Source organism: Oryzias latipes, chromosome 15 (genome assembly GCF_053564925.1).
Source record: "Oryzias latipes strain Hd-rR chromosome 15, Olatipes_Hd-rR_3.1".
In the NCBI taxonomy this organism is placed as follows: Eukaryota; Metazoa; Chordata; class Actinopteri; order Beloniformes; family Adrianichthyidae; genus Oryzias; species Oryzias latipes.
Window position 1 is genome coordinate 6591343 of NC_136251.1, and position 288358 is coordinate 6879700.

Consider the following 288358-nt stretch of genomic DNA (forward strand, 5'->3'; position numbering starts at 1 on the left):
TCGAGTCACTAATTATGAATATAACAGTCGAAAACTGACTGGTTTTTGAGCTTTTCTTTTTAATCTATTTATGTGACCATGAGATGGCGCACTCGGGACCACATAAGGCTCTTATTAGCCCGTCTGATCCTCGTTTATCCATCAGATTTGTAACAACATATTTTATAAAGATCAGTCATTTTTCAAAATAATTTGAAATAATAGTTTCATCACAAGATTAAATTAAAGCCATACTCTAAATAACTTTAAACGGGAACGTGAAACCGTTGTACGCTGCACCCCCCCCCCCCTTTCTGGCAGTGCGCGTTTGCAGGATTGTCAATAAAGGTTTTTTTTTTTTTAAAGTGTTTTGTTCCGTGATAATACGGGAAACAATTTATCGACCGTACAAAAGACTTCTCTGACGACCTTTGCAAAATTTGAAATACAGCAAGATCTAAGGACACGACATGGTGAAAGAACGTAGCAAACGACACTAGCAACGGTTGCTAAGGATCTTCCTGACGACACGTGAAACGACGTAGCAGACGACACTAGCAACGGTTGTTAAGGATCTTCCTGACGACATGGCGAGACGACGTAGCAAACGACACTAGCAACGGTTGCTAAGGATCTTCCTGACGCCGTAGTTAGACGACATGGGATAAGGACAATGACAAAGATAAAGTTTAAGGATAAAGCAAGCATATACATCACAAAGTTAATACAAAGTAATAATCAAAGAATCATGGGCATGCAGAAGATATTGCTTAGTAATACATAGACATGAACCAATGTAAAATGAACTCGTTCAATAGACATAGACAATGAGCCCAAAGCATAGACAGTGGACGCAAAAACACGATCAGTGGACATAGACAATGGACCAAAGACATAACAGTAGACGCAAAAACACATTTTGATATTTTTGGCACAAATGGAACCTCATAAAGGACACTTTACAGAACAAAGGTTAAGGTTATATTTGTTTTGGTATTTGTTTTTTTGTCTACCTTTATCTCAGAGTTGATATTGTTGTCAATGTTGTGCATTCCCTGCGGGCGCCACAAGGGGTGCTCGGGGGCGCACAGGCGCCCGCGGGCACAGGGTTGGTGACCCCTGTTCTAGACACTGGATGTCCTAAAAATGTTCCCTTTGGATTCTTTGGATGTGGAAAAACTTGTCTTTGCTAAATTCAAAGTGTTTCCACACATGGAATGATGCACTGATCAGTTTTTGCTGTCATCAGTTTTGTGTTGTCCGCTGTGATGCACTTTTTTTACATAATGGTAAAAATAACTACCACGTCCAAATTGTATTTCCCAATATTAATTGGCTGTAAACCATTCAACCCTTTGTTTTCCTGTTTCTCTTTCTTTATTATAGTATCTTCCGCCGTTTTTCGGCACTTAACTCCTTGTACAATTTTTAACCTGTTTTAACCATTCAACTTTTAAAATTTTCAACTCTTTCAGCTTATTTCAGCTATGACTTTTGGACCTTCAAATCCTTGAACCTTTCAAGATATTCCAGGATTTTCCAAGATTTTTGCTCTGTTAAAATACACGGAGAATCTTTGAAAACCTTTGGTTCTTTTAACCATTATAACTTCAACATGCTTTCAGCTAGAGGCACCGTTCAAACATTGAAATGTTCACAAGGCTTTGGACTTCAACATAGGTTTTGAAATTATTATGGGATGGCAACACCACCTACGATTTGGCGGCCATTTTGTGCCAAAATGTGAGGACATTTTAAACTTCAGTTTTTTTTACCGATTTTAACCATGCTACTATTACAATGTTCAGATCTTTCAGCCTTTTCCTTTCAGCTACGACTTTCGGTCCTTTAAATCCTTGAACCTTTCAAGAAAATCCAGGATTTGTCAAGACTTTTGCGCTATTTAGATACATTGAGAATCCTTGAAAAACCCTTGTTTCTTTCAACCATTATAACTTCAACATGCTTTCAGCTATAGACAACGTTTAAACATTGAAATGTTCAAAGGGCTTTGGACCTCAACTTAGGTTTTGAAGTTATTATGGGATGGCAACACAACCTACTGTTTGGTGGCCATTTTATGACAAAATCTGAAACAAATATTGCAATAAACCTCATCCACGGCAGGAATTGAATATATTGAAACATTAAGGAATTCCTTATATTGGACATATAAGGAATGTGGGCGTGGTTAGCAAACAAACTTCGTTGCTAAGGACGTCCAAAGGTTTAATTTTTCCGATTCGCCTGAAACTGATGTCGATTTGTTCGTCATCCCCAGGCGACCCAAATATAAAATGGTTGCTATAGAGATGAAATCAATAGAAAAGCCACTATTTTGAAAAAAAGTGGATTTTCTATCAACTTATAACATGTAGGTTTTACCAATATAATACTGATGCTGATTCTAATGCTAGCACTTTTAACCATTTTAGAAACTTCTTCAAATTTTCAACAGTTCAGTGATTTTTTTTCAACAATTTTAGCTTTCATGCTCAACTCCATCTACAAATTTTGACCTATTTTAGCCATTCTACTATTTCAATGTTAAGCTTTTTCAGCTTATTCGTGCTATGACATTTGGTCCTTGAACTTTTCAAGATATTCCAGGATTATCCAGGATTTTTGCTCCATTAAAATACATTGCGCTTAACTTTTATTTTTATTTTTACAGTTTTTCACCTACTTTAACCATTATACCATTGAACAGTTCAGCCTTTTCAGCTTATTTCCTTTCCCCTAACACATTAATTCCTTCAAATCTTCAAAATTTCTACAGTTCAGCCATTTCTTCAACAATTTCAGTTTTCATGCTTTACGCCTTTTACAAATTTTTGACCTATTTTAGCCATTCTACTATTACAATGTACAAACATTTTCAGTTTATTCCTGCTATGACTTTTGGTCCTTTAACTTTTAAAGATATTCCAGGATTTTCCACGATAGTTCAGCCATTTCTTCAGCAAATTCAGCTTTCATTCAGCAGTACAGCATTCAACCCTGCATTTTCTTCTGGAAATGCAGCTCCTTCTAGTTATAGTTTAATTCCTTCTTATTTAAAACATTTTTTAACGGAATAGGTTGATTTGAGTAACAACTTTCCACAGACAGATCCATCTGGTTCGATCAGTAGATTTATCAAACTTAAACTTGGCTGCCGCACCTGCGGCGGGGGTCTTGGTGTGGGGATGGCTGGGCACTCCCCCTCCTTCTTATCACATTCCACCATCCATTTTAGAAAAACATAAACACTCACCTGAGCACAGGTGTTAGCTCACCTTGCACTGATATTTTGGGCGATTGAATGTAATATTTCACATTAGTTTGTCTGAATTCACAAGTATGTGTGTGTGAACAGTATTTGTATTGTGTACATGTTGACATGTGAATATTTTTTGGAGCCAACAGGTGGGTTTATAACATTTGACTGTGTGTGTGGATAGGCCCCGCCCCCTTCTAGATTGGTATTATATCTGTACCTCACCGTAATGATAACCATCCAGCAACTTGTTGCTTTATGCGGCTTCATGGGTTTACCCCCCCCCCCCATAATCACCCTCCTCCCCCCCCCCCCTTTGCTTCGATTACAAAAGGGGTTTATTCAGACATACCTCTGGTTTGTCAGAAGATTCAATTGTGTTTTTCTTTTGAAGTAAAAAAGCATCTTGTCGCTGAAACTTTTTTTTATCTGTGCTGGATTATGGTGATATTCTGTAAATGGATGCCTCATATTCAAGTTACACTTTTATTTACAAAGCCTTGCTTGGATTATTGCCTCCCTACATTTGTACTTTAATCAAAAGGAGAAGTGTGGAATCTTACTCCTAAAGATCTAAAGTCCAGTTGTTGCTTTCTGTTCCATTTTCCCACACAGAGCTGAGGAAAAAAGCCTTTGTCCACTCTGCTCCTTTTGCTTGGAATATGCTGCAGAAAGACTGGAAACTAACTGAACTGGTATCTTTAAATGTTTTTAAGAACAAACTCAATGCGTCAGAGACTGAAACAATAATATGCAACTGATTTTTGTGACGTATGTGGTTTTAATGATGTTTGTTTTTATGTATTTCTGTATTGAAATATGCTGCCTCTCAGCCAGGACTCCCTTGGAAAAGAGGTTTTTAATCTCAATGGGTCATCCTGGTTAAATAAAGGTTAAATAAAAATGAAAAATCCAACAACCGCCACACCCCTATTAATCAGACTACTTTTTGCAAACAGTTACTGAAAAGGTTAGGCACCAGCAGTGACAGTAAAGTTTGTTTTTAGCAGTGCCAGTCTGTTTCTTTTTATTTGTTACAAATGTGGTTGGTAGTTACAGGTATTGTAAATGTAAAGTTTTTGCGGTGGCGAACGTATAGTGTGTTACAAACAAGCTTTAGAGTTACTGTGAAAACTGTCAGAGTCTGACAGACTAGTCTCTGGAACGTCTTGCTTTATGCGCCTTACATATGACACAAGTTCAAACCATTCACTGTTGACAGTGCTCCTTATGGTGCCTCCAATAGTGTGTAAAACGTATTTTTTAATTAGTAGATTTACTACGTCATAATCAAGTTCTCCTAAAAGTCATTTCCTAGTTTAAAGAAAGTTTCAGTGTGTGGGTAATGCAGCGGCTTACTGAACACTTTCAAGGTCCAGGTTTCGCGCTTTGTTTTAGCCCCTTTCATATCAATTAAAATGATTACTTCAATTTCTAACGGCATTTAGAGCGTTAAGAGCCATGCTATTCAACTGCAAATAAGCAAAACTGTGGTTTAACAGCAGGATAAGTAATTAAAGGCAGTTGTTTCCTGAGTGGAAGCTTTTATAATTTCCCTGAATGATTTTTCTATCACTTTCAAGCACCTCATCCAAAGTTCAAGCACTTCTCCGACCTTGAGAAGGCTAAATTAAACCTTTTCTTGCATTTTGAAGGATTTCAGGCATTAGTATAAACCCTGACAGTGATTGAATGAAACTGATGGAACAACATAGCGGCTGAGATGTTGCTGCTGATCAACATCATTTTAACCTGCAGTTTAAACACCAGCACATTTTTCTAATAAAATCTTTTTTATGTAGTTTTAATGAATGGATGTGTCTGTTCAACTTCAACTGTTTTAACATTCAAATATTCAAGAGAAATTTTTGAGGATGTGAGGAGCTCTCGCTCACAGCGATGTTTTTTTTTTTAAATCCTTACCTATAGAGTAAAATGTCGAATAACTTCCTTACTGGTCCACTTTTAAACAACATCAATGTCAAAAATCGAAATGATATGATAAAAAACTGAACTTCAAATTTAAATGAAAATTTAATGTTTAAATTTAAACATGAAAAAATTGTATTTATAATATTGTTACTTGGAAAAATATCACATTTATTAAATGAAATTTTATTTAATAAGTGTGTTAATCCCTCACTTCCTAGAAAGAACAAATGAACATTTTCTGTCTTTTCTTTAATTTGTCAGGTTTTTACTAAAGAAGCAAAAGAAACGCCTTTTTTTTTAATTCTGCTCTTGTTTTTCTTATTTTATCTGTTTTCCAGCACTTTTGGGAGAGTGGCAACAAAAGTCTCTTTGTCTTTTTCCTCTTTTCATAGACCTCGGTTCACTCTGCTTCATTTGATCACCTTTTAAAAATCGCTGTGAATCATCACTCATTCTCTGCCTGTGTTGCCAGATAGTCGTGGTTTTCCAGCCTAAAAGTCACCTAAAAATTATCAGACCCAACAAAAAATCAACCAAAATGTGAATCAGCGATGAATTTGCAGTAATTAATCATCCCTTATTTATTACTTCCTGATTTCCTTGAAAGCCCAACTTTAGCTTATTTTAATGATATTACATTCACCATTGCAGTCAGAGAAAAACATGAAATAATGGATTCCTATTGAACTTTACAAACAACCACTGATGTTAGTCAAATATTGAGAACAATAAAAACAGGAAAGTGAAAAAAACACAAATATTTAAACACTATTGCAGATGTAGTTTAACTTGTTAGTTTATTATGACCTAAAGTGGAAATTATTTTTACTTTTTTTGAATTTAGGTAAAATAAAAGCAAATTTTGAAACATAATAAAGAGGAGTTTGATTTTTTTAAAAACCTGTTCTTGTTGATGCAAAACTTCGAAGTGTTAAATAAAGCATGAAGAGCTAAATCAAGTATAACCTGAGATGACTCCAAAAAGTACTTTTTGTTTTTTTAATTCTCTATAACTGGAATTTTGCACAACACCAACAGTAAAGATCCTTCCAAAAACGTATATATGCACTCATAAAACCAATGATCTTTTGTTTATAGTAATATCATACAAAGCTCAGCTGTTTTTCTGCCTTTTTCTGTTTTTTCAGTGCAGCTTCACAACAAATCTGAAGTGAAATACATGACCTATCATGTAGAAAGGGAAGACATGGAAAAAAAATGTCTAGAATGTAAACATATTATAAAAGCTTTACATATTAGCATACGCTGAGTAAACTAAAGGAACAATCTACCCGACTTCACTCAGGATTGAGAGGATCTCTCTCTCTCTCATGCAGCAGAGCTCACAGCATCACGCTGAAATTAAACAGGAAATACACAAAATAGCGATTTTGAGGATTAAAATGATTAAAATAATTAGAATCTAACTTATAAATTGCATTTATGGAACAGGTTAGTGTGGACACATATTTATTTTATTATCTGTAAGCTTTACACACTCTGCTGTGAATCTCTGCTTCAGTCTGGTTTTCGCTCCCTCATGAAACACGGGACCACGGTTCTTCATACAGATGAATTTATTGGCTCTTTATCCACAACTTCAACAACTCCACCAACTTCGCCAACTCCACCGTCAAACTGACAGAACAAATAAATACACATATAAATTGTATAGACATTTCACAGAAATATAAATAATACAAACAAACATACCTCGCTGGCCGCATATATAATGAGGGAGGGATGTCCGTGAAGGAACAACAAATATTCAAAACACTTTAACAGCTCTTAACTTCACTTGAACTTCTTTTCTTTGCGATTCACACGTCTTTTCCAGCTCTCCTGTGTTCTCATTAGAATTGTCCGTGCACAACACATCACGCCACAAAGGTTCCGCTTTGGTTTTCCTATTTAACTAAACAAAAAACAACACAAAAAAAAATACAACCTAGCGTTGCAGCTAAACTCCCACCAAATCACAAATTAGTGATTTCATTTACATGACTTATCTGCAGTCTTTACAATCACTTACAGTATATGAACAATCATGCGTCAACCATGTTACAATTACTGTGCTTCAAGCAGTAAAACTGTCTTTTGCACAGGTCGGTCTAAATAAACAGGTTTAGCAGAGCGTTTGCCTGTATCATCTAAGGTAGAATTGCTAAGCAACAGTTTTACCTTCCTAACTCTACCATCGGCACTTGGGTACACCTCTGTTACTTTGGCTAGTTTCCATCTACAGCGTGGAGAGTTATCTTCCTGAAGGATAACTATGTCATTGACCTTAGTGTCTCTTTTATCCTTCTGCCATGTCTGTCTTTGTTGAAGATTTAGAAGGTACTCTTTCTTCCATCTTGTCCAAAACACATTGGCCAAATATTGCACTTGTCGCCATCTTTTACGCAAGTACAAATCTTGACTCACAAAGTCTCCAGGAGGTGGCGATATTATACTGGATTTCATCATAAGTATATGATTTGGAGTCAAGGGCTCAAAGCTTGGATCATTTAAGTGGTCTGTTGACAGAGGTCTGCTATTGATAATAGCCATCACTTCATACAAAAAGGTACGTAATGATGAACTGTCGAGTCTTTTAGAAGACTGATCCAAAATTGCGGTCAGAACACTTCGAATGGTTCTTATTTGCCTTTCCCAAACACCACCCATATGGCTAGCTGATGGGACATTCATGATGAATTCACATCCATGTTCTTTCAACTGTTCCCCATTCAACCCTTTCATTGCATTCATAAACTCTTTGTTTGCACCGACGAAATTAGTGCCCTGATCACACCGCAACTGTCTGACCTTTCCTCTGATTGCAATGAACGCACGCAAAGCATTAATGAAAGCATCAGTAGTGAGATCATCTAACAACTCAATATGTACTGCTCTGGAAGACATACATGTAAAGAGAAGTCCGTATTTTTTCAGTTCTTTCCTGGCATCTCTTACATAAAATGGTCCAAAACAGTCCATCCCACAATAAGTGAAAGGTGGGGACATTTCCATCCTATCCTCAGGTAAATCTGACATTTTTGGGTCTTGTGTGTTTCTTCTATACTTTCTGCAGACGATGCATTTGTAAATATGAGAGGACACTACTCTGCTACACCCTATGATCCATATTCCGTTGGACCGTAACTCATTGTGAGTGATTCCCCTTCCTTGATGATGCACCTTCTCATGATAATGTTTGATCAGTAAGGACGAAACATGACTTGCCTTTGGCAAAATGACTGGATGCTTGATGTGAGGATGAAGACATGATCTTGTCAAACGTCCACCAACTCTGAGAACACCATGTTCATCTAAGAATGGACTAAGTTTGTAAAGCTGACTGGCTTTGTCCTTTGGTTTTATCTCATTACACCTTTTTATGCTGTTTATTTCTCTGTTAAACGCTTCTTCTTGGGCCAATCTGAATATAAATGTTTCTGCTTCTTTCCGTTCCTCAATGCTGGAAGCTTCATACACTTTAGGTTTAGGTTTAGCACCGTTGATCTGATTAGCAAATTTTTTGAGACAAGCAATTGCCTTTACAGCTCTTTTCCAGTCGGAAAACTTTGTCAGGCGATCTAACAATGTTCTTTGCTCTTCAGCTTTTACATTTAGCACCTGTACCTTCCGAAGCTCTGGATCACTGTCATCTATTTCTCCCACCTTAGCATCTGGAACAGGAAGATTTCTTTCCCACAGAAAGTCTGGGCCTCTGAACCAGTTTGATGCAGTAAGCTGATCTGCAGTCAAGCCTCTTGACGCATGGTCAGCAGGATTATCCTTTGACTGGACAAACCGCCATTGTTCAGGTTCTGATGTTGATTTGATTTTTTGAACTCTGTTGGCCACAAAAACATGAAACCGTTTGGCATCATTATTGATGTATCCAAGAACAATCCTCGAGTCAGTCCAAAAATGCTCCTTGAGATCATTGATTTCAAGTTCCTTCCTCAGCATGAAGCTGGTCTTTGCTGCAACCACAGCAGCAGATAACTCAAGCCGTGGCACTGTAGTTACTTTAGTTGGGGTAACGCGAGCCTTTCCAAGAACAAGTGAGCAATGTACCTTACCACAGTTATCAACTACTCTGAGGTACGTGCAAATGCCATAACCTGTTACGCTGGCATCTGAGAAGTGGTGTAACTCATATTGCTGAACGTCTGTGAAGTTTTCAGGAATAAAACATCTTCTGGTCTTTATGTTCACCAGTTTTTGAAGATCACGGAGCCAAAATTCCCACTGGGATTTGAGCTCTTCTGGCATTGGATGATCCCACCCTACTTTATCTTGACACAACTGTTGCAATATCTGTTTCCCTCGTAGGACGAAAGGTGCAACAAAGCCTAAAGGATCATAAATGGAGGCTACTGTTGACAGCACCCCTCTTCTGGTCAAAGGATGCTCTTTGATTGTCACCCTAAACTGAAAGTTATCAGAGGATACACACCACTGAACCCCAAGAGCTCTCTCAACTATGGGATGTCTCAAGGCTAAATCCAAATCCTTCACACTGTCAGCACAGTCCTCCTTTGGTATTGATTTCAACACCTCCTCACTGTTGGAAATGAACTTGTACAATCTGAGCTTGCCACCACTGCACAATTCTCTTGCTTCCCTGACAAGTTCTACTGCTGCAACTTCAGATGCTACACTCACAAGTCCATCATCCACATAGAAATTTCTCTGGATAAATTGAACTGTGCTGCTATTGAACTTGCCTTCACTTTCACTGGCCAAGTGTTTAAGGCCAAAATTTGCACAGCCTGGTGACGATGCTGCGCCAAACAGATGAACTTTCATTCTGAAGACAGATGGTGGAGAATTTAGATCACTGCTCTCCCACCACAAGAATCTCAAATAGTCTCGATCTTCAGGCTTTACGTGGAACTGATGAAACATACGTTCCACATCACACATTACTGCAACTGGGCCCTTGCGGAATCTGCATAAAACTCCAACTAACGTGTTTGTGAGCTCGGGACCAGTAAGTAAATAATCATTCAGCGCTTTATCCTGGTATCTTGCAGAGCAATCAAAGACAACTCTTATCTTCCCAGGCTTGTGAGGGTGATATACTCCATGATGTGGAATATACCAGGCAGGATGATTATCCAGTTCTTCGGCTGGAACCCTTTCAGCATCACCTTTAGCAACAATGTCATCCATAAAGGACACATAATCTGCATAATATGTTTCATCTCTCAGGAGTCTTCGCGTCAGACTCATAAGACGCTGAGCAACATATTGCATATTGTTTGGTAAATTTGGTCTGTCTTGTTTGAAAGGCAATGGCATCTCAAAATGTCCGTCCGATTTATGCTTGATTCCATTTCTTAATTTGCTTAAGAAATCAAGATCTTCCTGGGAAAAGGCTGCTTCTTCAACTCTTTCACTGAAATCTGACTCCAGCATTTTAAGCACTTCGTCAGGAGTGGCAATCTCCTTAATCTGAGTCCTACACACGTAGTGTACTTCACGTTTAAGTTTCACTGTTGTTTTGGTTTCAGGTATCACTTGCTTTACAACAATGCGGTGACTTACACCTATTGCATCACTTCTGATTTCCGAGGGATCACCATAACTCACTATGCTCCAACCTAAATCAGTTTTTTGTGCATAAGGTTGGCTTTCTTCTCCACACACAACTTCTCTGGGTAAAAGAGCCTGAGGGCAATTATACCCAATTAAGAGACCAATGTCACATTCCCTTTGTGGTGAGATATATTCAGCAAGATGCTCCAAATGAGGCCATGCCTTGGCAGTTTCTGGTGTTGGGATATGTTTATGATTAGCTGGGATGAACTCCCGGGTATACACTACTGGCACTGTGATTCTTTTAGAACAAGACAGTCCTCTGATTTGTAGACCTTGAATTCTTTCACATGGCACGATGGTTGCCCTTGATGACATTGTAGATAACTTTAATTTAACCCTTTCTGAGTTTACATCTAACCCAGCAACTACTTCGTCCAAAATGAATGAAGAATCACTTTGTGAATCTAGCAAAGCATAAGTAAGAACTTCCTTTGTCGGATCACTTTGTGTTGAAACATAGACCGGTACTATTGTTGAGGTTTGTGTGCTACTTTTCTCATTTACAACTCTGTTAGATGTAGTCTCCTTGAAAACATCTGTTTCTTGTGGTTGCACTGTAAAAAGTGACCTTTTTTCCTTAACCTCTACAGTTTCTTTAGCTTGCTCACTAGGAAGCTGCTGTTCTTGTTTTGGGCGCTCTTCGTGTAGACACGATGGGTGGCGCTTTGAACAAAAACTGCATGTCATCCGACTCTTGCAGTATTTGGAATAATGACCAGGATTTAAACACCCAAAACAAAGTTTCTCACTTTGTATGAATTTGACACGCTCAGCAATTGGCTTTCTGATTAAGTTCCGACAGTTGTGTAATAAGTGACCTACTTTTTTACAAAAGCCACATGTGTCTGTCTTCCTTTCACTAACGTTGGTTGTAAAGCTTTTTGTCCCGATGGTTTGACCTTTGGATGATACAAAGTTTTGCGGCTTTATTTTACTCTTATCCGACTGATCTTGGTGTAGAGCAGTATAAGATGTTATAGGATTACAAGCAATGTTTGCCTCCATCGTCAGGAAAGTTACAAAATAGCCGAACTTTGGAAATCGTCTGTGTTCCAGTTGGTACTCTGTGGCCTTTCTGTTCCACGCTGTGCTCAACCAATCAGGTAGTTTTGCTGCCATTTTCTGATTTTCGATTGCATCGTTGAGAACATTAAGATTCTCATTTTCAACCATCGCTGACTCACAACTGCGCAAAAAATCCACAAACTTCCTCAAATCTGAACTTTCTCTGTGTGCTATTTTTGGCCAGGCATGCAACTTATCTCGGAACGCCTTTGCTATAACAAATGGTTCGCCGTATCTTTCATTTAACAAATTCCATGCCTTCTCATAAGATGCTTCTGATCCAGTTAGAAAAAAGCCCTCTAAAGATTCTCTCGCTGCTCCTCCCACATATTTCTGAAGAAAGAACATCTTTTCTGCTGCTGGAATGTTTTTTCTCTCAATTAATGTCTGAAAGGATGATTTCCAATGGCTGAACTTCAGTGCATCCCCACTGAAAATGGTTGGTTCTGGTATGGGTAACCTGTTTGCAGACAACGCCTCAGCTAAGACTTTCACGAGCTCCACTGTGTCTTTCTGAGAGTCACCCTTTGAACTTGGAGCTGTGTCAGCGTATTGATTCACAGACTGTTTCCTAACTCCTTGATCCAGATGAGTTACTTCAGGACACGCAGGTACTGCTTGTGTTGGATGAAACTCATTTTCATCATACACCTTAAGCCTTGCTTTAGCTGCATGTAACCTTTTAAGTTCTTCTAAACGCTCAACCTCTCTTTTCAAGTTCTCCACAGAACGCTTTCTCTCAACATTCTCTTCTTGTTGTCTCCTTAAAAGAGCAGCTTCTTGTTTTTCCTTCATGATTTTACGTTCAGTCTCTTCTCTTTCTCTCTCAAGGCGACGAGTGTAAGCAGCAGTTTCTTGATCTGCTGTTATTAACTTATTCTCAGCCTCAAGTTTCTCCAACTCTTCTCTACGACACTCTTGCTCAGCCATAATCTGCAACACAGCCCGTGTGGCTGCATACTCTGCTGCTGCTTCTTGTCTACTGAGTGCGGATGCTACAGAGTGACTCAAAGTCCTTTTAGAGTGGTCAGAGACCGGAAGTGAAACACTAGAACTTGAAGATGCGAACACTGAACTAGCATCAGGCCAAACAATCTCCTCCCTTTCCCCTCGTGTCTGTGACTGTGCATTTTTGATTACAATCTTGGTTACTGACACAGCCTTATCCAACTTATGACGCATGTCATGAGGTGGACTATCTGTACATCTGTACTCATCATACACACTGTTTAGTGTTAACAGTTCCTTTTCTACAGAACTAATGTGTTCCTGCAGAATGTCATTAGGATCCTGTCTCATTACAGATTTTTTAGCCAACTTAGTTAAGGCTTTCCATCGTTCGTAGATGGTGTCAAAACGTAGCATGAGTCCCTCTAACCTTTCTCTTTGAAAGACTTTTCCCCTTTCTGTTAATGTACGGGCTCTTTCACTTCGACGAGGTTCTTCATGTTGCTCTGTAGCCACGTCTGCTGGTTCTGGCTCTGCAGCATGTTCTGTATTGCTTTCAGTCCTTTCATCAGGTTTCAACATTTTGATTTATAAATGGTAGTTATCCCTATTCTAACTTCAATATAACAGAATTTTCTTACATATCTAAATCAAACATAAACCCAGAAACTTCAATAACAAAATTAAAAGGAAACTTATATATATCAACTTATCAAATGTCAAATGTCAGTCTTTGTCACACTTCAAAACAAACACTTGTTTATCCGTCTTGTGAACATCTTCTCGAACTAACACAGGTGCAAAAGCGTTTTTTTTTTTGTAGCTTATCTGCAGTTCCCGTCTTGATGAACTGGCGGGACGGTCTGGTGACGTCACGCTGATGAGCAGGCTCCGAGTTTGACTTTTCGCTCCCTCATGAAACACGGGACCACGGTTCTTCATACAGATGAATTTATTGGCTCTTTATCCACAACTTCAACAACTCCACCAACTTCGCCAACTCCACCGTCAAACTGACAGAACAAATAAATACACATATAAATTGTATAGACATTTCACAGAAATATAAATAATACAAACAAACATACCTCGCTGGCCGCATATATAATGAGGGAGGGATGTCCGTGAAGGAACAACAAATATTCAAAACACTTTAACAGCTCTTAACTTCACTTGAACTTCTTTTCTTTGCGATTCACACGTCTTTTCCAGCTCTCCTGTGTTCTCATTAGAATTGTCCGTGCACAACACATCACGCCACAAAGGTTCCGCTTTGGTTTTCCTATTTAACTAAACAAAAAACAACACAAAAAAAAAATACAACCTAGCGTTGCAGCTAAACTGGTTTTAAGGCCAACCACAGCACAGAAACTGACTTGCTGAAAGTAATGAATTACCTTTTAATTGCTGTGGACTCTGGAAAATGATCGATTTTAGTTTTTTTAGATCTCAGTGCAGCATTTGATACAGTTGACCACTCAATTTTGTTTCAGCGTCTGAATTCTTGGGTTGGTTTTTCTGGCACAGTTCTTAACTGGTTTTATTGTTATTTATTGGACAGGTTTTCATCTGCAATTCTTGCTCAACTAAGGTGTAAATGACATGTAGCGTTGCCCAGGGTTCGGTACTGGGACCTCTGCTATTTTCAATTTACCTGCTGCCACTGTAATTGGCCGAGATAACCTTAATTTTCATTTTTATGCCGATGATACTCAACTTAACTTATCCTTTAAACCTGGTGACCTTGGTCTTTTAAAGAATCTCAATTGCTGCATTGCTGATATTAAAACCTGGATTGCCCAAAATTTTCTGCAGTTGAATATGGACAAAACTGATGTGATTAGTTTTGGTTCAGTTGAGGCCCAAAATGGTGTGGCTTCGAAATTGGAGTCTCTGTCTAACAATGTTTCTACAAGCTGCAGAAATCTGGGGGTGATATTTGATACTGATTTGAAATAGGAGACACATGTTAAATCGGTGGTCAAATCTTGTTTCTGGCAAATACATAGATTATACAGGATTTTTATGGCCCGCAGCAGCAGTCACTGACTGCAAGGACCATATTGTTTTCACAGTTGGAACGACTTTGCCGCCTTTCAGCGAGAATTTGACCAAAACGTGCACACACCTGGGATAAATTGCAAATTAATTTTCCACAAAGTCGACGTCACCCCCCCGAAGACGATGACATCACGGCCAGTGATCCCGTCGAAAAAATGAATGGGTCGAAAATAGCGTGTGAGGCCGAACAAAATGTACTTCAAAATACAGTTGGGAAACCCAAACACACGTGTTGGGGATATCCCAAAGAAGTTTTGAAATCATTATGGGATGGCCACACGACCTACGGCTTGGCGGCCATTTTGTGGCGAACTCTGAGAATTGGTGATTTTTGTGTTTTCCCACGATATGGGAAAACAACACTTTTGTTGTGAATTTCACGCAATTGCACACACTTGCTGCCAGCTCCAGTCTACAAACACCACAGAAGTGTCGTTGACCTTTGACCTTGGAAAAGGCCGCCATCCTGCACTTAAAAAAGAAAGCCCCTTTAGCGCCACATATAAACGAAAACTCGTCCTACGGATTTTTTGCCATTGTCTCGTAACTTCTTAGGCATCCATAGCAAGGTGATGTGGACAAAATGTTGGAATTAGAAGTTGTAGATTTTGAACGGCGTGTGCGTGGCGAATTCGCAACCGTTGCCATCTTAGCTAGCTCGCACATTTTTTATCGGAATGTCGTGAAGAGGAAATATGCGATTCCCTGGCCCACGCTGAACAAAACGACGTTACGCACGACAAGATCGATGAAGGAATGTGGGCGTGGTAAGCAAAAAACCGTCGCAAAAAAATATTCCGACTCGTCAAAAACGACTAAATTCTGAATTTTTTTTTTTTTAGGGATTGACAAACAAAACCAATAAACCTTTGTCCGCGATATCCAAAGGAAGTTTTGAAATCATTTCGGGATGGCGACACCACCTACGGTTTGGCGGCCATTTTGCGCCAAAGTCTGCAATCTCGCCATTTTCGCGTTTTTACACAATATGAACTTTTTTTCCAGGGATTTTCACGAAATTTCCCACACATTTTGCAAGAGCAAGTCCACAACTACCTCTGGAGTTTTGTCGACCTTTGACCTCGGGAAAAGGCCGCCATCTTGAATTTTCTATAAAAAACACCTTTACCACTGGATTCAATCGTAAGCTTGTCGTTGGAATTTTCAGCGGTCATCTCGAAACTTTTTTTTGAGCATCAACGGTGGAAGGCGGGTTGCGTCTGCGGGCCATACAACGCCGCTTGTGGCTTTAATTTTTATTTGATTTGAAGTGGTTTATTTCTTTGGAGTGATATTTCTGCCACCAAGTTGCACACAAAACTTTCTAATTTGCACACAAAACTTTCTAATTTGCACACAAAACTTTCTAAGTTGCACAAAAAACTTTCTAAGTTGCAGGTGAAAATATTAAATATTTGCTTTTCAATAATTTATTATTATGCTTTAATATATTTTTTTTGTTTTCAATTTTTTTTTTGCTTTCAAAAACTTTTTTTGTCTTTCGAAAACGTTTTTTGCAAAACACATGTTTTTGCGTGCGTTGTGTCAAATCTCGCTTTTGTCCTATCTTTGATTTTACTGCCCAGTTTGAGCGGGACTTAGCGTGATATGACTGCCACTGGCATCGCCAAAAAGAAATTTGCATGCGTTGTGTGTCATCTCACTTTTTTTCTATCTTTGCTGAGTTAAGTTTCGGTTTGACGTGACAAAGCTGCCATCGAACAGCCTGCTGATTGGTCCAGATTCTAACCAATCAAGTGTCTCTATCTCATATTGACGGTACTCTGAGGCAGACATGGACTTTGGACTTTGTGTCGGTTCTGTTCGTACAGGGTTCTGCCGTTTTCAACCATTCTGACCCGTTTCTTTCAGAATAAAACCCAGAAGGAGCAGAGTTTTGTATTTATTTATGTCAGTGTAGCGACCAACGTGTTAAAAATGTCTGCAGCAGAAAAAAACATATCAGAGCTCCGACTCCGTCCAGCAGGGAAGCAACACTTTTTAAGATTTGTATCTGAACTATTGTTTTATTTTAGTCACTAATTGTTGAAATATTAAGAGAAAATAGCATTTTTTATGACCAATATTTTTTAACTTTGGACAAGTTCTAAAACAGAAGACACTGTCAAAATGATAATAAAAGTTAAAAATGCCTCTTCTGTTATATACGTTGAGTCTACTATGGTGAGCCATAATTCTTTTGCCTATTATTGCTGTTCATCTGATCCCAAACACGTGTGCAGCATGATCTGTGAGTTCACACCACATGTGTAACTAAAAATCACGTTTGTGAAGCACTTACTGTGCATTTCTGATACATTTATTGTGAATTTCTAAAATGTTTTTGTGAAAAACAGTGTGCACATTTGTGAGAAACACTTATTGTGCATTTGTAAAACATTTAGTGTGCATTTGTGAAACACAATGTGTGTGTTTGTGAAACACAGGGTGTGTATTTCCGAATTTATTTTTCACGTTTGCATAAAATGACATTTGTGAATCGGAGCGTGTGTATTTGTAAAACCGGTTGTGTGCATTTCTGATTATTGAGACTGAAATAACTCCATACCAGTGGCAGTCATATCACGCTAAGTCGCGCTCAAAGTGGGCAGTAAAATCAAAGATAAGACAAAAGCGAGATTTGACACAACGCACGCAAAAACATGTGTTTTGCAAACGCAAAAAACGTTTTCGAAAGCAAAAAATACGTTTTCGAAAGCAAAAAAAAGTTTGAAAGCAAAACAAAATTTTCACCTGCATCATGGAAAGTTTTGTGTGCAACTTAAAAAGTTTTGTGTGCAACATAGAAAGTTTTGTGTGCAACTTGGTGGCAGAAATATCACTCCATATATTTCAAGCAATCACAATGACGTATCAAACTTGGGATAATTAGACATAAAATTAATTATTGCTTGAAAGTGGAAGGAAGCGAATTTATATAATCCCACCCCTGTTCTACCGTAACCATTTTATTATATGATTTCTCATGTAATAAATTAAGAATCCTGAAGTATCAATAAAGCACATGACAAAGATGAATTACTTAAAATATTATGTAAAAAAATAGATAGGAGAGCATAACCCCTCTCCTATCAAAAAAATGTCTCGAGATGGTAATTCACGCTTTAATTTGTTCCCACTTGGACTATTGTAACGCACTCTACACATGCCTTTCACAGCAGAGTGTGTATCAACTCCAGACTCCTAACTGGAACCAGAATGAGAGATCATATCACTCCAGTTTCAGCGTCTCTGCACTGGCTCACAGTCCATTTTAGAATAGATTTTAAGATTTTAATGATTGTTTTTAAAGCCCTCTGCTGTCCGGCCCCTAAGTATCTGGTTGTTCTGCTTGTTCCTTATGTACCTGGACGCAATCTTAGATCTTCAGCAAAAGGCCTTTTAACAATCCCACAATGCAGATTGAAGACCATGGGAGACAGAGCCTTTGCTATAAGAGCCCCAAAACTCTGGAACAGTCTCCCTCAAGGGATCAGGCTCACTGAGTACCTACCAGTTTTAAATCTCTTTTAAAAACCCACCTCTATATGCGTGCGTTTAATGATTTCACTGGTTCTTAAATTTAAACTTATGATTTTATTGATTTTTAACGCTATCACTGTTTCGTGCTGGGTTTTATTTTTACGTCCGGTACTGTTTTTAATCAGGATTCTGTCTTATGTTAATTGTACAGCATATTGTAATCTGGATTTCAAAAAGTGCTATATAAATAAAGTGGATATATTCAATATATAAATATTGGACACTAATGACAGATGGAGGGATGGATGACGAGTGAATGAAAAGAGTGGCTGGCTTTGCCTCTGTTGAACTTTAACAGTTTAGTTTCTCCTCCGTCTTTGATCCAGTTATGACTGTCTGATCCCCTCCCATCCAGCAGGTGGCGGTATATAGCATCTACATTTCAGGTTTAAGTTTCCCTTTAATGCATTGACTGTATAATTCTCAATTACTGTCACTGCTTTAATGATGAAAAGTCTGTCTACTGGTAGAAATTAGACCGATAACAAAAGCATAGTTAATTTTGTTATTGTATTCAGCTGATATTCTGTACTATTGCAGTTATGATAACTCATTGCGAAATTCGTTTTTATTGGTTTAGTTCAGGCAATAATAATAACAAAGTTATTAATTGTATTCGTTAAACTAATAATAGTGGGTTTGCTGATGGTCTTAGGACAAAATCATTCAGCATTTGTTACTTTAATTTTCCTCGCAGGCTTTTTGTCCGCTGCTGCTATCCGTCATACCCGGAAGTGCTCTGTGAGAAGGTCGACATAATAAAGCAACACGACTCCGCCTGCATACATGGGCAGTTGAATGTTTAGTGCTGATTGACGAACATAGTGAAAAATGTCCGGAGGGTCTCAGCTGGAGAACGCTAACCCCGTCATCTTCCAGCGGTCCGGGGAAAGGCAGCTGACGGCGGCCGACGAGGACGAAGACGTCCATGATCCCATCGACGACCGGGAAATATTTGATATCCTTTTTAATTTAAAAGCACCAACTTAATACAATATTCGTTTTAGTTACAATCCCTGGTATTTGTACGAAATCTCAGGATCTCTTTTTCTTATTTTAAGATTACACAATTTGACAAAGTTTGGCATATATATTCCACAAATCTGATAAAAAGGGCGGTTTGGAGCTTGAAAACATTTAAAGTCCCACTCCGATCATCCTCTGGTCTGTTTTGAAACGTCCCCAGTGGGTTTTTAGTAATGATTATACTGTTCTTAAACAAAATCAGAAAACCTGTGTCGTTTTGTGGGACGTAGTTTCTTCAGAGCGGCAGCAGGAGTTCATTAGAAATGTGACTGTTGGCATGGAAAAAGCCCCCCTCCACTCCCCGTCATCCATCTGTTTACATGCTCTCCCCTAGCTTACAACCACTCACAACAAACCTGGTGAGTAATAATGAAGCTCTCTAGTCGAACAGTTTAGATCCAGAGTCCAGCTCAGACGAGGAAAACAAAGACATACAAACAAACCTGTTTTGTCCCTTACGGGGTCACTGCTGGAGCCTATCCCGTGACGGCAAAGGACGCCCTGGACAGGTCGCCAGTCTGTCTCAGGGCCACAATCACACACACTAACATTCTCACCTAGGGACAATTTCGAGTGACCAATAAACCTATGAAGCATGTTTTTAGACGGTGGGAGGAAGCTGGACTTCCTGGAGGAAAACCCAGCCGGGACTTGAGCCTGACCCCCCCCCCCCCCCCCCCCCCCCCCCCCGCAGACCTGCAGGTGCATCAGAATGGAGCAGAGCAGGAGGACTGTGGCATGGCCCGCGTATTTTCCACATCACAAATACGATCTTTTCCAAACAGTATAGAATTATTCAGAAACGTGCAATTGAGCTTAATTTTCTCTATATATGTCCTCCATCATGAGAAAAAAGCCACAATAATGTGTTAAAAACACCATTTTCGTCAATGTGGGTTTTTTAAACAGTTAAATTCTTCAAATTGTCAGCAAAAACAGTGAGAAACAGTTGTTTTGTTGTAGCGTAAGGAGGGGGGATTCTTTAAATTGTCATACTATAAAAGATGAGGTCTATTATAGCTACAATTAAACTGTGAGAGACAGAATGTAAAAAAAGGCAGGAAATCACACAGTTTGATTTTTAAATAATTTATTTGTTTAATGATCCAGAAAATAGGCATTTAGTCAATAATTAAAGTTTGTTCCAATACTTCATAACTGGTTTTGAATGACAGAAGTCAAACATTTTAGATTTTCATGAGATTTGAACAAACTTTCGCTGCTATTTTGGCCCATTCCTCCATGCAGATCTTCTCGAGAGCTGATGTGATGATGTGGAGCTGTAGCTGGAAAACACAGATTCTCTGTTGGACTGAGGTCCAGAGACGGGCTAGATCCCTCCAAAACCTTCAAAAGCTTTTTATCTGCTGGTTTCCTGGGTGATGTGTTTGGGATCCTCAGAGCCATCCATGTATCATCCTTGGCGTTTTCACTCATAGCAGGAGGTTTTCGCTCACGTTCTCACTTGACTTCATCCTTTCCTTCATATGGATCAGTCCCCCTGTCCTCTTTATGGTTTCACCCTCATGCTTCACAGTGGGTATGGTATGCTTGGGACTCAACCCAGCATTCTTTCACCCTCAAACACAGCGAGTGGCGTTTATTTACTCTACAATCAACTGCTTCTTTATTGTAGATTGGTTCATTCCAGTTTTTCTTCCAAGTCTACAATTGTGTCTCTGGTGTCCTTTGACAGCTCTTTGGTCTTATCCATAATGGAGAGGTCTCAGTCTGACTGTTTAAGGGTGTGGACAGGTATTTTTTTATACAGATCACCAGTTAATACAGGTAACAAGTGGAACACATTTCATTATACAAATACATTGTTTAAAAATCATATTGTGAATTTATTTTTCCCTCTTTGTTTTGTAGATTCTGTCTCTCTCAGTTGATGAACAATACAGTCTAAACTCATCTCTTTAGGTGGCACAACTTGCAGAATCTTTTTTTTTCTTTACTCCAACTATTTCGAGTCTTTTTCTCATGGAGCCATAAGTTTAATTCAGGCCCGGGGGGGGTTGACGGGTCGGGGTCTCCGCTGAGGCCATCGGCGGTTTCCCCGGCCGGTTGGCTGCCTCGGTCCCGTCGAGGCCTGACCAGGGCTCTTCTAGGGCCGGCGTTTGGGGGTGGGGGCCTGGGCTTGCTCCGGGGGGGGGGTGACGCTTTCTGGCTCCTCTCTCTCTCTGTGGGGTGGGTGGTGCTGGGCCTGGGGTGTCGGCGCCTCCGGGGGTGGGGCACCTGGGCTGGGTGGCCCTGGCCCCTTTGCTGGGGGGGGGGCTGGGGGACAGCTGTTTGACCACTGGGGGACAGTCTACCAGCTGTCCCCAACTTACCCCCTTCCTCATATAACCTCATATTAGGGTGAGGGGGTGGGGGGTCTAGCCTGCGATGCGCCTTGGGGGGGGGGCTACTTGGCAGTGGCCCCCCTCCTATGGTTGCCGTACGGAGTGGGCCCCCCCTCTTTCGGTTTTATTTGCACCTTAGACATGTAGGGTCCTTGGTAGGGGGGGTGCTTGGACATCACTGCCAGCAAGCAGCAGATGTCCTCCTGGCACCCTACCCGCCAATTTTAACCGCACCTTAGACATTTAGGGCCCCTTGGTGGGGAGGGTGAGGGGACATCACTGTGAGTAATCAGGAGATGATGATTAGGAGATCCCCTTAGTGCCCTTCTCGCCAATTTTAACTGCACCCCCCTTAGTACACACACCCCTCCCCCTTCAATATATACATTCCAACATAAACACACACACATGCACACACACACCCTTTCAAACACACATACACACATTTTGCAAGGAAGGTGGGACCTGGGTCCATCTGTCCCCTGCCCCTTCCCTGGTGGGGGGTGCGGGCCCCTTGGCGATGGCGGCCGTGTCCCTTGGGTGCTGGCTCCCTGGGCCCGGCGGTGCTCTCTCCGCACGGTGGGGGGGTTCATATTACACCTGAGCCGGGGGTGTTCGTGTCCCTGGGGGGTGGGTCCTGGTCCTTGCCCCTGAGCGCTGGGCCCCGCCAAACTTCCAACATGGCCGAGCCTGGTCGGGCCATATTTATAACACCCCTTGTGGGCCGCCCTTTTTTCCCCGGGGTTCCCCCCTCCTGGGCGGGGGCGGCGGGCCCCTGCCTTGCTCCTCCCTGGACCAACCGTGGGCCGGGCGGATGGCTGCCTGGAGTGCGGAGCGGGTCTGCCTTGGGGGGTCCTGGCTCGTACCTGGGGTAGGGGCGGGGGGATGCCCGGAACTCCTGGGTGGTGGTGGGGTGCTCGTCTGGGGCTGTGGGCGTCCTTCTCCGGTGGGGCCCTGCGTTGGGCGCTCCCGGCGCGGCGGGGGGGGCTGCTCTCCTGGTTGGGCTGGGGCGGCGCTCTCTCTCTTTCCCTCCGTGCCTCCCTGCTCTCTGGCTCTGGGGGCCTTGCGGCGGTCCTGCTGGCCCTGGCCTGGGTGGCGGGCTTGGTCGCCCGGGCGGCGGTTGTTCCCTGCCGGTTCCCGTGTGGCGTTGGGGGGATTTCGGCTGCCGCTGCTGCTGCGGTGGGGGTCTTGGGGTGGGGATGGCTGGGCACTCTCCCTCCTTCTTGTCACGTTCCACCATCCATTTTAGCAGAACATAAACACTCACCTGAGCACAGGTGTTAGCTCACCTTTGGGCTAATAGTTTGCACGATTGAATGACTGAAATATTTCACACTAGTTGGTTTTAAGGCATAAGTATGCGTGTGAACACTATCTGTTTTGTGTACATGTCGACAGGTGGACATTTTTGCAGCTAGCAGGTGTGTTTATAACATTTGACTGTGTGTGGACAGGCCCCGCCCTTTTTGTACTACATTTGAACCTTACCATAATGATTAACAACCAGTAAACTTGTTGCTCTATGCTGCTTCATGGTCTTACCCCCCTTCCCCTCCTATTATCACCCTCCTACCCCCCCCCCCCCCCCCTCTCTAACGTCCCTCTCTCTTCTTCACCTCTTTCCTTTTCCGTCCGGTCCAACACCAAAGATTTTCAAACATGATTGAAATTAATAAAGTTTGGCCTCAATTACAAAAGGGGTTTATTCAGACATACCTTTGGTTTATCTGAAGATTAATAACCCCTCTTGTTAAAGTAAAATATGTCCAACACAAGAGGCCCTCAGCTCTCATCTGCCTGCCTAGCTGTTGGACAGGACAAGTAAAAAAATAAATAAATAAAATAATTCAGGCCCGGTTCTGTTTGTTTTAGAAGGGGTTTTGTTAAATCATTCAAAAGCAAAGTTTGGTTTGGGTTTGCAGACGTGTTCCTTTCTGCTTCTGTGTTCCTTAACTATTGTCCACATCTGATCCGATCCATCAGCGACCCGGAGCATCCTCTGTCCCTGGAGGAGCTCAACGTGGTGGAACAGGTCCGAGTCCAGGTATGAGTCTTCATCCGGGGACGTTTTTCCACAGAGGAACGTCTAGAGCTGTGAGGGTGTGGGATTTTTGATCACCGCGGTGACGAACCAGCAGGGGGCGCGGTGTCGCGGTTAACCGCAATAACAGTAAAAAAAGGTTTCCCTCCCCCAGAAGCCCTTGAAGTCTGAACACAGAACTAGCAGAAAAGGGAAATTATCAGCAAAGATGAACTTGTTTTTTATAGTTCCAATCACACACCATATGCAGAACCTCCAAAAAAAAAGGTGCAGTGATGCGGTTGTCGTCACACCCCTGGAAACATCTGACTCCATGTCCACTGAAGAGTAAGACTCTAAGAATCCAGATGCTTCGTTCCATCCTCCTGTTTGTACAGGTCCAGTCCATCAAGTGGCACCATAAAGGAAATAGTGAGAAACAACATTCATCTTCATCACGTGAGCTGATCCATAGTGAATGAAAACACCACCGTTTTAAAATGGGATGTTTTTAAATGCAGTGAAATGAAACAAAGACAAACAACAAAGTATTAGAGTCAAGTAAAACATGTAAAGCTGAAAAACATTTTTACCAGAACAAACTCAAAGAAATTCAAGAAAGGTCTTTATTTTATGAGAATAAAATACTAAGACAACTACGACAATAGAAACAACAAAAAGAATAGAAATTGTGTTTCAGTCTGATAGACATTATAAGTGAGTGGTTCCACAAATAAGTAAATACTACGTCATTTAGCAAGTCAACATTGTTTTAGTAGAATTAAAAGTTGTAAAATGACAACTTCTCATACTTTTACAGCTTTATTATAATGTCTTTATTTGCTTTGTTGGAGAGACTTTCTTACTTTAGCAGTTTTTTAGAATGTTTTGCTCTTGTTTGGTTTTTTTACTGTCTGTTTTTTTGTATTGTAAGTTTCTCCTCTCAGTCTATATCTGAAGGAATCTAAAACCCGATTCCCATAACAAGACAGAGCTTTAAAAAATGGACATTTTAGAGATAGCTGTTTGATCTTCTGCAGTCACATGTGAGGATGACACCCGGCTGAAGTTGAATGGGTTCTTCACGTTTATCCTGACGCTCATCCTCTGAATGAACCTGCTTTGTGTCATCCAGGCTTACAGGCCAACATGTTCTGCTTCACGCTGCTGCTGGCCTCAGATGCAGCCAGCATGTCGGAGCTCTCAAAGCTGCAGTTAGACATGGCGGTGGTAGCGTGATGGTGCGGGCCACACGCCCAGATTGTTTTCTGTTCTCTGGGTCATGTCAGGCAGAGGAAAAACTTTGATCCAGCTGTTTATCAGAGGATCATGGGATATCATTTTTTTTTCAATGCCATGTTATCCAGAGGGGTGTGGTCTAACGTACTGCTGTGTCCTCAGGTCAACGATGCAGAGAGCACCGTGAGCGTGGAGTTCACGCCCACCATCCCCCACTGCAGCATGGCTACGCTGATCGGCCTGTCAATCAAAGTCAAGCTCCTGCGCTCTCTTCCCAACAGGTTCAAGGTTGGTTCTGATTATTATTTACCTACAAATAAGATCTCATCTGTGCTTTTTTTTTATTGAAACGTGTGGATTTTTCCTGACCCAGATTGACGTCCACATCACTCCAGGAACCCACGCCTCAGAGGCTGCAGGTAGAGTCGCACTCCACCCCACCCGCATGTTCAGCTGTGGACGGTTTCATGAAACGCTCTGTCCTGGTGTTGCAGTGAACAAGCAGCTGGCAGACAAGGAGAGAGTGGCTGCTGCTCTGGAGAACTCCTCTCTGCTGGAGGTGGTCAACCAGTGTCTGACCACCAGGAGCGTCTGATCGCTCCCAAACCCCCCCCCCCCCCCCCCCCCCCCCCCCCCCCCCTCAGCGCTGACTCTTCACTGAGCCCCCTCTGTGTTTAACCAGCCGACAAAGACCTCCAGCTTGATTATTTTACAGTACAGCAGCAGAGGTCCGTCCAGATCAAGCAAGTTTTGAAAAGAAAAAATCAGAAAATGGAGGGAAAATATATAATTTCCTCAATGTTCTCATTTTGTTTTTTTAGTGGCAGATAATTCTGCAGCATCGTTGGTTACATGTAAATATTTCTGCTTTGAAAATAAAGATTTCACATTTTAAAAACACATTCTGTGTTTTTACACCGAACAATTAAAAAAAAAAAAACTTTTCTAGAGTTTCTGTTGGGCTTTGAAAACATTTTCGGGGGGAAAGTCTTGATAATGATAAAAGCTTGCAGGAAGGAGGAAGTTCATAAATGCTGTGCAGGGGGGGGGGGGGGGGGGGGGGCATGAGAGCTGCAGTCTGACTGATGAGGAGGCAAAGGGATTTTATGACAACCTGGAAGACAACAGCCAATAACAAAAGAAAATACAGTTTATTAACCTGTCCAACTTCATTACTGTATATTTCTAATTAGCCAATCGCATGGCAGCAACTCAAGGCGATCAGCTGCAGTTCTAACTGAGCATCAGAATGGAGAAGAAAGGTGACTTTGAATGTGGAATGGTTGTTGGTACCAGACGAGCTGGTCTGAGCATTTCTACTGGGATTTTCACCCACAACCATCTCTAGGGTTTACAGAGAATGGTTAGGAAAATAGAAAATATCCAGTTAGCGGCAGTTCTGTGCTCAGAAATGCCTTCATAATGCCAGAGGTAAGAGAAACTGTACAGCTGGATAACTCCAATATTCCTCACCATTATTGTTGCTCCGGTTATGTTAAGTTGGGATTGTGAGGGGCTGTGAACTAGCGGGAAAGCATGTAAACCGGTGGATGATGGGAAGTGGGGACAGGGTTGCTCCACGCCAACAGTCCTGCCCACAACTCAGAGATGAATTTCTGATGGACTCCTGCCGCTCTGCAGAAACAACGCCCTAGAAAATGATACAGTTTTTAGTTAGTTTTTAATTGTGGCTAAAAAAAAGGCATAATTATAATTAAATTAAGTTAAACAACTGGAAACACTTTGAAAATAGACCAGAAGAGGATCGGAGTGGGACGTTAAACATCATGGTGACATGTCATGGCTACTTCTGACCAGCAGAGGGAGCCCTCTTCCTGTAGATCTGGTTTAGGAAGTCCGAATAAGGGCGGGCGGGAGGTGGGCAGTCTGGTAAAAAGAAATGCAGCTTCGAGTTGACTAAAAAATAAGCAGTCTGTTATTTACTCCCCCCCCCCCCCCCCGTTTGATTGTTTCTTGCTTTTGTTTTTTATGCGTAAACCGGCTCCACTGCGGTTCGTATTCAGACCATATTTGGAGGCAGCTGCGCACAACTGACGGTTCCTGTTTGCAAAAGCTGGAGGTTATTGAGAGCATTCCTGTTTTCATAACATTTCAAAATAATGTTACACAAGTTCTTCACTGGTGTTGACTTGGACAGAAGAATACGAACAAGTGCTTCTTTCTTTTAAAAAAAAAGCTTTCAGAAGACTGAAACAGTTTTTTTCTCTTGGCATGCTGCACATCTGGAAACGTTGCATCCCTGCTGTTGAAACCCGGATAAAGAGACTGCACAGCTGCAAAAGCTGCAACCAGAGCCATGTATGCAGGGGTTGAGTCAAGGCTGGACGTCCACTTCAGACACAGAAACGGCCTTTTTAATAATTCATGCTGACTGTTGTTGTTCTAGCTGCTGCAATGTTCTTTCAGGTTCCACTCTTCAGATCACAGTGGGCTACATTAAACAGATCATTAAACATATATGGATTCATCTAAACATTTATTTTGTTATTCCAAAAAACACAACATGATTTAGTAAATTAACAAAAAAAAAAAAATTAGTAGAAGGAAGAAATGCAGAACAACAGATAATAATCACAAATTCATCAATGTACAGCTTAACTTATATGTATTTATATAATTTTATCTTAAATTAATTTTTAAAATGGTTAATGAATAAAAATGGGTCAAACTAAATACAAAATCTAGCCTATGTGTGTATATATGCATGTACACAACAATTGGAAATTCTGTCAATATATTGTTTAGTTTTTCACTTGATTGTGTTTTGATATATTTTAAAGATGTTGTACATTTTCAGTTTTTAATCTTTCATTTTCTTGGGACGTCCAACATCTGCAGAAGAGGATTAGGTTTCTATGCCCTTTTTTTTCCTTTCTCCATGCCCATCATCCTCTTCCATAAAATTCCATACAAAGTTACCTAAAAGTTTTTGCATCAGCAGAAAAAATTACCACCTTAAGATTTAAGGTGGTATTATTCCTCGGATGTAGTTTTCTCCCACATGGGTTAGCAGCTGAACCGGGAGACCTTCAGCAGTGACCTTCAGTGGACTCCTGTGGTCTCCCTTCTCCTCTCCTCTCCTCTCCTCTCCTCTCCTCTCCTCTCCTCTCCTCTCCTCTCCTCTCCTCTCCTCTCCTCTCCTCTCCTCTCCTCTCCTCTCCTCTCCTCTCCTCTCCTCTCCTCTCCTCTCCTCTCCTCTCCTCTCCTCTCCTCTCCTCTCCTCTCCTCTCCTCTCCTCTCCTCTCCTCTCCTCTCCTCTCCTCTCCTCTCCTCTCCTCCCCTCCCCTCTCCTCCCCTCTCCTCTCCTCTCAGGCGAGTTCAACCCGTGGCGTCAGGGCTCTGCTTGGCTCCTCTCTGGGATTGGCTGCTGGCGTTTCCTCCACCCGCATAACCCCGCAGAACCCGCCAGTCTCTGAGAGATCACCGGCAGCGCCGCAGACGGAGATCTTCCACAGGTAGGCTAAGACACGATCCCCTGAAGCTCGGCGTGTGGCTGCGGGCGTGGAGGCGCCGAGCAGCGGCGAGCAGAGACTTCAGTCCAGCCCAGAAGTTTCCAGAGCAACTTAGGGGAAGGTGAAGAGGTCAGGACCTCAGGCAGAGGCCTGGGCAGACTGGGGTGCAGGTCAGGATCTGCAGCAGATCACCTCCGCTGACAGAGAAGTCCTGCAGGAGCAGCATGTCTGAGTGGAGCTGAATGTGAGGACTTTGTGTACCAGAGCTGCTGGACTCCTCTGAGGAGACGGAGCGTTCCTCCTGTTCTGTTTAATGGGCCCCAGGATGTAAATGCTAATTCTGAGCAGAACCAAAGTGCTTTTTCACAGAAGACTGAAAGAACCCGCGTAGAGAAGAACTGTAGAAACCAGGAGAGGCCTGCTCTCATCTCCTCTGGCCCGTCCCACTGATGACAGCATGTGACAGTCACACTCTGCTGTTTTGCTCTCATCTTTTCTCTTTATTGGAACTAATTAGAATCTTTTAACATATTACCAACAAATCCCAAAATATCTTAAATCCACATTTACAACTGAAAGATTCGTTTTTTAGTTTTATTTATTTAAATTATTCTTTTAAAGACCCCCCCTCCCTCCAATGAGGAGTGAGGAGCAGAGGAGAGGAGCTGGTGTTCCACATGGGAAAGGCCGTTGATGAAGCGTTTGGGAGGTGACAGTAAACGGTTTCAAGTGCAGAGAATTTCTCTGGTGATGTTTTTTAAGAGAAAGTGAGATTTTCCGAGTCCCGAAGCTGCAGATAAGACAGGAAGAGCCTCACACTGATCCTCTCTCTTTTTTAAGCATAAATACAGTTTCATATCAAGTAATGCTAAGAGGAAGGACACCTTCAGGTCAAATCAAGGTCACACACCCGAGTGTCTCAGATTAGTTCTGCTCTTCAGGCCTGAGATGTGCTCAGGAACACAGAGGGGGTTTATGCCCCCACCCCCCAGTGTCGGTGCGGACCCTCAGCCATGGAGCTGGTTTATGGATGCGGTTAGAGAGGACATGAAGAGGTTTGCTGTCAAAGAAGAAAATAATCCTTTCAACGTAAACAACATGACAGAGATGATCCATTTTAGCATCTTGACGATGATCTGCTGTTTTCTGATCACAGCTGAGCCGCTTTTTTTTCTTTCTATAACTCTGTAATGTTTAAAAAGCAACAGCAAACAGTGGTGGGAGGCTCATGATTTGGTTAAATTAAGGACAAATAGCATTAGCTGTTAATTAAGTTATGTCTTAAAATGAGCAAAAAAAGAGTTTTGTGTCTTTAAAGTAGTTGTATTTTTATAAATCCCCCAAATCTAAAAGGAACACTAGAATTACATCTTTAAATATATTAACATGTCCTTAAAATAATATGTAAATTATGAGTTAAATGAAGCTGTCAATTTTCCCCAAATTAAGCTGTGTGTCTTAGAAAAAAACCACACAGTTCTTACAAATCATAGTAGTAGTTTTAGGGGCTGACATCTGGACGTAGTTTTTTAAAGTTAACAAAGAAAACATTTGCTCAAAAATACAGTAAAAACATATTTTGTCCGATATATTTCTTAAAATTTGATGTTTTCAAGCTCCAGTAACTCAAGATACTCAAGATTTATTGTCCTAAAACAAATCGTCAATGTCGTTACCAAGGATTTAGTTTTGTCTTCTAACAAGTGTCATTAGATGTCGAATGAACAAACATGACAAAAGTACTCGATGAGAGTTTGTGTTTTGCAGGGATGAAAAGGTGTCAGGCCAGATGTCATAGGACTTTTATGTCTTTGTGAATTACGTCTTGTCTTTCAGTGTTGCCTGAAATACTCGTCTTAAAGTGCTGCTTGTTCTTGCATGGCAGCAACAAACACCGTAGTGGAAGCAGCGGTCCCACTACAGAGCCCTGTGGTACACCATGACTGTTTTTAGAGTGTGGGAAATACAAAGATGACATCAAGCAGCCTAAAGTTGGTTCTGTTAATGTTGGGTTCAGTAAAGCCTGACGTCCTACGAGCTGAAATTATAATTCATCTGAATTTTGACCTAATTTAGTAATTGAAACGAATCCTTCATTTCTTGGGTTATTTAAAAAATAGGGCGAAAAAAGTAAACAGATGGGTCAAAAGTGAATAAACATGTTTTTGAGGATATCTCTGAACATTAGGAAACAAAGACACTTAGAGGCCAAGTTCAGTTTAAAAGCAAAATGAGTTACAGTTACTCAAATGCATCAAAGCAAATGTAATTTAGACAACAACAAACCTCCTCTCTTGATTTTTGTCAAATCAGAAATGAATTGTGCATCAGATAGTGAAATGTTTCATTATTTTAGCAGTACTACCCATGCAGCCCCACCAGACAGTGGCCAGAAACTTAATGCACACATTTGTGGTGCTTCAGCGAAAACGTACACGGTAAAAAACACACAACTGTCATTTAGTTTGATGAGAATACATCTAAAGTTACTACTTTTTGACACTCTGTAGAGTTAGATTTTTTTAATAGTAGAGTTTTAAGATGAAATATATTTTTTTCCTTTTCTACCAGCAAACTCGTTGCTGTTCATTCAACTATTTAAAGTGTCATTCCGATCTTTAAAAGTGTTCCCAGTGGTCTTTCGATGATGACGGTGCCATTTTCAGACACATTTAAAAAACCTGTGTCGTTTTCTATAGGACATAGTTTCTGCAGAGCGGCAGGAGTTCATTAGAAATTCACCTCTGAGTTGGGGCGGGACCTTTTTTTGCTTCTGATTTACAATAAAGAAATGTTCAGAAATTTAATTTTAATCTGGATTTTCTTTATAAATGTCCTCCACCATTGGAAGAATGTCACTTTAGCAGCTTTTTGGTAAACAGATGCAGATGAAAGAAACCAGACTTTCAGGTTTACATTTAATTTCCTTTTCTGACTAACAGATTCTTTCAGCGCTCATTAGAACAGGAAATTATTCACAAGAAGCTTCACACTTTTTTTTATCATTCTGGACTGAGTTAATCAATCGTTTTGCTCTGCATGCAATAATACAAAGAAGTTAGAAAAGGGCTGGTGTTTTTTTTATTTTCTTGTTTGAATACCCACTCCAGTGGAAATGTTACTTTAACGTGTTCGTGTAGCATTATTCTCATGCATTTCTGAGTATTTCTTTATTCAATTTGTTGTGAACCAGGAGCAGAGAAAAGAAATGCCGTTTAAAAATGCTTGTAGTTATGTAATATCTAAAATTAACTGTCCCACAGTCTCTCTGCTCTGCTCCATTCTGATCATCCACTGTCAGACAAAGAGATCCATGAACGTCTTTGTTTTCCCCGTCTGAGCTGGAATCTGGATCTAAACTGGACGGCTGGACAGCTCTCACCTTGGTTGCTATTTTTGTTGTACCAGTAATGTTAGGTTGGTGGTGTGAGGGGCTGTTAGCTAGCAGGACAGCATGTAAACAGAGAGCTCGGTGGGTGACATGAAGTGGCACCGGGATTGCTACGTGCTAAACAGTCCCGCTCACAACTCAGAGTTAAATTTCTATTGAAATCCTGCCGCTCTGCAGAAACTATGTCCTAGAAAAGGACACCGATTTTTTGAGTCTGTCTAAAAACAGCTTTATCATATTTAAAAGATCACTGGGAACGCTTTTAGAAGATCAAAAGATTATCGGAGTGGGACAGTTTTTTTTCTTAATGTGGAACAAAAAGTTAGTGTCCCATCTTGACTGTCATCTTATATATTTAGATAGATACAAACATTAGTGCTGCATGTAGAAATATGGGAAGTGTCTATATTTACGTTCGGTGTGCTTCTTCATTCTGGTCTGAAGTTCCCTATTTGGCTTCAACCCAATCATGCAAAGAAGATTTCCAGTTATTCTCACACAGTTTGTGGTTAAATTGTCCAAAAAAAACTTCCCGATTGCTCAACAGAGAGAAGTCTTCTCCTCTTCTGAAACGTGTGCTTTCGTTTAGTCGCTCTCTGCTCTTGACATTCCTCAGGAGAACATTTGGAGACACTTCCAGCTCGGAGGGCAGGAGCTGCTTGGGTTTCAGTTTTCTCTGCTCTCAGTCTTGCTCAGACTCATCTGAACGAGCTCAGAGATGGACAGATGCACCAGTGTTCTGCACAATCTCTTGGTTCAGTGGTCGACACAGTATTTGGAGAGTGAGGAACAGTTGAAAGAAACTGCATGACTGTGCTGTCTTTGTGCTCATCCTCACTTCCTGTGTCCAACATGTGATTCTGACATCACCCTGCAGACCATGCAGACCTCTCATGTTAGCAGCACACGAGAGGAAAAAAACAGAAACTTCCAGTTCTAATAATAATAATTATAATAGTAGTAATATAATCATAATAATATAATTAATAACAACAACAATAATAATAATAATAAACTTAATTTTTGTAGCACCTTTAAAGATAAAAAATTATAAAGTTATTTTTCTACTTTGTTGAACTGCAGATGTTGATATTGAACATCTGCAGTTCCTCAGAAGACACAAGCTCAAACCACTTTAGAGAAGAAACATTTACAGTCTCACACAAAAAAATGGTCTCAATAGTTGAGTCCATTCTTCAGAAAATGTATTTTCTATGGCTAAACTCAACCCATAAATGTCCTTCTTAGTCACAACTGCCCTTATGGGTGGATACGGTCCGTCTGCGGGCCAAAATGTGCAAATCAGGTGGCCCACACAAAATACCAAGGTCAGGGATCGCTCAGTAAACCTGTAGAGTGAAAGTATTCATGCACACATTTTTCTATGGGCATGTTGGGGTGCAGTGAACACTTAAACAACATGTGACGGTGAAGTAGGTAGGACGCAGATTTGTCCCACAAATTTGTTCGTTATTTTTTAACCCCACTGAACACAACACACTGCTCAAAGGGACTTTAGGACTTTTTAGTTGACAGGTGAGTGTTTCCTGCTTCCAGACTGGCTGTTAGGAATAAGGAAACCAAAAAATAACATGAAAATAAGAAAAAGAAGCTGTTTTATTCCGTGGAACGCGCTTCATACGGAGCCAGCAGCGCCTTTGAAATGCCATGCTCCCCATGCACGGTTTACAACAGAGCATGACAAATGATAGTCGCTGCTTTCTGTCTTTGTACTACTGCTAATATATATATATATATATATATATATATATATATATATATATATATATATATATATATATATATATATATATATATATATATATATACAGTGATCCCTTGCTGTAACGCGGTTTACTTTTCACGGTTTCGCTACTTCATGGATTTGCATCGTGCATTGTGTTCTGCATTCTGATTGGCTAAAAAGTCACTCCGCTTCTTCTCTACCTGTGCGTCAATAACGTTGCAGTTTAATATGTACACGGACGTAAAACAGTTTGCCAAATTAACACTACGTACGTACAAATCATCTTGCAATTTCGGGTGTCTCTAAAACCCATAGAAAAAAGAGCGACAACAACTGCCTCTCACTATGTTCTTCTCCCGAACAAACACAGCTGCACCGCGGGCTTCAGAAGAAGAAAACACTGCAGAGCGGAGTCAGGATGCAGCAGCTCAGTCTGTAGAGCAGTGAAATACACCTGAGTCACTATTTGTCCGACTGTACTTTGTATTTTTTCATAATCATTTTAAATTTTCTCCCGTTTAATCCAATTACTCGGGTCGCGGTGGGCGGGGCTAATCTCCGCGATTTGAAGCCTTCTGTTCACATTGAGATTTCAAATTATTATTTGACAGTAAAGTACAGAAGTTTTTTGTTGAAAAAAACGTTTCTAAAGTACTTTTGTTGTGAAACGAATGCTTGAGCCAGTAAAATGGTTTCTTTCTTTTCAATGTATAATAGAGTATTTAATTGTATAATAATTGTTAAAAAAATAGAGGTTTCTACTTCACGGATTTTGCCTATCACAGGTTTTTTTTAATTAGGGTTGACAGGAGAAAGGTAGATGCCATCTATCGGTGGAGGGAGTTTCCCTGCCCCAGGTTGTCTCTTGTCCATGTCCTAAAATTGCTAGCAGACCCATACCATTGTTCTACCACTGCCATGTTTGACTGTTGCTCTCACATTCTTTTCCAGAACCCCTGTGGTAGTTTTAGCCCAGATGTAGTGGTCATGACTCATGGTGGGTCTCCTTGCACATCTTAAATTATGAACTTTGACCTTAAGTGAGTGAAGCGAGGTCTGCAGTTCTTCACTTGTTCTGCTTCGTTTGTGACCTACTGGATGAATCCCCGTTGTGATCCTGTTGATCAGTTAGTGCAGGGAAGGTTTACCATCTGTGCTTAATGAAGACCCTTAACCATTAATTCAGGGGGTTAGCAAGGGGAAGCAAAGCCAAGCATGTTTGAACATCCCTTTTTTTTCTTTTTATTAAAGGAAACACTCATTTAAGGGCAGACCTGTTTTTAGAGGCCAGTATCTTTTTGTTTTGAGTTTGTTTATAATTTATGAGGAACCATCTTTTCTTTGCACACCCAAAAACTTGAAAAAAGGGATCAGATTAAAATGAGCACAGTTCTTGGTTTTTTTGGTCTTTAACTGCAGCAAGGTTTGGTGGATTTGAGCAAACAAGTAAAGCAATTCTCACATCTCTGCTCATCTAATCTGTTACAGTGCATTGCATTTATATGTTAAAGCAAATATTGACTTCCTTGGAACTTTTTCAAACAATTTCTTGAACAGCTTTTTTTTTCCTTTGTCATACATTTCACCCTGCAGCCTTGCACAAAGATTTAAAAAAGGAAAAGACTTGCTTCCTAAAACAACAACTGCCCAAAAGGCTAATTCCTGTAATGACATCAGTTTTAAACTCGGCCAGAAAACCAAGATGCGAGTCTTTCGTCAAAGTCACATGAAAAAACAGAATGTTGTCTTTTCTTTTTGCACTGTTGGTTAAACAAGAAGCAAAAGATGTCAGTTTGTTTTCATTGTGGATTTGATGTTGGTTTATAAGCCTCCATGGAGCTAAATATGATTTCTTTAACTTTTTCCTGGAGGAATTTTGTTTCAGCCTGGAATGCTGAGGCTGCAGAGACAAAACACTCAAGCATGATGTAATGGGAAGCACAAACATGGATGCAGTCCCATACTCCTGAAGACTTTTAATTTTCTTTTCTTGTTTGCAGAGTTTGCCTTTCTGAACAACATTTTCACATTTTATGATCCCGAATTCTGGATTTCTGAAAAATCAACATGTTCAATAATTCTCATTTCATGAAGCTCTCCGTTGCTGCAGATGATCTTTCTTTGGTGCATTAGCAGTTCCTATTTAGAAACACTTTAGTTTTAAGGTTAGCTTAAGAGCAGACATGCTTTTCTTCGCTCAGAGGAGCTGGACTCTGCTAAGGAAAACCAGATGAGCACACAGGAGAAAGCTTAGCTCTGCTGCAGCAGAGAGCTGAACCCAGGCAGGCTGCTCCGACAGAGGGCTGGCACTCTGCCTCTGAACGTGTAGCGAGGCAGGAAGTGGAACACTGAGAGCACAGGAAGTGGCTGCTGTGGAGCAGCTTTAACCTTTTCTCCTCCAGCTCTGCATGCTGGGACCTTTGTTGTCAATGCATTTGCTAAATGTAAGATTGCAACATGACACAAAGATATTTTTCCACTGAGAAAAATCCTTTTCCTAAGAGAACTCATTCTGCTTTAAACTGAAGATAAAATAATAGATTACATTTCTGCTTTTTCTGTATCTAGAATAGGATCAGGTTGTGCTCATGACACCAAAACAAATGCAATGTTTGATTCTTAAGAAATAATTGGAGAAAATGCACCTTTCAACAAAGGATTTGTTTTTTTGTGGACAAAATTCAATTAAAGAGTAGATTATGCTTTGAAATGTTGAAGTGGTGCAAATCTTGTGAATCTTTATCTTTCACAGCTCTATTCCGATTCCGGTCAGTTACAACCCACAATTATTCAACAGTTCACATTTGAATTATGTCACTGCCAGATCCTGGTCCTTGTTTGGTCAAAATTGGACCTGGTTTGACTTTCAACACGCGTTCAACAGCAGCACGTTTTGTACATAGAGCCCAAACAATTACCTAAAAGCTGGCATTGTGACACGTGAATGCAAGAGTTGAAACACGGAAGCCTAAAACGCCCATGTACGCGTGTTTAGGGGTCGTGATGAGCTCCAGCCAGTGTGGGATCTTGGGTTGGGCCCTTCACGCTATTGTCTAATTATGTAGCCACAAGGGGGCCCAAGTCCTTATGTGCCGGTCCCCAGCCTGGATAAAATACGGGGTCATTATCAGGAAGGGCCCCCGGCATCAAAATCTCTGCCAAACCACCTGTGCAGATCAGTGAAAGCTGATTCCTGAAGGGATATGCTGAAAGACGATCAACATTGACTCAGTAGCCGCGGTTACATGTGCAAAATATCTTGATCGGATCAAAATTCAACCCAGAAAAACCTTTTCCGATTATAACAAACGTCTACATGGGCCACACTTTCGGTCGGAATAAATCATTTGCACATGCGCACTTCTCTTTAAAATACCGGAAGAGGACATGAGTCCCGCTGTAAACAAGCTGAGCGGCTACATACATATATATGTGGCTGCTCCGTAATATACAAGATGATCCTCTAAACGTGCTTTTATTATTGTTATAGATATTATGAAGCGCCTGTTCGCTCATCATTTTATTTTTAATCCGTGTGGTCAGTGCTTTTTTTGTTGCGGAGCGGAGATGGAAGAAGGGTTAGGAGAAGGCTAACAGGGCTAACAACATTAGCCTTGGAAGAACATAAAATCCATGCGGGGAAAGCTGCAATTGTCATCTTGGCTGCACGTAAATATGTGGGAATATCATCAGCCTTTATTTTGTCGGGACAGGACTGGAAACACAAATCCACTTGATTGTTTGAACGGTTTATAAGGACTGAGCGACATTTCTGCTTTGAAAAGCTCACACACCGCCCCAAAGCCGCTGTGTGAGCTGGCGGTCTGAGCTCTGCTGGAGCCGCTTGCTAATCCAGAGCGGATCGCACTCTGAAGTCTCCCACACGTAACAAAACAACAAAACGCACACGAAACAAAGCATCCTCCCCTCCCCTCAAATACAAAGTTATCAATCCGGCTGCTCTGCTCAGAGACACGGTTCGCTCGGTCCACCGGCACCAGAGCCCGGACCGCGCAGGGTCTAGATGTCACGTGGCACGAAGCGCTCCTCCCCGGCACCCCCCTTGCGAGGGGTGTGAAAGAAGGGAGAGGCGAAGAGCCAGCAGGGCGAGGGCGGAGCGCGCTTCGCACCGGGTGTCCACGGAGCAGCCGGTCGGTCGTGTTTGAGCTCCAAAGCTTTCTCTGGGGCGAAACATCTGTCTATGAATGACGTTAAACCAGAGCAGCAGTGACACACGATCGGAATGAACCGTTTACATGAACAACGATCTGATCAACAATCGGCATAACCCACCTATCTCAATCGGAAAGAAATTTTGATCTGAACGAGTCTGATCGGGGCAGACTATTCAGATCGGCGTGTTTACATGACGCATTTTTCTTCTGATCAGGCGTTCTTTCCTATTACTTTTGTCCATTTAAACGCAGCTAATGTTGAGTGGTTGCTTGAACGATGTGAAAGCAGCTTAACAAAACTGATAAAGCTCCTCAGGTTAGCAGCAAAGATCAACCAAGTCCAGGTTCCCTGCAGAGCAGAATCCTGTTGTAGCAAGGTTGAGTTTTTTTTAAGCCACATCATTTATTGCTGCAGTAAATTGAAAAGGAAAAAAAAAATCTTTCCATCAACTCCTTAAACATTTAGTCCCTGTCTCAAAACATTTTATGTCAGTGATGGACCACATCTAACAAGTCTAAATGATCTAATGTTTTCAGTGCTAATTCAGTTTGCTAACTTCCACTAATAAGTTATGACTTTTCTGATCATTTCCATGGTTAATACCCAACCATGAAGCTTTTACCATGTCGAGGTTAGTGCTGAACAGACACATGCTAATCCCTCCCATCTTTGACTAGGAGACAATACTAACCAGAAGTGCATACATCTCACCTCCAGCCTATTTCCTGTCTGTGTGCAAGACATGGTTAACTAGCACTTCTTCAAATGATGCTTCTGTTTAAGTCCTGTGTTTTGGATCTGACGGCGCATGAACAGACGATGTTGATGTAAGTGTTATTTGTTTTAAAAAAAATTTTTTTCTATATCGAGAACTTGTCCAAGCACAAAACCCAAACAGCTAAACCGGTGAAGCTTTAGGAGTAACATGGGTGTGTAAGAGCAAATCATTTTCAGGACGTTTGAAACTTTTGTGGTTGCTGCCATAACCCTACATCTAACAGTCTAAGTACATTTCCACGGAACTGAGCAGACTGATGTGACGGTGAACTTACGTAAGAATCAAGTCAGTGTGAGAAGACTGTGCTTGATAAAACCATTTAATTTAAAACGTTTTGTTTATGCAGTCAAGAACAGAACAGATGACATTTCCTTTTCTCGTTCTGCAGGTTTAGGTAATGAAATGAAATGTTGAGCGAATACAGTTCGGTTTTTGATGTAAGGAGATGTGCATCTGCTTGAGAAGAGAAGTTAGCAGTTGGTGAATTTAAAGTGTCGGCCCAGTCGTTGCATGAAGTTCTGCCCCATTGGGGCCCCCCCCTCCCCCTCCATCAGGTGGAGAACAGAAAAAAGGGGAAGCGGAGTCTGCCGTTTTTAAGCTTTTACATGAGTGGAAGTGGGCTTTCTGCGAGTGTGTCAGAGTTTAGAGGAAGAAGGACTGATAAACTCCACTCTACACTGGATGGATTAGTTGTTTTTTTTACATGAGGCTAACCGCCAGCTTTTGTTTTGCTTTCAGTTGATTGCAGCTGTTGTTCACGTTTTGCAGTTTTATGCGAAATGAACAAAGTTCCTGCGTCTACTGTCTTCTGAACTTACTGCTTCTATCGACACTGATTAAGTAAGTAACACTGCCACCTCCTGTGTTAGTCAGAAACCATGCATTTGTCCGGTTTAACGTCTGCATTTGTCATAGAAAATATTAAGAAATGATAAAGTAGAGTCCACTTCTTCAGAACCCATAGAATATTACTTTTTTAATGTCTTTGATTTCTAAAAAATGCTGACTTTTAAGTAGTACTTTTGATTTTTGCAAATGTTGGTTTTAGCTCAGTTCCCCCTTCCAACCCTGAAATAGACAAATAACAATATCCTCTTTGTTTTCTCAGAAGTTGCATAGAAATTTTCCTTTAAAGGTCCACTCAGATCATCTTTTGATGTATTTTCAAAGCCTTCCTAGTGGTCTTTTAATTATATTTTGCTGTTTTAAGCTAAAAAAAACTGTTGTTTTCTAGGGCATAGTTTCTGTAGGGTGGCAAGAGTTCATTAGAAAATTCATCTCTAATTGTGAGCTTCAGAGTAAGCCCTTCACTCATTTCCCATGATTCCTTTGTTGCACTCTCTCCCGCTAGCATACAGCCCCTCACAACCCTAAGCTAATATCAGATCCATCCAGCCATACAGTTTCAATCCAGATTCCAGCTCAGTCGAAGAAAACAAAGACGTTCATGGATCTATTGGTCTGACAGTGGATGATCTGAATGGAGCGGAGCCGATATATGTTCTCCATCATGAGAAAAATGCTACAAGAACATGTTAAAATCATCTTGGCCAGTTTGGAGTTTTTTTTTTTTAGATATAATCATGGAGACAGTTTTCCTGTTCATCAAAAACTAAACAAATAGGTGAGGGACAAAAACCTGAACAAAATACCCCATTTTACACCATTGCAGTTCAATGTGGGATCATATTTTGTGGTTGATTTATTTTTTATGTACATTACTTTTTTTGAAGTGTTTAAAAACACAAAAAGTTTATTTTTTATATATAATTTACTGGTTGATTTAAGTATTTAGGGGGTAATGTTGGTGGCATGTCAGGTATGTGGATGACAGGGTGCTTCGCTCAGCAACTTTTTTTTTCTTGAATTATACATAAAACTCTCAACTTCAGTAAAATGTCTTGACTTAGCAAAAACCTCCTTCTCCCTATTTCATTTTTTCGGTTTTATATTTTTAGGCTCAAGCTTTTCCGTCTTTTCCACTTCACTTGCAAGTTTGGATGTCTTTTTTTTTTTATCTCACTTGAAATGTGTCTTTAAGTCTCTAACACTTCCATTCCCATTACCTTTATTTAAAACTGTGCTCATAATAAACAAGAAAGACAGTTTTTCTTTTGACAAATGAAAGTAAGTCTAAGGCTTAAACTGAAAGCAATGTAAAAGAAAAAAAAAGCTAAAACCCTTGAAAACTGCTACATGGCAAACCAGCTAAATAAATGTGAATGTTCTTTGGAAAAAAGCCAGTTAACTAAGCTAAACGTGTAAAAACTGTCAATAAATTAGCTTCAGGAAAACCATAAGAATTAAAAATGTTGAGTCTCTTTAAAGAGCATTTCTTTTCTGGTAAGGTTTTCACCTTTTAGTTGTTACAATAATGCTGCTACAACATCACTTTTGGAAGGTCATAAACATTCATTCTCATTATGCGTAGGACATCTTCATATGTGAGAAGCCAAAGAGAGAGAAAATCCTGATGCAAGGGTTAGCTCATCGCTCACAACTGCCCTGATGGGCGGACGCGGGCTGTCTGTTGGTGAAAAATGGCCAAATCTGTATGGGGCAGACAGGTAGACTGCAGGAAATGTCAAGGTCGTAGAGCGCTCGGCGAGCCCGTAGAGGGAAATATGCATGCAGATTTTGTCTTCGCTCATGCTGTGGCGGGTGACAGGTTGTAGTGAACACTTAAACAACATGCAAGGAAGGATAAAAGAAGTCGGTGAGAAGCAATAGTGTGGATTGAATGTTAAATTTTTCAACCCCACCATAAGGTAAGGTAAGCAGTTTATTGTCATGCACAGCTTTTACACTGACATACACAATTACGTTTCAGCACAACCCGCACAAGATCAGACATGCAACAGAAATACACACATACAGTTCAAAGTTGACTGAGGCGCAGACGTTAGGCGTGCTTAACATGGCATGGGATTGGTGCATAACCCTGTGCACGGCGCCTGTTCAAGTCATAAGTGCTCCCTGCATGCCCCGTAAAGGGTTTGCCCATTTTTTTGCCCGTACACATTCGATATCTAGCTTCAAAGGGAGTTGTGACTAATGCTTCACTAATGTGTGGTGTAAGGACACCGTATAACCGCATCACCTACATGTCTGTAAGCATTCAGTGGTTTGGTTTTGTTCTTGGTCATGTTTTTGGGTTTTTTGTCAGTCACTCCAGTTTTAGGTTCATCACAGCTGTCTTTAGTTCAGTTAATTACCCTCAGCCTATTTAAGTGTCTTGGTTTCTGTTCATCCTTGTCAGGTCATCTGCTCTGTGTCACCAGTTTGTTTCTCCCCATAGGTTTGTCATGTTTCAGTTTGTTTAAGTGTTTTCTTTCCTGTCGCCAATCCTGGTCTCCTGCATTTTGGGTCCTCCACCACCAGTACATGACATGTCATCGGTTTGTGCAACTTCCATTAGCCTTACAAACACTTCACAATACACTTACCACAAAGACGACAATGTTCCATTTTCAGTGAGCTTCAAGGAAACCCCACCTGTGCTGCTCCTTTTCTAGGGGCTCAGACAACCCAAAAACCTAAAGTGTCCCAAATGGGTCAACCTCCATATGGGTCATGTGACTGTAGCTTTTGTCTCGGGCATCTCAGCTTTTACCAACCCTTAATTGGAAGCTGCAGATGTTGTGTCAGATGTTCCTTTTTGTTATGTTATGTCATAAAAAAGTGCTCACTTTTGTAACTTGAAATTTTGGGACCAAAGCACAACAGTGAGGAGAGGACCTCCATGCTTTGTTTCACTTTAAACTCCTGAAAACTCCAGCGAGTTGGGTTCAAACGAATGCTTTACACACATTCCCTAACTTTAAAGCTGTCGACTCACGTTTGTGAAGTTCCTCAGACGCTGCTTTATGAAACAATGGTGCTCTGCTCCAGAGTTTACTCAAATATGTTGCTAATGAAAGGCCAGGTCTTTTTAATTAGTGCAGACGTGAAAAGGCACACATTTAACTCTGTGAAAGTTCTCGGCACATGCAGGAAGTTCGGTTACAGGATGAGGAAGCCTTTTGATGGCCATCTGTAAACTGAAACATGTGTGAGCCACATTCAGATGTTTGTCCTGACCGTTCCACCTCAACGGATCTGCAACTTTCACCCAACTCTGAACTCCATCTCTGCTTCTCTCTTTCTGTCAGTCGCTGCTTTGCTAAAATTCTTGTCTGCGTCTTAGCTAGCTCAGGTTTAAGGGAGCTGGTATTGTTCAGTTTTGAGCTTGTTTCCTTAAGCAAACCTTTCTCTCTTTTTCTCCATGTTCTAAAATTGTAATCTCAGCATTTTACAGGTAAACATCCAAAATGTAAATGGTGAGCAACATGAAGCCAGGGAGGGGGTCTTTAACTCCAAGCCCCCTTCCTGAAAGCACACTGCAAAAAGCTGGAGCCCCAACTGTTGGTCTCTGGCTTGCAGTTATTTTAAGTCCCATTTCATCAGAGCTGCAGGAAATGAGTTGGCACATTGGCCTGGCTGCCAAGTAAAACTGTGAAGTCAACCACTGAACAAAAAAAAAAACATAAAAAATGCAGAACAGCAGTCGCTTTGACAATTTATCTCTCATTCAGTTCGTTTTATGATTTTGTTATAAACCAAACTGTGAGAAAAGGTTTGTTATTAATGAACAGTCACATCAATGCTGATATCTGTTAAGGTTTCAAAACAATTCAGCATGAGGCAGGTTGCCCTCTAAAACTGGGACCCATGTTTATTCCAAAACCAAAGTTGGCTGAACGGCTGCATTATAAAAGTGCAGCGTGCAGCACATCGCCTTTGAGTACCTAATATTTAAATAGTCATGTGACACAGGCAAGCATCTTGAATGTAGAAAACCTGGGATCATTCACACATGTTGACTTCAGTTTGTGTTTTTTTTTTTCTTCTCTTTTAAATACACTCATTGTGTTTCTACTAGGGTTGTGTGTCTTTCTTTTTGATTTATTATTTAATACGCATGTCCATACGTGGTTCATGACTTAACACATAAAAGATTTAACAACATTTGTCCAATTCTGTCGTCTAAATGGATACAATCTAGATATTTATTATTTAGTTGGAATTCAAAACTATACATGAAAATAGATTTAACATATAAACTCTCTTTTTTTCTTTTTATCTTAAAAGAAGCAAAATGTCTACAGGACATAGCTTCAAACATTAAAACCTGCATTTTGGGCCTTTTGTTTTGTTCTTAGTGGTTTAAAAATGTTTGAGGTCTTAATTTATTCAAATATTGTTTGAAGCGCTGTGCTAAACAGCAAATGTTCAGTTCACACACTGTGAATAACCTTCAGCCAATTGGAATTGATCTGACTTGGTAGAAGCAAGCTTGTGATTATGGCGTCTTTCTGTTTGCATGCATAAAAAGACAGTAGAGACATAACAACCCTTTTATCAAAATAATCTTGTTTGTATCTGTGGTTTTCAACCAATATTGCTGATCCTCCCAGTACTAGATCGAGTTTTCGGTACTACTTCTCTGGTTTCAAATCTCTCGTATGTTTTCATTCTTCATTCTTTGTGGGAAGTTCTGTGGAAGGAGACAGATGGCGCAACATCATGGTGATTGAAGATCATAAGAATAATAATGGATTAGATGTATCTGCACTTTTCCAGGCGCTCAAAGTTCTTCCAGTGTGTCCATTATTCATTCTTACTTGGTGATGGTATCTACTGATGTGGCCTCAGCTGCCCTGGGGCAGACTGACAGAGGCGTGGATGCCAGTTTGCGCCTATGGTCCCTCTGACCATCACCAGGATGTTCATACGCTTTCAAACACCAGTGGAGCCACACTGGAGGCAGGGAGGGTGAAGTGTCTGGCCCAAGGACACAACAACTGGGGGGAGAAAACTCTCGACCCTTCGACCATTGGAAAACCTGCTCAACCGCCTGAGCCACTCCCACGGTCACCCTTTTAGCCCCCAAATTTTGAAAGATATACTCATGTTGTTGAAAGGTGGAGCAATGGTTAGCGCTCTCGCCCCACAGGTTCAAATCCCGGCTGGACCTTTCTGTGTGGAGTTTGCATGTGCTCCTTGAGCATGTGTGGGTTTTCTCCGGCTTCCTCCCACCATCCATAAACACTCTAAACTATCCCTAAATATGAAGGTGCGTTTGTGTGTGGATGTCTGTCTGTGTGTGGTCCTGCAAACTGTCCAGGGTTTGACCTTTGTCCTAAAGTGGCTAGAACAGGCTCCAGCATCCCTGTGACCCCCAAACGGATTAAGTAGGTTTAGAAAATGGATGGCTGTTAAAAGGCCTTCACTTTTCACTGAAACCCCCTTCTAACCAGGCTATAGACCCCTTGCAAAACAGAGGCGTCACTGCCACCAATCTTTCTTTGTTGTTGATGCTATGTGGATCAGTTCCCTCCGTGTTGAGGGACAGAGGCTGGATGTTCTGGTGTTTTTTTTTTCATACTGAACCCCCCCGACACACACCAACACACTGCAAGGCAGTGAGGCCATGAGGCAGAAGTCTCTGTGTGCGTATCAAAAGACTGGGTCACATATTATTAAGAAATCTTCCTATCTTCCTATATATTGATGAAATAAAAAAAATCATTGATATTACAACAATGCAATGAGCATTAATAGCATTAATATAGCAATAATAACTGATCATCAAAATGATTCAGGTGAGGATAACGGAGATTGACGGTGAGAAACAAGCAGCTCAGGTACATTCGGGCTCTGCAGGAACCTGTGATGATGCTTTCCTGACATTTGCATGTTTTACTGTTATTCAGTCACTGTTAAAAACAAAAAAAGAAGTTCCTGTTCCAGCACTGTTTCTGAAGTCATGGATTCAAGAACCCAAATGGTACCAATTCATGAATGTGGATAGCTTTGATGACAAATAAAATGTGTAATCACAGACCTACTTGACAGAACATGTTAACTACAGAGTCTGCTGTAGGCCGCCGCCTTTTCCGTTTGACTACGGCTATACATCGTTTTCTGTCTTCATCCTGTGGAAATTTTGATTTCGTCGTTGTGAAATACCAAAAGGGATGCATGTGGACCATGATGAGATTTGGTGGCTATTTCTCATTTTCTCTTACACTAAAGATTTTGTCCGTCGGATTTATCAAAACAATGTGTGCTTGACTCCCAAAATGGCAGACGTGTGACGTCACTCCAAAGGAGTCTGCAGGAGCAATGATCAGATTAATAGAAATGTTGTCACTTCAGTTCTGCGTAACTCTTTTCTCTTGCCTTTGTAGTGTGTTCAGTACTTATTGCAGCGCTGCAATGAAGGAAACGTTAGGACTAATGACGAACCCTCCGTTTACTAGCCTGCTGCTGGTGTTGGTGAATGTGAGAATGTCATCTGGAAAGCACAGGGGCTGATGGAGAAACGTTTCTTGTTGACGATGGTGAAAACTACAAGATGAATTTTTAGAAACGTACGTTTACAAAGAGGTTTCATCGTAGTTGTCTACGTTTGGAGAAACAGAAAATCACAGTGGCACATCCATCTAAAGCTGGCTGTCAAAAAAAAGAAAAACTTTGTGTCATAAATCAAGATAAATCTGCGCATGAAGTCAGATCATAAACTTTAAAGGCCTTTTGAGATGCCAGGACGGCAGAAAACCAACAAAGCATGAAGAGAAGATGCACTAGAAACATCCCTCCTTCATTTAAACCAGGGGTGTCAAACTCATTTTCACAGAGGGCCACATCCGCATAGCGGCTGTCTTCAAAGGGCCGGATATAACTTATACATGTAACTAAATGTAATGAAAAATAAATGTACCTACTCCTTAATGTTAAATAACTCATTATTTATTATAACTTTTTAAAGTGACAATGACACAGAAAACATATGTTTGCTTGTCAGTCTAGCATGAATCCTTTTAAATTTAGTCTGCTTATTAAAACATATAACTCCATTAATGAAGGATAAAACTGTCCAAGTGAATAAAGAAAAATAACATAAAGAGGAGCTAGAAAGAACATTTATTACACATGTAACATTTTGTCTGCACAGACATAAGACCTGCAAACATTGATTAATTACAGCAACTACACATAAATAATATGTAATCAACAAAAGAAAATTTTTATTTGAATAAATTAAAAACTTTTATGCTCTTGCGGGCCACGTAAAATAACATGGCGGGCCACATTTGACCCCCGAGCCTTGAGTTTGACACGTGATTTAAAAGGTTGGTCAGATACAACTGAGTTGGTACTTTGCAAAAAGGATAGTAATGACTAATGATTTCTTTTCAGGAATGGTCTTTGCTGCAGTTGAATCTGTAAAATCTCATCAAGTCAAGAAACACTTTAAGCATCAGATACTCTATGCTGTGGTTGGTGTGTACCATGTGAGTCTGGTGAGGGCCGTCTGTTGTGCGGCACCACCTCGGTCTGAATATAGATAGACACTTGCTGTAATTAGAAAAGATTGATGTCAAATGAACCACAAATCAGTGCAAAGCTCATAATTTTCTTACGAAAATTTCCAAAGATCCTGGCTATTGAAAACCTTTTTTGTATGAAAGTGATCGTCTCAGTATTCTATTTTCTGTGTGCTGTGTAATTTAAATAGGCTCCTGCATTTATGCTTTTTTTTCATTTAGACGCCAATTTTCCTTTGTGAATTGTCACAGTGCCTTTGTCAACCTTTACAGATTCAGCTCACTTTAGAGTTGTGTTGCTTCTGTGTGATGAACCACAAACTTCCACTTCAACTGTTTCATTAAGTTTTACACAATCAGAACTAATGAGAGAAGAAGCCTCGTAAAACCGCCGCATGGCAAGACTGAAAAAAAAAAAAAAAAGATAAGCAAGCGGAAGGAGAAAGAGAGGTGATAAAGTGGAGGAATGAGTCAGTAAGAGGAACCAAGTCAGAATGTGAACGAGGCTGTGATGGTGACTTATCATCATCCAGCCAACCGGAAGGCTGAGGTGCTGGAGCTGCGTGGTGACTTCCTGTTTGTCGCAGCATACAGGAAGTTCGAGGCCACTCGGGGATCCGATGAGGCGCATGTGACTCTGAAGTGAGAAGCAGGACAAGAACACTGCCAACTAAAACACTTAACATGAAGGCTGTAACCCGTTCTCTGTGATCTCTTGGGAAAAAAAGACATAAATGGTCTCAAGCTGATCACAGGAAGTGACATTCTTCATCAAATCAAAGTCTTCATCATTTGTCCTACTCATTTGTGAGGCACCTTGATAATTCTGCCTTCAAACTTAGTGTTAGCGGTCCAAGTTAAATCATTTTTTAGCATAAACTGCAGCTGCAGTACTAGAACAGGGAAAGGCAGCACTGCAAAACTGAGTTTTAGGAAAGTCAAAAGAACTTTTTTTGAAGGAAAAAAGGCAAAAACACCTTAATTTTTGTCTTCCAAGAAAAGTTTTTAATTTTAGTCGGAGAAAACATGTTGTAGTGACTTGATGTATTTTTTTTTAAATCAAGAATTCTTAGTAAAATCTTTTTTTTTTTGCTTATTTAACCCTTGTGCTATCTTAGATGACCCCACCCTCACATTGACGTGTTCTCCCTACCATGACAAAGGTGGATAAAGGTGGAAAGATTTCATGTAATCCATGGACACCAGTGAAGATCACAAATCATTGAAGAAAAAAGGTTCAGAGCACTGTCTAGTGGGTCTAGATGACCCAATTCCCAACGTTAAAGTAACTAGGATAGCCCAAGGGTTACAGAAGATGTTTTAATTTTCAAGATTTTTTGTAGTTAATTCTAGGGGGTCTGTTTTTGTAGTGAGGAAAATACAAATTTGCTGCAAAGTGATTTAAGTTCCCTGCATAAAGGTCAAAGGGTCATGTCCACAGAGGAGTTTTCCCATCTTGATGGGACAAACATAATATTTTATTTTCCAGGCAGCAGGAAACCCCCAAAAAACTAATGTTAAGTTTTGGGACATGGATGGTGCATCATTCCATTCTGAAACGTGGAAGTTTTATTTGATGAGATTTTCTATCTTAACCTTCTGTGTGTGCACATTTGGCTTCTCCTTACATTTTTTGGTCAGAAATGTTTGTTTTTGCAGGAAAATCAAAGTATAGGAAGAGTGTTAAAGGAAAGATCCTTTATTTTCATGAGAATATTTTTTTTGTACAGCTTTCTTTTAATGTCTCTCAATCTTTTAGCATTCACGTGTCAAGGCACTGTCTGGACACTTTTTCTAAGCTTGCCTTTATTCCTCAGTTATTCAATGAACAATACCATTGACTGACTGCAATGTCCTGCTGACTATTCTTATCTTAGCAAAGCTCTAAAGTAAAAATGTTTTTTTTTCTCATTTTGTCCATAGTTGAGGTATACCTATGATGAAATGTACAGGCATCTCTCATCTTTGTAACCCTTGTGCTATCCTAGGCACTTTAACATTGGGAGTAGGGTCATCTAGACCCACTAGACAGTGCTCTGAACCTTTTTTCTTCAATTATTTGTGAACCTCACTGGTGTCCATGGATTACATGAAATCTTTCCACCTTTATCCACTTTTGTCATGGTAGGGAGAACACGTCAATGTGAGGGTGGGGTCATCTTAGATAGCAAAAGGGTTAGGGGAGATCAGTGGTTACTAGGCTTTTTGCCCCATTGTAAAAAAATTAGATCAAAGATCAAAGGAGTCGATAGATAAATGGATGAACTGAGCATTTTTGGGCCTTGGAGGGATTTGACCCCCCAAACTCTCAGCAAGCCCAGACTGCCCCCCACCCTCTTGATATTCTACCTGCACTCCATAGCGGGGCTGTCTAAATCTGGGCCTGTGTACAGTAATTGTGGTTGAAATTTCAGCTATTAAGAGAACTATTGACCTGAATGTAAAGTTTGGGACTTTTAAGTAGCGTTTGTCAATTGTAGTGTTTTTTAGTAAATGTCCCGTATGTTGTTGCACACATTAGTAAGGCAGATGTTTTTTTAGCAATTAAAGACCCACACTGAGGAAAATTTGTTTTTAACCTGTTCTTAGTTAGACAAATAGACACATATATGTCTTTGGTTTTCCTCGTCTGAGCGGGAATCTGGATCTAAACTGTACGCTTGGATAGATCTGATATTGGCCGCCATTTTTGTTTCACCGGTAATGTTAGGTTCCGATTGTGAGGTGTTGTCAGCTAGCAGGAGAGCATGTAAACTGATGGGTGATGGGGAGTGGGGATGGGCTTACTTCATGCCAATGGTCCTAGCCATCAAATCAGAGGTGAATTTCGGAGTTGCTGCTCTGCAGAAACTGTACCCTATAAACCTACGGGTTTTTTATTTTTTTGGCTAATAGGGACTTTACCTGAGATGCCACAACCAGAGTCTTTGTCACATCCCCATCTACGCTATGCTGCATAGCTCAGCTCTGTGGCTAGCCTCTTGACAGCTGGATGAGACCAGGAATTGATGGTACAGCTTTTATTCTGGAAAACCTCTTTTGGAAAAAGCTGCTCATGGTTCAGAAGTATTCACAAAGGTGGAAAAATATGAAATTCTCCCTTTAAAATAGAGCTGGTCATGGGGTTGACTCTAAAATACAGTAACTTGGTACTTTAAAGACCATCTTTATGTAGTTATAGTGCAGATCAGTTAAAAGTGGTGTTGCATAACCCTTGTGCTATCTTAGATGACCCCACCCTTACATTGACGTGTTCTCCCTACCATGACAAAGGTGGATAAAGGTGGAAAGATTTCATGTAATCCATGGACACCAGTGAAGATCACAAATCATTGAAGAAAAAAGGTTCTAGTGCAGGGGTCGGGAACCTTTTTGGCCAAGAGAGCCACAAATGCCACATATTTTGAAATGTAATTTCGAAAGAGCCATACAATAATGTAGTGTCCCTTCCCCACACTAAGGCACGGAGACTTAACCTCTTTTAAAGTTCTTTATTCCGATTACTGCAGACCGCAACAAACGCCGTACAATTCATTCAGCAACTCCTGAATCTCTCCCGCCGACACGAGAGCGCTTCTCCCAACTTTATATTCCCCTGCTCCCGCTCCAGCCCCTCCCATTTCCCTTATTCGGCCCATAGCTGAACCCCATTGGTCCAAACTACCTAACAACAGGCTGAGCGACAGAACTGAGGGCCAATCAGATCTCTGCTTGACGCGTTCAATGAACTCCAGAACTTTTAACGCGGCCCAACAGCCACCCAACTCAGTCCGCGACAATTTGTTTAAAACTAAATATACAAATGAATGTGTGCATTTGATTTAATTTCAACATTTTTAAAGTACAATAAGTCTGTGGATTCTTTTTAATAACATTGTTATGCTGTTGCTAATAAATGATGAGTATTTCTCGTGGTAGTTTTGCTGATGGTCTAGTCTGGTTGATACGTGGTGAGTTTCTGCTTCGTTCAGGCGTTGATACTTTAAACGTCATCGTAGGTCTGAATGTTCTGTAGATGTGACAAAGACTGATCACATGCAGACGGGGAGCCAAACACACTCACACGCTGCAGTGAGTGACGGGAAGCGGGTTTTACGTTTTTACAATCCCTGCGCGATTCACCTGCTGCCTGTCCCCACAATCCCTCACCCCCACCCTCTGCTTTCTTCCTCACACATCCCGTCCCCGCATCTGCGCGCTCTTTCTCAGAGACGGGAGCGCGTAGTTTTAGGCACGGCAATTCACAGGTTTCCAGCTGGTACAAACTCTGTGAAATAATAGATAATAGTAACTGATAGCGCTGGCGCAGATTTCTCTCTCTAAGCACCGCTACTACTGCTCGCCTCTGGCATCGCATCGCGCCCGAGAAGGACTGGTCTAATGAAAAAAAAATTACTATAATTAAAGATTTGTCTGCGAGCCACATGTGACCATCAAAAGAGCCATATATGGCTCGCGAGCCATGGGTTCCCGACCCCTGGTCTAGTGGGTCTAGATGACCCAACTCTAAATGTTAAAGTGCCTAGGATAGCACAAGGTTTAAGCAGAACCTATGCTCCCAGATTCCAGAAGTAAAAAAAAGGGTCAGAAGTGATGAAAAAGCAGACTTCTCCATAGTGAAGATTTGGAAAATGTTGAAAATGAATGGCAGACCCACATCATCCACTGTGGATGTTTTTATGTTACTTATTTGCATTATGCAAAGGCCGAAAGGGAAAATAAGACAAAAAATATTAAGAACAGAGCTTAACCAACAACATTTAGATAAAACACAAAACTTTCACTATAAACAAAGTAACAATTTGATAATTTTTTTATGGTTATCACCCCAAGCTTCTTTGGTGTACAAAACAAACCCACATTTCTCTGTTTTTGCTCATGAGGTATGTCATCATTGCTGTTACATTCTATGCTTTTAAAGACCAGCTTTTATGGACCTGTGCTTTGAATCCAAGAAGCTAAACAAAAAAATAAAGATTTTAGATTTTTGAACCTCAATTCTAAAACCTATTTTGAAAGAACTTTATTCTATGGAGCATTCTGTCAAATGATTTATTAATTTTACCTTTGATTCTACACACAACTGCCTTTGCAATGTCCTTCTATTCACTTGTTTTCAGTTTTCAGCTTGTCTTTCTTCTTTTTGTCTTTAAAATTATTTAAATGTAATCTAAACAACAAAATGTGAAGAGTTGCAGCTGAAGCTTTGCATTTCCGGCTCAGGCCAAAGCCGCCTGTACACATCCTGACATCCTGTCAGAGTGAGACTGTCACCAACATGTAAAGCCACATGAGGGCAGCCGCCAGTCGAGCGTGAATCCTCCTAAAACCTGAAACGACATTACAAAAAAACTTGTACTTTTAGGTGAAATGAGTCGTTGTTTTCCCTCCCCAGCGCAGATGCAAACATGTGCCTGAGAATTTCTGCTATTCTGAGCGTAAATCACTGGAGACAAACTGGTAGATTTCTGTTTTTTAGTTGATCTTTCGTGTTATTTAGAACTTCTCAGTCAGTGAGAACCATAAATACCGATAACCACGCTTTGTTTTAACCACTGTTGTGTTTCCTCCAGGGTGCGGCAGCCAGTGGTGATAGAGTAAAGCGAAGCCATGCCAGCCCCCCCGCCCCCACCGCCCCCGGGGCCTCCCCCTCCTCCGACCTTCAATCTTGTAAGTCTGTTTGACCCCTGTCCGCCTACCAGAGACATCTAGCGGATCAATCATGTCAATGAACCTGATCTCCTGTCGAAATAAAGGAACATGTGATAATATTTGAACATCGTAAAGTCAAAGTCGTCAGTCAAGCTTTTGGATGATTGTGGCTGACAGGTAATGAAAACCCAAACTGTCGTTATTTTTGAAAAAATTAAAAGTGTTTTAAAACAATTCATTGATGGAAACTCCCACATTCAGCTAATATACTCCAAACATCTGCAAAGGTTTCTTGAGCCTTTGATGGTCTCAGTGTGGGCAATCACAAGAAAGACTGTTGACCTGACAGACGTCCAGAAGACGTTTGTTCTCATGGAGGACAAACCACAAAAGCCGGTTGTTCACAGAGTGCTGTATTCAAGCGTATCAACAAAAAACTTGTGTGGAAGGAAAAACTGCCATGCAACAGAGAGTACTGCAGCTTTGGGAGGACTGCTGACCAAAATCTAGTCAAGAATTTAGCGGGGCATCTCAAGGATGGACTGAGGACGAAGTTGGTGTGTCAAAGAATGGGTTACAGATGTTGGATTCCTCACGTCAAACACCTCCTGAACCAGAAACATAACAAGCGTCTTACCTGGGCTAAAGAAGGAAAAGAAAACAAGTTTTTGATTTCATTCGGAAAATAAAGTCTCAGTGGAGGAGTGGAGAGAGGAGTGGAGAGACACAGATTTCATGTGGCTTGAAGTTTAGTGAAAAGTTTCCATCAGTCATGGTTGGTCATCTGCTAGTGTTGGTTCACTGTGTTATCTTGAAGTTCACAGTCATAGCAAACATCCAACAGGAAACTGGACGAGTTCATGCTGCCCTCCGCTGGCAAACTAAGGAGATGCTGATTTTTATTTTCCAGCAGGACTTGTACCCTGCCCACTCTGCCAAAGGAACCAAAAGATGGTACCATAATCACAATGTTACTGTGCTAGTGCCGGAAAACTCACCTGACCTGAACCTGACAGAAAATCTGTTATGAAAATAAAAGGCAACCTAAAGCTCCATTAGACCTACACAGCTCCACTGGCTTGTGGCCTCCATGCTGCAGAGTATCCATGAATGAAGAGTTCCACTCAAGTCCAGAGTGCAAAAACATCAACATAGTTATCAGAAGCCCTTTACTGAAAACATATGTTTTCATTAAAAGACACAAAATTGTATAACTTATGTGTACGGTATTAACAGAAAGGTTACAAGATACAGACTTGAAATATTTTAATCTGTTTGCAATTATTCCACTTTTTGAATTTCCTTTTAAAATGATTGAACTTTCTCAAAGAATGCACCCATACTTTTAGAGTAGGTATCTCTTATATCATTTCTGGGTGAAATAATTAAAGGAATAAGATAAAATCATCTTTATTCAAATTGATCATTCATTTTTTCTTTCTTGACGTGTTTGGATCTCATTTCAGGCGAACACAGAGAAGCCAGCGCTGAACCGCTCAGAGCAGCAGGGAAGGGGCGCTCTTCTGTCTGACATATGCAAAGGCGCCCGGTTAAAGAAAGCTGTAACAAATGACCGCAGCGGGCCCGTATTTGAGAGTAAGTTATTTGCTCCTGGGTAGAACCAGAAAATCCCACAATACATGGAGAAGAAGGCTTTATTTCAAACAAATAAAATTAAATATGCTACACTTAAAACCACAGTATGATCTATCACAACAGCAAAAGTAAATTATACCTCACCAGCATTCATGTGCTTGTAAGTAAAAGTACGATGACAAAACAAAGAATCCTGTTAGAGGAGCTGGTTTTGTTCAGGTAACAGGAGACTAAGTTCAGAAACAAGCCTGGCTAGTTAATGAATCTTTGTACTTGAATGAATTTTTATCTTTGCACGAATGCAAAGATAAAAATGAAAAATTGTTTTTAGTATCTCTATGTCATTTTATGGTTAGCTTGTTAGGATAGTTAGCTTATTATCTTCAGCTATTTTACACATGATCCACAATGTGCTCACCCTAATCACTGAATACAAACACATATTAAACCTTTTAACCCTTGTGCTATTTTAGATGACCCCCCCCCTTACATTGAGGTGTTCTCCCTACCATGACAAAGGTGGATAAAGGTGGAAAGATTTCATGTAATCCATGGACACCAGTGAAGATCACAAATCATTGAAGAAAAAAGGTTCTGAGCACTGTCTAGTGGGTCTAGATCAGTGGTCCCCAACCTTTTGTTCACCGCGGACTGCTGCCTGTTAAAGGCAGATTTCCCTTTTTTAGCGGGTGCAGGTTCCTCTTCTGTCCCTTCATTGGACCGTTTCCCCTTGTCAAAGCAACTTTCTAAAGAAGTTTGTTTTTTGCTCATTTTGGTTGTTTGGGTTTAACTTTAGCGGGGTGTATCACGTGATGTTTTGTGTCGCGACTTAGACGTGCGTTAAGGGTGACGGATGTAACAGAGAGAATCTGGTCACTTTTCAAAATAAAACGTTTTTTTCGAAAAAAAACAATAAAATGGAAATTATTTTTTATTTCTGTGCGTCCCGGTGCCAAAATTTCCCGCGGCCCGGCCCGGTGGTTGGGGACCACTGGTCTACAGTAGATGACCCAACTCCCAATGTTAAAGTGCCTAGGATAGCACAAGGAATAAACCTTCCTTCAGTTTCACTAAACAAACACATGTTCTAAAACGTAAAGGTGTAACTTGAACGTACTGTGAGGATCTTTCTCATCAATTAAGAAAATCTGATTATCCTAAAGTAAAAAGAAAAAACTAAACGGACTGTTTCTGTATCTTTTCTTCTTTGGTAGAACCCAAAGGAGGAGGTGGTGGTGGAGGCGGAGGAGGAGGAGGAGGAGGAGGCGGAGGCTGTGGAGGAGGAGGTTTTGGTGGGGGGTCACCTGGGGGTTTAGGGGGCCTTTTTGCAGGGGGGATGCCAAAACTGAGGTCTGCAGCAAACAGAGAGTCTAATGGTAAAAGTGACTCAAATCCTGGATGTTGATCGTCTCTCAGGATGCATCTTCATTTCTTCCTGTTTTCATGTTTTTCTCAGATTCAGGACCCAGTCGTGGACCTATTCTCCCCCCAGGGGCTCGCCCTGGCGGCCCCAGTTCCTATGGTGGAGGCGGTAGCCCCTCTGGCCCTCCTAAACTCCCAGGTGCTCCTTCTGTTCCCCGTAGCAGTCCTCCTGATCTTCCGAGGGGCCGCCCAGGTCAGCCATCAAGGCAGGACTCTCCAGGAGGGGGCCCCCCTCCCTTACCAAACACACCAAGACCTTCCCAGGGCTTCCAGTCTCGTGGTGTCCCACCTCCATCCTCACTCCCCGGAGGACCCAAACCGAGCCCCGCATGTGCGATGCCACCACCTAGTGTGCCATCAGGCAGGCACGGGCCCCTTCCTCCCCCACCAAGAAGCTCCTCGCCAGGATCCTTTCCACCCCCACCACCCTCCAATGGCAGCAGACCTCCTTTACCCGCGGCTCCTGGAGGACGGCCTCCTCTTCCAGATGACCGACCGCCCCCGCCTCCAGCCCCAGCAGGAGGTTTCCGTCCATCTATGCCCCGTGACATGCCCCCACCCCCTCCTCCCTCTTCCAATTCTAGACCGTCTCCTTCCTCATCGAGTCGACCACCAGCTGTTGGGGGTACACCCCCTGTGCCACCAGGACGACCAGGCCCTCCCCCGCTCCCTCCAGGCCCCGGCGGAGGGGATGAGCTGAGCACACCCCGTTTGCCCCAAAGAAACAGCTCCCTCAACAGGTAGGGGAAAAAGCCACCCCCCAGTCCTCTTTGGAGACTTCACGATGCCCAGCTTTAGTCTGCTCTCAACATGTCTGCCGCAAGTCTGAAAAGGTTCAGACTCTTAAAGTCACAGTGACACTGCAGCTACACAGCCATGGTGGGGCTTTCATTCGGTTATTTTTCTGAAGTAATGCCATCGTGCTAAAACTCCCTCCAGACAGCAAATGTTCGGAGTTTCTGCTTGATGGCGCCCAGCATTCAGACCAAACGCCTCCACTTTGTTCCCATCTCTGTAACTGCTGGGCCAGCGTGCTTTACCTGCTACTGAACAATTGGGTTTTACTCACCAAGCACACCTGATCCTGGAGCACCAGGCTTTAGATCTCAAAGAGCAGGGAGGAGCCTCCCTGGTCTTAATAGAATGGTATGAAAAGTCCTATAGTTCATGCAAATGCAGCTTGTTAAACTTTAGGCATGAGTTTTTGGGCACATAACTTTCGACCTAACATTTAGAATGTTAAGTGACTGTTTTGAGTCTCCTCCACTCGATTTAGAAACCTGCTTTTATTACATTTTCAAGTTGCTGTTTAGCAGCAGTTTCTGCTTTGGGTATTATGATGCTGTGTGTTTCTCTTATAGCTGTGTGAAAACTCACTTCAACGCTCAAAATCACCTGATCTGACCTATAATTTTTCCCCATCCACCTCTCATTGCCCCATAAAACAATCGATTTTAAACGTGCTGCTGTCTTAACATTAACAGTTGCGTTCTCACAAATTAGATCACTTAAATAAAAAAACAAAAATTCTTTTACTCTCTAATGGATGAAAATACCTTGTTGAACGTGCATAAATTAACCAGCAGTTTGTCTTCATCAGTCACAGTCCAGCACCCCCACCTGGTCGGGCAGGAAATCTGCCTCCTCCACCATCTGAAAGACCACCACCCTTTGGAAAGAACCAGTCATTTTCACGCTCAGGTGAGAGTCTTCTCTGATCAGGATGACTTTACAGAACACGTCCTCCTTTCACTGCAGCATCAAAGTCCAAAGACAAATTCTGAATCCTTTTATTTTTCTGTCAAGGTCCTCTTCCCCCTCCGCCTCCTACAGGTCGTAATGTTGGCGTTAGATCTCCACCTGTACCCGCTCCTCCTAGTCGGCCAGGTCCAGACCCACCCCGTGGTGGCCCTGGTGGCCGACCTCCACCGCCGCCAGACAGACAGGGCTCAGTATCCTTTCCTCCTCCACCACCCATGGGAAATGGCTTCCAGAACTCTCACCACAACCAGTTTCAGGGTGAGTCTAATACAGTTTAATAATGTCAGTCGCTCTAAAACAGACCTCATCTTTTTATCTTTCTGCATGTGAACAGACGAATGGGAGAGTCGGTTCAGTTTCCAACCGGTGTCAGACTTTCCTCCGCCTGAACCTTACGTGTCTTCTCCCAAGACTTACCCCAGCAAACTTGCCAAGACAGATGGCAAAGGTGAATGGCTCTTGTACTCACGCAATAATAGTATTGTTTATCTTTTGAATATTTTTTATGGCTTTGTCAGATCCAAGTTTGTAGCTAGAGATAAATCAGTACAGAACACCAGTATAGAGAAAGCTCTGGTTGCCATTTAGGTAGGCTTCCTTAGTACGTAAAAATGAGAGCCAAGGGAGCTCTAAGGACAAGAAGCAGGCTTGTTTGGCCTACTAAGCTGACATACCCAAAAACCGCTAGCTTACAGCTCCAAGTCATCACATGTAGTACTGCTGTAGAATGGTCTAATTAACTCTTACACACTGAAGCTGTAGTTTCGTAATTACCATAGTTCAAACAGGTTCTGAAAGCTGAAAAAGGAGCTTTGCGCTGATACAGTGAAAGAAAGTGTTTGATCCCCTGACTGATATTGTGCGTTTACCCTACAAAGCATTCACTTGAACAATGAGATAGAAAATCACAAAGAATATCAAGAAATCACCTTTAAAGAATTTGTATACATTTGTTTGCATTTCATTGAGGGAAATAAGTATTTGATCACATAGTAACCATTAAGCATTCTGATTGACACAGATCAATTAGCCTATCCCAATCAACCTGTCACCTGAATTGAAGGCACCTATTTGAACTAATTACCTATAGAAAAGACACCTGTCCACAGAATCAGTCCATCAGTCAGACTCCAAACTCTCCAACAAGAGAAAGGCTTAAGAGTTTTCAGCAGATGATTACAGACTTGTACAAGACTACAAAACCATCAGCAAGAAGCTGGGGGTTAAGCTGACAGCTGTTGGTGCCAAAATACAAGAACAGGACCATCAATTCACCTTTAGGTCAAGGGCTCCAAACCAGATCTAACCTGGGGGGTTCCATGAGAACAGTGAGAAATCGGCCAAAAAAAAAACACAGCAGGAGTTGATGACCTCAAAGCAGCTAGAACCACAGTAACCAAGAAAACCATTGGGAATACTTCATGCTGCAGTGGTTTGACATCTTGCAGAGTTCGCAAAGTCTCGCTACCTAAGAAGACACATGTTCAAACCTGCCTGAAGTTTGCCAATCAACACCTTCATGATTTACAGTGATTGGGACAAGATGCTGTGGTCAGATGAGACCAACCCGTCACTTTTGGAGGAAAACAAATGCTGTCTATGACCTTAAGAACACCATCCCCACTGTCAGGCATGGAGGTGGAAACGTTATGCTTTGGGGCTACTTCACTGTGTGGATGGGAGAATGGGCGGAGCCATGTACCATTAAATCCTGAGTGAGAACCTCCTTGCCTCCACCAGGAGGCTTAACATGGGTTGTGGATGAGTCTTCCAACAGGATAACGACCCAAAACAAACAGACAAGACAACCAAGGAATGGCTGAAGGGGAAGCAGATCAAGGTCATGGAGCGGTCCAGCCAGTCTCTGAACCTCTATCCTATAGAAAACCTATGGAGACAGTTGAAGCTCAGAGTTGCTAATGATGTAGAAGTCATTTGTAAAGAAAAGTGGACCAAAATTCCTCTTGGTATTTGGAGACACCTGATCATCAACTGCAAGACACCTCTGACCTCTGTGCTGATAACAAGGGTTTGGCCACAAAGTACTAAGTCTTTCCAATAAGAGGGTTCAAACACTTATTTAACTTAATAATAAATAATAAAGGTATAAAAATTCTTTAAAGTAGGGTTTTGGATTTTCTTAGGGATTTTCTATCTCTCACTGTTCAGGTGAATCTACAGTCAGGTTGACGGATGGTCAGTTTATTTTTGAGTGGTCAAACGTACAATATCAGCAAAGGATCAAATAATTATTTCCTCCAATGTATCAGCACAAAGCAGCTTTTCTCAGCTTTAAGTTGGAGTTAGGATACGTACACAAAGGATTGAAAAGTTGTGGCAATTCCAGGAGTGTGTGTTATTTCCTGTCATTGGGGACAGCTCCAGTGTAAAAGAGTTAAAAAAGTTTTTCATTTATCATTTTAAAGTACCACCAATTGAAAAAATAATCCTGCTGCTTGTGTTTTTGTAGGTCCTGGTAAAAAGGAGAGAGGAGCTCCTCCTCTTCCTCCCGTACCCAGGTGAACAAAAGATGGCAGCCATGCCCAACCTCAAGAAGACCCACTCCTTTTCTTTACCTGTTTTTATCATCATGCTTTGACCTGCTGCATGACAATCATATGGAGACGGAGTTCAGTGAACTGTCACCAAGCAAAAGCAGACACTCAGAATGTAGCTGCATCGAACTTTGTTCAGGTCTACATCAGGCTGATAACTTTTGTTATTCTGATCCCACCAACCATCCCAGTTTCCTGTGGAACTGATTCCTGGTTTACCTAAGAGCTTATATTTGGAAGGTCCTCAAATGGTTTACTGAGATCATATGTTTTTATAAAAGCTGTTGCTCCCATGTCAGATGTGCCTTTTTGTTGTTGAAAGTGAAAAAAATGAGTGGAGTTATTAAAGAGCGAGCTCCAGTAAAAGAAGACTTTTCATGTGCAAAAGCATCCGTCTGTCACCGTCTGAATGTTTCTGTTGGGATTACGTAACGGTACGCTTGTGGACAGTTGTGGGTGATTAAAAAAAAGAGATTTAATTGATTAAATCACAAATAACTGCATTTTTATTTGTTAAAATACTTTAAAGGACTGTAAATGATACAAAGGACAGTGCAGTACAGGTTTTGACAAGAATTTTGTATTTTGAAATCTCAAGACTTTCAGAAGAAAATGAAACTGGATTGATCAAATAAAGCACCTTTAATAAGAAAGTTAGAATAAAAACAAAATACTTTTTAATATACATTATCACAATGCACATTTATCACAGACTGAAATGTTTTATATCATCAAATAATTATATATGAATCATTTACATATTGATGCAATAAAGTGGACAATAAATTGGAACATGAAAATGTGATCAGTGTCTTTGTAAACACTCTTTGCCTTCCGGCTTCAGTAATGTAAAAGCAAATCATCCATTCATTCATCCAGCCACCACACCAACGCCCCTCAGGTCCTCCTTCACTAAATCCATGAACCTCTTCTTCGATCTTCCTCTAGACCCCTTTCTTAGAATCATTTTCCCAACATCGTCACTGTTCCTCCTCTCAATGTGTCCAAACCATCTCCATCTGCTTCCCTGCCTTTGTCTCCAAAACGTCCACCATGATCTGTTCCTCTGATGGATTTGTTCCTGTGGCAAACGTGGTTGTCTGAAAGAGGGGATCCTAAGGCACATCCAAGCCAAATTTAAAGCTTGTTCCACAAAATGCATTATAATTTTAAGAACCGGCTCCACCACAACAACATTTAGCACTGGAGTTAGGAACCCTTAGCTGCCATTGGCTAGAAAAAATATCAACCTGTAGCCGCGCTTACCATCTGAAAAACAAATATTTCTTTTATTCAACTTCCCGGACAGTCGTAAGACCTTGATAGAGCAAAGCTGCTCAGGGAGTCGAGGCAAAAGTGTTCCTCCTTTGTGTGCTAATTCACAATTTCACTGCTAGAGCTGCAGTTTGGCACCAGTGACTTAATCTGATTTCATTAAAAATTAGATAAAATGTCAGTGAGACATATTTTTTTAAGATTGAAAAACTGTCAGTTTATGAAAAGCATAAAGAAAAGCAAGTGTCTCTGTTTCAGAAACACATCACTTCAAGATGCAATTTTAATTTTTACTCAGTTTTTGGAATCATTTCTGTTAAAGTTTAAAAAGTATTTTTTTGAAGTGCGTTGTCAGGATTTAAACCACAAGAGGGCATCATTGAGCTTCAAGAGTTGTGTAGATCACTGCAGATGTTCAATTTATTTGAGTCAAAATGACCTCAGAATTACAACAACCAGTGTAAACACTCGCCAGGCAGCTTCTCATTTTATTCTGCTAATTTACCAGAGGGTTTTGAGATTAAGACAAATGAAAGTGTCCTGATCTTTCTTTGTGGAGCATAACAGGCAGCGGTCTACATGTGGCCCCTGCTTTGATGGGCAGTCACTATCAACATGGTCCGGGTAAATCTTCTGCTCATTCAGCCCAGATGTGATGCAACAGCAGGCAGAAACCGCCAAGAAACACTCAGAAGGATTTGGAAAAATTTAGACCACTCGAATCTAAAAACTCCAGTTGTGAACTTAAAATCTCAAATTGAATTAACCCTTGTGCTATCTTAGATGACCCCCCCCCCCCCCTTACATTGACGTGTTCTCCCTACCATGACAAAGGTGGATAAAGGTGGAAAGATTTCATGTAATCCATGGACACCAGTGAAGATCACAAATCATTGAAGAAAAAAGGTTCAGAGCACTGTCTAGTGGGTCTAGATGACCCAACTCCCAACGCTAAAGTGTATAGGATAGCACAAGGGTTAAAGACATTCTCAAATTTTAATTTGTAAAAAATAAAAGCACACAAGGTTCAAAAAAGCCTGTGTGATATTATGGCAGGGAGTGTGCTGAAATGCACACAGAGTAATAGTTTTTAAGGATGTGATCAGTGTGGGAGCAGTGATGTGAAGTGTCAGATCAGGCTGAGCAGCTGCAGGCTTGTAATTACGCAGCTTGATAATCAGAAGGAGTAATGATTCATAATCTGGTGTTTGGGTGAAAAGGAGCCGGAGGATTGTTTTTGAAGGCCTGGTTTCATTGCATCTGTTGAGCATTAAAGCTGCCTCTGCATGCTTCAGCGTGACTCACCTTCTTTTAATCTGATAAAACCAAAGCAATATGTCTTTTTCTGGTGCTGATCCAGTTTGCGTCTAATCTCATTCGCATAAACGGGATCAGCAACAGCTTCTCAGGTGTCGAGGCAGCTCTGGTGCAGTGTGAGTGCCAGGGGCGAGCAGAGGTCCAGCAGCTGTGTGTGAGTTGCAAAAGTCTGTGTTCATTACATCTTTACATGACAAAACTGGCGCCCCTCGATAGAAATGTTTTGGGTGAGGCTGAGCGGCCGACTTTGCCAAATAAAATGTGACACCATGCCCGACATTACTGTGATTTCTCACCGCTCTGCTGCCACTAAAACGCTGCAGGAAACCCTGCTCGCGTTACACTATTAGCGGGCAGCAATTTTTCACATAACAAAGAGAAATGCATTTCCTCTGTGTGACAAAAATGGAAAGCAGGAATAAACAAAATCTTTGTGAACTTTACGTCAGGCTTTCCTGACAAGCATCAGAATGTTTTGAGCTGTTGCTTCAAATTAAAGGAGCCCTCCAGGGATTTTTTTGTTGTGAAAGCTGCAGCACAGATAGCAAAAAACAGCTTCATAATATCTCTTCTGTCCGCGCAGGAAGCTTGCTGAAGTTAAAAGGATTATCCCAGCTTTTGCTTGAGATTTAGCTGCCATTACAAAATGGGATTTAAAAGAGGCAGGATGCTGTAGGATGTTTGAAGAGTCGCATTCTGCTTTACCCAAAACCAAATCGGTCGAGGTGCATCTTAATGGATTATCAACCTTAGCTTTATCCTAATCAGAGGAGGAAGCCCTTGTGTGTGCGCCTGTGGGCCATGTCTGACAACCCAGTGCAACAAGCAGAGCGTCAAAGCAAGTTCTGCTAAAAGAAGCACACCAAGCATTCCTGTGTGATGTAACACAGAAATGCTGCTACTTCTGAATGACCCAGTTTCTCAGAAACTTCAGGACTCAGACAAATGATTTCATGTTTGCATTGACACGCCCCCTTTATCAAGAAAAACTGCTAATATTTGTGCCTAACATGAGGTACAGATTATAATACACCTGCCGCCATGCTGAACTGTAAGTTTCTGCCCAAATACTGCATGTCTAATTAATGATCAGCAGTCAGGGTGGTTGGCAATTTCTTGATCTCAGAAGAGTTCTGTGGGGAAGCTACAAACCGTGGTCACAGACCCTCATGTGCTCACGGAGGGCTAGATAATGTTGTGCATTTGATGATCTTATCTTTGGACCTAAAACATCCATTCATTCAATATTGTCTGGTACCTTTTTCATTGTGAAAGGTCTGTCCTGAATATTTAGATCTTAAAGTTTAAAAAAAACTGAAGAGACACATCAGGTGTTGTCTTCAAAGTTATGTCAAGATTCAAAGTTACTGAATCCTGATTAGTGGTTATACAAAAAGTCTGAGAATTTATCAGTACTGGTTACTTTATCATCTCTGCTTCTCTGCCCCGGTTTGGCGTGTTTACTCAACAGAATTTGTTATGCATGGTAAAGAAAGATAAGGGGGAAATAAAGGAAGACAAAGTCTTTAAATTTTTGAATTTGTTTCATTCAAGGTGAAAAAAGCTGAAAACCAGAGGGCCACATCTTAACCCCTCAGTTCTAGAGAGCTGTATCACTTTGGGCCTTAGTAAATAAACTGTTAGTAAATGCTATATAAGTATTAGTATGGATTTACCATTTACCATAACTATGACTGGAATTACCATTGACTGTATAAGAGAACATAACAGAGTGAGTGTCACGTCACCCATAGAAAAAGACTTTCCAGCTCCAATGAAGTGAAGTCAACTCAGTTGCTATTTTTTTGCGATATGGACGCCACCACATTGAAGCCAGCCAACGTCAGTAAGCAGTGATTGGTTCGAGCCTATTTGAGTTTCTATGGCAACCATTCTTTCCAATTAGAAGTGAGCTTTTGGAAGTCCACACCCCTACAACTTGAAAATGGGCTGTGGAGAATCTGTCAGACGTTTCAAATGTCATGAGAACACGTACGTATTGGGGCATTTGACTGGTCAGTTTATAACTTGAATAATTGGATGTACAGAAAAAAATCATGAAACAAATGTTCGAATAAAATAATAGAATAATAACTGTTTATTCAACAGAAGTAATTGACTTTGAATCTGGCTTTTTGGAGCCAGCGGGTACTTCCTGTTTAGAGCGTGAGGTGGGAGGGGTCCAACAGTCTATTTACTCGAGCTTAAGTCAAATGGGTTAACCTAAATGACTTCCTGTTTGAGGCAGGTTCAAAAGTAAAGTACTGGAGCCAGATCAGCCTACAGGTGACCTTTTGACTTTTTTATGTTACATCAGTCTTTTCAATGGAAAAAAGGCAGACTTTACAAAAGTAAAAGACATATTTACAAACTGATTCCAAAAATGTCTTCCACCATTGAGGCTAGATTTATGTCTACAACAGTTGGAGTTATGAAACTGGTTGTTCTGGCCTGATGTCACATCAGGTCAAGATGGCAAAAGCTAATTAACCTTTAACCCTTGTGCTATCTTAGATGACTCCCACCCTTCCATTGACGTGTTCTCCCTACCATGACAAAGGTGGATAAAGGTGGAAAGATTTCATGTAATCCATGGACACCAGTGAAGATCACAAATCATTGAAGAAAAAAGGTTCAGAGCACTGTCTAGTGGGTCTAGATGACCCAACTCCCGATGTTAAAGTGCCTATAATACACTGAAAAAACGGGAAAAGTGGGGTTGTTCAATTTACAAATAGTAAACATGTTTGTTTAATATGAACAAATTATGTTTACCTTCGAAACAGAATATAATCTTGAAAATCACACATCATTTCTTGCTGTGTTACTTTTATATATTTAAATCATGTTGACAAAACATGAAATAGTTATGCTTGATCCTTTGCCCCTTAATTTTGGATCAGTAAACCCCATCGGTGAAGAAGAATTCCAGGAGGGGAAACTTTGCAGTCAGCCATTTTAGAGAAGCTACAAGCACCTGCTCTGGCTGGAGGAACTTAAAAAAGGTAAGTTAATTTACTCTAACAAATTAATTTAAGAAAGTGGAAGGCGTAAATGTATCATTAGTGTTATTTTTTTCCACGGGGAAGAGCTTTGTAATCCACTTTTGTCGTAGTTATCAAAGTTAAGGCTCTGCGCGCCACTTTTGTCCCTGCCGGCCGCAGCCCTCGGACGGCAGGTAGGGGGAGGTGTGTGTGCGCGGTAAATTGTACTTTCACGTCGCAGGCAGATTCAGCTGTAAACGCGGTGATTTCAAATGATGTACGGGGAAGAGTGGTGAGTAGTTATGCCGTAGGAATTCGCTTTTGACAGAGGGCAGTGGGCGCTTGTGGGCACGGCTTTTTTTTTCCACAGGCAGAAACTCTGCCAGGGGAATTTTCATCGTCACTAAGTGGATTTCTTTTTGCTAAATTCTGCGTTGTGGAGACCGAAATTGAAGGAAAATGTGAGAAGCTATCATTACTATTGTCATTATTTAGTTTTTCCATACCGTTCCACCATGAGCTAGTTTAAGGACAGCATTATTTGACCAGCAAACAGCACCGCACTTCTGTCTCAGTCAGCTGTCAATCATTCTCCGTGCGCGTCTCGTGCACAGAATGCGTTTGGTGTGTCCAGTTTACATAAATCTTTGGTTTCAATCAGAGCTTTGTTTTCATTCTATGATGCTGAACATATTTTTTATTTTAGCTTTGAGAGTTTAATTGAGTGAAAATATTCATGTCCTTTTGGAACAAGTGTATAATGTGTAGTAAAAAGTTTACTGCCTTATAATAATGTCTGTAATCCTACTTCACATATTCCTCCCATTTGTGATAAATTAATATGGGAATCCTTTATGGGTGGGGGGGATTATCCACTCCCGATCTGCTAGTTTAGTTTTGCAGTTTCCATTTCAAAATTCGCGGGTTCTCATAAGCCTGGTTTGAATCCTGTGGGGGGAGGAGGTGTCTAATGTTCTTTCTGGTCTAATTTCTTCAGAATATTTTTGCAGCTATTTATTTCAAACCAATGCATGTTTAGTTATTAAAATGATACAACAAAGCTGTGGAAGTCTCACTCTCTATATATATTTGAAATGTAACTAATAAACCTCTGTCCTGATTACAGAGCTCATCACACAACACTTCCAACTGCTCCTCCCTGATCATGCTGGGGTCCATGCTCCAGTCTTCACTGAGTCAGGTGGGTCACCATGCATTTACTATATATTACTGGAATTATTGTCTCCTGGATTGTCATCGAATCGGGAGGTAACCAAGATTGCCAGCCCTACTCTTTACACGCACCTTTTATGCAGAGATATACATACATAATAAATAATGAAATTGATGGTTGATCAGTTATCCCACTACCTCTGTTAACATGACACTAAGGATATAATGATTTTGTTAACACAGTAACTATAACATTTATTGATGAGCCAAGGGTAAGAATTTTATTTTTCCAAAGTTTTCATGTGAATTTAAAATTTTTTGACTCTTTGTATTTCAGACTGCTGAACTTCTCGCCAATATAAGCAAGTTCAGGGGTTTATTCAAAGTATAGGTGAGTTGTGTAATCTAGACGCTTTAACTAAACTTCAAATGTGAACTGTGCACACAAATATCTTCTGTGTTCTTCAGAATGAAGACCATGCAGCAATCCAGGAGGCAATCGAGGACACCACGGTGGGAATTTCCCTCCTAATGGAAACTGGCAGTGGTGAGGAAGAGGACATTCTCGTGGTCCACATCTCCCAGGCTGTGGTGGTCGACCCACCAAGTGTCTGAGTGGCAGATGCCAAGGCTTTTTTGGCCTTATTTACAGCACAAATCTGATTACCATCCTCATCTCAGAAACACCTTGTCATGGGGCCGTGACTTTGCTCCTGCTATGATCTCCTGGAGGCCCTTCCCTTCTTGAGCTCTCCCGCTGGTCACAGGTGTTCTGTATTATGTTGATTGGTTTGTCTATTTATGCAGTGTCTGATCTTGTTTCTGTGTCGGAGCGTCTTCGTTCTACGCTCTGGTGTTATGGTTCTCTGGCATTTAAGTCCCTTCGAGTGAACTATTGGATTTGGGTCGTTCTTCCTGCTCTTGGGTTCTCTCCCTTGGACATTCCGTCACACACCTTTGAGGTAATCCAAAAAAAAACTGTATTAGAGTTATAAGGCAAAGTGGTGTCTAAGGTTTCAGGCTTAAAGATCCGACTCTTTGAATAAAATGACCTTTAAATAGTTTAACTTTTTCCTAAGAAGGGATTCCAGCTGTTTGCTTTGGCTCTGTTATCTTCTGTTTAATAAAAATGGCAAGCCCAATTTATTGTGATTTGTCATTTTATGCTTCACTGTAAACATATTTTTCAAGTTTAGATAATAAAAAAGTTAAATCTGAAATTTGTGTTCAGTGTCATATGTTCATTGGATTTTCATAATGCACAAGAAAGTATTTGCTTTAAATAATAATCTGCAATTGCAATTTTATTTTTCAATTTAAATTTTATTAAAATAATTTATAAATTAAATGAACTATGTAGGTAATTTCAAACAAATAATAGTGTTTTAAATGTTTGAAAAAATTATGGTAAATGACATAATAAAATCTTGTTTGTTTATGTAAAATTATTAGGTGCAGAAACAAAGAAGCATTCATTACAGTAGAACATGATTTTATTATGAGCAATAATTATATTGGTTCAACATGATTTTTTTGCGCGCAACCGCTGTCCATGATTTTTTTATGTCAATCCAACAGGTCTTTTTTTTCAGTGTAGAACAAGGGTTACAACTGTTAGCAAGCTGTCCCAACAGGGACAAAGTTACTGCTTTGTCCATCTCTATAGTGCTTTTAGTGAAATGTAAAAAGGTCAGGAAAGGTTTTGTCACTGTCAGCAAGTGAAAAGTGAAAATCAACCAAACTAAACAACTTCCTATCATTCTGATCAAGGAAAGCTTATCATGCATCCATTGAATCCTTCTTAACTCTGAGGCACAGATCTGCAGATGGACAACCCTTTCTTCTTTCAATGAAATGGAAAAGAGTTGTTTTGTTGCTTGAAAGTATAGAAATGACACCAATCAAGTGATCATTATTGATATGTTGAGATGCTGTTTACAGTAATTGGCTGAAATGTTTGAAGGCAACAGACAGATTTCTTACAGAAATGTTCAGCGTAGCCTACAGATACTTTTAGTCTTATTCTCTTTCATTTAAAAGCCTAATAAACTACTCTCTGCTCTCCCACAAACACTTGATCTTATGCATTTGTCTGAATTTTCCACTTTGTTGCTCTCGGGGTGAATTTATGTGGGTTTTATTTTTATTTTACAGATTTAGATTTAAGCGTAGAGCAAGCCTATTTTGTTTTCTATAGGAATAAAAGGATTTTCCTCACGCTAGCAGTCAACCTCTAGAGCACAAAGACATGTTGAAATTAGGAGCCGAAAAAGCCTAACATGCTGGATTTGAGCCTGGAATCTGTGTTTAAATGTCTTCCTTAATAGCCAAAGATTTTTTTTATGGCAAAGCGCTTTAAATCTGACTGTTTTCTGCCAATCCTTGAAAGGAAAAATCTTTCTGTTTTGTCAGAGACTCCAGCAGTGGTTCATGTTTGGTTTTGTGGTAAGACGGAAATGTTTTTTGCTCTATAGAAACGAATATTCTGGTGCCACTTAGAGTCACACAACCCCATCTGAGTCCGTCTGGTTTACAGTGAGTCAGAAACCGAGCCGCAGGGCCGAGTGTGTAAACTGAGACGAATGATGTGTCTTCAGTCAAGTCTTGGCAGAAAATACATCTTTTGAACATAATGAGCATGAAGTTAACATGTGCAGAACAGTCTGTTGTCTTCTGGGTTATGTTTTCCGGGTGGTTTCATAGCTTCACTCATCATGAAGGCATCCAGTCCTCCTAACAGATCTTCAGCTGAGTGAGAGCAGATGAAACGTTTACATCAGCGATTCTGTTGTCGTTGTTCTAACAGAGCACAGAACCGATCTGTTATGAAGCTGTTGGTTTTAAGCCCTAACTAGATGCTGGAATTCACGGCCGACTTTTGAGGCTGGTTCTGTCAGATTCTGTTCCTCCTTTTTCAGGGCCACAGATGAAAGAAGGTCTTCTTCCTTTTCAGATGACTGAAAAGTAATCACTCCCTTTATCAAACAGCATGCATAACCAAAAGTCTTGTTTGTTTGTTTTTTAACCAAAGAAGAACATCAATCCCCGCAGGGGTGTGTGTAATTATTTTGAGGCCTGGGGTGATCAGGGGAATGTCTCCATCTCTATTCTCTGTCACATATTCAAGCATGTTACCTGATTTTGGAGTTTTGTCTTAACTGTAAACCAAAAAATATAGCTTGTTGATGTTTAAAAAAAAATAAAGGTAAATGTAAATATTCTTTTCTACCTTCCTCAAAGGCCCAAAGCACTTTACAGACACAGACCCATTCACCCACTGGTGGCGGCTCTGCTGCCGAACACTGGCGTCAACCTTCCACGATAAAGTAACATTTTATTCTCATAAAAACTAGACTCAAATGTTTTATTCATCCATTTATAATCACACAGAATGTACTTCAGGACCTACTACTACCACTATGCAACTACTATTATGTCTGCATTCATGTTACCCCATAATAACTTTTCTGGATGTGACACAAAAGCAGAGTAATCTGACCCTAAAAAACTGTTGCACAAGCACTTCACGCCTTAGTCACAACTGCCCTTATGAGTGGATAAGGGATGTCTGCAGCAAAAAAATGAGCAAACCTGTACGGGGCACACAGGTGGCACGCAGGACATTTTATGATATAAAAATGTTTCTTTATGGGAATACAGCAGACGACAAGTTGTAGCAAACACTTATACAACAAACAAAGGTAGGTAAGGGTGAAATAGGTGAGACACAGCCTAACAAATACTTCACGATACATTTACCACACACACAACAATGGTACCTTTCATTTTTATGACGTCTCGTAAGGTACGAGCCTCATTGGAACTCTAAGACACACTTGCACTCTGATTAAGATGCACCATATTACCAAAAGTATTCACTCACCTGCCTTGACTCACATATAAACTGAAGTGACATCCAATGAACTGAAAAAGGTTGGGGACCATTGTTCTAAGGTCCAGTGGCGGTGTGCTTTACACCACTGCAGGACGCTTTGCATTGCACTTGGTGATGTGTGACTTGGATGCAGCTGCTCGGCCTTGGAAACTCATTCCATGAAGCTCTCTGCGTGCTGTACTTGGGATAATCTTAAGGTGACATGAAGTTTGGAGCTCTGTAGCAATGGACTGTGCAGAAAGTCGGCGCCACGTAAACTGGCGAGTGGTAGACCACGTAAACTGACGTGGTCTACCACTTGGTGGCTGAGTTGCTGTTGTTCCCAAACTCTTTTATTTGGTTTTGGTAGAGCAGACAGATGACTGTGAAATATTTAGATCCAAAAAAATTTCACAACTGGATTTGTTGCACAGGTTGCGTCCTACAACAGTTCCACACTGGAATTCACTGAGCTCCGTCGAGCAGCCCATTCTATTACAATGTTTGTAAAAACAGTCTGCATGCCTGATGGCTTGATTTTATTTATTTTTTTTTTTTAACTTGTCCTGTCCAACAGCTAGGCAAACAGATGAGAGCTGAGGGCCTCTTGTGTTGGACATATTTTATTTTAACAAGAGGGGTTATTCATCTTCAGACAAACCAAAGGTATGTCTGAATAAACCCCTTTTGTAATTGAGGCCAAAATTTATTAATTTCAATCATGTTTGAAAATCTTTGGTGTTGGACCGGACGGAAAAGGAAAGAGGGGAAGAAGAGAGAGGGACGTTAGAGAGAGGGGGGGGTAGGAGGGTGATAATAGGAGGGGAAGGGGGGTAAGACCATGAAGCAGCATAGAGCAGACAGGTTTACTGGTTGTTTATCGTTACGGTACGGTTCAAATGTAGTACAAAAAGGGCGGGGCCTGTTCACACACACTCAAATATTATCAACACACCTGCTAGCCGCAAAAATGTCCACATGTCAACATGCACACAAAACAGATAGTGTTCACGAACGCATACCTATGCCTTTAAACCAACTAGTGTGAAATCTTTCATTCATTCAATCATGCAAACTATTAGTGCAAAGGTGAGCTAACACCTGTGCTCAGGTGAGTGTTTATGTTCTTCTAAAATGGATGGTGGAATGTGAAAAGAAGGAGGAGGAGCGCCCAGCCACCCCCACACCCATACCCCCGCCGCAGCAGCAGCGGCAGCCGGAATTCCCCCAACGCCACACGGGAACAGGCAGGGAACAACCGCCCCCCGGGCGACCAAGACCGCCACCCAGGCCAGGGTCAGCCGGACCGCCGCGAGGCCCCCAGAGCCAGAGAGCAGGGAGGCGCAGAGGGAAAGAGAGCGCCGCCCCAGCCCAGCCAGGAAAGCAGCCCCCCGCCGCGCCGGAAGAGCCCAACGCAGGGCCCCACCGGAGAGAGACGCCCACAGCCCCAGACGAGCACCCCACCACCACCCAGGAGTTCCGGGCATCCCCCCGCCCCGACCCCAGGTACGAGCCAGGACCCCCCAAGGGAGACCCGCTCCGCACTCCAGGCAGCCACCCACCCGGCCCACGGTTGGTCCAGGTAGGAGCAAGGCAGGGGCCCGCCGCCCCCGCCCAGGAGGGGGGAACCCCGGGGAAAAAAGGGCGGCCCACAAGGGATGTTATAAATATGGCCCGACCAGGCTCGGCCATGTTGGAAGTTTGGCGGGGCCCAGCGCCCAGGGGCAAGGACCAGGACCCACCCCCCAGGGGCACGAACACCCCCGGCTCAGGTGTAATATGAACCCCCCCACCGCGCGGAGAGAGCACCGCCGGGCCCAGGGAGCCGGCACCCAAGGGACACGGCCGCCATCGCCTAGGGGCCCGCACCCCCCACCAGGGAAGGGGTAGGGGACATATGGACCCAGGTCCCACCTTCCTTGTAAAATGTGTGTGCGTGTATGGGTGTTTGAGAGGGTGTTTGTGTGCATGTGTGTGTGTTTATGTTTGAATGTATATATTGAAGGGGGAGGGGTGTGTGTACTAAGGGGGGTGCAGTTAAAATTGGCGAGTAGGGCACTAAGGGGACATCTCCTGATTACTCACAGTGATGTCCCCTCACCCTCCACACCAAGGGGCCCTAAATGTCTAAGGTGCGGTTAAAATTGGCGGGTAGGGTGCCAGGAGGACATCTGCTGCTTGCTTGCAGTGATGTCCAAGCACCCCCCCTACCAAGGACCCTACATGTCTAAGGTGCAAATAAAACCGAAAGAGGGGGGGCCCACTCCATACGGCAACCATAGGAGGGGGGCCACTCCCAAGTAGCCCCCCCCCAAGGCGTATCGCAGGCTAGACCCCCCACCCCCTCACCCTAATATGAGGTTATATAAGGAAGGGGGTAAGTTGGGGACAGCTGGTAGACTGTCCCCCGGTGGTCAAACAGCCGTCCCCCAGCCCACCCCCAGCAAAGGGGCCAGGGCCACCCAGCCCAGGGGCCCACCCCCGGAGGCGCCGACACCCCAGGCCCGGCACCACCCACCCCACACAGAGAGAGAGGAGCCAGAAAGCGTCGCCCCCCCCCGGAGCAAGCCCAGGCCCCCACCCCCAGACGCCGGCCCTAGAAGAGCTCTGGTCAGGCCTCGACGGGACCGAGGAGGCCAACCGGCCGAGGCAACCACTGATTGCCTCAGCGGAGACCCCGACCCGCTAGCCCCCCCCCTGATGGCTTGATTTTATACACCTGTGGCCAGGCCAAGCGATTAGGACGCCTGATTCTGATCATTTGGACAGGTGAGCAGAAACTTTTGGTAATATAGTGTACGTACCAATCAACCCGATGGATCGTCTTGATCCAGCCCTTTTGTCAAATTTAATCATAGAATTCAAATATTTTTTTTAAATTCCTGGACCAACTGTAGTTTGGAATTATTATCATGTTGTGTTTTGTTTGTTGAAGTCATTTTTTTTTTTCAGGTTCCAGGTTAAATGTTTAAGTCAAGTTGTTTTTTCTGACTTATGCCACACAACAGGAGCAATTGAAGGAAAAAGCAGGGATCTACTCGCATCCTCATCAGAGGAAAGCTGATACTTTCACTGTTTGTAACAGCCCTCTTGTTTTTGACTGTATGACACACACATACATGTACGCACGCACAAACACGTTGATTCTAACTTTTTTTAAAGTTTAAATAAGCTAAGTTCAGCAAAATGTTTTTTTGTTGTTGGTGTTTTTTACAGATTAATTCTTAGTTTTTCACTGAAACATTGCTCAGGAGTCTAACTTGTCCCCACTAATGGTTTTACACTTCAAGTCATGTCAGTAAAAAAAGTTTCACGTTCTCGCACAACCGTTCTGTGTTTGTGGAATAATCATCCTTAATACTAACACGAAAACTAAAGTCAACATGTTGAGATGAAATGTTTCCCCTTAGGCATCTTTTCATTTTTTTTCTCTCATTTATTATGACCAAGAGTGTTTTGTTTTCTGCCACCAAGATTTATATCTGGTAGACGTAGTGTGACCTCTATATCTAGTTTCTGATTAAACAATGGAGCCATATGTATTGGCTCCACAGCACTTACGTCTACGTTTCCCTATATAGTAATCAAGCTTTCTGGATGTCAGAAGATTTGGTTCAGAACTGCAGCACGTCGTTCTCAACAAATGGAGAAAAGATAGTATAATGGAAAACCGTCACGTGACTGACCAATAAACCAAAAATAAACTATATTTAATCATCTAACAGAAGGACTGCGGAGGATGGTACATCCAGGAGGTCATACAAGATGTAAAGGGAATGCAGGTCTCCACACATTTGGTTGAAGTCAGAGATCATAAGTCAAAGAGAAAAGAGAGGCAAACATGTAACTATTGGAGGGTTTAGGAAGACTTGTTTCGCTTTGACAGAAACATTTTAATCATCCTCAAAACCTTTGGACTTTATTTAGACCAGTGTTTTTCAACCGGTGTGCCTGTGCCGTGAGAGATGGTCAGGTGTGCCGTGGGAAATTACCCATTTTCACTGATCTAAAAACATTTCCCATCTCCAGGATATCAGCTCTGTGTTTATCCAAACAGGCTCTGATAAAACACTGAGTAGTTAGGAATATGAAAGATAATAAAATACTTTTTTCTTTGTGTTTATTTCATTCTATTAAAGACATTTTGATGGAACCGCGATTTAGCTGCAGCTTCAGCTCTGTTTTAGGAAAAGTCCCGCCCCTTTAACTGTCTCAACCAATCATTCTTGGAGGCTCAATCACACATCATCAAACTGACAAATCAGAAGTGGTCTTCACTTCCTTGTTGCATTTTAGCTCGTAAAGTCTCTCACTTCCAACAAAATCAACAGCTAAAGCTCATCTTTAGTGGTGTAGCTTTAAAAATCTGGTGTCAGACCGTGGAACAAGTGAACAAAACCATGAAGTTCAGAGAAGCGAGTCTGTCTGGCATCAGCGTCAGGTTTTGCACTACATCTCCCATGATGCATTGGGTTAAAGTGACAGCGTCTCAGCGTACAATGAGTCTTCCCTGTTAAACGTCTTAAACCAGAACGAACACACATCAAACAGTTTTTAAATCTTCTTGATGAAATCAGAGGTCAACAGTTTAGTTCTCCTCCACCTGTCTGGGCCTGCTGTGTGTGTGTGGGTGTGTGTAGGTGTGTGTGTGTGTGTGTGTGACCAGTGAGAAAGAGAGAGAGAGAGTGGCAGAGAGAGAAAGTTTCACTGTAAATGTCAGTTCTGTTTCTGCACCTGCGGTTCCCGCACAAGGTTGCAACATTGTTAGAATAATTCAAGAATCAACTCTGTTTGCTCTCATTCTCCCGCACATTTGACATTTAACCATTTGACTTTCTTGCGGGAATCTTTAATATCTCGCTCTTTATCTGCTACAAATTGGAGGCGGGACACGTTAAATATAGCTTTGCCAGTGTGGTTTCTTATCACAACTGATCAAAATGGCCAAAAGGCTTTCTGCGCAGAGGGCCCTGGAATTGATTTTAGAAGAGAGTGACGTTTTTGAGAATGATGTAGAGGGAGACGATTCAGAAGAGGAGGTTTCAGAATTAGAGGATCACATTTCTGAAAATTCAGAGTCTGACAGTGACTCTGAAGAAGATGATTAGATTGGGGCGGCCGTGGAGCAGCGGTCGGGTGGTTGGCCCATGATCGTAAGATTGCAGGTTCAATTCCCGCCTTGCACGCCCATGAGTCGAAGTGTCCTTGGGCAAGACACTGAACCCCACCTTGCCTCTGGTGGTAGGCGGGCGCCTGTGTTTGGCAGCGGAGCCGCCACCAGTGTCTGAATGTGTGAGTGAATGTGTGTGTGACTGGGTGAATGGGTCTGTGACTGTAAAGCCCTTTGTCCTTGTTGGAAGAAAGGCGCTATATAAGTATACGCAATTTATCATTTAGATTGAGCATCAGCCAGTTCCAAAACAAAGCCATCAGCACCCAGCCACAGGACCAGGCCGTCAGCAGCCAGGACCATGTGTTGTACAGGCTAGTGGCTAGAAGGCATGTGTTCAATGGGGCTGATGTGTTGTCTTGACTAATAGGTTTACTCTATGTGTTCAGCTTGTGTTGTGCACCTGAATGGGTTCAGTTTCTGTGTTCAAATAAATAAAAGTCAGTAGTTTTGAAAACCCTTGCTTCACTTTAAAATTTGTTTCCACTCATATCTTGATTTTAATTGATTTTCTTTATCACGTTTTAAATAATGAGTTATGAATGTGATCTAACAAAGGTAAAGGGCAAATATTAACCAAATATACTGATTGTAAATGGATGAGGTAAACATCTGTCGAGTATTTTAACATCAAAGTGTTTGATTGTGAGGCATTAAAAACCACAACATGCAATGGGTCCACCAGACCCACGAACACTGGCTGAGTAACAACAATATGAACACCACACAAGGGTTAAACTAGATACAAACAATTTAATAATCTAAACAGAAATAAAAGAACATTTTGTTTTTGCAAAATCAATTTTACTGATATGAAAAAAATTGCACTCTTGTAAAAACAATTCTTCTGAAGGAAACAGCACATACACATGAACAAGTGCCTAATGAGGATCTTTGCTCTCTCACTATCTTCCAACTCTGGAGGTGTTTCCCATTTTGATCTTGGGGTTTCCAGTCCATACTCTGCACACATGTTCCTGTATATTATTCCAGCCACTTGATTGTGGCGCTCCATGTATGCTTTCCCTGCCAGCATCTTACACCCTGCAGTTATGTGCTGGATTGTTTCAGGCGCCTCTTTGCACAGCCTACACCTTGGGTTTTGTCTGGTGTGGTAGATCTTCACCTTGGGTCTTGTCTGGTGTGGTAGATCTACACCTTGGGTCTTGTCTGGTGTGGTAGATCTGAGCCTCTATTGCTCTGGGGCTCAGGGCTTGTTCCTGAGCTGCCAGGATGAGTGCTTCAGTGCTGTCCTGCAGGCCAGCCCTTTCTAGCCATTGGTAGGACTTCTTGAAATCAGCCACTTCAGTTATGGTCCGATAAGACATCCCATGTTGTGGGTTGTCCTCCCATGAGGATCTGTCCTCCAGCACTGTATCCTCTGCTCTCCATTGCCTGAGACATAAAACACATGGGGAATAATACTGGAGTTATCCAGCCATACAGGCTTGAGTCTGTCTTATTTCCCCTTTTGGGTTACTTTCCACTCCAGAGAAATGCTTTTTTTTTATTTTTTTGGTTGTAGTGGCTTCATTTAAACCCAGTTTAATTAATTAAATTAGTTGTTTTATAAATTTTTAAAAATTAGTTGTTAAATTAGTCCCTTTTTTACCTCACAGTTGGGTTAAAAAGAAGCCAACTTGATTTACTGTCATTGTCACTGTTACAATGACAGTCAAAAAGGGCTCTTTGGTCCTATCAACATTCCTATGTTCAAACAACAATTTGCCATGATAACATTTATGATTAAATAAATGATAAATCACACATACCAACACCATAAAAAGTACTTCTTTCGGTCACTAAAAGCAGAAAGTTATAATTCAGTTGTCACTAGATAAAAAGGGCATCAGCCATTGAAAACCAGGACACACAAATTCTACGTATTAAAATAGGTAAATTCTGAAAAAATGTAAAAAATAAAAAAGGAAACACACAGTACAGGGAATTTAAAATAAAAAAAACATCTGTGTGGAACATTGAAAATAGATTCTCCTGATCTTTTGTCGATCCCTGAATATCTTTTGTTCTGAATAATTCTGAGTGTGACTGTCTGCTTTCCCCAGACAGTTAAACTGCCCTACAAGGTGACAATTGATGTGACCATTTAAATAACTGAAGATAGCATGATTTCTAATGTAATTCAATAGATATGTAGGTTTTGGGTGACTTTCTACGCTGGCGAGATGCTGCCTGTGCCACATGCCCGCCATGGCCACGTCCATGTCCATCACTGGGTTTACTCAAACCTTCATTTTAGTTTTAGAACAGCAGCAGACGGCGAAACGAGCACCGAGACTCCTGTTGTGCTTCAAATGTGCAGGCAGCGGCAGGGACAACCTGAACCAGATCTGGGGGCGTGGGGGGTTCAGTCACATGCTTCACAAGTTAGTTAATGTTGTTTTTCTGTAATCTGAGGTGTGTTTCATTTCCTGAAGCTGTCACTCTTTTCCAATGACCTCACTGGCAGGGTGTGCATGTGTGAGGCCCTCAGAGACCAACACAGCATGTAATCACTCACATACATGAGCCCTAACATCTAATGGTCATGAGAAACATGAAAAATGTGTGTGGGTCTCTATGAGTGCATGTGTGTGTAGACCAAACATTGACCCACATTACTGTTTTTTTCTGATTAGAGGTTGATCATAATGAGACCCAACACACATGCATGTCCTCAGATGTACACACTGACATGCACACACTGACACACTGCACACACTCCCGGGGACTTCAGATTCAGTCTGAGGAGCGGAGAACATAATCTGCGGTTGAACCAAGAGGGTGAAGCTGCAAAAAGTAAGTGCATTTCTTTCAGTTTGACTTCACTCTGTTGCCTTTGTTCCCGTGTCTTTATGCACTGGAACGTTTCTATAGGGCTTCTATTTGAAGGCTCTTCAAACATGCAGACATTGTTCTGTTTATTTGAACACATGCAGATGATGCTTCATTGATGTCAAGTTTTTGGCTCATGCTGTTAGACTTTTCCCATAACTTTTTGGTTCATTCCTGCTGAGTTGGTCCTCTTGTTTTGGGAAGGGAGCGGTGAGCTGATGTGATTCTTCTGGTGATTCCACTGCTCTTCAAACCTCTTTTAGGTGTACTCTGTTTGGGATTTAGTTTCTCTTTTTTCATTTGTGCGTGTGCTGGGACTGTTGCTGATGGCTGAGCAAGAACTGACACATCCAGCTTTAATTTCCCAGCTAATGTCACCAAAATGTATCAAAAGGCAGCAGAAGCCACAGCAACAACGCGAGTTGTGAGGGTTGTAATGCCTTTTCGCTTTGCTACATTTAAAGAGCAATTACTGTCACTTTCTCCACCTGAAGAAAAAAACGCTTGAGCTGTCGGAGCAGAGTAAGTATTTTCAAAACACACTGGAGTAAAACGTCAACCACCTTTGGTGACAAGGTGTAGGTGTTCTTACAGGGATAGAATAGTTCTAAAAACCGTCTGAGCCTCAAACCAGAGAAGGAAGGCAGTAAATGGTCCCAAAGGATCAGCTTTTATCAGCTACACAGCAGAAGCAGCCTCTATAAAAAAGAATTATAATATTCCTAAATACAAGAAAAACTGCTTAAAGTTCAGAAAAGTCTTGGAATAAGATAGAAAATAATCATTTGAGTTAGAATTGGTATTTTAAGAATTCATTTTTAATCTCTTGAGGAAGATTCAGAACTGGGACAAAATGTCCAAACTTTTCTAAGCTTTTCATATGTTGATTACATTTAAAGTCCCATGAAGTCTTTTATTTTTGCTGGTATACAATCTCAAAACTTGGTGTAGATTGTTTGGGGTTAGATCTTACTCAGCTTAAGCTAAATAAACCCTAATGCAGGGGTCTGCAAACTTCAACACATAAAAAGCAACAACCCAGGAGCCACAAAGTCTTACTTCCCCCTTTGGAAAACTGAAGTACTGATATGTATTTATACTATTGTTGCTTTTATGAAAAACATAAACGAACTGCTGTTTTTGGACTGAATAAAACACGAATATAAAGAGAAATAGTTGGGTGACCCCACCCTTACATTGACGTGTTCTCCCTACCATGACAAAGGTGGATAAAGGTGGAAAGATTTCATGTAATCCATGGACACCAGTGAAGATCACAAATCATTGAAGAAAAAAGGTTCAGAGCACTGTCTAATGGGTCTAGATGACCCAACTCCCAACGTCAAAGTGCCTAGGATAGCACAAGGGATAAAGCTTCACAAAAGGTTCCACATATTTCATCTTCAAGCCAGGCTCCGATAACGGAAAACTTTGGTGTTTTTTCCTTGTTAATCAATGACTTTTTACTTGTACATTAACGAGACAAAAACTCGTAAATTTACGAGATAAAACTCATGAATTTACGACTTAAAATCTTTTAATTTAACAGTTATGACTTTCTTTTTTGTAAATTTACGACTTGAAAGTGGTAATTAAAAAAAATGGGTTTTTTTGTAAACTGGCCCTAAAACTCTGTCGTAATAGTGTAAAGTCAGCTGTGATTTAAAAACAAAACAAAACAATAGAAAAGTTTATGCATCTCAGCCAGACATTTGTGATTCCAACTTACCAACAGTACATCAGAGCTAATTAAGTGACCCTTGCTGTATTTTTTAACCAGGAGGTGCCCCCTAAAAGCCTTAAATTTGTTTAAAAAAAGAAAATTTGGTTAATTATCTTGTGTGCCTTATTTTTGGTTGTGCCGATATCCATGAGCCACAGTGGAGGGGTAAAAGAGCCACATGTGGCTCTGGAGCTGCAAGTTCAAGACCCCTGTTCCAAAACATCGACATTCACCGTTTAACTATGGCAGGTTCCAAAAGGTTAACAGATGTTGAACGTAACCACTCCCTAAAAATCCAAATTTTATCCTAAACTTGATTGAGAACTTTTCCTCACACAACCCTCACTGAGCAGACATACACACCCCCCCCCCCCCCCCACACACACATCATAACCCTAAGCTGACATTTTAGCTTAAATTGAATTGAATTAATTTCGAGATACATCTTTTGGTTCTATCCACCGAGAACAGAGCTACTCAGACCCCCACACCACCTTAGCGACCTCTTGCTGCTCTTTGGGTACATTCTCCAGCCAACCAAGAGAAATAAACACTCCTTCCTCCACGTCATGGGTGTGCCCTGAGGCTCTGACCCAGTGGGTCAGGTCCAAAACTTCTCCTCTCCTTTGGGAGGAATCTGGACCTGGACCTGGAATGCTGCTCCTTCAAAACCTTAGATTACGTTTTAGTGAAACAAATGAACACAACAAATAAATAGATTCTGGTAGACCATGACACCTGTGGGTTTTAGTAAAGCGGTAATTGGTCAGGTTAACACTTTGCATCCACCTTTAGAGGCAACCCCCCTAACCCAAAAGAACAGCCCCTCAATGACCTCTTGGGTCCATTCTCCAGCATTATTTTACAAACTTTAGTACCCCACTTTTACAGTTGCTCCTGACAGTGTTTTAGATTAGTTTCAGAGCAGAAACGTGCAGTGGGCTGGAAAAACTCAAACCATTTAGATCCTCTTAATGAAGCTAATGTCATTATGTTTGTGGAAATTTAATTGAAGCTATTTATACCTCATTAATCCATACTGAGTGGGACAACGGATGGCTTGCTAATCAAGCATCAAATGTGACTCCTACCGCCGGCCACTGATTTAATCCTTTCTGACTGAAATCATTATTGCTCCGGTTCACCATCAGTCCCCGCGCCTCCCCCTTTCACCTCCTTCTGTTTCATGTTTTTACGTTGTTGTGTGTCCTTCCATCATGGCTCACTGCTGCTATTTCACCTTCAGTCAGAGACCCACAAAAAGACTCGGCATCAGCCCTAAATTCTGCTTTGCCAGAACTACAGCAGCTTGTTGAACTCATCTGTCTGTGGTGCTTTTTTTTGTACGTAGAGCTTTCGACACAACAGCATTGGCACCTTTTTTAGTAGCATCTGTTGTCATTTTTCAGCATTTTGATAGATTTCTGTGCACAACCAAAATGTTAGATTAACTTTGCATTATGTTTATCCATCCTTAAAAATGCTTAAACTGCACCCCTGATTGAGCACTTTGTGTTCTTCACATAAAGCAGAGGATGTTTGAACCTCAATACTCTTCTGCCTTCTGGGGTTCCTGTTGTTGTTAAAACAGCATGAAATCCCCAGTTTATGAAGAACGAGGCATTTATCTGTCCTGTGGCCTGGGGGTCCTGATGCTGGGCTTGCCTATGCCTCCCGGTGCCGGAGGGGCTCCTGTAGGGGGGCCTCCTCTGCACCCCCCCCCCCCCCCCCCCGCTGCGTTACCGGGGATTCTCCTGGTAAAATTAAAACCTGTCCAACACAAAAGGACTTCAGTTCTCATCTGTTCGCTCAGTTGTTGGACAGAACAAGCTAGTTCAAGGTTAGTTTGTTTTCAGAGAGGTTAAGCAGCATGACGTGTCCATTTGAAGATAATTTAGTGGATTAAGAAGCTCAGAACTGAAACCCACCTTAACTCTGGTGGAAGGTTGGCGCCAGTGTTCGGTATCGGATCCGCCACCAGTGTGTGAATGTGTTTGTGATTGCGTGAATGGGACTTTGGGGCTTCAAGGTAGGTAGAAAAGTGCTCTACAAGCATACGCCATTTAACATTTACCCATGTGTCTACATACTCTCCCGCTAGCTTACAGCCTTTTTACATCCCCAACCTAACATTAGCTGTTCAACAAAAACAAACAATAACAGAGCTATCCAGCCGTACAGATTCCAGCTCAGACGAGGAGAACAAAGAAGTATATGGGTCTATTTGTCTTACGGTGGATGCATCAGAATGGAGCGGAGCAGCTGTGACTTATCCAGCGTATTTTCCACATAACAAATAAGCTCTTTTTCCATACGGCTTTTTTTTCCGGCTCCTGATTCACAATGATTTGAAAAAAGAAATTCTCACAAATACAATTTTAATCAATTTTAATAAATGTCCTCCATCATTTTTTTTTAAATGCCACAAAAAAATGTAAAAAACTATGGAAGCCAAAAATGGCCTACTTATTTTTTTTCCTTTTCTCGTGATACCAAAGTAGATCTCACTATCATGAGGAAAACAAATTTCCTTTTGCCATGGTAACGAAGAATATACGTACCTCTCTCCCTTTCCTGCACTGAGACGCTTTAAGCCTCTATATTTTGTGGTTTCTGCAAGTCGCAACCAACGCTGTACAGTTTATTACAACAACTCTCAACAAATGTTTTAAGTCATGTTTTTGATTTATTAATGGAGCTACGGTCCTCAAATGCTTTGATTGTGTTTCATGCACCAGCCGACCTCCCTTTATTTCCTTTTATTCAGCCAATAACTGAACCCAGAGCTAAAACGTCTCTGCCTGGTGCGTTCACTGAGCTATGGACATTGGCGGAACCCAGACAGCCACCCAGCCCGGCACAGTACTTACAGTACTTTCTACAGTCTGCAGCAATATAAAGCAGGTTGTCCGAGAAAATGTCAAACAACAGAAGAACTGATCCTTTTATAATTGATTACTTAACCTGTGATCTAACTCAGAGATTGTGCTGAAGTTGTGGTTCACATAAACAATGTCCAAATCATTAATCGTCATTTGAGGAGAAAGTTGGCCTAGCTGCAGCTGCGCAGGCATTATATATATTTCCTACATTTGAAGAAAAACACACCCAAAACAGTATGGTCAAAGAAGGATAGTAACTGAAAAATTAGACTGGAAAAAGACCATGAAAAATTGCAAATTTCTCTTTTCTATAACATTCCTTCCATTTTTTTAAGTTAAAATTTAGATTGGTCAAAATACAAAACCATCAGGCACAAACCGAGTTCTATAGGTTATGAAAAATAACATAAAAAGGCATTCATTTGTGCATTTCTAAATCTGTTATTGCATCAGGGTATTGCTGTTTTTAACTTTTAAATTTCGTAACACGAGAGTTAATAACTACATGCCCTCTTTGGGTGGGTGGAGTACTCCTGCCCCTGGTGGAGCAGTTTAAGTATCTTGGGGTTTTGTTCACGAGTGAAGGAAGATCAGAATTTGTGACCAACAGGCAGATCGAAGCACCAGTCCGTTGTGGTCAAGAAAGAGACTGAGCAAGAAAGCAAAGCTCTCTATTTACCGGTCGATCTTCGTTCCAATACTCACCTATGGTCATGAGCTCTGGGTCATGACAGAAAGAACGAGGTCCAGAATACAAGCGGCTGAAATGAGCTTCCTCCGTAGGGGGGCAGGGCAATCCCTTAGAGATGGAATGAGAGGCTCGATCACCATGAGAGAGCTCTGAGAAGAGCCGCTGCTCCTCCACATCCTCCACATTGAAAGGAGCCAGTTGAGGTGGCTCGGGCATCTGGTTTGGATGTCCTTTGGACACCTTCTTAGGGAGGTGTTCTGGGCCTGTCCTACTGGGCGGTGGCCCTGGGGAAGACCCAGGACATGCTGGAGTGACTATGCCTCTCTGCTGGCCTGGGAACACCTCGGGGTCCCTCCAAAAGGGGCTGAAGAAAGTGGCAGGGGTCAGGAAAGTCTGGGCATCTTTGCTTAGACTACTGCCCCTGCCGCCCGGTCCCGGATGAGTGGAAGAAGATTGATGAATGAATGCATGGAGTTAAGAAAATGTTACAAAAATTTACTGAGTGAGTTTTAATCCCTGGAAGCAGAGAGCTGCAACCACAGATACACTTGGGACCCATTTGGTGGTTTAACCCCAATCTAACCCCTTCATGCAGAGTGTCAGGCAGAAAAACATTGGAGGTTAACTTCAAGTTGTCCTTGGGATGGGGTTAGGAGTCTTTCAGATTTGTGAGAGAAATCTTTAAAAAACTGGAAGTCATTCACTGATAGTAAAATGTTGTTCAGAGGGATTTAACACAAGAGTCTTTCTCAGACATATTTTCCAAAAAACTTTTCATCCCAGTGCTTGCATTTAACCTGAATTGAGCCCAATTGGCATTGTTTTTCATTTTAAATTCAACAATTTACCAAATATTAAGATTAAAAGCTACTTCCTAAAATCTCATTTTTAATCCAGCAAATATTGAGACCGAAGAGACCCTTAAAATCTTCTGCAGTTTGGTGAAATGATTTAGTTGCAGAATCTGAGAACTGTTTCATTGTTTGAAGCGAATGTTGGGCTTTGGGAAAAAAATAAAAGCTGGATTTGTCCTTTAACCCCTTAAATCTCTTAAGTCTTCCTGCTTTTTAACCCATAATCTATAGATGATGAAAAACGTACAATACTTTCTGCACTTTGTTATAATCCCATTCCTTTGAGTGGGAGCAGGGATTTTTGTACAGAGTTTAGCACTGGCTTAACTCTAACAATCAATTTTGTGTTGCTGTCAGAGGTGGTCTGCTAATGCTCCAGTCAGAGGAGCACTGGGGGACGATAGATTGGTTGGATTTCAAATCCGTGGAGAGAAATGAAGATACAAAAACAGACAGGGATTTCCAGTCTTCCAGCTGAAAAACTCCCTGCTCCTAATAACAAGTTTAGAATCCTCTCCTTCACTGCATCCAGCGGCCATGGAGGCAGATAATCCCAGGGTACTTTAAACACGCACTCTGCTCAGATTAACACACACACACACACACACACTCCAGATGCTGCTGTCTCCTGGATTCAATCAGATGCCAGACCCCACCCAGTGCTTCTTATGTTGTGAGGAGACAGTGTCTTCTCTGCTGGCTCTCTCTGACCTTTGCATGACGGTGGTCTCTGCAGATCAAAGTCATCATTTTCATGGAGAATTTAGAGCTCAGCTGCTGTTTAATTTCTGCCTGAATTGGGGCTCTATTCTCTTTGTTGCTACAACAAACAACAACCTGATCATTGGAAGCTCCACAGCTCAGAACATGGCATCAGAATGCTGGGACTTAAGTCAAAATTATTCCTGGGGCACAAAGGACTAACACTGAATCATATTCTAATCACATCTTAAACTGGCTACTGATTTCCATTAACCTCTAAAATCACAGATGGGCTGATCGTCTGCTCCGATTTGAAGCTGTGACATGCTGTTTTACAAGCATCAGTTTGCACTTTTGAATCAAGTCGGGACTCCCTTCCTGGAGTCCTGAAGAGCGGAGACAACGGTTGAAAGCAGACAACTGTGCTGTGTCCCGGTGCTGCTGCTGGAACCGGAGCTGCCACGGTGCGGCTGGGATGCCGCACAGCTCTTTTGTGGAGACAGAGGGAGCCAGCGGTGCTTATGGGTGATTGCCACATCATTGCTCTGGAGACAGCTTGCACCGCGTTTGGCAGTGATTGCCCCGTCATCGCTCAGAAAGTGGCCTGTACCTGAACCAGCGGTGTTTACTGGAGATGACTGCGTCATCTCTTCAGAGAAGATAACATTGGACTTGAGAAGAGGAGCGCCTACTGGGGGGCTAACTAAACCAACGACCAGCACAGAGGGCTTGCAGTGTTCACTGGTAGCTACCACATTGACTAAGTGCAATAATAACTTACAACCACCGATAGTGGGACACATCAACACCAGCAGATTGCTGTCCTGCTATTTTGTCAAGTGTAAAGAAAAATGACCTTGAAAGATTTCAGAAAGTGCAGAACAGCGCTGCAAGATCAGCTCTGGGTTATCCTTTTAGGACCAACACAGACTGGATGCATCAGTGTCTTTCATGGAAAGTTCAGGACAGGCTTGCTTGTAATCAGTTTTCAAACCCTTTTTTTATTTTTACAGCTGCTGCCTACCAATCTAAGACATCAGTTTAACACTACAAAATCTTCTGTAACTTTTAAAGGTCACACATGTAATCATTAATGTCAGGCGAAGTGTGCATTATAAGAAATTATCCCATGCCGCGGAAACCTGAACCGTCCGATGCAAAGCAGTTGCTTCCTTCAAGTGTGTTATTTCTGATGATGCACACTTCGAAGGCCTGCAGCGGCAAAGAAAAGGTTTATAAATGTTGTCGTCACAATGGGTTTAATAAAGCGTCAGTTCAGAGAGAAGGTTCACCTCTTACCATTTGTTGTTGTCCAGATGATGACGCTAAAGTTTTTTAAAGAAGCCAGCGCAGTGATACAGAACATTTAAGCTATGTAACCGGAACTTCTTTTTTAGGCGTGCATCATCACTGTGGATTATCACTTTTTAATCCACACCCAGCAGCCAATCAGAATTGAGTATTCACCAGGACCATGGTATAATGGTCAACAACATACTGAATTATGCTGCCTTTAGAAATCGCAGTAGCAAAATGTTATTATAGTTTATCTCAATATAATAAAGCTTATTTAAAAAAAAATGATAACTCATAATGTAATTTCACTGCACAACTGAGTCATTCATTTTAACAAGATGGTTTCTCGTATTTTAGTTTGTGGATACATAATGGATACATTGTAAGAACTTTGAGCGTCTGGAAAAAGTGCAGACAAATCCAATCCATAATTATTATTATTATCTTTAGCTGTCTCGCTCTTTTACTTATTTTTTCAGCACTATTTTGGCATTGGCATGTTTTTTTTAACAGAACACTGTATTGATTGGCTGTTGATCCTGTCAATCACTCTCTTTTGTGCCGTGTCTCCTGTACAGAGACATGCAGTTTACCAGAATTACAAAGGTCTTTGATCACATCTTTGTTTTTATTCTATAATACTGGACTTATTTTTCTATGAAGGTTTAAACTTTGAGGGTTTCAGCGGGAGAAAAAAGAGAGAAAATGTTCATGTCTGTCTGAGAGAAGTGGATAAAGTGTGTAGTGAGGAGCTTACAACCATAAACATCTATAATCCTACTTCATGGATTTCACCTATCGCAGGTTTTTTATGGAACATATCCTGTGATAAACGAGGGGACACTGTATTACCATATATGGTTATAACACCTGGTTATGTCAATCAGAGATCACCAAAGGTAATGCTGCATTCACACTGAACGCCATCCGTTGGTCAGGGGGTTTTAATGTTAAAGATCCACTTTGATGAAAATTGTCCTTTTGTTGTTTTAACATGATCTTGTGGGATTTTTCTAATGATGGAGGACAATTAAAAAAATAACCCCTGAACACCATTTATGAGTATTTCTCTACTTAACCCTTGTGCTATCTTAGATGACCCCACCCTTACATTGACGTGTTCTCCCTAGGTGGATAAAGGTGGAAAGATTTCATGTAATCCATGGACACCAGTGAAGATCACAAATCATTGAAGAAAAAAGGTTCAACACACTGTCTAGTGGGTCTAGATGACCCAACTCCCAATGTTAAAGTGCCTAGGATAGCACAAGGGTTAAATAATTGTAAATCAGGAGCAGATGAAAAAAAATGTGGTTGGACAAAGGTTCAAGTTTTGCAATTGGCAGGCCACAAGCTCCTTACTTCTGTTCTGATGCATCCACTTGCAAACAAATGGATCCAGAACGTCTTAGTCTTCCTCATCTGAGCTGGAATCTGGATCCAAACTGTACGACTGGATAGCTCCAATATTGCTCACCATATTTGTTGCACCGCTATAATGTTGTCAGGGATTGTAAGCTTGTAGAGTGTAGACAAAGAAATGATGGGAGATGAGGGTGGGCTTACTTCACGTTCCCACCCACAATTTAAAGGTGAATTTCTGATGAACTCCTACTGCTCTGCAGAATTTATGTCCTAAAAAACAACACAGGTTTTTAGATTTTGGCTAATCGGCATAATCATAATGAAAATACCACTGGGAACACTTTTAGAATAGATCAAAAGATGCTTGGAGTGGGACTTTAAATCAATGTGTAGACTCGATCAGAGATCCTGGGGCCCGTTTTGAGCATTCGGCAGCAGCCTGTTTTATATCTGAAATTTGGTGAAGAAGACGCCATCCAACCAACCAACACATTGAATCAGTCAGTTCAAAAGGGACCCAAGCCCCAGAAGTTTGTTTTTCCAGGAAATGATTTTAATTGCAAAGCATAACCCTTGTGCTATCTTAGATGACCCCACCCTTACATTGACGTGTTCTCCCTACCATGACAAAGGTGGATACAGGTGGAAAGATTTCATGTAACCCATGGACACCAGTGAAGATCACAAATCACTAAAGAAAAAAGGTTCAGAGCACTGTTTAGTGGGTCTAGATGACCCAACTCCCAATGTTAAAGTGCCTAGGATAGCACAAGGGTTACATTACAACGGACTTGGGACTTTTTGGCACATAATCAGATAGCTTTTTCCTTGAAGACCATAGAATATATCAGATCTCTATTTTGAAAAATTGTGGACTTGGGCCCCTTTTGAACTAACCGTTTCAATTGGGGACTCAGCTTTGGCCATTCATGTTGATGATGACGTGATCAGTGGGTGGAGTCAAAATTCAAAATGGGGAGAAGCTGATTGTTCTCATCCTGAACTTTAAGATTTCTTCCTATATCTAAAAAATAATAAAAAGTTCCTCTAATTATATTCCTATTTTTATTTTTCCCCTCTTTGGACGAACGCAAGCCATCAAACTGGGCAACAGAGAGACAGATGTACCGTTCTCTTACAGCTTCTACATTTTTATTTGATGTATCTGTATGTTGTTAAGATCTCTCCAGGAGGATCACACCACATGGTTCTTCTGTCTTTTTTAACTTCCTGTCATCAAAGTTTGTCTGTTTTTCAGTTCATTTAATAACTTAAGTTTATTTTTCTTTTTTGTTAACAAGATATAAGACACTTGAACATGACATCAAACGAATTGAATCTTACAAAGAGAAGAAAACGAAAGAAAAAGAATGATAATAACTAAAAATAAATAGATAAAAAAGACAAGAAAATAAAAAAAGAAAATTGAACACGTCAGCCACCATTCCAGAAATGTAAACACGTTATACATTGGCCTGTGAGTTTTTATATACAGTCCATTTGTCCCATTTTTCCTTAAAATGTCTTTCTCTCAATCTTAAAGCAAAAGTCATCTTTTCCATAATATAAATCTCCTCCACTATTTCAGTCCAGTCTGTAATGGTTGGTGGTTCTGGCTTAAGCCATCTTCTGGTTATTGCTTTCCTTGCTGCAATCAGGAATATTTTCACCAAATACTGATCTTGAGAAATGACTGTTTCAGAAATGTTGCCCAGATGTAATACTATCTGCTTGAAGGGGATTGTGTAGCGCAAAGCGTTTGTTAAGAAATGATGAGTTTTTCAGTTCATTTAATGCTGAAAACAAAACTACTGTCAAAATCTACACATTCTTTCTTGAGGCTCCTGTTATCATTCTGGCTTATTTAAGTCATTCAACCCTGAAATTAAATCAATCTCATAAATGCAACATGAATTTTAGCTTGAATATTTAAGGAAACAGTTTGGATGTGAATGCAGCTTCACTGAAAATGTTAATAATGTATAAATTATACATTTAATTGCTTTAAGGAGTCGATTCTCTCTGAACTGTGCAGCTTTGAAGACCTCCTCCACTCAGCATCAATAATATCAACTTCACTTCAGCTTTTAATGTTTACAGTCCAGCAGCACATAAAGCAACGTTTAACACGTCTCTGTGTAGGTTTAGCATTTGGATGCAGATTTCACTGCAACAGTGTGTGATGTCACAGCCGCTCTTTGGTGCTTTTTAATCTCACAGATGTTGTGAGGAGGCAGGATGATGGCTAATTCACACTAACACTCTTCTTGCTTCTGATAAACTTTGGATTTGACACTTTTCCTTCAAACAAAATTACTTTTCATGTGAATCAAACACCTTCTAAAACACCAAAATAGTTTTTTTTCACTGAAGAATAAAGTGTTGGACCTCCAGGAAGTTGGAGGGAGGGCTTGTGATGCTGTAGTATCGCGAGAGCCGGCTAGAGGTGAGTTAACTTGGCGGCGCGTAAATTGTGAACAAAAATTTTGGTTTATCTCATTATACCGCCAGATTTAAATAATCCAGAAAGCTAACAAAATCTGAAAAAAGTTTGTCAAGCATTGGTCAGCCTGGAGGACTTGGAGGATCTGGAGAATTACATCGACGAGTGCTTCAATACCTGCGTCATGAGGAAATCCAACTCCGCCACTCCTTACACCAAACGCAACCGTTCCGAAGACTCTCCTGGGGCTGCCTCCTCTCCAGGCAGCAACATGAGTGATATCCTGGATTCAATCGATAAAAAGCTCTCCAGCCTTGATTGTCGTTTAAATCTGCTGGAGATCCTCCATAAGGAATTCCAAGGCCTGCGAGAGTCTCTGGAGTTCAGCCAGCAGCAGGTGCAGGAGCTCGCAGTTGAAAACCAGGCTCTCAGAGAGACCATGAAGATCCTGGGCAAGGACACCGCCCGTCTCTCCGAGGAGAACCGTTCCATCAAAGAAACCCTCCTGGATCTTCAGGCGAGGAGCATGAGGGACAATTTAGTGATCTCGGGCATTCCAGAAGAGGGAGGAGAAGACCCGGAAACCGCCGTGAAGTCCTTCATTGAGGCCTACCTGAAGCTCCCCAAGGAAGAAGTCCAGAAGATCTCCTTCCACAGGGTTCACCGGCTCGGAGGAAAGAGGCCAGATAACCAGCGTCCGCGTCCAATTGTGGCTGAATTTGAACACTATAAACAGAAGGAGCTGATAAAAAGCCGAGGCCGGGAGCTGAAAGGAACGCACTACAGCGTGAATGACCAGTTCCCGGTCGAGATCCTCCGCCGTCGGAAAATCCTCTTCCCGCTGAGGAGGAAGCATCTCTCTGCTGGACCCGGGCCGTGGTTTCCATGGATAGGCTTTTTGTGAACGGAAAGCTGTTCCGGGACCCCGAGGTAACACCCTGGCTGTGCTGAAGGCTTTCAGAGGCGCACTGACATCTGCGCTGCCCAGAAGAAACCCGCAAACTTATTTAATTGAATAGGAAATAATTGGATCATCAATAATCCACACCTCTCAGGAAAACTGTTTTTTTCTTCCCCTCTCACATTCATGTTTCTGTTGTTGTTTCGTTGTTTTTGTTTTTCCTCTCTCTTTTCTCTTGCCCCCCCCCCCTTCCCCTTTCCTCGTATGTGAATCAGGTAAAGGCAACGCAACCAAGGTGAGCTTTTTTTTATGCACGGAACGGGCGCGCGCGCATACTAGCGCGCACAAGGGCATGCACACGCAATCCTGCACACACACGTTGATAAATTGCAAACATCTCATTTAGGCTCACACAGGACGCACGCAACATGCAGCTCACAGCCAGGAAACGTTCAGCCACAACGCACAGCGCTTCTCGGTTCAGCAGACACGCACAACGGGCACGCGCACACGGACTATTTAGCCTTGCACTCTCCCAGTTAGAGCAGCTATGAACAGTCTTAACATCGTTAGCTGGAATGTGCGTGGACTTGGCTCTGGGCCAAAGAGATTGAAAGTTTTATCTCACCTGATTGATCTCAAAGCAGATATAGCTTTACTGCAGGAGACCCATTTATGTAAATCATCTCACCAACTCCTGTGCTGCTCACGATTTCCAGTCATGTACTCTTCTAGTTATAACTCCAAGCAAAGAGGAGTTGCTGTTTTGATTAATAAAAACGTTACATTTACTCATAAGGATACAGTTACTGACCCAGAAGGTAGATTTGTAATTATTAATATATCCATTCAGAATAAGGACTATTGCATAGCCAGTATCTATGGCCCGAATGTCGACGACTCTTCCTTCTTTCACAGATTCTTCACCTCACTTTCGGTTCACTCTGACTCCACAATCATTATAGGAGGAGACGTCAACCTTGTTTTGGACCCTGAACTTGACAGACTCAGCATAGCAGCAAACCAGCGTACATGGCAGTCTGCAAGTATTCTAAAACAGTACATGAGTGATTTGGGTCTCTGCGACGCGTGGCGCTCATGTCACCCAAGCACTAAGAGGTTCACCTTTTTCTCTCCAGTTCACCATTCACACTCCCGTTTAGACTATGTATTAATCAGTAAATATCTTTTAAAAGACATTAAAAGTTCAAACATTCATCCAATTATTATCAGTGATCATGCACCAGTTTCTGTAAATATTTCTAGGGAAATATCGACACCCTCAGGTACAACCTGGAGGTTTAATACGTCTCTGTTAAAAGACCAGGAATTTATTGAATTCTTTAAAAAAGAGTGGGCAACCTTCTTAGAATTCAACAATACTCCAGACATCTCACCGTGCATTCTTTGGGAAACATCAAAGGCAGTGATAAGAGGGAAAATCATTTCTTATTCAACGCATAAAAAACGCAAAGAGGAAGCAGATTTATTAGAATTAGAAAATAAAATCAAAACTCTGGAGACTGCTTATGCTGCTTCTGCACAGGAACACATTCTGGGCGACCTGAAAAATTTAAAACTGCAGTTAAATGACATCATCAATAAACGAACACAATTCCAAATACAAAGGCTATGACTTGAAAGATTTGAAAACTCTAATAAATCTGGCAAATTTCTGGCTAATCAGCTTAAAATTAAATTATATAATAGAGAAAAATCAACAATCACCTCTATTATGGACCAAACAGGAAATGTCACTCACGACCCAGTCAAAATTAATAAAGCATTTGAAAACTTTTATAAAAACTTGTACACACCACAGATCAATCCGTCAGAGCGAAGTATTGACTCATTTCTTAATAATGTAAACCTACCCAGGCTAAATGAGGATCAAATCACAAACTTAGACTCTCCGCTCTCGTTGTCTGAACTTCATGAAGCTCTGTTACTTATGCCCAATGGTAAAGCACCAGGGCCTGACGGCTTTCCTGCTGAGTTTTATAAAGAATTCTGGGAACAACTGGCACCAAAATTTTATAAAACGGTCATATCTATCAATGAAAGTCAATCACTACCACCTAACATGAACTCAGCCAACATAATTCTTCTTCTAAAACCAGACAAAGATCCCAATAGTCCTTCAAGCTATCGCCCCATTTCTCTAATCAATGCTGATGTAAAAATTATCTGCAAAGCACTAGCACAGAGAATAGAAAAAATCACTCCTCACATAATTGATTTAGACCAAACTGGATTCATCAAAGGCAGACACTCGGATGACAATGTCCATAGACTAGTATATATAATAGACTTTGCCACCATTAAAAAGCAAGAAATGACCATACTATCGCTGGATGCTGAAAAAGCTTTTGACAGAGTAAACTGGAAGTTCCTTATTGCTGCCCTCCATAAATTTGGTTTTGGAGAATCATTCATCAATTGGATCAAAATATTATATCACAAACCCAATGCATCAGTTAGAACTAATAAACAGACTTCCAACAGGTTTTTTCTTGGAAGAGGAACCAGACAGGGTTGCCCACTCTCTCCTTCTCTTTTTGCTATATTTATTGAGCCTCTAGCTGCAGCAATAAGACAGAATGAGAGCAGTATAGGAATAAAAACCAAACACAGCCATCATAAAATTAGTCTCTATGCAGATGACATATTACTGTTTTTAAGTAATTTACATTCTGTAAATGAAACGGCAATAATCATTAATGAATTCTCCTCCATATCAGACTATTCCATTAATTGGAATAAGTCTGTTTTATTACCACTGAACAGTAATGCAGAGCAAAGACTCACAATACCAGTTAAATCAGGAAATATCAAATATCTAGGTATCAATTTTCCCCCCAAACTATCAGAACTGGTGCAGCTAAACCACACCCCATTACTGGAAGACATACAGGACGATCTAACAAGCTGGACCAACCTGCCTCTGTCCCTTATGGGCAAGGTAGCCACGGTAAAAATGAAAATCTTACCCAAAGTTAATTATCTATTCTCAATGATTCCCACACAACCGCCATTAAAATGGTTCAAAACATTAGACTCATCCATATCAAGCTTTTTATGGAACAATAAACCTGCAAGAATTAGTCTAAAAACTTTAAAATCTGCAAAAAACTGTGGAGGCTTATAATTACCTAACTTCCACAAATACTTTCTTGCAAATAGATTACAATACATCTTAAAATGGTTAAAAAAATAATCCAGAAACCAACTCATGGTTAGACTTGGAACAGGCGTTATGTGGAAAGATCAACCTGTCAGATCTTCCATTTATTAGCCAAACAGTTAAAAAAAACAGGATTGTTTCAAAAGTATTAATATAAATGCCACTTTAACAGCCTGGTGGGAATTTCTTAAAATATCAAAATCATCAATTCATCCGTGCAAAATGACACCCATCTGGAACAACCCAGACATCCTTATAAACAAAAAAATGATCCACTTCCCAGCTTGGCAAGCAGGGGGCATAAAACAACTAGAGCACATAATTATTGATAGAAGATTCATAACTCCCCAGGAACTTCAAGACAAACATCGAATAAATAACTTCTTGGAATATCAGCAACTTAAATCAATTATCACTAAAAAGTTTAAATACAGAGACAATGATTTAAAACCACCAGATGTAGTTACCACTCTGATTAATTTCTCAATGAATAAAACTCTCTCCAAAATATACATACTTTTATGTAATTTAGATTATAATATTTCACTTCCGACAACAAAATGGGATGCGGATTTGAGCATCAGCACAGATGAAAGCTTCTGGTCAGAACTATGTCTAAACACCTTTAAACTGACAAAAAGTCCAAATCTGCAGCTAATCCATTTCAAAACTCTTCACAGAATTTACTACACTGGACAGAGGATGTTCAAGATGGGTCTCAGCAACTCAGACATTTGTGAGCACTGTGACAGTAATCTACCCGACAGTTACATGCATGCACTGTGGTTCTGCACGCCTGTCCAGGCTCTCTGGCAGCATGTATGTGCCGATCTATCAGTTTGGCTTAAAGTTTCAATCACGGCTTCACCGTCACTTTGTGTGCTTGGTGACATGAGTGCCATCGATGTAGAAGGAGGATTAGGCTCTAGGATCTAGGATCATTTGTTGAATGCTGTATAGCATTCAACCCTTTGTTTTCCTCTTATGCTATCTTCCGCCGTTTTTCGGCACTTAACTCCTTCTACAATTTTTAACCTATTTTAACCATTCAACTTTTAAAATGTTCAGCTCTTTCAGCTTATTAATGCTATGACTTTTGGTTTTTCAATTCCTTCAACTTTTTAAGATATTCCAGGTTTTCCGGGATTTTTTTGCCCTATTAAAATACATGTGGAAGTTATGGTGCATGAGGCGCCCGGTTCGACACCCCGTTCGGACACTTCAAATTTTTCAACCATAAAATTATTAAAATCTTTAACTATTTCACTTTATTTCAGCTATGAACTTTGGCCCTTCAAATCCTTCAACTTTTCAAGATATTCCAGGATTTTCCAGGGTTTTTCAAGATTTCTGCTCCATTAAAATACATAGAGAATCCTTGAAACCTTTGTTTCTTTCAACCATAATAACTTCAACATGCCTTTGGCTAGAAACACCGTTCAAACATTAAACTGCTCACAGGACTTTGGACTTTAATATAAGTTTTGAAATTATTATGGGATGGCAACGCCAACTATGGTTTGGCGGCCATTTTCAGCCTAAATGTGAGGCGATTTAAAACTTCAGTTTTTAGCTATTTTAACCATTTTACTATTACAATGTTCAGATCTTTCAGCTTAATCCTTTCTGCCATAACTTTTGGTCCTTCAAATCCTTGAACCTTTTAAGATATTCCAGGATATTCCAGGATACTCCAGGATTTTCCAGGAGTTATGCTCCATTTAAATACAAGGATAATCCTTGAAAACCTTTGTTTCTTCTAACCATTTTAACTTCAACATGCTTTCAGCTAGAGACACCGTTCAAACATTTAAATGTTCACAAGGCTTTGGATTTCAACATAAATTTTGCAATTATTATGGGATGGCAACACTACCTACAGTTTGAAAGCCATTTTTTGACAAAATCTGAAGCAAATATTGCAAAGAACTTAATCCATGGCTGGAACTGAACATATTGAAATTCAATGGATCTGGACATATAAGGAATGTGGGCGTGGTTAGCAAACAAACTTCGTTGCTAAGGACATCCAAGGGTTAACTTTTTCCAATTTGTCTGAAACTGACGTTGATTTTTTCGTCATCCCCAGGCGACCCAAACATAAAATGGTTGCTATGGAGATAAAATTAATAGAAAAGCCGCCATTTTGAAAAAAGTGGATTTTTTTTTTTACTTAGAACATGTAGCTTTGACCTATATGATACTCTCAAACAATGTGTTTTTTTTAGTCAGTTGATGATGCTGATTTCAGTGCTAGCACTTTTAGCCATATTAGCAACATCTTCACATTTTCAACAATTCAGCCATTTTTCAACAATTTCAGCTTTAATGCTTAACTCCTTCTACAAACTTTGACCTATTTTAGCCATTCTACTATTACAATGTTCATCTTTTTCAGCATATTCCTGCTAGGACTTTTGCACCTTTAACTTTTCATGGTTCTTCCAGTACAGTTCAGCCATTTCTTCAGCTAATTCAGCTTTCATTCAGCAGTACAGCATTCAACCCTGCATTTTCTATTGGAAATGCAGCTCCTTCTAGTTTTCATTACTCTTTATATTGCTAAAAAAACTATTTTAATAAATTGGAAAAACAAGAAAAATATAAATATAAGTCAACACAGAAATCTGCTGCTTGATCATATCGGCTTGGAAAAAATGTCAGCCCAAAGTTCAAGTAACTTTGAAAGAATTCAGTCTCTCTGGTCTCCCATAGCTAACTCCATGACTTAGGGGGTGGGGGGGCCTGGTCGTCGCTGCTCCTTGCCCTTCTGCCGTGGTTCAGGGTGGGGGTCAGGGCCTCCGGTGCCTGGCGGGGGTGGTGGGGGCTCCGTTGGTCGGGGGGTCGGGTCCGGTGCCTGGGTGGGGCGGGCTGGGGCGCTGCGTGGTCCTCTGGGCTTGGGTGTGGGGGTGCGTGGTGGGGGGGTGCGTGGTGGTCTGGCTTGGCTTGGGGGGGTGATCCCTTTGCCTGTGCTGGGGGGGGTTGGCGGGGGGCCCTGCTCGGGGGGCGGGGGGGGGGGGCACTGGATTCACTGGGGACAGCTGTTTGACCACCGGGGGACAGTCTACCAGCTGTCCCCAACTCACCCCCTTACTCATACGTAACATTAATCGTCTACGCCCCTCCCTCACCGTCCCCTCTGCTTCTATCCTGGTTCACAGTCTGGTCACTTCCCGTTTAGACTACTGTAATTCCCTCCTCTTTGGTCTCCCACAAAAAACCCTCAATAAGCTCCAATTGGTCCAGAACTCAGCTGCCCGCATCATCTCCAGAACCCCCTCCTTCAGTCATATCACCCCGGTTCTCCACCAGCTGCACTGGCTCCCCATAACCTCCAGAATCCAATTCAAACTCCTCCTGTTCACTTTTAAGGCCCTCCATAACCTGGCTCCTCCTTACCTCTCCGACCTCCTTCATATCAAAACCCCCTCTCGTTCTCTTCGGTCCTCCTCCTCCTCTGTTCAGCTCTCTGTTCCTCAGGCCCGCCTCGTCACCATGGGAAGCAGAGCCTACAGCTGCTCTGCTCCCAAACTCTGGAATTCCCTCCCTCCTGACCTCCGTAACATAGACTGCCTTTCAACATTCAGATCAAAACTCAAAACTCATCTGTTTATTTCTGCCTTCCCTTCTTGATTCACCTTTGATTCTTGTCTTTTATACTTATATTTATTGTGCTTTTAATGTCTATTTTTAACCTCTGTCTGTACAGTGTCCTTGAGTTTCGTGAAAGGCGCTTTAAATAAAATGGATTATTATTATTATTATTAACCTCAAATTAGGGTGAGGGGGTGGGGGGTTTAGCCTGCAATGCACCTTGGGGGGGGGGGGGGGGGGGGGGGGGGCTACTTGGCAGTGTAGCCTGTAAAAACAGACCTCCTATGGTTGCCGTGTGGGCCCCCCCCTCTTTCGGTTTTATTTGCACCTTAGACATGTAGGGTCCTTGGTAGGGGGGGGTGCTTGGACATCACTGCCAGCAAGCAGCAGATGTCCTCCTAGCACCCTACCCGCCAATTTTAACCGCACCTTAGACATTCAGGGCCCTTTGGTGGTGGTGGTGGTGGGGGGGGGGGACATCACTGTGAGTAATCAGGAGATGTCCCCTTAGTGCCCTACCCACCAATTTTAACTCCACTCCCCTTAGTACACACACCCCTCCCCCTTCTATATATACATTCCAACATAAACACACACACATGCACACACACACCCTCTCAAACACACATACACGCACACACATTTTGCAAGGAAGGTGGGACCTAGGACCATCTGTCCCCTGCCCCTTCCCTGGTGGGGGGTGCGGGCCCCTTCGCAACGGCGGCTGTGTCCCCTGGGTGCCGGCTTCCTCGGCCCGGCGGTTCTCTCTCCGCGCGGTGGGGGGGTTTACATTACACCAGAGCCGGGGGTGTTCGTGTCTCTGGGGGGTGGGTCCTGGTCCTTGCCCCTGAGCGCTGGGCCCCGCCAAATTTCCAACTGTGGCCGAGCCTGGTCGGGCCATATTTACAACACCCCTTGTGGGCCGCCCTTTTTTCCCCGGGGTTCCCCCCTCCTGGGCGGGGGCGGGGGGCCCCTGCCTTGCTCCTCCCTGGACCAACCGTGGGCCGGGTGGGTGGCTGCCTGGAGTGCGGAGCGGGTCTCCCTTGGGGGGTCCTGGCTCGTACCTGGGGTTGGGGCGGGGGGATGCCCGGAACTCCTGGGTGGTGATGGGGTGCTCGTCTGGGGCTGTGGGCGTCCTTCTCCGGTGGGGCCCTGCGTTGGGCTCTCGCGGCGGGGGGGCTGCTCTCTTGGTCGGGCTGGGGCGGCGCTCTCTTTCCCTCCGCGCCTCCCTGCTCTCTGGTTCTGGGGGCCTCGCGGCGGTCCTGCTGGCCCTGGCCTGGGCGGCGGGCTTGGTCGCCCGGGGGGCGGTTGTTCCCTGCCTGTTCCCGTGTGGCGTTGGGGGGATTCCGGCTGCCGCTGCTGCTGCTGCGGGGGCCTTGGGGTGGGGATGGCTGGGCATTCTCCCTCCTTCTTTTCACGTTCCACCATCCATTTTAGAAGAACATAAACACTCACCTGAGCACAGGTGTTAGCTCACCTTTGCACTAACAGTTTGCATGGTTTAATGACTTAAATATTTCACACTAGTTGGTTTTAAGGCATAAGTATGTGTGTGTGAACACTATCTGTTTTGTGTACATGTTGACATGTGGACATTTTTGCAGCTAGCAGGTGTGTTGATAACATTTGAGTGTGTGTGTGGACAGGCCCCGCCCTTTTTGTACTACATTTGAACCTTACCGTAACGATAAACAACCAGTAAACTTGTTGCTTTATGCTGCTTCATGGTCTTATCCCCCCTCCCCTCTTGTTATCAGCCTCCTACCCCCCTCTCTCTCTAACATCCCTCCCTTTTCTTCCCTTCTTTCCTTTTCCGTCCGGTCCAACACCAAAGATTTTCAAACATGGTTGAAATTAATAAAGTTTGGCCTCAATTACAAAAGGGGTTTATTCAGACATACCTCTGGTTTTTATGAAGATTAATAACCCCTATTGTTAAAGTAAAATATGTCCAACACAAGAGGCCCTCAGCTCTCATCTGTCTGCCCAGCTGTTGGACAGGACAAGTTAAAAAAAAAAAAAGAAAGATCTTTGAAATGGAAGAGCACAACAAGTGCACCAAAGAAGGGAAATCATCCAAGACAAGCCGCTTTGCTCCGCCTTCTATGACGCCGTGGTTGCTCCTCCTTCAGCTGTGTGAAATGATGTGAAAGAATGTTTTCTTTCATCTCAGTGACACTTCTGCAGGTACTCACAGATCCAAAGCTGCGTGAAGTCGCAGTGACAGATTTTGGTGCAAAAAGGTTCTGCAACAACCGGAACCAACACTGGCACATTGATTAGGTTTTTTTATGCTGCATGTTTACAGCTGTCGGAAATTTACAGAACATCAGACCTCATAAACAAAAGTCTGCATAAATGTTTTGGAGAACATCAGGAATCATGGTAAACATAACAAATGTTTCAAACAACAGGAGGAAAGTCACCACAGTCATTGGAAAGCCTCTGGATCTTCATGATGCAGACAAAGAACAACCATGTCTGTCTGGACTCTGGAGTTTCTGGCAGACGTGTCGTGCAAATGTCAACAGCTTTGTTTCCTTTGATGATTGAAGTGAAGAAGCGATGTCTTCATATGACACGTCTGGTGTGTTTTGCATACAAGGAGCATTGCAGTTTACTCTCTCTTTGGTTTCAGCTACGGTCCAAACTAATGGGAAGATGTGAGAGGAAAATACCAACCGTTAGTGTAGAAACATGTAACCCAGGTGATGTCTACTGGCTTTGTTTTGCCTGCCTTGCCCCTGTATTTTTCTCCTTCCTGGTCACTCTGTATTTCCCGCGGCGGTGACGTCATTTGGTCACATGGGGCGGTCGGCCAATCACGAGCGTTTATTCCGTGACGTCACAGCATCACGTGACACGGCACAGCCAATCACGAACGCATATAAGGGTACAGGAAGTCAGCAGTGTTAGATGCAGTGGGAGGCCAGATGAGACAAGGCACAGGTATGATTTAAGTTAGTTTCCTACTTTACTGCTCTATTGTCACTGGATGTTTATTGTGATGCATGGTATGTCACAGGGGCCCTCTATCCAGTTCAAAACAAAGAGCAATTGGAAGTGATTTTTGGCGGAAATTGGTGAGTCAATAGTTTGTTATGCTAATGTAGCTTAGCCACTGTCACTCATTAACATGGAAGCTATTAGCATGGCTTCTCATCAAGCTTTCTGCCTGTTTCACCTAAACCTGAAAAGGGGTACGTACCCATATGTAAAGAATGTGTTGAATTAGTGATGTATTTACTATTGCTCATTTAATGTTTGGAATTGAATGTAGTGCAATACGTACTATATTTTTTTTATGAATTGTGTGCACACTGGATTATGTCAACTGGCAAGGAATGTGTTTTTTTTCTCTGCTTGTTGATGTGAAGAAAACATAGATTTAATTGAGACTCTGGTCCCGTTACCCAGGCCAGGTCCATGATGGCGAGCTAGACCCTGGAACCTGAACCATCAGAAAAGCTGCATCCTCCCGCCAAGCCGGTAGGGGGCTCCTAGTAGCCCAGTTGAAAACAAAGACCTCTGACCCAGCTTATGCCCACACCATTGCTTTAATGAACTATATTCATACAAACTGAATTCACGCTTCCCAGTGCACTTACCTTCCTCTGAACTGTGGGCGAGTTGGTTTTTCTTTGTGTTTTTGTTTCTATGGTGCAACTAAAAGTTGCCGGACTCGAGGACATGCTACAACAGTCATGCCTTTGTAAATGTGAAACCCTTTTGAAGTACTTTTGTGTATATATCTGAATGGCCATTCATTGTTTCTCTTCATTATTGTCTATCACTGTAAATAAATTGCCCACACCAAACAACAACTTCAGTTTCCTGCCATTCCCTCCGAGAGTCGAATTTCAGTCTTCTGGTCATTAGCCCATTTAGTTCTTTTTCTTTTTTTTGTGTGTGACACAGTTGCTACATAAAACGTGGCGAGCTAGCTAGGAGGGTTATATGAGCGGAACTGATTGTTGTTGATGGTAAGTGACATTTTGTCTCAAACATGGAAGTTTTGGTGAAACACGGCATAAAGATCCCCAACTCTGTTTTGGTCAAACACACGGTGAACTCTGACTTGGATGAAGAAGTCGTTGAGTTTCTGAGCCAATATGGTAAAATTTCAAAAGTTGAAGTGATTACAGAGTCTGACTCGGTTTTTGCAGACACGATTATCGTTGAGTTTAATTCAGGAAGTGCGTTGATTGACTTAAGAGAGATTTTGCCATATACCTACATTTGTGGGAGTGAAAAGATTACATATGAAATTTGTGATCTGTCCTCTATGTGCTCAGAGCTTGAAGGGAAGGTTAAGACGCATACTTATCTGAGTGACCTGAGGAATCTGGCTAAAGTTACAGGACAGGACTACGCGGAGGTTCTTAAAGGGGTGATGTCTCTGCTGGGCCAGTCTATCACTGGGCTCAGTCAAACACCACCTGGGAAGCTCCATCCAGATACTAGTGACCAAGTGATGTCATCGCCTCCTCATGCTGCATCATCTTCAGAAATTCTCAACGCCACCACCCTCAGGCCACAGGCCGGAACAGCTGCAGAGGAGCAGGATGTGAAGAAGGAAACACCACAGAGCCATTCTGACCATAGTATGTCACCCAGAGCCCCACCAATCCCTGATCTGAATCCACCTAAGGTCCAACACTATGTGGTTGAGCATATAATGAAAAGCGATGAGAATGCTGCACATCTTTCTGCTGTGAGACTCCGTTCCTTCTCAGGCCGCACTCCAAGACCGCAACATGAAACAGATTATGAAACATGGCGCTCTAGTGTTGACCTGCTTCTTCAAGATCCTGCAGTTTCTGACTTGCAAAGATCCAGAAGAATTGTTGAAAGCCTTTTCCCACCAGCAGCAGATGTGGTGAAACACCTAAAGCCAGACACATTACCAAAGGTTTACTTGCAGATCCTGGACTCTGCTTATGGAACTGTTCAGGATGGAGATGAGCTTTATGCAAAGTTCATGGAGATGTTTCAAGACGCTGGTGAAAAGCCATCTGCATACTTGCAACGGCTGCAAATTGCACTAGTTTTGGCTTTGAAGAGGGGAGGAGTGAAAGCCAACGATGTGAACAGACACCTTCTAAACCAGTTTTGTCGTGGCTGCTGGGACAACAATCTAATCTCTGAATTGCAATTAAAACAACGCAAGTCTGACCCACCATCTTTCTCTGACTTCTTGTTGCTACTTCGAACTGAGGAAGACAGAGAAGCTTCTAAAGCTCAGCGTATGAAGCAGCACCTCGGTTCAAAAGCCAGAGCTGGGGTGCATGCCCAATATGCCTACACTTCTACTACAGAAGAATCAAAGGTTGATGCACTAACCAGCATCACACAGCAGCTCGCCCAGCAGCTAGCCGACATACAGAAACAGCTGAGGACCCTCACAGGTGGCCAGACAAGTCAGAAGCAGTCTGCCACGTACCAGTCTGTTCCTTCCAACAAGAACAGTAAACTGCCCCGCACTCTTCAAAAACCTTCATCTGCAGGACCAAAGCCAGGTTACTGCTACAACTGTGGAGAGGATGGACACATAAAGACAAACTGTAATAATGATCCGAATCCAACGCTTGTAGCTATGAAAAGGAAACGGTTCACAGAGAAACAGAAGTGGCAGCGAAAACCTCAAAGCAACTCGTCTTTAAACTAGAGCGAGTTCCTGTTGAGGGACGAACGGGAACTGCGGAGGACCAACTACGTCCCAACAAGCAGACAACAGTGAAATGCTGCACCGAGTCACATTCCATTCCAACTGAAAAAACTCATCTGCCAAGAGGATTGATTGGATCCCGATGCACAGGCCAAGTCATCATTGCTGGTATGAATTTTCAGTGTTTATTAGACACTGGCTCACAAGTCACAACAGTACCTGTATCTATCTACAATAAATATTTTTCAAATCAATCTGTGAAACCACTGCATGAACTGCTACAGGTTGAAGGAGCCGCCGGACAAGAAGTACCATATCTAGGATACATTGAGATGACAGTTACCTTTCCAAAGGACTTCATTGGTGCAGATGTTGATGTATACACCCTTGCTTTGATCATCCCAGATGTCAGGCCGGATATCCACTCCCAGATCCTGATAGGGATGAACACCCTGGAGCCGCTTTACGAGCAGCATCTGAAAAGTGAGTGTTCCAGCTACAAACCTTCTCAGCATGGCTACAAAGCAGTGCTTCAGTTGCTTCAGCTCCGACATCAGCAAACTCAGGGGACAAGCAAAGACTTGGTGAGGTTGGCCAGTAAAACACCTGTTTCAGTTCCAGCTGGCCACGCCATGGTTGTTGAGGGTTCTATCCATGCCTGTCCACCACCAGCTGGCAAGCGTGCCCTGCTAGAACAACCAACCACGCCGCTACCTGGAGGACTCTGTGTGAAGAACTGCCTGGTAACACTGCCAAGTCAGTCACCCTACAAGCTCCCAATCATTGTTGCCAATGAATCAGAAAAGCCGATCAAACTTATGCCACTGACCATCATTGCAGATCTCACCATATCTCCACAGATCCTGTCTCAGCGTGTTTCCATCAGTGGACACCAGAAACCTGATGCCAAGCTGGATTTTGATTTTGGAGATTCTCCAATACCCGCTGAGTGGAAAGCCAGAGTCACCTCTAAACTGAAACAGATTCCTGAAGTATTCTCTCTTCACGACCTCGACTATGGACGAACAGACAAAGTCAAACATCACATCCGCCTTCACGATGAGACTCCATTTAAACATCGAGCTAGGCCGATCCATCCTCGTGACATTGAAGCTGTCCGCGACCATCTGCGTGACTTGTTGGAGGCAGGAGTAATTAGAGAATCGGAATCCCCCTTTTCTTCACCAATCGTGGTTGTCCGGAAGAAGAACGGGGATGTAAGGCTGTGTATTGACTATCGTAAGCTGAATCTCCACACTATCAAAGATGCTTACGCACTCCCAAACTTGGAGGAGTCATTCTCAGCACTTACAGGTTCCCGCTGGTTTAGTGTCCTTGACCTTAAGTCAGGATACTATCAAATTGAAATGGCAGAAGAGGACAAACCAAAGACTGCGTTCGTGACCCCACTGGGCTTTTGGGAGTTCAACCGGATGCCACAAGGTGTAACCAATGCGCCAAGCACGTTTCAGCGGCTCATGGAGAGATGTATGGGAGATCTACACCTGAAAGAGGTCCTTGTCTTCTTGGACGATCTCATCATATTCTCCAACACCCTGGAAGAACATGAAGACCGTCTGATCAGAGTACTCCACCGTCTGAAAGACTACGGCCTGAAGTTAGCACCCGAGAAATGCAAACTGTTTCAGACATCCGTGCGCTATCTCGGCCATATTGTCTCCGAGCAGGGTGTGGAGACGGACCCGGAAAAGATAAGTGCTCTCAAATCCTGGCCAGTTCCGCAGACACTGAAGGAATTGCGGTCTTTTCTGGGATTTGCTGGTTATTACCGCAGATTCATCCATGGCTATGCTGCTATCGCTAAGCCTCTGAACGACCTGACTAGGGGTTACGGCTCAAAGCGCCGTCAACCTAAGAAGCCAGCCCCCATGCCCAGTCACGACGCTAAACAGCCGTTTAATGAACGTTGGACATCAGATTGCCAGCATGCCTTTGAGATGCTGATTGATCGACTCACAACAGCCCCAGTACTCGGATTTGCTAACCCAAAGAAATCTTACATCCTGCATACTGATGCTAGCACCATAGGCCTTGGAGCTGCATTGTATCAAGAGCAAGATGGAAAGTTGCGTGTCATAGCGTATGCCAGTCGGGGACTGTCTGCAAGTGAATCCAGATATCCAGCACACAAACTGGAGTTCCTGGCGTTAAAGTGGAGCGTCACTGAAAAATTTCACGATTATTTATATGGCTCCAGTTTCACAGTAATTACAGACAATAACCCACTGACCTACATTTTGACATCTGCCAAGCTCGATGCTGCCAGTCATAGATGGCTTGCTGCACTATCTACATACGATTTCAAACTCCAGTACCGGGCGGGACATCGAAATCAAGATGCTGATTCACTCTCCCGAAGGCCCCATCATCAACCAACTGATGCCCATGGTCTGAAGGAGTGGGACTTGGTCAATCAGTTCACCCGTGACCATGTTGAGCCAGGCACTGCAGTTCAGCTCGATCCAGACGCTGTGGCCGCCATTTGTCACTGTGGTCTGTTGAGAGACTGTCCAGAGAACTGCATTACCTTGGTTGAGTCACTGAGCATGTCCATCACAGCTATTCCCAACAGCTATGTGGACGAGTCTCACCAAGGGCTGCCAGTCGTTCCCTCAATGTCTCCCATCGATCTTCGGGAAAAGCAAAGAGAAGACCCCAGCATACGAGAAGTGATTTACCAACTCGAGACTGGTGAAAAGATTTCCCCCACTGTTCGACAAGAATTGCCTGATATTCCTCTGTTGCTGAGAGAGTGGAACAGACTTGAACTTAAAGATAACATTCTGTACAGGAGACGGCAGGATGGGGAGCACATCTTGTCTCAGCTAGTGCTGCCAGAAAAGTTACGATCTATGGTCCTCACCAGCCTCCACAACGATATGGGACATCTGGGAGTCGAAAGGACCCTTGACCTAGTGAGATCACGTTTCTTCTGGCCACGAATGGCAGCCGACGTGGAGCAGAAGATAAAGACCTGCGACCGCTGCATTCGGCGGAAGGCACTGCCAGAACGAGCTGCACCTCTGGTAAATATCGAAACCAGCCGACCACTAGAACTGTTGTGCATGGACTTCCTGACGCTTGAGCCTGATCAAAGCAACACAAAAGACATTTTAGTCCTCACAGATCATTTTACGAAGTACGCCGTGGCCATTCCAACTGCCAATCAAAAGGCCAAGACCGTCGCTAAATGTCTGTGGGAGAACTTCATTGTGCACTATGGCATCCCTGAGCGTCTGCACACAGATCAAGGCCCAGACTTTGAGTCTAACCTCATCAAAGAACTTTGTGTCATCGCTGGTATTGAGAAAACCCGGACCACGCCATACCATCCTCGTGGGAATCCTGTTGAAAGATTCAATCGCACATTGCTAAGCATGCTTGGTACCTTGGAGCCCGAACAGAAGAGGAGATGGAAGGAGTATGTAAAGCCGCTGGTGCATGCCTACAATTGTACCAGAAATGAGGTAACTGGCTACACTCCATATGAACTCATGTTTGGTCGTTCTCCGAGGCTGCCTGTTGACCTAGCCTTCGGCCTTCCGGTTCGAGACAAACCATCAATCTCACATTCTCAATATGTGCAGAACCTTCGCTCTCGACTGGAGGAAAGCTACCAGCTAGCTTCCAAACATGCAGCAAAATCAGCTGAAAGGAACAAGAAATGCTTTGACCGACGGGTCAGACCATCTGTCCTGGAAGAAGGAGATAGAGTTCTTGTCCGGAATGTACGCCTTCGAGGGAAACACAAGATAGAGGACAAATGGGAGAGAGACATTTATGTTGTAGTGAATCGTGCTGGAGATCTCCCTGTCTACACTGTGCGACCTGAAGCAGATTCATCAGGGCGAACCAGAACTTTACACAGGGATCTCCTACTGCCATGCGGGTTTTTACCTGAGAGTAAAGAGCCGGACCTGCTACCTGCAACCATTGTACTCCGTCCTCAGACTCGGAGTCAGGGGCAGCCAGTTGTGGCTACAGAGGAGTGTTTGAGTGATGAAGAGGAGTTGAGGTTTCCTCATCTGTCGATTTCACAGCCCGTGAAGTTCCATGACAAAGGCACTCTTCCGGTTACGTCTACAACTGGCCACAGCTCAGTACCTGAAGCTACCTTGCCTGAAAGGGACTTGCCTATTAGAGAGTCCAACGGGGAGTCTGATGCTGATCGTCCATCTTCACCCAGTGGAATGGAGCAGGAGGCTGTCTCTCAAGGACTTGGGGAAGAACTGGGACCGGGTGAATACTTACCAGAGGTTCCTATTGTTCCTGAGATAAAGCAGTCTTTAGGTGATGGTTGCCCAGCAGAGGCATCACCCAGTGCGGCAACACCAGTACCTATTCCTGCTGAGGCTCCCGCCTCTGTTTCAGATGTTGAACGTGGGGATGCTGTTGAGCCTGATTTATCCATTCGTCGTTCCGCGAGAAACAGACACCCGCCTAACCGTTTACAGTACTCCGCTTTAGGTCAGCCGCTAATCTCTGTAGTACAAACTCTTTTCCATAGCCTAGCCGATGCCTGCGGTGGAGCTTTTGGCGCCCCGGCATCTAGTCGGATGTACCGTGTCGATGTAGTTTGACATGCACCGGAGTTGCATTGTTTTGAGAGGGGAGGGTGTAACCCAGGTGATGTCTACTGGCTTTGTTTTGCCTGCCTTGCCCCTGTATTTTTCTCCTTCCTGGTCACTCTGTATTTCCCGCGGCGGTGACGTCATTTGGTCACATGGGGCGGTCGGCCAATCACGAGCGTTTATTCCGTGACGTCACAGCATCACGTGACACGGCACAGCCAATCACGAACGCATATAAGGGTACAGGAAGTCAGCAGTGTTAGATGCAGTGGGAGGCCAGATGAGACAAGGCACAGGTATGATTTAAGTTAGTTTCCTACTTTACTGCTCTATTGTCACTGGATGTTTATTGTGATGCATGGTATGTCACAGGGGCCCTCTATCCAGTTCAAAACAAAGAGCAATTGGAAGTGATTTTTGGCGGAAATTGGTGAGTCAATAGTTTGTTATGCTAATGTAGCTTAGCCACTGTCACTCATTAACATGGAAGCTATTAGCATGGCTTCTCATCAAGCTTTCTGCCTGTTTCACCTAAACCTGAAAAGGGGTACGTACCCATATGTAAAGAATGTGTTGAATTAGTGATGTATTTACTATTGCTCATTTAATGTTTGGAATTGAATGTAGTGCAATACGTACTATATTTTTTTTATGAATTGTGTGCACACTGGATTATGTCAACTGGCAAGGAATGTGTTTTTTTTCTCTGCTTGTTGATGTGAAGAAAACATAGATTTAATTGAGACTCTGGTCCCGTTACCCAGGCCAGGTCCATGATGGCGAGCTAGACCCTGGAACCTGAACCATCAGAAAAGCTGCATCCTCCCGCCAAGCCGGTAGGGGGCTCCTAGTAGCCCAGTTGAAAACAAAGACCTCTGACCCAGCTTATGCCCACACCATTGCTTTAATGAACTATATTCATACAAACTGAATTCACGCTTCCCAGTGCACTTACCTTCCTCTGAACTGTGGGCGAGTTGGTTTTTCTTTGTGTTTTTGTTTCTATGGTGCAACTAAAAGTTGCCGGACTCGAGGACATGCTACAACAGTCATGCCTTTGTAAATGTGAAACCCTTTTGAAGTACTTTTGTGTATATATCTGAATGGCCATTCATTGTTTCTCTTCATTATTGTCTATCACTGTAAATAAATTGCCCACACCAAACAACAACTTCAGTTTCCTGCCATTCCCTCCGAGAGTCGAATTTCAGTCTTCTGGTCATTAGCCCATTTAGTTCTTTTTCTTTTTTTTGTGTGTGACACAGTTGCTACAAACAGAATAGGAATTGCCCTTAACTTGCCTGTCATTTTTACTTAACAAAGTATAGAGTCTTTGCTAAAGTTTTTAATATTTATGCTAAAATCCAAAAACCACAGTGAAGCTTAGAAATGGATCCAGGTGGAAAACTCTGGCTCTGAAAAACAGTTGCTATTGGAATTTGCAGGAATCTTTTTTGGTTCTTCATACTAATTCTTATAACCCTTGTGCTATCTGTCTAGTGTCTAGCACTGTCTAGTGGGTCTAGATGGACTCAGCTGCATTTTGACCTATGACCCATGCCCCGCACAAACAAGCCACCATCACACTGGACCATACAGCTAACAGGGTTTAACCCTTGTGCTATCCTAGGCACTTTACCATTGGTAGTTGGGTCATCTAGACCCACTAGACAGTGCTCTGAACCTTTTTTCTTCAATGATTTGTGATCTTCACTGGTGTCCATGGATTACATGAAATCTTTCCACCTTTATCCACCTTTGTCATGGTAGGGAGAACACGTCAATGTAAAGGGGGGGGGGGTATCTAAGGTAACACAAGGGTTAAAAGAGGTCGCAGGGCCATGGTTGAGAGAAAGGGCCTGTGCAAACACAGGGGACAATGTCTCAGCAATCATATATTCATACATGGGACAGAGCCTGCAGTCAGAATACCAAGGTCTTTTCTTGATTACATCCACAGTTTGGCACTGCCACAGATGTTTCTAGAGGACTCACAGTCAATAACTCAGCTAAAGCAAACAAAACTGCAGAAACTGCTTTAATCAGAGTTTTCAGCGAAGTGAGCATTGCGGCTGTCTCCAAGAATGCTTTGTTATGGTTTTGCTGGAACTTCTGCTTTTGATGCAGTACAATGACAAACAGACTTTGAGATGTCTGGTTCCGTTTGATCGGGGTTTTTACGTTCTCTTATTGAGACGTTTAAGTGACTTTTCGAATGATCTCTCCGAAACAGCACAGCTGTCATGTGGGTCACCACAGGGCTCTGTTTTAGGACTTGGCTTGCTTTAGTTCGTTTGCAATCAGCTTTTTTCAAACAATGTTTAGTTTTATTGCCCATTCTAGGACAGCAAGTCAAAATGCTTCTTGCAGCTGAAAAATAAAGATAATTCCTCCACTGTAAAGGTCTGTGGATGATCTCTTCTCTGTCTTTTACACGTCAAAGACGACGTCCTGCCAGCGTAACCGTTCATGTTCAGAGTTTTACTCACATCCCCTGGTTGTAAGCTCTGCACTGACTCCCACTTTGTTTTAGGATTCATTCCTAAAGTTTTTGTTGAACTTTTCAGATCTCTACCAAGCTAAGCTTATATTTCTCCTTAAATTGTGGAATCCCACATGTTCTCTTTAATCCCCTGGACTCTTTTCATCATTGTCCACAATCCTTTTTTTTCAAACAAAAGAGTGTGAGCTACTTTAACTGATGATCCCAGACTGTAGACCACTCTGTCAGCTGCTAACATTTAATAATTAAAGCCCTGCAACAGATTGGTGACCCCGCCATTCACCCAAGCAGAGGCTCCAGCCACCCCATGACCCCAAAAGGTGTTAAGCAGGTTTGTAAGATGAATGAATTTATTTTATTGTTGAATATACAGCTGTTTAAAAATAGCCTTTGGCTGGTTGGTTGTGACATTATTGTGAGAACATTTTTATCTTTTGTTTTAGAGGTTTATGTGAAGCCGCCTAATGAACAAACTGTTTGGTGGACCAATATGGCACACAACAGGCTAGTGGTGAATCACAATCTATTGAGAGCAGGGCTGAGGCTGAAGGTGAAGCTGACGCTAAGGCTGAGGCTGAGGCATTGGGAATGCATGCAGATCCAATGAGAGCTCACTTGACAATCTGGCACAGAGTGGGAAAATTAGCATGGTTTTTAAACTGTGATGACCAAACTGGCTGCGGGTGGGAAGGTGAGCGGTGCTCGCCCTTGTTGGGGCGGCTGGGGCTCAAAATCCCAACCCTGTTTCCTCAAAGCAGAGTCAAACCATATATCCTTTTTTTAAAATTATTATATCATTTTTTGTTCCTGTATGCATCGTGTGTGGGGTCATGGGGTATATGTGCGAATGAAGGGATGGCAGGAGGGTAAAGTGGTGAGTTGTGTTTATTTTATTTTTATTTGATTGTCTGTCTGTTTGTAATTGTGAAGTGCTTCAATGTGTGATGCATGAAAATCACTATTTTTTTAAATAAAGCTTGATTGATTGATTGATTGATTGATTGATTGATTGATTGATTGATTGATTGATTGATTGATTGATTGATTGATTGATTGATTGATTGATTGATTGATTGATTGATTGATTGATTGATTGATTGATTGATTGATTGATTGAGTGAGTGATTGGAGGTGGGACTCCACCCAGCTCATGCAGAGGGCCAGACACGCAGGAATCCTGACACAAAGCTAACTAACTCGTTAGTTAGTTGAAATATTAGCTCCTAAAGTTCATGCAGTTCTCTCAGGTTTGGTTGTATTTTTATTCTGGGATAACTTAAGCATCTAACTAAGTTCTTTTTTTAATTTTTTTTAGTAAAGCAATAAATATTTTTTTTACAGAATTAAACAGGTTTTTCGATTGGATTGTTGGAATCATGCCCTGATTAGAAGCCATTTTAGTCCCCAGACTGTTATATACTGCTATTTTCAAGCTAAACTTTTCACGGTTAAAATAAACAGTTAGCGATTCAGAAAACCCTGCGACAGACTGGCAACCTGTCCCGGGTGTCCCCTGCCTACACCCACAAGTGGCCGGGATAGGCTCCGGCAACCCCGTGACCACGAAAGGGAATAAACGGAAGAAGATGAATGAACAATTCAGAAAATACATATTTCTTCCAAATGTGGAATCGTTAAAAAACCTATTTCATGCAAAATCTACATTTTGCGCTTTTAAGTGTAATGTAATGTTAATTTCTTATGTTAAGAAACTCCAAAGCGGTATTTTGATCCATTCACGCATTTCGGAGTATTCCTCTAAAAACCTGTGCTCTGAGGTCAAGCCCCTCCCAACCCACAAAAACAAGCGGGTTCTCACATTGTGAAGTAGACAAGTGAGGAACAGCCCCTTCCAGGAAGAGTCTGCACTGGCAGCACCGCCCCCAGGCTAACACAAACACACTTTCTCCATGCAGCTAGCAAAAACGCTTTCCTTTTTGATGCACAATATGCACAAATGTTGTTTGTTTTCATGGGACAAACGAGGCCGACTCTAGCGTGACGTCATGAAATGGGCGGCACCCACAAGGAGCAAAAGGTGGAGCCTCGGAGATAGAGTTGTCTCACTTAAACAAATCTCGGAAATAAATTATATTTTATAAACAATTTTTTTCTTTAGTGTGCCAAAAGTGATATATTATCATATGCGTGCATATAGTCGACTTACGAAAAGTATGATATAGGTCCTTTAAACGTGAAATAAACTGGCCTTCAACAAAACTTTGCAGAAAAACTATCAACAAAACAGGCTTTAAGAAATTGGAAAAGTAATTCCACAGAAAAAAAAGTGGTTCTTGTTAGAGTTTATTACTTATCACAGTTTTTGTATAATCAAGGAAACTAAACTAAACCCCTGAATGTTTTTTTGTTTTCTCATTGCAGGTCGTCTGTGGCCTTCATTATTAGTCACAGCTACCTCCAATTATCTCACTTACTTTCATTTTTTAAGGAAGCTCCTCACTGTGTTTGTTGTCAAAGCGTCTTCTGTAGTTGGTTGTTGTGTGGTTATGATTAAAAACTTGTAACTCATTTAGTCTGGTCAAGTCCACCTGCTCCTGGGTTGATCTCAGTTGGATAACAGTATTATTATTATAATTCTACACTTTATATCAGTGTAATTTCTTGGACTTTTACTGACTCTGTAGCCTCTGTTGTTCTTTTTTGTCTGCAGTGTTTGCTTCTTCATTTCTTTTCAATGTGATGTTTTTGTTGTTCACCTTTCGTCATATCCCGTCAGGGGTCGCTAATGAATCCGCTTCCACTGATTCACACAGGTGGTTTGGCAGAGATTTTTACGCTGGATGCTCTTACTGACACAATCCTATGTTTTATCCCTGAACCGGACCGGCACGGGGGACCCAGACACGGGGCCCCCTTGTGGCTATATAGTTAGGCATTAGTGTGAAGGGTTCAGTTTAGTTTAGTTTATTTATTTATCGGGACAGTGTACAAATACGTTAAGCTTAAAAAGCAAAGATGCTTGCACCAGATTGAAGCTTAATGGCTAGTTTCCAATCTTCTGTTCAGTTTGGTTCACCTGGATCTAACAGATGCAACTCACCTCTTCATGTCTGTACCATGAATCAGCCTCAGTGAGCAACACCAGAGTGAACGTCATGCATTAGAGATTTAACAAAGGGACCTGATCAGTTTGAGTCACTTGCTGCTTTCCAGGATCCCACCAGCTTCCTCCTATTGAAACAGTAGCAGCAACACACGCAGATATGCAGACAGACGGGAAACTCTGACCTCAGTCTTCCTGTTTAGTTGATGGAAACTTCTGACCAACCCGCAGCTGGACAGCAATCACTGCAGTTCAAACTGATGCTGCTGCACACTTTTCAACTAGTTTCATTCAGGCGAGGCGAAAAATTAAAACAATATATTTTATTTAAAATACTCAAACAATTTGGTCCTGTTTTTGTTGTTTTAGTAGTCTTGCATACTGAAACCTCCAAAACTCTCACCTCTGTGTGATTCTGTTTTCAGTTTTTTCCAATAATATGGCTTTAGAGGGGTCAATAATTTTGTTTTATTAGTATTTTTCACCTTTATCTTTTATTGTTGTTTCCATGTTGTCCTGATTCTAATTTCATTCCATCACTTAGCTTCAGTTTATTGCCACTAAAGGGATTTTTAACTGTCCTGTCTTTGGCTTCACTTTCATTTAACCTAACAGTCACGCTATTTAGCCCTTCAGTGTCTCAAATTTCATTCTACTCATTCCCAAACAGTTAAAGGACGTTATCGCAAATCAAATGATAACATTTTAACAAATTCACGTGTGTCGTATACCACAGAAAAATTAGTTGGAGACCTGAAAGCACAACCAGAATGAGGGCGCACTTGATTAAAGAAGAAATGTCAATTTTTAAATAAATTCAAGGATTTTAAGTGCATGGTTCAAAAAATACAATAATGGTTTGATTTGATTTAAATTTGAACTGATTTGAAATGGTTTATTTTAAGCAATCAAAGCCAGAAAAATGCACAAAACAATACAATCAGCTGTCATACATTCATACAAAGATGTATCAAACTTAAGATCACTAGACATTAAATCAAAGATTGTTTAAAAGGGAGTGGAAGGAAGCAAACTTAAATAATGCAACCTTATTCTACCGTAACCATTTCATTACATGATTTATCAATATCCGGTTCATAACTTTTATCAGAAAGAATTAAGAATCATTAGGTATCAATAAAGCACATGACAAAGATAAATTACTTAATTATTGTGTAAAAATAGACACAACTCTGTTTTAGAAATTAACATAGCAAATGCAGATCAGTTATCTAAAATATATGCAGATTATTTTTCATTAGAAAATAAAAAATAACACTATATCAGAAAAAATAGACATAACACTGTTTCAGAAATCTTCATAGTATGGTCATTTAATTTGCTGATATAATTTTTAATTAGATTTATTAATTTCTGGCTGAGGTGCACCCCAAAAAAGCTGTGTTTTTTTCTTTCAAATCAAATTAACTACTACTACACTTGCTGCATTAAATGGGAGCCGGTTTAGCTCGTGCTGGTTTGCGGCACCTTCCGTCCGTGAAACCAGGGTTCAAATCCGGGCTGCTCCCTGTTCCCTTCTCTACCTCTGTGCCAGTCCCAAGCCCAGTTGCTTTGAGAAGGTTGCATCAGGAAAGGCATCCAGCATAAAACATTGCCAAGTTTACCATGCGACTTGTTCGCTGTGGCAACCCCTGATGGGAAAAGCCAAAAGAGGAAGAAGAAGACACTTGCTGCATTAAGATAATTCTATGAAGCTGTGTCTTATTTTGAAATGAAGTCAGGGGAAAAAGTTATAAACTATTTCATATTTTGGTTTTAAAAAAAGCTATTCTTTAAGGTTGTTAAAGTAAAATGTTTAAGGTTTATTTATGCAAAAACAAACAACAACAGTTTGTTTATATTTATCAACATAAATATAAACCAATGTCTTATTGTTTTAAAGGTGAACTAAGAATTTATGGCTCCTATTGGGTAGCAGTCAGTAAGAAATCGCCCCAAATGGCTTGAAGGTGGCAGACCCCTGACCCATCCCGCACAGGTTCCCTGTTTATTGCAGGGCCTAATATGTGTGGAAGCTTAAGGGCCCGGAAGTAATTCACAGATGCCTCTGGAAGACATGAAAACTCTTCACAGAATGAAGACAGCAGGGATTTGAACCAGCACCTTCTAACTGAGAGGTGACGATGTTTGCACTAAACAACCAAGCATCCCTCTGAATAAATCAAGATTTAAATAAATTATTTATAACTGCAAGGTGAAACCAGCCTAAATGTTTAAAGACATGCAGAATTAAGACCATGAGTTTAGTATGTCATTGGTTTCAAAACAGTAAATAAAAGGAAATTTAAAGTAAAAAAGCATGGTCATTGCTGAAATGGCTGGAAAAAAGCTCAAAATTCCTTAATTTCTCTGCAACTTTGAGGGGTTACAGTGGAGCTGATGCAGACCTCACATGACCTCAGGGTGTAGTAGTGAGCACTTTTGCCTAAAAGTGAGGAGATCCTCGTTCAAATCCCTCCTGGGATCTGTCTGTGTAAAGTTTGCATGTTCTCCCTGTCTGCAGCTTCCTCCCACAGTCCACAAAGGTGCATTTGTGACTGTAAAATTGACTCCTAGATGTGAATGGGTGGTTGCTTGTTGTTACTTTGATACTGTAGCTTTATGTGCGAAACGCCACTATAAACAACTTTCAAGTTCACCAAAGGTGGCTAAATGATGGTTCATGTGTATTCAGACAAATTTAGAACACTGTTAGCTTAACCCTTGTGCTATCCTAGGCACTTTAACATGGGGAGTGAGGTCATCTAGACCCACCAGACAGTGCTCTGAATCTTTCTACCTTTATCCACCTTTGTCATGGTAGGGAGAACACGTCAATGGAAGGGTGGGGTCATAGGATAGCACAAGGGTTAAGGGGTAAACACTTGTGCCCATCAGGTCATCAGGAATGAAAGTGATCTTGGTGAATATTAATGACCAACTTCTTTCATGACTCATCGTGTTTTGCTAAAGTGTGGAAACTTAATAAGGACTTAAATTGAGCTGATGCTTTATGTGCTGTCCTCTTGTGTTTGGATGCCTAAATTTGTCTTTTTGATGTCAATGTGTAAACACACATCGACAAACACAATACAAAAAAAAATAATAATAACCACTAATACACAGACTTGTCAGTGGTCTTAATTTTAAACAGAAATACGTCACACAGTTCAGAACCCATTACCATCCAGATGTGAAAACTTTTGATTTTTTTTTCTCACCACTCTCAATGTACTTGAAGCTCCTTTAATGACTACTGGAGCTGGTCAGGGCTTACCAGACTAAACACATGAAAGTACACCAATGTGAATAAGGAGGTGAAATCACATGCAATGTTTTTCAGTCTACCTGGATCCTGCAGGGCATCCAGGAGAAATGATTGCACCTGCATATGAATGTGGCTTTGTGTATGACTGTGCAGAAAGTGGTTCGCTGCAGCCAGGGAGATCACTGCACTCAAAACAAGCTGCTTGCCTATTTGCATGTAATGTTCCAGCTATTTTCTTTTCCCTCGTTATCCTTTAGTTGATTTATATGCATCCAACCCTTCAATAGCGGTTTGCTTTTGCTCGTTGAAACAAAAGACAAATGGAATTTTTGGAGTTTTCACTTTTATTCCATGTGCACGGTCCCGGTGCATGTTACCATGACCTTGCACGTGCACTTCTCTTTCTTTGTGTGTTTGGCATGAGGCATCAAGGGCAGAGGGAGCAGAGTGCGGATTCATGATGAAATTCATTGGCAATTTGAAGTCTCCAATCACCAAAACATGCACAGGAAAAAAAAAGGCAGAGGTGGAAAGATGGAGAGAGTTGGGAAGCAGGGTTGAAGAAAGAAATTTAATTGCTCCATCGCAAAGTTAACTGAGACAACATGAAAGCATTGCCTCAGTCTGTTTGTTATGGGGAAAAAAAAGACACTTTGTTCGTTTCTATTTGTGTCTGTGATTGCACGGCTGCATCTCTGTCTGTCAGCCTGTGTAATTATTCGCATTCCTTTCCACATAAAAGTCATTGCTGCAGGTTTTGCAGAGCTGACGTTGGAGCGATAAACAACTCAGTCAGATTAGTGTGGCACTTTGTGCGCTTCCAGGGAGGGCATCTGAATCGCATGCTGGGGTAAAACACCAATAAAAGGGAAGGCAGGAGGGAGCCTGGCACTGGTTAGCACCGTTTGGCAAGGGGTGATGGGGGGTTGCATCATCAGAGGGAAGTAGAGGGGGACATCACCTACTGGAAACATCAAAACATTTTAACCTTGAAGTTCTCTGCAGTGCAGCTGGGCGACTGCATGTCAGAGAAAATCCTGCGACCTTGGACAAAAAAACCCAAATCACATCACTTTTATGCTACATTTTCATCTTTTAGCTGACGTGTGGATCCAGAGGGACGGACGCCAATGAGCACATTATGAAAGTGTGATATTTCTGCGCCCGAGGCAACATGATTAAAACGTATAAATAAATAAGAAGGGCATGGAAGCAGAGACCACACAAAGAACTACAAATACAAAGAGAGAATATATGTTTAGTTTAAATAATCAAAGCAGTAAAAACCTCTTTACATATAGAAATCCTTGTGGATGTTTTATTCTGTATATTTTAAATGTAAAAATCCTCTAAAGATGCTTCATTGACAAACCAAAATGGAGGAGGGACAACAAAAGGCAGTGAGCAGAGCACATTTATTCTCTCTTTCTGCCTCAGGCATTTTGACTGAACACATTTTCTTTTTTACGCTGTGAGTTCATTTGAATTCAGTCATTTGAAAAAGATAAAGTCTTCCTTTCTAACTTTTTCCCTCCTCTTTATAAATGGGAACTCTTTTTTTTTTTTTTTCCGTCGTGTTTGCTCCCAAAAATTCAAACAACAGAGCAGACGGTTCTGCATCCTAATGCTCCGGTGTGAGTTGGTTTTGAATTGCCTCATTTCAGAAGTGGAGCGTCTCTGTCGTCGCCTGTAAACAAAGCGCTGAGCCGCGCTGCTCGCTGGTGCGGCTAAAAGCCACTGCATGGATTTGGAAATGTCTTTTTAGTAAAACAAAAGCAACGACAGAAATGTTGCGGCATTGGTGGAGTGTTATCGCTCCCGCTCTGTCGACATTCAGGATTTAAAAAACTGTAAACACCTTTCCAGCACTTCTTGTGCTTTTAGAGATACTGTCTCCAGATGCAAATGGGTGGAATGCCACTTTATTTTATTGAAGCAAATGCACACTAACAAGCCTTGTTTTTCTGTATTTGTGCAAACCTTTGAGCCATCAGAAACAAAATCTCCAATGAAGAGCAAATGTACTTTTTGTTGGGCAACCATTGGTAACATTTTCTACATACATTTTATTTTATCTGCACAAGATCCCGGCCAGATTGGAAGCTACAGATTGACTTCCATCCTTTTTTTCTGGTTTCTCCGTTGCTTTTTACATTCAAATCTGTTTCCACCAAGCTTTTTGTTTTGTTTGGGTGACTCTAAATCAAAATATTTCTTCAGATTGAGGCTTCCCAACACGTCGTAGTGGGTGGCGAGTTGCTCTCCGTCTTTGTGGTGTCGACAAACCTCCTGCTGAAATGAAAAATGGAACACTGAACTAAAATAGTGCCAGTGCCACAAACGCTGAAATATTCTCTTTGTGTTTTACCACGAAACCGAGTTACTTTTCCTCAACCCTAGTGCCTTAACCCTTGTGCTATTCTAGGCACTTTAACATTGGGAGTTGGGTCATGTAGGTCAGTGCTTTTGAACCTTTTTTGAGCCACGGCAGACTTTAACCTTGACAAAAATCCTGCGGCACACCAGCATCCAAAATAAAAATAAAAAGTTAAAAGATATGATGTGTGTTCGTTGTTGTTTCAAAACGTTTAGCTACACCGCTAAATATGAGCTTTAGCTGGTATTTTTGTTAGAACTGAGCAACTTTATGAGCAGAATCAGAACAAGGAAGTGAAGACTTTAACCACTTCTGATTGGTCAGACTGATGACGTGTGATGAAGCCTCTAAGAATGATTGGTGGAGACAGTTAAAGGGGCGGGACTTTTCCAAAAAAAGAGCTGAAGCTGCGGCTAAATCGCGGTACCGTCATTCTTATCAAAATGTCTTTAATGGAATCAAACAAACACAAAGAAAAAAGTCTTCTACGATCTTTCATGTTCCTAACTACTCAGTGTTTTATCAGGGCCTGTTTGGATGAACACAGAGCTGATATCCTGGAGATGGTAAATGTTTTTAGATCAGTTAATGAGGGCAATTTCCCAGGGCACACCTGACCATCTCCCACGGCACACTGGTTAAAAAACACTGATCTAGACCTACTAGACAGTGCTCTGAACCTTTTTTCTTCAATGATTTGTGATCTTCACTGGTGTCCATGGATTACATGAAATCTTTCTACCTTTATCCACCTTTGTCATGGTAGGGAGAACACGTCAATGTAAGGGTGGGGTCATCTAAGATAGCACAAGGGTTAACAGACATTAGTGCACTGAACTGATCGTCTATGACATCTCCCATAGGTTTAAAGACAGAAATGAATTGGTGCAGCCAAACTGACTCAAGTTTGACTCAAATACTCTGCTAAACTTAACATTTAAATGACATTCCAACTATCAAAAAGGCCACAGCTATAAACAGACAACCAGAGCAAAGATAGAATACTAACAGCTCAAGGTTTAGGAAATACAGTAAAATGAATTGAAAAATTCTAATTCAATTCAAATTCACACAACTTTATTGATGAACAAGAACAGAACGGACGGAAAACAGAAAACATACAGTTCAAGGTTGGCTAAAGTGCAACAAATGTTTGGTGCTCCTTTCTTAGGATGGTGGATGGGTTACAAGAGGAGGGTAATGTCATTGGTGGCAAAAAAAAACAAAAAAAAAACACTGCAACAAAGATACAAGACAAAAAAAAGACACCATTTGCGCACAGAAGCATGATACAGTCAAAAGCACAGTAAACGAGGTAACACAATAGGTAGGATGGTAGAAGTACCGTATTTTCTGTACTATCCGGTGCTTATAAAAACCTGTGTTTTTTCACAAAGCTACAGTGGGCCTTTTATATGAGCGACTTGTCGTAATTTCAGGCAGGCACTCAGCAGTGTTTTACAGGTTACTCCCCTAGGGCGGTTCAGTCAATTAACTCACCTGCTCAGCATCCTATTTAAGCCCAGGTGCGCAGTTGTTCATTCTCTTTCTTACCTTCAGCGCTCATTCTTCGCCCCTCCCTCCTAACCGGCTACCACCTGTGGGCTCCGTTAAGGGGGTTTGTTACCCGAAAGTTCTATGGAAATTCTCTCATGGAATTGAACGGAGCCTTATGCCAAACGAAAAAGATGTGAATGCCAACTTAAAGAATGTTATAATTAAGTATGTGAAATAAATATTTCTTACTGCAAGAGTTGTCTGACTGAAATGTTGTTTGGTGTCATTGTGAACACACTGACGTGGCTAACACTATAAGTTGGCCAATGTGTAGTTAGAGTTACTGTGAACACAGTTGATAAAGTCTGACTGATAGACTTATCTATGACTCTTTTAACTCTCTTGATGGGTTTTTTAGTTCTGTGAGACTATTTATGACACAAATTCAAATATTGACCATTCATTGATGGCGCACCTTAAAATCTGCTGCTAAAGTGCGGAAGATACGCTAATTTAAATATATTTAGTCCATAAATTAGGGAGATACTTTGCCTTAATAAAATTTGGTGTCTTCATCAGCCTGCTTTGGTCTTGGGCTTTTCTTTTCTTTTAATATTTTTTTGTATTTTTAAAGAATAATTACAATTATTTGACCCATATTTGCTGTTCCTGTGGCTCTACTCTCTGACCATCTGATCACCGAACACTTCTGGGGGTAAATCCCTAGAAAGTAAACCATTCAAAATCCATTTTATTGTGATTCCACACTTTGGCTTGAGGTGACAGTCAATCATTAATTTAACTGAACAGTATTTTATGACCTCCTGTAAGAAACCAGTGCAACACAATTCATGATTTTATAGGCATTTGTCTCTGCTAACACAACCTGTGTGTAGTTGTGGTAGCGTCAAACACTGGCTCCTCTTGATTTTGATGTGTCCCAAAAGTATTATGGGTATATATTGTATTGAGTCTTTGGAGTTGGTGGCGCCTAAGTAGACTGACTGAAAAGCAGCAAAGATAAAACAGCACAGAATCTTGAAGTACAGCAATAAAGATCAATAATAGATGAGTTCTGCTCGTCTGGCCTCTTTTCCTGCCATCTGGGCGTCTACATGTTTGCATGAGCGCGTCAGTTTCTGTGTTTCTAGGAGTATGTCATCATGTTTGTGTGTGAAGTCATGTGTCTGGCCCGCTCTCCCTCTGTATGCTGCACGTATGCGCCGCTATTTTCCGCTGTTTGATGTGAATGAGGAGCGACTCTGCTAAAAGCATTAACATTTTCAAACCCCGAATCGCTAATCAGGATGTTGTCGGGGATGAGAGGCATTCGGCAGAGTGCTGCATTATTTAAATTCTTCCAAGAAACTCACAAACACACATTTGTTGATGAGCAGTTCACACTTTTAAATCCACAAAATACTGAAATGAGGCGTGTAGACAGTAAATCATCAAATCTGTCTGTAATGAGTAACATGTTCCCCCTTCAGACATCTCATCACCGATTTAACCTTTGATAAGGTTTGGGACGTGGAGCCGAGGGAGTGATGAAAGACGGTGGCAACGGGAAACAGGTGCAGTGAAACAAGACGAAACAGCAGGGCGGGAACTCAGTTAGAAAGCGCTTGTTATCTAATGTAGATGTTGAACATAAATTCTCTCTGAAGTGAGGAGGAGAATATTTTCTTAGGTACAGTTTGAGCCTCCCTTCTTTCACTTCCATTTACTCTCTTGTTGGCTAAATCAGCTGCTCTGAACTTTAAAACTTCCAAAAAACCAAAACTACGGTAGCCCTGAAGTACAAATCACATCAACAAATCACTCAACAAGATCTTGTTAAAAACCCTTGTGCTATCCTAGGCACTTTACCATTGGGGGTTGGGTCATCTGGACCCACTAGACAGTGCTCTGAACCTTTTTTCTTCAATGATTTGTGATCTTCACTGGTGTCCATGGATTACATGAAATCTTTCCACCTTTATCCACCTTTGTCATGATAGGGAGAACACGTCAGTGTAAGGGTGGGGTCGTCTAAGGTAGCACAAGGGTTAAAGTTAAAATATATTAACGATGACAGTTAAAAAGCAAAGCAAAAAGGCAACAGAATGCAACATTCCCACCGAGTGGAAATGCGTGATTAAGCAAAACTCTATGTTAACTCTATTCATGTGGTCCGTGTTCCAAACTTTCAAAATCACACGTTGAGATGTATAAAGCATGCGGCCATTAAAAGCACTGTGAAAATTAAACCAAATGTACTTTGACCAATCAGGGACTCAGATTTGGTAGTGACAAATGGGTAGCGCCCTTATTAACTCACCGAGTGCCAACTGTTGGAAAATTAATCATGGTAGGAAGTAATAATTACGGTTTGTGCCCGAAATTTAATGACACCAAGTCTTTCATATATTGGCACAGATCTGTGAAGGAAGCCTGTGAATAGATTCATGAGATCTGCAGCACTTTGACATTTCATGCCAAGTCTCTTCCAACTGTGAGTACGGTACATGCGCTAGTATCGGGTAGAGCTAGTCTAGTGTAAACACTAAATGCTAAAAGCGTGTTCAATCACAGCATTTAGCAGAAACCAAAAACAACACCCCCCCCCAAAAAAAAAATAACAGAGCACAATTTTAAAAAACCCAAAAAGAATACGAGGGAAACATTTCAAAAAGCAATTTCCAGAAATCCAAATTGAATGTCAAATGAAACAAAATAAGAAACAGAAAAAGGTAGGTTTAATTTACGTCAATGATTGGATAATGATATTTGTTCACCTTTTTGACCAGAAGTTATTAACCATGGAGATACCTTCCAACAGAAAACTTGCCTTTAACTTTTTTACCACAGTCACTGCAAAATTGTGACTGCTCACTTAGCTCTTTACCATAGTTCTGGTAAAACATCTTTCTGCTTTCTTTAAAACTTAAATGTCATGTCGTGGCTGGGCACTCTCCCTCTTTCTTTTTACATTCCACCATCCATTTTAGAAGAACATAAACACTCACTTAAGCACAGGTGTTAGCTCACCTTTGCACTAATATTTTGCGTGATTGATTGAATGAAATATTTATAGAAAAAACAAAACAAACTTAAATGTCATCATCTAATCAGTGTTGTCCAGTCGTAGGCCTACCTACCTTTTCCTATTTCTTGCTTTGTTTCATTTTTTAATACTTCATTTTGATTTCTGAAATTTACTTTTGTTTATCTTTGTTTTTCTGGGTTTGGATTTCTTGAACATGTGTTTTTTTGTTTTTTTAAATGTTGTGATCTTTAAAGTGTTTTTGGGTTGAGTGATGATTTGTTGGTGTAATTTGCACTTCAGGGTCACCATAGAAACCCCACAAAACCCAGCAGATCCATACAAAGTATCTTGATCCAGTCGGACAGTCAAGCTGAGGATCGACCATTTTCCATCAAAAAGACCACACCCTAACACAAGTGAAACTTTCACGATTGATTTTTGATTTGTTATGGAGACATTTGTGGAAAGAATTTAGAATGGGGGCAAACCTGTTCTAAAAACCGAAGCGCTGCAGATCTTTTGTTCCACGCTGCTCCTTTGTCTATTCAGCCACATTTCATTGTTTCCTCGCTCTCCCTCAATCCATGTCAGCCTTGGGCGGTATTTCACATTACTGTGAACATCAGTCGCTGGGGCTCTGGATAAACGCACAGCGCACCTCTTTGAAGACATTCAAACCTTTATTAACTCACGCAGGCTGCGCACAGATCAGCCATGCATGATGACAGATCATAATAGCTCTTACTCGTCTACAAAGGAGCAGAATACCCAGACAGATACAGTAGAAGGATACACACACACACACAAACATATGTGGTTGCACGAAGGGTTACAAACACACAAATGCGCACACACATGCACACAGATAGAGCTCATCCAGACTGGAGTTATGTTGACAGCGACCCTGCTATTTTTAAAGGGCACACTTCACAAGATATCATCTCCTCATCATTTGTCCTCAGGGATCTATGTCTGTTTACAGACCCCCACCCCCACCCCCCCCACACAGACACAGACACAGACACGTACGGCCCTGTGTGCTGACATGATACAGGATGCCGGAGCATTCCCGCATGAGCACAGCAGGGGTTAATGTCCTGGAATCAACAGCATCTCTGCATCTGTGTCAAAGAAATGAAGCTGTCAGAAACTGAGGCAACATTCAAAGTCAGCGCAGAGTCTGCTGGATGTCAAAATTCACATTTTAAAGAGCCAGAAGATCCAGATACATTTCAACATTTTTCACTTCTGCTGAGGTCTGAGGGAACAGGGAGTCTGTGTGACGGGTCTGGTGCCGAGTGGTTGGGTGAGACTAAAAAGTGTTGCAGTGAATGTTTAACTGCAACAATTATATTTTACAATTCTAATCACTCAAACGTCTCAAAAGTTTACAACTTTGAAGAGAGATGTCTGACGAACTAGAAGAGGCAAGACGATTCTAAAATCTGCACGAAAAAACCTGGTCCGATGACTGACTGTCTGTTGAGAAGAGGAGGATGTGTGTGAACGAAAGTTTCTCTGAAAAGAGTTGGGCTGTTTCCATCTTAGTGGGCAGATATTCCACCACCACCGTGACTCTCTTTTATGCTGTGATTATTGTGTTGAGCAAACCAAAATTTATGCTTTATGTTTCAGCTTTCAGGGTTGAAGAAAAATCTGAATTGACCAAGCAGAGCTTTGCTCGGGCTGAATTAAACAGTTGGAAGAATTACCCACTGTCAGATTGATGTGCGCATCTTTTAAAAAAAAAAAATCTCAGCAACCATCTGTCATTAAACAGATGTGGTTCATCCAAAGTCTTTGTGAGATCATTTGGAAAGTCCCTGAACGCTCGAACAAATCTATTGGCAACAGTCGCAGCCATGAAATAGTCACTACTGACGGGTGGGTGAGCGAAGGCTAAACACTTTTTTTTTTTTTTTTTTTTTTTTTTTTTAACTTGTCCTGTCCAACAGCTAGGCAAACAGATGAGAGCTGAGGGCCTCTTGTGTTGGACATATTTTATTCTAACAAGAGGGGTTATTCATCTTCAGACAAACCAAAGGTATGTCTGAATAAACCCCTTTTGTAATTGAGGCCAAACTTTATTAATTTCAATCATGTTTGAAAATCTTTGGTGTTGGACCGGACGGAAAAGGAAAGAGGGGAACAAGAGAGAGGGACGTTAGAGAGAGGGGGGGGTAGGAGGGTGATAATAGGAGGGGAAGGGGGGTAAGACCATGAAGCAGCATAGAGCAGGCAGGTTTACTGGTTGTTTATCGTTACGGTACGGTTCAAATGTAGTACAAAAAGGGCGGGGCCTGTTCACACACACTCAAATATTATCAACACACCTGCTAGCCGCAGAAATGTCCACATGTCAACATGCACACAAAACAGATAGTGTTCACGAACGCATACTTATGCCTTTAAACCAACTAGTGTGAAATCTTTCATTCATTCAATCATGCAAACTATTAGTGCAAAGGTGAGCTAACACCTGTGCTCAGGTGAGTGTTTATGTTCTTCTAAAATGGATGGTGGAATGTGAAAAGAAGGAGGAGGAGCGCCCAGCCACCCCCACACCCATACCCCCGCCGCAGCAGCAGCGGCAGCCGGAATTCCCCCAGCGCCACACGGGAACAGGCAGGGAACAACCGCCCCCCGGGCGACCAAGACCGCCACCCAGGCCAGGGCCAGCAGGACCGCCGCGAGGCCCCCAGAGCCAGAGAGCAGGGAGGCGCAGAGGGAAAGAGAGCGCCGCCCCAGCCCAGCCAGGAAAGCAGCCCCCCGCCGCGCCGGAAGAGCCCAACGCAGGGCCCCACCGGAGAGGGACGCCCACAGCCCCAGACGAGCACCCCACCACCACCCAGGAGTTCCGGGCATCCCCCCGCCCCGACCCCAGGTACGAGCCAGGACCCCCCAAGGGAGACCCGCTCCGCACTCCAGGCAGCCACCCACCCGGCCCACGGTTGGTCCAGGTAGGAGCAAGGCAGGGGCCCGCCGCCCCCGCCCAGGAGGGGGGAACCCCGGGGAAAAAAGGGCGGCCCATAAGGGATGTTATAAATATGGCCCGACCAGGCTCGGCCATGTTGGAAGTTTGGCGGGGCCCAGCGCCCAGGGGCAAGGACCAGGACCCACCCCCCAGGGACACGAACACCCCCGGCTCAGGTGTAATATGAACCCCCCCACCGTGCGGAGAGAGCACCGCCGGGCCCAGGGAGCCGGCACCCAAGGGACACGGCCGCCATCGCCAAGGGGCCCACACCCCCCACCAGGGACGGGGTAGGGGACAGATGGACCCAGGTCCCACCTTCCTTGTAAAATGTGTGTGCGTGTATGTGTGTTTGAGAGGGTGTTTGTGTGCATGTGTGTGTGTTTATGTTTGAATGTATATATTGAAGGGGGAGGGGTGTGTGTACTAAGGGGGGTGCAGTTAAAATTGGCGAGTAGGGCACTAAGGGGACATCTCCTGATTACTCACAGTGATGTCCCCTCACCCTCCACACCAAGGGGCCCTAAATGTCTAAGGTGCGGTTAAAATTGGCGGGTAGGGTGCCAGGAGGACATCTGCTGCTTGCTGGCAGTGATGTCCAAGCACCCCCCCTACCAAGGACCCTACGTGTCTAAGGTGCAAATAAAACCGAAAGAGGGGGGGCCCACTCCATACGGCAACCATAGGAGGGGGGCCACTCCCAAGTAGCCCCCCCCCAAGGCGCATCGCAGGCTAAACCCCCCACCCCCTCACCCTAATATGAGGTTATATAAGGAAGGGGGAACTAGAAGAGGCAAGACGATTCTAAAATCTGCACGAAAAAACCTGGTCCGATGACTGACTGTCTGTTGAGAAGAGGAGGATGTGTGTGAACGAAAGTTTCTCTGAAAAGAGTTGGGCTGTTTCCATCTTAGTGGGCAGATATTCCACCACCACCGTGACTCTCTTTTATGCTGTGATTATTGTGTTGAGCAAACCAAAATTTATGCTTTATGTTTCAGCTTTCAGGGTTGAAGAAAAATCTGAATTGACCAAGCAGAGCTTTGCTCGGGCTGAATTAAACAGTTGGAAGAATTACCCACTGTCAGATTGATGTGCGCATCTTTTAAAAAAAAAAAATCTCAGCAACCATCTGTCATTAAACAGATGTGGTTCATCCAAAGTCTTTGTGAGATCATTTGGAAAGTCCCTGAACGCTCGAACAAATCTATTGGCAACAGTCGCAGCCATGAAATAGTCACTACTGACGGGTGGGTGAGCGAAGGCTAAACACTTAATGAATAACTTCATACTTTAATAATGACTGGAGGGAAAAAAGAAATTGGAGATAAAAGTGAAATGTGGCGACCCTCAGGAGGAATTTAGCCTGGTTTTCTTTAGGTGTCTGTGCAACACTGATGCAAATTAATATTTACCATGATTCAGATGATATGAAATCCTTATAATCTAGATAATCCACAGTTGCTGCAGTTAATTGCTCATTTCTAACATTTTTAATGGAACAGTCGACTCGGGCTCTAGTCACAGCCGTCTGGTTCTAATTTTCTCTCCACAGTTGCCTAGGATGATAAGTACGACTGATTCTATGAAGTAATTTCAGATAGTTTTGAATAATCGGGACAGAATTAGATTAAAAAATGTGTGAATATATCTACTCTTTGGGAACGTCTGTTGTGAACGTTTGTTTTAATGAAGAGCTGGACTCCCACATAGCTAAAGCGCGCTCTGCTGTCATCAATCAACGAGATCTATTGACCTTGTTGCAATGTGAAGATGGTGAACATCCTGGCAACAACAATGATTGGAATGATGACATTACATGAATGATTTGTTTAACATGCACAATTCATGCACCAGCTCTTTATACGAAGCTGCCATTTAGATCTTTTTTGGTTCGTCCTTTGATTTCATGTCTGTGTGCTTCAGATAAACCTGTATTGATCCTTTTTCTGTCAATCTTTTTGATGATGCAGCACAACGGGCACACTTACATAGACCCTAAACAGACCTGAGGGGTCTCCTGTTGGGAAATTTCTTAAGGTGTTCATCAGTTCAACCTTGCAAGAAATATGTTTGCTAGAAAAATGCTATTCAAAGCATAATTTTCTTTCAACAAAATAGTTGTACACACGCCGTGAAAAGAAACCAACCAGAGAACAGTGATAAAGGAGAAAGAATTTTCTCTATCGTTACACTAATAAATACATGAAAAATTATAAATATAATCTCCTAATATATATATATATATATTTTTTTTAACATTCATTCATAGTTGAAGTGTTGTTTCTTGAGTGGGACAACTTGCAGAATCGGTGACTGCCAAATACTTTTTGGTTCCACTGTATGTGAACCCAGCTGCAAATAGAAAAAAAAGAATAATGTTTAGAAGCTTCTGTTTATTACAATCCTGATATCTCTGTGATTTTACTACTTTAAGCTGTCACGCCATGTAACATGCAATTGAGACAGCCTCTCAGTCAAGTCTATTTCCATCTGGTTTCAAGGTTTTTGCCAGTGGATTTAACTAATGATGAAAGTGTGTTTTATTTCAGAAAGCAAAGGAAATATCAAAACCATCTAGACGTGTTTTTGCTGTGAACTCCTCAAACATTCTGCACATTTAAAAGCTGCTTTCCACCATCCAACGTCATTTTATTTGATCATCCTTTGGGCATTTTGAATCATAGAACATGAAATCTCGCAAAATTCAACCTGGAAATCCGTCATTTAATTAAGTGATGCCTTTTGTATTCTTCAGAGACCTCCATGTCAAAAATGGAACTGCATCGCTGTAAGAGCAGGCATCCTTCAATCTCAGTTTGTTTTTGTGATTTATTTCCTCCTAACATTGCAAAGTCACTGCAGTTTCTTTAAAAAATGTTTTGTAACAGAAAATAAAAAGGAAAAAAAGGCACACTGGTATTCAGACAACTACATAAAAGAACTCTGTAATTATAATTAAATGTGGTAAATGTCAGTAAAACTGACATCAACAACAAACAAAAAAAAGCTTTTTTTGATGAAATAGCAGAGAGATTCATGGTTCTATGTTATAATGACAGTCAGTTTAAAACTATGTGGTTTTAATTTAAGTCATTAGGGCTTTTTTGTGAGGCTGCACAGTGGTTATCACTGTCGCCTTACAGTGAGAAGACCCTGGTTTGAATCCCAGCAGGGACCTTTCTGTGTGGGGCTTGCTTGTTTTTCGCCAAGCATTCATGGGTCTTCTCAGGTCACTCTCACTTCTCCAGTCTAGTAAGATGCTTCATTAGTCTATTGGAGGTGTAATGTGTGTCTGTCTGTGTGGTTTCAATGGACTGCCTTCACTCTAAAGTAGCTGGATTGGACCCTGCACAGGTCACAGAGGGAGCAGGAGATGAATGGAGGATTTCTTTTCACACAGAACATCTCCAAAAGGGGTCTTGGTAAAAAAATCTGAATGTAACACATTTTTTGTCTTTGGGATATTAAAGTATCCAATCAAGAACAAACGCCTCCTCCACCTACTATTCATTGGATGCAAAGCCTTGATTTTTGTTTTTGTTTTTTGCCATTTGATATAAATACAGTCCTTAAAATTTCAAGCTAAGTAAGAAATAAAGGTTAAAACTCCAGAAAATTATGTATTTGCTTGTGGTTTTGAACAGGGCCACGCACACTTACACTATAAAGGGACAATTAGAGCAATTGATCATTACTTGCTTTTGGACTGTGGGAGGAAGCTGGAGAAAAGCTCTGCATGAACAGGAGGAATGCATCCAGACAGAATCCAAACCAGGATCTAAATGAGAGGCGACGGCACGAACCAGCTCACCTCAAATTAAATGGAAAAAACTATTTCTAACTCTTTAACAAGTTCAAAAGGTAAATACAAAGAGAAAGAGTTTAAACATTTTTGAAAAAGCTGTCTTCCTTATAAGATCCCTCAAAAATATATATTCAATAGTTACATATTACTTTGAGTAGTCTTTACTTTTCTGTATGTATGAGAATTCTTTGACAATGTAGTACTTTTGCTTAAGTTAATTGTTTTTTGCCCCCTTTCCCCTCAGTTTTTGGACTTCATCAAAGTTCAGATTCATTTTCACAAATACTCAAAGCAAATGGAGAGTTGATAAAGAAAGAAATTCTAGTTTAGATCACACAGTGCAGTCTGAATGCATATTGAAGGGTGTATTTAGATGAATACACTTGGTTAGCTTAAAGTGAACCAAAGTTTGTTTCCCCTAATTATCCAGAACAAATTTTCAGACTGAATACACCAAAGTGGACCCTGGTCCGGAACCAGGGAACCGCTCTCAGACCCATCTTTCAAGGTGGCCTCGGTTAGGACCAAAAGGGCCACCGTAGCCGGGCATTACAAAATGTAAGGATAGTAGGAAAAGCTGCCGAAAAACATTGGAGCAACAATGAGACACAGCAAGGCGTTGACATGTGGTTGGATGATTGCAAGCTCATTAAAACAAAATTTAACGCGATACACATTATTTCTTACTTTTTCCCCAACAATCTATATATCATAAAATTATCAGGGTGCCTTCTTAGCCACTGTTTCCTCAGTAAACGCCTTGCAGCATGCCTCAACCGGACCAAAGTAGCAAGTAAAAAGCTTTGTACCTGACTATGATAAAGATGTTCAAAATTGGTCAATGACATATAAAGTTTTAATAGGTGAACTATCCCACTAAGGACTGCAAAGTGATGGACTTTCCTGCCCAATGACTGAGGAGGTATTTGGTCATGTGGTTTTGTTTGCAAGCTTTGGTTTGAAACAGAAATGTCTGGTTGAAGGCAGTCTGAATAAGGACCAAACACAAGGTTCAGGACTTGATCTGGACTAAATTAAGTTGACTTGGTCCAGACGAATGAATTTTTTCAGTCTGAATACACCCTTAGTCTTCAGCCTGCTGAAGTTCCCCTTCTGGAGCTGACTGTGTCTGAATCTTCTTTGTTTTTTTAGTGTAACTGGATTTGAGAAAGAAGGAGAAACACCTTTTTTAAGTGATTCATCTGGAATGACAGCAAAGATGACTAAGGTGTGTGACTGCTCTTCCAACTCCTGAGACTTGTTGACCAGTTGTTATTCTTGGTTGCTTGCCATGTTAGGGTTGGTCCTGTGCTCATTTTTTACAGAGAAAGAAAACACAAAGCACAACTGTGAGCGCGTGACATTGTGAGAGCAAACCAGTCACGGCTGTCTGTGTTACTTCTGTTGCACACAGGCCGATAGTCGTGAACAGAGGAACCTCCAGCCCTTATTGCGTCTTCAGTTGTGATCAGTGACTGAAAAGCATACTGAAGTCATTGAACCCAGAGCCCAGCACTAAAAATTGTGTGTCAGTCAGAGCCAACATTTGTCCGGGAATGTTTCACAGCAGTCTGTAACCGCTGTAGCTCTTTTCTTGGTGTGTGATGTGCCAAGTTAGCCATCAGGCAAACATCATGCAAATGGGTTTTACAGCGATCCTATTAGATCAAAGAGAAATTAGTTTAACTTCAAATGAAGGCAGGTTTTCTTCAAATTGTTTGTCTGTGTGGAATTAGGTTTTTATTTTGGATGATATTAATTCAAATTCAAATTAATTTTATTTCTAAAGGACCTGTCATGACAAAAAACAGCTCAAGGTGCTGTGTATAAAAACAAACAGGAACGCAAAAACACCTTATATAATACTATAATAAGTCCCTCATAATAAAATACACAAAAACAAATGCAAATAAATGAGAAATGATTCTAAAAAGCTAAAGAAGAGAGAAGCCAGAAGGCGTTGTCTGCCCTGTCCTCCGATTGGCCGGGGTGTCAGCAACTAAACAGCACAACTGATCCCCAAGAACAAGGGTGTCAAACCTGTTTTCACCAAGGGCCACATCAGCATAGTGGTTGTCCTCAAAGGGCCAGATATAACTTATATAATTATATAAATGCAATGAAAAATAAATGTACCTACTCAATAATGTTAAATAACTAATTATTTATCAACTTTTGTGTTGCTAACCTCGTCAGCAACAAAAGAAACACAGTCCAGCACTGCTACACCTTAGCCGTGTTAGCATACTTATAATAACACCCAGCCAAATACTTTGACAGAGAGCCGTGTGCACTCGAAATTGTTTTAACATCAATAAACACAACCAGAATTATTCCATAGATAAGGTGCACTCAAGGGAAAGTGAAAAAAAGTGGATGGTTGGAGGAGCTTAATAAAAACTATTAAAATGGAGTTGTGTGTTGGGGCATGGCATTAAGGCTGCATGAGGAAAAACTAGGACCAGGAAAGGAATGTGGTAGAAATCAGAGCTACAATGACAGTCTTTATTGTCAAAGTTTTCTAAGAATCCAAAGGTTTCCTCAGTAACTGAGATGGAATCAAAACAAAGAAAGAAAAATCTCAACAAGGACAAGAGCTGTTAAAAATCAAAGGTGAAAACACTAAAGGTCCATAAAAAATGTAAACTTTTTGACACTGGAATGTTTTTAAAGCATAAAGTATGCAAGAGGAATCTCTAGAGTCAACGCTTTCAGGATTCAACATCTGATAAGAAACATCTTGTCAAAATAAAAACGTTCCCACTTCACAGCCGAGATGTACCTTTAAAAGCTTGGTTTTATCAGAGGTCACTATTTCAGTGCATTAGAAGGTGACGTCAAAACTCTGGAGCACTTAGGTCATTGATATAACCTGTGTCAGCATTTCCCAGCAGAAAAAAGCACTAAAAGTCAAAAGAGAAAAAGTCAACAGCAAAACTTGTTCTTTTGAGCATCCCACTAAGACCTGGGCTTCACGTGTTTAAATTAATTTCGGCTTTTGGCGACCAGCAGCCAACCACTACAGCCTTAACCGTGTCTGACCTACATTTGTTTTGCATTTTCCAGTCCTGATTTTTTTCCCTGCTCTCTGAAAATGTTTAAGACTGATGCACTGCAGGTGTTAACGATGAAAGTGGACCCTCCAGGCGCGAAGACAGAGCTTTAAAAGATATGTCATGTTTAACATTTTTCCATCTCCCCGTCACTTTCTTCCCTCTTGGTCCTCCGCTCCTTGAAGTTCGGCTCCCGTGATCTTCCTCCAGTCAAACCACCAGTGAGGGAATATCGCCCGTCTCCTTTGTGTGCCACGATGCAATTTTTAGTGCCAAGGAGTTTTTGAAGAAAGTAGGCCAGAAGCACGAGGATATTTTTTAAACAGACAGATAAGGAGAAGTGCACAGAAGGAGTAAACAAGAGAGTTCCCATCATCTGTTTGACATTCTGTTTATTAAAGAGGCAACTGTCACTCAAGCACGTTGTTGCCTCAATTACAGCAGAACGTCTGATAACCAACAAGACGACAGCCTGCTCTGAATTACTCTACACTTCCATTTCCATTCACCCCGTAGTCAAGACATTTATTTAGGGCAGCTTGGATTTAAAGGTTTTTTTAAGGAATTTAAAACCCTTTAAATGCATTGAATGTGTCTGAGGATGGAATATAAATATAATATTGAGGAACAGAGAGAGCTGCTCTCTTTAAAAAAAAAAAAAAAAAGGGATTGATTTTGTGTCCTTCAGGTTTTTTTTTTTTCCCAGGTGACAAACTGTCATCCAGAAGTCTTTTATCTGTCTGAAGCGTCTCTTTTGCACACGTCACATACGCACTCTCATTTTCAGGCAAACCAGGCGGGAACAGGGTGAAGGATTTTCCCTGAAGTCGGATGGTATTTCTTTGTCAGTAGCAAGAATGTATTTAAGAGAGCATGGCTCAATGGGAAGAGTGCAAAAAAAAAGTTCTGTGACACCTCACAGACTCCATGATGTTTTCATAACAGCAAGGGCCACGTAAGGTGGAATTAGTTACTGGTCCTGTACCTTCAATTTCCACTCTGATGTGGAAGCTAAATGATGCTGAAAAATGATGTACACACTGCAAAGTAAATTATCAGCAACATTCATCAATTGGTTTGATCCAATATTGTACATCAATACTTTTCTTTTGGCAACCTTTTTGTGTTGGCTCATTTACACCACTGTCCTTTGTTTCTCCTTATGCTTCGCACAAACCGGGCATGTGGCGTGCGTTCAAGATCACGCTAAATGCGCATTCTTGAATGCATGTTAAGCCCATGGTGTTCACACTGGGCTGTTGCTACCTGGTACTAGCGCATGTCCACCCCATACAGTTGGGAGAGGCTTGGTGCGAAGCGTTAAAGTGGTGCAAATCTCATGAATCTCCCTCCAGGCTTTTTCTTTTTACTATTCCAATACATGAAAGACGTGGTGTCATATAATTCTGGCACAAACAGCAATTTTCTCCTCCGTGATCAATTTTTAAACACCTGGAACTTCAAAGAATTATCTGTTGACCCCAAACCGGTTCCGCTCAAAATGCAGCCAAAATACCATCCGTGTTCCTCCACTAATGGTCACTTTACATTCAATATATAGGCCTAACTAGTAAAAAAAACTTTCACAGTAGCTTCTCCCACTCACATCAGGAACGTTAAGTTTTTGACAACTTTCACAAACATTGAAAAAGAGGCTGCGCGGTGGCGCAGTGGTTATAGCGCTCTTGCCTCACAGCAAGAAGGCCCCCGGTTCAAGTCCCGGCTGGGGGACATGAAAAACACAACATCAATGGGGGACCTTTCTGTGCGGAGTTTGCATGTTCTCCCCGTGCATGCGTGGGTTCTCTCCGGGATCTCCGGCTTCCTCCCACCGTCCAAAAACATGCTTCATAGGTTAATTGGCAACTCTAAATTGTCCATAGGTGTGAGTGTGAGAGTGTATGGATGTGTGATTGAGGATATTCTACCCTGCGACAGACTGGCGACCAGTCCAGGGCATCCCTTGCCTATGCCCAAGTGGCCGGGATAGGCTCCGGCGACCCCGTGACCCCGAAAGGGAATAAACGGTAAAGAAGATGAATGAATGAATGAATGAATGAAAAAGAGGCATCAAGCAAGAATTTGACATGCAACATTCGGTGTGAATGCAACATTAAGCCAGGCTTGGCAGATTTGTTCAGAAGCCCTGCACTTGTATCCCAAAAGTGCAACTTATACTCCAGTGCAATATATATATATATATATATATATATATATATATATATATATATATATATATATATATATATATATATAAAAAATGTGTACGCCGTTTTAGACCAAATAAAAAATACACAAGTACACCTGTGTCGTTTCTTTGGATATAGTTTCATCAAAAAGTTCATCAAAAATTTATGTCTGAGTTGTGGGCGGGACTGTTTAAGCTGAGGTGCCCCCCCCCCCCCCCCCCCCGCCTTCTTGTCATTCACTACTGAGAGCTCTCTGTTTACACTCTCTCCTGCTAGCCATTATCAGTGCAACAAAAATGGTGGGCAATATTGGAGCTATTCGGTATCCAGATTCCACCTCAGACGAGGAAAACAAAGACTTCCATGGATCTATTTGTCTGTAATAGGATCCATCAGAATGAAGCAGAGCAGGGAGCTTCAACTTTTGTCTGCTCCTGATTCACGACGAGTTACATAAAGAAATACTCAGAAATGCAATTTTGAAGCTTAATTTTCTCTAGCTGTCCTCCATCTTCCGAAAAATGGTACAAAAACATGTTAAAAAAAACTTAAAACCCTTTTTTCATCAGAGTGGGTCTATGAATTCCCATTGGCCACCCCGTGTTAACGTCTAGAGAAAACTCAGGTCTGGTTTATGTTTAGTCAATCTTGCCAATCATACCACCATACTACCAACAAATCATCAACTGATAGTGAGGGACAGTCAAGTCAGACCCCATTCACCCCCAGCTCACCTTCACAACAGATTAAAAAACACTGTAGCTCCAGCACTTTTTGTCACCCTTGTGGTTAATGTCCATGAAAACTGTCTGTGAATTTGAATGAATTTTGTTCTCTTTTACACTTGAGATCAAAATAGTGCTAAAACGCTGCCATGGCTTTTTTATTGTTCCAGGTTATAGAGTGCATTTTTTACTCTCTGCCTTGTTTTTTTGTTTTTTATACATCTATTTATCCAGTTTTTGTAGACGTAGGAGTTTATTGATGCCATATCTGGCCAAGATAGAGATTTTTAGCAGTGCTAAAAAGAAAATGCTTCAAATCAGCGAACCAGAGACGGCATGTAAAAGATGGAGGCAACTGTGGTGCTGAGAAAGAGCTGTTGACTTCTGATCAAAAGGTCGCAGGTTTGGTTCCTGCCTTCCCCTCTAAGGTGTCAAAGCGTCCTTGGGCAAGACACTGAACCCCACATCGCTCCTGGCAGTTACAGGTTGGCGCCAGTTTTCAGCAGCAGAGCTGCCATTAGTGTGTAAATGTGTGTGTGGAATGGTGAAGTGGACTTTGTAAAGTGTTTTCAAAGTAGTGAAGTTTTAGAAAGTAGTAAAGTGCTAAGTAAGTACTGTATATGGCATTTATCATGGACAAATATGCGGTCATGTGAGTAGTTGGGTTTATTAGTCTTACAATGTCATGTGACCACTGGATTCATCCAGCTTTAATATATTTAGGGGACAAATAAGATATTTTCTGCAATAATGCTAAACTGAAAGCCAAAAAAATCCCCTACTCATGGCTTAAACATAAAGCTGACATGTTCAACAAAAAAAACTAAACTTTTCACCAAAGACAAGACTTTTGAACCACACCTGAAATCTTTTAGAACTCAGGCCTGGACTCAGATGCAGCATGTAACCCTTGTCCTATCCTAGGTACTTTACCATTGGGAGTTGGGTCATCTAGACCCACTAGACAGTGCGCTGAACCTTTTTTCTTCAATGATTTGTGATCTTCACTGGTGTCCATGGATTACATGAAATCTTTCCACCTTTATCCACCTTTGTCATGGTAGGGAGAACACGTCAATGTAAGAGTGGGGTCATCTAAGATAGCACGTGTTAAGAGTTTTAATCTGATTGCTAAGGCTATGGCACAAGATACAACCAAACAAACTGACAAAGGACAAAAGGAGACGGAAGGGAAACACAGGTGGAAACAATCAGGGAAGATTAAACCGTCACACCTGGAGGGAACAGACAAGGGCAGGAAGTAACAAGGCCTGAAACGAGAGGAGAGTTAGTGTTTCAAAATAAAACAGGAAGTGCAACAAGAGACAACACAGGTAACAGACATAGACCAAAAGTGCACAACTCAAGACATAAGATAAGACTGACGAGACATGACAGTTTCCGATTTTAATTTATGTGACTCCGAAAGGGAGCAAAAAAAAAAAGGCAACTATGTAAAAGTTTTTTGACATGTTAAACAAAGGTTCGTCTGATAAAACATTGTATAGAAAGCAGTTTACAAATCTGGTCAAGTTTTTGGTAGGACGAAATGACAGGAGTAAATGCCTTGATCAACTAAGTGCCAGACAGGCTGTTCAATTCATTGAGCTGCAGTAACCCCAACAGCAAGCACAGTTTTAGACACCTTTAACCTTTTAAGACTATTTTGACAGAAAAGCCGAGTCAGAAAACGGTTTTTAAAACCAACTCCATTCAACATTGTGTTTTAACATGTTCTTGTGGTATTTTTCTGATGATTCTTATCATGATTACATTTCATTTCTGAGTATTTCTTTAATCAAATTCTTGTTAATCAGTAACAGACAAAAAAATGCAGTGTGACGTAGACACTCCTACAGCGGGCCACAAACTCCCTGCTCCGCTCCATGATCATCCGCTGTCAGACAAAGAGATCCTTATGTCTTTGTTTTCCTCGTCTGGGCTGTAATTTGGATTAAAACGGATATATCTACGGCTTAGAGGAGCTGTAAACTAGCGGGTGTAAAAAAAGGAATCATAGCAAAAGCCAGAGAAAAAGGACACGCTAGAGAAGTGTGTTTCAACCAGTGTTGCGCGGCACACTAGTGTGAGACTAGTGCAGTGCTTCTCAAATAGTGGGGCGCGCCCCCAGGGGGGGGCACGAAGCGATGCCAGGGGGGGCGCGCGGTGGTGGCGGTTTTAGGCACAGGTTTGTCCGGTGCGCAAATTTAACGTGGGGGCAGCGGTGACAGCGGCTCAGTGCTTGGAAAATAATCTGGTCCACTATTCGGTTCCTATTGTCTGTTCTGTCTGTCCGCGGCTGCGCGAGTGAGAACGAAAGGGGAGGGGTGGTGTGGGCCCTGTCTGCCAGGGGAATCGGGGCACGCGGACCACTGCTACCGCTGCCTGTTGCCCAAGATCACCGCTGCCCTTAGATTCCTAAGCTCATGCTAACAATGTCATTCTTTATGAACTATTGTAGACATTTTGATGACGTGTCTTTATTTTCCATCCATGTTTTCTTTGTCTGCCTGTGGTTTAGTTAGTGTCAGACAGACAGAAAGACAGCAGGTAATGCAGGAAAACAGCTGCACTTTTATGAGATCAGAAATAAACAATCCGTCATTTAGAAAAAAAAATCAGCACGTTTTTACCTATTTCTTCAGACTAAAAACGTTAAATATATTGGTGCTGCTGTGTTAATGTTTCAGATCAATTTAGATTTAATATTATTTATTGATTGAATTATTTTTTTCAGCATCAAATGGTTCAGTTGGTCAAAATGTTTCTAGTTTAAATAAGGAATGACAGATTTTTTTTATTTCAGGTACTTTCAGCTTCTTTTCTGTTTTAGACTAGAACAGGGTTTCTGTGGCTAAATAAAGTTAATATTTGTTGAAAGTGGATTTATTTTGCTTTTTTCTTTTGTTAGTGTTAAAAGATACAATTTTAGGTATACAAATTTTATAGATACTGACCTGATGTATTGTCACCGCGCGAGTGTGTCTGTGTGTGTGTGTGTGGGGGGGGGGGGGTTATGGGGGGGGGGGGGGGGGGTCAGGGGGGGCGCGAAACATTTTCTTTTCCTAGGGGGGGCCTGGCAAAAAATAATTGAGAAGCACTGGACTAGTGGGAGATGGTCAGGTGTGCCGTGGGAAATTGCCCTCATTAACTGATCTAAAAACATTTTCCATCTCCAGGATATCAGCTCTGCGTTCATTCAAACAGGCCCTGATAAAACACTGAGTAGTTGGGAATATGAAAGATCGTAAAATACTTTTTTCTTTGTGTTTATTTGATTCTATTAAAGACACTTTCATAAGAATGACGGTACCGCGATTTAGCCGTAGCTTCAAAGTCCCGCCCCTTTAACTGTCTCCTCCAATCATTCTTGAAGACTTAATCACACGTCATCAGTCTGACCAATCAGAAGTGGTTAAAGTCTTCACTTCCTTGTTCTGATTCTGTTGATAAAGTCTCTCAGTTCTAACAAAAATACCAGCTAAAGCTCATCTTTAGAGGTGTAGCTTTCCACAGAATCTGGTGTCAGACCGTGGAACAAGTGAACAAAACAATGAAGATCAGAGATGCTAGTCTTTCTGCTTTCGGCCGATTTTTGCGTTACATCTCCCATGATGCATTGGGTTAAAGTGACAGCATTTCGGCGCACAATGAGTCTTCCTTTGATGTCTTGAAACCACAACGAACACACAATCAGTTTTTAAATCTTCTGACTTAACTTTTATTACATATTTTAGAAAAAACAGGTGCAGCTTCCAGCTTTTCTTCCACAATTATCACAAAAATGTATGTGAGATTTTGGAGGGACTGTAGATCAATACAGAATATGTGTTTCTCCCTTTTATATATTTTTTTTAATGCTCGTGTGCCGCGGGATTTTTGTCAAAGTTAAAGTGTGCCATGGGTCAAAAAAGGTTGAACACTGCACTAGAGAGACTACGTCTCTCGGTTGGTCTGGGAACATCTCACGGTCCCCCCAGAGGAGCTGGAGGAAGTGGCCGGGGAGAGAGAAGTCTGGGCATCTTTGGTCAGACTGCTGCCCCTGCACCCCGGTCCCGGATGAGCGGAAGAAGATGGATGGATGGTCATTTGCAGAACCACAGAGTTTTATTTTATTTTATTTCATTCAGGATAAACATAATTCTGGTTGTGATTGGTGACATTGTGCCTCACAGCTCTAGTACTGTGTGTGATGGCATCAGCTGTATCCAGGCAACAAAAACCACAACCACACTGCAATTAGCGACACTCCACTCTGTGCCACATTTTTATTTATTTACTATACATCCTAAATAATTCATGCAGTTGCAACGTAACGTCCCTTCAGGGGTAAATAAAGAATGATTGCATTTAATTCGCAGGGGCTTAACTGAATCTGCAAATAAGAGAGGAGGTGAAGATGGGAGTCACAAAGAGAGGAGGTATGGTTATGGAGAACAGCCCCTTTTGAAAGAGGGGAGGGGATCTCCATGTGTGTGGCGAGGCGTCCAGCTCATCTCATTTGCCAGATTAGACAAGATCTCTTTGTCATAAACGCTCACACACACAAACCCCAGCCCTCTGAAATATTTACTAGCCTCATGTGGGGAAATCTCTGAGGATTATCCCCAATAACCTGTTTAACTTAATCCCTATCTCACACACATGAATAATAAATCCTCCCCACTCATCTCCCTCTCGCTGGGATGGACTGAGGAGTAACGCCTCCCTCACCTTGCTCTCCATCCTCCTCCCTCCCTTCTCGTCTGTCTCACACTCTCTCCATCTGCTTCAGGAGCCGCTGCATCCTTTCTTCTGTCCAAGTCCTCTCTATTCTTTCTGCCTCCCCGGCCAGGACAGGAAAAGGAGTAGTAGCAGGGAGAAATCCAGCAACAATAACAGGAAGAGGATGAAGGCCCTGACCCGCCTGTGAGAGTGGACATTGGTCCGGACAGCTGTGGCCCGGCGCTCTGGACTTCTGGGTGGGAAACGCACATCAGGAGGAGGAAGACTGCTGGAGGCAGATCGAGATACAGAGAGAATCTGGGGAGAAACAGAAGTTTCTGATCTTTTGAATCAACCTTACAAGAAAATCCTCCTGGAATATTAGACAACTTTTAGACTCGGAAGGTCTTCAGAAACCGGACATCTTCATCCTCTCTGAAGAAAAGGATTGACACAAAGAACAGGATAAACCAGCACCTGTTGCTGTCATTTCTGCTCAAAACTAAAACATCAAAAGTCAGGAGAAGCTCAGTGGCTGGACCAGGAGGGGTTTTTCAGAAATCTGATCACTGCCAGAATAAAGGATCCAGCCTCATTGGCTTCATCTTTGTGGTAAGTTTTTGTCGTGTTGCTGAACTCTGGAGGATCCGTGTAGTCCACTGCCCCCCCTTCCCCTTTTTCATTTTCTGCTGACATTTCCTCCTCATGGACATATTGTTGTTTTTGTCCATTTTGAACTGTTTTCAGTTCAACGTATTTATCACATTGAAATGTTCTTCACATGTTTGCTCTGTAATTGTCTGACTCGGGTCACAGAATTCTTTTCACCCTGTGGTGAAATCCTTCAATCCTGAAAAGTTTCCTCCTAAGTTGAAAAGCTGGTTTCTGCTTGAGTGTTGGAGCTGCTGCCAGAGCTTCCATGTTCAGTAAGTGGGATTGGGAAGACACATTCCCCTCTGATTGAAAGGCGACTTATGGCAGCGCTGCCAGAAAATGTAACCCAGATCCCTTGAAAACGCTCGGAGACACTTTTCCTCTCACTCCAGGGAGAAACTCTCAGGGATGGTGGCGTAGAAACAAGAGATGGATGACAGTGAGAAGAGCTTTCAGAGCAGCCTGTCCGTCATCGTTCACATATGCTTGAATCTGTGACAGCTTGCTGTGGATTTGAGCGTCGTAATTGAGCGCTGCTCTTTTTTCCCCGGAGGCTTCGCTATCGCTGTCGGAGACAGACTGTTGTGGTCATTACAGCAATGATATACAGCTAAATCCAGGAGGACTTCCTGGTTTGTTCTTTTTTCATATAAAAAATATGATGATGAAAAAAAAAATCCAAAGCTTAAAGAATAGAGGGGTTTCATCAGTTTGTCTCTAGAAACTGAAAGATTTTTTAATGTATCATCCAGTGGTAGCAGACAGTGAGTGATGGATACTCAGAGGTGGAGGTTTTTCTCCGATGGCCCAGATTGATGAAAGTGATTTGATTTGGATGTTACTTCGAAAGCTGTTGATGCTTAAAGCCAGCGGTCTAATTCCTGAAGAGAGAAGTATCAGGGAAAATCCTCTGGGTGCCATCTGGGAAACGAAACACACACACAAACACACACACACACGTACACACAAGCCTGATTAGAGCCATTCATTCAGATAGATGTCAGTTGGGTTGACAAGCAGTCCAGCTGTGGTGATGTTAGTTCAGCTGAAGTCAGTGATTACAGCCCAAAGACCCAGTTTAGGTTTCATTCTTGGCGGCTGACCTGTATTCCTCATTTTACAGACTTTAGAAGAATGCTAATCTCGCATTAAAATGTTTTTTTTTCATTCCTACAAGCATTTTCAAATTGATTTCAGCGTCCAGTTCCAAAACATTCATTCAAAAAGACGTAAACTGATTAAAACCAAAACGAGGTTGAGCAGCGTACTTTATAAGCAGTTCAGCGTGTTGAAGTGGTTTGATGTTCCTCCCTGTCAGTGCTGAGTGTCAAAGGCCGACTAGCTTGGCGTAATTAGCCTCTTTAAATCTCTGCCACAGACACGCAGCTTTGAACACAAACAGGTAAACAACCCACTTACTTAGATCCCACGGGAACAAGTCTGAAAGAAGGCAAATAACACCAAGAACTAATGTGAAAGGGGGAAGAATCTGTTCTGAATCCAGATGTGAGTGGAGCTGTGGTTTAGAAGTCTGGGCCCTTTTTGAGCAGTTTTTTCCACCTTACAATATGCTCCATCAATCTATCTTGGTTTTTTTTGTGGCAATGCTTGATATCAATCCTTTTTGGTACAATCTTTGCTTTTTTATGCAAATATTTTTAATTACATCATACATAAATACCAGAATGAACCTGAAACTATCAAAAAACTAAATTCTGAGTGGTAAATGTTGTAATTTTATGATGCAACAATCAAAAAAAAAAATTAGATCAAACGATGTAAACAAAGATTCAAGGTGTAGAGACAAAACATAAATGTATAAATCTACAAACAAAGCAAAGGAAAGGTCAAAACAACACAAAATAAGTCTAAAAAACAGTCGCAGTTCCAGAGTAGCAGACAAAATGGGAACATGAATTTATGAATAATATATGTCAGATTTAAATTGTTGTAAAACAAATTTTCTGAAAAGGAAGACTTCAGGATCAAACTGCAATCAACAGTTCTAAAAGAAAACCTACAGGATGGATGATGCAGAAAAATAAAAATAAAAAAACCTACAGAAGTTTGTCTTTTTTGATTTCATGTATAACTTTGCTGATGAATCATACGAGTTTCATTTGTTTTTTCTGTCTGCTTAAACAGACAAATCTTTTTTTGATCTACATTTTCTATAAAGTTTCTATAAAGTGCACCTCACTGTATTTTATGTGAAGTATTTATTTTTAACATTCTTTAGTTCATTTAGCAGATTTTTCTGGAGCAGTTCTGATTGTTTTTACTACAAAATATTTTCGTTCTTTTTTTGTGTGTTGCAAATAAAAAAAATGATCTATTGAACCTATGATTTTTGTTGTTACTGCAGTAGTAACAATTGTAATGAACTGATCATTTATTAGGAATAAGACTTTTAACAGAACTGAAAAATGTTTGGATCCGGTCTGTGTACAGATACTTGCTGCTGTGTTTGGATCATAGTTCTGTCCCATAACTCAATTTTTCCATCTGCTGAGCTCATGAAAAGAGAAAGAAATTAGAAAGAAAAACAAAAGTCCCCCTCAGGATTTTCTGTTTAAAGTAAAACTCCTGGTTTCTATCAATGAGACTACAAACAGGCCCATACCATTACTCTACCATGGGCGTGTTTGTTTATTTTTTTTTTATGCTGTCCTAGTTTGACATGAGATGTAACAGGGTGGACACTTTCCAAATGGTCCTTTTGTCTCATCAGTCCACAGATTATTAGTCCAGGGGTTTTGGGGATAATCCAGATGTTACTGTGAGACGAGTCTTTCATTTTGAACCTTTGTTGGAAAAATTCCAATTTTTTTGTGTAATCTAAATCTGACAATTGATTCGCATTCATATGCCATTGTAACATAAATATTGCACAACTGTGTGTGGTTTTTGCAAGATTCAAACGCGAATTTGTGGTTTCGACAAACGTTCCACGTACGTCTAACAGACTTTTCACCAATGTACCACCGATGTACAACTTTCACACCGCGTACACGGCACACATATCACGATAGAATTACATAGTAAGCAGCGTAAAAAAACATCCACGGTTCATGTTCTATGTTGATTCAAGTGTTCTTTGCGTGTTTTTTTCGTACTTTTCCAGTGATTTAAACACGGTTCATTCATGATACATGTGTGAAAATCTTTATGTAAAGATCAAAACTTTTCTCACTTTTTCACGTTTATTCACGTATGACCAATTTTCATCTCTGAAATATTTGCAAAATGTACATAGTGGCTGTGTGACACGGCCTGTAACCCTTGTGCTATCCTAGGCCCTTTAACATTGGGGGTTGGGTCATCTAGACCCACTAGACCAGGGGTGGGCACTGAGGGCCGCATTCCTGCATGTTTTCCAGCATACCCTGCTCTGGCATGTTCTGATTGGCTGGACACACCTGAACCAGGTAATCAGCCATGAGTAGGGCAAGACTATCTGGAAATCATGCAGACACACCGGTCCTCGAGGCCTGGAATTGCCCACCCCTGCACTAGACAGTGCTCTGAACCTTTTTTCTTCAATGATTTGTGATCTTCACTGGTGTCCATGGATTACATGAAATCTTTCCACCTTTATCCACCTTTGTCATGGTAGGGAGAACACGTCAATGTAAGGGGGGGGGGTCATCTAAGACAGCACAAGGGCTAAGGTCTGCAGTTGTGCTTCTTATTAAACCTCTGAGAGCAGTCCTGTGTGTCCTAGTGACTCTATGATCAATCTGTGAGTTTCTCTGCTGTCACATGATTTTTTTTAAATTCTTTTTGGAATGCAAAAGCTCCAGAACTATCTTTTTCACTTTCATAGACTGAGATGTGTCCGATTTTAAATTACTTTTACCCAAGCTATTGAGAGCATTTTAAAATTATTTTTTTCCCTTCTCATGTTATCAGTGTCTAACCTTTACAATAACCTTTACATCATAAATCTTTCACAAATACATACAGTGAATCTGTTGAAGGGGGGTCTCACGGACTTGTAAACTGTCCGGGGTGCACCCCACCTTTGCAGCTGGGATAGGCTCCAGCAACCTCAGAACCCCAAAAGGGATTCAGGGGGTTCTGAAGATGGATAGATGGTGTCAGATGTCTGAATCCTCCTCCTCGTAGTTTATTCATTATGCTGGTGAAAAGTGTCAAACAGTGTCAGAGGAGAAGGTGAAGCCATCTGAAATGCTGTCTAAAACAAAAAAAAACCTTCACCTTCAGGTGTCAGGACACAGTGAGTGATGGATTAAAAGAAAGCCTGATTTTGACTTATTTCATCCTTGAAGTCAAAATCAAATCTCATTTTCAAAACCACAACAAGAAACAAACATTAAATGCACTTTACTGAAAGATTAAAAACTGTTGTTGGTTTCCTTTCGCCTTTGGTCGACTGAAAGTAGGTCAGACCTGTCTGTCAGTCACCAAACATCACAGACATCACTGACAACTGTGTGTGTGCTTCTGCACCTCCATCACACTCACTGCTGTTGCCTGCAGACAATGCACAGATGCAATTACAGATATTCCTGGATCTTATTTATTCTTCACTGCTCCGAAAGATCACTTTGATACACGATTCTGTAAATATCCGAATAATCCTCCAGAGAGCTTTCTGCGCCTTAGACCTGCATTTTAAAAAGCCGTCATTATGTAAGGCAGACAGTCCAGGATAAACTCAGACTCTGGATCTCTTCATTTACATACATCGGCTCACTTTCTCCATTATTCATGTGTTCACTGATTTAAAGTGGACCAAGAACTTGTTAACCAAGTGTTTCACCTTTCCACAACTTGACAGAACCTGCTTTTACCGAGGGCTGTAGAGGGTGGGAGGGTGTTAAAGATGGGGTTGGAGGTGAGAAAAGGAGGCAGAAAAAATGACTGACGTGAAACAGAAATAGCACAAGTAAAAAAAACAGGTCTGCTTTGAGAGAACGAACAAAAGAGAGCCTAAGATTAGCATCACATGAAATAAAAGTTAAAGTGAGAACAAAGAAAAAAGGAGTCAGCAACATTTCACTGCAGACCCAGGAGGTGATTAGAAAGTCTGGAAGAGAATGAGTGATGGACTCAGCTTGGACAGACGTGCGGTCAGCAGCAGTGAACCCCAGGAAGGGTGTTTCAAGTCACTAATGACCGTCAATTAACAGCGTCAGCGACATTTCCCAGAGGGCATTGTGTTTATACTTCCCGAACCTGATAAAAGAGAGGGAGGGGATGCCGCTTCTGAAAGAAGGAAATACTGCCGGAAAAAAAAAAGCCCTTTTACGGAAAGATTTCTGAAGAAAAGACCAGCTGAGTAAAGTTTGCTAACTGTCACTGACACCCGAGGATCTCAGAGAAAAGTTTTTGACAATTTGGAAATGAAGTTTAGAGATTTTTGTTTGAAATTAGACGAGCTTCTTTGTTTCTTCATCTTGCTTTTGTTTTAATCTCAGTTTCATAAATCCTCTGATTACATAGTAGATGGCATATACTTATTTAGCTCTTCTTGCTTTAAGGTTGACCGCTCTACCTCTGCACCGCAGCCACCCGTGATACCACAAATGAATGAAGTGTGATACAGTTGGAACAGTTATTGTACCCTTTTTTTTCTTTGTTACACTGAATAAATTCAAATCAATAGGTAGACTTTAATATCACACAACAAAACAAAATGTAATTCCAAAATGTCCATGAATTCTGTGATCAAAAAGAGCCAAAAGCGTTGTTTATTGGGCTGGCCCTTTGTGAGAAGGCTTTAATCAGCGACAAGTGTGGTCAGGTGTTAGTGATTACTGTCAGATTTAATCCAATTTCTCTTTCTGAAACGCTGTCTTGGTTGATCAGGTGACGCAAAAGGACCCACATCTTGAAGAAAGACTCTCTGTTATCTCATCTGCATATTTAGTCTGGATAGTCTGGATGTTTCTGTTGTATCTGCATGGTTTCTATGACAACAAATGGCTCTAAACAAGGTTTTTTTTGGGTTCAACCCCTGACTTTAGGAAAAGGTCTTGATAGAAAGAGGTTTGGGCTGTATTGAACGAATCACTTCACCTCAAAGAATAAAATCTCAAATCCAACTGAATTTCCTTTTTTGTAAATGTCATGGAATCAGATTTAAAAATCAACAATCCAGTGGCTGTCAGGACAGTTGGCTAATGTTACCTGGTGGAATGTGGGTGTGGCTTCGAGGAGGGGACGCATCAGAGGTTTATTGCTGGTGTGGGGCAGGTGTAATCAGGACTGGGCAAAAATACATTAAAGAATTGAAGATGGAAGAAAGGAAATGAGTCTGGACTGTTTGAAACACATGAGAGAGAGAGAGAGAGAGATAAAGACTGATTGGACTCCAGAGACACGAGTCCAGTCAGACTAGAACATTCCCATAATACATCCAAAAGAGCATTATCACCTCACATCAGGAGAGGGAGCGGCGGAGCAAACAGCAGATGCTGTTTTTGAACAGAAATGATGTCATCAAAACTTCTATTGGGTGGTGTCAATCATGTCACGTCAGCCAATGGGTTCAAAGCCCCACCCCCACATGAAATTACACTCAATACTGAAAAGAAAAAGTCAGAATCTATACTGTAAATGGAAGACTAAAGGCAAAGATGGAGAGAGAAAAATAAATAAATAAAATGAGAATACAAAACATTTACAAAATTCTTGTCTTCAAATTTTCAATATTTCTTTCGAGTTTAATTTTTTCAATTGAAAAAAACGTTTTCAAATTGTCAATATTTTCTTTAAGATTACAATATGAAGTGTAAAGGTTAAAACTGTTTTCACGTGTTCAGTTTTCTTTTATTAACTTTACAGTCCCATTTTTCATTCGCTTTAAGCTGATGCTGATTTTACCCTCTTGTTGTTACCAAATACACTGTAGGCTAAGGGGTGTTACTTTTTACTAAAATGATGCTCATTTTGATTTCAATATATGAAAGTGCTAGAAGGCAAACATTACTTAACTTTTTACGTTTTTAAAGCATACAGTTAAGCTGTTACACTTGACTTTGCTTATTTACTTATACTAAAGTGCTTACTCAAAGACTACATTTTATTTGTACTTGAGAAACATCATTCTAAAGTAAAGCTACTTTGATTTACTTTGAATACAATTTTTGGAAACGTTATCCGCCTCTGTTTAGAAGTTCACAGATCATATGTTCAAAAAGAAAAAAAAGTCTTTCTAAATAAATGTCAGAAAAAGTAACTCATTACCTTGACTATTCAGAGGATGGCTTTTACTTTTACTTTTAAAAAATTTCCCACCAGTGACACTAAAGTAAGTCTGAATCAGAAATGTAATTTTATAACTGGTAGCTACTGTTACGATTTAAGAAACCTTAAAAGAACCATCATGGGTGTGGGGTTAAAGGAAAATACTGTTCGGAGTCGCTCATGCCAACCCATTGGCTAATTCAAAAGTTAAGATTTGAACCCTTGAAAAGCAGAGATGGGGTCTGCATACCCAAATTTAAATATGGATATAGTTGCACAAAAGAGGAGCCAAACAGCTGAAGGCTTTGCACCCATTCTAGATTTAGAAGGTCAATGAAATAGGAGCAAAAAACAAACTATGAGCTCCTTTGGATCATGAGTTTTTCTGTTTGAAGTTTTCTTTCTGATAATAAAAGAGTTTAGAAATCTTCTCTATTTAATTTATACGAATTATTCTACTTCTGCTCCAGGCAGCCAATGAATAGAGACTAAATGGTTGTAATAGAATCTCTTCTAACAGTTTTCATCAGAAGTCAGTATTTTGGATCAGCTGAAGACTTTTTAGAAAAGCTCGAGCATAGCCGGGTATCACAGAACTTCTGCCGTCTTATCTCAAACTACAAATATTTTTTACTGTGTCACCTTGAGGTATGTTGTTCCTGATTTCAGAAATATTGGTAGATGAAAGAAAGCAGTTTGAGGAAAGTTGATTTCTGTGAGAGTTAAAAGCCAAGTTCTCATTAAAAATGACTCCAAGGATTCTCACAGTCTGACTGGAGACCAAATTAGTGACATCCAGTGTGACTGTACTGTTATTGAGCAAATCCCTGAAGTGTCCAGGTCCAGGAACGACTGCTTTTCCTAGAGCAAACCCTCTTATACCTGTAGTAGAGCCAGTCAGGTGTATATATACCAGAGAAATTGTGCGTTTTGTGGTACAAGCACCAACTTTGGCATGGATGTACGTCAGGATCCCCTTTTTCAGAAAAGCATGTTAGCCACGAAAAAAAACCCAAATGGCAGCTATTTGTAAAGATGGCAGCCATACACTATTACAAAAATTATATTTTTCATAGTCTCGCCAATATGGGTTGTTCATGCACAAAACACACTCTTTAAATTTGAAGGGTACCGACAGAAGACTATGATATGAATATTATACATATATTATTTAAAATCTTGGATTTTCTCTTGTCTAATGTGCTTTTCTGAAAATAGGCATCCTGAGATACATCCATGCCACATTTGGTGCTTGTTCCACAAAATGCACTTTTATTTCAACAACCTGCCTCACTAGGCAAGTTGTTGCCAAATACAGGTTGTTGCCAAATACAAGTTAAACCAGAAACCCTCCAGTGGGAGGTCCAACCACTAGGTCACCTTTGTGCATAAAATACTGCATGCAGCTGTCATACTACTGAATTGAAAATCCTGAAATACCGTCAAGGCTCAGTCCATGTTATTCCTCTGTATGTGTTATTTCCTCTGTGGTGTTGTTTCTGTTGTCCAACCCCTGATCTTGATCCTTGGGGGCAGATAACCCACAGCAGAACCAGATCCGTTTGTTTCTTCTCAATTTAAAGACACTTTCCAGTTAGAAGAGACCAGGAGACTCAGTCTGAGTGGATTAAGAGGGTGACAGTGTCATTTCTTTGCTGGCTTTCGTTTCACTTTGCGAGCTGAGTCCTTCGGTGTGTAGTTTGTATGTTCTTGTGCATGCGTGGCTTTTCCCTTCCACAGTCTGAAAACATGCTGCATAGGTTAATTGGTGACTCTAAATTGTCCCTAGGTGAGAGTGTGTGATTGTGTGGTCCTGTGATGGACTGATGACCTGTTAAGGGTGTACCCTGCCTTTGCCCAATAGTAAATGGGATAGGCTCTGACACTGAATAAGATTGAGCAGGTTTTGAATATAGATGGATGGTTTCCCTTTGCACATTTTAGAGTGTTGGGAAATATTGCCAAGTTAGAATAGCCATCTGTTAGTGGGTGTAATTGAATGGGCACTAAACCCGCAGAATAGAATGGTTTATAATTTTATAGCGCTTGTTGACCTTGCTTTAAGGCCCGAGGCGCTTTGCAGTCACAATCTCATCCAAGCATGCACACACAATCACTTGCTGATGGAGTCACTGCTGCCTAACACCGGAGCCAACCAATTACCATTAGGAGCAATGGTTATTGGTTGGGCACATGGGTAGGCAGGGCGGGAACCCAGCCTATGACCTTCCAATCAGAGGTCACCCGCTCTGACTCTTCACCATTGCCGCCCCATAGAAGTATGAAGTTAACCTGGCTGTTTTCTACCTCTCTGACCCTCCTACACCATTAAAACTCTGTTACTCAGTCAACTCCACCTTAGCTAGAGAGATATTTTCAACATTTTTTCTTCTCTATCCCATGTTTTTGATCAGCTCCAAATGTCCAGAGTCAATGTCCCATTTCTAAGTCTGCAGTGACACTGCCACCGAATTCACCGTCACCCAAGAAACTTGTTTAAAGAGCACATCATCAATTAGCTTTTCTTTGAACCTAAACATTATAAAAGCACATTTTTAAAGAATTCCAGCTGATGAAACATTTTATTCCTAATGTACAAAAGTCATTGAAGGTCCGGATGTGTCAGAATAGGAATTTTTTTGTTTCAGTTTCTAATCAAAGTCATGAATTGAGGTGATGTCAGCAGCAAGCGAGATCCAGGCTGTAAGACAGTAGATGGGTTCTCTTTGATTGGGTCTCGTCCGGGAACAGTTGCTGGTGACTCACAGCAGGTGTTTACACTAAATGCCTCTTTACTCTTCAGCTCTTTTGTTTAACAGAGTTATCAAAGGAGAGCAAAGAAAGAAAACACAAAAACTAACAAAAGGGTGTAAGCAGAGGCCAAACTCCACCGCTGAGTCTTTCAGTTCTGATTTCTATGGAGCTGTGCGAAGAGGTCAGGGGAGGTCAGCACAGTATGAGATTATGCCATCAGAGAGAGAAGAACTGTGCCAGTATAATCCCGTCATTATAATCTTTTTTTCTCCCTCCCTTCTGCTAATGGCTGGAAAACAATAAGATGCACTAATCTGGCTACCGGGGAGGCGCAGGGTTGCACTAAGATAATGGCTAGAGTACAGAGCACGGTGGCTACGGTGTTTTGGAAATTATCTCCCCGGCATTTCTGTTACATTAGACAGAACCCATGTTGTTGGTAAAACTTTGAGAAACAGAGGAGGAAATGGTACAAGAATGGCACAGAGGAAGTAAACAGTCTTCACTAACAGCTGACTTTGAACAAAATGTATTTTTTGAAGATGGTAATAAATAACTCACAGGGCAAAAAGAGGATTTAAGAAGCAGAAATGCCTTCAAACTTTTATTAAAGCAGTTTTTATAAACCTGTAGTTGAATATATACATGTCAAAGGAGTTGGAAGTTAGGTTTAAAGGAAAGGAATTCCACTAAATGTTCAATTCGAAGGCTTCAACGTGGTATAGAATCACATGTAAATAAATAAAACTGAGCCCTTTAAGTCATAGTTAACATATTGTTATGCTATGTTTAACATTTGTCAATATTTTTTCTTAAAAATGAAAAAAAAACATAAATAAATGTTAAAACAGTCATTTCAAAAAGCCACTAATTATTAGACTTTGCTTTTTGAAATTGTTGGTAAAAACTCACACAAATAAAACAAATAATCTAACAACCCTGAGTAAAAAGGACGGTACTCTGAATTTTAAATTATGCAGTCCTACTATTTAAGGTCAAAAACTGCAATAGAATGATTTCTGCAACTGTCAGTGAGACCTCTCCACCTGTGAACAGGTGTTTTTGGTGCTCTCCTTGGGAGTAAACTGCCCTGATTGTCTCAGGTTTGAGGCGGCCATGGGGCGGGTTTCAACTCCCTCCAAAAATGCTCAGGACTCAAAGGCCACTTCAGAATAGTCTGTTGTGTTGCTGTTTGTGTTTTTTAGTGGATTTAAAGCCTGTAGCGGAGTCCAACCTTTCTGTCCCATGGCAGCATGTTTCCCTCCAGCCAGACTTGGAGACAAGTCTGATAACGTCTGTGTTCGTCTCGTCTCTTCTCATATGGATGGATATCTACCATTGCAAGAACACTAGTTATAAACCTAACCATTTCTATTCTGTGCCTAAATTGCGAGATTTGTGATCATCGTCACTTCTCCAAATACTGAACCATAACCGTGTTATTGTGATGTAGATAGATGAAAGGATGGATGGATGGATGGATGGATGGATGGATGGATGATGGATAGATGGATAGATGGATAGATGGATAGATGGATAGATAGATAGATAGATAGATAGATAGATAGATAGATAGATAGATAGATAGATAGATAGATAGATAGATAGATAGATAGATAGATAGATAGATAGATAGATAGATAGATAGATAGATAGATAGTACTTTGGGTTCCCTGGTTTGGGATGTGTTTGTCCCTGTTGATAACAAAGGGATGAAGCTTATTTAGTCATTTCAAACCCACCGATCTTTGCAGTCAACAGCTGCCTTCAAGCGTTGACTGTGTAAAACCCAAACATTAGCTGGTTTTGCCATATTAGAAGCAGGAGGGGGTACCAATCACAAAAAATTTAAAATGTCAAGAAGTCCCTTTTTGGAAAGTGGCCTTTCTAAAGACTGATAAAGACAGACATCTGACGCAGTTTTAATGTCATCAGTCTCTCTCTCATGCAATATCAACGGGTCAAGACCTAAATTGGGTCACGGGCCTGTGCTTCATGGATTCCCATGTGACCTCAGTACTTATGTTCTCAGTGCAGGTCCCATGATGGTGAGCTAAATGATTCATTTGGGTCCCGAGCTGCAAAGGCTTAAGAGCCCTGGTGCTGAATGATAGCTAGACCTCGAGCTCAGTGCTGTCCTTGGCCTTCACTCTAATTCTCACTTCAGCCCAGTGAAGCTGTCTGTCCAAAGCTGATAAGTGGTTTTAATGTGATCTCCACTCTTCTGTTTTGCTTCCTCTCCTCTTTCTTCACCCTCAATTTTCCTTTCCTCACTCCTTATTCCTGCCTTGCCCTCTGTCCTGTTTCCTCCCTCCTTCTGCTGTCACATTACTTTTAGGTGATGGAGTGTCTTCAGGTTTGGACTGCAGGACTCATGACCACTTTGGCCTTTTTTATTGTAACTATGCATGAATCTGGACTTCCAAGGGTGGTGGCTCACAGACTAGATCATGCTGATGGGGTGAACAAAGAATCACATGTGGTACTGACCAGACAGAAGAGAGAATGGCAATGGAACTTTCTGTATGTGGAAGAGGAGAAACCAGCTCCCGTCCCCTACAAGATTGGACAGGTAGGTTTCGATTTCCATTTGAAACATCATCTAACTCTGGCACACTCTTTCAGGTTGGGTATTTTTACAAAATTGTGAGATTTTGTCCCTTCATGTCCCTCACATGATGTTGCCATTGCAACAATTAAAATCCGAACCACCAAGAAATGCACACTGGTGTGGATATGTGAAAATGTGTAAAAATACTCAACCTAGAGGTCATTTACCATCTGCAAACATCTAAGAGGGGATGACTCAAACTTAAGTTTCAGTTATTCACTGAAACATCTTGAATATATTTTAATAAGGAGAGTTCTTAGGAATGGGAATAAACACTTACTTTTGATATAAACTGTGCATTAAATAGTTCATAGTCATTTGCCGTTCAGGCTCTCAGCCAATGACATCCTTATTCTGATGTGACAAGCTTGGACCATAGATGAAATAAACCCCAGAGGCTAAACGCTGATGGTGGATGAGGGCCAGTCCATGACAAAGCATTGGTCCCAGGTAGAGAACAAGGTGGGTGGAGGAGAGCCGGGAAAACCATCTAAATATAGAGAGATAAACGTCTATGAATTTGAAAGCAAAAATTTGATTGTGAATGGCTGACCAGAAGAGGCAGGGAGTTTAGCTATTGGCTTAGAGTGATGGCTTAATTGATCAGTGGCATGTAGAGCGAGTGATGTAAAAACCCAGCGTACCCAGAAATGAGGTTGATCTTCCTGAAATGGCGCCAAAGCTTCACGATGCAGTTTGAAGATTTTGATTGCTGTCATTTGGGCTTTTTTGTAGACTTTGCTGCAGTTCTGTTAAATGGCTTCAAAATGAATCAAAGGAAAAGTATCCAAAAAGGACTAAACAATTGTTTGAGTTTGCCAGAGTATGTTCTTAGAAACCAGTTTGATGGCTGTTAATTCGTCACTGCGTTTGGAAGCTACCACATTCCTTCCTGTTCTTCCTCCACAGCTCAAGTCAAGTAAGAAGGATTCAACAATGAATTTTGAAATAGAAGGCGAAGGAGCAAACAGCATCTTCACCGTGGATCGGGGTGGAGACCTGTTTGTCACCACATCTCTGGACAGAGAGAAGAAGGCTTCATACAATCTGACTGCTAGAATGTATGATAAGGACAACAACCTGGTAGAGGATGCTGGACACTTTGTGATTCACGTGACTGACATCAATGACAACAGCCCTGTTTTTTCACAAACATTCAACGGATACATCATGGAGAGGTCTAAAATTGGTATGTAAAGACAACAATGAACTCTAGATTCATTTTGGAACCTTTCTCTGTTGAGTTTGTTATTCGTTTATAAAACACAACATAATATTTCTCTTTGTTCTGGCTTTTTCTAAAGGAACTTTTGTTACCAAGGTGACAGCGACTGATGCAGACGACCCCTCCACTGCCAACGGAGTCCTCAAGTACTCCTTGGCCAAAGGGGGAGATGTTTCTGCCTTCAGCATAAGTGAAACCACAGGTAGGCAGCACCCAACCCACTGAAGCACAGTGTCTAACCCGGTTCTTCTTGGGTAGAGGACTGAGGTGAACTGCTCATGGGCATGCTATTTTTACATGGTCATGAGTCAGAGAGATAACACCCTCTCTATTCCTCTGCAGGTGAGATCAGCTGCAAGGTAAACACTCTGGACCGAGAGAGCAGGAGCCAGTACACTGTAGTGGTTAAAGCTCAGGACTTGAGAGGTCTGGCCTCCGGCATAACGGCCACCACTTCAGTCACCATTACCATCACCGACGCCAACGACAACACGCCGTCTTTCAGAAAACGTGAGAAAAACATGAACACCGGGCTTTGAAAGTGTGTTGCTCTGTTACACAATTCTTGTGTTGTTTTTTTCCACAGCAAAATATGAAATGAAGGCTCCGGAGAACCACAAGCTGAATGAGGTGATCGACACTCTGCTGGTGGACGACAGAGATGAGCTAAAGAACAAGAAGCCTGTGTTCAGGATTCTGAAAGAAGAATACAATAAAGTTTTTGGCATCCAGCTTGATTCAAACAAGAATGGCAACCTTGTGCTCAAACAGGTGAGAGGCTGGTGTGCCAGAAAACTGCTTTGAACGGATATATTTTCAATTAGAAGAAAGCCTTTCTCCGCTTTGTCATGAATAACTCCTTAAAACAAAAACTGACTTCATTTGAAGACACATAAAAGTGTTTTAGGGAATTATCTTCCCCCTACCTGTTCATATGACAAATTTGCCCCGTTTACAAGATGTCAAATTATTATAATAATTGTAACATTACACAAGAATTATCTCAACAGAAAGATGACATAAGAAAGACTCACTGGCAGTTTTCACAGCCACCTAGAAAAATCCCTCAAGCCGTTGTTTGGTATCATATGTAACAGGTGTGGATATTTTTTTTCCTTCAAAAAGAAATCATCTTTAGAAGCTTTTCATTCATCTTCTTCCGTTTATTCCCTTTCGGGGTCACGGGGCTGCCGGAGCCTGTCCTGGATACTTGTGGGAGCACCCAGGTAGGGTCGCCAATCTGTCGCAGGGTTCTTTAGAAGCTGTTTATCACATATCAATGTTTAAAATTAAATGATCAATTAAAAGTCCCACTCCAATCATTTTTTGATCTATTTTCAAAGCCTCCCCAGTGGTCTTTTAATTATGATCATGGTGTTTTTAGCTTGCAAAGAAAATCTGTCCTTTTCTAGGTCATAGTTTCTGCAGAGCAGCAGGTGTTCATTTGAAACTCACCTCTGAGTTGTGGGTGGGACTGTTGGCATGGAGCAAGCCCGCCCCCACTTCCTGTCACCCATCGCCTCTCCCGCTTGCTTACAGCCCCTCACAACCCCAACCTAACATTATCTTTACCATTTTTTGTTCTCACCATAGATGGTGATCTTGTGCACCTGGTCTCTGTATGTGGACTCGTCCCCTGCTCCGATTAGACCAAAGACCGTTGTGTCGTCTGGATACTTAATGATGATGTTGTTGGTATCCGGGGAGTCCTAGGTGTACAGTGAGAAGAGCTTTGGACTAAGGCAGCACCCTTGTGGTGTCCCTGCATGAGGGGAAAAGTCCTAAAATGAAGGGGGATTATTGCAGGATGCTGATGATTTACCTCCATGTGGGAAAAGGCCTTTGTGTGGTTGAATGTTTACGCCTGCTGGATTTTGTGAAACTTTACTTTGTGGATTTTATTTCTAAGGAATTTAGGACATCAGAGAGCTGACCGTGTATTTAGATGAAATGAGTTCTGTACTAACTTGCACTCTTGCTGGCGCTGAATCAAAACAGTCTCCCCCACCCAACTGTACAGTCCCTCTCGCCTTTTCTCACCAGCCGTGTTTAGGTTTAGCGAGTAAGCCGGCTATCGACCACACTGCAGTTAAAGGTCTTATTCTTGCTAAGCTGTTTACAAATACTTTTGATACCATGTCGCTGAGGATCCTTGTTACCAGGAATAATCCAGTTAGTGGAATGTTCCAGTCTACCTGTGGTCTTTAATCCAGAAAACCAGTGCAGTGGAGCAGTGTTCTGCTTTTAACATCACCATAAAACAACCTAAGAAAATGGTGACAGTAACTCTTCTGTATTTTGGGGAAAGACAATCAAAAGAGCTAAAGAAAACACACAGTTTGTCTGTTGATGTGGGGAAAGCTGTCATCTTGGAAATCTGCAGAATGCTTTTATGACGAAAATCAATGTTTAAAGAAATACTTTGAGAAAACCAAAATGTTGTTGGCCCATCAAACTAACCAAGATTTTTTTTTTCTTTGTCTTCAACAACAAAAACCAAAAATTACCTAAATGACCCACCCAGAATCCAAACCAGTGCTTGAGGGAGAAAGGCAGCAGTGGGTAAACATGCATTGGAAGAAGGTTCTAGCTTTGCATGTCTTATGTAGGATTCTAGTCTTTGGTCCCGAATCAAGAGAAGTTTAATTGGTTCCACAGTCCTAAGATTTGGTTTCATGCTTTTTTTAAAACAGTATTTCATGTAAAGTCTGAACTTCTAACTTCATTTTTTGACTTTCTAGTGGCTTCTGCATAAGAACAGACTTAAGGGGCTGTTACACTGATAGTCCACTTGAACAGAAGATTTGCTTGAAGTGAATGCTGGTGCTGTTCAGCAACGGTGTCTATGAACACTGACTATTCAGCATATTAGACCGTGTCACACAGCCACTAAATACATCTTGGACATTGTCCACATATAAATATGTAGGTCTTTCGTGATACATGTCTGAATGGTTTGATTCACTCTCAAGAGTTCAGTGTAAGAAAAGAGCAAACCAATAAGAGAACATTTCTGCACCCAAATCCAAGTCTGCTGCATTGCAAGTGTTGAGGTTTGTTAGATTTTGTGTAAACTAAAAAACACAGTTAAATGCTTGAAATTCATGTCACAGGTAAATGTTTTTATTGTTAAATCTTTATTAAATTTGCTACATTTCTTTCTTCTTCTATTTAAATTAATTTGAGTGGTATTAGAATCTGTGCTCATCTACTAAATTCAACCATTTCGTTAGTGGAGTCTCTAGTTGAAGAACTTTCTCAACTTAACAGGACAAGAAGGAAACAAATCAATGGAGTGTGTTTGGTGACAATTTCCCACACTGCTGTGGTACTGTGTAACCAGAAAATGAACAGACTATGGTGTTATACAACATTTATAGCCTTTTCACACCTGCAATCATCAGTTTGTCCTCAATGGTCCTTAGTGCAATGGATGTCACTGAGGACTGAAATAAGTGGTGCGTTTTTGTCAAAAACCTGAGGTGAAAATGTAATGCATTCCCAGAGAAGACAGTTAAACTCATGAGGATTAATCTGGCAGTGAAAAACTGTAACTTCCATCTGACATGAGAGCAGGGGATTTATACTTTACAACACTGACTTGTCACTCCCTGTGCTCTTTCTAGGCTTTAGACTACGAGAAAACACAGAGATACACTTTCACCGTCCAGGTGAAAGAAGATCTAGAGTTCCCTGCAGACAATCTGAACACTGCAATCACCAGTGCACAGGCAAGTATCTACATGTATGTCATCCTTTATGTGATGAAGTGTCTTTGGGTAAGACACTGAACAGCACATTCCTCCTGGTGGCTGTATGGTTGGCACTAGTGTTTGGCACCAGAGCTGCAATCAGTGTGTGAATGTGTGTGGGTGATTGGAACTGTGACTGTAAAGCGCTTCGGGCCTTTTAACCCTTGTGCTATCTTAGATGACCCCACCCTTGCATTGACGTGTTCTTCCTACCATGACAAAGGTGGATAAAGGTGGAAAGATTTCATGTAATCCATGGACACCAGTGAAGATCACAAATCATTGAAGAAAAAAGGTTCAACACACTGTGTAGTTGGTCTAGATGACCCAACTCCCAATGTTAAAGTGTCTAGGATAGCACAAGGGTTAAGAAGGCAGTAAAGCACTATCCGAAATATAAAAGACCTAAACAGTAGTGCAGATATGCTGTTTGTTATTGCAAAGTCTCCATTTTTTCAAAACAATGTCAAATTTTCAGGTAACTGTGGAGGTGACAGATGTGGACGAGCCGCCTGTTTTCTCAGAGACCGTCTACACCTTTAAGGTGCTGGAAGAACACATTGTGGACCAAATTGGGATAATCAAAGCCAGTGATCCTGACAGAGCCAACAAGAGTATACGGTGTGGTACTGTGCACATACCTGGAACAGTTTGTGTTGCAGCATGGCACTGACGTGTGGTGTCTCGGTTTAGGTACAGCATTGAAGAAGAGGGCTGTCCGATCAGCGTACACCCAATCAAGGGTCAACTGTCCACAGTGAGGAGGCTGGACAGAGAGCTGCAGGCGACACACGTGTTTCATGTTAAAGCGCGGGAGGAGCCAGATGGTGAGGGCTGCATTCCCTTATGCATCCTGTTCGTTTTAAACAATTGGAAACCTTGCCTAGAAAATGGAAACCATATGTTCGTTTTAGCACTGTGGACTCTCAAGAAAGACATTGTTCTCTTGTTTTCTGGGCTTGTCCAAGAACAGGAGTGTCAAACACGAACTGGGTTCTACACATTTATCACTCCGCAGTAACACCTGGCGGATCCTTGTGGGAAGGAGAGCGCAAGCAGGAAAATCACATTAGTGTGTCCTTTTGTTCACTTGCAGCTTTCAAGCAGAACTCTGTATTTTTAGATCAGCGGTGAATGAAATCCAAAGATCTATTTTTGTGGTTCGTCACAATGTTTAAGGAGCACAATGCCCCCCTGAGCCTGACAAGGTCCTGAATGTACATTACTTGTACTTTACTAAATATAGCTTCAACATCTCTGTGCAACAGACAGCACAGAGAAAAGACATTTTCAAAAGGAGCTTTAGAGATAGAAAAATACATGCTTTAGCACCAAAAAAGTGAATGTCAAACACTTGACCACAATCAGTTCAACAGACGACATTTAAATGCCACGACTCATAACAAAGCTAAGCTGTTTGTCTGAGAATAAACTCTAGGAGAGCTTTTGGACATTTGCAAAAAGGCTTAGGAAAAGAAGAAGGTCTAGTTTTGAAAACATATTTTTACAACTTTTTTCTAATTCTACATACAACATCGCATGTTAAAGAAAATACTAAATGGATATTCTAGCACACTCTTTTAACATGCAGGGTTCACACCGGACTGCTGCTACCCGACACTGGTGCAGGTACCTCCAGTTGGAAGAGGTTTGGTGTGAAATGTCAAAGCGGCAAAAATCTCGTGAATCTTTCTCCAGACTTTTTCTTCCACATCTCTATTCTGATATATGAAAGTCATATCATTTTGCACAAACTGCACAAACAGCAGTAATTAATTTCTCCACCATGTTTAATTTTCAAATGGTTGATCCTTCTGTGAATCAAAATGAACACCATTCATATGTCACTACATAACCAGAGTCTCTGATTGGTTCAAATGGTTAAACTTAACTCAACCCACTTTCAATGGACATTTATTTTGTACCCAGAATCCAAAATCAGACTTAAAAACCTGCGTAGCGACATACGACCACAGGAACCCAAATTGCACATATACACACATTTACATAGACTTGCGATTGGAAGCCCGGATTGTACGTAGCATTACCCTTATAGGTGAAACAGAGCTGCCTCAGTATATGCTGAAAGCATGTTCAAGTACGCGCTTTCTCGTATGCGTCATAGGCCCGGTGTGTCCGTAGCTGAAGCATTAGTTTAAACTAGTTTAAAAAGGTTACATGCATAGGCATGTTTTCTTTTATCGTGTTGACCAGAGACAAATTCCTCATTGTCCTTGTTCCTGTGTCTCTCCTCTGAAGGTTTGGAGTCAGTTGTAAGAGTTCACATCGATGTGCAGGACTACAATGATCACGAGCCTGAACTGGACGATGTCGACGCCTTTGTCTGCGAGAACGACACCACCAATACGGTAAAGACTGTTTTTATGGAAAATTCATCTTTTTCTCTTTAGGCTTTCCTGTCTAACATTTTAGTGAATTTGATCGTTTTCTATTAATTCACATTTATATTTCAAGTTTACCACAAAAAGTTTCTTGATGATGTTTTATTTTCTGTTTGGTCTTTTTTAGGTCATTGGAACTTTGAAAGCTAATGACGAAGACGACCAACCAGCTACTTTTACCTTCAGCTTAGCCAGTCCAAGTTCAAACTTCTCCATCAAAGACTTCGGCAGTAAGTTCCTGCTCAGAGCATTTTCTCCCTAAGTTTTTCAGATCAATGACAACAGATCTCACTGGGATTATGGAAGAAAGTCATAGGAAATATTTACAAGGATCCTGGCCTGAACAAAGGAATCCTGGCGTGATCAATTGTGAGGAAAATGAAAGTGAACTGAGGAATGTGGCACACAGATTAATTTCAAAGGGATGCTGCACACAGAGCAGAGGCTTGTTCCAGACAGCAGATTGAACCAACGTGGAACTCAAGTTTAGCAGGACACTCACTCGTCTTCAGATGATGATGAGAAGAGCTGCATCACAGATGATGTGAAAGAACAGTGAGCACTTTCATTTCATTACATGCTGGTTACTGCCATCCATGCTTATCAACAGCTAATTAAAGTGTCTACAGGTTCATGCTGTGAACAAAGCTTCCCTTCTCTTCCTCCTTACTAAGAACAAAAGGTGCTGCGATTGACAGATCAGTGCAGACCATGTCATTATAAAATCTTAATAGGAAATAAAATATCTCCCTTTCATGTAGAAAGGCTTTATAAAATATATTATTTCAAGATTTTAGATTATTTGCAATTTGCTGATAATCGGTAAAACATTCCTGCTGTAAAAAAGTCACCTTTACCATATTTCAATAACTTTAGCTAAACAGTTGATCACTGAAATAAACTCTGTGCAGTTTATTGCTGCTGTTTTAGTTCATGCACAAGGTGCTTATAAAAAGGTGCCGCATGCAGCAGCCAGGGGATCTCTGGATGGAAAATGTCCTGTGACATGCAGAGTTTCACAGTTCCACATTTGAATTCTGTCATATTGTTTTTCAAACAATCTGGAATTTGCATACAACATATAGCGTTAATGATTTTTCTAGTGTTCTCTGTTCTTATAGTCCCACTCCGATCATTTTTTGTTCTATTGCAAAAGTGGTGGTCTTTGAAATATGATTATGGAGCCGTTTTTTGGCGAGAAAAAAAGAAAATCTGTGTCGTTTTCTAGGAAATAATTTATGCAGTTCGACAGAAGTTCATTAGAAATTTACCTTGAGTTGTGGGCGAGACTGTTTGTGTGGAACAACCCCACCCCCACTTCCCGTCAACCATCTGTTTACACTCTCTCCTGCTAGCTTACAGCCCCTGCCTAACATTAGTGGTCCAACATAAATGGCAGCAATATCAGAGCTTTTCAGCCGTGCAGTTTAGATCCAGATTCCAGCTCAGATGAGATAAAAACAAAGAGGTTCATGGATCTGTTTGTCTGACAGTGGATGATCAGAATGGAGCAGAGCAGGAAGCTTGTTGCCCGCCCGGAGGTTTTTCCACAGTTTAAGCTATTTTCGAAGAACATTGTTTTCGTTGGCTATATTTACAATATTTAAAATGAAAAAATCCTAAAAATTCTATTTCAAGCTTATTTTTTTAATATATGTCCACCATCAAGGGAAAAAAGCCACAAGAACATGTTAAAAACACAATTTTTATTGGAGTAGGTTTTTTATGTCTAATTATGCATGTTTATGTTTTATTTATTTTTAATTACTAGAAATGTATTTTCTCTGAAAGACATTTATTTTCAACAAAATCTGCAGATCCTGTTAGATATTTAATGTCAGCTTTTTGTAAAGATAATCTGCTTTAACATTTAAAAACTTCCTTTTAACCTATTTCTTTGGGGTTAATCTATTGAAATCAAAGATATAAAAAAAAACATCCAATCAGAAAAAAGTGGGGGGAAAAAACGCAAAGACAGTTAAGATAAGCACAGAAGAAATCGAACTTGTGAAAGAGTTCACTTATCCGCCCCGGAGCGGTGAAGATCAAGGCCTGTTCAGAGATCTGAGACATCCGTGTCTCACTGAGCTTCATCAAATGATGGAAATGTTTTGAAACGCGGCCAAGGTCAGACGAAACGCACCTGAAATTTAGTCGGAACATTGATGAAAATGAAAAGAAAAAAAAACAACTTACAAGCTCACATCCTTCTTAACCGTCAGATGTACTTCTACCAGCTGTTGGAGTCAAATTTTATACGACTGAAAAGACAAAAGTCAGTGATAAAAGAAAGGTTTAGTTCAAGTTTTGGTATTTTATCCAATCAAAAGTGCACAGAAAGGAAGATGAAAAGAAAAAAAAGAAAGTGTGCGCTCCCTCACAAATGTCTGCTTTCCTTACACCCACAGGGGTTGATATGTTGAGCTAACGGAAAAGGAAAAAGATGAGGTAAAGGTGGGAGAGGAGATGAAAGGAGGCAAGAGCGGGAAATCTGGATTGAGGGAGAAGGGTGATATTAAAGTGGCACCATTAAATGTGGGGATGAGGCACAAAGAGAAAAAGGATGAAGAACACAAACAGGAAGGAAAGAGACTGAGTGGGATTCTTAGTGGGGGAGAGAGGTTCAGGGAACAATTGCCTAAATGAAAAATTCAAAACAAGACGGAGGATGAAAGATGAGAGCCTGGGTTAAAAAGATGACAAGAAAAAGAAAAAAGACAATAGAGGAAAAGAAAAACAGAGACTGTGGTATTAAAGAAGAAATCCCCATAAAGAAGGCAGAAAGGCTGGAAGAAACAAAGCCTTCAGAAGCTCCAAATCCTTCAGTGTGACATTAGAAAAGGTTGAAAATGGAAGGATGAACCAAAAAAGAAGAGGATTTTCAGTGCAGACAGTCTGTGTTTAACTAGACCAGGCCCCTCGTGTGAATTTAACAGGTTTTGGCAAATTAATAAAGAAGAAAGACAATAGTCAAGAGTAAAAAGAGACATTAAAGGAACAAGAACAGTAAAAAAATCTCCTGACATTCAAACAGACAGGCTGGACAAAGACATCAAACAAAGGAAGAGCAGAAAATGGGACAAAGGAGAGCAATGGCATGAAGAGCAGACAGATGTGATTTTATCTTTTATTCAGGCGCTTGCCACCTCAGCCGTTCTCATCTTTCCATCACGTCTCAAACTGACAGATGAACAGTCTTTGAGGCTGACCCGTGCCTTCTGCTGCTCTCTTCCTCATAACTGTTTTCAGGCTCCTCAAGTCTTCCTTTAGATGTTTGTTGTAGACGTCCGTACATTCACCTCTGGATGTTTTCACACACACGTGGTTGGAAACATTTCGGTCTGAGGACTTATGAAGCTTTTGTCTCAAATAAGCAAGAGTTTTGATACAAAATGATCAACTCAGAGGCCATGTGGAAGAGTGTTCACTAGAACACTGCAGTTCAAATCCACAGTCAAGTTCTGCCAGTTGGGACCCAATGATTCCCTTCTTATTCAGCATTAAGGGGTTGAATTGTGTGGTCAAGCAAGTAAATGGTCCCAAGTGGGTTTGTGTCTGGAGCTCACTGCTACACCAGGGGATGGGTCAAATGTGGAGACCAAATTTCACACCCAAGCTGTGTGATAACTAATAGGAAAAAAGCAGGTGAGTGACTTTTCTGCAGTTCTGGCTCAGTTTACCTGCTGGAGTTTCCTGGTACAAAATTGTCCTATAGGTGTGAATACGTATGTGTGCGTCTTTATGGCCCTGGAACAGACAGGCGACCTTCGCTTTATTTGTCTTATAAAGCCAATGCCTATGATAAAGTACATAGCGCTTTACTATGCTTACAAGCATTAACTCTTGTGCTTTCCTAGGCACTTAAACATTGGGAGTTGGATCATCTAGACCCACTAGACAGTGCTCTGAAATCTTTCCACCTTTATCCACTTTTGTCATGGTAGGGAGAACACGTCAATGTAAGGGTGGGGTCATCTAAGATAGCACAAGGGTTAAAGTGCTTCACAGTCACAGTCCCATTCACCCACGTACACATTCACACACCTCTAACAAACCTATAACCACCAGGAGTGATGTACCTCTCCACCACAGCCGGTAATTAGCACGATAATCTTGTTCATCCTGAGGTCCCACAAATGATGGCCGCTTTAAGTGTTTCTGAAATCTGACCTCTGTTGTTCAGAACCAGTCTAAGGTCCAAATGTCAGCAGCTCTCTGCCTGTTTTTCTTCAAACTGAATCTCCAGTTTCTTTGTGTGAGGGGCCTTTCCTGCCATTGTGTTCGCTGAAATTCCTCCACTCCTGGAATTCTGCAGGCTCCGTCCCCCCCAGCGTCTCAGCAGGAAACTTCTGCCTGCCAGGAATTCCTCTAATGGTTCTATTGTTGCTGCTGCTTGTTGGAGAAATGTTGCTTTACTCTTCCACGCATTTTTTTTCACAGCTTTTGTGTCTGTTAAGCCAATTTTGTTGCAACAAAGCATAATGAGGCATAAATCTGAGCATCATCCTAAGTATCTCAAAACTCTGAATTCCCCGTTATAAAACACAAGAGCATATTTTTCTGGTGACTGAAAGAATGGAAGAAGTTTGCAGGAAGGACCTGACAGATGAGCGTGTTTGTGTTTGTGTTTGTGCAGACAGCTCAGCGGTCATCCTGGTGAAGCAGGGACCCTTCAGTGTGGATGACCCCAAAGAATACAGCGTGGATGTGCGAATCAGTGATGGAGGGCAGCCCGTCAAGACCAGCGTCACCAAGCTGGCCATCAAGGTCTGTATGGTTGATTTGAGACCTTGTATAGATCGTGTCTTTCAGCCTTGACCAATGTTTCTCACTTTGACTTGCTTTAGTCCTGCCGCTGTGATGCTGGGAGGATTACTAAGTACTGTAAACCAGGAGCTCGCAGGATGGGAGTCAGTTTTCATGCCCTCATAGCCATTCTGCTCTGCATCATCACCATCCTGGGTAAGTCGCCTTGTTAATCACTTTTTCTGCTGTGTAGCCTCTTCTTCCTTCATTTTTTTAAACTAGAATTCCACTTGTTTACATCTCTTAAAAATCTATTCCGATGAGCATCAATGGAAATGTGGAGAAGTTATTACTGACATCAAACAGAGTTCCAAAAACATCGGACCATTTTCTGAGAGCGTGTCACTGTCATGTGCGGGGGTGGCTTGAGAGCCGGTAGGACCCAGAATGCAGAGGCGGAGGCACACGGTTCAAGGGCAAGGGGTTTAATGCGAACAAACAAAAGGCGCTGCAGAGCAGGATGACAAAAACAAAACAAAACTCACTGTGGCGTGGCGAGGGACAAGAAACGAGGAACATGGCATGACATGAACACCAGACAGGGATAATGGACCAGCACAGGAGGAAGGCAGAGACAAGACTTATATACAGACAGGGCAGACAAGACACAGGTGAACACGATCAGGACAGATGGGGACCAAAGGAAGTAAAACTCAAGAAACAAGACAAGACAGGAAACCTTTCAAAATAAAACAGGAAACAGAACCAAACAAGACAGGACAAGAACTAAAGCGAAACACAAGACACAACAAACTGAAACCATGACAGTCACAGTAGAAAAACACTGAAACATCTTAAAGATCTCATCTCTTTTTTGCCAAAAAGGCACTTGAATAAGCTTGCAAATACATTCCCCATAATGACAGAGTCTCATAAAACGGCATACAGGCTAAAAAACTGCATGGTGGCGCAGTGGTTAGCGCTCTTGCCTCACAGCAAGAAGGCCCCCGTTTCAAGTCCCGGCTGGGGGACATGAAAAACACATCAATGGGGGACCTTTCTGTGTGGAGTTTGCATGTTCTCCCCGTGCATGTGTGGGTTTTCTCCGGGATCTCCGGCTTCCTCCCACCGTCCAAAAACATGCTTCATAGGTTGATTGGCAACTCTAAATTGTCCATAGGTGTGAGTGTGAGAGTGTATGGATGTGTGATTGAGGATATTCTACCCTGCGACAGACTGGCGACCTGTCCAGGGCATCCCTTGCCTACGCCCAAGTGGCCGGGATAGGCTCCGGCAACCCCGTGACCCCGAAAGGGAATAAACGGTTAAGAAGATGAATGAATGAATCTTAAAGAGGTGGGGCTTCCACATGAGTCTGCTGCTCATGACTGTGTTACAGAGCTTCTCACAAAATCCACCGTGAACAGGATCTTTTCCACAGTGATTCAGGATCTTCCGCCCTGTTCATGTTTGACATCAATAATATACTGAAATAGGTTTGATCATACTTTTTACAATAGTAGAAATCTTACCTTAAATCTTATTTTAAAAAGTATTTAGATGTGGAATTTTAAATAACAAACAAAAAAATGAATTTAATTTCAACGGAAAGCTCATTTTCATTCATAGAAGCAAAAGTTTCTGTAGCTTATCTTCAGATTTTTCTGAACAAACAATTTTAACTTTTGAAATCCCTTTTTTAATCCAATTTAAAGCAAATATATGAAACGTTATCTAGATTATTAAGGTTTTCACACCTTTTTCTAGATGTCAAAGGAAACTTCACAGTTTGAAACATTTTTTTGACAGTTTTAAAAGTGAAAGTTGCTTTTTACCTAAGCAGATTTGACCATTTTAGAAACACTTTTCGGTTACAGTTATAAACAACCTCTACTCTTTAAAATTCCACTTCAGTCATCCTGTGATCTATTTTCAGTGTTCCCAGTGGTCTTTTAATTATGATTCTGACATTTTTAGACAAACAAAAAAAAAAACTTTTCTAGGACATAGTTTCTGCAGAGCTGCAGGAGTTCATTAGAAAATCCCCTCTGAGTTGTAGATAATTATCTCTCTATATATATATCCTCCATCATGCATGAGAAAATGCCAAGAACGTGTTAAAAACTCAATATTAATTGGAGCGAGTCTTTGACAAGATCTTTAATTGATGTGCTAATGTGACTCCACCCACATTGTTGCCCAATCCCTATTGACTGATTGTGATAAATGTAAAAAAAGCCGGAGATTGTTAGTAGTTTCTTGTTGTCTTGCAGATAAAATATTAGATTGACAGCTTGTTGTCTTTTCTGCCCAATTATGAAATGTTTCCGCTCTGCAGAAAGCTGCTTCTAATCTTTTGGCACGGCTGTTTTTTTTCTGTATCCTCTTGAATAAAAGAGTGAACCTGTCTCTTTCTCAGGGTGCGGTCTGTTGGCTTTAGAGCAGCTCGGGACACTGAAGCCTGATTTTGCTGAAGAAACTCTTAAGAAGTTGGTTTTGTCAACTTATAAAAGTAGCATCAGAGCTGCAATAGAACATGTGGGCTTTGCTGTGATTCAGATTTATGATTTGCGGGGAACTGTCTCCACTCCTGGTGTTGTTGGTTTTATGAATAATGCAGAGGCGGATGTAGAAATAATGCCTGTGGTTGTGAGCTCAATATTCTCTTTGATACCTTCACCCTTTTCTCCTTTTTCTTTTTTTCTTTTTTTTGGTGGGGGAAAAAGAGACACATGTCATGTTGGATCAGAGCAGCACCAGAGAAAGTTGGTAGAACATGAGGGATCCAAGATGAAGGAGATGGAAGGAGGGACGTGGAAAAATAGATTTACCCCGGCGCAGATACAGGAAGTGAAGAGGCATGAAGGGGGGAAATGAGCGACATACAGATTGAAGAAGGTTAAACAGGAGACAAGATGAAGAGGAGAATTGTGGGAAAGCAGCAGATAAATAGCGGTGGTAATGAGGAGTTTATCAGCTCTTTAAATGTCGGCTGCTTATCAAACGCCAGCAAACACTCAACCTATCAACCCCTAATACACTCCTTCACTATCGTTCCTTCGGCCTTTCATTTCCCTTTATTCCTTTTTTTTCTTTCCTTCTTCTCTTTTCCCTTAAGGGTCTCTCTGTCTCACCCTCCATCTCCCCCTGTCTTTATCAAACACCCCAAAGCAGGCTGGATTAACTATTTAATGCACTTGTCATTATCAGTCAGAGCCCAAAGTGATTTAGCTTTCCATTCTCTGGCACATTTTCTCACATGAAATCAGGTTTGCCAAAAAAAAAAAAAAAAAAATGTTCTCAGTGGTCTTCAAAAAAGAAAGAACTTTCCTTTTCTCCCCTTCTCTCTTCCTTTAGGTCTGATATCTCCAGAGCTTGTTAAACTGCAGAGCATGTGTTGTAAAAAATTAATCTGTTAGTTTCCCATGAAAACTTAAATTAGTCCCCTTCCAGATCAGCTAAAAAGCATGGCTAATGCTGGGCGTCCACTGAGACGAACAAGAGCCCGAGCTCCGGGCCTAATCTGGACGCACATATACCCTTCCTCTCCTCATCTGTCCTGATTTCCTCTTCCCTTCGCCTTCTACTCGTCTTCCAATTAGCACTTCATACAATCTTTTTCTTGAGTTTTTCCCCCCCTCTCTAACCCAAACCATTTCCTTGAGACATAGGCAAAAATAAATAACTTAACTTCACATTTTCTCTTTAAAAAACGCGGCTCACATGGCATAATGTGATCAAAAATTCATCACGTGTGTTTTCCTTTAGTCATGCTGTTTGTGCCACTGACAGAATAAAACAGAAGAAAAGGTCCACAATTAAATACAGAGGTGAGCAAATTACTGAAACTGGAACTGACAAGTTCTACATATTGTGAGACAGAAAGAGCACAAAAAAATGCAAGAAAAAATACAGAATTTTAGACATGTATTAATGTTAGGAGATACATAAGCTAACTGCACAATGACTACCTGAAAAAAAGGAAAATAAAACATTAACTATCATGAAAGTCTAGATGATTTAAAGAAAAATCAAGACAAATTGTTTGACTTTGTTATGAAAATTATTGTGGAGGATCTGATTTGATTTATTTCAAGCATTAAAAATAATTAAACACGGTATGCGTTCGTGAACACTATCTGTTTTGTGTGCATGTTGACATGTGGACATTTTTGCGGCTAGCAGGTGTGTTGATAATATTTGAGTGTGTGTGAACAGGCCCCGCCCTTTTTGTACTACATTTGAACCGTACCGTAACGATAAACAACCAGTAGACCTGTCTGCTCTATGCTGCTTCATGGTCTTACCCCCCTTCCCCTCCTATTATCACCCTCCTACCCCCCCCCTCTCTCTAACATCCCTCTCTCTTCTTCCCCTCTTTCCTTTTCCGTCCGGTCCAACACCAAAGATTTTCAAACATGATTGAAATTAATAAATTTTGGCCTCAATTACAAAAGGGGTTTATTCAGACATACCTCTGGTTTGTCTGAAGATGAATAACCCCTCTTGTTAAAATAAAATATGTCCAACACAAGAGGCCCTCAGCTCTCATCTGTTTGCCTAGCTGTTGGACAGGACAAGTTAAAAAAAAAAAAAAAAAAAAAAAAAAAATAATTAAACACTGCAATTAAAAAAGACAAAACACAGATACATCCAACCCAGCGCAGATCTAAAGTAATAAAATGAACAAATGATAGAAGATGATGCCATCTTCTTGACAGTGCAGAGAAATTAAGTTGTAAAAGTGGACTTGTTTGCAATGAAGCAGTACACTCCTGCGTCACACAAGATTCATTAAATATACTGATTATCAATTGAAGTCAAGTGGAGTTTGATTTGTTGCTTAGGAGAGAGTAGGAAGAAGCAAACTTGGCCATGTCACAGATACTCTGATACAAGCTTTAAAAGCCTAATGGCACAAAGTTTATCTTCAGCTTTTTGTGTTCAGATCAGATCCAGTTACCGCTTCAGTCCTCTGCATGAAGAACCCAATGCAAACAATTCTGATTTTAAGCAAAAGATTCAAGATTCAAAGGGTTTATTGTCATATGCACAGTAAGAAACGGGTTTCCCTGCACAATGAAATTCTTACTTTGCTGTCTGCTCTGAATGCCCAAAAAGTATACAGGAAACTGAAAATTCACACAAAACATATGCAGAAAAACACAAAACGTCATGCAAATTCTAAATGTGCAAAAAGTAGCAAGCCTAAACTTTTCTGTGCGAACTTTAACAGACTTGTTTGTGCTGTAAAAACTATTACAGAGAATTATTTTAAAAATATATTTATGTGAAAATATGTTATATTCCATTCCTTCTAAATGAAAAACCTTTTCTTTCTACACAGTCCAAAGATTACAAATACATTCCACCCAAATGAAAAATTGTGTTTTTGTCATCTTGATTTCAAAAATCCTATTCTTCTTCATCTCCTTGACTGAGAAGAATCTCTCTCCAAAAATGAATGTTTTTAGACTTTTTATTTTTCCGGTCTATGTCAAGGCGGCACAGTGGTGTCTTAGTTAGCGCTCTTGCTGGTTCCAATCCTAGCTGGGACCTTTCTGTGTGGAGTTTGCATGTTCTCCTCACGCATGTATGGGTTTTCTCCAGACCCTCCGGAGAAAACGGTGCGAGGATTTGTTCCCACAGCCCAAAAAAACATGCTTCATAGAATAATTGGTGTGTCTCTAAATCATCCCTAGGTGAGTGTAAAATATTGTTCTAAATTAAGAATGTGGTCATTTAACCAACAAGTCCAAATGTGAACACGAGAATACTTTTGTGGTTGTATTTGACCACTAAAGTATAATTGACAGGTGGTTTTCCCACAATGCAATTGACCATAAACCATAAAAATAAAGAACTGTCCCTATGGCCCTAGCCAACAAGTGGATGCCATACACCATATTTCTTGAGGTTTACGGTTAAACGGTAAATGTTAAATGGCAAAGCCCCAGGGCCTGACGGCTTTCCTGCTGATTTAACGAGAATTTTGGGAACAGCTGACACCAACGTTTTATAAAACACTGACATTCATCAAGGAAAGCCAATCACTACCACCTAACATGAACTCAGCCAACACAATCCAGACAAATATCCCATAAGTCCTTCAAGCTATTGGCCCGTTTCTTTAATCAATGCAGACATATTTGCAAAGCACTAGCACAGAGTCAACAAAATGGGTTGCAGAGCATTTGAGCATCAGCACAGATGAAAGCTTCTGGTCAGAAATTTGTCTTAAACACCTTCAAACTGACAAAAAGTCCAAATTTGCAGCTAAGCCAATTCAAAACTCCTCACAGGATTTACTACACTGGACAGACGATGTCCAAGATGGGTCTCAGTAACTCAGACATTTGTGAGCACTGTGACAGTAATCTACCCGACAGTTACATCCAGGCATTGTGGTTCTGCACACCTGTCCAGGCTCTCTGGCAGCATGTATGTGCCGATCTATCAATCTGGCTTAAGGTTTCAATCACGGCTTCACCGTCACTTTGTGTGCTTGGTGACATGAGTGCCATCGATGTAGAAGGAGGATTAGTATCTATCATTTTCATAACTCTTTGTATACCTGTCCCCGTCTTATCCTCTTCCTCATATAATCTCTTGTAAGGGTGATGGGGGCGGAGGGGGGTTTCAGTCTGTGATGCACTTTGGGGGGAGGAGCTACTTGGCAGTGGTCCCTCTGCCATGGTTGCCGTATGGAATAGGCTAGTGAGTATTGATGCTTGTTCTGGGAAATTTCCAGTGAGGGAACGTGACTTTGGAATTGTAGATATGATTGATTTATTGATTTATTTCAAGCATTGTAGTCAAAGCAAGAAAGAATTTACACATATTTATCAAACTCATTACAGAAATTTGGACATCCAAAATGGGAAATCCCCCGCATATTGCACCAAGTAGAGGAGTAGTGAAGGGAAATCGGACACAAACTGAACTTTAAAAAAACAAAAACTTCACACTTTCTATTCATTTCATAAATTTAGCCCAAATTGTGTTTTGTAACATTGTTTGTAACAGATGATATCAAGCTCCACTGGTTTGGTTTAATTTAAACTTTTGCTTCAATCATGAAATGAGATGTATGTTTGATCGTTTATCAGTTTCAAACTTTGCTCTTTGAGACTTTTGACACATTTTCAGTTCAGCTCAATTAAAAAAAAAGTCAGTTTGACTCCTTCTGTGTTAATTAGCTTAGTCTGTGAAGTCTCCCATTGTTTCCTTTCAGTCTTTATTCTCACACTTCCTTCTTCTCGTTTGACCTCCCCTGACCTCCGTTCCTCTGTCTGGCTGCTGTTTATCCTGCATTGGCTCGGTACAGTTCTCGTGTTTTTTTTAAGTCACCTTGTTTTCCTCTGCGTATTTCAACTTCCCTGCTTTTGTTTGTTCCTTCCTGCTTCTTCTCGACCCAGGTTGAGGAAGGTCATTACAAGCTACCATGATTGCAGAAACAGACTTTGTCTTTTTTATGAATTCTCTTCTTGTTCTCACAGTGCTGAGATTTTCTAAGTTCAATTGCTGCGTTGGTTTTCTGTCCAAGCACATTATTCAAACCATAGGAGACAGTGGTGAACCATCCCATAAAAACGGAAACTGTGGTTTGGAAAGCATCAAAATGATCCAAATTGGACATAACATTAATGTTTGATGCAACCAGAGAGAAATCCACAGAAGAGCTCACACCTAAAGAGGGGGCGTCACAAAACCCAAAAGATACAGACGGAGGAAATGACAACCACTGATTAGTGTCAGAGCAAAAGCTGCGTCTGGAAAATAACATCCAATATGAAAAAATCTAAGTCAGAATTCACACATAAAGAATTAAATCCTTTTAAATCAAACTGTATAAGATTTCATTTAACAAATAGAGCAGATCAAGAAATTAATGTGATTGATAATGTTTAGAGAAAGGGATTTCTCTTCCTAACGCCTAACAGCAAAAACTAAACTTGTGTGGTTTTCCATTAAAAACATGGTATGGTTTTTTTTTTTTGAGAAATTAAAATGTTGCATTTTTTTCCTATAATTCATACACTTTTGCATAATTCTCATCAGTACACACAAAAATCTTTCTACAAATGATAAACGTAATCCTTTTTTGTAAATAATAATGAAAAACTGAAAGATCAATTGTGGTTTAGTTTTACTATCACATTAATACATCCATGTAACAAAAATATATTTATCTTTGTGTTTTCTTGAGCATTTTTATCCCTTCCATTTCGAAATGTTCTCATTTGAGCCTTCAGCGTCTCACTCAGGGAGGTCTTCTTATGAAAGTTTCCATCCAAACACTAAAGAACTTCCAGAAAACCAAATGTTGGGGAGGTTTCATTCAGGTCAGATGACTGACTTTTCCAAATGGAGATGTTCTCTCATCACCTCCTTTTATCTCTAGGGCAAGTTCAAAAGGTTAACTTGATAGTAGAGTCCCTGATTCATTTTTCCTTTAGGAGGTAAAACATAACAAACCATTTTTTAGTGAACATGCCATAAAAATGAGGAAAAAATTGTGTCATGATGTTTTTTCACCTTTGCTCTATTTAGTCATAGTGATCCTGTTTGCGGTGAGGAAACGCTACCAGAAGGATTCTCTGGCCAGCATGAAGAACAGCGGGGAGATACACGAGCAGCTGGTCACGTACGACGAGGAAGGAGGAGGAGAGATGGACACCAACGGGTACCATTTACCTGTTATTATTCAAACCAGATTTGTGTTTTATACTGGAAAAAGTTTCCTTTAAAATTGAGCAAACGCCATTTGACTTTGTGTATGTCGGCACTATAGGGCGCACTGGGTTGTAAGGCGCACCATTAATAAATAGTCTATTTGACACATCAAGCGAGACAAATCTGTCCATCAGTCACTTAGACTTCAGAACTGTGTTCACACGAACTCTAGTTCTTGGAAAGTCGTGTAAAGGAGCTGTTGGTGAGTTGCTCCCTAACTTGAGACCTCAAAGGACTGAAAACTTAGGCGTTGGTAGTCCCCAATCTCCTCAGATCGTCCAGCCGGAACAATGATGGGACCTCAATCGATGCACACACATGCCACTCTTATTTAAGGAGTTGTTCATATCATTCATAGTTTATTTTCACGGACGCATGAATGTAAAAATGAAGGGGAAGAGGGAAGAATGGTAAATCCAGCTGCAGATAAGATGGCAGAGAGAAAATATTATGGGATGGTTGGCGTTAAAAGGGCACAGAAACAATCGAAGTAGTAAACTACAATCTAAAACAGATACACATGTGAACAACCCATGTTTGCGTTACACTTTTAACTCCCAACCTTGTTTACAACACACACACAAAAAACACACTGTGCAACAATGTCACACAATAGCAGCATTAGCCTAATTTTAATAACACACAAACTTGTTTGCATCTTGTAAAAAATATATATATATTTTGACAGAGCACTATATTCCTCTCAGAATTACCCAAAAAAGGACACACAAGAATTAATCTATTGATAAGACGCTCTGTCAGTTTCGGAAAAATAAAGATTTAAGTGCACCTTGTATTGTGGAAAATGTGATATATATAAAAAACACTGTGCTTTCATTTAGTAAAACATGTCCTAGTTGTTTCTTTTAAAAAAAATCTCTGTTTCATTCACACCTGTGAACTGCATGTATTGTGTGCAACATTGATTTGAATTATTATAATGAAAGGCTCCGGCAGCCCCATGACCCCGAAAGGGAAAAATGGATTAGAAGATGAATAAATGAATGAATTAATTTGATGATTTTGCCTATTCATGGATGTTAGTGAACATGTATAAATAAATAGATCGTAAATACGCATGTGGGGCTCACTGAGGGCCACACAAAAACCAAGAGAGGGAACACACTTTATAACACCACTTTTTATTTTTTGTCACCTGGAAGAATAAACACTGGTCTTTCACCAGCATTTTATCTTTCCGTTGGCATTTTTACTTTTTGCCTGGTACAGTTTGTGACTTTTTTCTTCTTCGTTTTGAGAAAATTCCTTCACTTGCGTTCTCAACCCACTATACAGCAAAATCTTTAATGTTAATGTGTCGATTTCACCAATGTTAAATATTTTGAGTTGATAAGTCTTGATTTTAGTGTTGTTTTGAGCACATCCAGTGTTAAAACAGCATTGGGGTTAGGGTTGGTACGGGGCAGGGGGGGTTGACGGGTCGGGGTCTCCGCTGAGGCCATCGGCGGTTTCCCCGGCCGGTTGGCTGCCTCGGTCCCGTCGAGGCCTGACCAGAGCTCTTCTAGGGCCGGCGTTTGGGGGTGGGGGCCTGGGCTTGCTCCGGGGGGGGCCGGCGCTTTCTGGCTCCCCTCTCTCTGTGTGGGGGTGGTGGTGCTGGGCCTGGGGTGTCTGCGCCTCCGGGGGTGGGGCCCCGGGGCTGGGTGGGCCTGGCCCCCTTGCTGGGGGGGGGGGGGGGGGGGGGCGGGGGACAGCTGTTTGACCACCGGGGGACAGTCTATCATCTGTCCCCAACTTACCCCCTTCCTCATATAACCTCATAATAGGGTGAGGGGGTGGGGGGCTTAGCCTGCGATGAGCCTTGGGGGGGGGGTTTACTAGGCAGTGACCCCCCTCCTGTGGTTGCCGTATGGAGTGGGCCCCCCCTCTTTCGGTTTTATTTGCACCTTAGACATGTAGGGCCCTTGGTAGGGGGGGTGCTTGGACATCACTGCCAGCAAGCAGCGGATGTCCTCCTAGCACCCTACCCGCCAATTTTAACCGCACCTTAGACATTTAGGGCCCCTTGGTGGGGAGGGTGAGGGGACGTCACTGTGAGTAATCAGGAGACGTCCCCTTAGTGCCCTACCCGCCAATTTTAACCGCACCCCCCTTAGTACACACACCCCTCCCCCCTCAATATATACATCCCAACATAAACACACACACATGCACACACACACTCTCTCAAACACACATACACGCACACACATTTTGCAAGGAAGGTGGGACCTAGGACCTTCTGTCCCCTGCCTCTTCCCTGGTGGGGGGTACGGGCCCCTTTGCAACGGCGGCTGTGTCCCCGGGGTGCTGGCCTCCTGGGCCCGGCGGTGCTCTCTCCGCGCGGTGGGGGGGTTCACATTACATCTGAGCCGGGGGTGTTCGTGTCCCTGGGGGGTGGGTTCTGGTCCTTGCTCCTGAGTGCTGGGCCCCGCCAAATTTCCAACTGTGGCCGAGCCTGGTCGGGCCATATTTACAACACCCCTTGTGGGCCCTCTTTTTTCCCCGGGGTTCCCCCCTTCTGGGCGGGGGCGGCGGGCCCCTGCCTCGCTCCTCCCTGGACCAACCGTGGGCCGGGCGGGTGGCTGCCTGGAGTGCGGAGTGGGTCTCCCTTGGGGGGTCCTGGCTCGTACCTGGGGTTGGGGCGGGGGGATGCCCGGAACTCCTGGGTGGTGGTGGGGTGCTCGTCTGGGGCTGTGGGCGTCCTTCTCCGGTGGGGCCCTGCGTTGGGTTCTCCCGGCGCGGCGGGGGGGCTGCTCTCCTGGTTGGGCTGGGGCGGCGCCCTCTTTCCCTCCGTGCCTCCCTGCTCTCTGGCTCTGGGGGCCTTGCGGCGGCCCTGCTGGCCCTGGCCTGGGTGGCGGGCTTGGTCGCCCGGGCGGCGGTTGTTCCCTGCCGGTTCCCGTGTGGCGTTGGGGGGATTCCGGCTGCCGCTGCTGGTGCGGTGGGGGTCTTGGGGTGGGGATGGCTGGGCACTCTCCCTCCTTCTTTTCACGTTCCACCATCCATTTTAGAAGAACATAAACACTCACCTGAGCACAGGTGTTAGCTCAACAGACTGAATGACTGAAATATTTCACACTAGTTGGTTTTAAGGCATAAGTATGCGTGTGAACACTATCTGTTTTGTGTACATGTCGACAGGTGGACATTTTTGCAACTAACAGGTGTGTTTATAACATTTGAGTGTGTGTGTGGACAGGCTCCGCCCTTTTTTTTTGTTTTTTTTTTCATTTGAACCTTACCATAATGATTAACAACCAGTAAACTTGCTGCTTTATGCTGCTTCATGGTCTTATCCCCCTTCCCCTCCTATTATCACCCCCTACCCCCCCTCTCTCTAACGTCCCTCTCTCTTCTTCCCCTCTTTCCTTTTCCGTCCGGTCCAACACCAAAGATTTTCAGACATGTTTGAAATTAATAAAGTTTGGCCTCAATTACAAAAGGGGTTTATTCAGACATACCTCTGGTTTGTCTGAAGATTAATAACCCCTCTTGTTAAAGTAAAATATGTCCAACCCAAGAGGCCCTCAGCTCTCATCTGTCTGCCTAGCTGTTGGACAGGACAAGTTAGAAAAAAAAAAAAAAAAACAGCATTGGGGGCGGAGCTTTGTGCTGCAATGGCTTACAGAGTTATTTCAAAATCTGTTGGCGTTTTTTCTCGGAGAGCGGAGGAGAAAAGTCCGTCTGCCCCATTCGTTCCAAAAGGGTAAGCACGAAAACATATTTATTCACTTTTAAAAACATAAAGGATGTTTGTAATGTGATGGACATCAGTTTGCTTAGATTTATTGCTCTTAATGTGAAGTAATGCACTATTTCCTTTAGCTTTGCCGTTTAGTGTTACATGGCCTTACACGACTGCAACGAAAATCACATTTTTTGGTGTTTTTAACATATTCTTATAGCCTTTTTCTGATAAAGGTGGAAATATATATAAAATAATGTATTACTGGTATTTAACACTGTGTTTCTTAGTATACCTTTATTCAAATCGTATTAGATAAAATGCGCCATTATAAACAACTCAAATTTGTGATGCAGCAACTAAAATGGGCGAGTGTCCCTGCTGTGCCCCCTCCGATGCATCCACCTGCAGACAAATAGATCCATCACGTCTGATGAACTCCTGCCGCTTAGTAGAAGCTTTGTCCTTAAACGACACAGGTTTATTTTTTTTAATCAAACTAAAAATTGACGAAATCATAATTAAAAGACCACTGAGAGCACTTTTACAATAGATCAAAATATAGTTGGAGTGGGATTTTAAACATCCGAATCAAACTGGGGTTTGAGGGCGTACTCTTTCTGAAAACAGGTGTGAACAAATCAAAAGCACATTTTTAAATTGAAAGGGATTTTAGCATTGATAAGAGAAAATATGTTGGGGAGGAGGAGGAGGACGAAGATGAAAATGATGGGAGGAAAAGGACGAAGATGAATAAGATGCGGAGGAGGAGGATGAAGATGAATGTTGGATGCTTGATAGGAGCGCACAGGGTGGGGGGTTAGTGGAATAAAATGTTTTGAGACAAAAAAAAACATACACTGAGTAGTTTTATGAGCTTTTTGCTATTACTACTTATTTATTACAAAACACAAATGTTGCGCTAGCGGGATTCTGCTTAAGTGTTTGTGCATGTGCCTCAATGAAATAGAAAATCCCTTCAGACACCTTTTTGATGAAGCAATACTGTAGTTTCGTGGAAGAAAGCTAGAAAAAGTTGACTTTGCACAATACACATTTTTAAGGTGTTACTGATGTGAACTGTGTTCATCAAAGAAAGATGTTTATCTATGCCTAAACATCCCTAAGAGCAATTTAAGGAGGAAGATGTTCTTCTTGAACTGATAGAAAGCATTCCTGACCTGTGTCTGACTGTTCTTGACAGCATATCAGATAGTAACTTTTACCATGAAATCTTTGTACATCACTAATTATCAACAGCTCTTGTACACATTTTTACATGTTTTTCTTTTTCTCTCCTTTAGACGTTCAAGTCCATTCATCCTCACTGAAGACCAGTCAGTCACGCTTAGCCCTTGTGCTATCGTATGGGGTCCAGATGACCCCACCCTTACATTGACATGTTCTCCCTACCATGACAAAGGTGGATAAAGGTGGAAAGATTCCATGTAATCCATGGACACCAGTGAAGATCACAAACCATTAAAGAAGAAAGGTTCAGCACACGGTCTTAGTGGGTCTAGATGACCCAACTCCCAATGTTAAAGTGCCTAGGATAGCACAAGGGTTACAGTGACTGACTTCCTTAGAGAGCTAGGGATTCCCAATGTCAGAGATGGAACAAGCTGTGAAGTCTTAAGGAAATCAACCACTGAGATTTCTGAGTCTGTTAGGATGCAAAAGATCCTTTTAATGAACACAAGGATCTACTTCCTTGTAGACAAGCTTGTGGTAGAACTTTTTAACGAGCATTTTCATGCGTGCAGAGTGTTCGTTACTAAAGGCCTGTTCACACCGGGACGAATTTCGCCGGCGATTTTCGCCGACGTTTAACGCCTCGTGACTAAACAAAGGGCACCAACGAGAGTGTGCACACCGACGCGAAAAAACGCCAGCCGTTAAAGCGTCAAAAAAAAAAAACGCCTCGGGTTCGTTTTTTTTTTTCGACGCGTCGCGTCGAAATCTACTCGACCAATGAGAACGGCGCTTTTGCTCACGTGTCTGGAGCTTCTGAAGTTACAGTAAAACACAACTTGGGGGCGCTCAAACACAAAACTGCCTTGCTGAGCACACATACCAGCGAAGAAGATAGACGCCAAGTAGCGTCTACACAGCCGCGAAGCAATAATGACGGACATTCTAAAACATCCCCGAACCAAGCACCAGTTGGAGCTACTGGTGCTTGAAATATTCATGTTTTCTTTGTTTGATTCTGACAAGCGTGTAAATACTTGCTCTCTTCTTCTGAGTGAAAAGCGACTTTAAGAAGCGTAAAGTTGCGCAGCGCCACCTTGTGTACAGGAGTATTTCTGTTTTACATTAAGCGCCATCTAATGTCAGGGAATGAAATTGCATGTTCACTCCACTCATCGTCAGCGAAAATCGCCTGGGTGTGAACACAAAAAACGTGGCGAAAAACGCTGGCGAATAACGCCTGGCGAATATTCGTCCCGGTGTGTACGGGCCTTAATGGAAAGGATTCCATTAAAGCATCCATCTTGCCATTCGACTTACGAAGTGCCTACAGTAAAGATGACAACATTTACATTGTACTTTTGTTTTGTTATAACAATGATCAAGGTTCTCTTGTGCCCAAAATATTATGGTGCTTGGATGATTTGTTACTCTTAATAAAAAGTTGAAAAATCTTTCTTAAATGTCAAAATCGTCAGTTGTTTGTTTGTACACATTGACATAAACATATTTACCTGATATTACGTTATGTTTTTGACTCCTTATAAAATTAAAATGAACATAAGATAAAAAATGGTTTGCAAAGAGAAAACAAAACTGAGGATGTCAGTTATGTAACACCATTGTGGAGTTAAAACAGTAACACTTAGAGTGTAATTTTAACACTGGACTGGTGAGAATTATATAAACACTGGCAAAGTGTGACAATTGACACTATGCGAGTTAAATTGACATCGCTTTTTTGCTTTGCTTTGTAACAACTAAGTATACTAAGTTGGTAAAAGTTTCCTTAACATTTAGCCATAAAAATGCTCTGTGATGTCTGGAGTAGACATTTCTGTTCCATCATTTTAAGGATTGGTTCAACTCTCTTTCAGCTACGACGTCTCGATCCTTTCGTCTGCCTGTCAGGATGGCTCACTACTGCGCCACTCGGACCACCACGCCCACCCCTCTCTGTACGCAATGGTCCAGAAATCCCAGCATCGCCCACAAGCCCCTGCTTGTAAGGGCGACATGGCAGCCATGATCGAGGTGAAGAAAGACGAAGCAGATCACGACAGAGACGGATTTCCGTACGATACTCTCCACATCTACGGCTACGAGGGACCCGAGTCTTTAGCTGGAAGTCTTAGCTCTCTGGAAAGCTCTTCGTCCGGCTCAAACTTGGATTATGACTTCCTCAACGACTGGGGTCCAAGGTTCAAGGCCTTGGCTGAGTTGTACGGAGTAGACAGCTCCGACTACTACCATCAGTACTGATGGAGCGCCAAAACATGATCGAAAAAAGCCATAAAAAACATCCTCACACTGACCAACAGTCATCAGGTGGGAAATATACGCATACATCTATATATATTCACGTCCATGTTCTCTAGAGACTTCTTCTGCTTCAGTACTCACCTGTAACTAAGTGAATCCATCAACATGTTGTGACTCTGGTTCAAAATCCTTTAGTTCCTAATCACAGAAGAACTTCCACGATCACATCAATCTCTGTTTACACTACAATGTTTTAAGAAGAACAATGGGAAGTGGAGAAACTTCATCTATTCTGCCAACGTCGCACAGGTTTTGCAGCAAGAGAACTTTCTTTGGCCCTATGACAGGTGAATTAGACGGCTGCTGGCCAGCGATGTTGCCCCGTTATCTCTGCTTTTCCTGCATTTATGTCTTCACAGCACTGAATAGAAGGGAAGTTTTTTCAGACGTACTTTGTCAGTAGATAACAGAACCAGACACTTATTTCATTGGTAAAATGATGACAATCAAAGTTTGAGTTTTGCTTATGATTGTTTGAAAATTACTGGAACTTGAATCTTTATCATGAGAAGTCTTGTGCTCTTTTCGTACTTTTGTGTGTTTGCTTTCAATGACAAATATCTAGATTTTCAGGATTTTGAGGTTTGGTAAACATCTGGGCAGCTTCACAGCCCAAAGCTCCAAAGGTTTTAATGTATTTTGTATTTTAAAACACTATTAAGGAACAGTAAGGAACAGTACAAAGGAACAATCTTAGGGTAGTTTAAGCTCAGGAAGGCCAACATGTTGGGCAGTCATCCATGTTTTGTGACTAACAAATAATTATAAATTTAACATGAATTAAAAGGAAAAAGAAAGATGTAACAGTGACCTCTATTTCTGTAATAGAGTCAAACAACTTGTGCGGTTTTGTCCATTTTAAGTCATCTACCGTTCTGACAGCAGAACAAACAATAGACAGGCGGAAAAGACTCCTCTGCTGCTCTGACAGAATTACAGTCTGCTCCCAGCTTTTATTTGACAGAAACTGTCACGACCATTATTACTGCGTTGAAAGCTGTGTCCTGAGAGGCCCATTCAAACAAAAGTAATTCACAAGAATCAGGAAGCTCTGACTTGTTGAGTTGCTGCAGAGACTCTGATGAGGCTTGGATAAGTTTAACCTCTCATCCTTTCTGGCTTCTGTTGGGTGTTTCTGAGCAGAAACATGTCAAGTGAAACTGAAATTTTACATTTGTATCCAGTTTTCATCCTAACTCAACAACCGCCAGTGTTGCACATAAAAACATGTGAGACACAACTCAGTTAAAACAAATGAATCCCTGTTCACATTTTAGAACTGTCCTCTAAAGCTGTTCAAAATAAGTCAAATACTACTGTACTACTTTTAAAAACTCTTTACAGAAATGTATTTGTAATGTATTTGTTTAGACCGCTTTGCTTTTACTGTCCTTTTTTTTCAGACCTAGCAAGTATATAGATTTAATGTATAACTTCCACTTTTAAAACTAAGCAAATCTTTTACGTATGGCTCACCTAAGCACTACTAACCTTAAATGTGAAAACCTGTAAAGCTTCAGCTAAAACCAACAAAGTGGATCTGATGCTGAATGGTTCTAGTATCAAGAATAAAGCTGGAGATCGTGCGAGGCTCTAAACTGGCAGAACAATGTTCACGTTGAAAAAAAAAACGAGTTTGGAGCAAGCAGAGCATTTCTCTTTTTATTATATCACAGTACATATTTATTCTACTAAACCAATTTCATGAAATATGTTAAAACTCTGTCAGTAATCGTTCTTATTAAACAAAAACATGGGTGGTCCTTCTATATAGTCCCACACTAGTTCCTGTGAAGTTTCTCTTTTGTGTCTGCTCCACCTCAGCTTTCAGTGGGGAAAACCACGGCAGCTCAGAATGACACAAAAAACCCAACGCAACAATTCAGTCTGTTCAAAGGAGAAGAAAACATTTACAACAAACAGAAATGAATTCAGTTTTTCAAAAAGAAGCAAAGCAGCTTTGATTGAACACAGTGGTCAAACATCCCTCCTCTTTCGTTTGGTTTTCCCTGCATTCATCCTGCACTGAGAAACAATTTGCTAGTGTTTTAATAAAAACTGTTGGCCTTTGTGCATGTTAATGGTCTCACTATACACTGTCAGAAAAAATGTGCAAAATTTGTACCTTTAGAGGTACAATGGCTTGTCACTGGGGCAGTACCCTCAAGGGTACAAATGTTGTACCCTTTCATATAGGTGCGTATCTGTACCCTTTCAGTATGTACCTTTCAAAGGCAAATATGTACCTCTGTGGACAAAATTGTACCTTATAGTGCTATGGTACCATAATGTACCTTTAAAAAAGGTACAAATTTGATCTTTTAAGGGTACTGCCCCAGTGACAAGCCTTTTGTACCCTTTGATGGCAAATTTGTACCAGATACAGCACATTAAAAGACCAGTATACTGTTTATCACATTTATTAAACATTCAAAACAATTACAATTCTGACATTTCACAGTATGAATGTTTTAAGCTCCACAGTGTCACAACAGGATGCATATATTTACAATTATTAGCAATTTTACAATAATGAAAAATCTATATTTTTCCTTCAGTTCACATTGCATTCATTGTAACTATAACCTTAACATTTGATCAATTGTAAACAGCACATAGCACTTCAGTTACCATTTTTAAACCATGAAATAAAACTTGTGACATTAACAAAAGAAGCATTAGACCTCATTTTAAGTACATCTTTCAACTGCATTCTACATTTTCTAAAAATAGTAAAAAAGTAAACTTATAACCAAGTTTAAATGCATAATTTAAATAATAAAATGCATAAATGTGATAAGATAATATTGATACGAATTCTAAAAAGAAGAACTATAAAACACACTAAAGATTACCAAGGATTACGTTTTATGTCAATACCTAGTAGATCCTCTGCAAGCATCTCTTCTCTTGCTTCTTTGGAGACTTTGGCTAATGGAGCTTTTCTTTGAACAAGCTCAAGCAACTTTGGCACAATACTGGTAAACGTCGTCCTTGAAGCGCTGGCTTAAACTGACAGGTGATGGATGCATTCGGTCAACTTCATCAAACAACTGAAAATTGAAAAAAATTAGAAAATTAATTATTCACTTCAAAAAAAAAAACAAAAGACAACATTCTAATATTCTTTGTTGCCTCTTTCATTGCCATTTCCCTTTAGTGATCTCATTGTATAAATATTACTTGGCTTGAATGACTATATATTTATATATGGGTTTAGAAAATTACAATGTTTTTACAATTGAGTTAAAGCTGTTAATGATCATTTTAGCAGATGTCTCAGCTTATATTGACATTCTAAATGTATTTTAAGCTGAGAACTGATTTAAAATGTCACTGACCCCTGAGGTTGTCTTCAAGAAAGGGTACTTCTTTAGTATATCCTCTCGCACCTTGCTGTACTGGATATGCAGGACGTTCACATGACCGTCAACGGATGATGCATCCTCACCAATGACAGCAACCACCTATTGGATCAAATTTAAAAGTCCATATTAATAATAAAAAATACAACTGCAAGCACTGATTACTGGGGTAATAAAGATGAGATGATGTTTAAAGACAGTTTGTGCAGAGTGGTTTGGAGTTGATCAGAAATTAACTTCTGAGTTGTAGGCGGGGCTATTGACACAGTAGTTACCCTCTGCTGATGTCCGATCATCCCTTTGTTTACGCCCTCTCCCTCTAGCTTACAGTCCTTCCAACCTAAAACTAACATTAGTGGTGAAACCAAAATGGTGAGCAATATTGAAGCTTTCCAGCCATAGTTTAGATCAAGCTCAGACAAGTATGATGAAGATGTTAATGGATCTGTTTGTCTGCAAGTGGACGCATCAGAATAGAGCAGAGCAGAGGGACTCGGACCCACTTCATTTCATGTGGTACGTCACAATAGAGACCTTCCTCAAACTGCATTTATTTTGTCTGTTCCTGATTCATCCCAATTTGAGTGAATACTCAGATGTGCAGTGTTCTTTTAAACGTGCCCATCATGAGAAAAATACTGCGACATGTTAAAAATGGGGGACCCACTCAAATGAAAGTTTTTTTTTAAAATGTAGCATTTTTATGATGACATATTGTTATAAGATTTAAGAATAAAACTGTGTTTCTGAATATTTATTTTCTCAAATTGGGATGAATCAGGAGCAGATGAAAAGATGTCATTTGAGAAAGCTTGTAGTTGTTACGTACAAGCTACATTTGGCAGGCCACAAGCTCCCTGCTCCGCTTGTCTTCATTCTCCTCGTCTGAGTTGGCATCTGGCTCACATCTATAAGGCTGGATAGCTCCAATAAAGACAGCCTGACTTTGAATGCTTAAAATGACTGTGAAAAGATTATTTACTTACTTTGGCAAGAGAGGTGTCTTCAACTCTTCGTCTGGTTGTAGGACTGTGTTGTAATATTATTGTGTCATCTGAGTCCACTTCAGTATCTCCACTTGAACTGGTATTGCAGCTCTTTGCAGGACAACTCGGCTGATCTGTCAAAGTATTAAAGCCTTCAGTTACTGTAATATTTAAATTAGTATGATAGCAAAAACAAAAAAGTAAAAACAACGATTTTTAAATACTGACCGACTTAACAGTTTGGCAGATTTATTATCTTGTCTAAGACAGCAATAGGATAAAAAACTCACTTATTTGCCCGTGTTTTGTTCCCCACACTATCCTGTCAAATAAATCATTAACCCTCAGACTCCTATTGATGCAAATATACAATCAAAACTCTTCAGCTCAAAAATGTTCTTAATTTAGCATGTACTTGAAAGCAAAAACACAGATTATTTCCCTTGGAAATAAATTCAGGCATCAAAGGGGAATTTACCCAAAACCATTCAAAACAAAATAGATAAATTACAATTTAAAATAAAAACTTCACCTTCTGGATTTGTATCTTCGGCCAGACAAATTTCCAACACACCAAGGTTTGGGTTTTTCACCAGGAGATCAAAAACCTGCTCATCAACTTCTGTCTTTTTAAGTCCAAGGTTGGGATGTTGAACTTTTTGGCAGCTGTGAACACAGCAAAATTATGTTTAGAATACAGCAAAGAAATTATCTTTAAATTAAAAAGCAATTAAAAAAATCTGTTTGCATCACAGCTGACAGTTTATCCACAAAGTTGACTGATTCCTGTAAAGAAAAATGCTGGAAATTGTGATGTTTCCACTCACCGCATTCCCAAAAGGATTTGAAGGTCAGCTGAACTTCAAAACTTTTTTTTTTTGGCGTTCGACATGTTCACGCACAGCTTGCATCTTTCCTGGTGGGAAAAAAAATAATTACAAAAAAGAAAAAACATTACAACACCAAAAGGTACCAACACAGCATTTATTAAGATCCAAGCCCTGTTCCAAATAAATTAATACATTTTAAAATCGTAATGGGAAATATACAGTTCACACTAGCTGCCACAGCAATGTTGCAGAATTTGCAGAACTGCTAAAAAAAAACACTGACGAAAATGCACTGGCTTCTAAGGGCCTACAGATTTATTTCTTGGAAGTTCATTTAAAAAAATTATTTTTTCCTGGTTTATAGATTTTTGGTATGGGAAATCGTGACGAGTATCTGGAATCACGGACCTCCATTTAAAAAAAAATCTCTGCAAGAGAATGATCAAAATCAACAACACAGTGTAAACTTCGCTTGACCAACAATGAGCGATCATGACAACCTAAACAGTCTGTCACTGTCTTGCATTCGAGAAATGGTGGCTGCGCGCGCACAGCAGCTACGGCAGGCTGACATATAAATGGGAAAGACCGCCATACTGCGGTGTAAAAAAAAAAAAAAACGTTATTGGACTTCTACACATTACAGATGAAAATGATTAACGCATTGAATTCGACGGACCTGATAAATATCAGTAGGAATTATAGAGCTGGTCGTTTCAAAAGTAGCTGGCTTCCTTACTAAGAAAGACAGAAAGAAAAAAGAGGGGGGGAGGGGGGGTAGGCAACAACAACCGGTGCATCAACGCCAGCGTACATCGGTAAACGGCGACAGAATTATCTAGTGAAAAAATGTATATATTTCAATGTATTTAACGGAACGCGGTACAACACCAATAAAAACAACAGCTCAATTTATTTAATGGCTGCATTTAGCTGAACTTCAACGGCTGAGGCTAACAGTTACTAGCAAACTCCCGCTCGTAGTTTTCCATCTCCTCACAGGCACATACACGGTGGAACAGCAGCATTCCACTACACAAAAGTTATTCCTTACAGATAAAATAAGCGAACCCGCTTAAAACAAGTTTACAACTTATTTTTGAGCAATTAGCAGACTTACCTCAGTCACAGCCTCTATCTTCCTCCGGCCGCTGCGGGATAACAAAATGGCGGAAGAAACGAAAATTAAGAAAGTAGAGTGGGCGTGGTCTCGCTGGTTTACTCCAACATATTTCCTCTACGTTTTTACACCTACTTAAATAAAAATTACTGAAGGTAACTCCGAAAACAGTACTCTCTCATTTTTCCTGTGTAGGTACAAAAGCTTAAAGGTACTAATATGTACACATAATGTAACGTAGTAACAGAGAAATTTACTTTTTTATGAAAATGTATGATTAGAAAAAAAATAACTTAAATTAACAGCTCAAAGACTAGAAATTTAAATTGAACTTAGGCCAAGTTAAAGTACACCATATAAGGTTAAAAACATCAAATAATTTTGTCTACATTGTGCTTTTGCTCTAAATTAAAGGCAAAACTTAAAACAGCTCTTATACAAGTAAAAAAAAAAAAAAACAGGCTCACACTAATACATGTTTAAAAGTTATTATCTTGATGCTCTGCACAATCAATAAAATATGTGCTTGTGTACTGTTCAGAACTAGTCATAAAAGATGTGTGGTCTCTTAAATATATTTGGTTATTTTGTGCATCTTTTCCAAATAACCAACAACGTATTAAATGATTTTGGGTGACGTTTCATACACTTTGAATTATTACTTTTGTCACACAAGTGATTGTACCTTTGTTTGTGGAATAAAGGGTCCAAATATGGGCCCTCTGATGGTTGGAAACATATTTGTACCTTTTTTATCCTTAAATGGTACATATGAGTACCCTAAGGTGTAATTATGACTCACTTAGGGTACAAATTCACCATTTGTACCCTAAGTGTTCGCAAACGTACCCCAACCGTACCCTTTTTTCTGACAGTGTATCTGTGATCAGCTATAAAAGGTCACTCGTTGTGTTTTTCCATCACATTAATGATAATTTGAAACTCATTAAGGGTCAGTGTGCTTCGGGGGGCACACAGGTTTGGTTAGGACTTGTTTCCCTAAAAATCTAGCTAAAAATGTCATTTGATAAACAGAGGATCCACATTCCTGCACCTCCCTCTCAGCCTAATGGTCTGCCTCACATTACATCTCCTCCCGTCCGTCTTTGTCCTTTAATCAGCTAAACTAAACAGCTCACCAAACTTCCCGTCCATCTGGGACTGTGCCCTCCCCTTCCCGTCCGTTATCGCTCCCATTACCCAGCACATTGTGTTCACTTCCTGTGTGCAGCCTGAGAAACAATCACTGTGCGGAGCAAGAAGGGTTGGGGCAAGGAGAGGCCTGGCATGGAGTTGGAGGGAGCTGAATGGGAGGAAAATTGTGGATTTTTTTTTTTTTTAAATCTGATGAGAAGAGAAATTTCTACATTTCTGGTTGCAAACTTAATTTTTAAGTGTGTTGAATAATCTGGTTATTAAGGGTCCACATCATTTTAAGATCCTGGGAAAACAAAAGATTTTTGGAATAGTTTTCTTTTTTTTGGCAACCACCTTTGTTTGAGTCAGAGAGAGTTAATCAAGTCAAGTTTCAAAATGAGCTTCTTTATTGCTTTACTATTGAATCACATTTTAAACTTTAATGCATCCATGAAGCGCATCAAAAGATTTTCAACCTACAAATAACCTACAAATAAGAAAACAAACCATATGAACAGTAATCATCATACAACAAATTAGATTTTACATGCAGTTCTTGCTTTTCCCTCTTTAAAACCAAAAACAGTGGTGGTTCAGATCAAAATGAAAGAATGCTGACATTGTCTTTTATATGTGTATTTTACTTGGTATGACTTGTATGTAGAAAAAGTCGTGCCTGATTGCAAAATTTCTTTTTTTGCCTAATTTCTGTTATTTTTTGCTGTCTTTTTTTATATTTGTGTTTTTCAATGTAAAAAGGGAGGATTTTTTTTTGAATAACAAAAAAGTGTTTTGGGCATAAATGGATACCCAGATATATGTGAGGTTTCCCGCTTGTGTGTCCACTTGTGTTAGTGACTAGTGACTGTACCAGCGCACACACGTGAGTGTCCAATTTAAAAAATGGCAACAACAAAAAAAAAAAAAAAACACAATGTAAATACAGTCGGGTCGTTGAGGGAGCAACATGTGCCTTTATTCTTGAAAAAAAAATACTGTAATTTGTGTTTTTCAAATGGGGAACACAATGTTTTTTTAATGTTGTTTTTTTATGCTGTATAGCTACTTTGAATTATCTGACATTTGGAATTGTAGAATCATAATAAACATGCCAATGTTTTCAAAGTGTTGCTCTGAGCTTCATTTTAAACTTTCACATCAATTTCGATTCAAAGTAAATAAAGTATGAAATGGGCTAAAGGGAAACAATCAGGGAGCCGAACTCATTTCAAACGAATTTCAATTAATTGCATTTCCCAAAATTTTGTTTTCCAAATTTGAGGGGAAAAAAACAACTTAATTAACCCTTGTGCTATCCTAGGCACTTTAACATTGGGAGTTGGGTCATCTAGACCCACTAGACAGTGCTCTGAGACTTTTTTTCTTCAATGATTTGTGATCTTCACTGGTGTCCATGGATTACATGAAATCTTTCCACCTTTATCCACCTTTGTCATGGTAGGGAGAACACGTCAATGGAAGGGTGGGGTCATCTATAGAACAAGGGTTTCACAAAAGTCATTTCTTCCCAACAGCCAGGTATTTCTTAGATTTCTTATTGTTGAAGACTATCTAGGCTTTAGTACAACAAGAACTTAATGACCCACTCCAATGAAAATACTGTTTTTGGTGTTTTTGTCATGATGGAGGACATATATAAAGAAAACTTGAAACTCAATTTCTAAAATTTTCTCTGCTCAAATAGTTGTGAATCAGAAGCAGAAGAAAAAAATGTTTAAAAAAATAGTATTATCTATTATTATTATTTCTGTTTATTTAGCCAAGGTCAACACAAGAGATTACACAAAGAGCACATTTAGAAGTGTTAAACAAAGAAAACACCAGTACTGCTATATGAGGTTCCATTTGTGCCAAAAATATGTTTTTGTGTCCACTGTCTATGTCTTTGGTCCATTGTCTAAGTCTACTGAACGAGTTCATTGAACATTGGTTCATCGTTATGTTTAAAACTTTGCATTTGTCTTTGTTATTGTCGTTACCCCCTGTCGTCTCACTTTGTCGTCAGGAAAGTCCTTAGCAACCGTTGCTAGTGTCGTTATCTACGACGTTATCTACGACGTTATCTACGACGTGTCGTTAGATCTTGTCTGTTTCAAATTTGGCCAAACTTGTCAGACAAGTCCTTTGTACGGCCAGTAAATTTTATTAAAGACGGTGCTAGCGATAACCATGACAAACACGCTTTTTATAATGAACTTTATTGATATTCCCGCAAATGCGCATTGCCAGAAAGGGGGGGGGGGGGGCACATGCGCTTTCATGTTCCTGAAGCGACTCTTGCCAATTGTTTCAAGTTATTTAGAGTATGGCTTTAATTAAAACTAAAAATTGAAACTATTATTTAGGTCTTTTAAAAAATAACTGATCTTTATTAAACATGTGGTCACAAATCGGGGTGATAAACGATGAGCAGAGGGTCCTCAGTGAAAGATTTTGGCCCGTCTGCTCCTAATCTAATTATTTTTCAAAAGACTTTTAAATAATAGTTTCATCACCAGATTTAATTGAAGCCATACTCTAAATAACTTAAAACGGGAATGTGTAACCGTAATGCGCATGCACACCCCCCCCCCCCCTTTCTGCCAATGCGTGTTTGCAGGAATATCAATAAAGTTTTTATTTATTTATTTTTTTTACGTTTTTTTGTTCCGTGGTAGTACAGGAAAAAAATTACCGGCCGTACAAAGGACTTTTCTGACAACTATGGCAAAATTTGAAACACAACAAGATCTAAGGACACGACATGGGGAAACGACTTAGCTAACAACACTAGCAACGTTTGGTGAGGAATTTCCTGATGCCACGGGGAAACGACACAAGCAACGGTTCCTGAGGAATTTCCTGACGACATGGGAAAACGACACTAGCAAAGGTTGCTAAGGATTTTCAGGACGACACGGGGAAACGACGTAAGAAACTACACTAGCAACGGTTGCTAAGGATTTTCCTGACAACACGGGGAAACGATGTAAGAAACGACACTAGCAATGGTTGCTAAGGACTTTTCTGAAGCTGTAATAATGAGACGACATGGGGAAAAAACAATAATAAAGACAAATGCAAAGTTGTAAGCATAAAGCAAGCATATACATCACAAAGCAAATGCAAAGTAATAGTGAAAAAAGCATGGGCATGCAGAAGATATTGCTTAGTAGTACATAGACATGAACCAATGTTCAATGAACCCGTTTAACAGACATAGACAATGGACCCAAAAACATAGACAGTGGACGCACAAACACGTTCAGTAGACATAGACAATGGACCAAAGACATAGACAGTGGACGCACAAACACGTTCAGTAGACATAGACAATGGACAAAAGACATAGACAGTGGATGCAAAAACATACTTTTATTTTTTTGGCAAAAATGGAACCTCATATTGCTATATACAGTGAATATACTTTAACTCTGCTAGATTATTTTACTCCAACTATCTTTAGATCATTCCAGTTTGGCGAAACTTTAAATTAATATTTCTTCTCTAAGTGAACAAATGGTGGCATGAAATACTTTTTGTACAAATCCTTGATACTAATCATGACTTTGGGCAACCAGATATAAGAACTTTCAGTAATCATGTCCTGCTGTAAGTAGATTATTGTAAATGTAAATTTAGACCTCTGTTGGTGTCGTCTGTTATAAAAATCATCTGCCTTTTAAAAAACTACTGGTCTGGTGCTAACAGATGAATTTCTATTTGGGGTTTTAAAAACAAGAGCTCATCCATTGTGTGTCTGCATGTAAAAACATTATTAGTCTTATCAAACCCAACAAATGTTTCAGGTTAGCCATCAGATCCCTGGAAGACTTCGATTGTAGAGGTGAAGGCATGGAGCGGAAGGCAAAAATGGTTAACAGATTGTTCTCATACACAGTGAGATCACCTTCTGTGCCAAATGTCACGCACATGAGGCCATGTATGGAAACCTCAATTCTTTGACATGAGATCACGTGTGACCCAGAGGACATCCTGTGTTTTCCTCTTTCTTAACACAAAGCACAGTTGGGGATGGGAGTTTGGGGGGGCCAGACCTCCATGTGTCTATGTCTGCTATTGCTGATTTTCAGGAGGGCAGAAAAGCAAACAACCTATAGGTAAAACTCTGACTGACATTAGTTCTTTGTGGCAAGGAAAAAATCAATGCAAACATCCACATGTCACACTTAAACTGTCTCTTTTCTCCTGGAGATCGGGACATTTTTAGAGATTCACCCTAATGTGGATAAAACCTGTTTAAATAGATGTAGATTTGTAGATTTAAATAAGTGTCAGCACTTCTCAGTTTAACACTTTGTATACACAAAATACTGCTCTACTAAAGAACGTTGAAACTGATATGACAGTATTTATTTTTAACAACTGCCTTGTTAAAGTTTCATTTTACAGCAAAACTAGGTTTGTGTACAACTTGGTAGCAAAAGCGTTTTAGATTTTCATTGTCTTTTATTTTCAAAGTAATTGTGAGGGAGGGGGTTGAATATTCTTCAAAGAATTGTTTTGATTTTATTAAAGTTGTAATTAGTGTGAAATCCAGGGCGTATTTTTTGATGACAGAAGAAAATACTTAGCTTCTACAACATTTCACTCAGGACAGGGGTGTCTAAACGTTTTGCAAAGAGCCAAATTCGGGGAGGTGAAACTTTTTGAGGGCTGACCATTCAACCTGACATCCTTAAAACTATCTTTAGGAGCACAATTATTCTAGAGCAGTGTTTTTCAACCTTTTTTGAGCCACGGCACACTTTAACCTTGACAAAAATCGTGCGGCACACCAGCATCCAAAAAAAAAAAAAAACTCATAGCCTGTATTGATCTACAGCCCCTCCACAATCTCACATTCATTTTTGGGATAATTGTGGCAGAAAAAGCTGGAATTTGCAGCTGTTTTTTTCGAAAAGATGTAATAAAAGTTAAAGGTGTTAAAACTGTTTGATGTGTGTTCGTTGTGGTTTCAAGACGTTTAACAAAGAAAGGCTCATTGTGCGCTGAGACGCTGTTGCTTTAACCCAATGCATCATGGGAGATGTAGTGCAGCCGCTGAACCCAGACAGACTAGCGTCTCTGCGCTTCATTGTTTTGTTCACTTGTTCCACGGTCTGATACCGGATTCTGTGGAAAGCTACACCGCTAAAGACGAGCTTTAGCTGGTATTTTTGTTGGAACTGAGAGACTTATGAGCAGACTCGGAACAAGGAAGTGAAGACTTTAACCACTTCTGATTGGTCAGACTGATGACACATGATCACATCACACCAATACTGCGCTCTCTGCACTGGCTGCCTGTTTCTTTTAGAATTGATTTTAAATTCTTACTCTTGGTTTTTAAATGTTTAAATGGTCTGGCACCTCCTTATCTTTCTGAACTCCTGCAGAGCCATTGTCCTCGTGGAGCTCTGCGATTTGTAGACCAGATGCTCATAGTGGTTCCAAGGACTCGACTGGTGACCAAGGGGGACAGAGCATTTTCAGAGGCTGCTCCTAAACTGTGGAATCGTCTTCCCCTGTCAGTGAGATCTGCCAGATCCTTAAATGATTTTAAATCTCTGCTAAAAACTCATCTTTTTACATTGGCTTTTAACACCAGAGAGAATGATAATTAGACAGCTTTTTTAGTGTTTTCTTTTATTGATGATTTTATTATCGTTTTACTGTGCTTCTTTGAATTTTACCTATGGTTTTAGTGTAGTTATACTTGTGCTGCACTTTGGATGTCTGTCAGATGTGAAAGTGCTATATAAATAAAGATTTGATTGATTGATGACGTGTGATTAAGCCTCCAAGAATGATTGGCAGAGACAGTTGAAGGGCCTGGACTTTTCAGAAAACAGTTATAGCTACGGCTAAATCGCGGTACCGTTGTTCTTATCAATATGTCTTTAATAGAATCAAATAAACACAAAGAAAAAAGTATTTTACAATCTTTCATATTCCTAACTACTCAGTGTTTTATCAGGGCCTGTTTGGATGAACAAAGAGCTGATATCCTGGAGATGGGAAACGTTTTTAGATCAGTGAATGAGGTCAATTTCCCACGACACACTAGTGTGCCGGTTGAAAAACACTGTTCTAGACATTTAGCGGTGCTTTTGAAATTTAGATATTGAAAAAAAAATCTGAAAAACAAACAAAAAAGGTCAGAGCATTTGGGCTGCAGAATAATGCATCTAAAATGGAAATTGTCATGAACTATGAAAGTTAAATTTTTTGTTTGATACCAATATAGAAACACTTAATATTCACTTATGACCCTTAATATTTTGCACATCTGGATTGTTTTCTTGATTCAGTATTTATATGCTATATTTTTTTTACAGGGAGCTAAAGCAATTCTGAAGCTGTGTTGAAGCATCCCGGAAGCGTCTTTTCTTCTCTGACTGTGTTTTTAATTGCCTTAAAAGATAAAAGGCACAGTTGTACGGGAAAAACTAAGTGAACAACCCCCTGCAGTAAAAGAATCAGGGTAGAGCAGGGGTGCTCATTACGTCGATCGCGATCGACCGGTCGATCTTCACGGACATGAGGGTAGATCGCAGGCCTGCAAAGATAAATAACCAAAAAAATGAAAATATATTTCCAAAAATCCTCCAGCAAATCACAATTCTCACCAAGAAGTACGGGACTTGATTGACGTACAGAACGGCCAATCAAACATCCTCTGATGCATACGTCACTGCAAAAAAATGTTTGAATACACTGAGCGCAAATTCTGTCCGTCATCAGAAAGTCGCTACTTGCCTCACAGCACATCAGGTCCACGACAGAAGACCACTCCGGCCCACTGGAGTGTTTATCAGGCCCGGATCGCCCCCTGTGCCTCTGCGGTTCCGGCCCGATGGATCCGAGCAGTGTTTTCCTGTAGTACGCGCATCTCGAGCACTGCCCACAGAGCCAACAGCACTTTAGAAATGCCATGCTGCCCCCATTGCACAGTTTACAGCAGAGCCTGAAATACGACAGTCACTGCTTTCCGATTTTGTAATAAAACGCCTCATCTAGGCCTGCACAAGTAGCGCAAATTTATCGTTATCACGATATCAAGCTTTGCAATATGCATATCGCACAAGACAGCAAAAATTGCAATAAATGGTTACCTTAAATGTGCTTAAACAATCTAATGGCAACTTGAACCATTTAACGAATCAAATAAATCCCTTTATGCGTTTGACCATTCGGACAGACCCTTTTACGTTGTTGACCAATCAGATGGAGGCCTATTATGTTAGATGTTCACCTCATTTGTCGACGAGGGTCATTTGGAGTATAATTTTTAAACTGTTGCAATGAAATGGGAATGGTTATTTTGCTATTTGTTCATATACCCCAAATTATATTGTTATCGCAATATTAATTACTAATATCGCATTTTGTGCAGCCCTAGCCTCATCTGTTAATACTAAAGTATATGCTTGCATATTTTTGTGTACTTTTACTGTGTAATTTTTGAATTATAAGTACATTAATAATTTTATGTACTTATAATTCATAATACTAAAACACTACATAAAACTAAAAATACATAAATACAATACATAAAACAATACAATACATGAAAAACTACTATATAGATCAGTAGATCTTTGAGACATTGTTGTCTCAAAAGTAGATCACATACCAAAAAAGTGTGGTCACACCTGGGGTAGAGTATAAGCTTTGATGTAATTTTACAATGAAATATGTAAAGTATTCTGTTTTATTTATGTTGCACTATGCCATACTGTACACTGAAATGCACATTGAGGGAAAACCTTACTGTATTCCACAGGCTATTAAGCATCACTGAGAAAGCTGCAATGAAGTGTGGGAAAAATGAAAAGGAAAACTCATATCCATGCAATAATTCTGTGATTTTTAAACAAACCTTCTACAAACAAAGAAGCATTATGAGAAAGTGAAAAGTGCGTGATTCAATTTGAAACTCAACTGAATACAAAATAAGTCTGCAACCTTTTCCTTTGCAGCTTAAAAGCAGAGCTGCCAACCAGTCTGTTGGGCAGCCAAACCCTAAACTTTCTGTTTTTAATGCTGGAATGGAAGCAGCAGATCTAGACAACCACCAGGTCCCGAAACATCCGTTTCAACAATAAACCAGCACCTGTTTCTTCCACAGATCTTTGCCATGGAGTAAGTAAAATATATTTATGTCCTATGTTGCCTCAGTGCACCAAATTTTAAAAACAGCATGTAATTTCCTGAATTAAGTTAGGGACAAGGGTTCAATTCCTGTAGGGCTTAATGAGCAATCAAGCAATCAACAACATCCAGTGTGAGTCCTTATTGGGCATAAACCTTCATGCCAGTGCAGGGGTGGCGAACACATGGCTCTCGAGCAGCATGCAGCTCTCGGCCAATAAGCATGCGGCTCTTTGCGTCTCATCATATTTTCTATATACTGTGCCTCATTTCATAGTTTTTTCCCTCCTAAACCCCACTCAAATCCATCAGAGGGTATTAAAAATAAATAATAAATAATAATAAAAGTAATTTGGCAATGTGTGTGTTTTGATGCTGCTCCCGACACATAAGTGACCGCCAATCATTTGTGCGGGTTATGCCCAATGCCGGGAAAAATAAGTAAACATTGGATGTGTGTGCAGACCGTTACCGTCATGGTCATAATTGTGAAATTCAGGGAATAAAGACGTTTCTGGAAGAATGGGAAGATTCTTACTTTTGTATCTGTTGACGTTCTGCTCAATATATGTCTGCGAGTCCCTGTTTATTACCTTGAAACACGTGAAATCAAGGCATTTGTCCGTTCTGACCGACACTCACATAAAGTAACTGATCAGAGGGGCTACGACTGAATATAAACCTGATCTGCAGAGGATTACAAGAAACAAGAGAAATCCCATTGAGATCATCATCCCATCACTCCAGCAAGGTAAGAAATTCTGAGATGTAGTTTGGAAAACACACCTGACTGAGCATGCTGGTGTGAATATTTCAATATTCCATCAATTATCAGTTTTTCATGCAAAAAGTTAATCATTAGTTTTTAATCATAAAAAAAAGTAGTGACTTTTTTTTTACTGAAAATTAAAATTTTGCTACACACACCTGAAATGTAATGTATTTAATGTGTTTATTGTGAATAAGAATTACTTAGACACTAGAAGGATGCTCTGTCCAGATGTTTGTGTACTTGTTGGTGTAAGGGTCATTGAAAGAGGAATGTTGAGAATCACCAGTGAAATGCTGTTGGATAAATAGTGAAAGATTCAGTTTTTATCATCGTAAATCTCACATCAGAGGAATCAGTGCCTCACCAGCCATAACCTCACCACCCGTCACTGTGTGTGTGTGTGTGTGTGTGTGTGTGTGTGTGTGTGTGTGAGTGAGAGAGGGGCCAGCGTGTGTGGAGGGCGATTCTGACCTCCAGGGTAGTCACTGTGTTAACTCTGGCTAAGCTGCATTTGATGTGAGTATTGAGGGTGGACACTTTCCTTGAAATAAATACAATACTTGCTGTTGTATAGGGAGAGGAGTGTTTTATGGAAAATAATATGGCTTTAATTGGGCGTTTGTGTGTGTACGTCTTGGCAGGCCAGTGCGTGGTGTGGCTCTTTGACTCTCACAGTTAAAAACTTTGGCTCTTGGTGTCAAACTTGTTCGCCACCCCTGTGCTGCCTACCTCATTCCAATGTTGCCCAGTCAAACAAATGGAGAACAAGGCACTGTTGGAACGCTGCTACTCAGGTAATTCTACTCATGGAGGTTACATGTACATGCAAAAGGTATGGAGTGATTAGAAACCCACAATCGGGGCTTACCACAAAGCAACTAGTAGCACAACGTTCAACACTCACGAAGGCTGCTATCACAATTTGAAATTTGAGAAGTATAGCACAGATAATATGGCACCAGAGAAGCAGAGCACCAGGTCAGAGCGGAGGTTGTACCAAAGTGAACCGCAGGCAATCTTGACACCAATGGTTAAGTGAAGTACCACCAGAAAGTCTCCAAGAAACTGTAAATGAGGCATTAAGAGTGATCCCTGAAATCAATGAACTGACTACAGAGGTACAACCAGATTCCCTCAACCAAAGCAATGGAATATTCTTAATACAACACCTGGCCTTAAAGCATACATGGAACGCCACAACCATGTGGTTGGAATAGTGTACAGAATATGGACTGAAAACACCAAAGTCAAAAGTTTTTTTCCAAAGTCTTTCCCATTTGTGCTAGAGAATGAGAGAGCAAAGTTCATGTGGGATACAAACAAACAGTACGGTAATGGCAAACCAACCAGACATTGCAGTGGTGGATAAAGAAAAGGAAAGCCAGTGTGGTGGACGTGGTAATACCAAATGGGGGCAACATAGGGAGGAAGGAGCATGAAAACTACAGAAACTCAGGGAGGAATTGGAGAACGCTTGGAAGGTGACAGTGTTGCCCATGGTAATCAGAGTAATGGAGAAGAACTAACACAGCAGACAGAATAAAAGATTGGAGATTGTTCTCCAAAACATCATCATTTGCCCCATTTTCCAGATTGAATTTTGCTTCACATTGACAGTATGAAAGTAACTACTGCTTGCTTTTACACAAGAATAAAGCAATGCCACCTTAATATTGATTCTGTTTTCTGAAATCCATAAACTTGAAGTTTGAAGTTTGAAGCAAGTTATAAATGTGCCATCCAATTAAGTTTAGTAAAAACAAGGAAAATTCTAGTGGCTGGATTAAGATTAAGATCAATTTTACTAATCCTCGTAGGGAAATTCAATGAATGGCTTGGTTGTCTGCGTGTAGGATTCGCACATGTGAACCTGCGATTCCTGTCCCATGGGGCCCAATGAGCTTCATCCAATGTGGGTCCTCAGCCAAGACCCTTCATGCTACTGCCTTGCTATGAAAACACAAGGGCGCCCGAGTCTAGGTCAACCTGGGAAGGTCCCCAACCCAGATAAAATACAGGGCCAGGAAGGGCATCTGGTGGGAAAATCTATGCCAAACCACCTGTGAATCAGTGAAAGCTGACTCGCTGTGTCGACCCCTAATGCTGACAACGCAACAAGGATACACAAACTCATTTATTTTGTGTTCGTTTGCATGCGTGTGTAAAATGAGCTGGTTTTGTTTTTTTATACGAGGCAATAAAGTAGGATATTTAATTTTCAACCATTTTTACAAGACTTAATAAATCACAATTAAGAATCAGGATTATAATGAAGTAGCCCACGTCTAATAAAAAGAAAATGAGGTAAACTATTCGCATATGATCCAAGCACATACTGTATGTGGTTAACATGAAACCTGAAGTGAATTGAGGAGCACAGCTGGGGGAAAGTAGGTTTCACTTCATGGCACCGTAGGCTCTAATGTAGAGCCATCATTAAAACTGCAGGCAGAAATAGGAGACCCCCTGTTGGGTGTTCTTTGGCCTCACAAATAATTCTTCATGCTACCCATGTTGGCGTAATCTAACACCTATCACTAGTAAAATATAAAAATACATATCTTTAAAAACTGCTGCCTGTAAAAGTCTTAAATGTTACCAGGAGCAACAGTCCAGGTGACCCCCCCCCCCCCCCCCCCAACTGCTGTGTTCTTTGCTGATGCCATTTTCTTGTGCACGATTAGCAGTCTTAGTGACTGTGACTGATGAACATTAAGAATGTGAGGCTCAGCTAAGAGCAAGCACAATTCAATATGAAACCATTAAAACACCATAGAAAAAACAAAAACCCATGCACTTAAAACTTAAAAAAATAAAAATAAACAAAACTCTGCCCTACGACACTAAACTCCATACCCTCCATCACTGATTATATGAGAGAAAATGACTCCACCCTTCACCAATCTAACCACAGAAAATATTACTATGCTTTTCTGTTTGTTTTTATCCACCATTCTACAAATATGCTTGGGCCCATTACAACTCTCATTGATCTGCACAATCCAGCAGAATCATACCCTCAATACCTGAACTTTGTTCACTTCCCACTTATGGAATATTTGCTTTATTGATCATTTGAAACAGTTTTGAAATCCCACCTCTTTTTTAACACAGAATAGACTTTTCCTCATTTGTCAGGGAAGCAGAAATCTGTGGTGTTGGGTTTAACTTTCTTTCATTTAAACATGTATCTGGATCACAGAAAACCTCTCGCCCCCCCTCCAGCCCAGCAAAACCATTCATTTCCCAAATCTCCAGCAGGATAATACTTTCCATGTGCAGTCAGATAGCCCACACAAGTTCAGTATTTATTCCAAGCAATCCACTTGGAATTATTGTAGCCTCATAACAATCCAAACCCAGAGGTCAACTTTGGCATTTTTAGATCCCTGTTTACTGTCAAATCATTTCACAAATGTAAAAAAAGAAGTCTTCACACCCTCAACTCGGATAACAAGATACAGTAGATGACCTGTTCTTTACAGAGACTTGGGAGCAGTGATTCCATTATCAGAGGCTACACCATCTGCATTTAAATTCATATTTGGTGACAGGAAAAAATGAACAGGGAGGTGCTACTGCTTTTCTTGAATCATTAATTACATTAGGCCATTGTTTCTATCGTTCTTTTAAGAACCCCATTATGATTATTAGTAAACAAATCACTGAAACATAATGAATTTCTTATAACAAATTGCATGACTGTTTTTCTGGTTTCTTTAAAAACATTTTTAATAAAAATGTGTTTTTGGTTATTTTAATTTATCTAACATCACATCAAGGTCCAGGAATGTTGTTTTATATTGATTTTATTCATAAAGTAGACATGTCTGGACACAATAGAACCTCTCTTCATGTGATTACTCTGTGACCTCCAACCTACCGTACTTTTTTTTGTCTGTTTTCTCATGATAACGACACCTACTGTCTTGTGATTATGGGAAAACAAGTTTTTTTTTCTCATCCCGAGTGACACGTAGTCCTTCCATCTTGCCCCTCTCATGCATCGTTCTTTAACCAGGTCTGCTTGATTCCTTCATTTTGTCACTAATCACACTCTCACCACCACAGGATCATGGAACCACAGCTGCCTGCGCAGCCGCAGCTGGGCCAACCTTCTCTTTAAATGACGACGATGGAGTTAGACATTGTTTATGACCGACAACATCAGCACAGTCTCTGCCTGAGTTAGACTACGAATAAAGTAATCAATTATAAATTGATCAGTCCTTTTGGTGTTCAACAGAAATGCATTGTTTTGCTGCTGATTGCGTAAAAATGACAAATATATTATTGTTCCTCTAATGTTCTATGGCTGGTTATTGGCTGAGTAAGGGTAATGTGGGTGTTTCTGATGCATGAGACAGGGAATTAAAACATTTGGAGAGCTCCAAAAAATTAGGTGAATTCAGTCGTCATTTTTTTCGCGATACAGATGGCGCCATGTTGGAGCCAGCGACCTCATTAAGCAGTGATAGGTCTGAGTCAGTCTGAGTAAACGTTTCTATGGCAACCACTCCCACCAATCAGGAATGAGCTTGTTGGAAGGTCACACCCCTACCACTTGAAAATGGGGGTAGAATCTGTCAATCAAACATTTCGAATGTTTGATGTTATCTGGCAAATAGAATGACTGACTATTAGCTGTTTATTTCTCTATAGAAGTCTATGGGATTTTAGCTTATTGGATTTAGCAGGTACTTCCTGTTTAAAATGCCAGCGGGGAGGAGTAACTCAGTCCAGTTTTCAGATACAGTCAATGATATCAACGTGTATGACTAGTGAAAATATGATCCTGAAGGCTAATGTTAGATAACTCCAGTCCAAACTATGAAAACTCCTCTAATTGAATGCCGTTTCTCTACTGTTATTTTACATCTCTTCTTAGGGAAACGACGTAGCTAACGACACTAGCTATGGTTGCTAAGGAATTTCTTGACGACACGGGTAAACGATGTAGGAAACGACACACGGTTGCTAAGGACCTTTCTGACGCCGTAATAATGAGACGACATGGGGATGATAATAATATTAATAAAGACAAGTGCAAAGTTTTAAGCATTAAGCAAGCATTTACATCACAAAGCAAATACAAAGTAATAATCAAAGAAGCTTGAGCATGCAGAAGATATTGCTTAGTAGTACATAGACATGAACCAATGGTCAATGAACCCGTTTAAGAGACATAGACAATGGACCCAAAAACATAGACAGTGGACGCAAAAAAGTATTTTCATATTTTTGGCACAAATGGAACCTCATGCTGCTATATACGGTGAGTATCCTCTCAAACTCCAGTCCAAACTATGAAGACTCCTCTACTTGAATGCCGTTTGTCTACTGTTATTTTACATATTTTCTTGAGACTGAAGCAATGCATGGCCACCAAGATTTCTGCTTCACTTTGTTTCAAGTTTCTATTTTGAAAAAACAAAAGTGTTTTTTCTTTTTTGTTAAAGAAATACATATATCATTTGAGCCAGTGAAGCTCATTGGTTTTATTAGATTTTTAAAGTCATTCTCTATGTTGAAAAGAAAAGCTTGTTTAAAAAGCTTCAAAGGTGCATGAAAGAGGAACAAATTATCTTGGCGTGAATTTTCCAGGATAGCTGGGAGATGTGATGCATGCTTGAAAGAAGTAGGGAGGCTAAAAGGAAGGAAGGATGGATAATGTTCAGAGAGAACAGACATACTTCTATCTTCTCTCCTCATCTTCCTTGTTCTCCTCTGCTAACTTTACTTTACTCGTGATGGTGCTGGTGACCAGCCGGCAGCCGCGTACTAAACACTGAAATATGCTCAAACGACACAAACCAGACTAAAGTTAGGCGTGCTGAAGCCATGAATGCGATTACATGCAGACTGCTAGTGGATAATCCTTTGAAGCTTGATCAAAGAAAGTCTGAAGTGGGCTGCTTGTGCATTTACACGCAAAATGAGCTGCTGTTTACATGACTTCAGCATATAATCCTGTTACAAAATAATGTGTCTTGATATGAGCTCTTAGGATAATGTGTTCCGAGGATAAACAGCATGGATGTTTGTGAGAAAGTGGCACAACATACTGTGCACACTCAGTTTAGTAAATGTTTTGATTCAAAAATGAAATTCCGCATGACTCGTGACAGCAGTCTTCATTACTTACTACATTTAGCCATGCTTGAGTACAAACATTGCAGATTTCAAAAACTAAGCTACACATTCTTAAGCTTGCTGGATTCAAAGGAAATATCAACCTTTGGCAATGAAACCTCTTTGGCTAACAGATGTAGCTCCACCAAAATAAACCCAGAGGGCAATAGACAGACAGATGTTGTCACTAGTGAGCAGATGAATCAAGTCATGCACTGGTACTGCTTCAAGCCCCTTCGGTCATTCACTGCAGATGCTGCTTATGCACTCGGGCAACGTTCAAACCCTGGAAACCACAACTTGATCTCTAGATTTTAAATAACTCCTGAAAAATGTAGGAAAAAGTATACAAGTCACCTTGAACCATAGGAGTCTCCCCCAAATGCATCAAGCTTTCACAGCGGAATTTATGTAAATAATGACTTCTCATATTTTCTGCATTATTAGGCACACTTAAAAGCCTTTTTTTTTTTAAACGACAAGGTGCCTTATAATCCAGAGCGCCTACTATATGGATTAATTCCTGTTGTGTTTACATAAAAGCGCTCTGTCTTAACTACACTCTGTTTTTTACCAAGTTGCAAACAAGGTTGGATTTTATTGTAAAAATGCTAACATGTAGCAATGTTGAACAGTTTTTTTTAAATGTTGCTAAAATGGTTACGTTTTAACACAGTCACGGTAACGTTTGTTTTAGTGGTATCAGTTTTTACGTTCTACTAACAAGGTAAGGAATTACAGGTATTGTCACACTACACAGCTAATGTGGCTAACCTTCTAACATGGCCAATGTGTCACAAGCAAGTTCTAAGTTCTTAAGAAGAGTTACATTGAACACAAGTCGGACCCACAACTGACAAATCTGGTGGCAATTTTTAAACAGATGAGACACATGAAAATGTACAAATTTTAAACCGATTGTTAAGTAACAGTTTATCAATAACTTAAATGCAACAGATCTGTTTTTTAAATGCTATATCTGACAGATTAGATATGTTTACTCTTTTTCATGACCAAACAAATGTTGTCACAAGTCAAAATGTGGATGGAATGTTTAGGAAAGAAGTATTATGTCTCCGCTCTGTGGCTGAATGTATGAAGTGCAGTCTTTTTTTAAAGGATGTTTTAGAACATTTAGATCAACAATAAAGGGTTAGAGAACAACAATAATTGGTGATTATTGGGGAAAAACTGTTGTCATAATTTGTTCAGGGAAGATTTAACAAGTATTTACATGATAGGTCACTTATAATCACTAGTGCTACCTTGACCAAGTTGCTAAAGGAGAATCGTAAATTCTTTGCTACTTTTGAGCCTTTCAGGATTCTATGTCTTATAAAACAGAAAAATTAAACACTCTTAAAAACCTGGGTTCATTTTGCAATTTGCAAGGACTGATGTTGTTCTTGCTTTTGGCTCACCCCCCTTTCGAGCAACCTTTTGGCAAAACATCCAACAACAGGGGAGTATTCCAAAAAGCAGGTTATGCTAGCTTCCATGGTAAGTTGAGGTTAAGGAAGTTGATAACCTCAGCTTTCGGTTCCAGAAATGGAGGTATGTTTCAGGGTATGCTTAGTTCCCATAGCAACTCATGCTCTGAACATAACCTGGTCTGGAGCAGGTTTAGTTGAAGGTTAGTTTGTTTTCAGAGAGATGAAGCAGCATGGCGTGTCCATTTGAAGATGATGTAGTGGATGAAGAAGCTCAAATATACTTTTTCCATGATAAGACCACGTATGGATGTTGAAAAGATAAACTTTTTACATTTGATCTAACTTAATTATTTGCTTCAGTTAAGATAAATCCTTTTTTTAGTTAAGTCAGCTTAAAAATAACATGTACCAGTAGTTATCAGACAGTTATTTTACTTTCATTTAAATCAATTCAATCAAGTAGGTGTAAGCAGAAACTCGTACTTTTGATGATGCAGCCGTATGACTTTCTTGATGGACGTGTAATCTTCATACGCCGTCATTAAAATCTCAGAGTCCGTCTAACTGAAGTACAGCGCTCTCTTTTTTTCTCCACGCGTTTCCATGGTGACTCTGGAAATCTGCGATCCATTGAGAATGTCTTTATGTACCTGCTGTGCACGTGCATTAACCCAGGGTTACCAAATCGAGCTTATCTACGCTAACTCATATCCAGTCTTTTGGAACCGACAAACCCAGAATAAGCAAGTTCAGCCGGATATAAGCCAGAGTTCAGGTTTAAAGTCAGGGTAGTTTAAACATGCTTCCTGGAACCCCCCAGGTCATGACAATGATTACTGCAAGATCCCAAACATAGGTGGAACAGTGCTGAACACTGACCGAGTAAGGTGCTGACAGTGCTCCTAATTAACCTGTCACCTGAATAGAAGACACCTGTTTGAACATATCACCTGTGGAAAAGACACATGCCCACTTCAAACTCTCCAACATGGAAAAGACTAAAGAGCTTTTAGTGGATTTAAAGGGGAAGATTGTAGACTTGCACAAGACCAGAATCGATTACAAAACCATCAGCAAGAAGCTGTTGGTGCAATTCTGCCAAAATACAAGATTTACAGAACAAAATTGAGGTAATCAACTACAAGAGATGTCTGATCTCTGTACTCCTAATTAGAGATTTGCCACAAAGTACCAAGTCTTTCCAGCAAGAGGTTTCAAAAACTTATTTCCCTCAATGAAATGCAAATAAATGTATATAAATTAAGTAGATTTCTTGATTTTCTTCATGATTTTCTATCTCTCATTGCTCAAATGAAGCTACCATTACAATGTAAAACTGTCAGTTCCTCTTTCCCCACACAAAATCCAGTGCATCTGTAAGTTAGAGAAGGCTGCATGTTGTTGCAGTGGTTAGCACTGCTGCCTCACAGGCTGGGTCTTTTCTGTGTGGAGCATGCATGTGTCTAGGTATTAATGCTTCCTCCCACAGTCCAAAAACATTATTCATAGGTTAATTGAAGACTAAATTGCCCCTAAGTGAAATTGTGGGGGTGTGTGATTGTGTGGCCCTGCGATGGGCTGGTTTAGGGTGTACCCCGCCTTGGCAAACAGTTGCTGGTTGAGATAGGCTCCAGCAACCCTGTGACACAAAAGGAATTCACCAAGATGTGAGTAAGAGAATTAACTGTCAGAAAGCTGTCGGAACAGACGGTAGAGGGAAGCAAAGAGAAAAAAACCTGAAATGTGGAGAAAGAAAAGAAAATCAATTTTCACCATAAATCCTTTTAGAGCAAAAAAACCTGAATCAATGGAATTAAATCTATCAAAGTCACATTAAATTTTGTATCTCAAAGTTAGACCCCTCCTTAAATAGCAACTTATCGCCATACAAGCTACATGTGATTTCTAGTGTCAGAAATGTAGGGTCGAGCACTCTCCCCCTTTTGACAGTCCATCATCCACCTCAGCAGAGCAAAAACACCCACCTGAGCACAGGTGTCAGCTCACCTTTGCACAATAGTGTGTGCGACAGAACAAAATACTTTACATGTGTTGGTTTGTCAAAAGTCGTATGTGTGTGTGAACTGAAGTTGTGTTCAGTTCATGTTAACATGATTGTATTTTTGGAGCCAACAGGTACGCTTTTAATACTTGAGTATGTGTGTTGACAGGCCCCGCCCCTTTTGACTAACATTTACAGCAGACAGTAATGATAATAATCTGCCAACATCCTGCTGTTTAATGATTGAACCCCCCCACACCACCACCTCTGTAATCATCCTCCAGATTTCATTAACTCCCCCTCTCTTCTATGCCCTTTTTCCCTCCAACATCCCTCCCTTCTTTCCTCTTCTTCTTTTCCATCCGGTCCAACAAAAAAAGAAAAAGGAGACAATTGTAATCAATTTAAATAAAGTTTAGCCTAAATTACAAAAGGGGTTCCAAATACAAACCCAATGTGTCAGAAGATTCATAACCCCATGTTGTAAAAGTAAAACATGTCCAACACAAGAGGCCTTCAGCTCCTGTCTGTCAGCTCAGACAAGTTTGTTGGAGCATTTAAAGTATATATATATTTATTACAATGATTATGATTCATAATACTTTTGCTATTGATATGGATGTCAATATTTCTATGAAATGAATTTATAAATATCATATTTTGTGTGTTAAGATTTCTAACATATTTTTAATGATATCTTTTTCATTTGTTATATCATTTACAAATTTACTATAACTATTATTGTATAAATATAAATAAATAAGTGGGTAAAAAAATTAAAACAGCTCAACTAAAAATAAAAAATAAAATACATTAAAATATGAAACAATCTTTAAACTACCTAAACCATTTTAACAACACAAAATATATAGAAATATAATAGATCAAAGACCAGATAAGTTCACAGAGATAAGTTAGAAGTGCAATTGACTTATTTCTAAAGAAAAATTAGCAAACATACAGTCTATAACACACAAAGATAACAATTGCATAGTTTAGTAGAGAAGACCAGTATGTTCATCTAAGTCAGGGGTGTCAAGCTCAAATTCACAGTGGGCCAAAATTAAGCAGTGAAGTAAAGTCACAGTCCAAACTCAATATTTATTGAAAAATTAACTGCAACTGATATGTAAAGTTTAACCTTTTCATATAGTCAGTGTCTTCTTATGTTATATTCTTTTGTTACAGCCATGTTAGCTCCGTACACAAGACAAACAGGTCTGTCCTTACTATTCGTGAACAGATAACCTGCCTCCCACCTGTCTTGAAAGCTCCTGTTCATCTTTCGTTTGGCCATTTTTGTGGAGGAGGAAATTAATTAGTCCGATATGACTGGAGCACGGCTGTCAAGTATGGAGTCCTATACTGTTCATAATTAAATAAATAAATATTTGATTAAATAAATAAATGTGACCTCATGCAAATACACAGTCAACCAATAAATCTCTGATAAATATATAAAAAGACCATGAAATGGTAAAAAAACCTGCACACTGATTTTAAATTAGCCATTATATTATTCAATATATTTCATTTTGCGTTAAAAACCTGTTCATTATTTTAAAAAAGCATTTTAAAATATTCATTTTATTCATGTTGAATATTATTATAATTCTACTTCTTTTTTCAGAACCTTGGATTTCAAAATCAATATTTTCCAAAGTAGCTTTTTTTTATTTCATGTTGCTGTTTTTCACAATGGCGTATTTATTTCATAATGAGCTTTTTCAGCAGAATGGGTCTATCTGTCAATCAAACCAGACAAGGCGGAGACACTTTTGTGATTGGCTACTCCTTTACTCAGACATAAGCAGCAGCACCCCGACTACATCGATCGAAGATGCTTCAGCAAACGTGACGGCGCGATGCCCACTCCTCAACACTAGGGGGAGTATGCACCTCAACACATCCACAGTGTTACCAGATATTGGGCAGTTTTGGTTCTAAATTTGCGGATAAAAGTGGTTTTGGGCGAATGTGCATAATTCAGGTGGTTTTGAGGTCGGTTCTGCAATTTTCATCTTCTCATGAACATCTAGTAGTGGTCTAAGTTAGGCTGGGTGGTTGTTGGAGTTCCACCAAGCTTCTATGAACTGGAGTTCCAACAACGCACCATGCCGCGTGTGGGAGGGGCTACCGCTAATGTTTTTAGCCTGATAGCCACATGGAGCGGTTGCCTGTGCTTATCTCAGTAAAAATGCATGGATGCACAATGCACATGGAGTGGTAAAAGATCAGGTTTATTTATTTGGAATAGTTCCACAACAATGTTTCCATGTTTGAGTTCATGAGATCATCCCAGAGAGTCTTCAGCTCCTGCAGTCAAACTATGTCTGTTACGTATAAATCAGAGCGCCCAGCGCAAAAAGTGTGTGTGTGTGTGACCGCAAGTTAAGTTAAGGGTCTGTTGTTCAGTTCGCCGGAAAAGTAATAATAAAAAAGTATATCCAAAGTATAGAGACTGAATCTTTTAATAACCCGCTCTGAGAGGTCTGAACGGGGAAGTGATCCCAAACCAAACCCCGGATCTCCGCTGCGTTTACAACCAGAAAGAGAAACTTTCGCAGGAAAGGTTCAACATTTTCCCCAAGAGGTCCCCAGAGGACCTGATTTATAATCATTTTCATTGTCTCAATGAAAATAGAAAAAATATCATAAGGTTCAGGAGGCCCGAGCAGGCTTGTTCCGCTATCCACTGCTGTCTGGTCCGACTCTCTATCGGTCCGCCAGCTCGCCTCCTGCGAGCCGACATAAGGCACGATGACGTCAGACTGGATCTGTGAGCTCAGACAGCAGAGCTGTTAGCTGCAGAGCAAACGAGAGCTGAGTGAATTGCTTAAGAGTCAGGAGTGTTTCACGTGGAATTCGAGACGTGGACGACCGGAGCTCCTTTGGTCCACACAAACCCTCAAATTACAAAAACAGAGCCGTAGATGTTTGCATCTTCTGCAGTAGACAGATTGTTTGTCTCTATTTGATCTCTAATGTCAATAAAGCCGCGCGGATATCGCTGAAATATGTCATCTCTCTGACTGGAACACCGCAGTCAGAGCGGGTATCGAGGAATAAGAGTCGATTTCCATGGATGAGCCAATGAGCGTTTAGATCCCGCCCACCTTCACTGATTGACGGATAGACCCATTCTGCTGAAAAAGCTCTTCATGAAATAAATACGCCATTGTGAAAAACAGCAACATGAAATAAAAAAAAGCTACTTTGGAAAATATTGATTTTGAAATCTAAGGTTCTGAAAAAAGAAGTAGAATTATAATAATATTACACATGATTAAAAATGAATATTTTAAAATGCTGTTTTAAAATAATAAACAGGTTTTTAAAGCAAAATGAAATATATTGAATAATATAATGCCTAATTTAAAATCAGTGTGCAGGTTTTTCACCTTTTCATGATCTTTTTATATATTTATGAGAGATTTATTGGTTGGTTGTGTATTTGCATGGGGTCACATTTATTTATTTAATCAAATATTTATTTATTTAATTATGAACAGTATAGGATTCCATAGTCAAGGACTGTCAACAGAAAAAAGGAGCACTTGCCGGTTTTGACTGCAGGCCAACATACTAGCAAAGCATTGTGGGATTTGTGGTTTTAGCGGTACAGTATATACCACGGGCCAGCTCTAATGCACATTTGATATGATCTCGCGGGCCAATTATAATGACACTCCGGGCCAACTTTGGCCCGCAGGCCTGAGTTAGACACATGTGGTCTAAGTGTTGTCATCTGTATAATAACACCTTTGTTTCAGGATTCTTCATTTTGGGCTTAATGAGGCCAGAGGGGCATTGCAAGTGCAGAAACACAAAGCAAGACAATATGACAGTACTGCATAGGATGAATAGATAGACAAGCTTATTTTCTTTCGTTTTCTAACAAGCTCAATCCTATAAGTCGCCAGAGATTCTATGAGTCTTTTTTTTACTCTTCAATCAAACTAACAGGGTGTCTTGGATTTCCCTTTGAGACAGGTGACAACTCTCTGCCATACAGGAGGAGCTCACAGTATTACTGTGTCACCTGAAGACTTCCCTCTTGAGAAGGGATGAACTTACACAAAAAACGCAAGTCACCGAAATGGCGTTCCACTGCTCATTTGAAAGTGTTTCGTTTTGGTTTCTTTTGGCTGCTGTAGACCATCATTATTAGCACATTTAAAAAAAGTTTCTAAGCAGTTGAAAAAATATATTTGTTTCTCATTTTAATGTGATTTCAGTTTTTAGATTTTTATCAAATCATTTAGATTCTTGATATTGATGCTGTCTAAAAGTGGACCAGTGGAGAAGTTATTCCATGGACATTTCAGCCCAGGTCAGGATTTGTAAAAAAAAAAAAAAGTAATAATAATGATTCAGTCACTGCAGAGGGCCCCATGGTATTGTTCTCCTGTGGCCCCCTAACTGCTTAGTCCACCACTGCCGATGGGGCACATAGTCATGCTATTGTCTTTATTACACTACAGGACGAGACACGCAAAGAATACAAAATAAAATGAAGGTGTGCAGGTCTAGGATCAACAGGTAATATACCTCAGTCATTTTGGTCAAGCTTCAGATATGTTTAGAGTAAAGTGACTGACTATTACTAAAAATAGACCTGGGCCTGTTTGACCCTTGTGTTGTTTTGAGGGAAAAACTGACCCATACCAAGTTGAGTTGTAAAAAAAATACCTATTCTTTTCAAACCTGACATTTTATGACTTTTCCTTTAAAAGGTCTTGTCTTTGTTCAGGCTTACATGTACACCACTAGGGTCTTACGTTTGTCTTATTGGTCATTTTGACCCGTGACTAACAAGCATCTGAACACCAAAAAACGTTCAAAGGTCACACACAAACGTTCTATAATTCACAGATACTAACAACTACACTCTCACACACACAGTTACACACACCAGATCTACTCAAGGCTGCTGCCCGGTAAGTCAAAGGTAAAATATTCCAGGACCACAAGACAAAAGCTGTATGCCAGAAAGCCCATTCTCACATTTGTTGCGTTATGAGAAAGTACTTTTAGAATTCACTTCCTAAAAAAAAAAACATAAGAATAAACAGAAGACAAATAAGTTTAAGGTTGTTAACAGCTTCTCTGTTTTTATAATACATTATCATTATTTCATATATAGAAAATAGCAATAATAAAAGTTTGGTGTGTAAAAGTAAACTATTATGATAGTTGGTTTGGTTTGGAAAACAAAGGTGTAATAATATTGCCTTTTTTGCATTTTGTAGTAAAAAACAGATAAAAATAAATGCAATTAAATAGAGTTCATGAGTAATATGATGTTTTATCATGCACGATAGACTTTAGATTTAAAATTTAATAAGGTTGCTTTATTTTGGGGGTTTGGTGGGTAAATTCTGACCCATTGGAAAAGAGGAGTAAACAAAATGTCGATTTGGAGATGAAGGGGAAAAACAGATTCTGCCACTAAGGGGAGCTATTAGGCAACAGTGGACAACATGTGGACAAAGTGAGAAAAGTAAATATTGAAACAAGATAAAAACTTGCTTCAAAGATGTTTAATGAAATGATGGATGCAGAGTTTTTCTTAAACATGTGTGCAGACGTTCACCTGCGCGCTCTTTTGGTGGCCTAAATCTTTGAAGTTTTAAATCAAGTTGATGTTTGAATAATGTCTGGCTTCATTAACGTTTGCTCGTTCATTAGAAGAGCCATTAACAGCAGTTACGTGCTGAGCGGAAGTAAATGAGTTGTGACTGATGTTCTCATGAAAGATGCTTTGAATAAAGGACACATCTTTTCCAGAGTGTGCGGAGCAAAGCGCGTGACTGTATCTGTTGGCAAGTTACCCAGTCCGCAAAACACACCGAGCTGCAGACACGAGCCGAACCCAACCGAAACACGCCTAGGGACAGACTTATACAGTCACGAGGATGTGGGTCGAAACGCGTCGCGTAGACAGAGGATGAAGAAGATGGAGGAAGAGGAAGGACGAGGATGCGAAGGACGGGAGCGCGCAGAGGAGGACGCTGGGTTCGGACAGATTCTCCATTTCTGAGCTGAGATCACGAGCAGCACCGAGAGTTTAACGGAGCGCTATTCTGAGGAGGTGGGCCAAGTCCCAAGAGAGGGAGAGGAGGGGGGAGAACGGAGGGGGGGAAGGCCAGCTGGTGGGATGCTGCTGGTCCTGATGCGAGGCGACATCGGAGCGGATCAGAGGACTCTGACACATCCTCTGAAGCGCTGCAGGTAAGCCCTGATCCACGAACGGCTGCTCCTCCGTCCGGGAACAGATATGGCGGCGGCTGCCAAAGTAAGGTTGGATCAGAGAGTTGGAGGCTTGCCTCCATCAGCAGGCACTGCAGGAGTCTCTGAACTACCATTGTCTCCGTGTCTGCTTGACCAAGTTAGTGCGGTTGAGGTTTGAACTTCCAGAGGCAGATTCTGCACAGGAGCTCTCCTGTAGTTGTCACTGTCCTGCAGCACAGGAGGTAAACAGCAGAGGATCGAAAGCCTGCTGCTCTCTGATGCAGTTGGCGGTTTTCCTTACAGAGATTTTGCTCTGAGTTGGAGACATTTTTCAAAGTCAAAAAAGTCAGAAAGCTAAAGTTTTTGAGCTAAAACAGGCTTTTGTAAAATATGATCTTCATGATCTGGACTAAGTTTAACTGTAAAAATCTTAATGCAATAAATTGGATCCTACCTGAATTAGATTGGTTTGGTGTATTTGGCTTCTTATCTTGAAACACCCTGAATTATGAATCAATGTTCTATATATTATATAAAGTTTAATTGAATCTGCTGAACATTGTACTACACATTCCCATTGATGCTGTTGAACCACAGCCTATTTAAAAAAAAAACATATTTTGACTCAGAATGGTTGCATGGTTGAAGGTGATATTCAGTCCCACATCTAAAAAGACTTTACTTGTGACTGTTAGCTTGATTTTTCTGAAGATGAGGACTTTCCAGGTGGAGAATAATATATATATATTTTTTTTATTAGATCTTGTGTGTTTGTTTGTGTGTGTGTGTGTGTGTGTGGGTGGGGGGGGCTTTAAGTCATCCTTTGTTTTTTGTTAAGGTTGTGTGGTTTTTTCTCATGTTAGCACCATGTCTCAGTTTTAAATGCTTTGTTACTGATCCCTCCTTAAATACTCTCAGATCACCTTGTCCTGTTTTGCATCATGTTTGGGTTTTAGCTTTGTCCTAGTTCAGGATTTCCTTTGTCATGTCTTAAATTAAAGACTCACTCCAGTGAAAATGGTGTTTTGCATGTTTTTAACATGATCTTTTAGCATTTTCTAATGATGGAGGACAATTCTACAGGAGTATTTCTATTTCTGAGTATTTCTTCATTGAAATCGTTGGAAGTCAGTAGCAGACAAAAGAAGGCGTTTGATAAAGGTGTTTTGTAGGAGTATTGTGGAAGTCACAATGGCAAGCTACAAGCTCCCTGCTCCTCTCCATTCTAAACATCCACTTGCAGACAAATAGATCCACGTACGTCTTTGTTTTCATCGTCTGAGCTGGAATCTGGCTGCAAAATGTGCATCTGGATAGCTCCAATATTGCTGATGAAGTAAATCCAGAGCTGTTGAGGGTTGGGATTTCAGGCTCATTTGTGTATAATCTTTATCGTAATATTTCACTAGGAACCTAGAGGGTGAGGTGAAGAAATAACTGTATTGCTCTTTAAACTTTTCATCAGCTGATTGACGGATCGATCCCAAAGGCAGGCTACAAACCAAATCAAGAAATATTACAGATTCTCTGCCTCAATGCATGAAGAGAGGCTGCAAGAGAAAAAAATTAATAAATGGGCCTTTTCCAAACAAAACTAACTGAAACAGGGTGAAATGATTTGATGAAATGATGACAATGTTTGATTTACGTGGCTGTACAAATGCAAAGTTTCCTGTTGAAAATTATAATAGAACAAATGTTCCTGTTGTTGAGGTAAGCAGTATACTGCACTATAGTACGTTTTCTGACAAACATGGTTTAACCCTTTACCAGCGGAGCTTTGTTTGACTAACTCTTCAACTGCTTATGCCGTTAATGTGATTCCAGTGGATTCTGAAGCAGAGAAAAGCAGCCTTGTACTGATATACAACACTTTGCAGTAGTGAAGGGTTTATATAATCAACACGAACCAGATGATTCTGTCACAAACAAAAGCAACTTTACAGTTTGATGTTGGGTTTATATCTGTTTAATACTGAAGACACAGACAAAGGTGGGATGGGTTGCCTGCAGTCTGATGATGAAGCACTTTTAGTAACGATAAGCAGTGATAAGCAGGTGGGGTCACTGCCGGGTATAGAGTAATGGTTAAGCAAGGCTGACCTGAATGACAGTTTGTTGTGAGTGAGAAAAAAAAAACAAGTGTGATCCTTAACTTCTATTGATATTTTATTTTGCTTCCAATGAGCTGTTTTAACTTTAAAATCTCTTTAAATGCTGAATAAAGAACAGTCGCTTAGTGTTTCATCTGTAAAAAGCCCGTCTTAAAGTCACAGTAGGAAATAAAGCAGAAAATATAGTTTTTTGAATCAAGAAATCGAATCGAATGAATTGAGAAATGAATCGAGCATTTGCAGTTGACCACATATTTTTGGATATATTTTATTTTTATCATTGTGATAATTATTATTATTATTATTATTATTATTGTTATTAGTAGTAGTATTATTTATTATTTATTTATTATGAATCTCATTTTCGATAATAATTTCAATAATAATTGTAATTATAATTTTTAATAATTTAATATTCTTAATAATTTAATATGAATGTCATTTTTTATGTCCTTTTTTGATGTTATATAGATTATTTCTGAATGTCGTTTTTTGCTGCCACAGATATATGAAATTTCCCCATTGTGGGATTAATAAAGTCATCATCTATCTGTCTAAAATCAGGTCAATAAGATTTAAACATACGACCCTTTAGATCAGAACATTATAGCCGCCTCATCCGTCGCTGCAACCTCAAGCAGATGTTCTGCTGTTCTGTCCTGTCAAACTGTGAGTCAGCTCTGTGACTACCTCTGGAGGTGGTTCAGGGACGGAAGCAGAAAGGATGGCATTGCAGAAGTAGGCTGTCTGAAGCGGCACGGTGAGGCAGCAGGAATGTGAGAGCTACATGAAAGGGCCGAGAGGAAGTGCGTCAGACGAACTCTTTAGAGGCTCAGTTCCACAATAATTGTTGGGCATTGCAAAAGACAGATGGGAAAACACACAAAGCAGTAAAAAAAAAATCGGATAAAACTGCCTTCAGATGGCCTTCTGACGTTCCCATTCTTTGCCGTCATAGGTGACTGAGGCCTTGAGGCTTTGAATGTTTTTGGCTTTATTTTTTATGCCCTTTCAGTCTATGTATACTTTAGATTCTGATTAAATCCTTTGTTCTACAATGATTCCATCAATCACTCTGATCTCAAATCATACCCCTCAGGGATATAATGCTGTGGAAATATGAAAATTGAAATTTGAATAGACAACAGGGATTTATAGTGCAAATTATTGTTGCCAAAATTCAGTGCTGTTAAAGACCCACTCTGATATAAATGTTCTTTTTGGTGTTTTAAACGTGTTATTGTGACATTTTTTCCCATGATTGAGGACATAAATAAAGAAAACTGAGCTGAAAATTGCATTTTTGAGTATTTCTTTGTTCAAATTGTTGTGAATGTCTGAGCTGGCATCTGGCTCAAACTGGATAGCTTCAATATGCCCATTTTTGTTTCCCCGGTAATGTTAGGTTAGAGGGTTTGAGGGGCTGTAAGCTAGCGAGAGAGAGTGTAAAAAAAGGGCTAAGTTTTGGATGATGGAAAGGGGGGGCAGAGTTGCAAAATACAGCTTATTTTATTTTGGCTAAAAACAACATATTTATAATTGATTGATTGATTGATTTGATTTATTTAAGTGTCATGCACTAATATGCCCAGCCCACACGGGCTTATATGACACTGAAAGACAAAATACACAATACATAAAGATACATCCCCATCACAAAAATACAATAATCCCCCTAATCAGAGTCTAACAGAATACAAAGTGTGCATTCTTATTGTCCATGCCTTTGACACAAAATTTGCCAAACAAAAGATTTCATTTTCAAAAAGCCAACGTAAAATTTTGTCTTCAGATAACTAAAACTAATCAGGACATTTATTTTCTATTACCTCATACATACAAAGTCTCTGTTTTTCATACAAAGGACAATAAAACAAAAAATGAAATTCATCCTCCACCACTTGCAGCTCACAGACCTCACAGAGTCTTTCCTCCTCAGCAATGCCTTTAAAGCGCCCTACTTCCACCTGTAGGGGGAGCACTCCTGCTCTCAGTTTAGCACATAAGGATCTTTGTCCTCTTTTTAAGTTATATATAACACATGGCTCATATATATATATATATATATATATATATATATACATATAATTAAAAGAGCACTGGGAACACTTCAAAATACATCAAATGATGATCGGCGTGGGTCATCTCTACACATGTTGGTTAATGTATCACCATTTTAATAGTAGAAAAATGTGTGCCTAACGAATACGCAAATAGAAACAAACACCACAATCCATGGCGTAGTGGTGTTAGGAGAGGTAAGCAAACATCTTGAATCAGTCCAACATGGTGGAACAAGCTACTCTCCAGGATAACAACCCTATAAATGCTTATTTTCCTTGCAAACCCAGTACTTATACAGCTCATGGCTACATAACGAGTCCCTGCACAGAACCGCAAGTTACCGCAAAATAAATTTTGAAAATGTAGTAATAAAGGTTTTTACTTGGAATGAAAAATCTCTATACACAAAGATATACTGACAGTGTTGGAAGCAATTAAATATAAGGTGGATGTTCTGGTGGGCACTGCGTGCAAACACTCTGGAGGTCCCTGCAGGCGTGTTGTAGGCGTGTTACAGTGATTTTTGGATAGATTCATCCTTCTCCTGCTCAGCTTTCCTCCCACACACTTTGACTCCTTTGTTTCAGCAGTGAAGTACAGCAGCCTTTACAACCCTGCACTCACAGCAGCAGGGCTGCCGGTCAAACGCTTTTATCTTTGTTACCATCCATTAATGACTAACATTCATGTCAACAATGTTTCTGCATTTAAAAAATAGCATTTTTGTATGTGGACAAAGCTGTGGATTAACCTGCTCTTAACAGTGAGACTTGTTTTTTGGAAAGTTTTGATGGAAATTGACTGGATGCAATTTTTAGTTCCAGGTTCCCTGGAGAGTATTAAAGGGTTATTTTAGAGCCCCCCCCCCCCCCCCCCCCCCCCCAGCCAGCTGTGAAGGTCAATGCAGTGAAAAGCCCTTCGGCTTCAGGCCAAGCTGATGCTCAGATTCCAGCAGCACTGGATCTGTTGGAAACCTAACTTCCTTCATCCCTTGAAACCTCAGCTCTTGATTTTAGTGCTATTGGTGCTATTTCAACTACAGCGAAGCTCTGATGGTGTCATGACGAACCGCAAACAGAGAAAACTCATGACAGTCATGATACGACGACGTCAGTTCTTCCATTGGAAATTTAAAGCATTTTACCCATTTGGACATCACAGTCAGTGCTGGAGGCATATAAACCTGTTTTCTGTTGCAGCAGTCATCTTCTAAACAGTTTGTTCCCGGGGCTGCCGGAGCCACTTGTGGTCAAAGGACATGTCGCCAGTCTGTCGCCTCAATCACACACCCATGCACACTCACCATTTAGAGGAACCAATGAACCTATCAAGTATCTTTTTGGACGGTGGGAGGAAGCCCCGGAGAAAACCCACGCATGCACGGGGAACATGCAAACTCCACACAGATTCTGTTCTGTTGCAGGTCCCCCAGCTGGGACAAATACATGCCATACCACCAAAAATTAAAACATGCTATTTTTTTGGTCAAAATCCCCTACCTAAAGGTATTAATGTAGGTACACATGTTTTTTTTGTTTGTTTGTTCTTTTTTAAACGTGTTTTGTCTAACAGCTGGGCAGGCAGATGAGAGCTGAAGACCTCTTGTGTTGGACATTTTTACTTTAACAACAGGGGTTATTAATCTTCTGACAAACCAGAAGTATGTCTGAATAAACCCCTTTTGTAATTGAGGCCAAACTTTATTCATTTTAATCATATTTGAAAATCTTTTGTGTTGGACCAGATGGAAAAGGAAGGAGCGAAGAAGAGAGAGGGATGTTAGAGAGAGGGGGGGTAAGAGGGTGATTATAAAAGGTGTGTGTGTGAGTGGGGGGGGGGGGGGGGTTAAAACCATGAAGCAGCATATTGCATAGATAGGTACCGTTTGATTTATTCATGGATTTATAGTTCTTTTTTATTTGTGTTGCTGTATTTCAGCAGTTTATTTAGCTTTTTTATATTCCTGCATTTTTCCATACCACCGTATTTCATTTATTTTCACAGTATTTGTTTCTTCATCTTTTTTCCTGTATTTAAATGAGACCAATAGCCCCCATCCATCCATCCATCCATCCATCCATCCATCCATCCATCCATCCATCCATCCATCCATCCATCCATCCATCCATCCATCCATCCATCCATCCATCCATCCATAAATCCATCCATCCATCCATCCATCCATAAATCCATCCATCCATCCATCCATAAATCCATCCATCCATCCATCCATCCATAAATCCATCCATCCATCCATAAATCCATCCATCCATCCATCCATCCATCCATCCATCCATCCATCCATCCATCCATCCATTAGGAGCCATAGGATAGGCTCCAGCAGTCCCATGACCCTCAAAGCCATTCAGACCCCACTGAATCCCTGTGTGCATCCCTGGATACTATTCTGTAACTGCTTCACTGTTGTTTAGGGTTCCACAGGGCTCTATTGTAGGACCACTTTTATTCTCTTTGTACTTCCTCACTCTGGGCTCCCTCCTGTGAAAACACAGAGCTTCCTTATTTTGTCACACTGACGATTGTCAAATCTTTTTACCAATAAAGAAAGGTTGCACCATTACATCACTACTGTCTTGTCTAAAAGACATCAAAGACTGGACGGCCCTAAACTTTTTGAATTTTAATGACAACAAAACGATAGGGATGGTGTTTGTAGCTCCTGTGACCCCTACTCAGTGGACTTGTGTCCCTTGACTCCACATTTAAAACAATCTGTTTCAAACCTGGGTTTTAAAATGGACAGCGATTTTAAACTTGACTGTCAAATGACCTCAGTGGTAAAATTGAGCTTCTTCCATTTATGGCAGTTTATGGCTGTTTGGGTTCTGGTCTCAGCGCGTAAGAGGGACACCATCACCCCCATCCTACTACCCTTCACTGGCTGCCTGTGAATTTTAGAGTTCGTTTTAAGATTCTTTTGTTTGTAAATCTTTAAATAACTAAATATTTTGAGTTCTATTTGGGTATTACTCAAAATATTACACCTCATTTTGAGGTGTAATATTTATTCGTTTGTTTTTGACTTTATAACCTTTATTTTTTAGTTTTATTATAAAATAAAGATTAAACACAATTTTGAATCAGCGAAATTAATGGGTGATGGAGAAAAGCTGTTAAAACCTGCCAAGGCATTTAAAAAAACAGAAATGGAGGTTTCCTAATTCTCGTCACTTTGCAGCAAAAATCAAAAACATCCAGAAATTTTCTTTTCCTTTTTTTTTAAAACCAAACACTTTTATTCCCCAGGTTTTTCCTTCCCGTTTACACTGTTTTGTTTTTGCCTTTGTGTTTTTGTGCCAATATTTGGTCCTGTCACCTTGGGTGTCCTGAAATAGAAAATGTATTTTTAGGAAAAAATAATCTGACAATGTTATTGTCAAACCATAGAAATTGTGTTAGAAGCCAATAATCACTTTTCCTGTCCGTGATGATTTTGGCTCTTTGGACATAGTTAGATGATCTTTGGGATACAAATTGGTTGTCCTTAATCTGGGGAAGATAAATATCTTTGTCTTGCCAGGAAGAATATTCCTCACATATCTCCAGATATGTGAGGATAGATCTGCAAGATTTATAGATCTACCAGATAGATCTGCTGCGGCCCGCCCTCTAATCTTTCTAAAGTGAGGTCAGTTAGTGTGACTCGGCCGTCACACTAACTGACCTCACGGGTGTTCTGTGACGACGTTTCTGCCCTGACCTCAGTTCCTGCCTGCTGGGCTACAAACTGTGAGAATGTTGGCCAGGACTGACAGGCTGAATGGATGACGGGGCTTCATGGGCCAAATGGACTGTCAGAGTGAGCTAGGAGGAGATGGATGAGGGGAGGGAGAGAGGGACATTGAGAGCATCGGAAAGAGAGGGAATATCAGGACGGCAAGATGAAGAAATGATGGCGTGCTGCTGCAGTTTTACAGGCGATACCTGATGCTCCCAGCTTCTCTTTCTCTAAGTGGTCCTGTCGATCACTCTCCTTGTCTCTCATCATCATTTCCTCATTTCTAATAAGAACAAAGCTCTGCCTGTAAGATCTGACTTTAAAAATGTGAAAGTGCTGTTGTATAACACCAACTACCAAAAGGAAAACAACCATTTCTCCCAGAGTTTATCCGATAAAATAAGAAAAGTGATCAGCTTCAAAAGACAAGGGAGAGGCGTGCCAAATGTTGAGCAAAGTTTTTTTTCTGTCTGCTTCAAGTCTAACTCTCTGCTCTGTTTGTTCACGTGAAGGTTTCACAAACATTTCAGCTCCAGCCGACACTCTCCCAGGACATTTGCTCACAATTTAGAGATTGGCAGATTTCTCAGGCTGGCAGCTACAAGAAAAAACAACTCTTATCACTTTCAACTCTGAGCTGCTTCCGCCTGTTTGCTAATGAACTTACTTCCTATAGGCGATACAGTTCAAATACATAATGAAAAACAGTTTGAAAACGAGTTGAACGGGTCTCAAATGTGACAAGTTTCATGTACATTTTAAAAAAATACAGTATTGTTTGGAGTATAAGTTGTGTTCATTGCACTTTGGCCAAAAGTGCAACTTATCCTCAGGAGGGACTTATATGTAATTTAAACCCAAAAAAAATACTTTGTCTCACACATTTGTTATTTTGCTAGAAGAAATGCCGTCCAAAACAAACATGGAGGAGAATCTGATTGTTCTTCTGAACTTCATGATATTTTCCTTATTTGCATCAAGACATTATTATTCTTGTTCTCATTTTTTCCTGCCTTGGACTAATACGGGACATCAGACCATCAAACAGGGTCACAGAGAGACGGCAGTACAGCTGAAAGCTACTGCAAAAGGTAAACATAGCCGTAAAAAAAAAAAGACTGAATGATCTCAAGAACCCAGACATGAAGACATGATTATGATCCTCTTCAAAATAAATAACCCTGATCGGTCGTTCGTGGTAACTGAGATATACAATCCTCATATGTAATGATGAGGCTAAACACTTGACAGTAGCTCCTACCACCCATGACGGGAGCATCTAGTGTATAAAAAATTTTTTGGACAAGAACTGAGCATCAAATTTGACGTCCGTCAATAAAGGGGCAGCAGACGCAAATTTGATATGTCAATCATGTTGAGGGGGAAAGCAGCATTACACCAGGCTTGACGGATTTGTTAAGAAGCATTGCACTTTTCGCCCAAAAGTGCAACTCATATAAGATTTTCTTCTTTATTTGGATTTTTTTTTGGGGGGGCTCCTGTGACATTCTCCGAAAAATACGGAACCAGGTCTTCCAGATAAAGAGGCTAATGTATATCACAAACCAAAAATAAAAACAGCATGTTTAATCAATGACTTGGTTTATTTTAAAATAATAATGATAAATAAATAAATAAATGCACAATGTGAAAAATTATACTAAAACTTAACCCACCATCAATATCGCCACAGTCTTTGTTGGAATTTGCTGAACTGGAGCATTCAAATTTGTGTGTTATCACTAGGGATGGAACAGTGCACAGTAAAAACAAATCATAAATGTTCTTCTCGGTTCTGTGAGAACTGTGAACTTTGGTTTTGGTTTTTACAGTTCTGTCATGGTTTTGGTCTTGTTCTGTTTTGAATGGTCCCTTTTGTCAGTCACACCAGTTTCAGGTTTATAATGATTCACAGCTGGCTTCATTTCAGTTGAAATACCCTCAGTGTTTTGAAGTGTCTGGGTTTCAGTGCATCATTGTGAGGTCATCTGCTCTGCCAGCAGTTTTGTTGCTCTCTGGGTTCTGTCTTGTTTTTGGTCTCCTGCATATTCAGCCCCTTACCATCCGTTCCTTACAGGTTCAATACGCCGTAACCCTTGTGCTATCCTAGGCCCTTTAACATTGGGAGTTGGGTCATCTAGACCCACTAGACCAGGGGTGGGCAATTCCAGGCCTCGAGGGCCGGTGTGTCTGCATGATTTCCAGATACTCTTGCCCTACTCATGGCTGATTACCTGGTTCAGGTGTGTCCAGCCAATCAGAACATGCCAGAGCAGGGTATGCTGGAAAACATGCAGGACTGCGGCCCTCAGTGCCCACCTCTGCACTAGACAGAGCTCTGAACCTTTTTTCTTCAATGATTTGTGATCTTCACTGCTGTCCATAGATTACATGACATTGCACCTTTATCCACCTTTGTCATGGTAGGGAGAACACGTCAATGTAAGGGTGGGGTCATCTAAGATACCACAAGGGTTAAAAATATTTACCAATATTTTTCCCAGTACAATAAATCTGTGCTTCTCCACAGTTGTGTACCGTTTTCCATGGCTCTGTTAGCCTCACACAGGTTAACAGAGCCTGCTGCCCCCACCCCACCACCCCACCACACCCCACCCCCACCCCAGAGGATACTAGCAGCAGAACTAGTGCTAGTTGGCTACTACTAAAAATATTAGAGAAAGCCATTGAGGCTAGTTGAAAGCAATAACTTTGTAGCTTAGAGGGAAATGTTAGAAGATTTGTCACCTAGATACATGTCTGCAGTGAGGAGATGTTTGCTGTTAAACACAGTGACCGGGGGGAAAAAAACAACAAAAAAAGTGCGTTATCGGCAGCTTTGGAACACATCCAGCATGATCATCATCTCCAGCATCACCATTCAGTTGTGACGCTGTGTGAAAGTGGGACAGCTGAGTAGAAAATAGTAGCAAACATAACTCAGAGGTCTCTTAAAGAGGCCTTTTAATTGTTGCCTCCTTGAAACACAAAAAAGTTCAACACTATTGGGATGTTTATTGCCATAGAGTTTGATTGTTATCTTCATTACACTCGTGTTTTACAAGTATTGAATTCTGTATGAAGTACTTTAACATTGAAATGTTAATGTTTACAGTAAGTACAAATGTTTTGTTTAAATGCTTTCTTTAGTGTTTGGTAAGAGTTATACATGAATTTATTTGAATGTGTTGGTTTACTTAGCCCAGTGCTGCTTTATCCTGGTCCTTGAGATTTACCACCCTGACTGTTTTCCAGATCTCCAAGCCCTGCTAGCTGTTGATTAGCTCAATCAGATGCCTCCACAATTTGATTGAATGAACACACCTGGTCCAGGTAATCAGCAGCAGGCAGTGCAGGGAGAGCTGGAAAACAGGCAGGGTGGTAGATTTTGAGAACCAGGAATGAGCAGGCCTGATTAGCCTTTTAAAAATGAATTTGTCAAAAACAGAAAAGTGTTTTTTCTTCTTCTTTGGTACACGTGAGTAACTGTGAGTAAATTGTATCGTTGCATCCCTAGTTATCACCCCAAAAAAATGAAGACGAAAAAGCAAAATTTTCATCAGCTTTTTTTTGGAGTGAAGACAGGTAGGATATTTTTATTTTGGCTAAAATGTTCTAGCATATATTTTATTTACAATAGCAAGCTCTGGAAATTATGGGAGCTCTCTCGAATTTCTCACTTTTTTCTTCCATTAGTTGATAGGGTTCATAACCTCCTCAGTTTTCTTTATGAACTCTATGGACATTTATTACAATTCTATTTGAAAATCTGGACATGAACAGTCTAATACATTACAGATCCACATTTATATTAACACAAAATGTTTTATTCTTGCTTAAAACATCATGGAAAAAATATCTATAAAATATTAGCAAACAATATGTGACAGTGTTATTACTTCAGATCAGGATGGAAATGCTTTTTCTCTAAACAACCCAATCAAAGTTAACAGAAAAATGAATGCTACTTAACCCTTTAACACCAGAGATTTTACAAGTGACATCAAAATAACACACACTCTTTGACACACCATAACCGGTCAACCGTTTACGGGACCAACATAAATCAGCTGATTCTGACAAGGAGAAAAGCAGCAGCAGTCCGTGACTGTTGAAGACCATATACGGGACTTGAATCATGGAACCTTAAGAGGATTGCAGGTGTGTCATGCAGTTCCCTTGAGGTTTGTAAGGTATGTAAATAGAATGTACAATTATCATTCCTTAGGTAAATGTTTTTTAAAGTATCAGTGAGGATATTTTTTTTATTTATGATGGACCATACATTGCCCTAACACCACTTCTAGCTGTTAGAAAGGTTCAAGTCCTGGCCCCCTTACTGACCGCGCACAAATGCAGTATGCACAGGGTTTGCACGTTACATACTTTCCCGTAGGGATGCCCACACTGACTACGCTATTTGCCAATTTCTTAATTCCTAACAGTCAGGAGGAGACAGGAGCACACACTTATCACATGAACAGCACTAATGGGCTTCTTGAGTGGTGGGCAAGGTTTGGGGGGGCTTGAAAAAACTAACATGTTCATTCAAAACACCTGTGTCCCACCTAGTTAACCCTTACATAGCCATACTTGTTATTTAAGTGTTCACTTCGACCGGTTGCTCACAGCATGCAAAAATGTTTACTGACATTTTTGCTCTACAGGCTCACACAGCGATTGAAGACCTTTGTGTCAGACACCTGTGTACCCTGTACAGGTTTGCCCATTTCTTGCCTAAAGACAGCCCATATTCAACCATAACTGCGGTTTGACTAAGCCTTTAATGGCATGCTCCGCCTGTCAAATTACTGTGAAACCAAGTGGTAGAGGAGGGATCTGAAATCACAATGACCTGAGTCTTTTTTTTACTTTCCAGGTTCTTTTTTTTTAATTCTCAGACCTCTGCTGTGTCATGAATAATAAGGCTCAATCACTTGTAATTACCACTGTTCACATTCACAAGCACATGCATACTTGATCGAGCTGTTGTCATGTGAACTCTGGAAGTAGAAAAGTGACAACGGAATAAACGACACAATCAGTCAATATCAGCTTACTAACTTTTTAAATGTCGTCAAATTCATCTATTCAATGACACATGGCCCCAAACTTTTGTATTTTTATTTTTACCAGTGTTTTTGTTGTAAATATTCTGTATTATATGTATTGTACTGTATGTGTCAAAGGAAATTGATCTACAAGGTCAACAGCCAATCAGCATGCAGAACACTGTGGGCTGTTTAAAAAAAGAGCATGCAAAATTAAACAGAAAAAATCAGCGAAACGTAAATGGCAATATAGCAAGGGAGAACTGTGTTTGCCAAATCCAGTTTACCACAATATATAGCATATTAAAAAAAGGTCAACTTTTTAAAAGTACATCTTCTCTTTGCTCCTCTTTTTGAAAGATTCAGAATATCTTCATTTTCATTTCATCACAGGGATAAACGAAATTTGTGTCTCTGGTCTCAGGCAAGCCGTTTACCGAGCGATTATGACAGGAAGTAAGAGACGTATCGATGTGTTATATTACGATTCCCATGAAGTATTGCTCTGTTCCTATGATTATTGCAAAGTCCTATGATTATTGCACTGAAATTTAGCACAGATGAGAATATATAACATATATATAACATAGCAGTGCCTCTTTTTGACTTCCTCTAGCTTTGAGATTGTGTATCTTGTGTAATAAATATCCAAATTCTACGCTAACACAGAGCATTCTCTATTTATTATATTTCCGGATAATTTTCTCTAGAAAAAGTGATGTTTAAAGTCTTGTTCATACTCTGGGTGATGGGGAGTGGGGGCTTGAGTCCACTGTTTCCTTCCTTCAAAGTGTAAACTTGACACTAATTCTGTGAGTTCTCTCCTTTTCGGTGACGAACAAATGCTCCATTGTACAAAAGCTGGGGTGACAACAGTCTTTTGCGTGTGTGCATGTGTGTGTTAGTGAAGCAGACAGTGTGTTGTCTTTAAAGTGTGTTTGTTTCAACAAGACAGTTAGATGTGTAGGTTTTTAAACAATGATAATAACAATTGAAAAAAACATTTGTAGAGTTTTTGATTCTACAGAACGACTATTATCTATTAATGGGAAGAGCAGGAACAGTGGTGAATCTTCCCAGTAATCGCCAACCAATCCAATTATTTGAGCTCATTAGGAAAGCAAGGATTCATCCAGAAGGTCACAAAAGAAGCAGAACTTCATGAGAAAGAGTAGCAGACCCCACTTGACTAAGTCAAGGTCAGAGTTCATGATTCCAAAAAAAAAAAAAAGGGAAGAGAACAAAAATGGATCAATTGAAGAGTCAAAGCCTCATTTACATGCACCATTATGAGGGTTGACCTACACAGTCACTGGGGGTTTTTGAGTTGTCGTGGAGGGTAGTAGAGAGGAGCGACCTTGATCTTAAGGGGAGGACAGGTGTGTCATGATGTTCTCTTGAGGCCACAACAAGTGACTTCATGAAAATGGAATGTGCCATTTTTGTGCGTGTGGTAGATGTACCAAGAAGTGTTTCTAAGGCTAACTAAAGTTGCACGCACTTATGACGTAAGGATGATGCTGTCGTATGGTGCAACACTACGATGATGCAACACTAGTCGTTAGAAAAGTCTTAGTCATAACTGCCCTTATGGGTGGATACAAGCCGTCTTTAAGTGAAAAATGGGAAATCTGTATGGGACACGCAGGGTGCTTTTCTGAAATATCAAGGTCATTGCCCACTTGATGAGCCCGTAATGCAAAAATAGTCATGCACATTTTCTTTTTCCTCACCGTTCTTGTGATCATTTTTACCCCACGGGTGGAGAACTTGCAGGGAGCCCCAGATGGAGGGAGATTATCAGTGGTCTTGTATGTCTTCCATTTCCTAATAATTGCTGCCACAGTTGATTTCTTCACACCAAGCTGCTTACCTGTTGCAGATTCAGTCTTCACAGCCTGGTGCAGGTCAGCAATTTGGTTCCTGGTGTCCTTAGACAGCTCTTTGGTTTCGGCCATAGTGGAGTATGGAATGTGACTGTTTGAGGTTGTGGACAGGTGTCTTTTTTATTGATAACGAGTTCAAACAGGTGTGATTAAAACATGTAATGAGTGAAGGACAGAGGATCCTCTTACAGAAGAAGTCACAGGTCTTTGAGAGCCAGAAATCTAGTCTGTTTGTAGGTGACCAAATACTTATTTTCCACCAGAATTTACAAATAAATTCTTTAAAAATTAGACAATGTGATTTTCTGGATTTCTTTTCTCATTTTCTCTCATAGTTGAGGTATACCTATGATGAAAATTAAAGGCCTCTCTCCTCTTTTTATGTGGGAGAACTGGACAATTGGTGGCTGACCTAATGCCTTTTTACCCAAATGTATACAGTCAACAACACAGACCAACCACCTATGGCTTAAGAGTGGAATGAATGGAATTACAGCAGCCAAACTGACTGTGTTTTGGGATCAGATGACTTACTTGGGAACAGACAAAATTCTGTACTGTGAGTTGACCTTTAGAGGAAGATTCTAGCATAAATTTGACTTAGAGAAAGTTTTGTGAACAGCTGGAAAAACCTCATTTCTATAATCAAACAATTATACAAAGAAAAATTGAGTTAAAATTCTTCAAAGATGGGAAAGCGTGGACTGATAGTTATCACATAAAATTTGATACTTAGGGCTGCACATGCTATTCTGAAGTCAAATGGATAGGTCTAAACAGGATTTTCCTCTCAATAGATCAACTCGTTGTTTAAAACCTGATGTCTGTATTTACTCTGTGTGACTACTGTGTAGAAAAAAAATCCAGCAAACTTGAAATGACTTCCTCCTCCTCGGTGTGACCTCCTGAGAGTGAACAGCATCTTACGTTTGATTGTGACTTTTTTTAGCAGGTTTTAATGGTAATTGTGTGTTTGTGTGACCTGTGTGTGTGTATTGATTGGAACATTTCCACCCTGTGGTCATGTTCTGGAAAGAGCAATTGAGCACATATATCAACACACACCTAGACACAGACAAAAACAGCGACACACACACAGACACACTGCCTGGGGCTTTATAAACAGCCGGGCTGGGAGGTTGTGACACGCACATCAGTCTCCCCACTCCCCCGTCTTCTCTGTGGAACAACAGCTTCTTCCACTTTTTCTTGCGTTTGTTTCTGTCATTCGTCACCCAGCCGCCTGCTGTTTGTGGTTCTTCAGGAAGGTTTCTTCTCACTGATACCTCCGTCTCTCTGCAGCTCTGTGGTGTATAGAGCAGTTCGAGTTGGCTTCCTGCCTGTTGAGATGCAGCAATAGGAACCACAGCGAAAGGGGGGTTCATGCTGATGAAATTGATCTGCTCAGGTAAGACCCCAGTCCTCTACTTGTCTCCCCTCTCACACAGGTTTTTAGTGCCTGCAGTGTTTTTTTTTAATCCTGTAACAATAAGTGTTGACAGTAAAGGTGGGTTGTTGTACTGACACCAGTGGATTGGGGGTAGATATCCTCATGACAGTAATTGTTACCTCATTGTTGGGTATAAATTGATTTGTCTCTGAAAGATTGGGCACAAAAGGTGGGTTTTCCCTCGTACCATAACTGACAGAAGAAAACAGCTAACTTTTAAAAAAATGTTATGTAGTTTAGTTATAGTCTGTCAGAGTTAAATACAAACGTATGAGCAGAGACCACATGAGCTGAAATAATCCCACATTTTTTCTTGATTTGCCATGCAAGTCATTTTTAATCCAGTCATTCAGTGGTGTGCTTTTTCTGGATAATCAGATTAGCTGTTGTGGAGATCCTGCCTGTAGTTGTAACTGGACAAGACCTTTAAACTTAAATTTATGGACGCTTATCTTCTCATTTAAAGATAAATCACTACCTTATGCAACAGTTCCTGACCACACCACAGGCAGAACAGATGGATAAGGGAATGATGGACAGATGCTCGTTTCTTTGCCCTTCAACTTAATTTTCTGCACACCCCTCTTTCCTTTTTCCACTCTTGTGAATCACTTGGACTTCTGTGCTATCTGACTTTCTGTCACCTTGACACCTCCTTTATATCTGCTTCTCTTTCTTCCTCTCTTCTCCTCTGATCTATTATTCACACCCCTTTCTGGCTGCTAATCTTCCCCCTCGCCAACACTTGAAATCTCTCCTCTACCTGCAGGGCATTTAGACGTTCGCCAACAGTTTCCTTTTCAGGAAAAGGAACTGAATAAAAGAATAGAGTGAGGGGACAGATAAAAATCTGGGGCTGCTTGGATGTGTTGAGGCGCTTCTTCATGCTCTGCATGGAGCAGTTTGACATTTCACACAGCTGTGGAGGATCCAGAGCACATTTGTGAGGGGCTGAGGTGGCAGATGTGAGGTGAATTTGTGAAGAAAGAGTGACCACCATCTTCCTAATGAATTATTGACTATACATCAATATATTTTCAGGTTTAGTTAGCATAAAAAGTTTTAGATTTAAAGAAAGGCAATCACTTGCTCCCACCTGCTATGTTTTTATGCTCAATATTAAAGGTGATATTTTATTTTTTAAAATGTTTCTGCAGCAATGATATAAGATTGAAGGAGGACCTTTTAAAGTACAAACAAAACCAATATAATCCCAATATTAAAACTTTTTAAATAAGAAATTAACACATCTTCTAATATAGAAAAATGGACTGTTGTGAAGAAACATGGTTCAAAATGGACATTTTGTTTCTCTATTTCTGCCAGAGTTAGTTACAAAAAATGAAAAAGCCTTTACTATTTTGGTGTTGTTTTACATGTTGGTATCATGGCCCTTTTGGAAGTCAACTAAAATGACACAGTAATTCTACATACACACGGGGTCTGAAACCTCAACCTTATTCCTCGTTCATGATTAATTTTTAAACGGTTACTTCCGGGAATTAAAAGGATGCCATCCGTTGGTCAGAGTTCAACAGAGTTTAACTTTCTACACCATTCAATAGCCCCGCATTTGATATGAAGAGTCCGAAAACTGCAGGTAGAAACTTGCGAAGCAAAGCATGAACGTGAGAGTTTTGAACGTGGAAGCCCAAGATGCGCATAATTGCACATTTACAGAGACTTTTCTCGGAAAGTGGTCGCTTGAATATGTGTTTCAGAGGGCGCTGTGAACGCAGCTTCTGGCCTTAATTTTCTGCTTTGACCATGTTCCACATAACTCTTTGCCACATAAATATTAAAGGGTCTATATCATTCAAACCAACTTCTTGGGCCTTTGAGTTTACCATAATGTTCATTTTTTACTATAAACGATCCCAAAGCGATATTTTGATTTGAGTATTCCTCTAAAAACCTGGGCTCTGAGCACCTGCCCCTCCCAATCCATGAAAACAATTGGGTTCTCACATTGTGATGTAGCGAGAACAGCCCCTTCCAGGAAGAGTCTTTGCTGCCCCAGGCTAACACAAACACACTTTCTCCACTGAGAAGGCTGCGATCGTCAAAATACTTTCCTTTTATATCCACAATATGCACATCCATCCAGAAAAAGTTATGTTGTTGTGTTTTTGGAACAGGAACAGAGACACACACAGGACATTACACACAAGACCAGAGACACACACAGGAACAGAGACACACAAATGACCAGAGACACACACAGGACCAAAGACACAAAAAGGACCATAGACACACACGGGGCCAAAGACACAAAAAGGACCAGAGACACACACGGGACCATAGACACACACTGGACCAGAGACACACACGGGACCAGAGACACACACGGGACCAGAGACACACACGGGACCAGAGACACACACAGGACCAAAGACTCTCAAAGAACATCACACACCAAGCATAAATGAATTTATTGCTAAAAATGATGTCAGGAGTGCAGCTCTTAAAAAAAAATGACAAAAGAGCAAAGAAAACCCAATAATTTGATTTATTGTTTTTAATTATTAATATTTCCTGGCTTTGTTTGTTCATATTTGCATAATTTTGACAGAATATATTTTATTATTTTGGATTAACATTCCTGTCTGTTTTTAATCATATTTATGTTTAAAAAGTTAAAGTTAAGTTAGAGTTTTAAAGGTTTAAAAGTTTAGCTTTAAGGCCCGTTCACACCAGGATGAATTTCGCCGGCGATTTTCGCCGACGTTTAACGCCTCGTGACTAAACAAAGGGCACCAATGAGAGTGTGCACACCGACGCGAAAAAACGCCATGCATCAAAGCGTCAAAAAAAAAACGCCTCGGGTTCGTTTTCTTTTTTGACGCCTCGCGTCGAAATCTATTCGACCAATGAGAATGGCGCTTTTGCACATGTGTCTGGAGCTTCTGAAGTTACAGTAAAACACCAATTGGGGGCGCTCAAATACAAAACTGCCTTGCTGAGCACACATACCAGCGAAGAAGATAGACGCCGAGTAGCGTCTACACTGCCGCGAAGAAATAATGACGGACATTCTAAAATATCCCCGAACGATGCACCAGTTGGAGCTACTGGTGCTTGAAATATTCATGTTTTCTTTGTATGATTCTGACAAGCGCGTAAATACTTGCTCTCTTCTTCTGAGTGAAAAGCGACTTTAAGAAGCGTAAAGTTGCGCAGCGCCACCTTATGTACAGGAGTATTTCTGTTTACATTAAGCGCCATCTAATGTCAGGGAATGAAATTGCATGTTCGCTCGGCTCATCGTCAGCGAAAATCGCCTGGGTGTGAACACAAAAAACGTGGCGAAAAACGCTGGCGAATAACGCCTGGCGAATATTCATCCCGGTGTGTACGGGCCTTTAGTGTGTTCAATAAATGTTTATCTTGTTCGGCCCGTGACCTAAAGTGTGTTTTGGATTTAGGCCCCCTCTGCAACTGAGTTTGACCCCCCCTGTAATACGAGTCTAGAAAATTCATGCTTTTTTTTTGAGGAAAATGGCCAAATGAAAATAGGGCAACCAAAAGGATGTCATCAAATTGTGTTTGTGTGTGTGTGTTTATTAAAATAATCTAGTGTTGATTATTTGACTTATTGACCAAAAACTATACAGTTCCAAAATGTAAAGGAAATAAATCCAGATAACATCACAATCCCAAAAATGAAACTTCATGAGGATTTTCACTAACAAGAAGACGGAGGATAAACTTCTACTATATTTTTAGAAACATGTTGAGACACGTAGAGAAGAAGCATCATTTTCTAATCTACTTCTAGGTTTACAACATAATTAGGTGACTGCTGCAGTCTCTTAAGTGGTAATAGGGTGGATGAGTGTTGTGTAATGTTGTGATTGCCGCTGTGCTCATCCTAACAGTTTATGTCTTCAATTTGTTTGCAATCATCTCAGCAGTTGTGTTGCCAGTCAGCTAATTCCCAACTTCCCCACTGATTATGCTCTTTGATTGCTACTTGAGGAAAACTGAAGCTAAGGACTGTTTCTGGCTAAAACAATGCAGTTGGGAAAATAACTGAAATAACCTTGTCCTTTAAAGACAGCTTTCCAAAGAGACAGCTAGCCAGACTTTACCTTTACCTTTAAATGTTAGAGGATAATGTCTGTAGATAAGATGGGAAAAGAAAAAAAAAGAAAAGAAAAACACAGTCTTGGTTGAAGATGCACGTTAAGACTTTGATTCCAGATTATGAGACTGTGTAAGATTATGCCAGCTACAGTCAGTGTGCATAAAGCAGTAAAGCATGGGTGCTGACACTTTTTTGGCATGTGAGCTACTTTTGAGTCGACAATGTCTTGAAGATCCACATGTGTGCGTTTATATATATATATATATATATATATATATATATATATGCGGGGAGCCTGGCATTTAAAAGGCGCTGCTGACTCTGTACGAAGCGTGTGCCACGGAAAAAAACAGCTTCCTAAATGAGCTCATATTTATCGGGCGAGAACTGCAGAGGCAATAGCAGGAGGCAGCTTCAGTAAACACTCCATTTGTCTGGAGTGGTCTTCTGCCAGGGATTTGACGTCCCGCGGGGCAGGTAGCGACTTTCTGATGAGAATGAGAATTTCCGCTGAGTGAATTTAAACACGCATGTGCAGTGACGTATGTTTCAGAGGATTTTTTAGAATTACATTTTTTTTTCGTCGATCGCGATCGACGTAATGAGCACCCGTGCAGTAAAGCAACACTTGGGCAAATCTATACCCATAATTTCTGCATTTCTGAGTCTATTTTCAAAAAAAGCAACATTTCTGTGTCCACGTGATTCACATCTAGATGCGCAACGAAAAATTCTCTGTGAGAAAAGAGCACTGCCAAAATACCTATACTTTCGTATTATACTTGTATAGGACTCACCACATTATAAGGCACACCGTCAATGAATGGCTTATTTTCCAATTTATGTCATATATAAGGCGTACCGGACTATAAGGCGCATTAAGAGAGAGACAAAAGAGTCAGAGATGTGTCTGTCGGTCAGTTAGTTTTTATTAAATGCGTTCACAGTAACTACAACTTGTTTGTGACATGCTACACGTCAGCCACGTTAAATAGGTTAGCCATGTTAGCGTATCTACAACACCTGTAACTCCACCATATCCGTAACAATATCTGTAATTCCCAACATACTGATAGGGCTACACATTAGCCACGTTTACGTATTCACAATGACACTCACCCTTGTTTGCAACACATAAAAAAACACACTAATTGCTAAAACAAACGTTACCGTGAACACACACGAACACACAGTTCGACGCCGCTACATGTTAGCCACGTTAGAAGTGTTAGTGTAGTCACACTACCTGTAACTCCCAACATTGTTTGAAACACGTGAAAAAAACAGGTGGAGACGACTACAGGTTTCCCATGTTAGCATATTCACAATAACACTCGACTGTGTTTGTAACAGCACAACCAGAATCAATCCATATGTAAAGTGCTTCAGATTATACAGATTATACAATATATTATATATATTGTTGTTTGTTTTTTGTTGTTGTTTTTTAATGAAGGCTTTCAAGCGCATAAAATATGCCACTTTTTTCAAGCAGTTTAACACTTTTTAAATTTAACAATACATTGTCACCAATTTCAGACTATGATTTATTTTTTACCAAGGTGGATTTAAAGCCTTTTTTCCTAGTTAACAACAAGCTGACGTTTGAGCTGGTGGCTTAACCCCTCCCACAGTCCTCTTAAGAAGACTCATGCATGCAGTTGCAACTGCAGCTGGAAGCAAATTCCCTCTTCTTTTAACTATTTACTGCAGATTCCAATAAAATAAACAAATTGAAACAGTTTAGCATGAAAATGTTGCTATTTTCTGTTAGTGTATCCAATTTAAGTGTAAAATGATAGATTTTGCTTGTTCCATCTGGGGCCAAGTGTTTGTTTGACTTACCTGACAATGTTGGACATGAGATAGCATGGATGAACCCCAAAAGGTGAATAAAATGGTGTTTCTGCTGTACAAAATGCCTACATGTTATTTGAATAACCAAAAGGTTATAATGATTACAATCATTTCGGCATACATCACTTGGCAGCAGTTTTGTGTCTAAAGATTGCCACATTTGTCTGTCTATGCCAATGTCACACATATGACATCTCTGCTGAAAATAAAGGCTAAACATTATCTGCATATCTGAGCGGTGGCACGTGTGCGCATCAGATGAGGCAGGATCTGAAATGGAATCTCCTTCTGTTCCTGCTCGCTGCACACATCATCCATCCATCTATCAGTGCTGCACAAAGCCTCGCCTCCCCAACGCTGACACATCAATCATCACATTCCCATGTTTTATGGAAATCGGGGAGGAAAACTGCATTTAGTGGCATTTTACCCTTTATCCCTTCCTCCTATCTGTCTTTGACTGTCCATGCATCCACCATGCAATCTCATCACACTGTAGTCGCTTATTTAAATCTATTTTAATAGATATGAGCAGTGTGGTGGCAGATTTCATGGGCCAACGGGTCAGCAAATACCAAGGCTGTTCCACCTCACTTACCCTAGATCAGGGCCTGCTGACAATTAAAATCACCACACAGGTGGGCAAGTTTGACCCTGAGAGGGCCGAATGTGGGATGAAAGAGAACATCAAAGACCCAGGCTTTGTCCATCTCTCCATCCATCATCTATTGATCTACCTATCCATCTGAGAGGAATGTGGCCCGCTGAATTAAAGAAAACCAAAAGATTCAATTAAGAGAATGTGGAAGGGTAGTGAAGGATGATTATATGTGCTGCTTTTGGGGGCTGACTGAAAAAGCTTTTCAGTTTTGGTCAGAATCGAACACTTTGTAATGCTTTAAAAAACAATAACTGTAAATAGCAAGGGAATCCAAAACAGTGTTTTGTCTAAATTCATTTATAGGTGAATTAAGGATTTGTTTTAAAGCCAAAAATTGATGTAAAAATAAAAAGAGGAAGGAGAGACGTTCATGTTTTTGCAGCCTCACTATCCATAAAAGTTATTGTGTGAAGGTGTTTGTCCACAAGTCTTGAGCGACATGGCAGGTTAAGCACAGGAGCTCTTTTGAAGTGATTGAACACCACCTCCTTTTTTTTCCTTTTCCTCATGCTACTCCACAGCATTGCTCCAACACCTTAATCCTCCCTACATTCCACTTGTGACAAAAGAGTGAGGAGGGAGGCTAAGGAGAGGTCTGTACAATCAAAGGTAAAGAAACAGAGACAAAATGAGTGGAGGTTGAAGGAAGAAGAGGTCAGGCCTCTCATTCAAAGATAAGACATCTGTCTGAAATGGGTTTTCACGATGTGATGATATGACTACTTTTTTTTTAATATATGTGGCTGTTCCAGTGGGGGTGACTGGATTGGCTGTAATCTTCCTTCAGAGGCTGGATAGAAAATAGATAGAGGCACTTTCTCTGCAGATTATCTCATAGATCTGTCAGAAACTGGAAGACTTTCCACTAATCAGACTGATGCTGTGTGGTTGAGAGCCGCTGAGTTCAAACAGGCTCTGCGGTACGACTTGAAGATAGGCTGCCACACATTTGATATCATCCCAGAAAACATTGCCAAAAAGGTATTTTCTACAAATCCACAGTCTTTGTTAGTTGGTATGACATATGACAAACTCCCTGTGGTCTTTCTTTATGATGCCTGTTATCGGCTTGAAAAGGAAATACAGTCAGGTGGTTTTAACAATCTCAACAAGATAACGTATAATGTCCAAAATATGACAACTTCACTATAAAACATGTAGACAAATTGGCTTGTAACATTTTGACATAGTTGGCTTTTTTGTTGTTTAGAAACTACAAATAATTTCAAAATGTCTAAACGAGTCAGCTACAGTACTTGTATTTTTTTCTGTCTGTTGCAACAACTTGGTCATTCAACTCAACTGGTCTCTGTTAAAAGCTCTTAAAGCATTTTACAAGGTCAAATGTGTTTATTTTTTATTTTATTATGCTAATCGTATCGTGCTAATTTGCTTATTTGGCTGTCAAACATTTGAGATTGTAAACCTTGTGCTATCCTAGGCACTTTAACGTTGGGAGTTGGGTCATCTAGACCCACTAGACAGTGCGCTGAACCTTTTTTTTTCAATGATTTGTGATCTTCACTGGTGTCCATGGATTACATGAAATCTTTCCACCTTTATCCACCTTTGTCATGGTAGGGAGAACACGTCAAAGTAAGGGTAGGGTCATCTAAGATAGCACAAGGGTTAATGTGGTCCTATTTCCTTTTTACTGCATCACAAATGCTCTAAAAGTTCTGAAACAAAAGCCGGACAAATACTTGCACATTCTGAGTTTCAGATTAATGCAAGCGTACATCTACTTTCCTATTTCTTCAATTCCTTTCTGTGATTTCTTGTGAAGCAGCAACATGTAATGAATTGTAGCACAGATGTATTGCAAGTTTATACAAGGAGACAACTTATCTCTGTTTCTTGAGAAAGAACAAATATCTGTAGGTGTGTCACACACGGTAAAGATACATTATTGGGTTGTTACACCAGAGAGCTTGCTTACTTTGATTTTTATGTTTACACTGCCCTCAACAACTCGAGTTTAAGCGACCACTTCCAATGAAAAGTCTATGTAAATGCATGTATGTGTGTGTCGGGCTTCCACGCTCAAAACTCTTGAATTCACGCAGTTTATGTGACCGTTTTTGGACACAAAACCCACAGCCATCAAATGCGTGTTGATTGGTCATACCTGATTGATCAAAGTTTGATCAATCAGAGACTTGGATTTGGTAGAGACGTATGAATGGTGTCCCCTTTAATTTACACAAGTGCCAAAAGTTTGAAAATAGATCACAGAGTAGAAATGAATAATTGCAGTTTGTGCCCGATCGGAATTCTATGACACCAGTTCTTTCATATATCAGCTTAGAGCTGTGATAAAAATAGCATGGAGCAAGATTCACAAGATTTACACCTCTTTGACATTCAAACTAAGGCCAAATCCAAATTCTTCCCCTACCTCTCTGGCTTCTCTCTATCCCTCAAATTGTAAAGGCATTTGGAGGGATAGGGGCGTTTGAAATAGTTTTTTGAAGGGAAGACGCTCGTGGTAGGGGGATACAGAGCCCTCGGCGGTGCGGGTGTTCCGCGTCGGAGGAGAAATGCATTTCTTCACGTGGGTGTGCTCTGAAGCACAGAGGTTTATATGTAAATTTAAGTAATGACTTTCTGTTTTAGCATGACTTTTTAAAGTTTTAAAACTGATATTGTGTATTTCCGAGTGCTGGCATCTACAGGCCATCGTGGATGACCGGCGACTTTTGATGACGTCATTGAGTGGGAGTGACGTCCGAATTAGAAGACAGTATTTTTTTATAACGCTCCGTTTTAAGGACTGAATGTAGGGGTAGGGAGAAGCTGTAGGGGTAGCGGAAGAATTCTGATTTGGCCTAAGCCTTTTCCCGTTGTAGGTGGCAGACATGCGTTAATTAACAGTAGAAAAAGGAGAAGACACTCGTCCTTTCTTAGCCAGTGTACACATTGCAGGGTTAGATAACACTTTCTTTTTGCTCTTCATGATTCTGCTTGAGAGTCCAGAGCTGAAACCACTGGTTGGACCTTTTCTCCTGAGAGGAAAGTTGAGGCACTCTGTTTGAATGTAGTTAAACATCCTTTTTCTTTGTTTTTCTTATTCACAAACCTTTTTCTCTGTTACTTTGACATGATTTTCATGCAATCTAAATTCAAAATTAGTGTTTTCCCAAAGTCAGGAGGTTAAACCACTGTTGTGAAGAGCCACAGTAACATTGGAGCATTGGAGTGTAGAACTCAGTAAAACTCAGTCAAGTTCTTCATTTTCCACTGACTCATCAAAATATCACTGCGTGGTAAAACCTCTGAACATCAAACATCCACCAACACTCTAGAGTGTTTGTTTCCATCTGCTCAGGTGTTTTAAACCCTGACGTTCACTCAAAATAATTTTACAATAAATCCTAAAGTAGAAATTCAAACGTGTGTATTCGTTTTGAACACACCTTTTTTTCTGACTTCAGATTAGAAGAGTTGATTGAACGGCGGCCCTCGACGTGTCGTGAGACATGACTGGGACCCCAAGGAAAAGAAACTAAAGCAGCAGCCATAAATCGTCACAGCCACCTAACAAATGAATGAGTTAGGAAGAGGCAGATGATTAAACAAGAGAAAGGCAGGAATATGGGCCGGTTAGGTGTGATAATCCGTCTCTTTCCAAACTATCCCATGAGGGAGGGATGCACGGGGGGAGATTAAGGGAGAATATAATATATTCTGACCCACATTCATGTTAACAGTCATGTGTTGTGACCCACATTCTATCTCGTTTCAATATAACATTAAATAATAATTTATAATGGGGGAGGTGGAGGCTAAAATCTGGATTTTTAAGAATGAACGTAATATTCATGGTGAGGCTTCGTAAACGAGGATTATGAAGGGGGCTGTCCACGTCTTCTACAAGCTCGCTCGTGGCTGAGCAATCCAATACGGGAAAGGCAGGCCCTGCAGCAGAGGCTGCAGGTGAAAGTCTGTTCTGGATTCGGTGCAGTCGTGTGGCTGGCTATTCTCCTCTGCCGTTTGTCTTTTAGACTAGTCCGCCGATTTTCTTCAAAAGAGGAGACAGCGTCTTTGATGTACTGGCGCCAGGTGTCACGATCTTTTGGCAGAGTGGACCACTGATGATGGTCGATGTTGCAAGCACCAAGGGATTTCTTGAGAGAGTCTTTGTATCTTTTTTTCGGTGCCCCTCTATCTCTCTGGCCTGATGCAAGTTCACCATACAGAGTGATCTTTGGCAGTCGGTGGTCCTCCATCCTGTGTACATGTCAAGCCCACCGCAGTAGCAACTTAAGAAGCATGGCCTCTATGCTTTGGATGTCTTCCCTCTCGAGGACTTCGACATTGGTGACATAGTCGCTCGAATGGATGCCAAGAATGGTGCGTAGACAGCGCTGGTGGAAATGTTCGAGGACTCGCAGGTGGTGCTGGTAGATGTCCCAAGACTCAGAGCCGTAAAGAAGGGTGGTCACCACAAGTGCCCTGTAAACACTGATCTTGGTGGGTCTCTTCAGGTGCTTGTTGTTCCACACCCGACTGTGGAGTCTGCCAAAGGCACTATTTGCCATGGTGAGCCTGTTGTCAAACTCTTTGTCGATCCTGGCATCTGAGGTAATTGTGCACCCCAAGTAGGTAAACTGCTGGATTGCTTTCAGTTCTGTCTCTCCGAGATAGACATGGGGAAGCTGGTACGCTTCCCGAGGTGCTGGCTGGTGGAGGACCTCTGTCTTCTTTAGACTAACTTCAAGTCCGAAGAGCTTGGTAGCATCTGCAAAGCAGGAAGTTAATCGCTGAAGTGCTTTCTGAGTGTGAGCTAGGAGAGCTGCGTCATCGGCAAAGAGGAGGTCACTGATCAATTGCTAACGGATCTTGGTGCCTTCAGTCCTCTCAGGTTGAACAAGCTGCCATCGAGGCGGTAGCGGATGTGTCAAGACACAGCCCTGTTTTACGCCGTTGATGATGGGGAAAGTGTCTGAAAGGTCGCTATTGAGCCTGATCTGCCTGTGCTAGTCTTCATGCAGCTGAACAACCATGTTGAGGAATTTGGGCGGGCAGCCAAGACGTTCCATGATCTGCCACATGCCTTTTCAGCTCACAGTGTCAAACGCCAAAGGTTACATAGAGTGCCTTGTTCTGCTCACGAAACTTTTCTTGAAGTTGTTGGAGAACAAACACCATGTCAGTTGTGCTCCTGTAATGTAATATTAGGCTTCTGGTTAACCTGCACCATTAAGGGCAGCTTTGATACTTTGATTTTTGTTTTTTTATACTCTCGTTAAATGGGGGACTTTTTTCAGTTGTTCTATTGTCTTGAATGAAGCACACGCTCATTGCTTGGTTCCTGCTGCTGCAGCCGTCAGTCATCCAAACAAGACGTCAAGCCTGCAGCGTCCCTAGACCAGCGTGTGCCGTGCATAGTGCACTGACACAGCTGAGGCCTCAGTTCCTGTGCATTCAGATGCTTCGTTTTTACTTACCACTGCATAGTTAATAGAACTACTCGTGTTTTTTCTCTGAAAGGGATATTTCTGGTCACAAACCTGCTTATTTCTGAAAGAGGATGGAGTGCAATAGTGGATCTACCAGCTGCTGAAAATCTCCAGAACCACAACTGGAAGACTTTCCACTAATCAGACTGATGCTGTGTGGTTGAGAGCCGCTGAGTTCAAACAGGCTCTGCGGTACGACTTGAAGATGGGCTGCCACACATTTGATATCATCCCAGAAAACATTGCCAAAAAGGTATTTTCTACAAATCCACAGTCTTTGTTAGTTGGTATGGACATATGACAAACTCCCAGTGGTTTTTCTTTATGATGCCTGTTATCGGCTTGAAAAGGAAATACAGTCAGGTGGTTTTAACAATCTCAACAAGATAACGTATAATGTCCAAAATATGACAATCTCACTATAAAACATGTAGACAAATTGGCTTGTAACATTTTGACATAGTTGACTTTTTTGTTGTTTAGAAACTACAAATAATTTCAAATTTTTACAGCATTTTACAAGGTCAAATGTGTTTATTTTAATTTTATTATGCTAATCTTATCGTGCTAATTTGCTTATTTGGCTGTCAAACATTTGAGATTGTAACCCTTGTGATATCCTAGGCACTTTAACGTTGGGAGTTGGGTCATCTGGACCCACTAGACAGTGCTCTGAACCTTTTTTCTTCAATGGTTTCTGATCTTCACTGGTGTCCATGGATTACATGAAATCTTTCCACCTTTATCCACCTTTGTCTTGGTAGGGAGAACACCTCAATGCAAGGGTGGGGTCATCTAAGATAGCACAAGGGTTAATGTGGTCCTGTTTCCTTTTTACTGCATCACAAATGCTCTAAAAGCCGGACAAATATTTGCACATTCTGAGTTTCAGATTAATGCAAGCGCACATCTACTTTCCTACTTCTTCAAAAGGGATATTTCTGGTCACAAACCTGCTTATGTTTGAAAGAGGATGGAGTGCAGTAGTGGATCTACCAGCTGCTGAAAATCTCCAGAACCACAAGAAGTTCATTTGTCTGTTACCTAACATAAAAACCTGCTGTAAATGACTTTTATTTACTCTGTTTTTCAGCAAATATAGGAACAAAAAAATTACTTTTTTAAATGGGGAGGGGGGTTCTAGGTTCTAGCCTTATTAAAATCAAGAGAAAAGTGCAGATAAAAGACTTTCAGGTGTTGCTCTCTAATCTACAAATTAGCTTTTAGCCTGGACTTAAATAATGCTCGAGTAGAAGTTTGTCTCACATCATCTGGAAGACTGTTCCATATTTAAGTTGCATAAAGAGAGACAACAGTTATTGAAGGTCAGTGAATACCATTAGATCTCTCTCCAACCCACACAATCCCCCGTCACATCTGTCTGTGATGCTGTATTCAGTGAGGCTGCAGCAGCTGAGAGCCAAGACGGCTTAAGAATCTGGTATTCTGTCTAAAGATGTGGAAGAAAAAGCAGAGCATAGAACGTTTCAGGGAGAAAAATACATTTCTTTTTCACGTTTTATCAAAAAATGTTCCTGGAATTAGTTTGATTAAATTTTAGATAAATATTTTAACTAAAATAAAGGAAGTATATAAAAAAATTAAATATGAATAAAATATTTACTGTGCTGCATGAATGTATTCACAAAGTCTGGTTTCAGTTGATGATTTTGCATATATTTCTGAACTGATGCTGGTAAACCTTTTGTCAGTCTGTAGATTTAACTTAGTTTTTTCTTTTAGGTCATTCTGCTAAAATTGACTGCTTTTTTTCATTGATGTTTGTTTTCTCTGATATATGTTTCTTGCTTTTCTTAAATGACCAGGTCTTTGTGCACAGAGCAATATAGTTTGTAAGTGTCATCGCTGCATGGCTTGTGGTTTTGGTAGGGGTCCGAATTAGGATTTTCCCAAAGATTTTTTTAAATAGTTTTTAAATTTCCCAGCCACAATATTAATAGCCGTGTTTACAAAAACTTTCATAAAGGCGAAGCAACCAGTGCTCCAATGCTATTTGCAGGATGCTAATGCACAACCCATATTTTATTCATGGCTGTACTGTTTGATTTATGTTTCAGTTCATTCATAAATTCTTTTTCTGTCATCATCCCAGGCTTGCTCTGCATTTGGCTCCTTCATAACTACTCGTCTGTGACATGTCTCTGATCATTTCTCTCCTCTTTTGGCTGAATCTGTCAAAACTGGAGGTGAATGGTTTGGTAATGGTTGCTTTTTTACCTTTTTGACCAGCAGAAAATAGCCCAATGTGACTTTCAGAAAATGTAAACAGTATATTATTTTTTAAAGACAACATCGATTGGAGAATCCATCTAAACCCATTTTACAGAGATATCAACTAATTTAATAAAACAAAAATCAGTTTTCTATCATCCTCGTGTATCACCTTGAAAAGACCCCTAACACCTAGATATGTGTTCACACAGCAAGGTGTTGGCCATAATTAATAAGTTATAATTTCGAGTTATCTTTTTGAATGATCTTTTTTTTTGTTTTTGAACACATTTAATTTTCACCTGCGGTGAAATCTTATGTTTTGGATGGAAAGTGTTGGAAGTTTTATTTCTGTGACCTAGATATGTAAGTAAAGTTTTGTCATTATTTCTCATTTATTTCATATTATTACTTTAGGTTTACTAACACAAAACATAGGAGTGAGTTTTTGCAAATTTTAGAAATCCATCAGCTTACTGTCATTTTGTGTCATTTGTGTTTAAAAAATAGTTTAAAAAAGGCCTCAAATCAAGCACAGTGACATTTTACTTTGAATTTTTTGCATCCTTAAAAAAAACCTTGATGCCGCTGTTGGGTTAAGTTGAATTTCTAATTCTGTGAAACATCGTGACAGGAGCTGCTCTTTGAGTGCCAGAAAGTGCTGTTGGATCTCTAGCAATGTCATAAAGGAGGTGGCTGAAACTCATAATGAAAGGATCACTCTGACAGACGTTGTGTCATATTTGTGTTTATTACTTGCAGTATTGTTTAAAACCATGCAAAGTATTCAAGAGAAGTCAATAAGACATTACTGAAGACTTTACAAAGTCAAACCCACACATTCCGGCACGCCAGAACACACTAAAACTGGTTGCAGGCTTTATCATATTTGATTTGAATTGATTTGAAATGGTTTATTATAAGCAATCAAATTAGAATATTCAAAAGCAATACAATCATCAGTTATACATTCATACAATGACGAATCAGACTTAGGATAATTAGACATATTAATAAATATTGCTTGAAAGGGAGTGGAAGGAAGCGAACTCGGTTATACTATAACCATTTTATTACATGAGTTATCAATATCCGGTTCCTAGCTTTTATCAGTCAGAATTAAGAATCATAGTGAATCAATAAAGCACATGACAAAGATGAATTTCTTAATTATTATGTAAAAAAATAACTGAAGATAACTTTCAGAATGTCAACATGGCAAATGCAGATCAGTTATCCAAAATATATGCAGATTATGTTACTCATAAAAGTCATTGATATGATTAAAAAATAATACTATATCAGTAAAATAGACATAACACTGTTTCAGAGATTTTCATGGCAAAATTTAATCAAGTATCAAAAGTTAAAAATATGTGCAAAATTATGTTACATTAGGAAAAAAGAATGAATCAATTATTTATCAATTTTTGGAGCAAGTGAAGTAATATAATTAAAAGTCAATCAATGTAACCATTTTCAATAATTGATTAATCATTTGTTTTACTATTTTATCATATTGTATTACAAGATTTAAAAATAATTATTTTTGCTTAAAATTTTAAAAAAGTGCAACTTTTAAAACCCTTGTGCTATCTTAGATGACCCCCCCCCTTACATTGACGTGTTCTCCCTACCATGACAAAGGTGGATAAAGGTGGAAAGATTTCATGTGATCCATGGACACCAGTGAAGATCACAAATCATTGAAGAAAAAGGTTCAGTGCACTGTCTAGTGGGTCTGGATGACCCAACTCCCAATGTTAAAGTGCCTAGGATAGCACAAGGGTTACGAAGCAGCTTGGAATTAACAGTAGACAGATTTGGCAGATTAGGTGTTTGGTGTAACTTTGTATATTCAGGATGTTTGAGGCTCAATGCAAAAGCGTCCATTCAAATCAGGGATTCTTAAAGACAAAACATTTGTTACTGTAAAAATTAATTTAGCTTAGATAGTTTAATAAAACCAATAAATCTGTCTTACAGCCACTATAATGCTTGAGAAGTGATCAATTCCAGTTTAAAAAAAGAAAAGAAAAAAAAATTATCAATTTGCCTGATTTTTTGAAAACAGGCATCTGGCTGCTTCAAGGACAGAAAATGATGGCAGATCGAAGTTTATATTTAAGTAAATAAATAAAACCAAACTTTATTCATAAAGCACTTTTCATTCAACAACAATACATGCTTAAAACGACAAAAAACTATATCACAAAACACACAGAATGCCCTGAACCCTCCTGACACTCGCAGCCAACATAATGGAACATGAAATAACACAAGAATAAATTCCAAAGTATAAATAGTAATGGAAACTAAAGTGGAATCCTGGCTCAGTGCTGATTTCAGAAAAATATATTTTTGGGATCTGTCTATGCCGGCGACCAACCCAGTCAAGATCACAGAGGACGCCACCATGAGACATCCCCTGATCAAAGCAAGCAGCCAGATACGGGAGGTGCCACTACAACTACCCCATTCCATAAGAAGGGTTGCTCAGTGTGTGGAGGGTCCTCCCGTAGAACACACTGGATTTACAGAAAATGTAAATCGAGTGAAAGGAACAGCTGAGGCAGAATCCCAGCTCTTCCCCTTCAAATTGTAGGGGCATTTGGAGGGGTAGGGTTGTCTAAAATAGTTCTTAAAGAGCTAAACCTTGCAAGGAAGGGACGCAGAACCCTCCACTTCAATCGAGGAGAACCCCTTTTCTGCATGTGGGTGTGCTCTGAAGCACAGAAGTTTACATTTAAATGTGAGTAATGACTTTTTGTTTTAGCATGACTTTTTAAAGTTACAAAAGCAATGTTGCAGCTGTGCACTATCGTAGATGACCGGCGACTATTGATAACTCACTGTTTGGAGGGTTAAATGTAGGGGTAGGGGAAGAAATCTGCCCTGCTAACCAAATAAATATATAGACGAGTAGACCTTAATGGAAATGTAAAAATCAAATTTTAAACATAGAGAGCCAATGAATAAAACCTTTTAAAAAAATCTAGAGAAATAATTATTTTGCCAAATTTGAAATACAAGCCAGAATAAAAAGGTAGTTCTTGAGCCTTCCTTTAAAAACAAATATGCCTCAGGCTGCAGCCGAGTTCAGGGGTGTGTCGACCAGCGATCAGGAAATGGCTTTTCTGTGATACAGCTGTGCGCTATTCTGGAGGTGGGCACAAGTTCAACAATAAACTTTAGTGACAAGCTGTCAAAATGAATTAGCTTTGTTGCTGTTTCATTATACATAACCAGATGCCGTCCCCTACACAGCAGCAGCAGCAGCAGCAGGACCTCAGCAGTGTGCAGCTCAGAGAGAATTCCCTGTGCGTTAGAGTCTCAAAAGGAAGTCTGATCATACAAATAAGTCCTTGTTGCTGTGATGCATGTACGTAATTAAAGGAGCACTGGGAACACTTTTGGAATAGATCAAAAGAGGATCGGAGTGGGACTTTAAAGCCAAATTTTTGTCCTGGTTTCTGCATTGAGTTTTCTACCATCCACATCTATAACTACAATGCAATTAAAAAGCTTGTCAATGGGTTCCAAGTAATTAGATGTAAGATGTAAAGCTATGAAACATTATGCATTATGTCTTCTTTTGACATCTCCAACTTATTGAAGGGTGAAGAACCCAGGACAGAACCTTGAGGTACCTCACAAGTCAATCTGATCTTTTGTGGATGAACATTCATACATATTTATAGTAAAATTGCTATTTGCTATATTTTTTAAGGCAGTTAAGCAGAGTAATTCCAACCATGTGTCTATAAAAGACTTGACGGGTCTGTGCATTTAGGTTTAGAGGTTGAATCGTTACAATGACACATTCTTATTGAGTTCTTTCTAAGAATAGCAAAGGAAAAATGAATTTGAGGATCAATGTAGACATGAAATTTATTGAAAATCTTGTTATGAAGAAAAGGAAGAGGTCAGACTAAGAGCCTTCAGTGGGAAGTCATTTAACTTCTCTGGAAAATCTGTGTGAAATCAGATTACCAAAGACATTCAGATTAGAAACATAAGTGAGAAAAGAAGTGAGGAGCTAACTGAGCACGTCATATCTGGGAAGGGTGCATGAGTTTATATCACAGTGAGAATTAAGTAGTGTGTAACGGTTTCAGTTTCTTTTGGTTTGGTTCCTTGATTTCCTGTTTTATTTTGTAATATTTCCTGTTTTGTTGTTGGTTTCGAGTTTTACCTTTTCCCATCAGTCCTGAGTGTTTCCACCTGTGTCTTGTTGCCTTGTCTGTATTTAAGTCTCGTCTTTCCCTTCCTCCTGCGCTGGTCCATATTCTGCTCTTCCCCGGTTTTTGAGTATAATGAATGTTTCAAGTTTTGGTTTGCCTGCTTTAGCAGTGGTTTTGGTTTGTGTTATTAAAAGCCCTTGTTCCTGGAACTCCTGCCTCCTCTCCTCTCTGCGCCTGGGTGCTTCAACCTTCCCCCATCGTGACATAGTGTGGACATCCGAGTCAGTCTGTGGCACATCACTTTAGCACCTGATTTTTATTTTTTTCATTTTACTAAAATAAACAGTGATTTTTTTTTTAAATCTCTTGTTTGTTTAACACCTTGACAGCTGAATTATTTCCCGCTATGAAAAAAAATCCTGTTTGTTTTTGTTTTCAAGTTAATTAAAATAATTTTGGAGCAGAAGTGGTTGTTAAGAGGTTAACCTAAAAAAATTGTGAATTGTGTGAAGTACTGCACATTGATATTATTTACTGTGCTGTTGAAGAAACATCTGTGCCGAAATTGCTTATTCTGGTTTTTTATCTCTCTGTAGGGTTAAATCCCAAACTAATTTGCTGTCTAGAATAGAAAAAAAAATGAAGCCAGTGGAAGCAATGTGGGTTAGAAAATAGGTTATACATGAAAATCTAAAGGTAGCTTGGGGCAGTGGTCAGTGAGGTGAATATTGTACTGAACTGACAGTAAAGAGAGCTTCAAGGCTAAGCTGTCAGTTTCCCAGCTGATCAGCATTCTAGCTTTCAACAATGGCCATTAGCTTTGAATAGTGACTGACAGAAATAGATCCAGTTAAAAAAGGCTGGTGGTCTAGCAAACCTATGAGAACACAATAAATGTTTCAGATATCCAGGAGGGGCTTCATATTAGGTTTTCGATGAATGGAGATAAAATGGTGCAGAAGATTCAGTCGATGTCAGGGCAGCCGTGTTGCAGAGGTAGAGTGGTCCACCTCTGATAAGTTCAGTTCCGGCTTTGCCCACCCATGTGACAAAGTGTCCACTGAACCCCAAAACCCCCCACCTGGTTGTTATTGGTTGGCCCGTGTGTTTAGCAGCGAAGCTGCCATCAGTGCGTGAATGTGTGTGTACATGGGTGAATGTGACTTTAACGCGGTTTGGACCTTCAAAAAAGAAAGTAAAGCATAAGTATTACAGTATATAAGCATTAACATGTCAGAATGTCTTGTGACACCTTTCGGTGGAACTGATCCTTACATGCTCCACTGAGAGAAGTCAGGAGACAGTGGAGAGATTGAGAACATCTTAGCAGGTCTAAGATTAACAAAGAGTTTGACAAGATGACTTATTACAGGAAAGCCTATGGATGTCTGCCAAAATGGAATTAGAAGCAGTTTGCAATGTAGTATTGATAAGTCGTAACCCTTGTGCAATCCTATGGGGTTAAGATGACCATTGACGTGTTCTCCCTATCATGACAAAGGTGGATAAAGGGGGAGAGGATTTCGTGTAATATATGAAAAACCAGTGAAGATCACAAATCATTGAAGAAAAAAGGTTCAGTGCACTGTCTAGTGGGTCTAGATGACCCAACTCCCAATGTTAAAGTGCCTAGGATAACACAAGTGTTAAGGCATATATGTAAAAACATGTTACAGGATTTTCAATGGAACAAATGTTGCCTACAAATTGCATAAATTGTGAGTTGTCCCATGTCAACTTTCTAAATGAAATCCTATTTTACCATTTTTGACATGCTTCCAACCAGTATTTGAAGTTTTTTTTCTAACATTCTTGTATCTCCATCTTCTGCTCTGCACACAATAGTTTTAAACCGAGCATATTAGTCCCTGTATTTAAAGTCTCACTCCGATCATCTGTTTTTAAGTGTTCCCTCTGGTCTTTTAATGACGATTTTGTTGTTTTTAGGCAATATCAAAAAACCTGTGTTGTGTTCTAGGACATTGTTTCTGCAGAGTGGCAGTAGTTTATCAGAAATTAACTTCTATGTTGTGGGTGGGACCATTGGCGCATATAAAAACCCAACCCCCTTTGCTGTCACCTATACCTAAGGTATGTTTACACCCTATAATGCTAGCTTTTAGCCCCTCACACCACCAAACTAACATTACTGATGCAACAAAAATGGTTTAAAAAAAATGTTCGAGCTATCCATCCATAAAGTTGTGATCCAGATTCCGGGGGGCGGGGTTGCTCCGTACCAGCGGTCCCGCCCAAAACCCAGAGGTGGATATATCTAATGATCTACTGTCACTGTGCAGAAACTATGTCCCATTTTTTTGGGATAGAAGTAATCATAATCATTATTAAAAGAGCACTCAGAACACTTTTAAAATGGATCAAAAGAATATCGGAGTTGGACTTTAACAACTTATCTTTAACACTAGGATGTAGTTTCATTTTGTTTTGACAATATCTGGTATTCAAGCGACATTCTTGAGAGCTAAAAATGTCCCAATTTTTGGATTATATCTGCAAGTTTTGGATGCATTTTGGCATGTGGCCCCCTTTGATTGTCATGATCATCCAAATTGCAATAGCAAACATTTAACTTTGCCTTCAGACTAGTTCGACCCTTTTGTCACAAAAAGTGAGAATGCATCTAAGTATAGGCTTGATAAAATCAAAAAACTTTATTTTATTTATCAACATTAAAGCTTTGTAGAGAGAACAGTACAGGATGTAGTCAGACAAACAGGCAGTGTAAACAGACGAGATATTTATCAGAAATGTACAAAGATCAGAGATGTTTTGATATCTAATGATGATGAAGACTGTATGTGCACGCTCTAGCTGTAATTATCTGTCAGACACTGAAATGGAAGAAGACCTTAAGGAACCTAAGGCGGAGAGAGACAGGATGAATAGACATGGTGAAAAGAGAAGAAGCAAGAGGAATCAAAACAAGCGTGGCAGGATGTTTTTATGTGACAAGTTTTTGAAGATATTTTGTTGAGTCCTAGATTGAACGATATAGAGAGGATGTAATTGATTTTGCTTAAAAACAGCAAAATCATCATTAAAAGACCAGTGTAAATTGTACTGATTACAAAACATCCAACGTTAGACATAAAAAGAAAACAAATCAAAATAGTCAACTAAAGTTGCTTCATCAGTGTCATAACAGCCTGTTTACAGGATGACTGCATTGTTGTGCACAACCACACAAAAATCCACACACAAAGAAGCACACATTTACACAAACACACAGAAAGCTTTACACATTACAAATATAAGGTAACGCAAACATACTGGTACATGCACACACATACATCCGTATAACCAACACAGAAAAATACGTTATATTGTGTCAGGTAATTCTGTAGAAATGCAATGGAGACTGAGCCCAAACACATCCACCTCCTGGACAACCCACTACCAGGCCCCCTCACAGGACCTCACCTCAGGAGGCCTCTCCACAGGTGAACCAGAGGGTGTAGGTGCATAGAGATAGCTAAGACTTTATTTAACCCACTAAGAGAAACTTGGGCCGTGTCCGAATTCTTCCCCTATACCCCTCTGGCTTCTCCTTATCCCTATATTTAGCGCTCCAAGTAAAGAGATGTGGAAAAATACTGTCTTCAATTCAGACATTACTACCACTCAATGATGTCATCAATCTATGTAAGCGGGTAGCTGCCGGCATTCTCAATCACCCTATAAGTAGGGATATACCCACTCCTAAGTTGCTAAGGCTCCTCCTTAAAAAAACAATTTCTGACTCCGCTACAGCTCCAAATGCCCCAACAATTGGGGCAATAGGGAGGAGCCAGAAGGGTAGGGGGGAATTCAGATTGTGCTTTGGGATCCCAGGCCCACCTACAAGTCCACAGCAGCGCCGATCACTGGCTTCCAAGCAGTCCATGGACACTCTGAAGGTGCCCACACTGTGCCCACACTGTGCCCTCACTGATTCAGCTTTGAGTAGAGGCAAGAGCCTGCCTCCCCCAAGAGAAAGACACTGACAGGAGGTGAAGACCCCCAACTGGAAGTAAGAATGGTAAACCAGGAATGACAAGGTTGTAGTCACCAAGGAAATGGTGCCTTAAGCCAACACATGCCTCCCCTCCCCATCTCAGATGTAACATGAGAAATATGATTTGTCTTCTTTCGTCTTCTTCTTTCTGGTCATGCATGCTTAACAATTTGTGATAAATGCATTTTGGGTAGTTTTGGAATTTGTATAGCTTATAGAAGGATGCACATGATTCATAGTTTTTGGTTGTGTTTGTGGTGCTCTTAAGAAAGGAATAAAATAACAACCAAATTACATTTCTGATTCATGATTCACACTCATCATCGTCACTTTCTGGACAGGAGGGGCCAACCTCCCCCTCTCCTGAATTAGAAATCAGGCCTCTCAGCTGGTCTCTGCCATTTTTTCCCATTTTCCTGTGCTCAGTCACAACCATCCTTGAGCTGTCAAAATTAAAATTGAGCTCATTTCAAATACATGCTTGCAAAAGAAGCGTGACCTTCTCTATGCGTCTCTGTCTATCTTCCTGCAGTGAGCTCCAACCAGAGCCATGGGGAGTACCCAGACTGTCACAGCGAGAGGGAGTCAGGAGGGGAGGCATCTCTCCTCGTGTCTCCGCTGGTGGTGGCTGGGATTGTTATAGGCCTTGTCCTCTTCCTCTCCTGCATAACCATCATCATCGGAAGTCTACGCAAAGACAGTCGATTCCGAAACCCACACCTTCGAGCTAGCTATGGTCGGTATCTGTTTGAACATGCACATCATTACCAATGCCTGAAAAACAGATCTTTAAGTGTCTTCATCTGCCCCTTTCTCCAGGACCAGATGGTTTTTCCTTTGGTGGTTCAGCAGGGGAACTGAGGTCTAGCTGCCTAGAAGACTTTCCTCCTGCTCTGGACTTTGACTTGCTAAGAGAGAATCTGTCGCATGTCAACAACCTGTACCCTGACTCACCGCCACGGTAAGGAATGAGGTTGTAGAATACGACTTGACCCAACCTATGTTCATTTTGCTAGTGGAAATTTTACACACGATTGATCAGGAAACCAAATCAGGATCAGGATACCAAAAAGCGTATAAGTCATTGAAAAGCAAACATATACTTTTTACTATAGGTCATGATCTTATAGGTGAGTAAACTCAATACTAAGCCATAACCCATAAACCCACTACATGTTGCCACAACATGTGGGTATATCTTTTGTTCAACCTATGGAATGAAAGCTGAAAGTCTGCACTTCAATGGCATCTAAGTTGTTTTTTTTTAAATTCACTGTGGTAATGTACAGAAACAAAATTAGAAAAAATGTGTCTCTGTCCAAATATTTATGGTCCTGACTGTATGCCTGTTTTGCCAATTATGTCAAATGTCAAACATAAAACTTGACTGTCCATCCTTCCGGTCTTCTCATTGTTCTCCTTTGACTTGGTTTGACCCTTCTACCGTAGAAATCCATTTATTAGAGACTAGTTCTATCTTTGTTGGCCTTTTAACAGGAGCAAAAAGGATTGTTAGTGCACTTTGTGTGAGTGGAATGGGGAGGCAAAGAGGAGCTTTAGAAAAGGCACTGCTTTTGATCCAAATGTCAGCCGGTCTAATTGGCAACGTTAATAATTCACAGGAATTTCTCCCTGCGGTGCATACCTTCTCATCTGGACACTCACTTAAAGTAACTGCCGTAATCCAGATTACACATTTTGTGGTTGGATTGAACAGTTTACATTCTTAATAAGATAATTTATTTGATTTCTTACTATTTTTTTATTGCGTGCTTTTAGTAAATTATCATATCTTTCTGCTGAATGCACATTGTTTTATTTTTTTCTATTGTTTGATAAAATACATGTATCATTCTGAATAAGAGTTAGATTTAACCCCAACTTTCAGCATTTATCTTTTATTTCTTTGTCTAGTTTGGTCAAGTCTGACCTTTCAACATTGAGACATGAAATGGATCTGTTCCATGACAATCTGCTATTTGAACTCTATTCTTATTCTTTTTAACATCACAAATGTCTCTTAGAATTCCTGGGTATTAATTTTGAATAAATCATATCTGCATTGATTTTAATGAGAAAATTGTATTTTTCTTTTGATCTATGTTTATGCCTTTCTACAATCCTATGCTAAAATCACATTTTTTAAATAAATGTATTGGCAGATATTTGAACAAAAACAATTATTTCTGGATTTATTATTATAGTTAGAACTCTTTATTGCACCATCTTTTAGAGAGAAAAACCCCAACCTGTTTAAAACCCTGCATACTACTATAATGAAGTGCAGACAATTATATAACTCATATTTGTCAGCCTTTAGTAAAGTGTCTTCTGTTAGAATAAACAACATTTTTGACCTGTAACTCTTCGTCAATTTACGTGATCAACATGAATCAGCTGATTCTGAAGTGACTTTTGTAAATAGGGTTTACACCGATAATGTAAACACTGGAGATAAAGTGCTGGTGATAAAGGGTTGGACAGGAAAACAAGGTGTAAGGATTCACACAATATGTAGACCCAAGGTTTGTGCACAAGTGTGCTTACAACTTTCTTTAACTTGAACTGAGAGTGACATTTTTCTTTCATTTCCACAAGATCTTCCACACAGCTTCTGCTCTGAGAGGTTTCAGCTGACTCAGCGGTGTCAGTAGCACTCCATATGGTTTTTCATTCATGCTGATTTAACAGCATCACACGATTCTGACCAAGCATTCATCATTTTTTATCCGAGGCAAAGGATTTGGCATACTTTGGAGCCAAAGTATCTTTTAGTTTAATGTGTTATTGTCTTGCAGCAACACACAAGTCCGTTACCCTGCAGGACAAATACATCATTTGTGAAGGAAAACACCTGGTAGCTCCAGGGGTGCTGCTTTCTAATGGAGACAGAGCTGCTGTGGGATTTCTGGTAAATCTAGCCAGTGAAAATAATAAATATATAGTGTCTGTTCTCATTTCAGCCCAAAACAGAAACACAGAAAAGCATGCAAACACATAAAAGAGAGCAGGGAAACGACGTCACTGTTGTGGCAGGAAATCTGAGTGTTCTGAACCGCCTGAGAGAACGGGAGGTTTTTTTTGGCCTGGATGACAGGGAATGGAAGCCAACGCACACACAGATCCACGCAGTCCAACGAACCTTATGTTTTCTTTACAGTAATGTTGGCAGATTGTTGTGTAGTGTACTGTCAACAAGCAGGTAGCTGCAGTCAGTGTGATGCCCCTGCCGTGTGTGTGCACAGATCACAGATGGTTGTGGGAAATCTCAGATCAACAGCTCACCTGCTGAGACTGTGAACGCTTCGGACACAAACACACACACTCACCTGCACTAACACAGGAACATCGCAAGTGCAGCCTACTAGCACAGAGTCACACTCAGGGATCAGCTGCTCACCTGTGGAGACTGAAAGCTTCTGCTTCCTCTCAGAGAGAAGCCGTGTGTGTGTGTTCACACATGCAAACGCATACTTCCTGAGCCCTGCATGTGTGACAATCAAAAGTAAAAAACTGTACTCGCTAACTGACACAAATATTTTTCACTTAAAGTTGATCCTGGGTGTATTCAGACTGGAACAAGTGAACCAGAGTACTTTTCCCCCGATTATTCGGAAGAAATTTACAGTCTGAATGCACTCAAGCGGACCCTGGTCCTGGACCAGGAACCGCTCTTTTACCCATTTTTCGAAGTGGTCCTGGTTTGGTTCTAATCGGACTGAACTCTGTTTCGCTCTAAGGTACCTCAGTCTGAATAGGGTTTGGGCTTGGAGTCGAACAACTAGACCAAAACAGCCAGCAAAGCCGGGCATTACAGGATGTAAAGAAAGTAGAAATGTAGAAACCGATGAGCTGCAGAGAAACGTGGCACAACAATGAGACAGCAACTCACTGAAATATGGTTGGATGAATGCCGGCTCATCAAAACAACTTTTACCTAGATACACATAGTCATAAACACTTATCAGCATACCTTCTTAGCCGTCGTCTCCTCAATAACCGTCAATAATCAGCCACCCCTTAGTGCTTGCAGGATCTGAATATGTCAGGCACGTTTGTTGTGAAGAACTGCAGTACAGTACCAAAACTTTGGACACACCTTCTCATACAAAGAGTTTTCTTTATTTTAATGACAATTAAAATTGTAGATTCACACTGATGGCATCAAAACTATGAATTAACACGTGGAATTATATACATAACAAAAAAGTGTGAAACAACTGAAAATGTATCATATTGTAGGTTCTTCAAAGTAGCCACCTTTTGGTACTGGAATGTGCTGTAGTAACAGAATGGCAGATATTTTAGACATCTAATAAATTCCTTTTAATATTACATGAAAAAACAAAAGCTGACTATGAGGAATAAAAACAGTGACTTATGTACTGAAATGTAATGAACAGAACTAAAAAAAATGTGGAAGATTGAAACTTTAATCTGTGTGGGTATATTGAAAGCAGGAGCAAATTTAATATTAAATTACTAAACATGGTTTTAAGAAGATATTTCAACTATGAATAATCTAATTAATGGAAGCATCTGGCTGAGAAATAAACTTTTCAGAACAGATTGAATAAAATCCTGTTTTCCTTGTACATTTCTGTGTCTTTAGGCTGGGTCTTTGTGACAAGAGGCCTTTTAGCTGCATTGCAAACTAGCTCATACCACATGGTATAGTAATACTCAGTTACTGAAATACCTGTGGGGCTGTCAGATGGTATGTGCATGGTATGCTTTGCTCACTTTCATGTCTTATCAAAGAATTTCTGTGGCTACAAACATTCTCAGTTTCATGTGTCCTTCAGTTTGACATCACCACTATCTTCCATGAATCCTCCATCATCACTGAAGTGCTAGTAAAGGCACTGCTGATGTTCCACACAAAATGAAGACCTAAATCAAACATAGCAGCACAAACACACACTCATCTTGTGATGCTCTTCGTCCGCAGGAAAGGTCCTCTCACAGCAGTGAACGAGCAGAGCCATGCCTGTTCTTCTACGCAAACAGGAACACACACACAGACACACAATATGCTATCGGCCGCTGCCACAGTTGACTGCACCTCAGCTTTGTTAACCGTTTGAACCATTGCAGGAAGAGCAAGTCCCCTCTGTTTTTCTCAATTACAATATAACAACTGTCATTGACAAAGAACAGTTTTTAAAAGGTTTTTTGCAGTGGTTTATTTTATTACGTACATTAAGTACATTCTCCAAAGATAAATGACATAAGGGATAAGATTTAGATGTAGGCTGAGATTTTGTAATGACTGCGTTTCCTAAACAAATTAAGACATTTTTGGTCAGGAACTGGTGGTGTAGGACCCAAAATGGTGGAGACCAAGGTTTGTGGTAAACTGAAAGGTAAACTATTAATAAATACATTTTAACCCTTGTGCTATCCTAGGCACTTTAACATTGGGATTTGGGTCATCTAGACCCACTAGACAGTGCTCTGAACCTTTTTTCTTCAATGATTTGTGATCTTCACTGGTGTCCATGGATTACATGAAATCTTTCCTCCTTTATCCACCTTTGTCATGGTAGGGAGAACACGTCAAAGTAAGGGTGGGGTCATCTAAGATAGCACAAGGGTTAATAAAAAAAAAATCAAGGGAGCAACAAAAGAGTGACAAAGCAGGTGACTCAACAAGGAAGAACTTAAAGCCAGAATCCCAAATACACTGAGAATCATTACCACAAATTAAGACACCTGTGGATGATTGACGCTCTAAACCTGGTGGGAATGATAGAGGGAAAAAACAAACAGAACATGGCCAAAACCAACAACACAACTAAAAACCTATGCCAAACAATGAGACACAAATGTTCATATTCCTTCCTCAACAATCATTTTTCACTTAAACATATGTTTACAGCGGTAGTCTAACTTGCTTAAAAACCCAAAATCAATGTTGCACATTAAAAAATCTTTCTTTGATAGCTTCTGGTTCAGGCCAGAACATTCTTTACCATTTTCACAGCTTTAACACATTTTAAAAAGTTATGTTGTATTATAAATATTTGCGATAGACTGGCGACCTGTCCAGGGAATCCCCTGCCTTCGCCCAAGTGGCCGGGATAGGCTTCGGCAGCCCCGTGACCCCGAAAGGGAATAAACGGTATAGAAAATGAATGAATGTATTTGAAATAGCCTCTATCTTTAATTCCTCACCTCCACCTTAAGATTTCTGTTGAAAGCAGAATGGAAGAGAGTTGTTTATTGTGTTTTATCTGCAAAACTTAAAATTTAAGTTTTTTTTTAATGTTTATATTTCTGAAAGGAATAATTGGAATGATACATATTAACAGATGTCAATTATTTGTATACCTCTTGCAGTATAATCAATAATTAAACTATACATTTAGTAGTATAGCTCCCATTGTTTTGTATGATTTCACTTGTTTCTTTACCGTTTTTTTTCTTCCACTTACAAAATATGCTTTACTGAAGTTTGATTATAATTTGTATCATATTTGTATTTTTTTAATCATTTTATATACACTTTTTGAGCATCAGTAAATTTTACTCACTAAAATAAATATTTGCTTTATGTACAGACAAAATTTGTTTTAGCATATTGGGCACTTGAAAAATATAAGTTCTGGACTCAAATTTGTACTCTTGTGGAACACCACAAGTGATGTCGTCCATGCTGTGTGAAGAGCCAAAAGGCCCTTCATTCATTTTTCCATCTGTAAGTGATCCCCCTTAGTTCAATAGTTCATTTAAGCCTTATGTCACAACCAGGCTGGTGGATACGGGCAGTCTGTTGGTGAAAACCAGTAAGGGGCACACAGGTGACCCGCTTGAACTATTAACCATTCAGTGAACCCATAGAGCTTAATATTCTCAAGCACGTTTTTTTAGGCCTGCTGTGGGCGACAGATTGTGGCGTAGACTTATACACACTCAAGGGTAAGGGTGAGACGCAGGCGTGTCGTACAGATTATTCATTTTTCCATTCCCACAAATCCACAAGGAGAAGGTTAGTGCTGTTAAAGTGATAAGTGTGTGCTCCTTTGCTTGCAGCCAGACCGTTAGAACTTAATAAATTAGACAGGCTTTTATTTTGTGTGGGCCCTTACATATTATCTCCACACTCTGTTCATGTAGCATGTGTGGGCTGCCAGTAAGAGGCTAATACTTGCACGTTACTAATGACGAGTGGAGGTAGGAGTACTCAGGTGGACTACATCCTATGTAGACGAGGTCATTTGAGAGAGGTTAATGACTGCAAAGTGGTGGTAGGAGAGAGTGTAGCCAGACAGCACCGCATGGTGGTGTGTAAGATGACTCTGGAGGTCAGGAAGAAGAAGAGAGGGAAAACAGAAAAGAAGACCAAGTGGTGGAAGCTACAGAATGAAGAAACTTGTGAGGAATTTAGGCAGAAGTTGAGACAGGTCCTGGGTGGTCAGGATGAGCTTCCAGATGACTGGGAAACTACAGCAGAGATTATCAGGGAAACAGGTAGGAAGGTGCTAGGTGTGTCATCTGGAAAGAGGAAAGACGGTAAAGAGACTTGGTGGTGGAATGAGGAAGTACAGGAATGCGTCCAGAGGAAGAGGTTGGCTAAAAGGAAGTGGGATGTAGAAAGGACTGAGGAATGTAGACAGGAGTACAAGGAAGCGCAGCGTAGAGTGAAGAGAGAGGTGGCAAAGGCCAAACAGAAAGCTTACGATGAGCTATATGACAGGTTAGACACAAAGGAAGGAGAGAAGGACTTGTACAGGCTAGCCAGACAGAGAGACAGAGATGGGAAGGACGTGCAACAGATAAGGGTGATTAAGGACAGAGATGGAAAGGTGCTAACAACTCAGGAGAGTGTACAGAAAAGATGGAAGGAGTATTTTGAGGAGCTGATGAACGTGGAAAATGACAGGGAAAGAAGGGAGGAAGATGTGGTTGTTGTGGAGCAGGAAGTAGCAGAGATTGGAAAGGATGAGGTTAGGAAGGCTCTGAAAAGGATGAAGAGCGGAAAGGCCGTTGGTCCTGATGACGTACCTGTGGAGGTATGGAAGTGCTTAGGAGAGACAGCAGTGGAATTTCTAACGAGGTTGTTCAATAGGATTTTAGAGAGTGAGAAGATGCCTGAGGAATGGAGGAGAAGCGTTCTGGTTCCGATCTTTAAGAACAAGGGTGACACGCAGAACTGCAGCAACTATAGAGGAATAAAGTTGATGAGCCACACAATGAAGCTGTGGGAAAGAGTAGTGGAAGCCAGGCTTAGGAAGAAGGTGGAGATTTGTGAGCAGCAGTATGGTTTCATGCCCCGTAAGAACACCACTGATGCCATTTTTGCTTTGAGAATGTTGATGGAAAAGTACAGAGATGGTCAGAAGGAGCTGCATTGTGTGTTCGTAGATTTAGAGAAGGCGTATGACAGGGTGCCGAGGGAGGAGCTGTGGTACTGAATGAGGTCGTCTGGAGTGGCAGAAAAATATGTCAGAGTAGTTCAGGACATGTATAAGAGAAGTATGACGGTGGTGAGATGTGCTGTAGGTCAGACAGAGGAGTTCAAGGTGGAGGTGGGACTACACCAAGGATCAGCTTTGAGTCCTTTTTTGTTTGCTATGCTGATGGACAGGCTGACAGACGAGGTAAGACAGGAATCTCCCTGGACAATGATGTTTGCGGATGACATTGTAATTTGCAGTGAGAGTAGAGAGCAGGTGGAGGAACAGCTAGAGAGGTGGAGGTTTGCTCTGGAAAGAAGAGGCATGAAGGTCAGTCGTAGTAAGACAGAATACATGTGTCTGAACGAGAGGGATCAAGGTAGAAGCGTTAGGTTACAGGGGGCTGATGTGAAGAAGGTGCAGGAGTTTAAGTACTTGGGGTCAACAGTTCAGTGTGATGGGGAGTGTGGAAAAGAGGTGAGGAGGCGAGTGCAGGCAGGTTGGAGCGGGTGGAGGAAAGTGTCAGGAGTGTTGTGTGACAGAAGAGTGTCAGCAAGACTCAAAGGAAAGGTGTACAAGACAGTGGTGAGACCAGCTCTGCTCTATGGGTTAGAGACGGTAGCAGTGAGACAGAGACAAGAGGCTGAGATGGAGGTAGCGGAGATGAAGATGTTGAGGTTCTCCTTAGGAGTGACCAGGTTAGACAGGATAAGGAACGAGTACATCAGAGGGACGGCTCATGTTGCCTGTGTTAGCGACAAAGTCAGAGAAGCCAGACTGAGATGGTTTGGACATGTTCAGAGGAGGGATAGTGGATATATTGGTAGAAGGATGTTGGAGATGGAGCTGCCTGGCAGGAGGGCAAGAGGACGGCCAAAGAGGAGATACATGGATGTCTTAACAGAGGACATGAAGTTGGCTAATGTTAGGGTAGAAGATGTCCATGATAGAGTGAGGTGGAAAAGGATGATTCGCTGTGGCGACCCCTGATGGGAAAAGCCGAAAGAGAAAGAAGACTAATGACGAGTGTGGCACAAGGGCAAAGTACAAAACCATCATCCATATGTGATAAGTGCGTGTGATTTAAAGTATATTAACCTTATAAATACTTCACTTCACACCTTTACCAAACACAACAATGGTACGTTCCATTGTCAAGAGTTCCTTGAGGGGACTACACAAGCCTCAAGTGAACTTAAAGACATTTGCACTCCTCTTAAGTCCGCTCCTCTCTACGACCCTTTATGCAACCCATACGGGTTGACCCCAGTATAGGTGCAGTAGACATATCCTACCCCCTCTCTGTTATAGTTGCTTATTACCTTTTGTGGATGTTCTTGCTGTCACAAACTGGTGGCTAAGGACCCAATATGCAGGAGGGCAGGTTTTGTGGCAGAAATGTAAACATTTAATGAGTTAACCAGAAGGTGAAGAGCAACAAAGGAGTGACAAAGCAGATGACCCAACAAGAAGGAACTGAAAACCAGACACTCAAATAGACTGAGGATAATTAACAGAAATGAAGACAGCTGTGAATGATTAACCTGAACATGGAGAGGGGGACAACTCAAAACATGACCAAAAACACCACTTAAAGACCAAACTGAAGCACAGAATCTTCACGCTTGCCTTTGCAGTGTGCTTTCGTTGTCTTTGAAATAACCCTTCTGCTTCCATTCGTCTCACTTCCATTGCTGTTTTTTAAAGTGATCTTGTTCCCGACTTGACAGGTAAAGGCTCACATGTGTCTCATTAGTCACAACAGATGAAGCTCATAAAACGGAATCACAGCTGGAGGGCACAGTCAGCGCTGAAATGAAGACAAATGCAGGAGCAGACAGAGAGAACAGAAGAAAGGAGAGACAGCAACAGCATTTTCAGCAGAGTGAAAACAATCGACATAATATCTTTTCCTTTTTGTTGCATTATTTAGATGATGGCTTTAAAAATTAGGCTAAAGGAAAGGCAGCAGAGCTAGAAACCAGCTGTTTGGCTGTCTACCTTCACCTCCCCTCCCCATTCATCTTTTGGAACGGGGTGTAGTCTGGCTCCACCTGACTAACACACGAGTGCAGAACATACTAAAGTGTAAAACAGCTCGTTCATTACCCAGTATGAGAATCCACAGCAGGAGCAGAGCAGCGTGACGCTCATGGGAGCAAAGTGTGTGTTTACACCTCATTACAGCTGCAGCTAATTTTCCACCATCCTCAATTTTCACCTCAGTGTGCCCTGATAGATCAAATGTTCCAGGTTGACTTTTTTCCTCAAATGCAGCTGCCATGAATTTGCTTTCAAAGCCTTTTAAAATCGCAGTTGTTGTTTTTTTCCAGAATACACAGAAACAATTTCATAGGGAGCCGGTTTAGCTCGTGCTGGTTTCCGGCGCCTTACGTCCGTGAAACCAGGGTTCGACTCCGGGCTGCTCCCTGTTCCCTTCTCTACTTCTGTGCCGGTTCCAAGCCCGGTTGCTTTGAGAGGGTTGCGTCAGGAAGGGCATCCGGCGTAAAACATTGCCAAGTTTACCATGCGACTCGTTCGCTGTGGCGACCCCTGATGGGAAAAGCCAAAAGAGTAACAACACAAAAACAATTTCATATTTATAATACATGTATTCCATTTGCCAATAGCCTTAACCTAGATCAGCGTGAAAAAAACCTGACCTCAAAACCTGGTTTGGGAATCGTTTGTCCAGAGACTATTTGGCGAAAATTCTTCATGATAATTCAGGTGTTTTATATATGATGTGATTTCGGTCTCTTTCTTCATGTTGAATCATAAAGTCAAGTTCGGCTGCAATTCTTTTTGTTCTGCTTTTATTACCTCCTTGTTGTCCGAAGAGTCATTTCGGTCGATCAGGTTCTTCAGTGTTTCAAATCTTCTCTGTGTGTGAATAATGCTTCTCACTGTGATTCTCTCAATAATCTCACAGCTTCAGGAATGCATTTGTAAACCTTTTAGCTGAAAATGTCAGTGTCAGCTGTGAGTGTGGCAAAATTAATGTTAATTTCAACTTGTTTATTAATGCCTTTGTGCCCTTACGGGTGGTTACGGCCTACCTGCTGGCCCAAAATGGGAAAACATGTACAACACGTAAATGAAACACACAAAAGATAAGGAGGGAGAACACTCGGTAAGCCTATAGAGCAACCATGTTTATGCACATCTTTTTTCTACAGACATGCTGCAAGTGACAGCTCGTAGTGAACAATATGTAAGGCTAAGTAGGGTTGAACCCCCCCCCAAATCCTCCGGACTGCACAAGGAGTCCGACAGTGCTGCTCTGCGTGCAGCCTGATTGTTAGATATTAGGAAATTAGACAATCAGAGCATAGTTTGAGTTGGCGTCCTACGGGTACTTACATATTACGTGCACTCCCCATGGGTAGAGCATTTGTAGCCAGTCAGTAAGGAGCCAGTGCGCGCACCTTACTAGTGACTGGAGTGCTGCATAAAGGACACCATACAACAGCATCACCTGTACTTCCACGACATCTGCGAGACACAGCTGCGCTCTCCTTAAGATGCAGCAGCTCCTCTCTACATCCCAGACAACCCAAGAACCTGCAGCACTCGAATATAGGTTGACCTGTAAGATTTCATGTGACAAGGGCTTAAGTACGATGGAATAGACAGGCTTTATTCTTTTGAAGGTCATTTTGTGTGGTTTAAGGGTATCTGTTCTTAATCATGCTTAACTTAACACAAATCAGTACACAAAAGTTATGTCTAATGTCTAATCTACTAATTGGCTTTTAACACTTAAAGTTCAAAATGTTCTCCAAAAAAAACTTGACAGAACTAAAAAACGCCATCAAAAGAAAGTGGGGGAAGATGTGTGTGGGGGGGAGGGGGGGACTGTCTCAAAATTATACCCACAAACACTGATTTTGATTTTAAGCACAATTATTGCAAATCAGTTATTATATACGTTGTTTTTAGGGATGAGATTTTCCTTTAAAAAGCAAGTTTAGTATTAACAGCAGTTGACTGATCATATAGGTTTGACCATCCAAATTGTTAAACTTCTTGTAAGTCAAAAAAAGAGTGTCAAAAGTGGTTTTTAATTTGTGTCCTTGAAGCAGGAAAAGTATTGCCCCCAGATCAACATGGGAGGTTTTAGGTTCATTTATAGTGATGCTTTTGAATTTTCATCATCTAAATGAATGGATGGTCAGAGAAAGGAGTGTTTGAATTCATTTTTGACAAAACAAACAGAAATGTAAGGGGTGAACAGATATTAAATATGAATTTAGCATGAGATGGGATAAGTTCAGATTAATGTAAGGGTTTGGGTGAGGTTTCTGTACAGGCTGAATGTAGCTCCTGAAGAGTGGACATCAAGCTGAAAGAAGATGTAATGGTCACAGCCCAGTTGATACAATCAACCACTGGATGATTGAATTACAGGGAATGACTTCCTCCTATCAGCTCATCCTCATCTACCATTAGCCACACACACAGACTTTATAATTCTGTTTTCTCTTCAGTTTATTCCATTTTACGAGCTCTGCTCTCTTTACTTGACGTGGATGAAACCCGAGTTGGAAGAGTTCATCAGGGACATTTTTGGGAATCGTTCAGAACATTTCCATGATGTAGCTCAAATAAACCTCCCTTACATGCCAACAAGAACAATGAACTACCAGTGACCATGAAAGAATAATAAAGCTATATAATTCAATTGGGAAATCAATTGTTTCTGAATTGCTGTGGGTAATTGGAACCAAACTGCTTTTAAAAAGCTTTTCATGGTTTGGCACTGATTTGCCTGACATTTCCAGTTTTCATTGGAGCATATTTGACCTTAATGTTAATTCAGGGTGACTATCTGTGCTTAGACTCACAGCTGTTACGAAGACAAAACCAGAATTTAAGTCCCACGATCATCTTTTGATCTATTTTTAAAGCAGTCCCAGTGGTCTTTTAATTATGATTATGCCGTTTTTAGCCGGAAAAAAAAAAAAAAAACCTGTGTCATTTTCTAGGACATAGTTTCTACAGAGCAGCAGGAAGTTACGGTAATTAGAAATTGGCCTCCGAGTTGCGGGCAGGACTGTGATTATGGAGCAACTCCACCCCCACTTCCACATACCCCAACAGCCATAATTTTTTTACAGGCTCTCCCGCTGACTAACAGCCCCTCACACTCCCAGCCTAATATTACAGGTGTAACAAATATCGGGAGCAATATTGTAGCTATCCAGTGGTAGAGTTTAAATCCAGATTCCAGCCTGGACTAGGAAAACAAAGACACACATGGATCTGTTTGTCTGACAGTGGATGATCAGAATGGAGTGGAGCAGACAGCCATTTGAGTGGCCAACCCAACTAAGTCACAAAACAGTTTTTTTCAACCTGTATTATTTTGTCTGCTCCTGATTCACAAAGATTTGAATGAAGGAATACCCAGAGATGGAATTTTAAGCTTAATTTTCTTCATATATGTCCTCCATCATCAGAAAAATGCCACCATTCTCATCCGAGTGGATATTTAAATGTATATAATTTCATAGCAGGAAGTCAAAAACTTTATCAGGATTCTATTCTTCTTCTCCACAATGCTAACGATGTATCCTTATCTCCATAGCTACGATGAGTGCGTTGGTCCAGGTTCCTCTCAGCTTCAGATACCAACAGAAGACCCACCTCCTTACTCTCTGCTGGACCCCTGTCAGCGCAGGGTGGAGTCACAGGAGCAGCCCATCCTCACCAGCCCAAGCGCTTCTCCGAACTGTGGCGAGAGCTCAGCCAGCGCAGCCTGGTTCTCCCCCTCGCATTACCCCCTGGGACTGCCGGGACAGGAGCATCAACACATCACATCCATCTCCTTCCCAATGGAGGCAGCGCCCCCTTATGACTCAGTGGTGGCGGAACAGGGACAACAGCTCCCTCTCATGCCATGTGATCTTTATAAACACCAATCAGAGAGTCGAGAAGAGGGGAACTCCCAGCAGCTCTCCACAGGTCACATCTCGTAGGATTGTGTTTTCATCACCTCCCTGCTGTCCCCAGATGAATTAAACAAACACTGGGGGAGAAATTTCTGTTAGTAGCAGATGTGGCACCAAGCTGAGGACATTAAAACAGATTCACAACTTCCGCACAGTTGTGAACACTGCTAATAGGGTTAATACTGCAAAGCATTTAGGCTGGAAATGACAGTTTCTCATGAAGACTCCCATGGAAAAAAGACTCTGAAATCACCCGGTTCCGTTTTCAGCGTGTTTTCATTGTTATTGTTGCTTAAATTAGGATGGATTTAAGAGTTGTGCTTCACATGCAGACATTAGTGGGTCAAAAAGTGAACAAAACTAGAGTAGACAACATCAATGTAATATTTTATTGTATAGTTTGGACTTTTCACACCAACACTGGATGGGTATTTTTCAAGTCAGAGTAAATCCTGCAATTGTCCTATTGTCCTATATGATATATGACTGGCTTTTAAGGTGAAACATAAATTATTATGTATTTGAATAAACTGTCCATGATTGATGCTCGGTGATCTGTGAACAAAACACTAACTGAAAGGTTACTAATACAATTTAGGAAACTTGTCTACTATAGTTACAGAATGTGTGCTTAGTCCAAATTCAAGAGCTTCAGTGTCATTAGATTGTACTTTAAACTCTTCTTAAGCCATTGTAATTGAGTCTTAGAGAAGAATCCTCCAAAACTAAATGTCTTTTTGCTAAAATTTCCTCAATTATTTAACCAGCTTTTTCCTCACAAGCCAAAGACGAGGTAAACGGAACTTATATCATATATTCAATGGAAAGTCACTTTAGAAACTGATTTTTGAAGCTTCTAAATGTTGTTTTATTTACCTTACTCTGACTTTAAAGTCATCATGGCACCGTTGAAGGCAGATAAACCCTACCTGGTCCTCAAGATCTACCACAGTGCTTTTTTCAGCTAGCCCCACTCTATTTGCTGGGTCCCTGGATCAAGTCTGTTTGTTCATTCAGAACCTGGAGTCACTTGATTGCCTGATGAAGCCCAGCCAGCATCTTGGATTGTTTAAATGTGGGCCTCACTAATGGACCAAATGGGTTTGTCCATGGGTTCCTTGGTGGCCCCACCTGTGACTGGCTAAATAGCTCCTCCCCCACCAATAACCACCATAAAGACAATGATAGTAGAGCTAAGTTAGCTGGCAGGACCAGGCCTGGAAAGCCTTCATGTACAGTGATGGTCACATCAGTAGTGTCTAGTGTTATGGTATCCTTAAACATATGAGAAAAGCCCTCAGATTAGAAGAAACTAAAGTGACCACTGTGGGTATATCCTTAGTTGGTTCATAGATTTCAGGTTCTTCCAGAATCTGAAAATTGCAATACAACTGTCTCAAAAGATCAGTTTTGCACATGAAGAGAGAAGAAGAGCTTCCTATTTTCCACATTTCTGCAGAAAGCAGAAATTCAGTGAAAGGAAGTGCTGATAGAGTTCTTTGAGGTTCTCCGGTGCGCACTAATGCATTCTAGCATACTGTCCCGTTTGTCCATGTTTGGTAGAGAGTGAAAGGTCCAGTGTTTCTTCATTTTTCATGGGATGCTAAAATGCAGGACTCCTTCAAACTCTTCATTGGGCCCACTCCCAGCAGCGCATTAGCGCGTCAAACCCGCTGATAAATGTTTCACCAAGTTCACTAAGTGTTAACCAGCCATTTTTTAGGCCTGCTAAAACTCAGCCTGTGATGTTGAGTTGCACATCACAGCTCAGCTCAACCATTAAAGTACAGTAGAAATTTTCAGTTACTGGTAGTTGTTTCTTGCTGGCAGGAAACCCCAGATAAGCATTCGGAATTTGCATTTTATTTATGTACCGGGTGTGGAATAACCTAATAGGAGCTGGTTAAAATATTTTCTGTACATTTTTGCTCTCCATTAAACAGACATGCTCATTTTATTTGTTTAATGTTTTGTTTTGTTTTGTTTTTTGTCTCTCCAACATGTCAGATTGTGTTTTCTGGAAAACAGACAAAGGAACTATGTGATGAACATATATTATGCATGCTTTTCTTCAAAACTGCGTATTCTGTCGACCAATTGAAGTACCTGGGATCAGTATCACAGCTTCCTACCTGATCAGAATTGTTTGCATTTCTGTATAATTTACCAGATTTTTACAAAGACAGAAACAAAGAAGAGCTGAGGTGGAGAAAAAGCTTTGGACATTCTGGAGACACATGACCTGTAGACATCATTCATCAACAGTTATTAAAGCAGGGCGCCCCTTCAGCCTGAGCTTTGGTAACAATCTTAATGTTTGTAATGCTTGTTTGTTTGCATATGTTATGTTGTTATTGAACAAATTGTGTTTGTCAAATTTAAGCTTTAATGATGTGCCTAGATAATTTTGCTCCTTCTTCCTTGACTGTTAGCTTGAATACTGTAGCCATAATGAGCTTACTGTGGACAAGTTGGTTTCTGATTATTGCTGTTTCCGAAGAGTTTTGCCTCATGAGATATTTTTTTCATCTGTTCTTTGTTCTTGAAGAAAAAACACACACTTTTCTCTGTATTTTGGTTTATGACCCTCTCCTAGCTGAGTTCGGGCTATTTCTTTATTAATTATATTTGTTTAAAAAGGTGGTGAATGGGTCAAATATTGGTTCATTCTAGTGTTTCATGAAGCCTAATTGAATTATAATTTAGCCCTTGTGCTATCCTATGACCCCACCCTTACATTGACGTGTTCTCCCTACCATGACAAAGGTGGATAAAGATGGAAAGATTTCATGTAATCCATGGACACCAGTGAAGATCACAAATCATTGAAGAAAAATGGTTCAGAGCACTGTCTAGTGGGTCTAGATGACCCCACTCCGAATGTTAAAGTGCCTAGGATAGCACAAGGGTTACAAGTAAGAATACTTTTTCAATACTGCTTTTTGAGCAGATTTCGCTCATTATTTGGTTTTTAACCATTGACTGTGAATAGGAACTTGACCAAGCGATTGTGATGTCACCAATAGAGAATTGTTGACTTCCGGCCCCAACCAAATGAATCAATTCAGTCGATGATTTCCTTTTTTGGGGTATGAACACCACCATGTTGGAGTCAGATGACGTCAGTAAGCAGTGATTGGTCCGAGGCGGTCTAAGCCAACGATTCTATGACAACCACTCTCTCCACTCAGACGCGAGGTTTTTGAAAAGTCCACATCCCTACCACTTGACACAAAATCTTTCAATTACACAATTCAAATGTTGGGGGCCAGCAGACACCAGCTATTTTTATAAAAGCATCTACTGTGTTAGTTTATAACTTGAATAACTTGCACTATAGAAAAAAAATATCATGAAAAACAAAAAAGCAATAGGATCTCTAGGAATATGTTGACTCTGACCAATAGAATGACTGAATAATGGCTGTTTATTTCTCAATAGAAGGGATTTTGGCTTCTTGGAACCTGATGGTACTTCCTGTCTGGAACACAAAAGGGGAGGGGTCACTTTGTCCAGTTTTCATATACAGTCAATGGTTTTATTATCCCAAAAAGGGAAAACTGTAAAAATCCTGCCCAGAAACCAGTCTGATCATCACTCACCACCAGAGAGTGCTATAGAGCTACAAAGAAGACCTTTAAGTTTGTCAAAACACTTAACAGACAAATGTATCCTGACTGTGCTTATCCGTGTTTGTATAGAATGAGAAGTGTGTTGATGCTTTATTTGACCATAGCAGACTATACCTGCATAGTTTTTCACAGCTGTCAGTATTCAGTTTAGACACTAAATAGTGTTTTTCTGCAGCCTAGCACTTTGATGCATCATATGGTTTCTTTTTTTGGAGCTAGCACGAATTTTGATAGATGCACCATCTGTAATTGTATGTAAATACCACCACATGTGTCCCCTCTTGTTCTGTTAAGACCACTTAAATTGTGTTTCATTAGGTTGTGCATTAGAGGTTTTGTTAAAGACTTTCTTCTGTAGGGAAGACTAAATAAATCTGACATTTTTAAATCTCTGAGAGACTGCTTTTAGGAAAACGCTGACCCAAGAAGCATGCATGATATTTATCACACATGGTTCAAACTATAAATACTTTTATACTAAATATTTAAAATTATTTAATTTGTGTATTTTCTGATCAGGACAGTTTTAAAGTTATTTTTGTTTTTGTAAAGAAGAGATTTTTGTGCTGTGTCTGGTTTGTACAGATCTCAAGGCAACAGTTGAAAAATGTCCAAGGACGCGTGAAGGCAAGTCAGAGTTTACAACTTTGTGCGATTTAGAAGCAGTGGATTCATGCTTCACCCCCCCCCACCCCCCACCCCCCCCGGATTATGAGTGAAAAAGATGCAAAACTGTAGAAAAATGCACAACCTGGAAAAAAAAATTCAAGTGGACTCCATTGACCCTTCCTCCGTAGGGTGGCTGGGCGCTTCCTTAGAGATAGGGAAAGTAGCTCGGTCACCCGCGAAGAGCACGGAGTAGAACCCCTTCTCCTCCACATCCAGAGGAGCCAGCTGAGGTGGCTCAGGCATCTGGTTCGGATACCTCCTGGACGTCTCCATGGGGAGGTGTTCTGGGCATGTACCACTGGGTGGAGGCCCTGGGGAAGACCCAGGACACGCTGGAGAGACTATGTCTGTCGGCTGGCCTGGGAACGCCTCGAGGTCCCTCCAGAGGAACTGGAGGAAGTGACGGGGCGAGGGAAGTCTGGGCATCTTGCTTAAACTGCTGCCACCGTGACCCGGTCCCGGATAAGTGGAGGAAGATGGATGGATGGATGGATGGATGGATGGATGGATGGATGGATGGATGGATGGATGGATGGATGGATGGATGGATGGATGGATGGTGGGATGGATGGATGGATCCATCAACATTAGATGAATGTCACTCTAACGTAATCAAATGTCAACAAATCACAAACAGTTTTAAAAATTAACATAAATCTAATATTAATAGTAAGATTGATAATATTATAAATATTCAATTATAATATTAATAAAATTTCAGATTCACTTCATTAACTTCAATTTGTGTTGTTTTTTTTTTAAACTTGATTCAAAGTTGTTCCACATTTTCTTTTTTTTTCTTCTTTTTTTAACTTGTCCTGTCCAGCTGGACAAACACCAATCATTACGGTGAGGTTCAGATGTAATACAAGTCTATAAGGGCGGGGCCTGTCCATCCCCCTACCCCAACCCCAGGTGCGAGTCCAGGAGAGAGCAAGGCAGGGGCCGGTCCATTCCCTGCCCAGGAGGAGGGCACCCAGGAGAAAAGAGGGTCCACAAGAAGTAATGTAAACATGGCCTGACCAGACTCGCCCACACTTGAAAATTTGGCGACGCCCAGTGCTCAGGGGCAAGGACCAAACCCCCACCACAGGGACAAGGAAACCCCCAGGCTCAGATATAATGTGGTCCCTGGCTCTTGGTCTTGCCAGAGAACTCAGGGATCCCTCTCCCTGACAACAGATAAAAATGTGAATTTCAAAATTTAATATTGAGTCTAATCTAAAAGTCCCACTCCAATCATCTATTGATTTATTGTAAAGGTTTTTCCAGGAATCGTTTTGGGGAAAAATCCAAAAACCTGTGTTGTGTTTGAGGACATATTTTCTGCAGTTGATCAGAAATTCACGTGTGGGCAGGACTGTTGGCATGGTGAGAGCCTGCATTCAATTTCCATCATCCCTTTGTTTACATGCTTACAGCCCCTCACAACCCCAACCTAACATTAGCGGGGCAACAAAAATTGTGAGCAATATTGTAGCTGTCCAGCCGTACAGTTTTGATCCAGATTCCAGCTCAGACGAGGAAAACAAAGACGTTCTATTTGTCTGACAGTGGATGCATCAAAATGGAGCAGAGCACGGAGCTTGTGGCCTGCTGATTGTTTTTTGCTTGTAGAAACTACTGTCTATTTTGAATGGCTTTTTTTGTCTGCTCCTTTTTTTTTTTTACAATGATTAAATAAAGAAATACTCAGAAATCTTAGTTTTCTTTATGTATGTATGTATATATATATATATATATATATAAAAACAAAAAAACGCCCCTCTCACCCTCCGCGGGTGGTTTCTCCTCCAAGCTCGGGTCCTCTACCAGAGGCCTGGGAGCTTGAGGGTCCTGCAGTATCTTAGCTGTTCCTAGCACTGCGCTTTTCTGGACTGAGAGGTCTGAGGTCTTTCCAGGTATCTGTTGTAGCCACTCCTCCAGCTTGGGGGTTACTGCCCCGAGTGCTCCAATTACCACAGGCACCTATGTCACCTTCACTTTCCAGGCTTTCTCCAGTTCTTCTCTGAGTCCCTGGTATTTCTCCAGTTTCTCATGTTCCTTCTTCCTGATGTTTCCATCGCATGGCACTGCCACATCCACCACAACGGCTTTCCTCTGTTCTTTATCCACCACTACAATGTCTGGTTGGTTCGCCATTACCATCCTATCAGTCTGGATCTGGAAGTCCCACAGGATCTTTGCCCTCTCATTCTCTACCACCTTCGGAGGTGTTTCCCATTTTGACCTTGGGGTTTCCAGTTCATATTCTGCACACATGTTCCTGTATATTATTCCAGCCACTTGATTGTGGCGCTCCATGTATGCTTTACCTGCCAGCATCTTACATCCTGCAGTTATGTGCTGGATTGTTTCAGGGGCCTCTTTGCACAGCCTACACCTTGGGTCTTGTCTGGTGTGGTAGATCTGAGCCTCTATCGCTCTGGTGCTCAGGGCTTGTTCCTGAGCTGCCAGGATGAGCGCTTCAGTACTGTCCTGTAGGCCAGCCCTTTCTAGCCATTGGTAGGACTTCTTGATATCAGCCACTTCAGTTATGGTCCGGTGGTACATCCCATGCAGGGGTTTGTCCTCCCATGAGGATCTGTCCTCCAGCACTGTATCCTTTGTTCTCCATTGCTTGAGACATTCACTGAGCACACTGTCATTTGAGGCCTTGAGCTTAATGTACTCATGCATCTTGGATGTTTCATCCTGGATAGTGGCTTCTACACTCACTAGTCCTCAGCCTTCTTCCTTGCGGCTAGCATACAGTCTCAGCGTGCTGGATTTGGGATGGAACCCTCCATGCATGGTGAGGAGCTTTCGTGTTTTAACATCCGTGGTCTGTATCTCTTCCTTTGGCCATCTTATTATTCCTGCAGGGTATCTGATAACTGGCAGTGCGTAGCTGTTTATTGCCCGTGTCTTATTTTTGCCATTGAGCTGGCTTCTCAGGACTTGCCTTACTCGTTGGAGGTATTTAGCTGTTGCAGCTTTCCTTGTTGCCTGCTTCAGGTTGCCATTTGCACTTGTAACTGTCCTCGATGTCTGTTATTGTTCCTTCTGGGAGTGAGACCCCTCCTGTGTGGACTACCTTGCCTCTCTTTGTCACCATCCGGCTGCATTTCTCAAGCCCGAATGACATTCCAATGTCAGTACTGTAGATCCTGGTGGTGTGGATCAGGGGAGTCAATGTCACGCTCGCTCTTAGCATATAGCTTGATGTCATCCATGTAGAGGAGGTGACTGATGTTGGCCCCATTTCTGAGTCGGTATCCATAGCCAGTCTTGTTGATTATTTGGCTGAGGGGGTTCAGACCTATGCAGAACAGCAGTGGGGACAGAGCATCACCTTGGTATATCCCACATTTGATGGACACTTGTGCAAGTGGCTTCCCATTGGCTTCAAGGGTGGTTTTCCACAGCTTCATCGAGTTTCCTATGAAGGCTCTTAGAGTCCTGTTGATGTTGTACAGCTCCAAGCATTCAGTGATCCATGTGTGTGGCATTGAGTCATAGGCCTTCTTGTAATCAATCCAGGCTGTGCACAGGTTGGTGTGTCGTGACTTGCAGTCTTGGGCGACTGTTCTGTCGACCAGGAGTTGGTGTTTGGCTCCTCTGGAGTCTCTACCAATGCCCTTCTGTGTGTTACTCATGAATTGATCCATGTGCCTGTTTATCTTGGTTGCAATGATGCCTGACATGAGCTTCCATGTTGTGGACAGACAGGTTATTGGCCGGTAGTTGGATGGGATTGCACCCTTTGAGGGATCCTTCTGGATCAGGATCGTTCGCCCTTCCGTTAGCCATTCGGGGTGAGTCCCATCTCTAAGCAGCTGGTTCATTGTGCTGCCAGGCGCTCGTGGAGTGTGGTAAGCTTCTTTAGCCAGTAGGCATGTATCATGTCAGGGCCCGGTGCTGTCCAGTTCTTCATACCTGAGACTCTTTCTTGGATGTCAGCCACTGTGATGGTTACTGGATTCTGTTCAGGGAGGTTGCTATGTTCTTTTCTCAGAGAGACCAGCCACTGGGCATTGCTGTTATGTGCTGTCTCTTTCTCCCATATGCTTTTCCAGTACTGTTCCGTTTCCAGCCTTGGTGGGTCTGCTCGGCTGTTTTGACCCTGCCACTGAGCGTACACTTTTGCAGGTTGAGTTGCGAAGAGCCTGTTTATTCGTCTGGCTTCATTGTCTCTTGTGTACGTCTTTAGGCGGCTGCTCAAGGCTAGGAGCCTTTGTTTGGCAGTTTCCAGTGCTTCAGGTATGGACATCTGGCTGTATCTCTTAGGTACTTGCTTTCTCATTGTACCTCTTTGAGCCTCTGTCAGCTTACTCACATCCTTCCGAGTTGCCTTGATTTTGGCCTCTAACCGTTGCTTCCATGGTGGGTATTGTTTTCTTCCATGGTTGCTCTTATAGCCAAGCATCTCAAGGATCACTGCTGCTGAAGTGTAAACCAGTTCATTGGTTTCTGTGATGGTTGTGGTAGGAATTGCCCTCAATGCTTCATTCACAGTTTCCAGTAGACTTTCAGGCGGTACATCACTTAACCGTTGTAGCTGGTGTCGGGGCTGCATAGTGTTCATTGTAGACATGATCTTCTCTTTCAGGTCAGTTGCTGCCTCGCTCAGTGTAATTGTGGTTGTTGGGGCTGTGTACCCAATTTCAGGGTGGGAGTGTGGTATAACTTCCTCTCTGACCTGTTGTTCTGGCTCTCCCGTGGCATTGTATTGTATTGCTTCAATCTCAAGTTGTGATAGGAGTTGCCGTTTGTGGATGTTAGAGCACTGGGCTACCAGTTGTTTGGCAGTTAGCCCTGATTGTGGGTTTCCACATTCTCTGCATGTAACCCTTCTGGGTGGGATTACTTGAGTAGTAGCATTCTAACAGAACCTTGTTCTCAAATCTAGTCCATTTCCGTTTTGTTCCAGTAGCCCACTTTCCATCAGGGTGCTCTGGTCCCTCAGCACCTGACGCAGACCTTGTTTGGCCGGGCGAAGTCTGAGCCGGCATGACATGTGGTTCATTGTCTCTCATGTTGTGAGGTAGGCGGTAGCGTTAAGGGTCTTGCCCAAGGACCCTCACTAGGTGATGTTAATTGCCCGTCATTGTTATGGTAATTGCCCCATTTCCATTGTCATGGTAATTGCCCCATTTTTCATTGCCATTAATTGTTCATTCCGCCCTGGGAATCGAACCCGGGTTTCCTGCATGACAGTCCTGCACCTTACCAACCGAGCTACCCAGCTGGATATATAGATATATAGATATATAGATATACATATATACATTTCCAAGATTCTGGGAAAAGTGCCATAAGAATATGTTAGAAATATAATTTTCATTGGAGTGGGTCTTTAGCCCCCCTGTTCATAATTTGTTTACACCTTTTGGTCCTCTTGGTCAAAATGACCCATCCTCATTAAACCCCTAATCCTCTTCACCTGGAAGAATGATTGCATCTATTCAAGAAACCACTCGTTGCTATGATATTGTCAATTGTGTTATTGTTTACTGCATGGGAGATAAGTAATATTTGTTAGTATTTTGATAGCTTAAGAATGAATACAAATGGGCAAAAATAATTTTTAAATGAATTTTTAGTCAAAGCAATGAGCCCTTTTTTTCTGCTGGTGAACAAAGTGAGAAAGTATTTAATACAAAATGTGAACCAAAAAACATAAACCTGTCAACTAATTAGCTCTTGTAGGATAGTATGTAAATCTAGCTTTATCCAGTGTGGGCAGGACCCTTCACGCTACTTCCTAATTATGTAGCCAAAAGGCGGCCCAAGTTCTGGGTCTCCCTGTGCCGCTCCCCAGCCCGGATAAAATACAGGGTTGTGTCAGGAAGGGCACCCGGCGTAAAATTCTCTACCAAACCCTGTGTGAATCAGTAAAAGCTGATTTGCCATGGCGACCCCTGAAGGGATAAGACGAAAGGTGAACAACAAAGGTACTAATCTGCCTTTGCAGATATGTTTCTACACACAGTATGCGTTTCACAGTCATTTGGCAGGCAAGACTGACATCTCTTCCTCTTACTGGGGCAGCTGGATGCTCAGGTTGTTTAGGGGATTCTATCTCTGTCATGGCTACAAGTATGTTTGTCACACGTCTGAACTCCTGGTTATCAAAGTGAAGCAGTCTTGAGTAGATGTGAGCGAGTTTGAGTGGCAATGTGGCACAGAAAATTGGCCTTCCACTCTCTGCATCCTATACACTGCTGCCTTACATAGCAGTCCAAGTAGTCATACAAGTCAGTCTCATCCATCATTTTCCAAATCTTTTAGTATTTGCAAAAAGGATCCAGATTAGTCATCTCCAGGATTTTATTTTTAATTGCTGGTGTGACAAATAGGTAAAATGTTGAGACAATGATTTGAAAAACAGCATGTCTTGTGGGTCCAGGGGTCATCCTCATGACATGTTGTTCTGTGTTTGTCCCACGCAGCCGAGGACAAGGTTATTTCGCTGATTTTTGAAAGGAAAGTCTTTTTTTCAGCTTTAGAGATTTCTTATTATTATTCTGAAGATGATTTTTTCTACTCTGGGTTGTCTTCCTCCCCATCTTCCATGATATGTCCTCCACATCCTCTTCTGAATCAAAGTTTTCTTGCTGACTGAAATCAGCTCTAGAACCATTACCAGGTACTGTTATCTGCACCCTTATAGCCTCTGGAAGTCCACAAAAAGGAGCAATATTGTCAGATTTGGGTGAGATCAGGTTACTGGCAGAGCAGTCTGTGAGAAAACCACTTGTTTTTTCTGCTACTGATTGATCTGAGACCATTCTAAACCGTTCTTGCAGTTCGTGACTGGGATTTCAGTTCAATTGATCGTCCGGTCTGCGACAGACTGGCGACTTGGATGTCCCCTGCCTTCACCCACGAGTGGCCGGGATAGGCTCCAGCACCCCCAAATGGAACAATAATGGGTTTAGAAGATGAATGAATGAATGAATGAATGAATGAATGACTGTCCGACCATTTTGACCTGAATACAATATTTGTAATTTTTTTTGTACCGCCTACAGAGAAATATGAATAACGCAGCATATCTAATTGTTTTTAATGTTGGGGTTAATCTAGGAAAAGACATCAAATTTTAAGTAGAAAGAATACTGTTTTTTATTTACAAAAAACATTTGTAAAAAAGAAAAAATATTCAAATTATCCATTAAAAATGTAACGTAGGTTCCAATTAAATCTATAGTCGGCAAAAAAATCTTTCATTTATCCACAGAGTTGAAAATACAGAAATATTATTTCTACCTGCGACAGACTGCCAACCAACCTGTGCAGGGTGTCCCCTGCCTTCGCCCACGAGTGGTCGGGATAGGCTCCAGCAGCCCTGTGACCCCGAAAAATTAAACGGTTAAGAAGATTCATTCATTTATTCGTTTTCTAATCCGGTTAAGGAAATGAATAGATTAATTATTTCACCCCCCGGAATTATGAGTGAGTTTCGACCAAAAGATTCCTCTCTGTCGCCCTCTAGTGGCCTAGAGTTGTACGTGAATGAATAAACGTCCAAATTTCAAAGCGAGCTTTGGACTAAATGATAGAAATCCGGCTTTAGAAGGAGCGGGTGTAGAAACATGTATACGGCAACTGATGTGAAAAGCACAGTGAGTTTCTTTAAAGAGTCTTTGAGTTTGAATAAAGCTGTCACGCCTCCAGTTGCCATCTGATCCGCGTTCCGAGCCCCTGCAGGAATGTCCGCCGTCATCTGGAGCCCGGATCCCGGTAAGCGACACCCCTTTTCCCTCGGTGCCGTCCAACGGAGCCACAACACGTCAACTTTAGCCCCCCGGAGGTCTTTCCGCTGCGCTTAAATTAAGCCCGAGAGAGGTTGGAGCAAAGTCAGCGGTGAGGAGGAGGCTTCTCAGCGGGACGGCATGCGCTCCTTAGCCGGACTGGCTGCCATCGTGGCGGCGGCGAGCGTCTACCTGTACGTGCTGTCCACGCACCTTCCACCGGGACCCAAGCAGCTCCCGCCGGACACTGAGGGGGCGGACGCGCAGGAGCTGGACTTCAGGTAACACCGAGGGCTAGGTTTACCCAGATGGAACTAAAACTCCTGTGAAAAATTTGATAATCAATCAATCAATCAATCAAATGTTTAGTCTACAGCCAATGATTTTTTTTAAGAACTGAAAATAATAAATTGAACATTTCAGTAGAAATCTATCTATCTATCTATCTATCTATCTATCTATCTATCTATCTATCTATCTATCTATCTATCTATCTATCTATCTATCTATCTATCTATCTATCTATCTATCTATCTATCTATCTATCTATCTATCTGATAGACAGAGAGAGAGAGATGATTTTATAAAGTTTGCCAGTGTAGAATGGCTTGAAATAATAATCTTGATAAGTGGTATTTAATATACCTTTACATTATGTACTCAAAGATATTTTACTTTATTTTAAATATGCCAACTTGTGTATGCACCTTGTAGCAGGCTTTAGCAAGACGTAGTACACTTGAAGTTTATTTTAATAAGTATATCTGAAGTATAGTGAGTATACTATAGACCATGTACCTGTAGGAAGTATTATAACGGAATACTTCTTCAGACTAAATTGGAACATTTTAAGTTTAGATACTATATAAATAGTATACTGTCTATTTTATATACTATGTATAGATATTAAATTTCAGTAAACAAGTGTACTGCCTCACTTTTGGCACTAAGTACACTTGTAGTACACTTAAATAAGCAACTTTTTTTTCAAAAGGTGGTAAAGAAAAAATGAAAAGAGAAAATGTAATGAGGTAAATCTTAACTTTTTGCAGCTGATCGTTCTATAAATCTATTTTGAAAGCCAGTGGGGATTCCCCAAAGCACAAAACCCCCCAGATCACTGTCCTGAAAAACAAGATGTAATCTGCGTGGTAAACAGTCGGAGTCAGTCATCAAATACACAACATAACTCATTTGTACTTCATTAGTTTGTGTTGATCTTTGAGTAACAGCACAAAACCACTTACAGAAATGGTCTCTTTGAGTTCAGAAACCCATGGGTTACTTTTCACTTTCGACAATAATAATGTTGTGTTGCTGTTATTGTGGCACTGAATATCAGATAAAAAGGACAGAAACGTCTCATCTTTCCACCCTGAAGCACTTCTTGAGCTGATCACGTTACTCCTCAGCGTGAGCGTGAGGACTCGTGCGGTTGCTGGAGGACGATAGAATAACACTGAGCTCAACACTCCGAGGCCAGACATGTGTGTCTGCACCCATGATACAGAGATTACTCATGGTGCACGGATACTGTATCATTCCACTGTGTTCACTCATGTCATGTTTAATGGCATGTAACCAGACTGAACACAACCTCAGTTCTGAAGTCACTTTCTAGTGACAGCGTCTATTCTGGTCAACAGGAAACATTTGGTGTTCTGATGCCAGCTTGTGTTCCCTCCAGATCTAAACTGTTTTGTGAAGCTACGCAACATTAAATAATCTGGACACATACAGTACATACATGCACACAGGTTCACATGTCTGCGTCCTTACACATCAGCAGCATGCTGACCAATGACGGAGCAGAAGATCTGACCTATGACCAATCAAACCGAGCACCCTTGAAGTTGAAGTTGGGGGGACAGAGCAAGCATGTTGAGTTTTTGATGACTTGTATTTCCACCATCTGCCTACGTCTATTTCTGGCCGTCAATCAAATGCATCTAGTTACACTTGATTTTTCACGCTCAGACCAATAGAAGGATCATCTCTGCACATTGAACTGCTTTTAAAGAACCCCACAGGCACACTGGCTTACAGGCTGTAGTTATTCCAAAACCAAAAGAGAGATGAGTAAGTTCATATTTTTGGCAACATGGTGTGAAAAAATGTCAGCTTTAGCTGTACCATGAAGTTGGTGTCCCCATTGCCATGTTTTGTAACAAAACCTCCTAAAAATGATATAAAAGTCTTCCAAGAGAAGGGAAAGCTTTTTCCTTACAAAGTGGTTAAAGACCTTGAAAATGGTGTTTTCGTTGTTTATAACATGTTTTTGTGGCATTTTTCCGATGATGGAGAACATTTATAAAGAAAATTAATTTACCGGTAGTCTAAAAAAGGCATAATTATAATTAAAAAACCACTGGGAACGCTTTGAAGATAGATCAAAAGTTGATCGGAACTGGACTTTAAGAATGCTGCACACAGGATGACTAAGAGTAAACTTTAGATGTGGAGCGTTTGTCATCCAGAACTTAGGACAGAAGGAGCAAAACATCAATGACACTAGACTGAGGAACAACGTCTTCCTCAGTGGTAACAAAATGCTTCACTCTGCCCAGCTTAAAAGAGTTACACATGCTGCTCAGGTTCAAGATTGTGCACACTGTGAACATTTCAGCAACATTAGGGCAAAGTTATGTGGCTCCGGTGAGAACTACAAGCTTTTTGAGACACTTTGGAATCTCTTAGAGGCTACAACAATTAGCTAAGTGGGACACAATTCGCTATAGATGACGCTTTCATTTCCCTACAGTGTGACAGTGTTTTTCCAACCTTTTGGGAGCCAAGGACCACTTGTTCCTTGATAAAAATCACAAGGCAGACCATTAACCAAAACTGTAAAAAAGACACTTTAGTCTGTATTAAAGATATAGTCATTTGAATCCAAGTGTCTTAAACGAGAATCAAATAACCCAAAAATATTTTACATTAGAGACTCTCAACTTTTTTATTTACAGTTGAGATTTTAGAAATGACCTAGAAAAAAAAAAGAAATTTAGCCAACTACAATCTAGACACAGTTTTGAGAAAATGCTATTGACTGTTATTGAAAGGTGCCTACGGGTCGGTTGAAATTTGAACCCAATTTGGGCCATGAGCCGGACTTTGGACATGCCTGCCTTAAATGTTTACGCACAAATTTAGGTTGAAGTATTTAACAAATAAAATAGAACCTTTTACGCACTTGACCGATCCGATGGCCCCCTTCACGCCATTGACCCATTTAATGGAGCCTTTTTGATGTTAAATTCCTGCCTTCTGTACAAAGGTGGGCCATTTGCAGTATAAATTATGTTGATTTTTATTTAAATAAAACTGTTACAGTGAATCAAAAATGATGTATTAGTTACTTCATGACAAATCATATTGCAAGTGTTCCTCATTTTGTGCGGCCCTAATCAGGTCTTTATAACAGGGTGTTCCACCTTTTCTGCTGTTACCGCTAGAGTGCTGTCCATAGAGCGGCTGACCCAACAGAGAAATCCTGTGAAGACATTACGATGGAACGAGTGCAGGACCTGCATGCTGAGGCTCTCATTCAGCCAAAAAAATGTCTTATTTAGTGTCCTGTTTCCCCCCCATCCAGGCTGAAGTTCCCGTCAGACCTGGAGTCCCTACGGGAGCTCGCAGATACGCTCAAGTTCTACAAAAGAGAAAACTATGGCTACGTTCTGCTGCTGTTCTGCAGTGCTTACCTGTATAAGCAGTCCTTTGCCATACCTGGCTCCTCCTTCCTGGTCAGTTCCACACAGAAGCAAATAACATGTGTTCAGGTATCATGACCTACCACATGTGAAAATGGTTTTCTTTTTATCTAGAGTTGTTTTTCATGAATTTCCCTCTCAATGATTTCTAAAAAAAATGTCTTTCTAAGTACAATTTTCCGGTAATCTGCCCTAGAACATGCTAGCAGGAGCAATCTTTGGGCCCTGGGAGGGTCTGTTGTTGGCCTGCCTGCTCGCCACTTCAGGCTCGACATTCTGCTTCCTCCTGTCGTCAGTGTTTGGAAAGCAGTACGTGGTTCACTTATTTCCTGAGAAGGTCGCCCTGTTGCAGAGGAAGGTAGGTCTGCTCATATCAGTTTACATTCATCTCAAAATACGATGCAACCACTGAAACAAGCAAAAGGCAAACATCACAGTAGTAGGTTTAAATGTTGTCATCTGGGCTTGATTTTAAAGTTGAAAATGTTTCATCTTTTATCCAAAAGGCAAACACTTATTGTCAGTTTAGATACACAACAGACAGTGCAAATCCAAATTATTTTACATTTTTAAACGTTTTCATTAGTTGAAGCAGTTCATTTTTATGCAATTCAGTTCTCAACACTTCAGTACACTCTAACACTTTTATCTAACAGAAGCTGACATGATTTAAAGTCCCACTTCGATCATCTTTGGATCTATTCTAAAGTCATCCTGGTGATCTTTCAGTGATGACTATGCAGATTAGCCAAAATCAAAAAGCATGTGTCGTTTTCTAGGTCAGTGTTTTTCAACCAGTGTGCCGTGGGAGATGGTCAGGTGTGCCGTGGGAAATTGCCCTCATTAACTGATCTAAAAACATTTCCCATCTCCAGGATATCAGCTCTTTGTTCATCCAAACAGGCCCTGATAAAACACTGAGTAGTTAGGAATATGAAAGATAAAAAAAACTATTTTTCTTTGTGTTTATTTGATTCTATTAAAGACATTTTGATAAGAATGACGGTACCGCGATTTAGCCGTAGCTTCAAAGTCCCGCCCCTTTAACTGTCTCCACCAATCATTCTTGGAGGCTTAATCACACGTCATCAGTCTGATCAATCAGAAGTGGTTAAAGTCTTCACTTCTTTGTTTCGATTCTGCTCATAAAGTCTCTCAGTTCCAACAAAAATACCAGCTAAAGCTCGTCTTTAGCGGTGTAGCTTTCCACAGAATCCGGTGTCAGACCGTGGAACAAGTGAACAAAACAATGAAGCTCAGAGACGCTTGTCTTTCTGGGTTCGGAGGCTGTTTCCACTACATCTCCCATGATGCATTGGGTTAAAGTGACAACGTCTCGGCGCACAATGAATCTCTCCTCTTAAGGTCTTGAAACCACAACGTCACACCTCAAACAGTTTTAAATCTTCTAACTTAACTTTTTTTAGATCTTTTAGAAAAAACAGCTGCAGCTTCCAGCTTTTTCTGCCACAATTATCACAAAAAGGCACGTGAGATTGGAGAGGGGCTGTAGATCAATACAGACTATGAGTGTCTCCTTTTATTTTATTTTTTTGGATGCTGGTGTGCCACGGGATTTTTGTCAAGGTTAAAGTGTGCCGTGGCTCAAAAAAGGTTGAAAAACACTGTTCTAGGACATAGTTTATGCAGAATAGAAATTCATCTCTGAGTTTTGGGCGGGACTGTTGACACGTAGTAAGCCTGTGCTCATTTCCCATCATCTCTTTGTTTATATGGTCTTCTGCTAGCTTATAGCCCTTCACAACCCCTATCTAACTTTACAGGTACAACAAAAATGGCAACCAATGTCAGAGCTATCCAGCCGTACAGTGTAGGTCCAGATTCCAGCTCAAACGAAGAAAATAGCAATCCGCGAATTATATGGTACTGGCAGCAACATATGTCGGTTTGCGATATATCCCCACATTGATTTTTCTTCCTACACCCGTAGTGTTAACCAATGAACTGAAAGTTACTTACACCTAACCTTTTTTATTCTCAAAGGCAAATAAAACATGACTGTTGCGTTCAGGCTGTCAACAAAGAAAAATAAAGCAGTTTTCCTAACTCAGTTTGGATCTTTTGCTAAATGGAACATGTAGGAGCAACTAACAGATGCAGTATTCACTTTTGGTCCTTTACACTCACAGACTTTAATCATTCCTGCCCTGCATGAGATTAAATCTAAACCCTCCTCCCTCCAACCACTCCTTTGCTTCTTTTTCACCTCCTCTGTCAGGTGGAAGAGAATCGTAGCAGCTTGTTTTTCCTCCTCCTTTTCCTTCGTTTCTTCCCCATGACTCCTAACTGGTTCCTTAACATCACCTGTCCTGTCCTCAACATCCCCATCTCCATTTTCTTCTTCTCTGTGTTGATAGGTGAGCTCCCAAACACAGTTCTAAAGCACAAATGGAGCCCAGACTCTGATCCCTCACACGCTGCTCTGTGCTTTCAGGTTTGATCCCCTACAACTTCATCTGTGTTCGGACGGGCTCAATCCTGTCCCAGATCTCTTCTCTGGATGACATTTTCTCTTGGGGGACGCTGGCTCAACTCCTGGCCATCGCCCTGGTGGCCCTTGTCCCTGGAGCAATGATTAAGCACTACAGCAAAACTCACCTGAAGGTAGACGGCCTGGACAGCAATGGAGCGGGTCCGGGGGAAATCGACCGCAAGAGACGATAACTTTGGTCTGAAACGCTGGAACTTTATGTCAGAAGAAGGAAGGTGGAGAGCAAAACTCTGCATAGCTCTGAACTTCATACCTTTGCAGCCATGGGATTTCTGTGAGGAAGCGTTCTGCAATTTTCTAAAGACATTTAAGTCGCAAAACTTTACCGCAGACACGTTTTACAGTTTTCTGACTCTAAATTTGTTTTAGACATTTTAAAAGAAAATTCCTGATATTCTATATATTTTATCTGAAAGAACATTTTACTAAACCCCAAAGAAATTTTGTATTTAGAATTTGTGTAAAAGCAATAAAATTGCATTTTTTAAACCTCATTTGTTTACAGATTTAGTCAACGGAAAATGTGCTTTAGATCTTTATGGAGGTACATTAAATGTTTCGTTTAAAATATGTTTAAATTGTTATTGTCTGGAATTATTAACACATAGACTATGCTTTTAAATTATTTAATCTCACTGATTTATGACAGAATAATCATATTTTTTATGACCAAGACAACCAAAACATTTGGTATTTATGTCAACCCTTTTAACGCCATATTTGGAAATAAATTAAGACAATAAGGGGTTAAACATTAAATAATGACCCCAAAGCACAATGACTATGATGTCGAAGTTTAGCATTTTTTTTTTACCAGATCCTCCCCAAAAGAAACATTTTCTAAACTTTAAGGTGATTTTCTACCTATTTTGAAAAAGAGTATTTGTTTACTGTGCTGACAGAACCGCTGAAGGCCTTTAGGTGCTTTTGTTGCATCGGTTAATCAAACTAACTGAAGTCATTTCTGAGTCATTTAAAGGTGCTGCTGACTGACACAGTGTCTTGATTCAATCTCTTTTGACTGAAATGTAGATCGTCATGCTTTAACTTTTTTTTTCATTTTACTTTTTAATTTTCAACATGTAATTTTATGTCCATTTATTATCATTACATAAATGTGATGTCAGTTGAGCTTCTGATCGTCTGGTTCACGATTTCCTTTTTTTGATTTTCATTTTACCCTTTTTTCTCTGAAGCACAAAGATGTTAAGGAGTTTCTTATTCTTTTACATTCTGATTTTTTGTAAAGAATATTTTTAGTTTTAATGGCAGTGTACTTTCGTTATGTGGAGTAATTAGTAACTATATTCATTTAATTGTTAAAAATTCATCCTGCCTGTGTTTTATTCCATTGAGAATCAAACAACTGTTTGAATCTGGTCAAGAGAACAGATGTTTCTGTGCATAAAAGTGTTTGCCTCTTTCCTTAACCCTTGTGCTATCCTAGGCACTTTAACGTTGGGAGTTGGGTCATCTAGACCCACTAGACAGTGTGTTGAACCTTTTTTCTTCAATGATTTGTGATCTTCACTGGTGTCCATGGATTACATGAAATCTTTCCACCTTTATCCACCTTTGTCATGGTAGGGAGAACACGTCAATGTAAGGGTGGGGTCATCTAAGATAGCACAAGGGTTAAAGTCATTTTCATGTCTTAATGCTGCTGCAGCCAAGTAAAAGTGGGATCTTTGTATAGTTACAACAAGCTGGTGCATTTCTGATCGGTTGTTGTGATTTTTGCTCAAGTGTTAAAAAGGAAAAAAAAAGGAAAACTGATCTTTTGTTTTTTTCTGTTCTCACCAAACCCTTCCGTTTCACTTTAGGAG

General features: G+C 40.9%; 6 protein-coding genes and 3 long non-coding RNA genes across 14 annotated transcripts in view; 6 read left to right on the forward strand and 3 right to left on the reverse strand.

Moving 5' to 3' along the window:
- Positions 1–6729: 6729 nt before the first annotated feature.
- LOC105357219 (uncharacterized) lies at positions 6730–7015 on the reverse strand. The gene is made up of 2 exons (XR_002874799.2): positions 6884–7015; positions 6730–6808 (listed from the first exon to the last, which is right to left on the reverse strand). It is a non-coding gene; the product is annotated as an uncharacterized LOC105357219 (long non-coding RNA).
- A 6700-nt stretch (positions 7016–13715) lies between these two features.
- On the reverse strand, positions 13716–14001 carry LOC144984101 (uncharacterized). The gene is made up of 2 exons (XR_013647758.1): positions 13870–14001; positions 13716–13794 (listed from the first exon to the last, which is right to left on the reverse strand). It is a non-coding gene; the product is annotated as an uncharacterized LOC144984101 (long non-coding RNA).
- A 5096-nt stretch (positions 14002–19097) lies between these two features.
- ciao2b (cytosolic iron-sulfur assembly component 2B) lies at positions 19098–25915 on the forward strand. Its single transcript, XM_023963617.2, has 5 exons — positions 19098–19343; positions 23721–23800; positions 25178–25303; positions 25389–25434; positions 25510–25915. The coding sequence occupies exons 1-5, from the start codon at positions 19217–19219 to the stop codon at positions 25608–25610; spliced, it is 480 nt and encodes a 159-aa protein (XP_023819385.1). The 5' UTR covers positions 19098–19216; the 3' UTR covers positions 25611–25915.
- A 2393-nt stretch (positions 25916–28308) lies between these two features.
- wipf1b (WAS/WASL interacting protein family, member 1b) lies at positions 28309–60738 on the forward strand. Of its 3 annotated transcripts, XM_023963367.2 has the most exons (10): positions 38509–38629; positions 39319–39420; positions 52526–52622; positions 54071–54200; positions 55415–55576; positions 55657–56362; positions 57223–57323; positions 57429–57641; positions 57718–57831; positions 59854–60738. In XM_023963367.2, exons 3-10 carry the CDS (start codon positions 52563–52565, stop codon positions 59904–59906), a joined length of 1539 nt encoding a protein of 512 aa, XP_023819135.1. In that variant the 5' UTR covers positions 38509–38629; positions 39319–39420; positions 52526–52562; the 3' UTR covers positions 59907–60738. The 3 variants fall into 3 exon arrangements, with proteins under 3 accessions (XP_023819136.1, XP_023819135.1, XP_023819138.1); XM_023963368.2 differs by lacking the exons at positions 38509–38629; positions 39319–39420 and adding an exon at positions 28309–28491; XM_023963370.2 differs by lacking the exon at positions 39319–39420 and having other exon boundaries at positions 38514–38629.
- A 4520-nt stretch (positions 60739–65258) lies between these two features.
- LOC111948840 (uncharacterized) lies at positions 65259–67907 on the forward strand. Its single transcript, XR_002874830.2, has 4 exons — positions 65259–65535; positions 66641–66715; positions 67025–67078; positions 67156–67907. It is a non-coding gene; the product is annotated as an uncharacterized LOC111948840 (long non-coding RNA).
- A 10525-nt stretch (positions 67908–78432) lies between these two features.
- Positions 78433–185025, forward strand: cdh5 (cadherin 5). 2 transcript variants are annotated; one of them, XM_078932293.1, is made up of 15 exons: positions 78433–78530; positions 154613–154846; positions 155795–156074; positions 156190–156312; positions 156453–156620; positions 156697–156881; positions 159737–159841; positions 160341–160483; positions 160556–160689; positions 162122–162231; positions 162392–162494; positions 166901–167031; positions 167112–167226; positions 175564–175696; positions 182500–185025. In XM_078932293.1, exons 2-15 carry the CDS (start codon positions 154616–154618, stop codon positions 182882–182884), a joined length of 2346 nt encoding a protein of 781 aa, XP_078788419.1. In that variant the 5' UTR covers positions 78433–78530; positions 154613–154615; the 3' UTR covers positions 182885–185025. The 2 variants fall into 2 exon arrangements, with proteins under 2 accessions (XP_078788419.1, XP_004076995.2); XM_004076947.5 differs by lacking the exon at positions 78433–78530 and adding an exon at positions 141630–142263.
- A 323-nt stretch (positions 185026–185348) lies between these two features.
- LOC144984195 (uncharacterized) lies at positions 185349–190120 on the reverse strand. 3 transcript variants are annotated; one of them, XM_078932294.1, is made up of 6 exons: positions 189246–189364; positions 188123–188211; positions 187828–187961; positions 187296–187429; positions 186286–186411; positions 185349–185997 (listed from the first exon to the last, which is right to left on the reverse strand). In XM_078932294.1, the coding sequence occupies exons 2-6, from the start codon at positions 188125–188127 to the stop codon at positions 185902–185904; spliced, it is 495 nt and encodes a 164-aa protein (XP_078788420.1). In that variant the 5' UTR covers positions 188128–188211; positions 189246–189364; the 3' UTR covers positions 185349–185901. The 3 variants fall into 3 exon arrangements, with proteins under 3 accessions (XP_078788420.1, XP_078788421.1, XP_078788422.1); XM_078932296.1 differs by having other exon boundaries at positions 185751–185997; positions 186337–186411; XM_078932295.1 differs by having other exon boundaries at positions 188123–190120.
- Positions 190121–214747: 24627 nt separating this feature from the next.
- Positions 214748–272287, forward strand: bean1 (brain expressed, associated with NEDD4, 1). The gene is made up of 5 exons (XM_020709286.3): positions 214748–215112; positions 231269–231374; positions 254447–254650; positions 254734–254875; positions 267904–272287. The coding sequence occupies exons 2-5, from the start codon at positions 231350–231352 to the stop codon at positions 268292–268294; spliced, it is 762 nt and encodes a 253-aa protein (XP_020564945.1). The 5' UTR covers positions 214748–215112; positions 231269–231349; the 3' UTR covers positions 268295–272287.
- A 7990-nt stretch (positions 272288–280277) lies between these two features.
- LOC101174769 (transmembrane protein 41A-B) overlaps positions 280278–288358 on the forward strand; it is an 8124-nt gene continuing 43 nt past the window's right edge. The window contains exons 1-5 of the mRNA XM_023963601.2: positions 280278–280588; positions 283903–284053; positions 284217–284378; positions 286260–286398; positions 286476–288358. The exon at positions 286476–288358 is cut by the window's right edge and continues 43 nt beyond it. Coding sequence (XP_023819369.1) covers positions 280449–280588; positions 283903–284053; positions 284217–284378; positions 286260–286398; positions 286476–286705 — 822 coding nt within the window. The 5' untranslated portion in view covers positions 280278–280448 and the 3' untranslated portion in view covers positions 286706–288358. The remainder of the gene's footprint in view (positions 280589–283902; positions 284054–284216; positions 284379–286259; positions 286399–286475) is intronic.

What these genes read in the sequence shown, in the direction of transcription:
- ciao2b (XM_023963617.2), top strand. Translation starts at nt 19,217, where the DNA reads ATGTCCGGAGGGTCTCAGCTGGAGAACGCTAACCCCGTCATCTTCCAG. An exon ending in CTCTTCCCAACAGGTTCAAG is followed by an intron (nt 25,304 to 25,388) that starts GTTGGTTCTGAT and finishes TTCCTGACCCAG; the next exon opens with ATTGACGTCCACATCACTCC. An exon ending in CCACGCCTCAGAGGCTGCAG is followed by an intron (nt 25,435 to 25,509) that starts GTAGAGTCGCAC and finishes CTGGTGTTGCAG; the next exon opens with TGAACAAGCAGCTGGCAGAC.
- wipf1b (XM_023963368.2), top strand. Translation starts at nt 52,563, where the DNA reads ATGCCAGCCCCCCCGCCCCCACCGCCCCCGGGGCCTCCCCCTCCTCCG. An exon ending in CCAGTCATTTTCACGCTCAG is followed by an intron (nt 57,324 to 57,428) that starts GTGAGAGTCTTC and finishes TTTTCTGTCAAG; the next exon opens with GTCCTCTTCCCCCTCCGCCT. An exon ending in TGCCAAGACAGATGGCAAAG is followed by an intron (nt 57,832 to 59,853) that starts GTGAATGGCTCT and finishes GTGTTTTTGTAG; the next exon opens with GTCCTGGTAAAAAGGAGAGA.
- cdh5 (XM_078932293.1), top strand. Translation starts at nt 154,616, where the DNA reads ATGGAGTGTCTTCAGGTTTGGACTGCAGGACTCATGACCACTTTGGCC. An exon ending in AGAACGACACCACCAATACG is followed by an intron (nt 162,232 to 162,391) that starts GTAAAGACTGTT and finishes GGTCTTTTTTAG; the next exon opens with GTCATTGGAACTTTGAAAGC. An exon ending in TCACCAAGCTGGCCATCAAG is followed by an intron (nt 167,032 to 167,111) that starts GTCTGTATGGTT and finishes GACTTGCTTTAG; the next exon opens with TCCTGCCGCTGTGATGCTGG.
- LOC144984195 (XM_078932295.1), bottom strand. An exon ending in CGAAGATACAAATCCAGAAG is followed by an intron (nt 187,430 to 187,827) that starts GTGAAGTTTTTA and finishes ATACTTTGACAG; the next exon opens with ATCAGCCGAGTTGTCCTGCA. An exon ending in TCTTGAAGACAACCTCAGGG is followed by an intron (nt 185,998 to 186,285) that starts GTCAGTGACATT and finishes TTCAATTTTCAG; the next exon opens with TTGTTTGATGAAGTTGACCG.
- bean1 (XM_020709286.3), top strand. Translation starts at nt 231,350, where the DNA reads ATGCTGATGAAATTGATCTGCTCAG. An exon ending in ACACCTTCGAGCTAGCTATG is followed by an intron (nt 254,651 to 254,733) that starts GTCGGTATCTGT and finishes CCCTTTCTCCAG; the next exon opens with GACCAGATGGTTTTTCCTTT. An exon ending in TACCCTGACTCACCGCCACG is followed by an intron (nt 254,876 to 267,903) that starts GTAAGGAATGAG and finishes TTATCTCCATAG; the next exon opens with CTACGATGAGTGCGTTGGTC.